The sequence below is a fragment of the Camelus ferus genome, chromosome X (genome assembly GCF_009834535.1).
Source record: "Camelus ferus isolate YT-003-E chromosome X, BCGSAC_Cfer_1.0, whole genome shotgun sequence".
In the NCBI taxonomy this organism is placed as follows: Eukaryota; Metazoa; Chordata; class Mammalia; order Artiodactyla; family Camelidae; genus Camelus; species Camelus ferus.
Genome location: NC_045732.1, coordinates 52,024,709 through 52,283,922, shown reverse-complemented (window position 1 = coordinate 52,283,922; position 259,214 = coordinate 52,024,709). Strand labels below are relative to the sequence as shown.

At 34.4% G+C, this 259,214-nt stretch overlaps 1 protein-coding gene, 1 long non-coding RNA gene, 1 other non-coding gene and 1 pseudogene across 6 annotated transcripts; 2 read left to right on the top strand and 2 right to left on the bottom strand.

Moving 5' to 3' along the window:
* Positions 1–15,985: 15,985 nt before the first annotated feature.
* On the bottom strand, positions 15,986–136,332 carry BRWD3 (bromodomain and WD repeat domain containing 3). Of its 4 annotated transcripts, none has more exons than XM_032474383.1 (41): positions 136,064–136,332; positions 135,879–135,937; positions 135,646–135,675; positions 135,181–135,240; positions 124,754–124,904; positions 123,293–123,391; positions 95,488–95,648; positions 93,995–94,216; positions 81,398–81,498; positions 80,815–80,885; positions 79,761–79,861; positions 77,501–77,541; positions 74,399–74,503; positions 73,195–73,348; positions 64,245–64,379; positions 63,087–63,215; positions 61,946–62,171; positions 56,730–56,897; positions 54,904–55,087; positions 52,882–52,975; positions 50,967–51,116; positions 49,344–49,420; positions 48,590–48,758; positions 47,614–47,727; positions 44,233–44,340; positions 42,467–42,591; positions 41,586–41,668; positions 40,318–40,429; positions 38,570–38,631; positions 38,300–38,455; positions 37,536–37,656; positions 36,397–36,522; positions 36,230–36,308; positions 31,931–31,987; positions 30,481–30,621; positions 29,511–29,582; positions 27,059–27,211; positions 25,942–26,105; positions 25,473–25,570; positions 24,775–24,927; positions 15,986–21,684 (listed from the first exon to the last, which is right to left on the bottom strand). In XM_032474383.1, the coding sequence occupies exons 1-41, from the start codon at positions 136,092–136,094 to the stop codon at positions 20,930–20,932; spliced, it is 5,397 nt and encodes a 1,798-aa protein (XP_032330274.1). In that variant the 5' UTR covers positions 136,095–136,332; the 3' UTR covers positions 15,986–20,929. The 4 variants fall into 4 exon arrangements, with proteins under 4 accessions (XP_032330274.1, XP_032330275.1, XP_032330273.1 ...); XM_032474384.1 differs by having other exon boundaries at positions 24,775–24,894; XM_032474382.1 differs by having other exon boundaries at positions 24,775–24,933; positions 136,064–136,331.
* TRNAA-UGC lies at positions 93,704–93,776 on the top strand. Its single transcript has one exon. It is a non-coding gene; the product is annotated as a tRNA-Ala (tRNA).
* LOC116661813 lies at positions 134,418–139,840 on the top strand. Its single transcript, XR_004317772.1, has 4 exons — positions 134,418–135,088; positions 135,635–135,761; positions 135,898–136,077; positions 139,138–139,840. It is a non-coding gene; the product is annotated as an uncharacterized LOC116661813 (long non-coding RNA).
* Positions 139,841–196,674: 56,834 nt separating this feature from the next.
* LOC102521217 lies at positions 196,675–198,757 on the bottom strand (annotated as a pseudogene).
* Between the last annotated feature and the right edge of the window lie 60,457 nt (positions 198,758–259,214).

Here is a 259,214-nt window from a genome sequence, read left to right as displayed (position 1 = left end):
CTAGGTATTTTATTACTTTGGGTGCTATTTAAAGGAGATTGTTTCTTTACTTTCTTTTTCTGTTGATTCATCATTAGTGTAAAGAAATGCAACTGATTTTTGAACGTTAATTTTGTAACCTGCTACCTTGCTGAATTCTTCAATCAGCTCTAGTAGTTTTTGTGTGGACCTTTTAGGGTTTTCTACATATAGTAACATGTCGTCAGCATATAGTGACACTTTTACCTCTTCTTTTCCTATTTGGATCCCTTTTAATTCTCTCTCTTGCCTGATTCCTGTGGCTAGGACTTCCAAGGCTATGTTGAACAGGAGTGGTGATAGTGAGCAGCCTTGTCTTGTCCCAGATTTTAGTGGGAAGCTTTTGAGTTTTTCACTGTTGAGTACTATGCTGGCTGTACGTTTGTCATATATAGCTTTTATTATGTTGAGATATATTCCCTGTATACACACTTTGGTGAGAGTTTTTATCATAAATGGGTGTTGAATTTTATCAAATGTTTTCTGCATCGATTGAGATGATCATGTGGTTTTTGTCCTTTCTCTTGTTGATGTGATTTATTCCAATGACTGATTTGCATATGTTGAACCACCCTTGTGTCCCTGGGATGAACCCCACTTGGTCATGATGTATAATCTTTTTTATGTGCTGTTGGATTCTATTTGCTCTTATTTTGGTGAGGATTTTGGCATTTATGTTCATCAGTGTCATTGGCCTATAATTCTCTTTTTTTTGTAGTGTCTTTGTCTGGTTTTGGTATCAGGGTGATGGTGGCTTCATAGAATGTGTTTGGGAGTATTCCCTCCTTTTCAATCGTCTGGAAGAGTGAGAATTACTGGTATGTGTTCTTCTTTGTATGTTTGGTAGAATTCCCCAGTGAAGCCGTCCAGTCCTGGACTTTTATTTGTAGGGAGGTTTTTTTAATTGGTAATTCCATTTCATATTAGTGATTGGTTTGTTCAAGTGGTCAGTTTCGTGTTGTTTAATTCTTCATGGACTCTATGTTTCCAGAAATTTGTCCATCTCCTCTAGGTTATCCATTTTGGTTCCATATAGCTTTTCATAATCTCGTATGGTATTAGGTATTTGTATGTTATTTGTTGTAATTTATCCATTTTCCTTTCTTATTTTGCTTATTTGTGCTCTCTTTTTTTTTTTTCTTCTGTTTGAGTTTGGCCAGAGGTTTGTCGATTTCATTTACTTTTTTCAAAAAACCGGCTTTTTGTTTGATTTATTTTTTCTATGGTTTTTTAAATTTCTATTTTGTTTATTTCCTCCCTGATGTTTATTATTGCCTTCCTTCTCCTGCCTTTTGGGGGTTTTTGGTCTTCTTTTTCTAATTCATTCAGGTGGTGGGTTAAATTGTTTGAGATTGTTCTTCTTTTTTGAGGAAGGCCTGTATCACTATAAAGTTACATCTTAGCACTGCCTTTGCTGTGTCCCATAAATTTTGTGTGGTTGTGTTTTCATTTTCATTTGTCTGAAGGTATTTTAATTTCAACTTTGATTTCCTCATTGACCCATTGGTGTTTTAATAGCATGTTGTTTAATCTCCATGCTTTCCTTTTTTCTCCTTTGTTTCTCTGTAGTTGGTTTCTAGTTTCATGGTTTTGTGGTCAGTAAAGATGGTTGAGATAATTTATATTTTCTTAAAATTGTTGGGGCTTCTTTCGTGTCCAAGTCCATGCTCAATCCTAGAAAATGTTCCATGTGCACTTGAAAAGAATGTATATCCTATTTTTGGGAGGGGTATAATGCTCTGAAAATATCCACCAAATCTAATTTTTCTAATGTATTATTTAATTTCTCTGTTGCCTTATTATTTTCTGTGTGGAAGAGCTGTCTAGTTATGTTAATGTGGTATTAAAATCTCTGAGAATTATTGTATTTTCATCAGTATCCCCCTTTACCTCTGCTAGTAATTGTTTTATGTACTTAGGTGCTCCTATATTGGGTGCATATATATGAACGAGTGTAATATCCTCATCTTGTGTTACTCTTTTAACCATTATAAAATGTCCTTCTTTATATTTCTTTATGGCCTTTGTTTTAAAGTCTAGTTTGTCTGAGATCATTACTGCTACACCTGCTTTTTTGGCTTTTCTGTTTGCATGGCATGTCCTTTTCCATCCTTTCACTCTGAATCTATATGTGTCCTTGTCCCTAAAGTGGGTCTCTTGTATGTGGCATATGGAAGGTCTTGCTTTATTATCCAGTCTGCCACTCTATGTCTTTTGATTGGAGCATTTAATCCATTAACATTTACAATAATTAATGATAGATGTGTATTTATTACCATTTTGGATTTTTCTTTGCAGTTGATTTGGTATTTCCTCTTTGTTCCTTTTTTCTTCCTTTTGTAGTTTGGTCATTTTCATTAGTATTATCATTGATTTTTTAGTTTTTGTGACTCACTTGTAAGTTTTTGGCTTGTGGTTACCCTTTTTTGCAAGTTTGTAGGTCCATTACTAGAACTGTTTGTATTAAACAGATAGCAATATAATCTGAGTACCATCCTATGGAGAACAAAAATGTTAAAAATGAAAGAAAAAAGATACTCTATATTTTCTTGCTTCACTCTCCCACTCAATGATTTAAATGTCTTCTCTTGCAATTTCATGTTTATTCTATTTGCAATTCATTGTAATTATCACCTTCCAGTTGTAAGTTTCTCATTTCTATAACATCCTGCTTCTTTTCTATTTAGAGTAGACCTGCCAATATTTCTTTTAGTATGGGTTTAGTGTTGCTAAACTCTTATTTTTTGCTTCTCTGTGAAATTCTTTATCTCTCTTTCTATTCTAAAAGATAGCCTTGGTGGATAAAATATCCTGGTCTGCATCTTTTTTTTCATTCAGAGCTTTGAATATATCTTGCCACTCCCTTCTGGCCTGTAGTGTTTGTGTAGAGAAATCAGCTGAGAGCCTTATGGGGGTTCCCTTGTAACTTACTCTTTGTTTTTCACTTGCTGCCTTTAGGATCATTTCTTTATCCCTGACTCTGGCCATCTTGATTATGATATGTCTTGGTGTGGGTCAGTTTGGGTTCTTCCTGTTTGGGACCCCCTGAGCTTCCTGTACTTTGATATCTGATTCCTTCTTTAAGTTTGGGAAGTTTTCAGTCATAATTTTTACAAATACCTTTTCAATCCCCTTTGTTCTTTCTTCCCCTTCTGGGACCCCTATTATGCATAAATTGGTATGCATTATACTATCCCATAGGTCCCTTATACTGTTTTCATTGGTATATATTTGTTTTTCTCTCAGCTATTCTGATTGGGTTCTTTCTGTTGTCCTTTCTTCTGTGTCACTTATTCGTTCCTCTGCATTATCTAGTCTGCATTGTACAGCCTTTAGATCAGCTCTTATCTCAGCCAATGAGTTTACCAGTTCTATTTGGCTCTTCTTTATAGCTTCAATTTCATTTTTGACATATTTTATATCTCTAAATACTATCTCTTTTAGTTCCTTCAGTACTTTGATTGCTCCTTTTTTGAAATCTTGATCTAGCAGGACATCCATGTCTATTTCATTGATCATTCTTTCAGGGGATTTCTCTTGCTCTTTTAATTGGGAGTGGTTCTTCTGCTTCTTCATATTGCTCATATCTCCCTGGCACTGTGGCTTATGGAGCATTAGTTATGTTGTGCTACTTAAAGAGTTTATTTATATATCTACCTAACACCTATGCAGGAATAAAACTTTAATAAATAGAGAAAGAGAATTTTAAAAGAAGGGAGTAAAAAATGTTTGAAAACAGTATATAGTAAATAATGGAAAAGCAATTTGTATGAAAATAGCAATTGAGTTGTGATGTCTTTTTAAAAACTTTAAAAAAAGGAAAAAAGTGCAAAAATATATATATTTGAAAACTCTGTATAATCAATAACAGAAGAACAAAATCAAGAGAAATAAACATGAAATCAGGTGAATTTTTTAAATCAATTATAATTAAAATATTTTAAAGAAAAAATTTAAAAGGGATTAAAACTAGAAGCATATACAATTGTTTAGAAAGTAGAAATTAAAAAGGTAATAGAAAATAGAGCAGATAAAATAAGAGAAAATAAAGAGAGAATTTTAAAAGAAGGGAGAAAAAAGGTTTGAAAACAGTGTATAGGCAATAATAGAAGAGCAACTTAAAGCAATTGGGTTGACACGTCTTTTAAAAACCTTTCAAAAAGGAGAAAAGAGGAAAAAAAATTGAAATCTGTGTGTAATCAATAACAGGAGATGAAATCCAAGACAAATAAAAATAAAGTGAGGTGGATCTTTTAAATAATAATAATAAAAATATATTTTTAAATTAAAAGGGATTAAAACTGGAAGCATATATAACTGTTTAAAAAGTAAAAAAAAAAAAGGTAATAGAAAATAGAACAGGTTAAAACAGATTAAAAAAAAAAAAAAGGTGGGCTGTGTTCTCATGGAGACTGTTCACTCTTAATGAGAAGTCTGTCTTTGCCCTGTTTCTCAAACTCAGCATGCTGTTTCCAGAGGCCCTTCCATTGGCACCCTCTTCTGTGCTGCTCCCAGTGCCTGTTGGCAAGCAGATCGTGCCCTCTCCCAACACTGGGTCAGGTGCTGCTCTCCTTTGCTGTGGATGGACGGGTTACTGCCCTTCCAGATGCCGCAGTCAGATTTTGCAGACTGGCCTGGAAGGCGGCAGATCACACCCGCTCCTAGCACCTGCCAGGAAGGTGTGGCCGACTGCCCTCTTCCAGGGCTGGTCGCTCCGCTGCTCTGTGCCGCTGCCCTCTCTGCCTCGGGTCTGCGCTCCGTAGGTGGGCTCGAGGAAGACCGCAGAACAGCCCGCCCGTGCTCCATGTCAGAACTCAGCTCCTTGTTTGTCTTGGCGGTGTGAGTTCTCTGAGGTACTAGGGCAGAAGGATTCTATCTTCCTTGGGCTGTAAACAAGTCTCCGTCTGGCCTTTGATGCTGCTAAGCCCTTAGATATGGATTCAGATTTGGCCCCCACCCCCACCTGGGTGCCAAGCACTGGAATGTATGGCGGCTGCGCCTGAACCCCATCTCTCTTCAACCGAAAACCTTCCGTTGGTTTTCAGAGATGAGGGTTTGGCACTCTTCCCCCAGGGAACATCATCCATGCTGTTCTATGGAGGGCCCATGTTGTTCTGCTCTGTGTACCCACTCAACCACAGCACACAGCACCCTGCAGTCCCCTAGGGCTGCCTCAGTGCAGCTGTCCCCATCCTTTGCTGAGCTCAGGTAGCCTGTCCTGTCCCCCAGCTGCCAGCTCATGTCTCATGCTGGGTGTTGCAGGGATCCTCTGTGCCCATTTAACTTAGTTCTGTTGGTCAAGGGGTGGTCTGTACAGATCTGAGCCTTGGAGGCTCCCCCTCTGTCCCGCTGGCCTCTCCGTTGGAGAGGGGGAGACCCAGCAAATGAGCGCTTGTCGTCCTTTGCCACTCCCTCACCACGGGACCAGTCCTGCACTGTTTTGCCTTTTCTTCTTCCTTTTCTCCTACCAGATTTTTGGCGTGTTTGTCTTTTGAAGAGGGCGATGTTCTGTCGGAGTTCCACAGGTGCTCTTGTTGGCTGAGTGGGTCTGTGGATATGAGTCTTGGTGTATTTGTGGGAGAGGGTGAGCTATGAGCGTCCTTCTACTCCTCCATCTTGGCCTTCTCTTCTAAGATTTTCAATATACAGAGTAATATAATTTGCAAATATAGATAGTTTTCCTTCTTCTTTTCAACTCTGGGTGGCTTTTATTTATTTTTATTACCTAAACATCGTTTTAGGGCCTCAAGGACAATGTTGAATAGATGTGGAGGGAGCAGAAATCCTGTCTTGTTCCTTATCTTAAGGTGAATATATTCAGTATTTCTCTATAATGTAAGATATTAACTGTGTTTTTTTTTTTTAATAGATACCCTTTATAAAGTTGAGGAAGTTCCCTTCTAGTCCTAGCTGCACATTTTTATCAAGAATTGGTGTTGAATTTTGTCAAATGATTATCCTAATGACAAGATCATGTATTTTTGTTTTGTTTTGTTTTGTTTTATTCTATTAGTATGGTGCATAACATTAATTAATTTTCAGATTTTAAACCAAACTGCTTTCCTGGGATAAATCCCACTTGATCATGATGTATAAACTTTTTTTATGTTACTGGATTTGGATTGCTAGTATTTTTATACCTATGATAACTTATAAGGAATATCACTCTGTAGTTTTCTTGTGTTGTCTTTGTCAGATTTTGGTATCTGTGTAACACTAGGCTCATAGAATAAGTTGGAAAGTATTCCTTTCTCTTCTATTTTCTGTAACAGGTTTTGAAGGATAAGTGTCAATTATATTTGGTAGAATTCACCAGTGAACTCGTCTAGGACTGAGGTTTTCTTTGTGGGGTGTTTCAAAATTATGAATTCAATTTACTTGTCTTAGTTCAAGTTGCTATAACAAAAATATCATAGAGAGGGTAGCTTAAACAGCAAACATTCCTCACAGTTCTGTGGGCTGGAAAGTAAGATTAATGTGCTGGGAGATTGAATATTTGGTGAGGGCCCTCTTCCTGTCTTGCAACAGCCATCTTCTCATTGTATCCTTATGTGATGAATAGAGTAGAGTTCTAGTCTCTCTTTTTATAAGGACACTAATCTCATCATAGGGGCCCCACTCTCATCACCTCACCTAAACCTAAGTACCTCCTGAAGGCCCTACCTCCAAATACTATCCCACTGGGGGTTGTGGTTTCAACATATGAATTTCTGGGAGACAGAAACATGAAGTCCATAACACTTGTTATAGGTCTATCTGGATTTTCTATTTATTCTTAGTTTTGATAGTTTGTGTCTTTCTAGGAATTTATCCATATCTCATATGTTATCTAATTTGTTGGCATGCAGTTTATTATGGACTGAATTATGTACCCCTTCCTCATATGTTGAGGTTCCAACCCTTAATATGACTGTATTTGAAGAAAGCGATTAATGATAAATGAGGCCATAAGGGTGGGGGCCCTAGTCCAATATGATTGGTGTCCTCATAAGAAGAAGAAGAGACATCAGGGATGCATGACTCTCCATGGAAGGAAACAGAAAGAAGGCTTCTGTCTGTAAGTCTAAGAGAGAAGCCTCAGAAGAAACCATCTCTTTCAGCACTTTGATCTTGTAGTCTCTAGAGCTGTGAAAAAAAACAAAACAAATAAACAAATTTCTGTTGTTTAAACCACCCAGTCTGTGGTATTTTGTTGACAGACCTAGAAGACTGATACACTAGTGTTCATAGTATTCCCTAATAATCCTTTTGATTCTTTTAAGGTAGGTAGTGATGTCTTGCCTTACATTCCTGATTTTAGTAATTTGAGTCTATCTTCATTTTTTTCTTAGTGTAGCTAAAGGTTTGTCAACTTTGTTGATCTCTTCATAGAGTCAATTTTTTGTTTAATATTCTCTATTGTTTTTCTATTCTCTATTTCATTGATTTCCACTATTTATCATGTCCTACCTTCTGCTTGCTTTGGGTTTAGTTTGATATTCTTTTTCTGATTACCTAAGGTGAAAGGTTAGGTTATTGATTTGAGAGCTTTCTTCCTTTTTGTATTAGGTACTTACAAATAAAAATTTTCATTTGAATACTGCTTTGGCAGACCTCATATGATTTGGTATGCTGTGTTTCATTTTTATCCATCTCAATATATTTTCTAATTTCCCTTATGATTTCTTCTTTGATCTATTGGTTATTTAAGAGAGCATTGTTTAACTTCCACATAATTTAAAATTTTCCAATTTCTTCCTCTTGTTGGTTTCCAATTTCATTCCATTATAGTGGGAGAACATATTTTGCAAAACTTAACCCTTTTAAATCTACCAAAGCTTGTTTTATGGCTTTGCATATAGTATATTCTGGAGAATATCCCACGTGTTCTTGAGAATAAGTTGTATTCTGCTGTTACTGGATAGAGTGTTCTATATATGTCTGTTAGGTCTAGCTGGGTTATAGTGTTCTTTGAGCCTTTTATATCTTTAATTTTGTTCCTAGTTATTCTATTGAAAGTGGGGTATTGAGTCCCCAAGCGTTGTTTTAACTATTTATCCTTCAATTCTGTCACTTTTTGCTGCATATGTTTGGGGCCGTTGTTAGATGCATATAGATTTATAATTATCTTCCTGAGGGACTGAACCTTTTATTATTATAAAATAAACCTTTTTATCTCTAATGTTTTCGTCTTAAATTCTACTTTTGCTTATATTTGCTATATAAGCACCACCTCTCCACCTTTTGCCATCCTTTTACTCTCCATCTATTTGTATCTTTAAATTTGTCTCCTATAAATAGTGTATAGTATTTTTTCTTTATCCAGTATACCTTTTGACCGTATTGTTTAATCCATTCACATTTAATGTTATTTATATGGTTGGGTCTACTTTTGTCATTTTGTTTTCACTTTCTATGTCTCATGACTATTTTGTTGGAAACTGGACAGTTAAAATAATATACTATAGCAACTCTGGGATTATTACTGTTATTTGCTTATTACTAGCTTATTTTAGTGAGGTCTACTTATGCTCCCACAGTGTTGAGTCTAATGCTGCTCCTCAGGGAGGTTCAGCTTCTGGTATACCCATAATCACCCTAGGATGACAGTGGTTGGGAAGGGGTCTCTTCCTCTTTCTCTGATTGCACCCAGCTGTTAAACCCCACTAATTACAGGCTGATTCTTCAATTGTTTTCAACAATGCCTTGGGGCATACAAGTTTGCTTTACAAACTCAAGTTTCTGAGCTCAGTGTTTGACATTTGTTCTGGCCTTAGAAGAAATTATCTCATTCCCTGGTTCTCTCCTGTAAACTAGCCTGCCTACAGTTTGGCCTGTTTCTTGAATCTCCTCTCACTTACTTTTCACCACATTCTCCACTCTTCTTGAGGGCAATTTTAAGTCTGCTGTAATAAATTCAGTTCCTTTGGGAAGAGCTCAGAAAGAGATTAGTTTTATGGCCTGCTTCTCCCTCTAAGGCAAAACTCTTGAGTCAGGGCTCTGGAGCTGGTAGTGAGAACAAAGGGAAGCTTCTGTCAGAGTGACATCCCCACTCTAGGAACTGAGCATTCAGCAGGGGCAGGGATAGCAGCTTGAGGTCTTTTTCTGGCATAGAGACACGTCATGAGCTGGGGCAAGGGTGATAAGTGACTCAGTCTTCTCAGCCCACACTACCAAAGTAGAGCTTCCATACCATGAGGGGGGACTAGGCAAAAGAAGGGAGCCCCCACCTGTCAACCTCACTGAGACTTAAGCCTCAGTAACACATAGCTGGGGGAAGGATGAGATATGCTGATGTCCTGCTCCTACCTGAAATAAAGCCCTTACCCTGGAATCTGGAGGAAGAGGGAGCGAGCCTGTGTTCTTGGCTGTAGTAGTCTAGAGTAGTCTCTGCTTCACTGACCTGGGATGGGGTAGGAACAGAACCACCTTGGTCTTGGTTCAGATACCAGATTTTCATCTTTCTTACAGAAGTTTCATAGATTTTCTTGATTTTCTATTTGCTGTTTGCCCTTATGACTATTTCCAGAGGTTTTCACCAGTTCCACTGAGAAGTGAGTCAGTGGTGCTCCTCCCACTGTCATGCTAGAACTTAGTCTTTCTAATTAATTTTTTACACTAAATTGCATTTTGTAAGCCTTCCTTTATGAAAACTGAAACATCCTAAAGCAGTTCAGATATTTGTCTTCAAATGAATAACTAATCCATAGGATATAGAGCTTATCAAGATTCTAAGAAAATCAAGCCTCTGATGAAAGTTAAGTTTTGGAGATTAGGAAGATGTATAAAGAAAGGACACATTAGAAATTTGAGAATAAAATCATAAGGACCTTAGAAATCGTTTAGTGATCAATTCAGCCTTATATCTAAAGGCAACTGAAACCAAGGAAGAAAACAGAATTGGTCAAAAGCCACTCAGTAAGTTTGACACATCTAGGACTAAAACCAGCCCAACAGGAAGTGGCATACATAATAATGGCTTGGCATACAGGCTTTGGAACAGATCGGAGTATAAATCCTGCCACTTATTAGCAGTGTGATCTAAGGCTAGTTTCTTTGTTTTTCTATACATCAGTTTCCTCATCTGCAAAATGGGGCTAATAATGCCTTCCTAACAGTGTTGAGCTCTCAAGAAATAAAACTATTATTTCTAATACATCAATTCTGACATCAGAATCCCATCATCACCACCAACAATCCCTCTGCAATCCCCTCCCCTCAAAACAAACAAACAAACAAAACTCATGTGGGGCTTCCCCTAATCTGTTTCTGAGGCTGCTGTGCTTGAAGGCGTAGACACCCAAATCCTGAACACTAGAGGATTTCATTCCTCATTAACCTTCCAAACCCCATTCCTCTCTCTCTAGTTAAGATAGATCTTAGTAAGGTATCACCGTTTCCCTTTAGCTTTCCTTTCTCCTCTTACCCTCCACCATAACCATAGTACCTGACTCCAGGTCAAACTACTTCCATCTAAACACACACTGTCAAGCATACAGGACAGGCCACAGAATGGTGTCCAACCAGAGCACAAGGCTCTAACCCAGATTTCTAGGTTGCATTCTCCTAATACAGGCAAAGATTAGTGTAGGTATAATCAGTTAGCCAAATCTGACTTGCTCTTATTTAGCCAGAAAAGTCAAGTTTCCTTCTTTTAAGCCCCAAATAAAGCAGAATTGACTTACTAGAAATTAAGCAGCAAGCCCAGAGAAAATTAATATACTCTATTTTCCATTCTCTTTCTGTTTGATTTTTACAGAAATCTTTATTGACAGAAGAACTCTACAGTTTATCTGTTAGAAACCAGTAGTTCTGTTCCTTGGATGACAATGAATGGAAAGTGGTTAAAAAGAAAAGGTGGCATTGTGAAATATGAATGAGACCAATGTAAATTCCATAAACCAAATGCAACTTGGGTAGTCCTAATGGCTTTTCAAAATCCACTGCAAACCCCATTACTTAAGAATAAAGAGGGGAGATCTACCACTTATTAGCAGTGTGATCATGGGTTCATGCAAGTCCTGGGTTAAATTACTTGAAGTTTTTTTCCCTAATAACCACGTATACTATAACATTATTGTTATAAAGTTCAAATTACCAGGGGTTCAAATTCAGTTTTACTATATTTATAGGCCTACTCAAGCCCCACCAAATATGATCACTGCCTCAGCCCCAAAGTCTTAATTGGGAAAAAAAGTCCAACTCATTAAAATGATACCAAAGAAGGATTGGTATATGTAAGTTGGGTTAGTAAATGCTTTCTTTTTGAAATGGTCTTATTTTCCTTGGACATTTTGGATTTAGGGGAAAAAAAATTAAATGAGGGTGCAAAGGAAGAGTGACAAATGAGTCAAAGTCAGAGGTAATTCAAAGAATGTTAAAAAAAAAACAACAACACACAAAACACACTCCAAAACAAAACCCCTAAGCTAAATTAAACTCGTGGATTAAGTCAGGAGCTTTGCTACATTCTCTGTGAACTGACTTAAAACCCATTTAAACTCAGAAGGAAAAAGTGTTCTATGTTTTGCAGCCAGCAAGAGAGCATAGAGTATGTAAGGTAACAATAACTGATAAATTTTGTATCACACACTGTAAAGCACACTTGCATAAATTATTAGCAAAATTAATTGTCAAAATAATATATAAGTAAATTCTGTATATTTTCCTTGGATATTTACCTTTGTGTAAGTATGCATAAGATATGTACTTTAAGAGCTCCATTCATTTTTCCACTTCCAAATCTGATGTTTAAAAATTTTAGCTTCTAACTACACCTCCCCAAAGTGCTAAGAAGCATAAAGATCCACATATCAATGTCCTCTTTATTAAATTATCTTTGTCAGAAGCAAAAGGAAATGTGATCTTCACATTTATACATTATATGACTTTGGAGTCTTCATTTCATGGACAATGTAAAAAAAGGAAAATGAAACACCATTCCATTAATAATAAGATATAAAAGCTAAGACTAGAAACCTGGAAGTAGATATTCTGGATGAATCAAGGCTTTTCTATTTACTAGCCATGTGACCTTCGGCAAATTACTAGATTTCAATGAAACTAATTTTTCTGATCAGAAAAATGGAATTTACTGATAGTGTTATTCTAGTGCTCGAGAATGTATTTGAAGACGGAATTTATAAACAGGAAACCTCTTTAAAAAGTTACAGTGCTTTGCACATAGTAGGTATGCAGTAAATGTTGAATTAATAAATGTCGAATGAATTAACAAAATTAACAAATAAATAAGCCTGGGAAAGAACAGACTAGTTTTCCTTTAGCCACCTTTTATCACTGATATAAAGAATATAGGCCACAAATTCATGCTGGTAAATCTTCTAAGAAGGATATCCCCATATGTATTTGGAAAAAAGAATATAACTCATTATCTTATGTTGTTCTCTGATAATTTCTGCTTGAATACTTATAAGAAAAGCAATAAAAGATTAGTATTTTGATAGTGCTAGAAACTTGTCATTGTATTCGCCAGTCATATTTTTGAAGAAACTGGAGAGTAAAAATATATCTACCATAAACTTGAACAATTATTTTGCCTTAATAACCATTTTTCTACAACATAACTACTCAAAACAATTATAATAAAAATGAACAGCAACTTCCAAAACTGAAAGGAGTACTTAACACTTAAATTCTTATATACAAGGATTGTGCTAATTTATAAATTACAATTTCACAAATAGAAACAGTTCAGGACCACTGGCACTTCATTGTTAATATTTTGGATTAACAATACCCAAGGTTAACAAAAAAAAAAACCTAAAAATGAAGCTATTATATAATTTGGAATATAAATCTCACTTTAACATAGTATTCTAAACTTTTTAAAATAATAAAAAAAAACCTTCACACACCTTAAAAGTTTTACTGCCTTAAATTATTTGAAAGAATACATAAAATTTCTACTATAAATGAACATGTTACTATACAAATACTACTTAGAATTGTAACATGACAAAAATCAATCACAAAAACATTCCTAAAAATAAACAAATTTTACCAAATAACAGTAATAACCTAAATCAAGCAATTTAAAAAGTTCTTATTTCTTCATCTATCTACTACAAAACTTATTCTCTGAAGAGAATCATAAAGATGCTGAGCAGGCAAGTTGACAATACACAATTTCCAAGTTAATGAAAAGATACTAGCTAAGAAAGTTGTCTTTAAAAGTTCTCCAATGTCAAATTAAACTTTAATTTGTTAATAATAAGTTAGAATTATCTATTAGATGTTTATAATCTCCAGATGAGAGGTAACTTTATTAAGGCAACTGCCACAGCTGGCAAAGGAAAAACATACTAAAGTTACAAAGAAAGGAAAGGAAAAGAAAAAATGTTTCCTCAAAACTTTGGAAATCAACAAGTGGTGCTAGGAAAAGTGGACAGCTACCTGTAAAAGACTGAAATTAGAATATTCTATAACACCATATACAAAAATAAACTCAAAATGGATTAAAGATCTAAATGTAAGACCAAATACTATAAAAATCCTAGAGGAAAACATAGGCAGAACACTTTTTGACATAAATCACAGCAATATTTTTTTTGAAACAGCTCCTAGAGTAATGGAAATAAAAGCAAAAATACACAAATGGGATCTAATTAAACTTAAAAGCTTTTGCACAGCTAAGGGTACCATCAACAAAACGAAAAGACAACCTAAAAATGGGAGAAAATATCTGCAAATGATGTGACAAACAAGGGACTTGTTTCCAAAATATACAAACAGTTCATACAGCTTAATATTAAAAAAAAAAACTCAATCAAAAAATAGGCAGAAGACCTAAATAGACATCTCTACAAAGATATTCAGATGGCCAACAAGCCAATGAAAAGATGCTCAACATCACTAATTGTTAGAGAAATGCAAATCAAAACTACAATGAGATATCACCTTACACCAGTCAGAATGGCCATCATTAAAAAGTCCACAAATGATAAATGCTGGAGAGGGTATGGAGAAAAAGTAACCCTCCTACACTGTTGGTGGGAATGTAAATTGGAGGACAGTATGGAGATTCTTCAAAAAACTAAAAATAGACTTAACATATGATCCAGCAATCCAACTCCTGGGCATATATCCAGAGGAAAATATAGTTTGAAAAGACACCTGCACCCCAATGTTCATAGCAGCACTACTTATGATAGCCGAGACATGGAAACAACCCAAATATCCATCAACAGATGACTGGATAAAGAAGATGTGGTGTGTGTGTATGTATGTACACACACACACACACACACACACACACACACACACACACACACACACAGGAATACTACTCAGTCATAAGGATAAAATAATGCCATTTTCAGAAACATGAATGGACCTGGAGATTGTCATTTTAAGTGAAGTCAGAAAGAGAAAAATACTGTATATCGCTTATATGTGTAATCTAAAAAAATGACACAAATGAACTTATCTACAAAACAGAAACAGACTCACAGACATAGAACAAACTTATGGCTACCGGGGGAAGAGGATGGGAAGGGATAAATTGAGAATTCAAAATTTGCACCTCTTGATGAGTGATGGAAATGTTAGGTATCTTGATTGTGGTGGTGGTTTCATTGGTGAATACATCTATCAAAATCCATCAAATTGTAACTCTGAAGTGTGTGTAGTTTACTGTACAAGGAATCACACCACAATAAAGATGTTAAAAAAAAATCTTTGGGAAAACACTGACACCATAAATAGCTCATTTTATTTAATGTTGTATTTGGTTTACCAGCAATATGTAGCATAAAAAATCTTTAAAGTATTTATATAAGGGAAAGAAAGGAAGCAACTGTCAGTGTATGGGCTTAAATATACACAGAAAACTAACTCACAGGCTCAGTGTATTGGTTTCCATTTATTTTGTGCATTTTTGGAAAGTAGCTTTAAATTGTCAGGGGCATATAACTGAGAAAGAGGGTAGAGAGCACTCTACCCTTGACCTTCTAAACTAGGAAAAACAATGGCTCTTCTGAGTACTTCTGTAATATTTTGTTATAAAGATTCTTTACTTTTCCTAAAAAACCTGCAGGTGAAGTCAGAAAACATCAAAGCCTGCTAATAAATAATTTTTAATATACACTTTTATATCTTTAAAGAGGACTATCTTTAACCAATCAAGCAACTACACACAAATACCAAACATCTGTATTTCAACCTCCAAATATTGCAAAAATTTGGACTACTTTCATAGTCATAGAATACAATACCAGAAGGCAAAGGTGTTGTGTTTTTTTCTAAATAACTTATTTCTTAATTTTAAATACACAAAACAAGACAGTCCAGTCTTTGGTCTTACTTACCTTGAACCTAATGGAGTTCTTACCATTGGGAAGAAAATTCTGAGTAACCATTTAGTTGCATAAATGGGATGAATTGCTTTTGCTGGGGCTTTCAGTTCCTGGATCAAAAGTTACCTCTCACCTTACTTCACTCCCTCCTTCACTTACATTGAATTAAAGTACCATTTATAATATAGTTAGGCTTCTGTGAGCAATTTTACTATAAATAAAAATGTCAGAGATTCATAGTTCAGCTGCTAAAATGTATAAGCCATGAAGACATTAGAAACCTATTCATTTCAAACAGATTTCTCAACAAAACAAAATGTTGAATAAAACTTTGCAGGCTGTTATTTAACACACCAAGCAGCCCACATTTAAAACGTTAATATATTTATTACCTAAAAATGACTCAAAGGAATATATGCAACAACTAAGGCAAACACACACACACACACACGCACAAAACAATTTTCTTTGATAGAAAGCATTCTAGTTTCTCAGATTAAAATAATAACAATAATAAAATATTATATGACAGGAAAACAAGAAAAGAAAGGCCCAAGAGTTACAGGTAACAATCTCTGAAGCTGGATAATGGAAAGTAACTCCACATTTCTTCCTTCTTGTTAATTTATCTCCAGTACCTGAGTTGAGGCATAAAGCAGCAAGAGTGCAACTGATTCCAAACAACTTGGAATTTTATTGTAAACATCCCATAAAGAATGGCAACAAATTAGTCCAGTTATTTTTTGTCTTTGAAGATAATTGCTTATAATGACTAATAAACTGCCAAATAAAACATCTTTTATAAACCAAGCCAGTTTAGTTTACCTTTCTTTACTGAATTTTAGTTTAATGGACATTTTGTCCATATACAACATCATATCAACTATTAACTGAATGATTTTCCATCTTAAAATTTGTGGATACTCAGAACAAACATAAGGTACAGTTTTGTTATTACTTTGTAAGGGATTACAAAAGACAAGGATGATAAGTTACAGGACAAAGAAATAAATTACTGATTGCCATCACCACAGTATTGTTTAAAGAATTAACATTTGTAGTACTGCCTAATGTGTATCTGGTGACATATGTAAAAACACATTTCCCAACTGGGTTTCTAAATAGTTTTGTATGTGATTTTAAAAGTCAATTACCAATGGCGATTTTAATAGTATCAATAGTTTTATTTTTTAGAAAATACTTACAATGCATTTATGTCAAAGTCTCATATTCTAGATTTAATTAAGATAGGTATAAGAATAACAAATGGGCATACATATAAATAAACACACCTTAACTCTAAACTGCAGGGCCTTTCTACTGTACTTCTCCCGTCAATGAATCATAAATTGCCAGTCTTGTTGAAATGTGCTAAATTAGGTGCAGTCTTCATTGCAGAAAGAGAAATGAAGATAATAAATGCAAGCAAGAGAGGAATGATGGAAGAGGAAATAAGCAAGGATAAGACAATGTAATAAACAAATGTTAAGAAACTTGAGAGTAATCCATATTCCACAAAATACAGCACCATGAAAAAATTTAACTTCATAATTAGAATTTAATCAAAATTTGGTAAAGAAACTTTACTGAGAGGTAAAAACCAAAAAACATGAAAATATTTTCACACTAATTTTTAAAACAAGCCTTCAAAATGATCTTAGAATATTCTATTTTCAAAAACTTTCATAAAGCCTCATGTAACACAAAAATGTTGGGGATGAAGTTAACATTTAAAACTATGATTTGTCAAAATAGTCAAAAATTCCACTCCTTCCCCCAGAAGTAAATCATTTATTTCAGACCTCAAAATGTTGGTAATTGTTTAAAAGGCTGGATGTCAAAGTATACTGAAAATTATACTGGATGGAGGTCTCCTTTCCGTGGATGTAAAAATTCCAACTTTAAAGATAAGTACCAGTTGATAAATGTGCATAAAATAATTCCCAAGATATATAAGCAAGTAATAAGATGTTTAATTGTATCACTACCACAACATACAAATTTTGAAAAATGCTCAAAAAAGTTTTGATCAAAAAGTAAGAAGTGGCAGTCACATCTTTCTCTTTTAATCATTCTGTTATTGTCTGATGATAATCTAGGATTACAACAAAAACAACAGCAAAGATAAATCACTCAAATTTTCTTCAAAGTATTGGAAGGTTGAGTTAGATATCTGAGCACATAATTGTGCAGAATAAGATTTATGAACTTTACTCAGTTTCTTAGCCTCTGGTGAAACAAAGTGCTATATGAAAGAATTCTAGCAAAAGTCTGGGCTCTGGGAAGGGAAACAGAAAAACACACAAAAGAAGGGAAAACTGAATTTAAAAAATAGAGCAACACATGTACACAACAAAACCTAGATTGTTTATCTAGAAGGCATAATGATATGGAAGATCAAGCAGTATATATACAGGCTAAGCGCTTTACAACAGAAGCAATGAACTGGTAGACAGTGAATACGGCTGCCTTCCATACAAATTTCTTTTTTTTTTTAAATATCTGAGATAAAGTGTGTCAAGTTGGAAAAAATCTACATACAGGCACACATATGTGTGCACGAACACACACACACACAAATTTAGTCATTACACTAATAGGCTAGTGAATGTTTTGGAGAGCATCCTATTGCTGGAAGAGATACACACAGCAAGCCATAGAAGAAACACACAATTCTGTTTTCATAAATAGATACACATGCTAAGATCTTAAAGCTGGGAATTAAAACATTATTAGTATTCATGAGAAATATTACAAGTTATTGACTATCAACATCTAGCATAGGAATAGGCTTGTACATGTATATGCTCTCAAGGACCTAAATTTAAGTGTTTTTTCTTAGCAATTCATTTAAGATTTAGACGTCACAATTCTTAGCTCATTTTCTACTTGCTTTTCTATGGCTAAACCCAGATCTTATTTAGGTTTAAAGGACCTCTAAAAAATTAAAGTGATAAAATATTCAATGTGATACAAATTACAACACATTCACAGGAGGTGGTGCTACAAAAAAGGCAAAGTATAAATTGGGGGGGGGGGAAGTCCAGATATAAAAGTAAAAATACTGTCTTCCAAACTTTTATTTTCACACTTATTAAAATAATTTGCATGCAAACAGAAAATGATCTGTTTGTTTTGTAATAAATGATAACTATGCCCATCTAACCTACCCTGATGACTAACTCTTTAAATCCTAATAACTGAAATCAACATTACAGCAAAATGCTGTTCACTAGTATTTTCACAGTATTTCACTACATATAAAATATGCTTAAAAATGTCTTCAGCCTTATTATTCTAATTATCTAACCCTAGAAAATCTTGACATTTGGGAAATAAATGTGCCATTTTTATTTTTCAAAATAAATTATAAATAAAGCTTGAGATAGCTAAATCACACAAATGGCAATTCTTCTACATTTCAAGAGGTCAGCTCTTCATAGAAGAATGTCAAACAAATTTCCACACTAAAATGATACACGTAATACACATTTGGGTAAATCCATGAAGGTGAGGAATATGTTACTTTGAATACGGTAGGCCAAAGTGTTACTGATTCCAGGAAAACACAGGCACAAACTTAGTCTAAATGTCCAAGAGATGAATAACTAAAATAGTACATTTTAGCAAAAATCAAAAGCAGAGTTTCAACATGAAGATTTTTGAATCTGTATTATGGTCAAAAGTGGCAGCTGAATTACAACCAGAAGTAGTTTTGGTTTACTGAAAAGAAGACTACAACAACAACAAAAATATCAGCTTGATCTGTCCAGTAACAGAAATTAGTTCATTAACAATTCACAAAACTTTCTTAAAGCCTGAACATCATTTCTACTGCAAGTGAAAATTGCTTAAAGATGTTAGTACAAGAATAACCCTTACCCAACCCAACCAAAAAAGCAAAGTTATGTGTGTACTCCTTCCTCTGCACTTACAGATTTTCAGATGCATGAAATGACTGAAAGCATGAGACAAACATATTAGCTTAAGAAATATCCTGGGATTACTAAAGCATACACTAAGAAGTTTCTTTTATCCCACAAGTCTGATCTATGTGCAACAAATATGTTGTTACAAAAACAGAGATCGGTATCATCCTTCTCACCTCAAAAAACTAAGTATCTAACAAATTAGCAAATTTGCAATCTCTCAAATTTGAGGAGTAAAATTGATCTTGAAACTCAAACTTGCTTATGGAACCATGTGCACTCTACTGCTGTAAACAAGACCATAGGGTGGATTTTTTTCATCTATAAAATAATGACTGAAAATAGTGTGCAGTGCAATGAGGTTCTTTTCTGAAAGATTATAACAGAAGAACCCTTTGGAATGGTAATGAGCAGAACCTATTAAAGTTGATTCAAAATATTAGCTAGCCAAAACATTCCAACTCAGATTAGGTGCTGTGTTACATTTTAAAATTCAAAATCAGTCACTCACAGCTGTTAAATAAGTGGTAGCAGAGATACATAAGCAGTAGATCAAGTCTACTTACACAAATATGTTCTAAGAAAAGCCTAATAAGGTAGACTATACTATACTTAAGAAGTTTAATTACAACTATTAATTTGAGAGCCAATACAATTATTAACAACTTCTCAGCTTATAACTTATGAGAATTCATTCCTACCAAGCTTGTTCTATTTCTCCTTAGTCAGTAATGAATAACAGCATCTATTTTTTCTTAATGTTTCCAGTAGTTGTAGTTAATAGAGGTAGCTGAGCTACTATTCAGTTATTCTTTGTGGATGAGGATTTTTCAAATGTTTAAGTTATTCTTTAAGCTACACAAGTTCTATTAATGCAATAAAATATAATAGGAAAAAGAAAATGGATGCAAGCAACTTTTGCATTTGGCACCTTGTCTAGATTGATACCTCAAGTATTCTTTTTTAATAAAGTTAATGCACACATCAGGACACACCACAAAGATTTGCTACATATTTACAAGGCACCAACCCTTTCTCACCTTTAACATGAATTAAGCAGATCAATGAGAAGCATATTAAGAACCCCCCACCCCCCACAAAACTGTAGTATAAATATATACTTCAGTTCAGTACAATTCATGAAAGTTTGGCCTGGGAAAAGTAAAATAATCCAGATCGTTCTTACAATATAGAAACTGTAAACATTTAATAGCTGCCTTTAGGATTGGTGTATTGTGCAAAAGTCATTATTACTGGTACAGGAATCAAAATGGCAAAAACAAACTATATAAAACTCTGTAAGAAGGTGCTATACTTCTGTGATACAAAAGCAAAAGAGGGATATTCCATTGAGATAAAAATGTTATGCTACTCTTAAGAAGCTGAATGCTTCTTTAATGTAGTAAATCTGTAGTGTGTCTATGGTGTGTGTGTGTGTGTGTGTGTGTGTGTGTGTGTGTGTGTGTCTACAGAATTTTTTTAACTTTAAGGCCTAATGAGTAAGGCTTGTTTCAACAAATGAAGTGTGGAGATCAAAAGTCTTGAAACAAATGTATACTGGCATAATGGAAAAGCACCAATGTGAAAGGAAGCAGAAGTCCCCACACAACTTGCTTTGTAGATTTCCTGGTAAATTCCCTGCAGTAGAAGGCCATTGAATTTTTTAAATTATTCTAAATTTATTAACTGTTAATAATTCCATCCCATGAGATGGCTAACCCTGGCTTTTTCTGTCATTTTACGCACTCTGCCTGATCTGGATGTACCAAGATTCAGAGGATCTTCAGTGGACACAAAATTGTCATTATCAGAATCATCATTATATAAAACAGTCCTCCTGCCTTGGTTTCTTGTTTTAATTCGAGGCAGTCTACTAAAACGTCCTGAAAACATGGTATCAAATTCATCATCTGCAATACGTGCACGTTTGGCTCTGGAGGCTCCTCTAGAAGCACCTCTTCCTCCTCTCCCTCTCCCTCTCCCTCTCGTGCCACCTCCACCTCTTCCTCGACTGCCTCGTCCCCTGCCTCCTCTTCCTCTGCCTCCTCTACTCCATCTACCCCATCTGCCCCATCTGCCTCTTCCTCCTGTGCCTCTTGTCTTCCAGTTTCTTTTTCCATTGGCATATTGCTTTCTGAGTTTTCTTTTAGGCCTAGTTTGTATAAATTTGCTATAGTCATGGTCTCCATCTACGTAATCTTGATCAGTTCTGGAAGTTGATTCAGAGTCAGAATCAGAACCACAGGTACTTTCAGAACTTAAACTGGATCCTAACTCTCCACTCTCTGAGGAAGATAAATGTGATTTCTCTTTTGTTTCTTTTTTCTCTTTCTCTTCTCTTCCCATGCTTTCATCTTCTTCTGATGCACTAAGTAGCTTTCTCTTGATGCCTGTCCGGGGCTCTCTGCCATCACCATTTGTAAGGGGTCCATCAAGGGAGTGATCTAAATCAAGACGAATGATTTTTTAAAGCTTTGACACTGATTAAGATAGTTATTTAAGTTCAAAAGTAAAATAAACAGTCTGTCAAAAAGTATTCGGTGCCCAAAGATAGATGTGATAAAATCATGGAGAGTGCTGGAGTATGAATTTAAATAAGTTGGAAACGGAAAATATTAAAGTTTTAATTTTTGTCTGCTTTTTGCAGGGGATGGGGGGCAGTATGGAGGGATGATGGGTGGTGAGGTAGCTATACAGAAATTTTAAGGGCTAGAGCTCTAGAAGTAATTATCTGGGAACATGTATTAGAATAATTTTATTCATTCATTCAATGAACAGATTGCCTACTATGGGCCAGGCATAGTTTGAAGCTTGGAAAATGGCAATGAGACAAAGTCATTCCTCTTTGAATTTATATTTCAGTAGGAAAAGCTTGATAGACAATGAAATGAACAAATAAACAATATAATTTGAAGTAATAATATGGGCTATAAAGAAAAAGAAAAGTGAGTAAAAAAGAGCGCAAATGTATGTATGTTTGGGGGTGCTATTTAGATAGGGAAGACTTCTGCTGAACTAGTATTTGAGTAAAGAACTGAATGAAATGAGATCTGGGGAAAGGACATTTCACTGGAGAAAACAGAAAATCAGTGTAACTAGAGTGGAAGAGAAAAACCATACTTTTTCAGGAGTAGTAGTAGATGACTGTCAGTGGAGGGTTTTAAAGCTGGAGAATGAATAACAGGATCTAATTTAAATTTATACAAGAGTGGTATGGTTGCTGTATAGAGAACAGAATACAGACAGGGAAAGATAGGAAGCAATGATCAGTTGGGAGTACAATGCAATAGCTTAGGTAAGATATGATGAGGGATGTACTAAAAGAGGTGATAAGAAGTGATTAGATTTAGAATATTTCCTTCTAGAGGATCCACCAGAACCAACCTTTAAAGTTCAAACTGACAGGAACTGCTGACAGATTGGATGTCAAGTACAAAGCACAAAATGAAGGTCAACTCCTACATTTTATGGCCTGAGCAACTGGGTGAATGGTAGAGACATTTTGCTAGGTTAGAGAACAATAAAGAAGGAATAGGTTTGTCAAGCTGGTAGAAAAAAAAAAAATCAACATTGCAGTTTTAAATGCTATTAGAAATCCAAGTAAAGACATTAAAAAAAAAAAAAGCAGGTAGATATACCAGTCTAGAAACCAAAGGAGCCTCTATATAGAGCTGGAGATATAATTTTGGAAATGTTCAGTAAACAGATAATATTTAGGGCAAAAAAAAAAAAAAACTGAGAGAGTTCATTGAGAGAGTAAGTAAAGAAAAAGAAGGTAGCCAAGGACTGAGACTTGGGATATTCCAACATTTAAAGGTAAAGAAAAACTGGCAAAGATAAGTGAGGTAGGAGGAAAACAGGAGAGAGAACTGCAAAGATTGGAGAGAGCAAAGAGGAGGGTTTTGTGGTAACTGCAATTACAAGATTAGTCTAATAGTCTAGGTGTTATGGACTGAATTGTGCCCCCCACCCAGAAATACATATGTTGAAGTCCTAACCCCCAATATGACTGTATTTGGAGACAAAGCCTTTAAAAAAAAAAGTGGGAAACTGCAAATAAGAGGCACAAAAGGCAGAAGAAAAGAAAAAAATATAGAAATATAAGAGAAACAGAGATATAGGAGAATCAGTAGAGTATAGAAGCCAGGCAGGGAGTAGAGTTCCTAGGGGGGTAGTCAATAGCATGGAATGATATGGAGGGATTGAGGAGATGGGGACTAACAAAAGAACACTTGCTGGTCACTGAAGATTACCAGTGATTCTGGGTAAAATAGCTTCTGGAGAGTGTTGAGGGCAGAGGCCAGACTACAAAGGGTGAAGAAATGTTTAGATGGAAAGAAAACAGAGGTAGGAAGTATAAGCTACTCTTTCTAAAAGCTTGACAGTGAAGGGAAGGGCAAAAAGAGATGGAAGTGCAGCAGGATCAGAGGAGAGGGTAAAGATATAGATTGGGAAGAATAAAGGCACTAATTCTTTTAAAGTAATCACATGTTTCAATATTTCACAAATAATCAGTAAAATATATCTTTATAGTGTCTATTTTTAAGTTATTTGAAACTTCAATAATAATGGATAAGTTACTTAATCTTTCACTAAACATTTATATAAAATAAAAATGTATTTCAATAAAGATACTTGTAAAAGCATATTAACTACTATTCTTCACAAACTTCAAATAGATGAACAAATTAGAACTTTCTTTGAACATGTTCAGGGCCCAAAATATAGGACTAGGTATAAGAAGAAAGTTTATATAACAATAATAACCTTAAAATATTTATAACTGATTCCCCTAGACATGATTCAAAACGGATGTACCTGATAATGAATGATTAGATCAGTTATTTCTTTTTAAGCAGTGAAAACTGTCCTCCAAATAAGTTATATGGAAGCTCATCAAATGAAATAAAAAACAGAGTTGTACAGGTTGAATGGGAAAGCTCTTCTGAGAATTCCTGAAGTACTTAGTGGATTACCCAGAAACACGTAGGGCAGTCTGAAAACCCCTAAATGACTGAGACAGTAGGCTCCAAAGGAAGAGAATATCTGAGTTATATAACTGGAAAACCAACGGAAGATGGTAGGTGGGTGTTGACTGAAAGAAGGCTCATTTTCAACACAAATCCTCTTGTAATGGGGCAGCCCTTAAAAATATGAATCCTATTTAAAGATGATTTTGGAAAAATGTTTTTCCTTTCTTATTAATACAATTTAATAATACAAAGAATCCTGTGTCTAACTGTCTGGTTTTTATGTGTTGGGGGAAAGATCTCTTTATTTTTTCCTCCCTATTCATTTTACATTTTATTTTTAAAAGACTAAGATATGTTTAAAAGACTAAGATATGTTTGGAAATCCACCCATTCCTATTTGTGGATATGAAATCCTATCTGACCCAAATTTGACAATATTAAAATCCTCATAAACTATAAGGACATGCTAACTTTATGACCTAAACACATCAGCTTTTAAATGAGCTGTTTGCCATCAAAAAGGAACAAAGAATAAATGCTCTGGCCATATTTATTTCTTACCTTGTTTAACAGGCAAAACTCTATTTCGAAATGATTTGGCTTTTCCTGGGTCATGGCTATTTCCACTTCGGCTATATCCACTGAAGCTCGATGAAGAAAATGGCCCATCCGGTTCATCATCTAGTAAATACAGTGAAAGCCCTTCAGCAGCATCTGAAACTTACATTTAAAAAGACTGTAAGGTTAACATAATTATGTTTTCAGAAAAGTTAAACAGGTTGTTTTTAAAACTATATCTCACTCAGTTATTTAACTCTAACATCAAAATTACAAGTTGTCTGAAGGAGGAAATATGAATATTTTGAGAAGAAATGTTTTATCACATCATTAAACTTTCAAGCATAGAATATGAGAAAAACTTGTCCAAGGAAACCATCTCCCCACATAATGAATCTTCAATTCAATTGTAGATGAGTGGTCTGAGACACTATAGATGTTAAAAAATTACAGAATTTAAAAATTACGTGACTTTAAAATTCACCTAGTCTTAACACCGTCATTTTAAAAATGAAGAAACTAAATCCTATGACTTAATGTCATACCTAGGGCCACACAGATAGAAGAACTGGAGATAAAATGCAACTTTTCTACATCTAAATCCATTGTTCTTTGTACTATAAACCACACTGCCTCTTCGATATCCTTAGTACCATTATTAAACTAAAATACAGAACATCATAAACAAAAGACATACTTACCAGGAGATGAGAAAGGAGAGCTGGTCCTGGCATAAGACACTGAGGTATTCTGGTCATTTTTAGGCTGCAACTTCATTTGTTTCTGTTTCCCTTTTGGACTACAAGTGAAAATAAATAAAATAATGAACATTTTCTATTAGCAACATAATATGCTAGAGACAATACGATACAAAATGCTTAAGTTGACCAAAGGAGAAATAAAATATAATTTAAGTGAAATGCTTCAAACTGGTAATAGGACAAAGTTAAATTTCAATCATTAATTTTTTAGAAAAAAAGTTTTGGTATAGTAAAATCCACATAAACAAAGCTTTGAGTTACCAGCTCCATCTTTACACAGATGTAAGAGTTCTTAAAAAAAAATCTCTTGAGTCTTGGGATCCCTTCAAAGTAGCCAATAAACTTTAAAAAATGAGTAATACACATAAAATGCTTTGAAAACACAAACTGTGACATCAATGTAATGTACCTAGGAGCTCTGCTACTAGATAATGAACTGCTGCTGCTTCTTAGACGTTTTCTGTACCGTGGCCTTCTCCTCTTCTGACTCTGGATTGCTGACTTATATTCAGAGATGATATTTTTAATATGACTTTCAAATAAGGCAGATAATCGCAGTGTCATGCTATAGATCTGAAAAGGTAGAAATTAGTCATTTTATCAACTACTCTAATTATATCAAAATAAAAAGTATAAACCTGCCTGGACCAATATCAGCATCATCCTTTCAGACAAAATATATGTGCTATATCATACACTAGAAAAATTCTTCCTGAAGAAGTAAAACAAGGTACCATTTTCACCTATATATTAATCAAGATTTCTATAAGATAATATCCATTGTTGGGAAGGATAGGAAAAAACATTCTCATACACGGCCAATGGGTATTTTAACTGGAACAATATTCTAAAGACAATTTGCAGTACATGCCAAAACTTTAAAAATATACATATCCTTTGGCAAACAATTTTACTTCTAGAAATTTATCCTAAGGAAATATCAGAGAATTACACATACAAAATAATTATGTTCAAGGGTCAAAGATGTTAGCCACAGCATTATTCATTTAAAGTGAGAAACAAAAAACAACCTAAACCTCTAGCATCAGGATACTGGTTAAATAACAAACCCGCCTATACAGTAGAATACAATGGAAACATTAAAACTTCTGTTTTTAAAGAGTAATAATAAAATGGGAAAATGTTCATAATACATAAGTTAAATAAATACTGTCAATCACTTTTACTTATCAAATTATTTACTGGACATAGTAAAGAGTACTCAAATTTCTACCACTCCTTTCTTTGATTTCTTTTTGGTAAATATAACTATTGCTTAAGAATAAAGAAAAAGCAGGTAGAAGAAAGGAAGAGGGGCTTAATTTCAGAATGATCTTGCTAAATGTATCATTAATGCATGCCTAATAAACAGTTTCAGAGAAAGTACTGAGAATCAAACTTCAATAACTATGTCAAAATAGTAGTACATATTTGTTTTGCAATTTTAAAACTAGTGAAAGAAAACTGCCTGACATATATAACTAAATGCTTAGGTAATTAATCCACCTAATATTTGTTTTTCATACCCTTGACTTTTTATTAGAGGTATAAGCTTTGGAGTTGCTGAATATTTGGCGAACATCCTTATAAAATTCCAGAGGACTACCATAGTTTCCTGCTTCCAAAGTTTCTTTCACAGTGCTGAAGTCCATAGGAGTATCTATAACATCTTGATTATCCTACAAAGAAGAATGTGTTATTAAACACGCAGTCTGAGTAACAACACTACATAATACAATGGTACTGAGATTTGCACCACCAATCCACCATGAAATAAACACACCGCTCTTCAATCTGCCAACTACCTCCCCCTAGCTTCAAACCATCCATTTAATAGAGCTCTTCTGGTGGCTCAGGAAAATAGCAGGGGTCTGTGTGAGGGCCTTGGCTCTCACCCTGCAATGGATAACGAGATGACTCTTTCAAGGAACAGAATACAAAATGCACAGCCACTGGCTTCATCTCTACAAAGCTAGGAGTATCTTGTAAATATGTAGCTAATTTGTGACATGGAACCATTTAATTCTATGTCAATAATCCCATCTTCAGCCTTTGTTGAGCAATTTGCCAGAGACTTGGCATGCGGGGATTCTACCCAAACTGTCATTAGTTGAAGGTCAAAGTCAAAGTGGCCATGTCTGTGCCTTTCTTCTTTTTGTTTTTTAATAAATGTGATACTTTTGCTTGCTCCATCTCATAGATTCACATTAGTTTCATTTTGATTAATTAGGAGAGGGAAAAGACTCTTTTAACCCAGATCTTTCAAGTCTACTTAAGATAGTCGTAGGGTTAGCATATGGAATTTCATAAGATATTTGTGAGGTTATCATATGAAATTACATCTGAAATTTATACTTATATATACCACAACTACCAATAACAATACCAATTTTGAAAAAAATACCTTTATTTCATTCTTAACCACAGTTCCTCATTCATGGGAATTTTGTACATGCTAGGCACTGCACAACTTCTTAAATCTTGGCTTAAGATTGGACAATAATACTTAAGATTGGGCAATAAGATTTCATGACCTAACAGAGATTTGTGTGAAAGACACAGCAGAGTTATAAAAAGTATTAAACATTTAAAAAGCAATGATATTTTGTGTTTTAAGTTAACAAAATCAAGGTGCATTTTTATTTAATCCTCAGAACCATTTTGAGAGGCAGGTATACCCTGAGGTTTAAAACAGCTAACTCAACTAATGTTGTATGTTTAAAAAGTGGCAATGTAAATTTTTTTGAATACATTTTAAAGAGAGTTTACAGGAATTATTTCTGAAAGAGAACTTTCAACAATTAAATTAAAAGAATAGTAGATTTTGGGGATGTAAGTAACTAGGTATAAGTCTGTGGAGTTGGTAATTACCATGTACCTATAATGACAGAGGAATAGAAAGAGATCCTTAATGCAAAAAAAAAAAAATGACAGTAGAAATTATATTCTCAATACATACATTCTTCAATCTCCTACCCAGTCCATTCTTAACAGTTCTGGATAAAAATGATGCACTTTTTGCTAGTTAACCTGTCATCTGATGACTTTATATTGTACTGAGCTAAAAATTGTTCACTTATTTCTTCTCATCTGTCCCTTTTCAACTAAATAGAAAAAAATACATACTTTCATGGCAGCCCTTCAAAAATGTGAGGAATGTTACCATATCTTTATTCTTCTCTTCTTTGAGTTAAATATTCCAATTCCTTCAAAAGTATATGACAAGGTTTCCTCATCTGTCACTGCCTTGACTACAATACCACCTAACATCTGCATGATATTTTACAGTGTCTAAAGCTGTAATAAATGTATTTTAGAGTGAAAACCACAGTCAGTATTAGAGCCTTTATCATATTTAGAATCATTAAGAAGTAAAAGCACAACATTTCTCTCAAAGGAGGAGCCAAAGGGGCAGAAGAGAGGTATTATAAAAAGAGAGAAAATATTTTTGCAATTATGAGAAACCATAATTGATTTTAATGTATCTTTTAAAATTTTTTTTGCTTAAATCATAAAAAAACAAAAGTGTATTCTCACATAGTATGGCTTATGAACCAAAGATTTTCACAGAGGAAAAATATTGGAACTTTGTGTATTATGATGACCAAAACTCAGAAGACCTAGTCACTCTGCTGAATGAAGTCCCAGTGGGAATAATCAATTGCAATTACAGATATAATTATGTTGTGTAATTGATGTTTTTGACTCTGCTACAGTGGGTTTATATCTATAGAAACAAACATCTACGCAAATATTATAAAGAACACTCTTGAGCACATGTTGATTTAAATCAGCTCATGTTGATTTAAAAAACAAAAAAACAACCAAAAAATCAAACAAAGGTAAAAAGAGAGTGAGCAGAGTTGGAAAATAGCTTTATAAAATATAAAAGGTTCATTTCATTATGGAGATTTTAAAAAGTAAAACAATACAAAACAACCAGAATATATATAGCTTTTTAGAGACTACTAGGCCTACCTCACAAAAAGATGGGTCTTGTTGTTCTAGAATAACTGACTCAGAGGATTCACCCTCTTGTTCTTGATGGCCCTATTAGGGTAAAGAAAATATATTGTGTTTCCAGACTGCCAAAACAAATTCTCAAGACTTGCAATGCAATTATGATTTAATGCTCAAAGATCCATAAATAGGAATTATGCTTTCACTGACTGTAATTTAAGATGAAGGAATTCTACATTCACCATTCTCCTCTGCTATGAAAAAATAAGACTAGTTTATTCTACCCAAACTCTCTACAAATAAAACAAACAAAACAAAACAAAACAAAGACAAGCTTTGTTGAACATAATTTTATTCCTTATTTGAATGACAATTTTTCCCAACTGAAACTTGTGTATGCAGAGAATACTGATGCTTACTAATTTCTGAGGATGGTCTGATGTATTTCTGAAATATTGCTGTACCATTTCTCTGAAAAAGTTAAAACAGATTTGCTAGTCAACATATAAATATATATACTCCTAGAAAAGGAATCCTATAATCTAAGTTCTCATGCTTTTATCTTTGATGAAAAGTAATATAGTGTATTATTTACTCTAAGTGTTCATATTGGATAACATATTTAGTATAAACAGGTCTGACATATGTTACCAAGAGTCTCCAGTGTGTAGAAGTGTATTAGAACTTAGTAAAATGCATTAACAAATATCTAAAGTAAAAGCAGGAAGGAATTACAAGGATATGTAGATTGAAATTTGGTTTACAACTGCATAATTTACACACAAAGTACACGTCAGGCATTTTTCAAAGTCATAAGTAATCAAACTACCCATTTTCACAATTCAAAGATACACCAACAAGGAAGGAAGAGGAAGGAAGGAACAAGGAAGGAAGGATGAAAGAGGAAAAGAGGATCTTAACTAGATCTTACCATGGACAGTGATGGGAAATTACATATTGGCAATTACTGAAATAACTGTATGCTTACTGGGTAGGAAAGATGATCGGATGGCTGTCGAAATGGCTCTGAGTCTTCACGTTCATAAATGAGGCCCAACAGCTCTTTGCACTGTTTTCTCCAAGCATCAGGATTACACTTTAACGACTGTCTTCTGCCTCGGCATTTGACCTGCAGATTTAACAGAATTATACCTAAAAGCTCTTTCCTTAAATATTCATTGATTTTCTCTTATCCTCTTGATGTTAACATATCTATATAAGATGGAGTAGCTGCTATTTAAAAGTTTCTTAGTTTAATTTAGACATCATTTCCCCTCACACAAAATAAACAAATTAAAAACTAGATATTATATTCATGAAATAGCAAGATATCTAGTATTCTGAATTCTCATTTTAAGAAAATCTAAACCTCAAATATGAAATTTTTTTGCAGGGGGGAAGAAATTAGGTTTATTTATTTACTTGGTTTTCCAATAGAGATACTGGGGATTGAACCCACAACCTCATGCATGCTAAGTATGCACTCTACCACTTGAGCTATACCTTCCCCCTAAACCTCAAATAAAACACAGATGAACAAACTTTAATTTTCTATACAAGGCTAATAATTTTAATGCCTTAATTTTTGCTTGTAGTTAAGAATATTTGACAATGGCACCATAATTTTCTCAAAATAACACTTGACCTATATGTGTATAAATATATATGTGTGTGTGTGTGTGTATATTTATTTATTTAAGCAAATCCTTTGTGGTCAAAATACATTCTGGCCTTTACAATTTGATTCCTTTGTTATATGATCTCTTTCAGTATTTGAAAGGAAACTTTTCCTTATATACAACAAATGTTTGTCTATTATCATAGAGGGGAAGTGTGCAGAACAGAGTTAACATAACAGACCTGAGGCTATCTTTAGCAGGGCTTGCTTGTAAGGTTGACCCTTAACTGGCATCTGGGAACGTGGCACTTGAACTCCTTCCTAAATAAGAAAGGTGGTTTACTGTGCCCACATTGTTTATACAAACAATGTGATTTGTGCTGAACACCCACTTTCCTATATATTTCCTGTGCTTTCCTGCATTCTGAGAGTCTGTAATCCTGGCATGTGCTGCTAGTCAGATGGTTGTCTACATAACAAACTCCCAATAAATTCAATACATTTCTTGGAAACTGAGTCTAATCACATACATGTAGCTACATTTTCATTGTGGAGGAAGTGTGTACTCTGTGTGGTCCCTCAGAGGAGACAGAGTATAAAGAAATGTGCATATGGATTTCTCCAAACGCTGCCTGTATCTTTTTCCCTGTGATCCAGCTATATATCTTTACTATGTCACTTAGCAATGAGTTAACAACTATATATACTGAGTTCTGTAAGTCTTTCTAGCAACTCTCCAAATATTCGGAGCTGTACTTAGGGATCCCTGACATAGGAAGTCTGAAATTGTTTCTTATCAGCAGTTCATTTATTCACTCACCCTTCTTCCAGATGAAGTACCAGGACCATCTGAATCTAAATCAACCATTTCTGTATCCTAAAATTGAAAGGGAAGAGCCAAAGAAGATATTAAGTTACAATCAAAGTCTTACAAGTTAGATAAACATTTACAAAGAAATGGCAATTAACTCCCTCATTGGAGCAGGCAGCAGAACCAAGTTGAGAGGGGAAACTCATTCCAAACTTTACCTACATGCTGTGCACAAGTTGGAAAGTGTACTGCAAGAAGAGTAAACAAAGTTTCTCTTTAAATAAGAACAGGGAATGAGGCGGAAAGTATTTAGTGATTGGTACCTAAAGTTGCACCTAAATGCTAGTATTTCTTTTAAAAAAAACTTATTTTATATGAACTGCTAATTTAGTATGATAATCATGAATTACTCATGATTTATCTTTTGCTATTTCAAGAAATACATCTGTTTTCTATGTGTATTAAAATGTGAGATTTAATTAATATCCCTATGAAGGATAGTTTTCTTTTTTTTAATACAAACAGGCAAGGCCCACACACCACTATTTAACCTGGTGATGGTGAAGCATAGAGGTAATGCCCAGGAGAAAAGAAAAGTAGCTTATGAGCCATTGGTGTCCCTTTCTAATAAAATAAAGTTGCTGAATTATGTTTTACTCTAATTTTCCATTCTGACCCAAAGAGTGCTACTCTGAGTAGAGTAACATTTATTCATGATAAGAACTCTCAACAAGATAGGTATAGAGGGACTGTATCTCAACATAATAAAGACCATATATGACAAGCCCACAGCTAACTTCAAGATCAATGGTAAAAAGCTAAAAGCTTTTCCTCTAAGATCAGGAATAAGACAAGTATGCCCACTCTAGTTAATTTTATTTAACATAGTATTAGAATTCCTAGTTAGAACAATTAGGCTGGCAAGAGAAACAAAACGCATTCAAATTGAAAAAGGAGGAAGTAATACAGTCTCTGTTAGTAGATGACATGACATACATATAGGAAATCCTAAATACTCTACCAAAAACCTGTTAGGACTAATAAACAAATTCAGTAAAGTTGCAGTGTACATAATCAATATACAGAAATAAATTGTGTTTCTATATACCAACAAAGGAATATCAGAAAGTGAAATTCAGAAAACGATACCATTTATAATTACATCAGAAAGAGTAAACTATATTGGAAAAATTTTAACCAAAGAGGTGAAAGATCTGCACACTGAAAACCATAAGGCATTGATGACAGAGATTGAAGAATATACAAATAAATGGAAAGATAGTCCATGCTCATAGATTAGAAAAAATAATATTATTAAAATGTCCATACTACCTAAAGCAATATACAGATTCAATGCAATCCCTATCAAAATTCTAAGAGTATTTATTTTGCAGGAATGGAAAAAAATCCTAAAATTTATATGAAACCACAAGAAAGAATCCTAATAGCAATCTTGAGAAAGAAGAAAAAAGCTAAAGGCATCACTTCCTAATCTCAAACTATATTACAAAATTATAGTAATCAAAAGAGTATGGTATTAACATAAAACACATAGATCAGTGGAACAGAATAGAACACAGAAATAAACCCATAAATATTGGTCAATTAATTTACAACTAAAGAGCCAAGAATCTACAGTAGGGAAACAATAGTGTCTTCAATAAATTGTGCTGGGAAAACTGGATATCCACCTGCAAAAGAATGAAACTGGACCCCTATCTTACATTATACATAAAACTCAACTCAAAATGGATTAAAGACTTGGATGTAAGACATGAAACCATAAAACTCCTAAAAGAAAACACAGGGGTTAAGCTCCTTAACATCTATCTTGGCAATGATGTTTTTAGATTTGAGAAAATCCAAAGGCAACAAAAAGTAACAATTGCAAAAATAAACAAGTGGGGCTATATCAAACTAAAAAGCTTTTGCACAACAAAGGAAACCATCAACAAAATGAAAAGGCAACATAGTGAATGGGAGAAAATATTTGCAAATCATATATTTGATAAGGGGTTGATATCCAAAATATATAAACAACTTGATAGCAAAAGAACAAATAATCTGATTAAAAAATGGGCAGAGAAACTGAATAGACATTTTTTTCCAAAGGAGACATCTAAATGAAAATATGCTCAACATCATCAATTATCAGTGGAAAGCAAATGAAAACCACAATGAGGTATCACTTCACATCTGTTAGAATGGTTATTATCAAAAAGACAAAGAAATAAAAATTATTGTATACTCTTGATGGAAAAATTGGTACAATCACTATGTTAAACAGTATGGACATTTCTCAAAAAATTAAAAATAGAACTACCATATGTTCCAGCAATCCCACATCTAGGTATACATTCAAAGGAAATAAAAACAAGAGATCAAAGATATAAAGTTACACTTCCAAGTTCACTGCAGCATAATTCACAACAGCCAAGACATGGAAACAATCTAAGTGTCTGTCAGTAGATGAATGGATAAAGATGATGTGGTATACATATACACAATGGAGTATTATTCAGCCTTGAGAAAGAAGGTAATTCTGTCATTTGTGACAACACAGATGGACCCTGAGGGCATTATGCTAAGTTAAATAAGCCAGACAAAGAAATAGAAAAATTGTATGGTATCACTTATATGTAGAATCTTAAAAAAAAAAAAAGTCAAACTCATAGAAACAAGACAGAAAAGTGGTTGGGTGGTGAACTGGATGGTGGGAGAAAACACAGAAAGGATGGCAAAAGGGTACAAACTTTCAGCTATAAGATGAATAAGGTCTGAGGATTTAAGGATCTAATGTAAAACATGGTGACTATAGTTGATAACACTGTATTATATAACTGAACTTTGCTAAAAGAGTAGAACTTAAATGTTCTCAGAGACAGAGAGAGAGACAGAGAGAAAGAGAAAAAGAAAATAAAGTTGTCAAATTACATTTTATTTTAATTTTCTATTCTAATTCATGTAGTAGTACTCTGAGGAGAAATTCTTACTATATAAAATCCTGAGTCAAAAGGCATTTATATGAAATGTCAGAGAAAATATCAGAAATAAGAACGATAATTTTTTCATTAATATCAGGAGGAGAATATCTAATTGGCATATAAGAGTTTTCCTTAATATATAAATAACATTTAACTTCAATAATGTAACATTTTATAGTCAAAAACATTTTCATGAAAGTAAAAAGCAACACTGGAGATTTATCATTGTGAATTAACAGTGCAGAAAATACAAACATGCAAAATACCACTGTACAATAGCCACTGCAATAAAATCTAGCATAGCTGAATCACTCATCCATGGGATGAATTTTTTCCCATTAAGGATTTTTGAATTATTATTTTCCATTATTGTTTCAGCCTCTTGGTTTCTGCTTCTATCATAGCCTCTAGTTAAAAATAGCTTAATGTAAATTAGGGACATGACTGGGTGGGGAAATCAGGTATGTCAGAGGGTAAGCTGACAATACTAATTCCATTTTAATCAAGAAAAATTGGTTTAGGGGGAGGGTATAACTCAGTGGTAGAGTGTGTGCTTAGCACATATGAGGTCCAGGGTTCAGTCCACAGTACCTCTGCTAAAAGTAAATAAATAAACCTAATTACCTACTTCCCGCACACACACACAAAAAAGAAAAACTGGTTAATGTTTGCAAATTTCCATAAAGGAAATCAAATAGCAATTCCATGAAACTACTAAAACTGAAGACTTTAAAACCTGAAATTTGAAAACACTTTTATATTTTATATATACTGTGTAGAAAATAAATCCCTACTAAAATTTCCTTCAATGAACCATTCTTTTAAAATACTATTTAGTGCTTTGTCCTGTTTTCAAGGGCTAGAAAATTAAGTGTTGATTTCTCATCACTGAAATCCACTGTGTAAAAAGAATGACTGGTCACCTCTCTCTGACTAAACACTACAGCACTACTACATTTTTGGTATATACTATCTAATTACAGGTTAAGGAGTTTAATACAAAAAGATGCAGGTATTCAGCCAGCTTTTTTTAAAATTGAAGTATAGTCAGTTTACAATTAAACAGTATTTTTTGGGAGGGAGGTAATTTGGTAATTAATTAGGTTGTTTGTTTGTTTATTTATTAAATGGAGGTTCCAGGGATTGAATCCAGGAACTCATGCATGCTAAGAACGTACTCTACTACTGAACTATTACCCGCCCCCCCAGCCAGCTTTTAGAAAGCAGTTTCACTGTTCATAACCAGTTATAACACTTACATACTTACTTTATTTTAAATAACAGAAAAGGAATTCATTCTTACTACTCATGCTGTAATTCTTACCTCCTCTGCATCAGTACTATTTAGTTCTTCTGCTTTAATTTTATTGTAAGTATCCAGTATATCAGTACAGCTTTGATCCCTAAGAAACAAGATAAGTTGAAATACATTTCAATACATTTAAAAAAAATCAGAAGTCAGCCTTTTCGGAAGACAAAACTGCTTCTTACCCAATAAATCGAAGTAAGACATCAGTTACAGTTTTGGCTGCTTTAACTATAGGACTGTCTGGCTCATTGAAAGTCCTAGCATTATGCTCAATGTAGCGTACTTCCCACATTAATGCTGATATTCTCCTATGAACAAAAAAAATGCCCTGTTATTCTTGATTGATATATTTACAGTCTATTCTATGATTAGACAACGTAGAACAAGTAGATATTTAATCATGATATGTCAAAGGTGTTCGAATATATGTATGTGACTCAATATATGTGTGTGACTAATATCTACTAATAAAGGTATATAGTTACAGTATCTGAAGCACAGGCAAGAGTTTAAAACCACTCGGCTATAAACTTGGGTATTAAAACTTGGAAAAGAACTGACCCACAACATTATGGGTAAACAATGATTTGACCAAGTACAAAGAAACAAAAGCATTCAGTGCTTTGATAAAGTCAAAAGAATGTTTAGTTTCAGAGAAGAGGAAAAAGAGAACCAGACTTAGAAAAGGAAAGATTTTTATCTAGTTACTTTTATGACATATATTACTGAATTACATTAAAAGTAATGTTATAACATACACCCAAACAGTTATATTTACAACCAATTCATGGAATAACTGTAATTAGACACAGTAGACTCTGGGGTGAGAAAGGTATCAAAATTTGCCCTCCACTACCCTCCCATAATCACCCCACTCACGACCAACACCAAAGAAAAAATAACTTGGCTTTTTCTACACAAATTTCTTTCAGGGCTAGTAATTAAATGTAAGTAACTGCTGTCTAATTCCCCAACAGGGGATTTAAACATGCTCCAAGTCTCTGGAGCACTGTAATCATGATGAATCCACAAACCACTTAATCTGCATTTAATAAAACAAAATTAACTGTCGGTTTTGTTTCATATGTGATTGGGCTACTCATAATTTCCTCTCTGTCCATACTCTTTCTTACCCTAGAAGATTGAGAATTTATTGAATTAAGAGGAATTAGTGTTCCAAATTTTCAGAAGAAATTTTGGAGTGGGTCGTTTGAATGGTTATTTTAAATGGAAACACAGATCTCAGTGTATCATTATGCAAAAAGGAAAGCAAAAGACACAAAGCTGTAAGCTTTATAGTAAATGATAAAACTAAACAGACCTGTAAAAGCGATTTTCAAGTCTCCGCCTGATGGTGTTGAGGTCAGTTGGATAAGCAACTACAGTACAGTACAAGGGATAGGCACTGAGATCCACTGGAACAGCAAAAGGACTGGCAAAATCTATAATATTTCCAAAATCAAAAAAGGTAGTTATAAAAAAAAGTAGTTATAAAGAACAGTAATATTTCATGTTAACAGATAAAAACACATATAAACAAGCAGGGTAGGCAATATAATACTACATTTCTAAAATTATAATATTCAATTATGCAAATATGAGACCAATACTATTATAATATTTTTATTTGGACATAATATCTATGAATCATGCATTATACACTGGCCCTAATCAGATAAAATGAGGCAAAATTAAAGGAAAATTGTGTTTAACTTCAAATTTTTGTCTTTTCTGGATAAATGTCAAATGTCTCAAGTGATATGTTTCAGAAAATATAACTTGTCACAGAGTAAAATATATTACTCTACCCACTGTCTTTGTCAAACAACCCATCCAAAGTCAGGCTCAAGGAATAGCTAGAGAGCCAAAATGACCCAAGAAAGTAAAAGACATCTATAGCCCAGAACTGAAAAGGTTTGCCAGGCATTACTTTGGCCAAGCATAAAAAAATGTTAGTATTAAAACTAGAATCAATGTGTCTCTTTAGTTAAAAATATACAGTAAAAAAATGCATTTCCTTTTATAGAACTTAAAATTCTGCTGGTTTTCATTATTCCTTTCCATCTTCTTTCACATTCACCATACCCAGGGAAAGAAGGTGGTTGATGCCCTGAATAACCCGTTCACACTCCTCATCTCTGGAATGAGCCCCCCATTCTCCTTCTTGGGGTTTGTAGAGCAAAGCAGTCAGTTCCTCCTGGGACACAGGAACACCTGCACCAACTTCATCTGGAAATGCAGCTATGCATAAGATGAAAAATCATAAATGATTAGTTTCCAATATCAAGCTACTGCCATTTTTCTTTTAGAGAAATAGTTAATTTTTAAAAGCATTAAAAAAAAAAGCATATTTACTTCCTTCTGGAATTGGCTCCATATCCCAGGGGCTCATCTTTTCTCTCTCGTTATTGTCCCAGCTATTAAAAATAATGATACAAATGAAATTCACGTAACACTTTTACATACTAGCATAATTTGCATGACTTCTTGGGGGTGAAATCTGGAAAGGGGCAACACAGTTTCCTTGAAGTACAACTTTGCTTATATAAAGATATTAATAAATCTCTAATAGAGAAAACATGGTTCACCAATATGAAACTTAGCTGTAAGTTGACTCTTAGCTCTGTTTGGCTTTAAAAAAAAATTCCAAACAAGCTTACATTCAATGTTAAGCCAAGGTACAGAATAAAAAGATCTCTTTGGAAAAAGGTCAAATTAATAGATCACTTTCTGTTAGATAATCTACTTCATTCTAACTGGTTAAGTATTATAGCATCTCCAAAATTTTATTATTCCATGTTGATCTGCAATATGGAGACTAAGTCAATCTACACAGAATAAACATTTCTTCTATCATTCTTTTTTTTAATTTTTAAACATTTTTTATTGATTTATAATCATTTTACAATGTTGTATCAAATTCCAGCATAGAGCACAATTTTTCAGTTATACATGAACATATATATATTCATTGTCACATTTTTTTCTCTGTGAGCTACCATAAGTCTTGTATATATTTCCCTGTGCTATACAGTATAGTCTTGTTTATCTTCTACATTTTGAAATCCCAGTCTATCCCTTCCTACCCTTCACCCCCTTGGCAACCACAAGTTTGTATTCTATGAGTCTGTTTCTGTTTTGTATTTATGTTTTGTTTTCCACATATGAAGATGTGGTATATTTATACAATGGAATACTATTCAGCCATAAAAACCGATAACATAACGCCATTTGCAGCAACATGGATGTTCCTGGAGAATGTCATTCTAAGTGAAGTAAGCGAGAAAGAGAAAGAAAAATACCATATGAGATCTTCTATCATTCTTGAGTAGAAAGCTTCGTTTACTAGGGATCTTACAACTCTGATATTTCATGAAGAAGAAAGTCAATGTAGACAAATAGTATGTCCAAACATAATGCAGTCACCTCTGCCTAGAATTCATACCATTAAATAAAAGACTATTATAACAATTACTTTAAACATTGAATTAATTTGCATTCTTCATGAAATAACAGTTGTAATTCTTTTTTTTAAATTGAAGTATAGTGGTTGACAATATCTTGGGTATACAGCAAAATGATTTAGTTTTATATATATATGTCTATATATACATAGACATACATATTCTTTTTCACATTCTTTTCCATTATAGGTTATTACAAGATACTGAATATAGTTCCCTGTGCTATACAGTAGGTTCTTGTCATTTATCTATTTTATATATAGTAGTGTATATCTGGTAATCCGAAATTCCTAATTTATCCCTCCCCCACCTTTCCCCTTTGGTAACCATAAGTTTGTTTTCTATGTCTATGAGTAATAGCTGCCAATCTTGTCTAAAATAGAAACATTTAAGAGAAAATACAGGAATAAAGTAGGCAGAAATTAAGTCTTCAGTTGCTGCTTTGTTTTAGAATGCATATTGGATCAAAAGTTTTATCACCAAATTCCTACCTTAGAGAAACTATGATTACTTCCTTACAGGTATAGGTCTTGTAAGACTAAGTAAGTTAGTAAAAAAGTATTACTTCTGGTAGAGTTTATACAGTCTGTATAGTTCTAAAGTATTATATCAGGTATAAAAGACCATAATAGTACTTACTGAACACTGTAACATTGGAAAGAACTATCAGGATACTCTGGTTGAAAAGGCTGCTGACTCTCCACAGTCCCAAACCACCAGGCGTCATCTATTATACTGCGGAATCTATCACCTACAATGTTTTTAGAAACCTTTTTAAAAGAGAGCTCTTGAGAGTAATAGCTCTGTTCCCACTCTAAACTACCCTTTGTTGAATACAGAAGTAGCATTGTATCTAGCATTATTAGAAGTTTCAATCTGAGTTTTCCAAATAAGTGAACTTTACATTTCACCCTCTTTAAAGATTTTGATTCCCAAGTGCTAGCAATCATTTTGAAATAAATCACATATGTATAGATATATCTTCTTAAATAAATGTTACCACATATAAATTTTATCAAGTACTTGGGATCACCATTAGGCGTACTGCTTTTTGTACTGCACGTATGATACTATAGTTGTTTCTTATATTTTGTTTCACCTTTTTGTTGTTAAAAATCTCTTCATACTAGTTTTCTGCCTCTGATGGCTAAGAAATACAAAACTAACTATTGTGGACAATAATGATTCTTCCATGTAAGAAAGAAGAATTTAAAAGTAATTATAGTAGACAATAACAGGATTTACTCTATGTTAGGTACCACTTTAAGTGCTTTCTATAGATTAACTCATTTATTGCTCACATCAACCTTATAGGTATGTTCTGATGTGATTCCCATTTTACAGATAATCAAATTGAGGGGCAGAGACGTTAAACTCTTGCTCAAGATTATACAGGTAGTAAAAGGGGAAGTAATAGAAAGGGAGAGAAAGAGAGGGGTAGAGAACAAAAGGAAGAAATGAGGAGAGAGGGAGAGAAGAGGGTAGACGGGTAGGTAAAAAGAAGCAGAAGGAGACAGAGAAAGAGAGGGAGGGAGGGAGGAGGAGGGAGAGAGAGAGAGAGAGACAGAGAGAGAGAAAGAGAGAGAGAGAAAAGAGAGAGAAAACCACAAACAGTAAAGGTCGATTAAGAGCCCAAGTACTCAATTTTAGGGCAATTGACAATTGAAGATTTTCTTTTAAATTCAGTTTTGTATTCTAATAGAGTAGGCATTGACAGAAAAGGTTTTATGTCACACACAATGTGCATAAAACCACCTAAACATAACTGAAAAGAAAATTTTAATTTTTCTAATTTTGGCTAGTTTATTCAGGCTACATGTTAAACTGGTTTCTTTCTGTTAAATCAGAGTTAAAAAGTTACTTACTCTACTTCAATAGTAATTATTAAGTGGGAATTCTATACTTACCAATCTGCCAGTTCCTTTCTTTGGCTTCATTATAAAACTGATGTAGCACAAGGAAGTCAATGACATCTGGCATGTCATGATACCTGTAGACAAAACAAAGCACACGTGAATCAGTATAGAGACATAAAAGTATGTATTACTTTCTAAATATCCAGGAATATATGTTTAAATGGGAAGCCACTAAGCAAAATGTTGCAAATCTCAAGGTCGCAACAAATGCCTTTACTTAATTAAACTCCACCTGTTTTGATGTCTTTGGCAGTGACCTGCCTACTGCTGTATCACTTTATAATATAAAGATGCCAATGGAGGTACTTAAAGCTAAAGATAAGGTATTTTATACTAAGGATTTTCAAAGAAAATTAGGAATTGAGGTTCTTTCACCTTCTTAGACTTCAAGCTCAACTTTAAGAAATGTGGCATTGACTATATTAACAGAAATAAATGCAACTTACACATTTCAAATACACTTATAAAGGTTTTTCTTTTATAACTCACAACAACCCTGAAGAACATATAAACACTTCTGTTTTACAGATGAAGGTATAAACTGAAAGAGGTTAAGTAAAGCTCATAGAGATATATACACACATAAAACCATACACACTAACAGCTATATATAAATGCAAACAAAAAAAAAATGTTGTCTGCTATTCCAGTTCTATAAGGATCAAGTCATTAGCCACTGTAGTTGCTGACCTATAGCACACCCTGAAAAGAATTCAGGGTGAAGCATTCTGTGTTTTGGATATATGGGCCCTTAGATAGTTAAGATGCATACCTAAGGAAGAATTTCAATGACCCCAGATTCTTGCATCTTCCCATACACACACACACACAAACACATACACACACACACACAACCAGAGATAGATACTCACTTAATGGAAAAAGATTCTCCAGTCATTTTGCCTGAAATGGGGTCCAGAAATGCAAGCTTCAAGCAGCATAGTGTAGGTGGTCCAACCTCATATTTGATTCCTACAATCTTAACAAACTCTTGTTCCTAATCATGGGGATACCAATAAATTATTAATTTCAATATAAATAACTGCTTAACATTTGCATATTATTTCATTATTATTTAAACAATTTAAAAATTATCTGAATACCCACCAAATTCAAGGCACTCCACTAAGTGTTAAAGGTAGTAAGACATGGCTCTTGACCACTTAATAGCAGTTTGTAATTTAGTGCAAGGCTCCAAACCAAGCATAAGCAGCAGATCCCCTTTGGAACCTTTTTTAAAGTCACGTTCCTAAACCCTATTACCATAGAATTAAGTTCACTATGTCTTCAGTAAAGCTCAGTCATATATTTTTTGAAAAAACTCCACAGCTTTTTATCTGGGGAGTTAAGAATCACTCTGCTGGTTAAGAATCACTCCTTTAGAAGAAATACAGTTTGTAAGTAAGCAGATGGACATGTATGTATATGCCTGGGGAAAGGACATATATTTGAATGCCTACAATAATATTTTATAATACCATCCTTATGTACTGTTAATTTTTTTTCTTTTTTTTTCTATACACTGTTATTAGTTACACTTAATAGATGACAAAACTGAGCCTCATGGGTACAGTGATCTGCTTAAAGTTATACACTAGTATATAGCAGAGATGGGATTGAAATTCAGGTTTTATTCCAAAGTCCAGGCTCTTATACCACACATTTGCTGCCTCCTACAATTTCCTAGAACCACAGGGTTAGAATTTAAAATACAAAATCATATGGTTTATTCATTCCTCTGATTCTTAAAAACAACAACAATAAAAGCAATTTTCAGCTGATTCAGAATAGATGGTTGCATCCTTTATTTCCCAAGAAATGACTATGTAAAGCTCACTTGATAAGATTATTTTAACATCTTACAACCTTAATATCATTTTATGTGTCTAAATCTTTATTTCAGTAAATATACACATTCTCTCTTATATACTTCCTGCTAAGCATCATTATACAAGACCATTCATTTACCTGGAAAACCATCATAAAATTGTCCTTTAGTCTCTTATTCTCCAAGTCAAAAAAAAAAAAAAAACCCAAAAGAACAAAACACATGTAAACCTAAATAAAATGTAACCCTGTTTCCTTGTATTCATATATGTATATATGAATGAATGAATATGTGTTTATAGTAAGGAAATCCTTCTCTAAAAATATACACTTCTATTTTACTCAAAACATGTAGCTACATAGGTACTATATCAAAAAGATGAGACATAAAGCACCACAAAGTCATGAGTTTCTTAGGATTTGTATTTACTACATCCTAAAGCTGCCAGAATCTTGTGGGTGTGTGTGGTCCACACACGTAGTCACAGTTTATGGAGCTTGCAAAATGTATAAAGCTGCTGAAGAAAATATCCACACCATGGAACTATTTCTTTGTTTCAATTATAGTGATATACACTAGAGGACTTGAAACTTGAAGGAAATTAGGTCAAATAATCAAGACAATAGCCATACAAATTTCAGGAAACATAAAGTGTGATCCATAACACTCAGCTATACAAGAGTATGGTACATCACCTTATCTCGGACAATCAACAATGAAATATGGACGAAACTGAGAACAAGCCTATAGGCAAATAAGTTAATTCCCATGATACTTCACTTGCATGGCTTGTTAATTTGGCAAACTTACCCTGAGATCCATTTTATTCCATGGCTGTTTTTGTAAATTAACACTGTATATTTTTGATTTTCTTACAGCCCGTACATAAGCTTCATGTCCTTGCCTAAAATAAATAAGCTAAAAAAAACCACATGAGGTATTAAACAGCAGCATTCTATTTGACAACTCTCTACATCCCAAAATATTCCTACAAATGTCTTCTTCTGTTTATAAAAAACAGTTATAATTATGAAAAAATGTATACAACAAAGGTACTTGTCATCATCAGATAATGTTCATTCAGTACTCATGCCTATGTAGTCCTGCACTAAGCACTGTATAATAAAAGCACACACAGTCCGTTTTGTCCCTAGCACCTTCACAAATTTCTCAAGACCCAGACTAATTACAAATGTACACAAAATGGTCATATTTTAAAGTAATATATTTCAAACTGTAATTGACATTCTGAAATATCAACATTTTAATAGCCTATGCATTATATACAATGTATATATATGTATATGTATATATATTTCTAACCACAGGCTACAAAATACAGTAACTTCCAGTCAAATTAAAATTTTTTTGCGACAATTAACATCAGAACTGGCATGGTGTGGATGGAAAATGAATCCTAGTGCTTGGTAAAATCCTTTACCTCCTTAAGACAACATTCACCACTATATTCTGATTCATTAAAAAAAAGTTTCTCTCCCACAATATTTTTTTTTTCATCTTCACACCATACTGATAGGTTTAAATCACCTACCAACCACAAAAATCTTAGTTTCCCCTAAAGCTCAGAATACATTTCCAGGTTAGTGCCAACCCTGGATATGGCTGATTGTCCCAAACATGTACCCACTAGGGTGGAACAATGCCAGTGTGAATGTCCTTGCAGTAATGTTCCCTAAATATCCCTGGGGGCACTCTGTGCCTGGGAAGCTAAAGATAAGCTTGCCAGTAGAATATGTTAAGTAATTCTGCCCTTCTTGTACATGTAGGTACTTCCAAACAGCAGGCCTACTTTGTAAGAGTTCTTTCTCTCTGCTTCCTTGATTTATTATTAATCCAAATGCCCCACAGACAGTACACAAAGAAAACTTTGGGGACAAGGAGGAAGTCAGGAGACCTGACTGCTGTTGGTGCTACCCTTATAGGCCATGTGACTCTGGTTTTCCACATGCTCACCTGTAAAATGAAGAGGAAACTCTGCTGGCAGAGGTGTTTTAAAGATTAACAACAGTAAGGAGGGACAGAGAAACTAGCATGCATCTAAGTGCCCTACAAATATCCATTGATTTAACCCTTTCCAGAACACTATAGAGGTCAATACCTCTATCCTCAATTTACAGTTGAGGAAACTAGGGCACAGAGAAGTTAAGTAATTTGTCAAAATCTTATGTTCTCCACAATAATTTTAAAGTGGTAGCAGAGATAAATAAATGGAAGAGTGTAACATAAAAATACCATACTATGAGATTTTAAAAATACACTGACATATTCTACCTATCAACACTGTCTAAGGCAGAATTTCTAATAGCTAAAAAATAAGAAAAAATAATAAGCTTTAAATATTAGTATATAAATATAACTATAGGGATAAAAAATAAGTATGCTATTCAGATATCTTTATTATATATTTATTCCTATAATCAACAAATGTTGATCAAGTATGTATGTATAAGGTATTGGATGCTGTGCTAACACGTCAAAATAAAATCCTTTCCCTCAAGGATATGGACAGAAATGTAGATATATGAGCATAATACAAGGCAGAATGTAATATGTATCATAAGAGAAAAATGATTTAGATGGGGAAGCTCATGAAGGAATGGCAGGCAAATGGGAAATAGAGATAACATGCAGGTAAAGTTGGCATTGAAGTTAAACCTTGAAGAATGAACACTGCAAGAGGCAATGACCTATGCGCAGGGGTATTCCAAGCAAAATAACAGGGACTTAACACTTTGAGTAAAAAGTAATATAGTCATTAAGATATTGATTATACAAAAAGTATATTTCTGACTTTGAGTTCTTTAAAAACATTCTTTAATTCATGTATTTCACTGTCTGATTCACTTAATATACCTTTTCCATTATCTGAACAACTGTCATTACCTAACACACATTAGTCTTAAAGCATATAAGCATGCACTGTGTTTAACAAAATAGAGGAAAAGGTAAATATGGTCCTATAGAATAGAAGAGTCTCATCAGATCATAGAGTATACAGATCCTTATTCTGTTCTAAGATTAATTCAAAATTATTTCTCCTAAGCCTCCATTAAAACAGGCAATAAATATAAGAAATAGTGATTTTGGATGTGTCCCCAAAAAAGCTCTTTTAAAAAAGTTTCTTTATACTGCATTCATTCAGAACATGTTTTATTAAAATAACCACACAAACAAGCATTGCTCAAAAGTCCAATACTTATACAACACATTTAGGGAAGGAAACATTTTAATATTAAAAGATAATCACTGGGACATTGTGCTGTTCACCAAAGATTGACACATTGTAATTGACTGTACTTCAATTAAAAAAAAGATAATCAGCAAATAGTAGCTTATTCATAAGGTTACTTGGTAGCTATCTCTGGTACAAAGCATATATAAAAGGAAATTATAGAAAAGTTTGGTGAAAACTTTATTGATCCCAAGACTTTTAGAACCATTTCCAAGGTTTTGTTCCTTCTTTTATTATAATGATAATATTATATTTCTATTATCAGTCTTAAGTTGAAAATTGTGCATAAGCATTTAATCACTCAAAAATGAATGATTAATCAATGTATCAGAGACTATACAAGCCAACTAGGGCTCAAATACTACAATACTGCCATAATTTTCATAAGGAAATAAAATAAAAATTTTTCACTGTATAGAATTTAAATCAATTTTTGACTGACCAATCATAAATATGGCTATGTTACTCAATCATACATTCAGTAGATAGGCCTTGTTTGTGAAATGACATTCCCTTAAGCACTGAAAGAGGTAATCATTCTCTAGAATATTTTCTATCAGGTTGAGCGTAGGCTGCTTCTTTTTTCTTTTTTTTTTTTCTTAAACAGTATTAGGACTTGAATTAGGACTCAAACTAGTACTCAGTTCTACTAAGTGGCAATTAAGATAAAAATAAAGATAATTATTTCATGACTTTACAAGCCAATAATCTCAGTGTTTATTGATCATCTACTATACTGAAGACTATGTCAGGCCCTACAAATGACACAAAATTAATAAGATTCAGTCACTGTCTATAAGAAATATATAATTGAGCAGCATAGTTAAAATAGTATACATATAACTATACAAGAATTGAGAATATAAATGCCCTAAAACTGGTTAAAGTGAGAGCTTTTGAGGTTCCAACAGAAAAACATTATAACAGGTAACAATTACCTCATCTCCCATCTGTGGGACAAATGGGGAACGTCGTGGTATGGTATCCAAGATCCACTGAGGGGCAAACCATTCTTCATTGGGCTCACCTGCCATAGAAACCAGTCCTCCTTTCTAAAATATAGTTCACAAATATATAAACTATAAATATATGAACAGTAGTATGAAACATAGCAGGCAGAGAATATTTAAAACATCAGGTTATAATAAGACTTAAAATATACAAATTTTAGACATTTGCTTTTACCAATTAATCACGTACAATTTTTGTACCAATAGAACAATCAAGTGAATTCTTTAACATGTTGCTCAATTTTGGCTTATAATATGACACTTTATACTATCTAAAAGCCACAAATTTTACTCTTCATGTCCCTAGAATATCACATAAATTCAAAAAAAGTAACACAATAACTTCTTGCCAATAAAATGATGACAATCAAGAAGATAATTCAGTCTACTAACACAAGAAGCTACAGAATATATACATAATACATATTTAAATTACTATTCAAAGAACTATGTGGATTAAATCTTGACATCGTTCAAATGAAATTATAGTGGGGAAAACATACATCATTTGGGTGAAATAAAAACATAAATAGAAGACCCCTATTCAATTTTTCATATCCTTCCATTTTTTTAAGTCAAAAATGTATAGAAATTTATGACTGGTGACAAGAATAACACTTTATCCTATAGTGGCTTATTTAAAATTCTACTGCATTTTAACAAATAACTGTTAATATGTTTTAATTTAATAACAATTAATATAATAATGAAAATATCCAGCGTCTACTTTTGATGAAAGAAAAATTTCAAAGACTCTTAACATTTTAAAATCATTTTATACAATTTTACTTAGTTTCTCATATGGAATATTATTTTTAAAAAAAAGTTAAGTACTGCTACTAAATAGTTAAGTATCAAAGGCAAAAACAAAAAAACAACAAAAACATCCTGTAAACCTACAAACCTTCTTTCTAGTCTGTTTAGGTTTCTTTTGCCTCTCATCTAGTGACTTCAAATTCTCCTCCTCAGAGCTGCTGCATATTTTCCGTGTTGCCTGTCTGGTTTGTCTTTTTGGAGGCTGCAAATTTATTCCAGCATCTGCTGTCCAATCAGAATATTCACTTGATGAATCACTGTAAATAAAGCAAAATTATGAATATGTACATTTAGAAGAGGAAGAGTTTTGCCTCATAATTGAAAGATGATCTTTTGTAATCAGCCAGCATTATAAATGACATGGTTTGATTTTGTTCTAAAAATATTGATAAAAATATCAATATAGAATTTTTATCGTTACCTAAGTGATTTCAGTGAAACACTTCTTGGATAAAGTATAATGCTTAGTTTCCCATAGCAGGATTTAAAATTCAAAATTCCTGTCCAAATCACAAAAGCTTCTTTAAATAAAGATGTTCCTTATCCCTGGAAATGGTTAAATATAGTTGTTTTAAACCTGAAATAAATACAGATAGCCTGCCAAGATGTAGAATCTTGGATTTACAAAGAATCTTATTTTACAGATGAGGGGAACTAAAAGCCCATGGTGACATGCCCAAAAAGATACTGGTAGAGCCAGGATAAAACAACAGGTCTCTGGGCTTCCAACCCAATATTCTTTCTACTATAAAATATTACAGCTTTACCAAATTCCTACAAGAACATAATTTCACATTAAAACTGACAAATAATTTTGACCAAATCAAAACCATTAAAACTACCTGGAGGAACTTTCACTTTGCCATTCAATAACAGGATCCTCTACAGAAGCATCACTCGTGCCAACTGTTTCATCTTCCTGCAACAGAGTCAACAATTGAGATATATGGTTATTATTAACTAGCATATATTACCTGTTTTATAAAACTTTTTATATTCGTCCCTCTAAAAAAGTTCTAGTTAAAATGTATAGAATCATTTTTCTACACATACTTGTAACTCACAGCTAAGTCTATCAAGTATTTAAAAATTTCTAGCATCTACTATCTTATTGATCAGGCATCTTTTATTATTTCAAAGACTCAATAGACTCCTTAAGACTCACAAATATAACCATCTTAAATTTTTTTAAAATCATTGTTTTAAAAATATCTATATGCCTTTAAATAAGTTAATATAATTACTCTCCATAAAAGTTAATAATCTTTTTATTCTGTAAGTTGTCAAATATACCAAAGTAGAGGAAATAGATAACCCTTGCGTACACAACCTCCAGTTTAGACAATGACTCAGTGACTATCTTGTTTTATATGTCCCCTCACAACTGCCTCATGCTCCAGGGATTATTCTGAAGTAAATCCTGAGGGAAAAATTTTTCACTATAAATATTTAAGATTAGGATTCTTTTTAAAATTATAACCACAACACTATTATTACATTAAAACGGTAACATCAATTCTTGATGATGTGATCATTCTTTTCAGATCAAGATTATCATGGGTGGGGGAGAGAAGAAGCGATATCATTGATAAGAGTTAAAGAATTGTGAATGATTGGAGAATAGGTGTACCATACATTGTCAATACATAATTAAACCTTCATTATTCACTTAACAACTACAGCTGTTAAGAGAACAAAAGTAAAGGACTGGAGAAGAGAGGAACATTAAGAAAATAACTGCTATAGTCTTTATTCCATTACCATGAAAGAAGTAGGTCTGAGAAAAAATAATTACTCAGTAAAATCTCCAAGACTGGTAAAATCAACAATTACAGAAAACATGTATATTTTGATAATTACATAGTCAACAAGTTCTAGACTGCATAGCTAGTTACCACTGTTTATATTCTACTTCTTTCCATTTCTAGGCAGATTTGCTCTCACTGTCTTTGTGATTTGCTCTCACACTCTCAGTATCCCAAAGCCAAACTTTTCCTGGCATATTTGATACTCTCAACCAAGATAATATCTTAGGTATAAATAAGAAAAGATATCCAAAGGAATTCAATATAGTGCTCAGATTTGCTGATTAAATGTCTTATTAATGAATAATCATCTCATAAGAAAGTTATTAAAATAATTTTCTATTAAAGTAACCCTTAAAAGTAAACCCAAAATTTTGTCAATTTAAAAAGAAGTAAAACTAAAGTTTATCAAATTGCTATTTCTTTTTGCAATGTGCAAACTTTCAGCCTTTCATAGAAAAAAAGAAATTTGAAAAGGAATCTAGATACCAAATATGCCTTAACTTCTTTTTGATTTTACAAGGTCTTGGATACTGATTCACTGACAGCCTCATTTTACTAAAATCTAACTGAGTAATCAAAAGAAAAAAAGTAAATCCAAAGTGATGATACTAACTAGAAACAAAAATTACATTGATTAAATAATAGCAGATATCTAACCTCTGAGGAGCTATCTGAGTCTTCCTGTACACCTGAATTTTGACATGATGCTTGGGAAGTATGCTCTATATTGGACCGTGTTTGGTAAGTATGCTGACGCTTGCGCTGTGTCCTTCGTAAAGACCGCCCACAGCCTGGCTGATAATCATTCTGTAAAACAGAAGGAAAATGGACTTAAAAAAATGAAAGGCTCAATGAATATACACAAAAGCACATATATAAGCAAATCAATTTGACAGGGGTGGGATGAGGGCAGAGGTAAGGGATAGAAATAGATCCCCAAAAAGAAAACCCAAAATACATTTTTATACATTTTTATATTAAAAAGATACTACATTTTATATATTTAACCCACTTTCATTAGTATTGATTACTTTCCTATTTTGAGAACTTTGTGATCAGATTAAAGACAGTGCTGAAAGTCTAAGTTGCCAACAATTTGCCCACTGGGAATTTACATTTACCACATTATCTATAATTTATTACAGGATGAAGCAAAATATCTATATCATATCTATCTACATATAATTATTAATATAACACGTGTTTCTTTAGCACTACAAAAACTGCATTTAGTAAACAGGTCAAAATAAAGATTTATTTTTTAACAACTAAAATGTAAAGTAAAAACTGTTTTATTCTAACCTTTACTAGTATAAAATATTATTACTGATATACCATGTCAAAACTACAATCCTAATATGTCATAGGGAGTAAACAAGTTTAAAGGTCTTATAAATCAGTATCAAGGGCAAGTTTCCTATACATAAATGTTTCTCATTTTCAATATAAATAAAAATGTGTACAGATCTAACCATCCTATTTATTAGTCTCATACAAGTTTGATATTTTATAAATTAGCTTAGCAGGAAAAAGGAATATAAATCATGGATCTTAGTCATTCAAAATCTTGAAGAAAATAATTTTACCAGTGAACATTAAATAAGCTAATAAAACCTGAATAGAAATTAAGAAAGTGGGTATCAAAATAATCTAAGTATATTTAGAGATAGTCATGTGATAATTAACTAAAATTGTGTTTATTAATATTGAAAAACATTTAAAATTCAGTATTCATTGCCTAGATTTCCTTCATAAAATTAAAATCAACTTAGACTTTCCAATGTACCATACTCTTCAGGAACAGAACTATACATTCAGGATCTGGAAACAAAATTATACATTCTTATGCTACTAGTTTGTTCAACTTCAGAGTACTAGTAAGGGGCTTACCACACACCTACTGGAGTATAGGAAACTTACTCCCTGCTTAGCAGTTTCTACTGGGAATATGCATCTTCCTAATATACAGATCAGGTTTTGTTCCTGTCTAAGCAGGCCAGGAGTAAGCCGAGGGCAGGGGTTAGCAAACTTTTTCTGTAAAGGGTCAAAGTATAAACATATCAGCTTTGCAGGCCATATGATCTCTGTTGTATCTATTCAACTCCATATAGCATGAAAATTGCTATAGATAAATATATAAATGAATTGGTGTGGCTGTGTTCCAATAAAACTTTATTAACAGGAATAGGCAGTAGACCAGATTTAGCCCACGAGCAGTAGTTTGCCAACCTCTGGCCTCGGCTATCTGAGCATTTGTTTTATATTGTGATTAGTGATCAGGCAATAATTTTAAGGTTCTACTTAAACTATATGAAAATGGTATTCTAATACAAATATCCTATATCTACAATGATCATATATCCTAGATTTTGGGGGACAGTCCTAACATTATTTAATGTTATCCTTAATAATAACCATATATCTCAATTTGGGGTTTTAAAAAAATAGGTTCCCTATATACAGACACCTATCAAAATAATCCCTTAATATGTTAACTACCACCTTTAAAAAATCTGGTATCTGCAAATATTTGCAAATAGTGTATCCCAAAGTACCATAAAGCTAAACTTACCCTTTGGGTAGTATAAGATGGCTTTTTCTTCTTTTCAACTGTATAAAGACTGATTTCTATGTCACCTTTTGCAGTTCGACATTCTTCCTGAACCCTAATAACAAATTAAAGGTCAAAGTAACAGAAAATAATAATAAGCAAACCAATGGTTTAAGAGTCAGATAATTAAAACCCTTTTAAATGTAAAATTGATCAATGTAACCATTTTTAGGTGTGTAATTCAATAATGCATGTACCTTTTCAAATTAGAGTTTCCTCTGGATATATGTCCAGGAGTGGGATTGCTGGATCACATGGTAAGTCTGTTTCTAGTTTTTTTAGGAATCTCCATACTGTTTTCCATAATGGCTGCACCAAACTACACTCCCACCAGCAGTGTAGGAGGGTTCCTTCCTCCACACCCTCTTCAGCATTTATCATTTGTGGACTTTTGAATGATGGCCATTCTGACGGGTGTGAGGTGATACCTCATTGTAGTTTTTATTTGCATTTCTCTGATAATTAGCAATATTGAGCATTTTTTCATGTGCCTATTGCCCATTTGTATGTCTTCATTGGAGAATTGCTTGTTTAGGTCTTTTGTCCATTTTTGGATTGGGTTGTTTGTTTTTTTCTTATTAAGTTGTATTAGTAGTTTATATATTCTGGAAATTAAACCTTTGTCAGTCACATCATTTGCAAATATTTTCTCCCATTCTGTAGGTTGTTGTTTTGCTTATGGTTTCCTTTGTGGTGCAAAAGCTTGTAAGTTTAATTAGGTCCCATTTGTTAATGACATATTAGTTGTGTAACCATCATCACTATTTTCAAAACTTTTTCATCACTCAAACATAAATTTTGAAATCATTAAGCAGTAACTCTTTATTTCTCCTTCCACTAGCCCCTGTTAACTTCCTAATGTACTCTATGTCTCTGAATTTTCCCGTACTAGATATTTCATAAAAGTGGAATCATACACTATTTGTCCTTTTGTGTCTGGCTTAACTCACTTAGCATAATGTTTTCAATGTTTATCCATGCTGTCTGTAGCAAGTATCAGAGCTTTTAATAGCTGAATAATATTCTACTGTATGTATATATCACATTTGGTTCATCCATTCATATGCTGACAGATACTTGAGTTGTTTCTACCATTCGGCTATTATGAATAATGCTGCAATGAACATTGGCATACAAGTATCTCAGTCTCTGCCTTCAATTCTACTTTTAACATTTTGAGCAGAGAATTATTTCAAATTGCCCTACTGCCAGGGGGTAGCATTCACTTTACAAATTAGCTATGTCTCCTTTTTTCTTATTGCTGCTAAAGAAGGAGAGGGAGAAACCAAATCAATTTTTCTACTTGTTGGCTGAGCTGGTAACAAGTTTTGTTAGGGAGATATTATGGTTGAAATGGATTTTATACGTTCTCTGTCAATGTCCTTTCTCTTTTTTAAAATCTATTTCTAGTTGCTATGCATTATCTGGAGTTAGTATTACAGCAAATGTTAAGGTTTACAAATAAGGATAGGGATTCTAAGTTTGAAATTCATCCTAATGAAATCCTTCCATCCAAAGAAGTCTACTTAAATGACATTTCTAAATACACCCTAAGCACTGGGGTCTACTAGATATCTATGGTGCACCCCCAAACTGCTCCAATATTGAGTTGATGGCCTTCTCCTCAGAACCACTGTTGAATTTTGGGTCCATTTACCACTGACATATTTAATCACATATGGCTTCATGTTATTACTTAATAGCATTTGTATTCTTATCTTCTTATCTTTTAACCTAGACTATAAATTTGTGGAAGACAAAGATCATGCTTTTCATTTTTTAGTATTCTTCAAACCATTCAGCACAAAGCCAAGCAATTTTAAGATAATCTTTAGTTATCAAATGAATTAATGGAATAATGTGGAAAAACTAATACATGACTCAGCTAAATAAAAAAAGCCTTAGTTATTAGACTAACATACTACATTTTAATGTACTTTCTAAGTTCTTACTTTTCTTATGGCTGTTACTATATTGACTCACCGACTAACCCCATTATTTAGTTCATTGACCACCACTCTTCTGCTCCATGCCATGAGATCTCGTTCAGTGGCCATCTGGCTCCGGGGAGCATTGTAATGCATTTGTCGGACACCTTCAATTTGACCACTACGTCGGAGCCCAATATTTGGGGAAGAGGATATATCCATATTTGGATTTCTCAGAGCTAAAACAAAAACAAAGAAAGGTACCAGTTTCTGAGCAAAGGCATCAAACTTTTTCAGATGAGAGCTCTAAATAAAATAGGAGATTTAAAGGTAGTACTGCTGGACAATACTGCTTGCTATCCCTTTGTTACACATTTTCTGTACCCTCTTTATGCTTTTTATAGTGCTATAAATAAAGCAGGCACTCAATAAATATTTAATGTCTCTATAACTTTTAATTTTTTTCAAGACACTTTCTGTCACCTCCTAAATGTAAATACAAAGTGTATTTAACATATTTGGTAGATTATAAATATTTATTAGTACTTAAATTCTATCTTTATTTAGCCCATTAAAAGATTTCCGAATAAAACTCCAATTAGGCTTTCAAAATAGTAAGAGAAAATTTGTAAAAAAAATTTTTTTATGTATCAAAATTTCATTTTCAAAATTAATAAGGGAAAATAAGCAATAGAAATTTTACTTTTCTGTTTTAATCCTATAGTAAGGTCCCTGTTTATTTTTGTTATATTTGCAAATAAAACAAAGATGGAAATGGAAACAATAGCTGTTAAAATAAGCACCATAAAAAAAAAAAACTCAAAACAAATGAACATTGCAAAGAGAAGTCAGTGGGGTCCCTTTGACTAACAGCATTTCAAATCTATGCACAGGTACATAGTATTAAAGGTAGTGATCTCTAAATCAGGGTTCTAAGAAAGTTTTATGTCTTAGGAACAGAAGGTCTGGACATATGATCATCAATCCACTTTTTATCTTGTTCCAGGTTAAGGAAAGCTTAGCTGAGTCAGGTACTCTAAATGACCTGAACAAAGAATGTTTTTATTTTAATTTTATGGAATACTAAAGACATCAGGAAATGAGTAAAATTCCCTGTGCATCACCTCAAATTTAAATCACCTTATTCATTTCTGTAGACTCCAAAATGTCACAATACTCAAATAAATGACCCCAATAATATGTGACAAGAAAGACATTTACCAAAATACCATAAGAGGACTTCATTTTAAAGTAAAACTAAGAGTTCTTGAAAAAAGTAAAACAAGCCAAGATTTATATAAAACTCAGAAGCATTGGCACATTTCATGTAAAGTGAAGGAAGAGATAAAATAGATTAGAATAATACTTGTAATTAAGATTCAACTTGTGAGAGTCAACTAAGAAGTTACATCTATATTCCCTAAGAGGGCTTCTTATCTTCCAGTGTATTTTTGTAAATTCAAGAGAGAAAGATGATACGTTGCTCCCTTTTCAACAAAGGGAGATACATTTTTTTTGGTAGTAATCTTTAAACTTAGAGTGGTTTTAATTTTGATAACTTTATAGGTTGGTTTCCCTACAAAGGGGTTGGACTTATTATAGCACTTTACTTATTAGAACAAAGGTAAAGACTGCAAATACATTACTGAGTTAAAAGAAAATAGTATATGAAAATACACCATCTATATTTCTAGGTGATGCCAAGTCACTTTAGGCACAAATGATAATGAGATTATGGCACTTTGGTGTATCTGTTATCACAAAATGTAAATTACCAGAAACATTGTTTTTATTTAAAAACCTAAAATGTTACTCATATGCAATTACTTGGTAGAATTAAAGTACACTCATCGTACCTTTTACAAATATATACATACTTACCACCATTAGCAGAATATGATCTATTAATTGGAAAATGTGGAACATCTCCTTCATTAATTAGCCTCAGATCTTGTTCTCTTTGTAACTCCCTGATTATTCCATCAAGAATGCTCTCATCTTGGTCATTGGTTTGCTGCCCAATTACCTGCTCTACCACTTCACCATCACCTTAATGAGATCAAAGGTACAAAGCCACAAAATTATTTACATTTCAGTATAACAAAAATGTAGTAAATCAAGCCTAATCTATAAATTTCTAGACAAATACTTTAAAAAGAATTCAAGTGAAAATAAAGCATATATCAAACAAAATGTTTTTTACAGAACTGTTAAATTTTTTGACATGTCAGACTTTGTATTTGACTTAATCAATGTCCTCAAATTATACATTACTATTGAGGGTCTTCCCATCTTAAATAAAAATTATTCAATTATTAATTTTAAAATGAATTTTCTCTATGGAATATTCCAAGCTAAGTTGGGAGTAGAGATCTTATTAAATTTTAACAAATTCAACCAGATACCTAAAATGCTTTGCATCTTTCTTTCATGAGAATTTCCTTTCTGAAAGAAATAAAAATTACGGTCTTTCAAATACTCTCTTTTGATAATACTTCAGTATATTGATGAGTATAAAAATTATTTCTTATACTGAAATTCAATGATTACATTTGAATAAAATATGAAATACACACTATATATATACACATATACATATATATATATATCACTATCCTGTATACCAGAAACTAACACAACATTGTAAATCAACCATATTTCAATTAAAAAAAAAACTTTCCACATAAGTTCCGGTCAAGATGGCAGAGTGGTAGGACCACAAGCTTGCCTCTCCTCACAACTACAATGAAACCACAACTTAGTGTAAAACAACCACCGAAAAAAGACTGGAGCCTAGCAAAAAAGATTTTCTGCAACTGGAAACATAAAGAGGGAACCACAGCAGGATGGTAGGAGGGGCGTGCTCAAGATATAATTAGTCCCAATACCTGCTGGGTGGTTGACCCATAAGCTAAAGATTTGTTAAGTCACAGAGGCCCTACCACAGGAGTGAGAGCTCAAAGCCCCATGTCAGGCTCCCCAGCTCGGGTACAGGCATTGGGAAGAGAAGCAGACCCCAAGACATCTGGTTTTGAAGGCCAGGGGGGCTTGGCTCTGGGAGCCTCACGTGACTGGGGGAAATGGAGACTCCATTCACTTGAGAAGCGTACATGGAAACTTGCATGAACCAGACACAAGGGCTGAGGCAGTGATTTCATAGGAACCTGGGCCAGACCTGCCTGCTGGATTTGGAGGGTCTCCTGGGGAGGTGCGGGATGGCTGCGGCTCACTCAGGGGATATAAAAGCTGGTGGTGGGCATTCTGGGAGTATTCATCTCCATGAGCTTCCCTGGAGGCTGACATCTTGATTGGATCATCAGCACCAAGACCCAGCCCCACCCAACGGGCTGTAGGGAAGCCTCAGGCCAAACAACGTACAGGGTGGGAGCACAGCCCTACCCAGCAACAGCCTTCCTAAGCCACAAAGGCCTCTAGACATGGCCCTACCCACCAAAGGTCCAGGACCAAGCTTCACCCAGCAGTGGGCAGGCACTGGCTCCTCCTGCCAGGAAACCTGCATAAGCCTCTAGTCCAGCCTCATCCACCAGGGGCACATACTAGAAATAAGAAAACAATAATCCCAAAGCCTGTGGAAGGAATCCACAAACACATAGAAAGATAGATGATATGAGGCGGCAAAGAAATATCTCCCAGGCCAAGGCATAAGATAAAATCCCAGAAGAAGAAATAAGTGATGAGGGGATAGGCAATTTATCTGAGAAAGAGTTTAAAGTAATGATGGCCAGGATGTTCAGAGAACTCAAGAGGAGTATACATGCACAGAGTGAAGTTTTTAGCAGAGTTGGAAAATACAAAGAAAACCTAAACAGAGTTGAAGGATAAAATCACTGAAATGAACAATACACTAGAAGGAACCAAGAATAGACTAAATGAGGTAGAAGAACAGATCAGTGAGCCGGAAGACAGATTAGTAGAAATCACTACTGCAGAACAGAAAAGAGAAAAAGAATAAAAAATAATGAGGATAGTTTAAGAGAACTCTGGGACAACATGAAGTACTCTAATGTTCACATTATAGGGGTCCCAGAAAGAGAAGAGAGAGAGAAAGGACCTGAGAAAAAATTTGGAGCGATAATAACCAAAAACTTCCCCAACTTGGGAAAGGAAACAATCACTCAAGTGTTGGATGCACAGAGAGTACCACACAGGATCAATCCAAAGAGGAACACACAAAGGAACATAGACATCAAATTGACAAAAATTAAAGATAAAGAGAAAATATTAAAATTAGCAAGAGAAAAGCAACAAATAACATACAAGGGAATTCCCATAAGGTTATCAGCTGATTTTTCAGCAGAAACTCTAGAGGCCAGAAGGGAGTGACATGATATATTTAAAGTGACACAAGGGGGAAACTTACAACCAAGAATACTCTATCCAGCAAGGCTCTCATTCAGACTTGAGGGAGAAATCAAAAGCTTCACAGATAAACAATAGCTAAAAGATTTCAGCACCACCAAATTAGCTTTACAACAAATGTTAAAGGACCTTCTCTAGTCATCAAACCGTAAGAAAAGAGAAGAAGAAGAAAGAGAAAAAAAGAGAGAGACCTACAAAAGATTGCTTTGGCTGTTTGAGGTCCTTTGTGGTTACTTATAAATTTTGGGATTGTTTGTTCTAGTTCTGTGAGGAATGTTGCCAGTAATTTGATGGGGGTTGTGTTGGATCTGTGGATTGCTTTGGGTAGTGTGGCCATTTTGATAGTGTTGATTCTTCTAATCCAAGAGCACAAGAAATCTTTCAATTTCTTTGTGTCATTTCGTTTTTCAGAGTTTAGGTAACCTCCTTGGTTCAGTTTATTTCTAGGTATTTTGTTGTTTTTGATGTAATGGAAATGTCTTTGCCTGTTACAAAATTCTGGTTTTTGAAGAGAAAAACAAAAGTGAATGAAGGGCTGCAAATGGCAAAATATCCTTCTTTTTTGTAAGTGAGTTGTATCTATCTATCTATCTATCTATCTATCTATCTATCTATCTATAAAATATATATGTTGCATCTCCATTTTCTATTCAACTGCTTATGTGCACTTAGGATGCTTCCATATCTTGGCAATTATAAGTAATGTTGCTTTTAATAGCAGGGTATATGTATCTTTTTTAGTTAATTCTTATCTTGCGGTTGGCTTTATTCCTTTGATAACTATGTAAGTTAAAAAAGCTAAAGCTCTAAACATTCTTAGAAACAATGAACAGTACATATATGTAAATTAAAAAAATATGTGCAGTAAAAAAAAAAAAAAAAAGATCTATCAAGCCATGAAAGAAACAGAAGAAACTTAAAACACATATTACTAAATGAAAGAAGCCAGTCTGAAAAGGTTACAAACTGTACGATTCCAACCAGATGACTTTCTGGAAAAGGCACAGCTACAGAAACAATAAAAAGATTGTGGTTTCCAGGGGTTTGGTGAGAGGGAGGGAGGGAGGAATGAATAGATGGAGCACAGAGGATTTTTAGGGCAATGAAATTACTCTGTATGATACTATAGTGGTGGCTACATGTCATTATGCTATTTGTCAAAGCCCATAGAATGTACAACATCAAGAGTGAACCCTGATGTAAACTATGGACTTTGGTTGATAATAATGTGCCCATGTTGGTTCATCAATTATACCAAATATGGCACACTGATGAGGGATGTTGAGGGTAGGGGAGTATATATGTGTGGGTGGGGAGGGCTATGTGGGAACCCTGTATTTTCTGCTCAATTCTGTTGTGAACCTGAAACTGCTCTAAAAGAATATAAAGTCTATTAAGTTAAAAAATACATATATAAGAATAAAAAAATTAAAAAAAAACTTTATTTACTTCTATGATCTTTTTCTTTCTTAAATACATTTTAGATCTGCTTTTCATCTTGTCCTCTAGTCAGATTAAATGGTATCTAATAGAGTAGTTAAGTGATCAAGGCTTACAGGAAGTAAAGTATGATAAAAAAAGAATATGAAAATGAATATATGTATGTTCATGTATGATTGAAGCATTATGCTGTACACCAGAAATTGACACAACATAGTAAACTGCCTATACTTCAATAAATATATATATACTGAAAAAAATAAAATATAATGAATTACAGATTTTTAACTCAATGTTTTCAGTTTTATCTCCTATTTAATATTAATGGTTCCTCCCTTGTTTAATAAATATGACATCAACAAAGTAACTATTAGCATATGTGTAATACCATTTCATTGCTCTACAAATCTTTAGGAGAGAGAACATAAAAGTATGTGCAACATTTCTTTCTATAAAGGTCAATTCAAGACTTAATTCCTTAGTCAGGATATAAATTCCATTTGCAAATAAACAAGTCACTACTTCATACCTGAAAGAAAACCTACAAGTAACAAACTAAGATATGAAGATATTTTGGTGTGTTGGGTGGTTGGGGAGGGGTGGTGGAGGCAGTATACCTAAGGGAAATATGCCAACCAGAGGAGTTCTTTTGATAGAGAATAGCTTATTTCAATGTCTTATTCTACCACCCTCCCATACAGCATCACACTCATCACTGCTTCTTCAACATCCTCTAAGATTGAGTGTTGGTTAAATAAATACTCACAGTCTCCCTCCCCAACACTCAATAATTCTTCAACATTTCAAACATGAGGATGGGTAAACAGCACTTTTCAGTTCATAGCTTTTGAAATTTCCTCTTCTTCAGTCCATTAACTACAGACTCTCAAATTAAAATACCAGTACTATGAAGAGTGGAATTTCATCAATTATAAAAGCTTGACACATTAAAGTTAGTATATTTAATCATCCTAGCGGTCAATACTGTAAACAACAAGATCATACGTATGTTCAGGGTTCTAAGGAAACAAGTCAACACATTCTCTGCATCAGTGTACTCTTGTTTTTCCTAACCCATTTATCTGTATCCAGGTGAGATGTAAAAGTACACTGGTGTGGTAAAATGTTCTATGTAACTGAAAATTAATAGAAGTATTAGGAAAAATATATTATAACCTACTACAGAGTTTGGCAGGGGGATATATTATAGAAAGAACAGCAGCATCAAGATAAACATTTTACAAAATGTTTTCAATTTAATTTTGTAAATAACATACCATTTGCCACATATCCCAGCTGTGGTATAAGTTGTTCATCTTTACAATTTTCCCGTCCTGGTACTAGCCTTTGGAATTTTGTGGGATGAGGATTTCCATCAACATCCACCAAGAATGGGGGAGGCATGAGATGAGGAGCTTGTTGGGTTTGTTCATCCAGTACATAGTTGTTGGCATCACGGATAAGAGGTCGATAATCCGTATGGAAGAACATCTGATCTGGAATCTTTATGACAGATTTTTAGTATTTAACGTGCACAGAAAATTTACAGATAAGCATTTATTTTCATTCCTAGAGCACATGGGTTTTTCAAATCAGACAATTTTTGTGTCACTTTTTAGTCTTCTATTGCCAAATGTTCACTCAAGGTAGAAGTGAATCACCTAGATTATAATCCTATCTTTTCTCCACAAAACCCTACAATCTGTATTACTTTCTGGTCCTATATCATGTTTCTCCAATTAGGATAGTAAGAAGCAAAGCAATAACACAGTAAAGTTAGTTATTTTTAAGTTGCAAAAAACACAAACTTCTACAACTATTTTTCTTGCTTATTTGTATTCAAATAAGAATAGATGGAGTATAATATAAATGGTGAGGCAAGTAAATATCAACTGTGTGAAAGACACTCAAAGGTGATGAAGTATTGAGTTGAACTAAAAGATCTGAGTTCTTTTCCAACTCCAAGATTCCATAATCTATCCCCAAATTCACAGCTAATAAAATATAAGGAGCCAGTTAAGTTAGGTTCCAAAGTATTTTAATAAGATCAGTAATAGGTAAAGTAGCCAAGCAAGAAAATAAACATTCAGTCACCAGCTGTTTATTCCCAGTTTGTGATAAGTAGAAGATGTAATCTGGTGAAGTTTTTCTCTTAGTATACCTGAAAGGCAGTACAGAGGATATGTTCTAAGGAAAAAGATTTCCTAATGAATTTTTTATATCTACATCACCTTATATCTTAATAGTAATTTGAACTGCCAAGCCTTATGTTCTGGCAGTGATGAAAATTTTACCAAAAAAGATGACTTCGTTACCTATTGACATATAGGGAATCTTATTAACTGGAATATTTCCAATAAGATTTATGAATAAAACAATCCAAAATTACAATTTACAAGAAAAATTAAATGTACCAACCTTTTCATAGTATTTACTGCATCCAAAACCAAAAAGCAGCAAATGCCCATGAGAATCAGTGCAGGCAAAATGGTTTCCATCTGGTGAAAATTTACAGTCAAACACTGCACCATGGCCTTGGCCTTCAATCTGAAATTTAGAGGAATCACTTTAAGACATCCTAAGAGATAATTTTCAAATAGTAAGTAGGCAATAGCTTCTGCTTGCTTGGATTCTGTGTTGCACCAACATCCCAATGTACTCTCTGACTTCTGTAGTCAGAACCCTACTGTAACAGTAAAGCTCTGAAAGACATTAGGGAGAATCAAAATGCAATGGATGGTATCAAATATTGCTAGCAATGTCAAATCTCAAGAAGTACTAAATACATAACTGAGGAGAATTTTAAAAAAGACCTAAACACAACCAAACTGACAAAAGTGCTATTTCAGCAAAGTCAAGATATTATCTTCATATTTAAATTGTAATGAAAGCAAGCTTTAAAATAACCATTTTAAAATTAAAGCACACAAATCAATTTCACTAGCAAAAGACAGAGCTTTATTAATGCTCTGGATCTATATAGAGACAGTAAAAAGGAGCTCAAAGGCCAACGATTTAGAAATTGTTAGAACTATTCTTCAGAAAGGAACACTAAATATGGAGAAAATGAATATTCCCATCACTATAGGAGGGTGTTCTACTGGGAGACCAGATAGCTCACCAGATTTCCATAGTTTGTATGAAATATATCTTAGGAGTATCCATATATCCAATTCCATGTGTGCCAAACAACTTCCTGATTGCTAACTAAGCTATATGGGGTTTACCAGAGGCAGCTATAATACAATCACTGTTGTGATTCAATAATTAGGAATATAGTTTAAACATTAATTTTTTTGTAATTTTGGTTAGTGTTAGCTCCAAAAGCTTATTAAATTTAGGTTTCTACAATTTAGAGCTGGGAACCAGAATTTGGAAAATGCTATAACCACAATGAGTCACCCTAAAGGCATAATTCTCGACTGGCCTTACTCTCAGTTCTTCAGTCAAATTCTAAGTTATTATATGGATTTAAACAGAGGTGACAAGAGGTTATTTGGCACTAAGTATACTTTAATTACCAATTTGTCATAGAAAAGTCTGTTTTAATATGCACTAAGCATAGATTTTTCTTACCATGTTAAAATAATTTCGAATTTTGGTCCCCCGGTCAAGGTCCCAAATAAAAACGTTCCCATCATGACCTGCCGAAAGTATGATCCTTTGATCAAATGGATGTGCTTCCAAAACAAATACTTCATCATCATGTCCCTGTGATAAAATCAATAATAAAAATGAAAAGCAATACCAAATATCTGGTTATTTGGTTAAAAGATCTCAGGAGTATGTTATCAACCTGGTTAAGATGAATTCATGCACACAAATTTAATAGCATTTACTAAATGGACACTATAAGAAATAGTTCAGTTAGAGTTCCTTATATGTTTAAATGCTGATTTCATAGAGTATTCAGTAAAGAAGAGACTCAAAAAGGTGTTTAAAATCAAGATAGTCTGAAACAGTTACATTTTAACCAGGTCCCTGATGTAGAATTTGTATTTCTAGGACTCTGCTATTTAAAAGGACATAGAATATGTAACAAACAAAATTTTTATTAACACCAATTCTGTCAGTGATAAGAGACAAACCTTCATTGTTCTTTATCCAGAACACTCTATCACTGGTATTCATAGTGTACTTTGGGAGGCCCTATCATACATTCAAACAACAAAGTATAGTGGCTCTGCCCCTAATCTACTTCATAGCTAAAGGTTTCATCTAATATGCTATCTGAAAAATGGGTCTGCTCTTAAAAAAACTAAATTTGAAAACCAATGTCCTATGTATATGTTTCCCTTTCAATAAAACAAGGAATATCACTATCTTTATAGACCTTAGATCAGGAGTCTGCAAACTATAGTCTTCAGGCCAAATTCAGCTCCCCATTGCTTATGGACTCACAGTATTTGAGCTAAGAATGTTTTTTACATTTTTAAAAGGTTGTAAAAAAAAAAGAATATACAACAGAGACCATATGTGGCCTACAAGGCCTAAAATATTTACTCTCTGGCCTCTCAAAAAAAAAGTTTGCCAACACCTGATTTTGATCATTGTTGATTTTTCTTAACTCCTGGCTAGAGAATACATGATTAACAACAGGCTCCAAGTCTTGGAAAAGCATGCAGAACATCCTGAAGTTACATTTCCCTCAGGAACACATCAGCATATTACACATAAGAAGCTTCTACAAATAATCATATATACTAACAGAAAACTCCCCTAACTTGGGAAAGGAAACAGTCACCCAAGTCCAGGAAGCTCAGTGAGTCCCACACAGGGTCAACCCAAAGAGGAATATACTAAGGCACATAGTAATTAAATTCACACAAATTAAGGATAAGGAGAGAATATTAAAATCAGCAAGACAAAAGCAACAAATAACATACAAGGGAACTCCCATAAGGTTATCTGCTAATTCTCAGGCCAGAAGGGAGTGGCACAATATATTTAAAGTGCTGAAAGGGAAAAACTTACATCCAAGAATACTCTATCCAGCAAGGCTCTCATTCAGACTTGATGGAGATATCAAAAGCTTCAGAGATAAACGAAGGCTAAAAGAATTCAGGACCACAAAACCAGCTTTATAACAAATGTTAAAGGAACTTCTCTAGTCAACAAAGCACAAGAAAAGAGAATAAAAAGAAGAGGGAAAAAAAAACCTACAAAAACAAACTCAAAACAATTAACAAAAATGGCAGTAAGAACACACCTAACAATAATTACCTTAAATGTAAATGGATTAAATGCTCCAACCAAAATACATAGACTGGCTGAATGGATACAAAGCAAGACCCATATATATGCTGTCTACAAGAAACCCACTTCAGAGCTAGAGACACATGCAGGTCGAAAGTAAGGGGATGGAAAAAGATATTCCATGCAAATGGAAACCAGAAGAAAGCTGGAGTAGCAATACTTCTATCAGACAAAATAGATTTTAAAATAAAGACTGTTACAAGAGACAAAGAAGGGCACTACATAATGCTTAAGGAATCAATCCAAGCAGAGAATATAACAATTATAAATATATATGCACCCAAGGTAGGATATATACAGCAACTTTTAACAGACATAAAAGAAGAAATTGACAATAACACAATAATAGTAGGGGATCTTAACACCCCACTTACACCAAGAGACAGATCATCCAGAGAGAAAATCAATAAGGAAATACAGGCCTTAAATAACACATTAGACCAGATGGACCTAATTGATATCTATGGAGAATTCCACCCCAAACCAACAGAATACACATTCTTCTAAGGTGCACATGTAACATTCTCCAGAATTGATCACATGCTGGCCAACAAAGCTAGCCTCAGCAAATTTAAAAAAATTGAAATCATACCAAGCACCTTTTCAGACCACAATGCTATTGGGATAGTAATCAACTACAAGAAAAAAACTGCAAAAACTGCAAACATATGGAGGGTAAACAATATGCTACTACACACCAGTGGATCATGGAAGAAATCGATGAGGAAATCAAAAAGTACTTTGAGACCAAAGAAAATGAAAACACAACAATCCAAAACCTCTGGGATGCAGCAAAAGCAGTTCTCAAAGGGAGGTTTATAGCGACACAAGCATACCTCAGGAAGCAAGAAAAATCTCAAGTAAACAACCTAACCTTACACCTCAAGCAGCTGGAGAAAGAAGAACACATCCCAAAGTTACTAGAAGAAAATAAATCATAAAGGTTACAGCAGAAATAAATGAAATAGAGACTTAAAAAAACAGTAGAAAAGATTAACGAAACTAAAAGCTGTTTCTTTGAAAAGATAAACAAAATTGATAAGCCTTTAGTCAGATTCATCAAGCAAAATAGGAAGAGGGCCCAAATTAATAAAATCAGAAATGAAAAAGGAGAAGTTACAACTGACACCACAGAAATACAAGGAATCATAAGAGCTACTATGAGAAGCTATATGCCAACAAAAATGGCAATACAGAAGAGATAGACAATTTCTTAGAAAGGTACAATTTGCCAAGATTTAACCAGGAAGAAATAGACAATATGAATAGACCAATTACCAGTACTGAAATTGAATCAGTAATTAAAAACCTCCGAAGAAAACAAAAGTTGACGACCAGATGGCTTCACAGGTGAATTCTACCAAACATTTAGAGAAGAGTTAACACCTGTCCTGAAACTATTCCAAAAATTGCAGAGGAAGGAACACTTCCAAACTCATTCTATGAGGCCTAATCAGCCTCATACCAAAACCAGACAAGGATATCACAAAAAAAGAAAATTATAGGCCAATATCACTTATGAATATAGATGCAAAAATTCTCAACAAAATACTAGCAAATCTACTCCAACAATGCATAAAAAGGATCATACACCATAATCAAGTCAGATTTATCCTAGGGATGCAGGGATCTTTCAATATATGCAAATCAATCAACGTGATAACACCACTTTAACAAACTGAAGAATAAAAACCATATGATAATCTCAGTAGACACAGAAAAAGCTTTTGATAAAATTCAACACCCATTTATGATCAAAACTCTCCAGAACGTGGACACAGATGGAACACACCTCAACATAATAAAGGCCATATATGACAAGCCTAGAGCTAACATCATACTTAATGGGTTCCCTCTAAGATCAGGAACAAGACAAGGATGCCCAATATCACCACTTGTATTCAACACAGTTTTGGAAGTCTTAGCCATAGCACTCAGAGAAGAAAAAGAAATAAAAGGAGTCCAAATTGGAAATGAAGAAATAAAACTGTCAATGTTTGCAGATGACATGATACTATACATAGAAAACCCTAAAGAAGTGACCAGAAAACTATGAGAACTCATCAATGAATTTGGTAAAGTTGCAGGACACAAAATTAATATACAGAAATCAGTTGTATTTCTATACACTAACAATGAAATAGCAGAAAGGGAAATTAAGGAAATGATACCATTTACCACCACGACAGAAAGAATAAAATACACTGGAATAAACCTACCCAAGGAGGCAAAAGACCTGTATGCTGAAAACTATAGGACACAGATGAAGGAAACTGCAGATGACATAAATGGAAAGATATACCATGTTCTTGTATTGGAAGAATCAATATTGTTAAAGTGGCCATATTGCCCAAGGCAATTTACAGATTCAAAGCATTCCCTATCAAATTACCAATGACATCCTTCACAGATCTGGAACAAAAAAATGTTAAAATTTGTATGGAAACACAAAAGACCCCAAATAACCAAAACAATCTTGAAAAAGAAGAACAGAGCTGGGGGAATCATGCTTCCTGACTTCAGACTATATTACAAAGCTACAGTAATCAATAGAGTATGGTACTGGCACAAAAACAGACACATAGATCAATGGAACAGGATAGAAAGTCCAGAAATAAACCCACGCATGTATGACAAAGGAGCCAAGAATATACAATGGAGCCAAGACAGTCTCTTCAATAAGTGGTGCTGGGAAAACTGGACAGCTACCTGTAAAAGACTGAAATTAGAACATTCTCTAATACCATGTACAGAAATAAACTCAAAATGAGTTAAAGACCTAAATGTAAGACCAGATACTATAAAACTCCTAGAAGAAAACATAGGCAGAACACTCACAGACATACATCACGACAATCTATTTTCTGAACCAGCTCCTGCAATAATGGAAATGAAAGCAAAAATAAACAAATGGGATTTAATTAAACTTAAAAGCTTTTACACAGCTAAGGATACCATCAACAAATGAAAAGACAACCTACAGAATGGGAGAAAATATTTCCAAATGATGGGATTGACAAGGGACTAATTTCCAAAATATACAAACAGCTCATACACCTTAATGTCAAAGAAACAAGCAACCCAACCCAAAAATGGGCAGAAGACCTAAACAAGCAATTCTCCAATGAAGTCATACAAATGGGCAATAGGCACATGAAAAAATGCTCAATATCACTAATCATCAGAGAAATGCAGATCAAAGCTACAATGAGATATCACCTCACACCAGCCAGAATGGCCATCATTGAAAAGTCTACAAAGGACAGATGCTGGAGAGGGTGTGGAGAAAAGGGAACCCTCCTGCACTGTTGGTGGCAGTGTAGATTGGTGCAGCCACTATGGAGGACAGTATGGAGGTTCCTTAAAAAACTGAAAATAGACTTACCATGTGATACAGCAATCCCATTCCTGGGCATATATCCAGAGAAAAATAAAATTCAAAAAGATACATGCGCCCCAATGTTCATAGCAGCACTATTTACAATACCCAAGACATGAAAACAACCCAAATATCCATCAACAGATGACTGGATAAAGAAGATGTAGTAACATACATACAATGGAACCCTACTCAGCCATAAAAAAGAATAAAATAATGCCTTTTGTAGCAATATGGATGGACCTGAAGATTATCTTTCTAAGTGAACTGGGCCAGAAAGAGAAAGAAAAATGCCATATGACAGCTCTTAGATGTGGTATCTAAGTAATAATAATAGTAGTAGTAGTAGTAATAATAATAATAATGGCACAAATGAATTACTTATTATTTATAACTTAGATGATTGATTTCTTGAATATGTCTAAGCACATTTGACTGTCCTTTATGATTAGATTATCGCATTCTGTTGATTCTTATTTTGTTTTTGGCTTTATTCCTTTGATAATTATGTAAATTTAAAAAGCTAAAGCTCTAATCTGTTCTTAGAAACAATGATCAGTACATATATGTAAACTAAAAAAAATGTGCAGCATATTGTACATATTGTATTTACATGCAATGTAATGTATGTGTGCAGTCAAACTGTAATAATTCTACCTAATAAAACTGAAAAAGGAAAAAAAATGATCATATATTGTGAACCTAAAAAGTGTATTTTATCTCAAATCATACAAAAATAGAATAATATTCTACCATATTACCATTATGGACAAAAATATAGTTTACTGAAAAATAACTGCAGGCTGGCTCAAAACATAAAGCATAAGATGAGGAGGTAAAATCCCATTACAATAAATACCGTCACAAAACTCTTTTCCCAATGACTAACAAAAAATATTTCTTTGTCATAACAAAATCTCTTGTTGAATAATCAGTTTGATATAGTAAATACTTTCTCAGTTTCCTAAGCAGTAAACAATAAAATTACCCTACTAAACTCAAATGATAATGATACAACTATATCAGTGTACATTAAGAAACAGAAACTTATTAAATAGGGGGGTTTATTTTTGGTTACAAGGACACAGTCACTGGGTTACAGGAAACAAAACCTAGTCAAATTCAGTAATGTCTTAAGATTTATCGTCTGCTCAATTTTTATTTATTAAACAAACACACCTCTATTTCTACCACTGCCACAAAAATCCAAATTATCACCATGCCCGATCCTAGCGAGAATCCTACAGCACACCCAGAGTCATTCTTATATCCATTCCAAACTATTCTTTACTCTGTTGCTAGAAGTGCAAGGTATTTTTTAAAAGAAAATTTACATGTTATCCCTTTGCTTTTAAACATTTTAAGGTTGTTCTTTTAGTCTTAGGACAGATTCTACAAGACCTTGAATGGTCTGGCCCCTGTCCATTTATCCAGTCCTATCTGGTGACACTCTTTCTACTATCTGTGCTCTAGCCAAAAATTGGCTTTCTTTCAACTCCTCTCTAAGTCAAGATCTTTGCACAAGTTTTTCCTTCTTCCTGGAGAGATCCTTCAACCTCTTTACATATGAAATTTACCAAATATTTATTGATCCCTTACCATGTTGAGACAGAAAATAAACAAAGAAATTTAATAAGAAAGCATCAAGCAGTAATAAACACTGTGAAGAAAATAAATAAAGACAAAAACTGGGAGGCTACTCTAGATTATTTGGTCAGGGAAGGCCTTGTCAAGGAGGTGATATTTAGGCTGAGAGATGGGTAATTTTTACCTATCTTATAAATCTTAACGTAAACTTCACTTCCTCAGAAACTTTGTCTGACCCTTCCAGATCAGGTTTAGCCATCTTGTTAGTAATTTGCATTGTGCTTTGATTAAATGTTTGTTTCTTTGTTTTACTTAATAGGCTATAAACTCCAGGAGGACAGGGACTCTTTAATTTACCATTTATACCTAACTCAGTGGCTGGCATAGTGCACAGTCAGTAAGTATTTGCTGAATGGAAGAACTTTACACCCTTCTAAGATCCTGACACACAAATTGTTAACAAATAAAATATAAATTCTATACCAAAACTAAGTAGATTTGACAGTTACAAGGACTAACAATAGTCTGTTCTAAAATTTCTTCAGTAAAATTCACTGAAAACAGAAGACCCATGAGTCAGTCCATAGGAAGTGTACCACTAAACAGAACTCTAAATTTAGGTACTTACTAAGGCAGAATTTTACCTGAATTTATAAAACCAATGTCTACAACATGGCCTTTGAAATTGTGATTTTTAGAGATAAAGACTTGTAGCCACTGGCCATATGTGTGGCTGAATAAGCTACAAATATGTGGCTAGTAAGCGTCTGAAATAAAAATACACAGCTAGTACAAACTGAGATGTTCTATAAGAATAAAATACATACTGATTTCAAAGATTTAGTATGAAAAAATAATGTCAAATATTTCATTAATATTTCTTATATTAACTACATGTTGTAAAATGATTAAAAAAAACTACATGTTGAAATGCTACTATTTTAGATATATCAAGTTAAATAAAATATATTATTAAAATTAATTTCACCTGCTACTTTTTACTTTTTTATTGTGGCTACTAGGAATATCAGTATTTCATATATATGGCTTGTAGTATATTTTTATTGGCAAGTGCCAACATAGACAAATATTTCCTAATAAGTAATCAAGCAAACAGTATAGGTTTTTCCACTCATATTAATAGAAACTTATATCAGGGAATAAGGAAAGCCAGAAATAAGATAAGCATTGGTTTAACAGATAAAAGGAAGAATCTAAAACTCCACTAACACAGTGTTAGGGTTTTACTTAGGAAGGCGGACTTAGTAAGTATATAAAATTCAACTGCAAATCCTCCTGAAATTAAACCAAACTTTAGAAACCTCAGAGGTCTTAGAAATGATTATTTCACACGGGAGTCAAGTAAGCATGATACTATGGTATACAATAAAGAGAACTGAGCCATAAGAATTGGTTTCTGGTCCCTATTACTACCGTGTACACCATATGGCAGTCACTTGGTCCTTAAAGCACTTATGAATCAATATCGAAGCAGACAGGAAATAAGGCTTTTAAGTGGAATTTAACTTGAAGTCAGCCTTTAACCATGATAAACACAAACATTAATCCCACCCATGTGAGCTCTGCTATAATCCTATCAATTTTTCACACCACAAGTATTGCAGCCTTTTACTATAACAAATTCCTTCTTTTAAAAGAAAGAGGTAGGGGAGGGTATAGCTCAGTGGTAGAGTGCTTACCTAGCAATCACGAGGTTCAAGGTTTGGGGTTCAACCCCCAGTACCTCCATTTAAATAAATAAATAAATGCAACCTACTTACCTCCCCCACCCCCCAAAAAAGTATACTGTGCTGTATGTCAATTATATATAAAAAAGCTGGAAGGAAATTTTTTTCTAAAAAATAAAAATAAAAGAGGAAAAGGCACCATTTTCTCCTACTTCCTCTTTCCTCTACTTCTTGCATAAACTAATATCTGAAGATACAATATATAGGATACACTTGTCAAAATAAAGTCAGCTCTATCCTTAAAACATTAACAGAAAAAAAATCCCAACTCATGCTAAAAGCAAAATAACTTATGCACCTTTGACTGCATATGCTAACAGAATAGATAAATAAATATCAGACCTTGAAAGGATCTTAAAAAGTTTTCATACTTACTTTTAGCAGCTACACCATGCGCCATGCCTATTTTGTAGATATGTCCAAAGAGGTACCCTGAATAACTATTTCACGAAGGGATAGTAAGTCATATAAAGTAAACTAGAGTACTTAAATATCCTGTCTTCTAGAATAATGCCCTTTTTGACTATTTTAATTATTCTAAAAATAAGATACTTACAGATAAAGTATGAAGAAGTTGGCCTGTGATAGAATTCCACACTTTCAAAAGGAAATTGTTCACTGCAGTAATAACTGTGGTGTCATAGCGATCCCAGGCCACCATAGTCACCTTAAGTTTAGTGACCTTGTCTTCTCCAGATGGCAAATTATTCCTAAACAAAATAATTCAGGACTCATACATTGTAAATTTTGAACAAAGGTGCATCTAACATAACAAATTACGACAAAAATCTCTCTAGGAGCATGCAATTTTTCAGATTAAAAAAATCCTAAATGATACTTTTATGTACTTGTAAAATAAAATAATAAAAGTAATTATATAGAGTAATACATAAGATTATTTTAAAGAGGAAAAATAGATGAAATGGCAAAAATTTTGTAGTTATATGAGAACAACAACAATAAAGTGAAACTAGAAAGAAATCTACAAATATCTTAAAAAAATAAAATACAAGGTTATGTTGGCTACCAGAAAATATGAAGAAAAAATACAATGGACCATCTATTTCTTTAAATACTAATTCTTTTAAACTAATAGGTCTTGTAAAAAAATGCAGTAACAAACTCAGTAACTTTTTATTTAATTGAATATGACATTATCAGTAGCTATGACTACAAAGGCAGTTCCATATTGTTATTAGTGGGAAGATAATTAATTTCAGGATCCTACTCTAAACAAAATGTAGTATCCTAAAGAGGAATTTAAGTATCTTCCAATCAACAGTGAAGATGATGAAACAGAATTCTGATTAAGTGTACTTATAATGTTGAGTAGTAATGCTAACAATATGAAATATTATAAAGGTACCCTCAGTAAGTTAGAGAAATATTTAAACATATGATGACATTTAATAAAGATAACCCTGAAAGTACAAAGTAGTATAGATAGATATTAAAAATGACCTATAGAAAATTAAGGCAGGGAATGGCTCTGTGGCTATTAGTAAAGCACAGAGATCCTTGCATCACAAGTGACCGGAATTTTGAATGAGTCAGCTATGTTCCTATCATCCAATCTGTCAATCAATGGCAAAATTGTGTTTAAAAGACTAAATACAGATGCAAACTTCATATCTACCAATTAACTCCAAACTATTTACTAATCTAAAAAGATACTTATTTTCATTATTAAATATAATTCAATAATGTAAAAGAGACTATATCATATAAGAACCACTAAAATATCTAACATCCAATCTTACCCAGTCATTTTAGTAGCCATATCTAGCACTATACTCTTCCATTCTTGTTGCTGATATTGCCAAATTCTTGCTGTTCCATCTCTACTTCCACTAACAAATCTTAAACTGTAAAGAAACAGTTAAAATATCCTTATTACCTTCCTCTAAAATGGAAATAATTATTTTTCTAACTATAAAAGTAGTATGTTCATCTGCAAACATTACTGGGGAGAATAAAAATGGTGCATTTTGGAAAACAGTTTGGCAGTTCTTCAAAATGATAAACAGTACCATATGACTCAGCAATTCTACTACCCGGTAAATACACAAGATAAATGAAAACATAAGTTCACACAAACACTTGTATATGAATATTCATGGCATTATTCATTACATGCCCAAAGGTGGTAACAACCCAAATGTCAACCAACTGATAAATGGATAGGCAAATTGTGGTATATCCATATAACTGAATGCTTGATGGTTCAAAAAAGGAATCAAATTCTTATACATGTTCCAACATGAATAATATGCTAAGTAAAAAGAAGTCAGTCACAAAAGACCACATATTGTATGGTTCCATTTATATGAACTGTCCAGAACAGGCAAATCTATAAAAACAAAAAGCAGATTAATGATCATTTGGAGCTGAGGGCTGGGGTATAAAAAGACTGGGGATTGAGAGCTTACTGGTATGTTATGCTGTTTCTTTTTGGGGTAATGACAATATTCTAGGGATATGGGATTAAGAGATAAAAACTATTATGTATGAAATAGATAAGCAACAAGGATATACTATACAGCACAGAGAAATATAGCTATTATTTTGTAATAACTTTAAATAGAGTATAATCTATAAAAATATTGAATCACTATGCTCTATATTTGAAATTAATATAATATTGTAAATCAACTATGCATCGATTAAAAATAAAAATAAAATAAAATTGATCATAGTCAAGGCTGCACAACCCTATGAATATACTAAAAACACTGAATTTTATGTGGACTGTATCTAAATAAAATTGGTATAAAAACATTAATTCACCTATCATTCTGTCACTGTTAATAATTTAGTTTCTATTTTTTCAGACTTTATTACAGACATACATATATAATTATATGTTTCCTTCTACAGGAAATAAAATTACACTACATACAATGTTTTACAATGTTTTCCCATAACTTGAATGCACACTTTGAACCCTAAACAATGCAGGGATTAGAGGCACCAACCTGCCCAGTGCCAAACAATTGAAAATTTGCATATAAGTTTTTACTCCCCAAAAGTTAACTAATAGCCTACTGTTAACCAGAATTACCAATAACATAAACAGTTGACTAACATATATTTTGTATATGTATAGCTACATATATTTTATATATTCATGACATAACTTTGTCTTAATTTTTTTGATATTTCTAAGCTATGCAGTTTGTGAGTTTTTTCAAATTGTCACAAATCTTCAAAAATTTTCCAATGTATTTATTTAAAAAAATCTGCATGTAATTGTTCAGAGCTGAGGGTAGGGGAATAAAAAGACTGGGGATCGAGAGCTAAATGGTATGGTATGCTGTTTCAAATCTACGTTTTTCAAGGGTCAACTGTATTTTGCAGATGTATTTCTATGTTTACAAATATAAAAACTATCATCACTTTTAATAAATGTTCAATAATATGGCTGTATCAAAATTTAATCAAGCCCCTAATGATGAATATTTATACTATTTCCAGTCTTTACTATTACGAGAATATCTCTATAAACGTCTTTGCACAACTTTATACATATGTTTCCTGAGTCAAAGGGTAGGCACATTTTTAAAGCTTTTAACATACTGACAAATTATTTCCCTGAAAAGATTAAAAAAAAAAAGTTTACAATCTCATCAAAGTTGTGGGAGAGTGCCTATTTTCCCTAAACCTTTTGGAATATTGGGTATCATAATTCTTTATTATCTTGTCATTCTGAAAGAAAAAGATGTTAATTGTGAAAGAAAAAATGGTTATTGTTATTCTAAATTGCATTTAGTAAAACTGGACATCTTTTGACGTGTTTATTGGCCACATAATTAATTAAGATAAAATAATGTTTCTCATTTAAGGAAAAAGGCAAGGATTTTAAAAATTCAGATATTTTTAGCATGAAAGAATAGTAGCGATACAAATCTTCAAATGTATAACTCAGTATAGTGCAATAAACCAATCTGAAAAGTTATTTGAAGGTTTTTTCACTCCTAATAGAAACATCATTCTTTGTGGATCATCATTATTTACTCTCTCATTTAATAAAGATAAACATATTCATCATAGTAATCACCCACTGTCCAAAAAGTATTTAATAATAAAACAGGTCACCCACATAAAATCTTTATAGACATATAAGGGTACAAATTTACACTAAGCAGTTAAATTTTTAAATCTATTCTAGGTGAATTTGTAGGCCAGGGCAGAAGATCATCACCTTTTGGGGACCCAACATTTGATAGGGCACATGAATACCTGTATATAATTTCTGAGTTTGCAGACATAGAAAATGTGTACCATACGAGTAGTAGAGACAGTAAGTGATACACGTGTTCAGAGGAAGCCAAGAAAGCTAAACTCTTGAGCAGTCAGGAAAGGCTTCAAGTAGGGCATAATCTTAGAAGAAAGACAGAACTTAGAGAAGATGAAAAAGAGAAGGGAGAAGGAAAATAAAGGGAAGGAGAGCATAAGGGAGGAGGAGGACATAAAAGGTATAGAGAAGGAGTGAAAGGGAGGTAGGATATGGTATTTCTGGGTAAGAATTGTGTGAGGAAAAGTATAAGCAAAAGAGTGGATGAGAGAATGTATATGAGATAAAACAGTAATAATTACTAAATCAATTGAGCTGGATCTAAGTATTTATATGGGGAATAGTAGATAAGCAAAGTAAACAAAAAAAGAAATCACTCAGAAAGGAATGGCTACTATTTGGATGGGACCTTAGAAGAGCTGGAGTAAGATGTCATCAAAGATAGACAAGGGCTTTTAGCCTAAGTAACTAGACAGAAATAAAATATCAATAGAAGTAGTGTTTTCTGAGGGAATAGAGGTAAAATATGTCAAACATCTGTTTATACCGATATGTACTACATAGTTACCTGTCTCCATTGTTACAGAACTGAACAGCAACAACTTTGTCCTAAGACAAAACAAGAGATTTTTGGTTAGAATTAATTTTTAAAATGAATAAAGTACTCTTCTCCTCAAATTCACATGCAAAAGCATCATGCAGTAGATTTTTTAATGCTATAATTTTCTTTTTTAAAAAAACTCTAATTTTCTTAAAAAAATTAATGAAAATTGAAACAATACATTAACTAAGGTGGAATACTTATCAGAAGCAATCTGAGACAAACCAGACATAAGCAAACCTGTTTCTAAACCATAATCAAAAAACAGTTCTGAATAGGTATTAGTTTATTATATCCTCCATAATAAGACAGCAGACTACTCTAAAGCAACCTTAAAATAATTCATCAAATAGTAGCTGAAATAAATTTCCCACTTAACTTTTTTTTTTAAATTTCAGAAAACACATCAATCATTTCCTGTTTCTCACATGGTCTATTTAACTATTTTACAATGGATTCATTTGACAGTCTATAGGTACTATAGTTTAGATACTGCTGTTTGAATCTTCCCTTATAATGATTAAATCATACTTTTACAAATATAATCTGTATTGTAGTGATGATAAAATTAAAGTACATTTTCCTTCTTTATTCCTGGATAATAAAGCTAAAATGTACCCTCAAATGTTGTCAAAATTTTCATAAAACAATAATTGAACTTAATTTTTAATAAAAAGCTCAGATATTAAATGTCTATATTTAATTATTTTTACATTTTAAAAAAGTATTAAACTGTCATCCTATGTTCAGTGGTATCTGTGATTCATACTGTTCTATGATCACTGAGTATTTATCTGACAGATTCGGGATTCTCACTGCCAGTTGCAATAATTGGTTTTAGTTGTTCTGGAAGAACACCTTACTTTCAATGACTAATAGCCACCACTGATTTCAACAGGGAATGTTTAAGTTTTCTGACTTTTTTTCTTAGCTGGGCCCCTGACAAAAAAACTCTATTAATCAATTTATCTTTCACCTCATCAATTCTTTCCCATTCATTTACTACCTCCTTCTCTCTCTGCTCTCAATAAATTTGACTGCACTGTATACACATCTTGCTTGGGTGGTAACAGTAAAGATACCACCATTATGTGCTCTACCACAAGTCAATTTTTTCCACTGGATAGTCTCAGGTTGAGATCTTTATATATTTCCTAAGTTTTTTTCTTTCACAATTTAAGTAATATTCCAGGATTTTAGTATGTAATAATAAGTACTAGCAAGGTGAGAGCTCAGCTTGGTTCAGTAATTCTTCATAAAGAGAATGTCCAATTATCTTTATACGATAAGACAAAAATCAGGACACTGTTCCTAAAAGCTTAAGGAGAAGGATTCTACCAGGGATCTCTTTTACTACAAATTTCAGGAACATGATTGATTCTGCAACTCACAAAGTATCTTTTTTAAAGAGTCATCTTTCAGAGAAATTGTGTGTTTTATTGATATGTACTAATGTGATTTCAAATAAGATGTCAACAGTAGTAGGAATAGTTAACAGTAAGACTTGCAATGCTAAGTATTTTCAAATGCTGACTATACAGCTTTGACAATGAGGCACATGAGATATACAGTGAGCTGAAACAGAAATACTCCCATATTCTACAGTAAACAATTATCTGGAGAAGAATTTTCGGAAACAAAGAGGAGGAAGAAATGAAAGGTACACAGGGATATGAATAAACAATAATAGCTCCAAGATTCCTGAAAAAGTCACAGGAGAGTGAAGATAGCTTGAGAGGAAAAGTGCCAGTTATCAATGGCTGTCACCCTAGGCATTAAACTGTTCCCTGTATGGAAGGCTGTTATTGATAACTAAGTGGCATTAGATTTCAGGAGTCTGATGACACACTGAAAACAAACAAAGATCAACAAGCTAAATTCAGTAAAAAGAAATTTTTTCCTAAGATATACCTTAATGTGTCTTCTAATAAGTATGTACATTTTAAAGTAACAAACAGCTTATATAATTATTAAAATAAAGCAGGCTAAAAGAGGCTTTTAATTAACTATTACTGTAATATATATTTTTTCTTTTTCCATAGTCAGATAGAACTTGTCTTAAATTTCACACTTGTCTTCATTACTAAAGAGACATCTTACCATATAGGTTTCCATACCAATCTATATTCAATTAAGGTTAGAGATCAGAAAAGTAGAAATAAAACCAACTTTACAGACGTGTTAAAAAAAGAAAGTAACATGTTTAAGTTTCTCATTTTGTTCTTACCGTATGTGACTCTAATTCAGCAATTTTCTCAGGGATCTCAGACCCTAAATAATATATTCTAATCACATGGTCAGTGCTGCCTGTTGTAATGAACATACCACCTAGAGGATTAAAAAACAAACATTGTACCAAGGAACTTCAAAAACTCTGATTGCTTCCTTAGTTATAGGCTACCTTATATTAATAAAAAGGCATCAAGAAACACAAGGTTATCTTCTAATCAATAAAGACATTTTAACATTTCAGAGAAAAACAAGTAAAACTTGAGAAAAGCAAGAGAAATATTTAAAAGACAAATATACAGTTCACCCAACAAAAATCCACCAACTATGCAGTAAATATAGGGTTTTGGATCATAAACATTAATGGTTAGAGGTTTGAGGAATTCATTTCTTTATAATTTATGTGAAAAAATAATGTTCCAAAATTATTTATAAAATGACCTATATCTACAATTCTTTTTATAGTAGCTATAGTGGTTGAGTGTGAAAACTCAACAGTTTTTAGGATGATGAAAAAATTCTACTGATATATGGTGGTAATATATGCAGAATAATGTGAATATACTTAATGCCACAGAACTGTACACTTAAAATGGTTCTCAAAATGGTAAATTTTATGCCATATTTTACTACAATAAAAAATAAAAAGTTAACTAGCATAAAATTCTTAGCAATAGAAAAACACTGTTTACATACTGTGAACGTGTCTTCTATATGGAACCACAGTACATGTTTTCTGAAAAGTCAGGGCACAATTTTAGTGTTGAATTGTGTATGTGTGAGTGCAGCATGGAGGCTGTACATTTTACCAACGAAATTCTGCATTATATAAAAACATATTAATTGTAAATAAGGATGGAAAACTCAAAATCTATTACATGTTAGAGCCTGTCTACTACAACATATGGTTCACATTTTTAGCATGCTTCCATTGATAATCAAACACATACATTTTTTCCACAAAAGTGAAAAATATTTTACAATTGAAAAATCTTTCACAACTGGATCACTTAGTATTTTAGTTACTCAAAACTTCCCATTTTTACACATACCAGAACTGAAAGATGAACAAGATATCTGAACTCCAGGTCTGGATCTCTCAGTAAATTTTACTGGGCGATCTCTAAGAAAAAATAAGATGTTTTTATTTTTCATCATGTTTATTTAATGTGCAAGAATTTTGGAACACTGTTACATACTGATAGATTTATCATCAATTATAGAAACTACAAAACTGAAGTAGTCAATAAGTACTATTCCCATTATGGAAGTTAAAAATGCATTTAAACTTATAAATGTACTTTATGATATCAGTATTATTATTTTTGCTTTACAAACAAATTACTTGCTAATATCATTAAGAGAAGTTCAAAGTGTTCTTACCACAGTAAGAAATGAAACAAATAAAATACTCCTTATCAAAATCTTATATATATAAAATATTCACTTCAATACTGGTTTCATAAAAAATTTATTCTAAAATTTCTAACATCCAATTGAAGTAGATACAGATGTGTACATATATATCCATGTGTACATATATTTATATATTTAAATACATGGACTATTAAGAATCTCTCAAGGTGATAAATAAAAATGAGCATGCTTGACTTTTCACAAAATTTCTAAACTTACCTGAACTTCATTGTTTTTACATGCCATTGCCAGAAACAGATTGTTCCATCAGCACCAGTAGAAGTGAGGTATCTGGTTGTGCCTTTAGTTGATGGACAGAACTGAAAAAAAATTCTAATTAAAATAGAAATCTTTGATGTTCAAACTAATTTCAGTTTCAAGAAATTAGTTATTTAAATTCCCTGGATTACTGACTACCTTACAAAAATTTTAAATACCAAAAAATTAGTCCCTCATTGAATTTAGGATAAAATATTTTAGTCCTAAATAATAATAATTTTAAAATCTTTCAACATTACACTCTAAGATTATTATTTCACTACTTTTAATGGAGAAAAAACTCAGTCATTACTAGTTAAACCATTATAAATCTGCTGAATACATGCTTATATAACAACAATATAAAATTTTCTAAGTTCATATGAATAAGGCATCAGAAGTAAATCTAAAATCAGTGATTAGGAAGTTAATGTCTAAGTATTTGGGTTTTAATACTTTAATTCCAACTTCAATGAAATATGATATAAATTCTGTCATTTTAAAATTTAAATCATTTTCATATTTCAAAAGATAACACAAAATAGATCAAATCTCTATATATATCATTGTGGGGAAAGGAGATTAAAAATATACTTAAATTGCCCATTTAAAATATGGCTATTATCCTAGGTGGATCATGGATGGTCTTTATCATGTAGGCATCTCAGCCTCTAACACTTAGTATTTTACACGTTCATAGAAGAGAATCACATAGAAAGAAAAAGACACTGGGCTCCTGATGCCTGAGACACAGGGAAAGGTTGAAAATAAAACCAGGGTCTCTAGAATGCCCATGAATTTTTAAAATACCAAATAAACACAATGAACACTTTCCACTGAGATGAAGATTAAGGATTAAGATGAATAGGATGTGAATAAACTTTAAACTCAAATAAAAAAAAAAAAAGATCATTATAGATATTAGAAATCATGTATTTAGTTTTCGTACTTAGAAGCACAGAACTTCTAAAGACTACAGAGTTTAAATCAAACAAAAAGTATCAATTAATACTATCCATTAATAGTTGATGTACAGTAAAGAAACCATTACTCAGGTAACATACTTGTATTTTCTTTTCTGAGGTAGAGAAGCTTGTATTAGAAAGCTTAATCCATAATTGATAACAGGAACATGCAAATTATGGCCTACACACCAAATCCAGCTTCCTGCCTGTTTCTGTAAATAAAGTTTTATTGGAATACAGTCACCTTACACTGTCTATACTTGCTTTTGCATTGCAACAGCAAAGTTAAGTAGTTGTAACAGAGATCATATGGCTTGCAAAGCCTAAAATATTTACTATCTGGTCTGCAAATTTGCTGATCTCAGATCTTATAGGAATGAGACAAATATGAAGTAGTATGATTTCATTAAGTTTGAAGAAACACTAAAACCTTTTTTATTTTCATTGTATTAAACTGTTTCAATCACAAGAGGAATCCAGTCCATTAATATACTTTAATTGGACTGTTTTTAAGTGAGAAATTGTGTTAAAGATTATAAAAATGAAGACACTTTACATGTGCATTTCTGAATACAAATTAATATATAGTTAATGAAGAAAATTTAGGAAATACAGAAAAACAGAATAAAAGCTATTTATAATCCCACCACCCAGAGGCAACCACTATTAACATCATACCATTTTACATCAATCTTATTTAAAAAAATAAACTGAAAAAATAATAATACAACAAAATGTTAACAGAGACAGTCATTTAGCAAAGAATAAAGCATATACAATGCATGCTAAATGGTGACCATTACTATGGACAAAAATGAAAGTATGCTGGTGGGGGTAACAATTTACAATTTTAAAGTGGTAAGTTTGTTAGAGAAGGTCTCCCTGAGAAAGTGACAGACATTTCCATCACTTAGAAAGTTAAGGGAACGGTAACAACAACAACAAAAAGTAAGGGAACATCCACATAAATATCCAAGGAGGACCATTTCAGAGACATGAAACAGCAAGAGCAAAGGCTGGAGTGTAGCTACAGTAGTCTAAAAAAGAGGGTAGCAGCTAAAGCAGAACAAGAAAAGGAAACAAGTAGTAGGAGATAAGGTCAAAGAGAGCAAGGGGCTGAGAAAGTAAGGCATTGTGGATCACTGTAAAATCTTCAGCTTTATATGATGGTTTGATTTACATATATTGTGAAAGGATTATCACAATAGGTTTACTTAACATCCATCATCTCCTATAGATAAAATAAAAGGAAAAAAAATTTCTTTGTCATGCGAGCTCTTGGGATCTATTCTTTGAACAACTTTCATATATATCACATAGCAGTGTTAACTGTGGTCATCATGGTGTACATTACATCCCTAGTACTTATTTATCTTATAACTGGCAGTTTGTAATTTTTAACCACCTTCTCCCTTCCCTCTCTAAGAACCCCCCACATTTGATAATCAAAAATCTCATCTTTTTCTATGAGAAACAAAGAGTACAGTGGTGAATGGTGGTTGCCGGGGGCTGAGGGCTGGTGGAACTTGGGAGGTGTTGATCAAATGGTAACAACCTTGAAGCTAGAATATGAATGAGTTCTGAGGATCTGATGTACTGCATGGTGATTATAGTTAATGATATGGTATTGTATACTTGAAATTTGCTAAAAGAGTAGATTCTAAGAATTCTAATCACATACACAAAAATGGGAACTATGAGGTAGTGTACATGTTAATTTGCTTGAATGAGGTAAATATGTCACAAGATCTATATATATCAAATCATATTGTACACTTTAAATATATACTATTTTTTATCAATTATGCCTCAATAAAATTGAAAAATTAAAAAAAAAAAAAAAACTCCAGCCTTAACTGAGTTTGGAGGCTACTGAAGGTTCTGAGCACCAGTGACATGAGTTAATTTCCATTTTAAAACTATTCAGGCAAGTGGGGGCCAAGATGGCAGAGTAGAAAGACGCTGGTAGCTCACCCTCTCCCACAAATACACCAAAACTCAAATCCAGGGACCCACTCTGCCAACCACAGCACCTGCCGAACTCCAAAAGAACATCGCCCTCTTCAAAAGACAAAGATGCCAAGAATCTGGTAGGAGAAAAGGAAAAAAGAAAGAAGAAAAAGCAAAACAGTGTGGGACTGGTCCCACGGGGAAGGAGTGGCAAAGGAGGAATAGCACTCATTCACTGAATTTCCTCCTCTCCAACGGAGAGATAGTGGGATGGAGGGGGAGCCTCCGAGGCTCGGTTACATATGGAGCAGTCCTTGACCGACAAAACTAAGTTAAACGGGCATAGAAGGTCTCCGCAACTCCCAGCCCTAGAGGCAAAGCAGCAGGTGGGGAACGGGGCAGGCTGCCTGAGCCAGGGAGAGGACTGGGGCACCTGCACAGAGGCAACCCTGAGGGACTGCAGGGGGCTGAGTGCCGTGGATGAGTGGGTACACAGGGCAAAACAACCTGGGCCTTCCATAAAACAACACAGCTGATGTACCCTGGGGTGAAGGGTGCCATACTCCCATCTACGAAAACTCGCCGAAGGTTTTCAGGAGAAGACAGGTGGGGCTCAGCCACAGCCCCCATATCCTCCTGCGCTTAGCACCCAGGCGGGGGTGGGGTTGAAACCTGCATCTGTACCAAAGAGCTTAGCAGCCTCAAAGGCCAGATGGAGACTTGTTCACAGCCTGAGGCACATAGGATCCTTCTGTCCTGGTACTTCAGACAACTCACACAGCCAAGACAAACAAGGAGCAGAGGCAGAGCTGTTCCCGCGTCTTCCTCAAGCCCACCTATGGAGTGCGGACCTGGGGTGGAGTGGGAAGCTGCACAGAGCAGGGGAGTGACCAGCGCCAGAAGAGAGAGGGCGGCCACTCGCCTTCCTGGCAGGAGCAAAGCACTTGACTACAGTGCTGGGAGGAGGCGCAATCCACCCACCTACCTCACCCAAGCATAGCATCAGACTGCGGCATCCAGAGGGGGAGTGACCTGCCTGCCCATCTTGAAGGAGCGCTGCACCTGACCAGTGTTGGGAGGGGAGCGATCTGCGTGCCTATAGGCACTGGGAGCAGCACAGACAAGGGGAACCAACAGAGGGCCTCTGGAAGCAGCAAGCTGAGTTCGTGAAACAGGGGGAAGACAGAAAGACTTTTCAATAAAATCATTAAGACTGCAAACTCTCCACAAGAACACACCACTTTTTTTTTAATCTTTTTTATATCTGTTCAATTTTATATTACCTTTTTAATTTTTATTTTTTAAACAGATGTATATGCTCCTACTTTTAATCCCTCTAAAATTTTTCTTTTAAAACATTTTTATCATTATTATTTTTAAAAATCCACTTCACTTCATTTATATTTCACTTGGTTTTGATCTCCTGTTAATGATTATACACAGATTACAAATATTTATTTTTCACTTTTCTCCTTTTTAAAGGTTTTTAAAAGATGTCTCAACCCCAATGCTCTTCTGCATCAACTTGCCTTCTATTATTGATTATGAACTGTTTTGAAATCTTTTTTCCTCCATTCATTTAAAATTCTTTTTATTTTAGCTTTTTTATCTGTTCTATTTTCTATTACCTTTTTAATTTTTACTTTTTAAAAAATTGTATATGCTTCCAGTTTTAATCCCTTTTAAATTTTTCTTTAAAATATTTTTATTTTTTTTTAAATATACCTGATTTCATTTTCATTTCTCATGGTTTTGATCAACTGTTATTGATTATACACAGATTTGAAATATTGTTTTTAGTATATTCTTCCTCTTTTTAAACATTTAAAAGACATCTCAACTCGATTGCTATTCTGATTCAACTTGCTCTTCTATTACTGATTATACATGGTTTTCAAATCTTTTTTTTCTCCCTTCTTTTCAAATTCTCTCTCTCTCTCTTTTTTTTTTTAAGATTTATTCCTGGATAGGCAATAGATAGGTAAATAATCTCGTTAAGGACCACAATAGATAACTGATACTCCAAAAGCCACAATGACACTGAGATATGAGCAAGATGAAGAAGTAGAGGAACCACTTCCAATTAAAAGATCAAATGAAATCCCCTGAAAGGATGATCAATGAAATAGACACTGATGGCCTACTAAACCAAGATTTCAAAAAAGGAGTGATCAAAGTACTGAAGGAACTAAAAGAGATAGTGTTTGGAGATATAAAATATGTCAAAAATGAACCTGAAGCTATAAAGATGAGCCAAATAGAATTGGTAAACACATTTGATGAGATAAGAGCTGATCTAAAGGATGTACAAAGCAGACTAGATACTGGAGAGGAACTAATAAGTGACCTAGATGACAGGACATCAGAAAGCACCCAATCAGAACAGCTGAGAGAAAAACAAATAAAAAACAATGAAAACAACATAAGGGACCTATGGGATAATACAAATCATGCCAATCTACACATAAATAGGGGTTACAGAAGGGAAGAAAGAACAAAGGGGATTAAAAAATATTTGTAGAAATCATGACTGAAAACTTCCCAAACCTAAGGAAGGAATCAGATATCCAAGTACAGGAGGCTCAGAGGATCTCAAACGGGAAGAACCCAAATAGACCCACACCAAGATCTATCATAATCAAGATGGCCAGAGTCAAGGATAAAGAAATGATCCTAAAAGCAGCAAGAGAAAAACAAGGAGTGAGTTACAAGGGAACCCCCATAAGGTTCTCAGCTAATTTCTCTACAAAACACTACAGACCAGAAGGGAGTTGCAAGATACATTCAAAGTCCTGAATGAAAAAAAAAGATGCAGCTTAAGATACTTTATCCAGCAAGTCTATCCTTAAGACTAGAAATAAAAATAAAGAATTTCACAGACAAGCAAAAACTAGAACAGTTTAGCAACAGTAAACCCATACTAAAAGAAGTATTGAAAGGTCTACTCTAAATACAAAAGAAGCAGGATGCTATAGAAATGAGAAACTCATAACTAGAAGATGATAACTACCAAATTACAAATAAACAAAAAATTGTCAAAGAAGACATCTAAAGCATTAAGAGTGGGAGAGAGAAACAAGAAAATACAGAGTATCTTTTTTCCTTACTTTTAAAAATTTTTTTTTGTTCTTGGTAGGATGGGCTTGAGCTTATATTACTATCTGTTTAATACAAACAGTATAGTCATGGGTTAATAGACTTACAAAAAAGGGTAACCACAAGCCAAAAACTTACAAGTGAGTCATAAAAACTAAATAAAATCCATAATAATACAAAGGAAAATTACCAAACAACAAAAGACAAAGAAACGAACAAAGAGGAAATACCAAATCAACAGCAAAAGTAAGTTCAAAATGGAAATAAACACAAATCTATCATTAATTACTGTAAAAACTAAAGGGCTAAATGCTCCAATCAAAAGACATAGAGTGGCAGACTGGATAATAAACCAAGTACCTTGAATATGCTGCATACAAGAGACCCACTTTAGGGAGAAGGACACACAGAGTTGGAGAGTGAAAGAATGGAAAAGGATATTCCATGCAAATGGAAAAGACAAAAAACACATGTAGCAGTACTAATTTCAGACAAATTAGACTTTAAAACAAAGGCCATAAAGAAAGATAAAGAAGGACATTTTATAATGATTAAAGGAGTAATACAAGATGAGGATATTACGCTCGTTAAAATATACTGACCCAACATGGGAACACCTAAATACAAAAAGCAATTACTAACAGAGATAATGGGAATATTGATGGGAATACAATCATTGTCAGAGATTTCAACACTGCATTAACATCATTAGACAGCTCTTCCACACAGAAAATAAATAAGGCAACAGAGAAATTAAATAATACACTAGAAAAGCTAGATTTGGTGAATATTTTCAGAGCATTACACCCCCCAAAAATAGGATACATTCTTTTCAAGTGCACATGGAACATTTTCTAGGATTGATCATGTACTTGGGCACAAAATAAACCTCAAAAATTTAGAAGATAGAAATTATCTCAAGCATCTTTACTGACCACAATGCCATGAAACTAGAAGTCAACAACAGAGAAACCAAGGGGAAAAAAGGAAAGTATGCAGATTAAACAATATGCTATTAAAAAAACAATGGGTCAATGAGGAAATCAAAGTTGAAATTAAAAAAATACCTTCAGACAAATGAAAATGAAAACACAACCACACAAAATTTATGGGACACAGCAAAGGCAGTACTAAGAGGGAAGTTTATAGCGATACAGGCCTTCCTCAAAAAAGAAAACACTCTCAAATAAACAATCTTACACACCAGCTAAAAGAATAGAAAAGGAAGAGCAAAACCCCCCAAAAGGCAGCAGAAGGAAGGAAATAATAAAGATCAGGGAGGACATAAATAAAATAGAGATTGAAAAAAAAAAACAGAAAAAAATCAATCAAACCAAAAGCTGGTTTTTTGAAAAACTAAATTATATCGACAAACTTCTGGCAAAACTCACAAAGAAGAAAAAAGAGACAGCACAAATTAGCAAAATAAGAAAGGAAAATGGAGAAATTACAACAAATAACATAGAAATACAGACTATCATACGAAAATATGAAAAACGATATGGGAACAAAATGGATAACCTAGAGGAGACAGACAAGTTTCTGAAAACATACAGTCCACCAAGACTGAATCAAGAAGAAGCTGACCACTCGAACAAACCGATCACTAGAAATGAAATTCAATTACCAATTAAAAAAACCTCCCTACAGATAAAAGTCCAGGACCGGACGGCTTCACCGGGGAATTCTACCAAACATACAAAGGAGAACTAATACCAGTCCTTCTCAAACTCTTCCAGAAGACTGAAAAGGAGGGAGTACTCTGAAACCCATTCTGTGAAGCCACCATCACCCTGATACCAAAACCAGGCAAAGATGCTACCAAAAAAGAGAATTACAGACCAATATAACTGATGAAAATAGATGCCAAAATCCTCACCAAAATATTAGCAAATAGAATCCAACAGCACATTAAAAAGATTATACATCATGACCAAGTGGGGTTCATCCCAGGAACACAAGGGTGGTTAAACATACACAAATCAACCAATCCAGTACATCACATCAACAAGAGAAAGGACAAAAACCGCATGATCATCTCAATAGATGCAGAAAAAGCATTTGATAAAATTTAACACCCATTTATCATAAAGGCTCTCACCAAAATGTGTATAGAGGGAACATATCTCAACATAATAAAAGCTATATAGGACAAACCTACAGCCAGCATAGTACTCAACAGTGAAAAACTCAAAAGCTTCCCACTAAAATCTGGGACAAGACAAGGATGCCCACTATCACCACTCCTATTCAACATAGTCTTGGAAGTCCTAGCCATAGCAATCAGGCAAGAGAGAGAAATAAAAGGGATCCAAATTGGAAAAGAAGAGGTGAAAGTGTCACTATATGTTGATGACATGTTACTATATATACAAGACCCTAGAAGGTCCACACAAAAACAGCTAGAGCTGATTGAAGAATTCAGTAAGGTAGCAGGTTACAAGATCAACGATCAAAAATCAGTTGCATTTCTGTACACTAACGATGAATCAACAGAAAAAGAAAGTAAAGAAATGATCTACTTTAAAATAGCACCCAAAGTAATAAAATACCTAGGAATAAATCTAAACAAGGAGGTTAAAGACTTATACACAGAAAAGTATAAACCATTGATGAAGGAAATTAAAGAAGAATTTAAAAAATGGAAAGATATCCCATGCTCCTAGATTGGAAGAAACAATATTGTTAAAATGGTCACACTGCCCAAGGCAATCTACAGATTTAATGCAATCACTATCAAATTACACAGGACATATTTCACAGAACTAGAACAAATCATAATAACATTCATATGGAACTACAAAAGACCTAGCACTGCCAAAGCATTACTGAAGAAAAAGAAAGAGACTGGAGGAATAACTCTCCCAGACTTCAGACAATACTATAGAGCTACAGCCATCAAGACAGCATGGTATTGGTACAAAAACAGACATATGGACCAATGGAACAGAACAGAGAGCCCAGAAATCAACCCACAAACTTTTGGTAAACTCATCTTCGACAAAGGAGGCAAGAATATACAATGGAATAAAGACAATCTCTTCAGCAAATGGGTTTCGGAAAACTGACAGCAGCATGTAAATTAATGAAGCTTGAACACTCCCTTACACCATACACAAAAATAAACTCAAAATGGATCAAAGACTTAAACATAAGACAAGGTAAAATAAACCTAGAAGAAAATAGAGCCAAAACATGATTTGACATACATCTCAAAAAGTTCTCCTAGGGCAGTCTACACCCAAGCAATAGAAATAAAAGCAAGAATAAACAAATGTGACATAATTAAATTTACAAGCTTCTGCACAGCAAAGGAAACCATAAGTGAAACAAAAAGACAACCTACGGATTGGGAAAAAATTTTTGCAAATGACGAAACCAACAAAAGCTTGACCTCCAGAATATATAAGCAGCTCACATGAGTAATAAGAAACAAACAAACAACCCAATCCAAAAATGGGCAAAAGACCTAAACAAGCAATTCTCCCAGGAAGAAATACAAATGATCACTAGGCACATGAAAAAATGGTCAATATCACTAATTATCAGAGAAATGCAAATCAAAACTACAATGAGGTATCACCTCACACCAGCCAGAATGGCCATCATTCAAAAGTCCACAAATGATAAATGCTGGAGAGGCTGTGGAGAAAAGGGAACCCTCCTACACTGCTGTTGGGAATGCAGTTTGGTGCAGCCACTGTGGAAAACAGTATGGAGATTCCTCAAAAGACTAGGAATAGACTTACCATATGACCCAGGAATCCCACTCCTGGGCATGTATACAGAAGGAACCCTACTTCAAAGTGACACCTGCACTCCAATGTTCATAGCAGCATGATTTACAATAGTTAAGACATGGAAACAGCCTAAATGTCCATCCACAGATGACTGGATAAAGAAGAGGTGGTATATTTATACCATGGAATACTATTCAGCCATAAAAACTGTCAACATAATGCCATTTGCAGCAATATGCATATTCCTGGGGAATGTCATTTTAAGTGAAGTAAGCCAGAAAGAGAAAGAAAAATACCATATGAGATCGCTCATATGTGGAATTAAAAAAAGAAATAACATAAATACAAAACTGAAACAGACTCATAGACATAGAATATAAACTTGTGGTTGACAAGAGGGTGGGGGGTGGGAAGGGATAGACTGGGATTTCAAAATGTAGAATAGATAAACAAGATTGTATTGTGTAGCACAGGGAAATATATACAAGATTTTGTGGTAGCTCACAGTGAAAAAAAATGTGATGATGAATATATGCATGTTCATTTATAACTGAAAAATTGTGCTCTACACTGGAATTTGACACAGCATTGTAAAATGACTACAACTCAATAAAAAATGTTAAAAAAAGAATATATTGAAACATACATAGGCAATATTCAATGGGTTCTAAGAAATGGTTACTTAAACCACTATGCTTAGTATTATCACATGAATTTTTTGTGTTTTTTATCTTAACTTCTGTATGAATACATGAATATAGTAGTCTGTTTTTAAGAAGACACAGAATTGTTTAATTTAACAATAATTAGAAGTCAAGAACCAAGTCACGGGGTTCTGTCTGTCTGGTTTAATAGTTTTATTCCAACAAATATAACAGTGCTTGGCACAGTAAGTCCTCAAAAATCTTTGCAAAAAAAAAAAAAAATTCAGGCAAGGGGGGAGGGTAGCTCAAAGCAGTAGAGCACATGCTTAACATGCACAAAGTCCTGGGTTCAATTCCTAGTACTTCATTTAAAAAAGTAAATAAATAAATAAACTTAATTATGTACCCCTCAAAAAAACTTAAAAAAAAGAATTAAAAAAATAACAAATAAAAATAATTTAAAAATCATTCAGACAGGCTAGACTGAGATAAGAAAGAGGGGAGGTAAGAAGCAGGAAGATCAGTTAGAAGTCTGTTTCAGTAATCTAGGTTACAGATGATAGTGGTTTGCAATAGGGTAGTAATTATGAAGGCCACAAGAATTTGTCAGATTCTGGATATATTCTGAGGGTAGAGTCAACATGAATTGCTAACAACTTAGATATGGGATATGAGAAAATGAAGTCAGGGATGACTACTCTGATCAATTGGAAGGATGAAATTTGTTTAGATGGGGAAAGCTTTGAGAGAGCAGATCTCAGGAAGGAAGACAAGGGTTCAATTTTGAAGTTGAGTTTGAGATACCTCACAGACATTCATGTGATGATGCCAAGTGGGTTGCTGAATATAGAAGGATGGAGCTAAAAGATAGGCCCTGAGATGGAAATTTGGATTCATTACCCTACAGATGAAATTTAAAGCCATGAGACTTGATGGAATCACTTAGGGAAAGAATGTTATAGAAAAGAAGTCCATGGATATCAAGGGCACTTACACATGTAAATGAAATGAGACAGAAACTAGCAAATGAAACTATGAAGGAGTCAAAAGTATCATAAACATTTTCAGTCTAAATAAATGGTCATACTTTTTTATGTTGTATGGGAGTATCTCTAAAATCTAGAAATAATGTGTCAGATAGGATGGCAGGAACACAAGTAACTGGTAATGTCCCAAAACAAAATCCAAAAAATAACTTCAACTAATCAAAAATTTGACATAAAATTTTTCAAATCCAATATATGTTGAACCCAATTCTTGTCAGCACCTCATAAACCGATGACTTATTATTTAAATAACAAAAAATTGACCAGCATACTTATTAGAGACAAATAGGAGTGATTATCTCATCCACAAAAGCGGTCTCTTTGACCAAAATAAAAGACAGTTTCAGTAGGGTTTCTCAGTTTTGCTATCAACACAAAAAAGAGGACAAAGTTCTTTAGGAAGTCCAGGACTTTCACTACCAACATCTGGTAAAAACACTACATGGACAAGTATTTAAAAGAAGTCAATGTAGTGTATATCAAAGATCAAGTTGAAATAGGAAGTCAATGAAACTAAGAATAAAAATTTCCATAACATTAAATTACACACACAGACAAATACAATAAATCTGACTGGAAAATGTTTTGCAGTAAATATTAACACAAGTATGCCAATATTCAAGTTAGAACCTGTCTATATCCTGCCTTAAAAGTATTAGTATTATTCCTTAAGACAATTATAAGTCTCCCTTCTTCACAAATATGAATGAGATAAAAAGATGTGTCACGTTGTACTTGAAAAAATTTTTCAACGAACTTTTTGCTTATATCTAAAGGGAATATATTTATATGAAAAAGGAGCTTTAAAAAAATACCTGTCTGGATGGGAGAGTATAGCTCAGTGGTAGAGTGTGTGCTTTGCATGCACAAGGTCCTGGGTTCAATCCCCAGTGCCTCCGTTAAAATAAAGAAATAAGTAAATAAATAAACCTAATTACTTCCTACTTCAAAAAAAAAAAAAAACACAAAAAAACCTGTCTATAAGGTAGGAACAAAGCCCTTAAAAGATCAACATTTTTCTGTTGCCATTCTTTATATTATCCACACAGTGTAACTAAAAACAAGAGAATTCTCATCCTTATTACTTATATTAGAGGTATCTTTTTATTTTTCTTACCTGTATGGAAGTAATAGAAGCTGAATGTCCCTGAAGGACTGCAACTGGTGCACAAGTTCGAAGACACCACACTCTTACAACCTTATCACAGCTGCCTGCGGCAATGAGAGTGTTTTCGTAGTTAACAGCCATGTCAGAAATTTCAGCAGAGTGCCCTCTAAGTGTAGCAAGGAGGCGTCCATCGTCTGTTGCCCAAATTTTCACCAAACAGTCATCTGAACCCTATAATAACAACAGAAGGACAGAAGAATTTAATGAAGTAGAAATTTGCCCCCTTTCCCCCTCACTCGGAAAAAAAACCCCAAAAAGACAAAGGGGGAATTTGATTAAGTTACTTCTAAGCCTTTACATTTTAGTCTCTTTTCTTCATATAATATGGATCTAGTAGCAAATACAAAAATGTCCAAAAGATAGCACTCACAAAGCACTGTCCAAACTGATAATGGTATATGTGAAGAACTCCTCAAAACTACTAGCAATTCTGACAACTCAAAATATTTTAACTTACTTCTAAGTGATTTGGCATTAAGTGTCTCTGCCATTATTTTGATCCTTACACCTGATAGCATTTTTTTCTTAATTGCTTTAATATTTTTTCTCTACAAATACTTAAAACTTTAACCTAAAGTCCACATGCATTTCTCAGTAAATGAGGCTTTGTTAATAATCTTTGGTGAGAATATGTTGAATTTCCTATTGAGAATTTCAAAAGAGAGCTTTAAAATAGTAAAAAATCAATTCAATATGTGGTAGATGAACTATTTAATAATTATCTGTTTATTGAAAAAAAGAAAATCATCATCATCATCAACATCCAAATACTTACGTGATGCATTTGGAGTCATGAAAATGTCAATGGAAGAGTCTACAATGAACTCCAAAAGAAAATTATGCCATTACCTATACTTCTATGTTAACTTAGTACTGAAGCAATAAGATTAAGCCTTTACTTGGTAATATTAATGTATTATAATTTTGTACTCAAAAGCACATAATATCCAGTTAATAAAACTCCAATTTTAAAAATAATTAGTATTGAATTCAAAGAAAACTATATACAATAACTATAATCTTCATTACTGTGTGTAGTTCAACTATTTAACCATAAAGATGATGTAATTATTAATTAAGCAGAACTGACACCAATTATGCTGTGACAAATGAAAATGCATTTGAATAAATGTTCACTGAAATAGAATGAAATGAAATTGAGTAGATAAACTTGTTTCACATAAATTAATCACCTCAAGAATATAAGGCCTTCTCCAGATTTACTCTTTAAAAATTAGATTTCCCAAATGATAGAGCTTATTATAGTTAATCTGTTTAGTTATACAGAAAGAGAAAAGATTTTCAATTCCCACTCATCTTTTTTTACATTCATGTGTCTAAAAAGGATAAATTGCTCACAAAGCATAATTCAATGCCATAAAGCCTCACTTCAATTGTTGTAAATCTCTAATATGCTACAGTATCATAAATTTTAAACTCACTGTAAAAATTCTTCTCCCACTTCGGTCAAATGCTACACAGTAGACAGATGACAAGTGGCCTAGAATTCTCTTATGCATCTTAATGTGCTGGTAAGCAGATGAAGGGAAAATATGGCTGAAGCGACTACATCCGGTTAGTTGCCTGGCAGAGGTGATATTCACTGGAAAACATAAAACAGGAGATTCACTTCTTAAAATCTAAAAATGAAACCTACTTCATAAAGTTAAATCATGAATACTAAGATGAAACAAAACAGGGTACACAGACCACAGCAGTTCTACGCTGTGATAAGTCTAAATTCCATTATACATTTCACTAGTTTATGAACTCAAGTTCACTACCACAAAGCACTAAGAATACTCATCTTTTAAATCCCAGAAGTCTAATTTTCTGTTTGCCTTACTAGGGTTTCTCAAGTACATTCCCATTTCTTGGTACATTATAGTCAAAGACACTGTCACTTTAAACACACAGGTAAATCTTACTATAACATGAAGGAATTTTATAATAAAGACTACATTTGGTTAAGTATAATACATCTTAAAACTTATATACTTATATAGGGAATTTTATGAACTCCTATCCTACCTCCTCACACCCATCAACCCCATATATAACTGCCCTTAAAATTTCAAGAGTAATACAAGTGCTTTATACAGAAAAAGAGAAAGCAGCCCATGATACCACACAGGTTTTCAGTAATAAACAACCCTTTCTAGGCTTGTCTATAGGTTCTCCCTCGTTTTGATTTCAAAAACTAGACTTGCACTCTAGCTATCAATGAACTTTTGAGGCTTTATCTTCTATGAAGTTGGCTTAGATTCTGCCTTCTTGTTTGTTTTGTATTCTTAATTTTCTAAAAAAAAAAAAGGAAGAATAAAGCACATATCTGTACAATTCTTATCCAAATACCACCTGGATTCTACTCACCTCCCTAAATGAAGATGCTGTGACCTATGTAAAGATAAACAAGTACCCACCTGCTCTGTGAAATTACTCTAGTCTTCCGTTATACACTGAAAATATTTAACATCCCATCTACTACATTTTAATCAAAATATAGGAGACTTATAAACTCAAAGTGACCTTAAAGCAAGGCAAAATTTTATCATATTGCCTAAATAATATAGCATAAACAGTAACAGCTTTATGTTGAAGCAAGGCAAACTTAAGGCAAGAATTCAGTTGTAGCTAGATTAGTACAATTAGAACCATGTCACAATAAAAAAAATGAAACCTATTAACACCTCAATCTTAAGAGCAATGAAGTCTTTTTCAAGCAAAGGTCAATACACTGGCCATTTTTAACTTACAAAGTGACAAAAATGAATGATCAATAGCAAAATCCAATTTTGAATGCAAGTCATAAGAACGTATTAGAGATCTGAGTATGTTGAGATGTTGAGTAAATAATGGTGGAAAATCCATAAGCATCAGTACTAGGTAAGAGGAATTCTTTCTGGCAGTTGCTTCCCATTCCAACCTCTAAAAATGTCCACAACTCTAAGATGGGAAAAGTAGGCACCATAACTTTCATACTTTAGTAATCTTCCTTCTCCAGTCAAACATTTCTTACTGCACTGAGTTCCTTAAAACAATCCACCATTACTTCTACTTTGCTTTCTTACGTTCATACTTTGTAAGTAAATAGAGGAAAAGGTGTTTAAAGAAGAATTTCTCAACCTTGGAACTACTGGCCTCTGGAACTTGGACCCTGAATAGCCAAAACAATCTTAAGAAAGAAGAATAGAACTCAAGGAATCACACTCTCTAAATTCAGACTATTCTACAAAGCTACAGTCATCAAAACAGTATGGTACTGGCAAATAGATCAACAGAACAAGAAAACAAGCCAAGAAATAAACCCACACACATGGTCAATTACTCTATGACAAAGGAGGCAAGAGTATACAATGGAGAAAAGACAGTCCTTCAATAAGTGGTGTTGGGAAAACTGGACAACTACTTGTAAAATAAAATTAGAACATTATCTAACACCATATACAAAAATAAATTCAAATGGTTAAAGACCTAAATGTAAGGCCAGACACTATAAAACTCCTAGAGGAAAACATGAGCAGAGCACTTGAAAATAAATTGCAGCCAATATTTTTTTGGATCCATCTCCTAGAGTAAAGGAATAAAAGCAAAAATAAACAAATGTGGAACCTAAACAAGCTAAAAAGGTTTGCACAGCAAAGGAAACCATCAACAAAATGAAATGACAACCGACTCAATGGGAGAAAATAGTTGCAAATGATATTACCAACACGGGATTAATATCCAACATATATAAACAGCTCATACAACCCACATCAATAAAATAAACCACCCAACTGAAAAATGGGCAGAAGACCTAAAGAGACATTTCTTCGAAGACATACAGATGGCCAACAGGTACATTAAAAGATGCTCAATACTGCTAATCATCAGGGGAAATGCAAATCAAAACCACAATGAAATACCACTTCACATCTGTCAGAATGGCTATCATCAAAAAGAACACAAATAAAAAATGTTGGCAAGGATGTGGAAAAAAAAAAGTACCCCTGTACACTGTTGGTGGAAATGTAAATTGGTCCAGCCAATAAGTTCCAGATATCTAATGCACAGTATAGTGAAAATAGACAACAATATTGTTTTATAATCATCAAACTTGCTAAGAGACTAGAACTTAATTATTCCAACCACTAAAATGAAATTATAATTATGTAATGTGATACAGGTGCTAATTATCACTACAATGGAAATCGTATTACAATATGTAAATGTTATCAAATTAACAAGTTGTATAGCCTTAAATTTATACAATATTATATGTAAAATATATTTCAATTAAAATGTACACTAAAAAGGCTCTTTTTTTGTAAAAAGCATAGGCTCAAACAAGCATTTGATTCAACCACATGAAGAGACATTTGTCTACAGGTACAATTAGAAATTTAATATTTCTACTAATTTTCTGTCATGTGAAATTTTTCATTGAAATTTACATTTAAAAGGTAACTGATCTTTGTGCTCTTTAATCCTAGACATAGGAAATGCAGAAAAGCTACCTTTGGGTGTAAGAAAATGCAAACCTGCCATCTGTGACAATATGGCTGAACTTGGCGGACAGTATGCTAAGGGAAATAAACCAGACAGAGCAGGACAAATACCGCATGATTTCACTTATATGCAGAATCTTAAAAAAAAATATTAGTTGAATTCATAGTAACAATAAGTAGAATGGCGATTGCGAGAGACTGGGGTGTAGGGGGTGGGAGAAGATACTGTCAAAAAGTACATTCAGTTTTAAGATGAAAACATTCTGTAGACTTAATATACAGCTTAGCTACTATAGTTAATAATAATCTATTATATACTTGAAATTTGTTAAGAAAGTAGATCTTACGTGTTCTTATTGTACATACACACAAAAAAATGGTAACATGATAGGTAATGGACATGTTAATATTTTATTGTGGTAATCTTTTACATCGTAGACATATATCAAAACATCACATTGTACAACTTAAATGTACATAATTTGTATTTGTCAAAAATAAATAAATAAAAAGGAAAAAATGCAAACCAACACCAGTGAAGATTCTGAGAGGCTAATCACCATTTCTGAGGCCCTAGAAAGTAGTCTACAAGAAACAATGTTTTGCCTTTCTCTTTGAACTAGTGTCTGTTACAGAATCATGCTAGAGCCTGAAGGGACTTTAAAGATTAATTTTTAGTTCAACCACTCATTATACATATAAATAAACTACAATCCAGGTTGGTGAAGCAAGTTTTCTAAAGTCATACAGGTGATAACTAATAGAGAAGGAAGGTGCTTGAACTTGGGTACAGTGTCCTTTTTCTTACACCACAGCTGCCTCTCAGTTAGTGCTTTATGTTTAAATATATCAGCAATGTTTACTTCCCACCAAATAAAAGATACTGAGCTCAACTCCTTGTTTTTTTGGGTATCAAGTCACTAATCAATACAAAGAGGTAAATCATGAGGACATGTGTTTGAGGGGCAAGGAGGGCAGGGCAAAGGACATATACAATAGTAATCCTGTGGGAAAGTAGCTCAACAGGTGCTGGGAGAGTTGGTTCTTTCTTTACCAATTCCTTCTATTTTGGCAGAGTGATGTAGTAAAAAGGCAACATAGTATCAAGAAAAGAACAAGTGGTTTAGCTTCTTCCTTATCTATGAAATCTATAAAACAGGCATAATACTACCTATCTTGAAAATTAAGTGAGATGAATTTTGAAAAATGTCCAGCACAGTAGGTTTAGATTCTATGAGGTTTGGTTCCTATTTCTCTTCCCTTTCCTTTCCTCTCTGCAATCTCAGTGCTCTCACATTCCAAAATGGATGGGGTGGAGGGAAGGGGAAAAGGTTTGGTTGGTATTAGATCAGTTAATCTAATGATAGTGATCTCTATGCTAAAGAAAATAATAAAATATATAAAAAAAACATACTTTGCTGATCAGAGTTGACAAATAAATCCCTTATTATATAATAAAACTAAACACTTTTTAATACTTTTTATGTGCCAGGTACTATGTGAAGTACTTTATGTGTTTAACTTATTTAACCCTATGAAGTGAGTACTATTAATATCTACTTTTTAAATACATGGAAACTGAGGCATAAAGGGGTTAAATAATTTATCCAAGACCCCAAGCTTATTTAGTAAGCAGCAGAGCCAGGATCAAACCTAGGTAATCTGGCTTCAGAGGATGATCTCTTAACCAATATTATATAACAGCTTTTCTGAAAATGAGAGAAAAACAAATTTTAATTATCATTTGCCCCAATAGGTAAACTATGCTCTACTGACGACAATAGGTTTCACCCCAAACCTTAACTTCTAGCTCAAACCATCCCAGAACATAATTAGATCTGCCAAATCATCCAATCCCAAAACTACAATATAAAAAACCAAGATGGAGGATGTTTAAAAAGATTGAAAACTCTTAGAAATAATAGAGTTCAGTAAGGTAAAGGGAAATAAGATCAATGCACACAAATCAACTGTATTTCTATACACTAACAAATATGCAGAAACCAAAATTAAAAACACAATACCACTGATGGGGTAGGGCATTAAGAGGTATAAACTAGTATGTATGTATAAAACAAATAAGCTACAAGGATATATTGTACAGTACAGGAAATACAGCCAATATTTTATAGTAACTATAAATGGAGTATAATCTTTAAAAATTGTGAATCACTATGTTGTACACCTGAAATATATAATATTGTAAATCAACTACACCTTGATAAAAATAAATAAAGCATGAAAAAAACCACACAGAATACCATTTACAATCACTCCAAAAATTAAATACTTGTATATATTTTTAACAAAACATGTACAACATCTGTATGCTGTAATTATAAAATGCTGATGAAAGAAATCAAAGGAGACCTCAATATATGGAGACATACCAGGTTCATGGACTGGAAATCTCAACACAGTAAACATGTAAATTCTCCCAAACTGATTTATGGGCTTAATGCAATTCCTTTGAAAAGGTTTTACAGACATTGACAAGGTTATTCAAAAATTTACATGGAATGGCACTGACCCTAGAATGTTCAAAACAATCTTGACAAAGAATAAAGTGGGAGCGATTACGCTTTCCAATGTTAAGGCTTACTATGTAACTAAAGTAATCCAAACAATGCAGTACTGTAGAAGAGAAAAACACAGAGATCAACAGAACAGAACAGAGGACCAAGAAGTAGATCCACACAAATATTCTTAACTAATGTTTAGAAAAAGTGCAACTTAAATTCAATGGAGGAAGGATATCCTTTGAAACAAATGGTACTGGAGCAACTAGACACCCATACATAAAAAATAATGAACCTCCCCCTAAACTTCAAATTTTATAATTTAACTCAAAATGGATCAAAAATTAAATGTAAAAATGTAATACTATCAAGACAGGCAGAAAAAAGACACAAAAGAAAATCTTCAGGATCTGAGGCTAGGCAAAGAATTTTTAGGCTTAACAACAAATTCTGATATTTAAAAGGTAGAAAAGATATAGTAGATGTCATCAAAATTGAAAACTTTTGGTCTGTGAAAGCCTATGTGAAGAAGATGAAAAGGCAAGAAACAGAGAATGAGAAAATATTTGCAAATGACAGACATAGCCAAAAAAGGACTAGTATCTAGAATATATAAAGAACTCTTAAAGCTCAACAATAAAGAAGAATCCAATCAGAAAGTGAGTGAAAGAAACGAACAGACATTTCATCAAAGAGGATATATATACAGTAAATAAGCACAAGGGAAAGATGTTGAATTATCAGTAGCTATCAGGGAAATGCAAATTAAAACTACAATGATACATCACACTACATACCGATGAAAACAGTTAAAATATCATGACAATACTAAATGCTAAAGATATAGAAAAACTGGATAACTCATATATTGCTGGTGGAAACATAAGGTTCTACAGGCACTCTGGAAAACAGTTTATTTAGCATTTTCCAAAAAAACTAAACAGGCAGTTATCATTGATCCACAATTGTTTTCTTGGGCTTTTATCCCAGATAAATGAAAGCTTATGTTCACACACACACACACACACCCCAAAACAAAAACTAAAAAACAAAAAACAAAAACTTCTCCATGAATGCTCATAGCAGCTTAATTTGTAATATTCAAAAGCTGAAAACAACTCAGATGTCCTTCAATTGGTGAATGGTCAAACTGTGGTATAACCATACCACAGAATACCACCCAGCAATAAAAAGGAATGAATATTGACATATTCAACAACTTAGTTGACAAGACTGGGACTGGAGTCAGGCAGGAATTGGGTAGTTGTGGTTATATAAATCTTGTATGTCCCATATCTAACCAAACTGTACTAGTAATCTCACCTCCAAAATTTTACTTTAATCAATCTAGTTATCTCCGTTTCTATTGCTAGTGCCCCCACACTCATCATCTCCTGTCTAGATCTGCAGTAACAGCCTTCCCTCTGGTTTTCCTGCCTGCCTCCTCCAGTCTCTTATCTTCTCCAATTTACCCTATACTCTGCCACCTGAGATATTTTTTTAAAGTAAAAATCCAATAACAAAATTTTCCTATTCAAAAGTACCCAATGATTCTTCAGTAACTATAGGATAAACTCTAAATTCATTAGTGTAGAACAGGAGTTGGCAAACTAGGTTCCATGGACCAAATTCAGCCTATCACCTGTTTTTTGCAAATACAGTTTTATTAGAAAACAACCATGCTCATTCATTTATATATTATCTAGGGCTGTTTTTACACTACCACAGAGTTGAGTAATTGCAACAGAGAGCAAATGATCCAGAAAGCCAAAAAATTTTACTATCTCACCCTTTATCCAAAAGTTGTGCTGACTCCTGGCACGGACAGCTCAGAATAATTGGGCCCCAACTTCCCTTTCTAGTCTCATCTCATCACAAACTCTAGGCTCTTGTTATAGCAAACAAGCAATTATCTTCTTAACAAAACCACTACTCATTTTTTAAGGGACTGTACTTGATAATAGTTGGACCTCCAAGTATATTGAATAAAATGATATCATTTACCAATTCCCACCATATTCTCTTATGTCTTATTTAAAACACACATAACAATGTGAAAACTATGATTCTAAACATAAATCAGAGGCTGGAAACTATCTGGGAAAGTGATAACAAATATGAGTAGTATACATAGAGCACCTACCTTTGTTTACAAGAGGTTCCATTATGGCAACTAGGAAATATATATTACTTATTTGCTGAGAATTTTGTGGAAAGGGGACTGGATTTGAAGACAAAGAACAGGTCCTGAGACTTAAGTTTAGATACTAAAATAGCATCCCACTAGTTTCATGTGAGCTAGATAATCTTTTCATTATGATAACTTGAATAATAGATCTTTCATCTTCGAGTCATCATTATCACTATCAACATTATTATCAGCATATGTGACCCACTATCATACTTACAAGTTACATTTGCACAACATCTTAAGCTTATAAAGTAATTTCATAGACATCTCATTTGAGTTCACAGTAATCCTATAAGATTTGAAGGCAAGCATTTTCTTCTATTTGTAAATAAGGAAATTAAAGACCAAAGAAACCAAGTGTCTTGCCTAACATCACAGAGCCAATAAATGGCAGAGCCTTGGTTCCATCCAGGTCTCTTGACTCTAGTTCAGTAGTCTTCCTACTTTTCAATGCTGTCTATTTAATGCCATTATAGAAAATACAATCTACTATGAGCCTGAAATAAGAAATAACGTTAACATCAAAAATTCTACAATATATTCCTCAATCTTCCCTCTGACCACAAAAGACACTGAACAAAGTCAGCAAGGACTCTGGTGTCTAATAAACTAGGTTTTATTGGAACGTTTATCAGGATCTAAAGAGTATTCTGAGATGGTCACATCAGAGTTGTTAGACCACTCTTCTATTCTATTCATTGTCTATTTACAGTGAAGAAAAATCTGTTTGTTTTAAAATTATTTTACACAGGCATGGAATTTTGAACTGGTGTCAGAAAATGTTTCTAGACTAAAACAATGGATTTTCAATTTAACAGACTAAGAACATCCAGAAAAACCCTTAAACACAATAACAAATTGTTCTATGTTGACCATGTGCTTTTAAAAGATTTATAAGAACACATGCTGAAAGAATCAAAACCTATCCTGGACTGAAAGAGTAAATATCAGCTAGGATTGAAAAAGAAAAAAGAAGCCCTGCAATTAATCAGGCTGGGAGGACAGACACAGATAAAGCCAGCAGCTAAGTTAACAGGAAACACTGTTTTTCCCAAGGTCATGAAGCAGTTGTAAAATATCATTAACATCCCCTTCTTTGGGTGATTACTGCTTTCTTACCAATGATGCCCCCATCCTCACTTTGCTATTTTCATTTATTACTGGAGAGAGATGCCCAATTCCTAAATCAGCTGCTTCATGACAGCACCCAATCCCAAGGTAATTCCCACTTCTCTCAATCTGCCTCAGAAGCAGCCAACAATCCAGAACTAATTCTGGCTTCCATCAGACCATTCTCAGAATTCTTCAGTGGTAAGCCAAAACTTAAAAAAGACACTTTCCTCCTCCCTGTTATCCAGAGGCCTTCCATGGTCCTTAGGAGTACAGTCCCTCACTATGAGTCAATAAATCTTATTTTGTCACACTATAGGCTTCTTCCTGGTGGTCTCTACTTGATGAGGCTTTAACAAGGTAAATTATTTTCAATAACCCTACATATTCTGCAGTTTAGTACAGACAATTGTCCTCCTCCCTCCAAAAAAAAAAAAACAAAAAAAAAACCTTGAACCTAAACCAGAAAATCACTAACCACAAGAAACTTTAACTGTCAATAAAGATGAATAACTCACTGAATTCTACTGCTTATGTCACAATAAATATCTGATCAATGATGCTATGAGATAATAGTACTTAACGAAAGCCAGGTAACTACCACATCTGCTGGGAAAAAGAGTATACCATCAACTTGGCATCAAGCTCCAGATAAAAACCAGAAGTGTACTAGTTGGTGATATTATTTGATTTTTAGTACAAATGAGTCATACAACTCTTGAGGAATTTTATCTGTCACCTATAATCTAATAATATGCTATATAAAGTGTTCATGAAACCCATGTATAATTTGCTAACTTCTAGTTTTTAAACTTTAATACAGATTATATTAAAAATAGAATACTTCTAATTCTTCTGTGAATGGCATTGAAAGACAAATTGAATTAATTGTTTTAAATATAGATCAAGGTAACTTCCTATCTATAGAAGCCATAAACAACCCAGAGTTTAAAGGTGCCTCTTTCCCAATAACACTTTGGAAATAGCAGTTCTAGCTATTTTAAAGAATAATCTCAACCCAACTTTGCTAGGCCAGCCTTACAATTGGAATGAGGGACAAAGGACATTATTACCAAAAGTATGTTCTAATATGATGTCTATAACATCTAGAAGAAATGTTTTAAAATCCACTAAAACAAATTCATAACAATAAAGCAAAGTTTTGACTAAGAAATAGTAGCTACACAGGTACTGCAAAGACAAACCTCAGGAATGTGGGGTTGAGGTAGAGTATGAAACAGGGAGAGGAGTGTTTCAGAAAAAGCTTAAGACAATCAAAAACAGTACCAGGCTCAACCAATAACTGCTAACCAAATAAAAGTCTTCAGGCTGTATACACACAAAGCAGAAAAGACTATTGTTCACAGATCAGGCTTCTTACACCATACTCATTACCATCAATATCATCTTTAAAAACAAATGTTTTTTCAGGAAATAAGCTGTATTTAAAGAAGGCTAAAATATTCTTGGACTAGTCTTTTCTCTTTTACAAAAAGTCAATTGATCAACACCTGTAGTTTTATTTTTTTTTTATTTTAATCAGAAAGCAGAGTAGTAGCATATGTACAATTTTCTAATTGGTTAAAATGCAGTTGAACATATCAATCAGCTCTATGAGTAGAGAGGACAATAGCAGACCAAGAAAATACTGTACCAAGAACACTGGAAATTCACCCATGAAATTCAGTGTCAATTCTAGATTTATAATGACTAGTAGTGCCTTCTGTGTGAAGCTTGGTTTGGAATTTCCCCAAAAGGCTCTAGCAACAAATTAATATAAAGTCTTGAAAGAAGCCAGGAAAAGAGCAAAATTAATTTTAGTAAAACCTGAAAACTGTAGTAAAAGCACAACAGAATTATTTCTTTCATAGATTTGATGCTACTATGAATCAAATTATGTCTCTGAAAACTTAACCACACAGAGTAACAACTTTACAGTGTTTAAGGCTGATGCCATTCCCACCCCATAACACCCATCCACAGTATAATTTAAACAAAACTAGTAAGTCCTACAGGCTATTGATATTCATGGTCACTGAATGTCCTATTGCTAGGATAATATCAAGTAAGATATGGCAAAAAAACAGTATTTCTAATTCCATTCAGCCTGTCTAAAGCTCACTTAATATAATTTAGGAATAAAGATTCTAAATTTTTATTTTACTATCTTCTTCTAAACCATTTAACTCAATTTGGTTATTACACACAGACATTTTAGACTGCTTTTTCCTCCAACTAAACAAATCTGGAACTGTTTTACAGCTTCCTTTTGGAAACTATAAATATAAAGTTCTCTTTCTATAAGGTATTGAGTAAAATGTATAAAACAAATACTAAAAGTTCCTTTTAAAATACGTTGCTGCATATTTAAAGAAAAAACTAAAGAAATAACAAAGAGTAATGAGGGAAGAAAAAATGTTCATAATAGTTATGTTCATATAATAATGTTCATAATTAAACAGAAAATTTTTTTCTCATTACATTTTACATCATGATACTAAGACATATAATACAATCTGTTTTCTTTCAAATAAAGAAACTAAAATTATTAATCCTAATATGAATACAATAATGATTCCAAAAATGGATACAAGGGGCTAGAAACTCATATGAACTATATAAAACCATATAAATGACTTTAAAAGGGATGCTTCCGTTTCCATGTGGCAGTAATTATAGCACTTCCATTCATTTAATATTTAGTGAGCACTCACAATTTAGCACATACAAAAGACGCTGAGTTTATATTTCAGTTCTAATTACTTGCAGGTGTGACAAGAATCCTTTGCTCCTCTCCAGATACAAAAAAAAGTAACAACTTTAGAAGTAACTTGCTTCATGCACAATTATCAAGTACAAAAAGGAGGAAAGTAGAGGGATGTAGAGAACAAAAAGCAAGGCCTGCCTGGCAAAAGTGTGATCCATGGGCAAGGGATGAGTATTACATAAAATTAGAGAGATGATGACAAATAGTTCTGGCGGAAACCCAGTCACTTCAGCCAAATAAAAAGTTTAAAAATTAGAGTACTTTCTTTCAATTTACATTTACAGATTAACAAGAGGCAGATTTTCCACCTCCCAGTGAATCCTGGCTTTAAGTGTGACATATAACAATACAATGGCCAGTAAGTCAAGAGCCAGTCAATGCTAAATGGAAGCTTATGGCAACATATACATATTAATTTGGCTGTAGTGTTAATGAAAGCCTCCTGAGCTTTATAAGGTATAAATTACAGGCCTACTATGTAAATTATAGGACACTGGTTATAGGACATTGCTATATGTCAATTGTACTAAAGATAAAAGGGAAAAAAAGGTTTAGAAAGTCTTATCGCAGCATATACTTAACTCAGTTTAGAAATACAAGCATGTACATTTGTTCCTTGCGTATAAGTTAGTCTCAAGCTAAAATGAACAAGCCATCATGCTGCCATTTCTACAGATAATTTTATGAAAACTGTTTAAAATGTGATAATTAGGACAATTTCTGAAACTTCTACCATGATAGGTAATAACTATAATACTAGTTCTTCCAAATATTCATTTCAAACAGACATGACACAAATTTTAAAAATTACTTCTGTACTGACAAACTAGCTCATAGCAGAGTTGTGTTTGTGTGAAATTTTAGTTTCAAATTTTACTGTAACTACTACAAAGTTTCCAAAACAACTACTAATTTTTAAAAGGATAAAGAATTAATATGTAGTGATTATAATGCAAGATCTCAAACAATATTACAAATATTAATTACATAGACCCCAGGATTTCTTTGAGTGGCATTAGGTATTAATATTGTTTTTAATTTAGTTCAATTTTATTCCTCTGAATTAATTTTAGCACAACATAAAACCAACTTGATCAGTCACGTATACAGCTAATGAAGTGACATGACTGGAGCTTAGACCTGTAGTAATGTAAATATAGGCATCTTTGCACCTGCCCTACAGGAATTTGGAAATTCACTCTTGGTAAACTTAAGTAAACATATATTTGAAGTATTACAGTTGTTGGTCTGGAGAATGGAATAGGGGAATTAACTCCCAAATTCCATCCCCATGCTCCCTTCCCTCCATTTCATTAAATTACTAACTATCATTGTTGATTAACTGCACAAAAGATGGGAACATTTGAATAAATAATCCAATATAGTGGAGAGTCGAAATAAGGCCAGAATTTTATTGGTTTTGGCCAAAAACAACTGTAAAATTTTCAATGGAAAGAAGTGGTACAATATGATCTTTAAAATGAGTTACTAAGATCACAATAGGAAAAGCTAAAGGTAGTTTCTAAGTACAAAAACAAGAAACATTCCAGGTTAAGTATATAAAGTGAATCATTAGTCAATATATTACTACCAAATTATGCACCTATCCAGAGGGCTGCTTACTGGTTCCCACATTGGTCTAAATCTGCACTGTATATTAGCCATATGTGGTTACTGAATGTCAAATTACTTAAAATTCTATAAAGTTAAAAATTTTATTCCTCAGATACAACAGCCACACGTGACTAGTAGCTACTGTTTTGGATAAATCCATTATCGCTGAAAGGTCTACTGAGTAGCACTATTCTACATAAAATACCAGTTATATGAGCCCCAAGAAATAACTGGTACAATTTCATCATACTGAATAAAATTTCATATGTGGGATATATCTATTTATGATAAAAGCTCTACACAAAGTATGAACAAAAGGGAACATCTTCAACCTGATAAAGGGCACCTACAATCATACTTAATCATGAAAGATTGCCTGCTTTCCCTCTAACACCAGAAACAATGCAAGGATGTCCAGTCTGACCACATCAATTCATCACTGTACTTGAGGTATTAGCAGGACAATGCAAGAAAAAGCACCATAAGGCAGACAAGAACAGAAAGGAAAAAGTGAACCTGTCTTTATTTGCAGATAACATGATCATCTACATAGAGAATCCCAAAGAATCTCAAAAAAAAAAAAAAAAAAGCTATTATATCTAGTGAATTTAGCAATGTCAATATGCAAAAAAAAGAAAAATCCGGTTTCTATTTACTATTAACAGCAACTGGAAACTGAAATTTTAAAATACACAATTTAAAATAGAATCAAGAATCTGTAAAATTCTTTGGGAAAAATTTCACAATAGATGTTCAAGACTTGTACACTGAAAACTAAAAAACACTCCTATAAGAAATTTAAAAAGACATAAATAAATGAAGGATTATACTATGTTCCTGGATTGGAAGGCCTAATGTTAAGATATACATTTTCCCCAAATTGATCTATAGAGTCAATGTAATCCCAAGCAAAATCCCAGTCGCTTTTTTTATTATCAAAATTGAGAACCTAATTCTAAAATTATACATTGCTGGTGGGAATACACAATGGGATAGCCACTTTTGAAATAATTTGGCACTATCTTAAAAAGTTAAACTTGCACTTATCATATGATTCAATAATCCACTACCTAGGTATTTACCCAAGAGAAAGGAAAACAGATGTTCATGCAACAATCTGTACAAGAATACTTATAGGCCTTTATTTATAATAGCCCAAATCTGAAACAACCCAAAGGTCCATCAACTGATGAATGGACAAACAGACTATAGTATATCCATACAACAGATTACTACTTGGTAATAAAAAGGCATAAACTCCTGATATGTGAAATGACACACATGAATCAAAAAAGAATTAGGTCTAAGTGGAATCAGACACACACAAAAGGCTACATACTGTATGATTTCATTTAGATGACATTTCTAAGTAAGTCTGAAGTACAGTGACAGAGAGACAGTAGTTTCCAGGGATAGAGGAATAGGGGATTGACTGCAATGAGGCATGAAATTTAGACGTTGATAAAAATGTCCCATACTTTTATTGTGCTAGTGGTTATACAAATGGATACATTTGTCAAAACTCATTGAACTGCACACTTTATAAATGGAAGAACTTTATTTTGTATGAATCACACACCATAATAAACTTGATTTAAAAAATAAAAGTAATGTGGCTAATCCTTTATCTTTGGAGTTCTGTAAGTATAGATCAATTATACCAAAGAACTATTGGTAACACCTGATGATGAAATGGTTTAGAAACAGACTGTTTGGAAGGCAAGCAGTACAAAGTACTCCAGTCACATACTTCTCTGGGCTTTGGGATTTTCTGCTGTAAACGAGTTTACAACCCAGTTTCCCAAATTTGTTCCTAGGAAACTTTCAGAATGTTACAGGTATTCTGGGAAAAGGGTTTCCACTGTCAAATTACTTAAAAAATACTCCCCATAAGGTGATTCACAGTGCATTTTAGCATATGAAAGCATCTGAGCAGTCCTACATGCATTTATTTCTTTCTATATTTTTTTGAACTCAGTGTTTCCCACATTTACTTGACAAAAGAACATTTTTATCAAGAAATAATGTTGCTGAAGTTCTTTCAAGTGCTAAAAATCTTTGACAAAACTTTAAAGAGTTACCTTCACGATTAAGTTTTATTTATACTGGGAAACTATAAAACTGATGGATTTTAAAGTAGCTACAGAGAGCTGTACCCCACAATGAAAAAACTGCCTCATATAACAAATTTTAAAAGACTTCCTGGGGGAAGGGTATAGTTCAGTGGTAGAGTGTGTGCTTTGCATGAATAAGGTCCTGGGTTCAATCCCCAGTACCTCCATTAAAAATAATAATAAAATATAAATGAACCTAATTCCCCCCCAAAAAAAGCTTAAAAACAAGTAAATAATTTAAAAAAGATTTCCTATGCATCATATTTACTCTCCTAGTCAATTCCTCTGAGTTTTTATCAGCTTCTGAATTCTAAATATTTAAGTAAATCTTGACTAGTACATACTACATGAAAATATATCATGACTGAACTATCTCTATTCTAATAGCTCCTCCCCAAATAACATGTAAGATTTAAGAATGCGAAAGCATCAATGCCAGGGACACTGAAATTCCTAAACAATTACTATCATGTATAACAAAGTGATTGATTTTCTGGTCAAGATGGCAGAGTGGTAGGACTACGAGCTCGCCTCTCCTCTCGACTACAACAAAATCACAACTCATGGCTAAACAACCATCAAGAAAAAGACTGGAACTTAACAAAAAAGATCTTCTGCAATTGGAAACATAAACAGGGAACCACAGTAGGACCGTAGGAGGAACGTGCTCATGATATAATTGGGCTCCATACCCAATAGGTGGGCGGCCCACAAGCTGAAGAACAGTTAAGCCTCAGAGGCCCTCCCACAGGAGTGAGAGCTCTAAGCCCCACATCAGGATCCCCAGCCTGGAATTCCAGTACTTGGAGGAGGAGGAGACCCGAGGACATTTGGTTTTGAAGGCCAGTGGGGCCTAGCTCCAGGAGCCCCATGGGACTGGGAGAAACAGAGACTTCATTCTCTTAGGAAGCATACACAGAATCTCAAGGGCACCGGGTCCAAAGGCAGAGGCAGTGATTTCATAGGAACCTGGGCCAGAACTGACTGCTGGATTTGGAGGGTCTCCTGGGGATGTGGGGGACAGCAGTGGCTCACCCAGGGGATACAAATGATGGTGTTGGACATGCTGGGAGTATTCATCTACATGAGCTTCCCTGGAGGCTGACATCTTGATTGGATCATTAGCACCAAGACCCAGCCCCACCCAACAGCCTATAGGGAAGCCTCAGGCCAAACAACATACAGGGTGGGAACACAGCCACACCCATCAGCAGACTGCCTAAGCCACAAAGGCCTCTAGACAAGGCCCTACCCACCAGAGGTCCAGGATCAAGCTTCACCCAGCAGTAGGCAGGCACCAACTCCTCCTACCAGGAAATCTGCATAAGCCTCTAGTCCAGCCTCACCCACCAGGGGGAGATACTAGAAATAAGAAAACAACAATCCCAAAGCCTGTGGAAGAAATCCACAAACACATAAAAATATAGACAATATGAGGCAGCAAAGGAATATCTCTTAAGCCAAGGCACAAGAAAAAATCCCAGAATAAGAAATAAGTGATAAGGAGATAGGTACTTTAACTGAGAAAGAGTTTAAAGTAATGATGGCCAAGATGTTCAGAGAACTCAGGAGGAGTATAGATGCACAAAGTGAAGTTTTTAGCAAAGAGTTGGAAAATATAAAGAATACCCAGAGTTGAAAAGTAAAATCACTGAAATGAATAACACACTAGAAGGAAACAGGAATAGACTAAATGAGGCAGAAGAATGGATCAGTGAGCTAGAAGACAGATTAGTGGAAATCACTACTGCAGAACAGAAAAAAGAAAAAAGAATAAAAAGAAATGAGGATAGTTTAAGTGAACTCTGGGACAACATGAAACACTTACATTTGCATTATAGGGGTCCCAGAAGGGATGAGAGAGAGAAAGGACCTGAGAAAATTTTTGGAGAGATCATCAATGAAAACGTCCCCAACTTGGGAAAGAAAACAGTCACCCAAGTCCAAGAAGTGCAGACAGTACCACACAGGATCAACCCAAAGAGGAACACAGCAAGGCACATAGTCATAAAATTGACAACAATTAAGGATAAGGAGAAAATATTAAAATTAGCAAGAGAAAAGTAACAAATCACATACAAGGGAACTCCCATAAAGTTACCAGCTGATTTTTCAGCAGAAACTCTAGAAGCAAGAAGGGAGTGGCACGATATATGTATAGTGATGAAAGGGGAAAACTTAAAACCAAGAATACTCTATCCAGCAAGGCTCTTGTTCAGACCTGATGTAGAAACCAAAAGCTTCACAGATAAACAAAAGCTAAAAGATTTCAGCACTGTCAAACCAGCTTTACAACAAATGTTAAAAGACCTTCTCTAGTCATCAAGCCGTAACAAAAGAGAACAAAAAGAAGAAAGAGGGAAAAAACAGACCTACAAAAGATTGCTTTGGCTGTTCAACATCTTATGTGGTTCCTTATAAATTTTGGAATACAATTTGTTCTAGTTCTGTGAGGAATCTCATATTTTGACAGAGGTTGCACTGGATCTGTGGATTGCTTTGGGTAGTGTGGCCATTTTGATAGTGTTGATTCTTCCAATCCAAGAGCACAAGAAATCTTTCTATTTCTTTGTGTCATTTTGGTTTTCAGAGTATACGTAACCTCCTTGGTTAAGTTTATTTCTAGGTATTTTAATGCTTTTGATATAATGGAAATGTTTCTGCCGGTTATAATATTCTGGTTTTTAAAGTGACAAAAAAAAGTGAAGGGCCACAAATGGCAAAATATCCTTCTTTCTTATGGGTGAGTTGTACTACATTTTATATATATATATATACTGTATATATATATATATACACACACACACACACATACACACACACTGCATCTTCATTATCTATTCAACTATTGATGTACACTTAGGATGCTTCCATATTTTATCAATTATAAATAATGCTGCTATTAATAATAGGGTGTATGTATGTTTTTGAAATAAATGTTATTTTCTGGTTGGCTTTATTCCTTTGATAACAATGTAAGTTTACAAAGCTAAAGTTCTAAACATTCTTCAAAACAATGAACAGTACATATATGTAAATTAAAATATATATGTGCAGCAAAAAAAAAAATGAGCTATCAAGCCATGAAAGACATGGAAGAAATTTAAAAGACATATTACTAAATGAAAGAAGGCAGTCTGAAAAGGCTACAAACTGTATGATCCCAAACAAATGACATTCTGGAAAAGGCAAAGCTATAAAAACCATAAAAAGATTGTGGTTTCCAGGAGTTTGGGGAGAGGGAGGGAGGGAGAAATAAATCGGTGGAGCATAAGGGATTTTCAGGGCAATGAAATTACTCTGTATGATACTATAGTTGTAGCTACATGTCATTATGCATTTGTCAAAACCCAGAGAATGTACAACATCAAGAGTGAACCCCAATGCAAACTATGAGTTCGGTTGATAATAATGTTTCCATGTTGGTTCATCGACTGTACCAAATATGGCACACTGATGAGGGATGTTGAGGGTAGGGGAGTATATATATGTGGATGGGGAGGGCTATGTACAAACTCTGTATTTTCTGCTCTATTCTGCTGAATCTGAAACTGCTCTAAAAAATAGCCTATTAATAAAAAAAATTGATTAAGTCAGAATGTAAAGCATTTACTGTACAAAACCAGTAGAGTTTGAATGTATATGCATAGTAGAAAGAATTTTTGAAAAGAAAAGGAAAGAGTAAAGAAAGATTGAAAACCTAATACTGTAAAGGCTGCTCTTTAGCACTTCACATGTGACCCCTGAAGGAGTATAAAGCATTACAAGTAATGTTGAAGGATGCCAAGACGGTGGAGTAGAAGGATGCTCATAGCTTACCCTCTCCCAAAAATACACCAAAACTCACATCCACAGACTCACTCAGCCAACCAGAGCACCTGCCTAACTCCAATAGAACATCACCCTCTTAAAAAGATAAACACGCCAAAAATCTGGTAAAAGAAAAGGAAAAAAGAAAGAAGAAAAGGCAAAACAGTGTGGGACAGGTCCCACGGGAAGGGAGCGGCAAAGGAGGAATAGCGCTCATTCACTGGCTCTCTCCCTGTCGAACGGAGAGGCCAGTGAGACAGAGGGGGAGCCTCTGAGGCTCGGATCTATACAGAGCACCCCTTGACCAACAGAACTAAGTTAAATGGGCACAGAGGTTCCCTGCAACACCCAGCCCGAGACGCAAGCCAGCAGCTGGGGAAATGGGACAGGCTGCCCGAGCCGGGCAGAGGACTGGGGCTGCTGCACTGTTGCAGCCCCAGGGTACTGCAGGGTGCTGCGCGCTGTGGATGAGTGAGTACACAGGGCAAAACAATCTGGGCCTTCCATAAAACAACACGGCTGATGTGCCCTGGGGGAAAGGGTGACATACCCCCATCACTAGAAACGCACTGAAAATTTTCGGGAGAAGAGAGGCAGGGCTCAGGCACAGCTGCCATATCCTTCAGCACTTAGAACCCAAGCAGGGTCGGGGTCGAAACCTGAATCCATCCCTTAGGGCTTAGCAGTCTCAAAGGCCAAATGAAGACTTGTTTACAGCAAGAGGCAGATAGGATCTTTCTGCCATGGTACCTCAGAGAACTCACGCAACCAAGACAAACAAGGAGCTGAGTTTTGGCACAGAGCAGGGGTGGGGCTGTTCCGTGGTCTTCCCTGAGCCCACCTACGGAACACTGATCATTGGCAGAGTGGGCAGCTGCACAGAGCAGGGGAGCAACCTGAGCCGGGAGAGGGTAGGTGGACACCCGCCTTCCTGGCAGGAATGCAGCACCTGACCTCGGTGCTAGGAGGCGGGCACCTTCCCCGAGCTCATTATCTGCCTGCAACATTGAGAGGGGGAATGACCTGCCTGCCCACCATGAAGGAAAGCAGCACCTGACCACAGTGTTGGGAGGGGTTGTGATCTGCTTCCCGACAGGCACTGGGAGCAGTACAGATGAGGGATACCAACAGAGGACCTCTGGAAACAGCAAGCTGAGTTAGCAAAACAGGGCGAAAACAGAAAGACTTCTCGATAAAATCATTAAGAGCACACAGTCTCCATGAAACATCTCACCATTTTTTTTAATCTTTTTTTATCTGTTCTATTTTCTATTACCTTTTTAATTTTTACTTTTTAAACACTTATATATGCTTCCAGTTTTAATCCCTTTAAAATTTTTCTTTTCAAATATTTTTATTATTGTTGTTTTTTAAAAACCACCTCATTACATTTTTATTACTCTTGGTTTTGATGTCCTCTTATTGATTATACACAGGATTCAAAATTTTTTTTGCTCTTTTCTCCTTTTCTAAATGGTTTAAAAGACGTCTCAACTCGAATGCTATTCTGCTTCAACTTACTCTTCTATTTTTGATTATATACTGTTTTCAAACCTTTTTTCCCCTCTCTTCTTTTAAAATTATCTTTTCATTTTATCTTTTCTACTTTCTAGTACCTCTTTGTTACTTTTTGAACAATTGTATATACTCCTAGTTTTAATCACTTTAATATTTTTCTTTTAAAGTATTATTATTATTATTCTTAAAAATCCACCTGATTTCATTTTCATTTCTTTTGGTTTTGATCTCCTGTTATTGATTATACACAGGATTCAAATACTGTTTTTGGATTTTTCCTTTTTTAAAAGTTTTTACAAAGACATCTCAACTCGATTGCTAGTTTGATTCAAATTGCTCCTCTATTATTGATTATAAACTGTTTTCAAACCTTTTTACTCCCTTCTATTAAAATTCTCTTTCTCTTTTTTTTAAGTTTTATTCCCGCATAAGCGATAGATACATAAATAAATAAACTCCTTAAGGACCAAAATAGATAACTGATACTCCAAAAGCCAAAGTGCCAGAGAGATATGAGCAATATGAAGAAGCAGAGGAACCACTCCCAATTAGAAGAGCAAGAGAAATCCCCAGAAAGAACAATCAAAGAAATAGACACTGATGGCCTACTAGATCAAGATTTCAAAAAAGGACTGATCAAAGTACAGATGGAACTAAAACAGTATTTAGAGATATAAAATATGTCAAAAATGAAATTGAAGATATAAAGAAGACCCAAGTAGAATTGGTAAACTCATTGGCTGAGTTAGAGCTGATCTAAAGGCTGTACAAAGCAGACTAGAAATGCAGAGGAATGAGTAAGTGACACAGAAGAAAGGACAACATAAAGCACTCAATCAGAACAGCTGAGAGAAAAACAAATATAAACCAATGAAAACAGTATAAAGGACCTATGGGATAATATAAAGCATGCCAATTTACGCATAATAGGGGTTCCAGAAAGGGAAGAAAACTCAAAGGGGATTGAAAAGGTATTTGAAGAAATCACAACTGAAAACCTGCCAAACTTAAAGAAGGAATCAGATATCCAAGTACAGGAAGCTCAGAGGGTCCCAAACAGAAGGAATCCAAACAGACCCACACCAAGACATATCATAATCAAGATGGCCATAGTCAAGAATAAAGAAATGATCCTAAAGGCAGCAAGAGACAAACAAAGAGTGAGTTACAAGGGAACCCCCATAAGGCTCTCAGCTGATTACTCTACACAAACACTACAGGCCAGAAGGGAGTGGCAAGATATATTCAAACTCCTGAATGAAAAGAAGATGCAGCCTAGGATACTTTATCCAGCAAGGCTATCTTTTAGAATAGAAGGAGAGATAAAGAATTTCACAAACAAGTAAAAACTAAAAGAGTTTAGCAACACCAAACCCATGCTAAAAGAAATATTGAAAGATCTACTCTAAATAGAAAAGAAGCAGGATGCTATACATCGGAAAAACTTATAACTGGAAAGGTGATAACTACAATGAATTACAAATAGAATAAACATGATATTGTAAACAAAGATATCTAAATCATTAAGGGCGGGAGGGGAAGCAAGAAAAAATACAGTAACTTTTTTTCCTTCTTTTTAAAATTTTTTTTGTTCTCAATAGGATGGGTCTGAGATTATACTACTATCTAATAAAAAACTTCTAGTAATGGGCCAATAGATTTACAAAAAAGGGTAACCACAAGCAAAAACTTAAAGTCACTCACAAATACTAAAAAAAAATTAATGATAATACTAAGGAAAATGACCAAACCACAAAAAGGAAGAAAGAATAAAGAAGAAATACCAAACAAACTGCAAAAGTAAGTTCAAAATGGCAATAAACACACATCTATCATTAATTACTGTAAATATTAATGGACTAAATGCTCCAATCAAAAGACAGAGTGGCAGACTGGATAATAAAGCAAGGATATCCAATATGCTGCATACAAGAGACCCACTTTAGGGAGGAGGACACATAGAGATTGAGAGTGAAAGGATAGAAAAGGATATTCCATACAAATGGAAATGCCAAAAAAGCAGGTGTTCCAGTACTGATTTCAGACAAAATAGACTTTAAAACAAAGGCCATGAGGAAAGATAAAGAAGGGCATTTAATAATGATTAAAGGCGTGATACAAGATGAGGATATTACACTCGTTAAAATATATGCACCCAATATAGGAGCACCTAAGTACATAAAACAATTACTAACAGAGATAAAGGGGGATATTGATGGGAATACAATCAATGCTAGAGATCTTAACACCGCATTAACATCACCAGGCAGATCTTCCATACAGAAAATAAATAAGGCAATGGAAAAATTAAATGATACAATAGAAAACTTAGATTTGGTGGATATTTTCAGAGCATTACACCCCCCAAAAACAGTTTATACATTCTTTTCAACTGCACATGGAACATTTTCTAGGATTGATCATGTACTTGGGCACAAAAGAAGCCTCAAAAATTTTAAGAAGACACAAATAATCTCAAAAATGTTTACTAACCACAATGCCATGAAACTAGAAAACAACTACAGAGAAAAAAAGGAGGAAAAAAGGAAAGCATGGAGATTAAACAACATGGTATTAAAAACCAATGGGTCAGTGATTAAATCAAATTTGAAATTAAAAAATACCTTGAGACAAATGAAAATGAAAACACAACCACACAAAATTTATGGGACACAGCAGAGGCAGTGCTAAGAGGGAAGTTTATAGCGATACAGGCCTTCCACAGAACAGAAGAACAATCTCAAAGAAACAATGTAACCCACCAGCTAAAAGAACTAGAAAAAGAAAAGGAAAACATCCCAAATGACAGCAGAAGGAAGGAAATAATAAGATCAGAGAGGAAATAAATAAAATAGAGATTAAAAAAAAATAGAAAAAAAACAATCAAACCAAAAGCTGGTTTTTTGAAAAAGTAAATAAAATCGACAAACCTCTGTACAAACTTACAAAGAAGAAAAACAGAGTGTGCAAATAAGCAAAACAAGAAAGGAAAATGGAGAAATTACAACAAATAACACAGAAATACAGAATATCATATGATAATATTATGAAAAACTATATGGGAACAAAATGGATAACCTAGAGGAGACAGACAAGTTTCTGGAAACATACAGTCCACCAAGACTGAATCAAGAAGAAGCTGACCACTCGAACGAACTGATCACTAGAAATGAAATTCAATTACCAATTAAAAAAACCTCCCTACATATAAAAGTCCAGGACCAGATGGCTTCACCGGGGAATTCTACCAAACATATGAAGAAGAACTCATACCAGTCTTTCTCAAACTCTTTCAGAAGATTGAAAAGGAGGGAATCCTCCCAAACTCGTTCTATGAAGCCACCATCACCCTGATACCAAAACCAGGCAAAGACACTACCAAAAAAGAGAATTACAGACCAATATAACTGATGAACATAGATGCCAAAATCCTCACCAAAATATTAGCAAATAGAATCCAACAGCACATAAAAAAGATTATACATCATGATCAAGTGGGGTTCATCGCAGGGACACAAGGGTGGTTCAACATATGCAAATCAATCAATGGAATACATCACATCAACAAGAGAAAGGACAAAAACCACATGATCATCTCAATCGATGCAGAAAAAGCATTTGATAAAATTCAACACCCATTTATGATAAAAACTCTCGCCAAAGTGGGTATAGAGGAAATATATCTCAACATAATAAAAGCTATATATGACAAACCTACAGCCATCATAGTACTCAACGGTGAAAAACTCAAAAGCTTCCCACTAAAATCTGGGACAAGATAAGGATGCCCACTATCACCACTCCTATTCAACATAGTCTTGGAAGTCCTAGCCACAGCAATCAGGCAAGAGAGAGAAATAAAAGGGATCCAAATTGTAAAAGAAGAGGTAAAAGTGTCACTATATGTTGACGACATGTTACTATATATACAAGACCCTAAAAGGTCCACACAAAAACAGCTACAGCTGATTGAATTCAGCAAGGTAGCAGGTTACAAGATTAATGTTCAAAATCAGTTGCATTTCTTTACACTAATGATGAATCAACAGAAAAAGAAAGTAAAGAAACAATCCCCTTTAAAATAGCACCCAAAGTAATAAAATACCTAAGAATAAATCTAACCAAGGAGGTGAAAGAATTATACACAGAAAACTATAAACCACTGATGAAGGAAATTAAAGAAGACTTCAAAACATGGAAAGATACCCCATGCTCTTGGATTGGAAGAATCAATATTGTTAAAATAGTCACACTGCCCAAGGCAATCTACAGATTTAATGCAATTGCTATCAACTTACCCAGGACATATTTCACAGAACTAGAACAAATCATAGTAAAATTTATATGCAACCATCAAAGACCTAGAATTGCCAAAGCATTACTGAAGAAAAAGATAGAGGCTGGAGGAATAACTCTCCCAGACTTCAGACAATACTATAGAGCTACAGTCATCAAGACAACGTGGTATTGGTACAAAAATAGACATATAGACCAATGGAACAGAATAGAGAGTCCACAAATGAACCCACAAACTTTTGGTCAATTAATCTTCGACAAAGGAGGCAAGAATATACAATGGAATAAAGACAGTCCCTTCAGGAAATGGTGCTGGGAAAACTGGACAGCAGCATGTACATCAATGAAACTAGAACACTCCCTTACACCATACACAAAAATAAACTCAAAATGGATCAAAGACTTAAATATAAGACAAGATACAATAAACCTCCTAGAAGAAAATATAGGCAAAACATTATGTGACATACTACTTACAAATGTTCTCCTAGAACAGTCTACTCAAGCAATAGAAATAAAAGCAAGAATAAACCAATGGGACCTAGTGAAACTTACAAGCTTCTGCACAGCAAAGGAAACCATAAGTAAAAGAAAACAACAACCTACTGAATGGGAGAACATTTTTGCAAATGATACCAACAAAGGTTTGATCTCCAGAATGGATAAGCAGCACATAGGACTTAGTAAGAATAAAGCAAACAACCCAATCCAAAAATGGGCAGAAGACCTAAACAAGCAATTCTCCAAGGAAGAAATAGAAATGATCACTTGGCACATGAAAAAATGTTCAATATCACTAATTATCAGAGAAAAATCAAATCAAAACCAGCCAGAATGGCTATCATTCAAAAGTCCAGAAATGACAAATGCGGGAGACACTGTGGAGAATAGGGAATCCTCCTACACTGCTCCTGGGAATGCAGTTTGGTGTAGCCACTGTGGAAAACAGTATGGCGATTCCCTAAGACTAGGAAGAGCTTTACCATATGACCCAGGAATCCCGCTTCTGGGCATATATCCAGAAGGAACCCTACTTCAAAATGACATCTGCACCCCAATGTTCCTAGCAGCGCTATTTACAATAGCCAAGACATGGAAACAGCCTAAACGTCTATTAACAGATGACTGGATAAAGAAGAAGTGGTATATTTATACAATGGAATACTACTCAGCCATAAAAACTGTCAACATAATGCCATTTGCAGCAACATGGATGTTCCTGGAGAATGTCATTCTAAGTGAAGTATGCCAGAAAGAAAAAGAAAAATACCATATGAGATCATTCTTATGTGAAATCCAAAACAAACAAAACATAATTACAAAACAGAAACAGACTCATAGACATAGAATACAAACTTGTGGTTGCCAAGGGGGTGGGGGGTGGGAAGGGACAGACAGTGATTTCACAATGTAGAATAGATAAACAAGATTATACTGTACAGCACAGGGAAATATATACAAGATTTTATGGTAGCTCACAGCGAAAAAAAATGTGACAATGAATATATACATGTTCATGTATAACTGAAAATTGTGCTCTACTGGAATTTGACACAACATTGTAAAATGACTACAACTCAAAAAAAAATGTAATGTTGATAGTGTAGCTAAAACTATTGTATCTTTTGAATGTAAATTAATGAATGAATTATAAAAACTATCTGAATTCAATTCAATAAATTATGAATAAAGCTTAAGGGAAAGTGAACGCCAGGAAATCCTGGATGGTAAACATACTACCTTGTAAATGAAAATAAAAGTTAAAAACACCATGTCCAATTAGAATTAACCTAGTAGTCTACATTTTCCAGTAATATCTATGCTATGGAAGAGTATTATTAGTAATATGTATCAAAGTAGCCAATTTTTCTTAATAACACTTATGAATATCAAAGATTTTATCTAAATATCATTTTAAATTATTTCTTGTCTAAATTTATTTAACCCCTTGGATAAATAAGTTCTATAAACTAATTATGTTAAATAGTAGCCCTTTAAAAATGTATTCTTATTTTTCAATTTGAATTTAAGGCATATTCTCTAGACAGTAGGCATTTATAATATAATTTTTTTAGAAAAATGAAAAATTAGGTAAACAGAGTGGCAGTTACTCATCTAGCTGCTTGGTTTTATGCATTGTTCATGGGAGTTAACGTTGGTATAAATGGTTTTGTTAGTTAGATCTCCTTGGGAACCACTAATAGTATTTCTTCATAATGGTCTGGCTAGAAATACCCCAGGTATAATACAAATAGGACACGTGAATTTCAGTAAACTACAAGTGGAAGGGTGATTTTTTTTTGTTTTAAGAAATTTATTAAACATTTATTACATTATTATAAATTTGACAAGCAGATATAAGCAGAGTGTACTTTTGTTTCCTTCTGAAATCTATCTTTACATGGTTCCCTGTAAAATCTTTGAGCTCAGAACAGAAATATGTAAATAGACATCCATATGGTTAGAAACACCTAAAGTATATAAAAAAGTAAATGCTCTTGCTAAAAAGAAAGAAATAAAGAAAGAGTAAGGAAGGAAGGAGGGAGGGGGAGAGAGGAAAAAGGGAAGGGAGAGGAAGGAAAGGGAAAGGAAGAAAATGATTTTTTAAAAAAACAAGATCACCTTTTAAAAAATCATGATTATATTTGCTTTAAATAAAAATGCTTTAAAAAATCTGGACCAACCATGAAACACCTCAAGAATCTAAGCAGTTCGTTTATACTTCAAATTTAATTCTGGTACCTATTTTTGGCTTTATAATGAGTTCAGGATGAAACAAATCAAGAACATGTTTATAACTCACATGGACATTACTCACCCACATTGGGAGGTTTCACATAATTTACAGGTAGTTCTGGAGGTCTCCCTCTATGTAGAGCTGCAAAAGCAGACCCATTCCATAGTGTACTCTTACAGTCTATACAAAAAGATTCAAAAGTTAATCAAGGCATAGAACAATGCTTTTTCTTTTTTAACTGTACCTCAGAGGCAAATGTCTGTTTTCAATTTCATTTGTTAAAATATATTTTACCTATTAAAACCACAATAAACATAACATGCATATGTTTAAACATGTTATAATCTATATTATGATTGGTAAACATCAAAGCCTTAATATTATCATCAAGATATTTTATTTCTGTGCTGACCAAAACTAAAACTTTTATTATGCATATACTTGAATCTTATGTAACTATGTCATGGATTAATAAGGCTTTAAGTTTACATTAGTTCCCCATTTGAGCTTTAGATTTATACATGTCTGCTCATATAAAAGTATGTAAGCAAGGAAACAACTTCAGCACAAATATGTCAGGTAAAATTCAGAAACATTTATGTTTGGTGCATGCTCATGTTCTGGAGCACCTGCCAGCTGTGCCATAACAGGTAACAACACTGCATATCAGATGATAACTGAGTATAAATAGTTGTATTTTTGTCTTTTGCATTTATGTCAAAAAATTCAAGCAAATATGAAATATTCCTAATAATTCAATTTTGAAATAAAAATTCTCTACTACTCCCTTGAAAGGTTCCAAATTAACTGAACTGAAGAATGTCCTTAAATTTTAAAATGAGATATTTAAAAACTGATATTATTTAAGCACCTATTTATCTTTGTGAATTAGGAGTTAAAAAACATTATGCTAATAAAACATGGAAATAAACTGGTTGTTAAACCTGAAGTATTAAATTCACTAAGGGACATCCTTAGTGTCTAATTTCACATTTTTATGTTCATAAAACTCTTTCTATGTAATTTACATATTGGAGTTCCATCTAAAACTTTGGGGAAAATCTGTAAAAGACTGAAATATAGTGGAGTAGAGCAAGTGTTATTCAACACTGGATTGATACTTTTGTTTAAATATTTTCAATTATAAATATCTTTACATATCACAATTTTCATTTACCTGTTATGAAATATGCAATATAACTAGGATGATATCAAGACTCAAAGATTAGGGACATTAAAATGTAATGAAAGAATATTTTAGGCATTTATACTGAACTAATCAGAGCAGCGATCTGTTGAGATCTCTGTTCCACAGGATTACAAAGAGATTTTATATTCTTTACCTCTACAGTATTCATTGTTTTACAGAAAAGGGCTCCATTTAGGACTCTAAAATATTTACTTGTACACTAGGAAAATAAAAACAAGATTGGCAAGGTGAGAAAAACCAGAAGAAAATTATTAGAAAAGCATGGGAACATTTATCTGACATAAAAATATAATGCTTTCTACTCCTTCCTCTAAAAACTGTAAAAATCTTACCTTTGGCGTCTCGTAACAGAGATTGCCGACCAACACCTAGTAATGTCTGTACCCCAGGAACACTCTGAGGGATCTCCTTATCTAGTAAAGGACCAATCCGCTCACAAATTTTAAGGAGGTAGTCTGGAGGAATGTGTGCATTGGCTGCCACCTAAAAAGCATAAATAAAATACAAGAAAACAAATTTGGTTTAAAACCATCAATCTAGTCCATTACCCAACTGTTCCATCATGTAACAAAGTACAATTTTAAAAATGCTATAAGAAAAATAACATTTTAAATATTTACTACTTCAATCACATTTAAGAAACAACTACAAAAATTAAGCACACTTAAACAAATGATAACATTTAAATGATATGACAGTTTAACTTACTTCTACATGTCTTGATTAAATCATTTATTTTGCTGTTAATCTTACGCAATAAGCATTATAAAACAGCAAAAATGAGCATGTCTAAAAACAAAGTACAAAGATGATGGGTAAATTCTACTCGTACTTGATCCATAGTGATGAACTGATCAATAATCAGAGAATCTAGATTCTATATAAACGATAAGAATGCAAACAAAAGGTATTACTTGCACCTAGGTCCCTGATTAACAGGACACATTTTCTTAATAAAGCAGAACTGTTTTTCCTAAAAAAGTTAACGGGCTACAAAAACGGTATCAGATTAATGATTATTTTAAAACACCATGTTTTAAACAACTAAACTATGTACTCAAATTCACTTCAACATTAACTCATTTTTAAAGCACACAAGTAAATTTCAGAAGATGGTTAACAAATACAGAAATGGATGAGACAATTATAAAACAAATCTGTTTTTCATTTTTTATCTAAGAGTTCAAGTTACTAATGTGTTTCATAAAACCTAATTATTAAAACAGTAAACAGAGTAAACGAGAATATTAAAAATCCTTAGATAAAAAGAGCATCCACAATCATCTTGACATAAGGTCCTGAAATTACTCACAGCTACATTTCCAATTTTTATAAGTACTACAGTAAATATATATACAGAGAGAGAAATACATATATGTGTGTGTGTGTATATATATAGATATATATCTACCATCACATAGGACAAGCATCAACATATTACCATCAAGTCAAGAACAAGATAACACAAAATAATTTTGTAAATCATCCTCAATGATCACCATGAGAAGAGACTTTTCTGTGTTCTCAATAAATATTTGTTCATTGAATCAATGAATAAATAAAAGCCAAAGTAAAGTCTATCTATAAATAATATTATATGAATTCATACAGGAAAAATTTTAGATTTTTCTATCAGGGTGCCTTTTTTGTTTTCTTGGGAAACATGAAGAACTACAATCCAACATGTATTTAGCATTATGGGAATAAATGATTCTATTCTGATTTTTAAAAGTTATTTCCTGCCAATTAACTTTACAAGTCTCTGCAAAAAACAACTTTAATCTACCAAAATAATTGGGGCCTGAGCAACTGTTGTGATGCTCAGAAAGAATGGCAACTTAATCTGATTATTTTATATTTGCATCTACAAGGTTTAGCTTCTGGATTGGTATAAAGGATCAAGCAAATTCTTTCAGTTATTTCACACATATCTAGGTGTGTTTTCCAAGCAATTAACTACATAGACTATCTTTAAGTAAAATATACAGGTAATATTAAAGTCAAAGTAGCTGATGAGTCAATCTAAAAATGATTTTTTGCTGTCTACAGACATTGATATCCTAAAATCCTAGTGTGTAACTCATTCTCTCCACATTAGGGCATTTCCTAAATATACCTACATGCAAATATAGTTAGTACTCCTAAAAATATGTTACCTCAAAGAAAAAAGCCTTAAAATACTGCATATTAACATCTATAATAGCTTGTGCCATTTTTTCCCCCAACACTGTCTTGTATGAACTGGGCTTCTAATATCAGGCATTACTTTTCATCAAGTAAATGTTAATATGAAGGCTTCAACGCACAATGATAGTTGATGTCTTTAGTGGCGTTTTCTTTTTTATCAAGTTTCTTTTCTTTGTCTCATTACCATCTCAAGAGTTATTCACTTGTTACAAAACTCTAACTACCCTAGACATTGCAATATACCCACCAATGTATAATCTAGAAAATGGGAGTTATCTAATGAATTTTTAGAATTACCCTCTTATAGAAAACCTGTCAGAATTATATCTTAAACTGACAACTTAAGCTACCCCCCACTCCGGCTACTTCATTTTATAAAAACAAGGATGTTTGATTTTCACCTAATTATATAAATTTTTTTATCAATGCCTCAGTAATAATTTAAAAACATAGAATCATTAATTAAGCAATTAAAACAAGGCTTATCTACTCTCAAATTCTCCCCCCTTGAAGGTCTATTAAAATTTGACTACAAAATAGTACTAGAGAAATAGATTCTAACACCACAATGGCAATAACAATACTTGTGAATTTGAACATGCCATTCTCTTTTAAACAACATTAACAAGTTTCCAGACTATATCAGCATGGTTCTTGCAGTAACAGTTTCTTCTAAATCAAACTTCAGGACTCATAGTGGTAGTTAATATTTACTTCAATCCATTTGTTTTGATTTAAGCTGGAATTTTTTACAGGTGATATTTTTAGGCATAAGAACTCTTATGTACCCTCAGTAGTTATATTTCTAAGTTTTTTTTTAAATTCTGTGTTAGAATTACATATGAATATAATGTAATATATAATAAAATGTAATATTCAATGTATTAAAAATATTCTACAAAATTCATGGCTCATTATAAGCTACTCTTATATAAGCTGTTCTTATTAAAACTCAAAATATTCTAATTTCAGTTATTTAACCAAATTTCTCTTTCTGGAATATGATGGCCAACAAGTAACATAAGTTCTTTGAGAGCTGCAAAAAAGCATTCTCTGAAAACAAAGTTCAGGTTTAATATAAACTTCTGTATTCTGTAAAACAGCTCTAAGGAGTTAAATTATAGAATCTTTGAACCAGAAGTATCCTTTACATATAATCAATTTAATTCCACATCTTACAGTAGGAAAAACAGATGCAGAGAAGTGAAGTCCAATGGTCTTCTGGGTCTCCCTGTCCACCGCTACTTCTATTAGGGCAGTTGAAAAATCATGAAGGTAATTAACACAAAGACTGCAAAAAAAAAACTATAAATTTGAATAAACAGATAGAAATTAAATGAAACATAGATTATAAACCTTCTTAATAGGAAGACTGGCTGACCTAAAGAGCAAATCTAACAACTGAAATTATCACACTTCAGAATCATTATGACAACTGAGAAGACCAGAGAGCTGAGAGATGATCCTACTCATAATAATTAGTTAAAAGGAATCCAGCTGGGCACTGAATAAAATGCAAAAAGTACCTAATCTCAGGGGGCCAGGAGGCCTCTACCAAGAGATACATTTGAAATACTAATTTTCAGATAGCAATGACAGCATTTTTACCTAGGCCTTCTGAAATAATAGTATCAGACAAGTAACTGAAAAACAAAGAAAACAGAAATGTTTGCGTGTTTTGCTTTCTAATTAAAATCATAACTACACAGGTAAAATGAAGAATCAAACTGAGACCATATGCTGAAGAAGTAAAATGCAACATTTTATCCGAAATTTAAAATTTTTGCAGGGAGTGGGGTGGAATAGAAGCAGCATATACAAAAAGTTAGTCACATGACATTTTGATTTAGGGACAGAAAACAAAACAGATTTTGAAAAATAAAGCAAGGCTTTAAATACATCAAAATAAGTATAGTAGAAAAATAAGCTTGGTATTTTGAAGTCTAAAAGCCTGGATTACTCAGGCTCTAAAATTTACTAGCTGTTACTCCTTCTGGCAATGTGATACAGTAGAAAGGTCTTAGATTTGAATTTTTCCAGCATCCCCAGTTCCTACTTATGTGACCTGCAAAGTTAGTCTCTGAGCCTGTGCTTCCTCATCTATAAAATGGGGAGTAATGATAACCACCTCATATTATTTATAAAACAGAAACACAAGTCATTCACTGATGCATTCAGACATTTAAAATACAGGGATACAATGGAAAGATTAAACTGCTGTCTGGAAAACCCATAATCCCAGTGGGTTAAACAAACTTGTAGATAGAAACAAATCAAAGCTACAAGTGACCATAGATAAACAAGTTTCTTCTGTATAGCACAGGGAACTATATTCAGTATCTCATAGTAACCTATAATGAAAAAGAATATGAAAACGAATGTATGTATGTGTATGTATGACTGAAATATTATGCTGTACACCAGAAATTGAGACAACATTGTAAACTGACTATACCACAGTAATTTTTTTAATGCCACAATAATTAGAAGTCATTTCACATGCCTGGGAGTATAACAATAAAAGTTGGACATATTTAAACAAACAAACAAACAAAAGCTACCAGTGCCCAGAGGTTTAGTACAGAGAGCTAAGGAAGCAAAGTAGTACAGGGCCTAATTTATCCTGGGGGTAGAGGTTCATGTCCAGTTTCACACCTGAAGGCTAAGTGAAAGTTAACAAAACAGAGAAAAGGAAGGGAAGGCATTCCAGGCAGAGAGAAAGGCACCCCCACCCAGTAAACATATTTTGCACAGTGACTAGCACATAGTATCTCCTCAGTGTTTAAGATGCTCCTCTACAACATGAAAAAAATAATAAAAGTTTAAAAAAATAAAAAAAAAATTTATCCAGAGTTTCATGATTTTGAAGAAAAATGCATATACTTGTACAAAAAAGAAAACAAAAAATAGTTTATTTTCTTTTTGACACTTTGCCATAAAATATAAATATCTGCAATAATCCAATAGTATATCTTTACAATTTGTGTTGAGTTTTTTTAATATTCTAAATTTGAAGGAGAAAGGAAAAAAGAACTGGCAGCAAAGGAAAAAAGGGGCCTTTCTACTGCAGTAATACCACTGATTAACAGGGTAGACTACAAAGTATTAAGACTTCCTATCACTTCTTTTGAAAATATAAATCATTGTTCATAGCATTTCTTTCTCTTTTTCTTAGTTTTAAGACTTCTTCAGGAATTAGACAGCCAGAGCAATCCACCCAGGGCTCAAGTATTCTCTGGGTTACATTGCCACAAGAAAGCACTACAAATACTATCCTTGAGGTTAGATGATATCAAGGCAAGAACAAGGGACCCACCCACATTCTAGAAGTTTCCCAGTAGAGAAAGGTCCAAAAAAAGAACTCCATACCAGCTAGCAGATTAGTAAACCTAAAAATATATATATATCATGAAATGATTCTAACAAAAGTTAAGAAAATTGAACAAATAATAACTAAGAGCCAGTTAATTATAAAGCACCATGGTAGACACTAAATGGTATAAGAAAACATCTTCAATAGGGTAATTTAAAATACCATAAATAAATTATCAATAATGTATAGAAATTAAGTTTAGGACAAGAGATCAATCAGAAGGGTTGAGAAACATTCACCTAATCCAAAGTCGTACTCTTTAACAGCTCTTTCTGAGATACCAATTTTCCTAAGACTAATGATAAATCTCCAAAAGGATTTTAATCATTGAAAGTATTTTCCTAGACCCAATGTGTGAAAAAAAAAAAAAGTCAAGGATCAATCCAGATGAATAGCTAAAACTAACATATTACAGAAAGCAAGAGTGTACATGTGGCTCAAGCAATCCACAGTGAGAAATATGAGTTTTTAGACATTGATTGCTGTCTGCCATGATACCTATCAGCATTATATCCACACTGGGTCAAGCAGCATATGCTTTTTGGTTTCCCATGATGCACTGTGTTCTTCCTAACTATGGCTGTGTGTCCATGTAACAGTTAATAAATCACACATGCTTAAATTGCTTCCACACTTAGAGATGCAATAACCATGCTACCAGTACTCAAAGATCATTCTACAGTTTTAATAGACAATTTAAAGCTATTACTAGTAATTAGAGAACAAGAGCTGGGTAAGGTAAGAAAAAATACAGGTATGTCTGGAATTCAGTATTTTAAAGTAGCTGATGAGAAAAAAAAATAAAGTAGTTGGTAAGGATCAAATAAGATAATGTGACAACACTTTTAAACTCAAATATGTTATATGTAAATGTAAATTCTTATAATGACATATATCATCATAGATGTATTACTTTTAAGGATAGTAGTAAACGTACAATTTTGATAAAAATTTTTTTGAATAGCATAAAATTGCATCAAGTCTTTTGTATATGAAATGAAAGTAATACAATCTGTCACTCCAAATGTAAGCACTAATTGGTACTTTCAATTCTCTAGATGAAAACTGCTGAATAAATGTAAAAATATATACCATACCTAAAGATAATTATGTCTTTGATTGCATTTTAAGTTAGGATTCTCCATAAAATGATTCTAAAATCTTAAAACATCTTAATTTTTTCCAAGACACCATTTCAATATATAAAATGTGTACATTAACAAAAACTGTTCATTTAAACACAAACACAAACACACACACACACACACACACACACACACACTCATTGCTCTGTTATCCCCAATAAAGCTCCAAGGAGGAAGCAAAAAGCCAAAAATTCAACAGGGTCACCACTAAATGAAAGGATACCTGTAATTATTTAAGTTATCTACCTTAAAGATGTATTGTAAGAAGCAAATCTAATTATTATGTTGTAAATAATAGTCAAGCAGAAATAAAGAAAAATGTTCAAAAGATCAAACTTCAAAAAAAATCACCCTGACTTCAAGTCTCTCCCTGTATCATTACTTAAAATTCTGAAAATTTAAATTTTTTTCTGAATGGCATAATCAAAAATATTACAGTTCAACATAAACTGACAAATATTTCTTGTACAGACTCATGTTTTTTTAAAAGGCACTTCAGATCTGGATATGTCAATACTTGGTTGCCAGTAGCTTTAACAAAAAAGCACCTACCCCTATGTTCCAAATTATAAGTAAAACATTACATCAGAATTAAATAAGGAAAAAGAGGGATTCCTAGACTAAGTAACAGTAGTAATGAAGTACTGAAGAAATCCAACTTACTACCTTTAATAGGCTTCTTAATAAATCAAGTTAAGCAGTATAGATGATTCAAGTGAAAGTTACATATATATGGACAGAAAAGCAGGATTTTTGTTTCAAATATGTGGTACACATGATTATGAAACTTCAGTATTTTGATATCCTTGTTTATACTCCTTCACCTCTTCATTATGCATTTGTATTCTTTCCTTTTTATACCTCAAGACATATTAAGTTTGAAGCGTTGCTATATAATTTAACATATAAGATTATACTACTTAAGTTTCAATCCTAAATGTGTAGCTAAAGCCAAGATCACACTGCATAAAGCCATTTTTATAACAGCACTTTAAAAAATACTTACTTCAAGAAAAAAATAACACCTCTCCCACAGGGAAGCCACTCAAAATCGGAAGTCAGATTTCAAATGATTTTTATCAACAATACAACTGATGAATCTAGCAATCAATCAAACACCCACACTCAGTTCTCAGCCACTACACTTCTTTGCCTTCTATTCAAATTCTCACTCAGTCCTGTCTCATCATCCCTTACAAAGAAATCTATATGTAGAGACTAGGTATATGACTTAAAATAATACCATATTATCAAAATGTAATATCCCTAGAAAAACTGGATCCCAGTGTGGAAAAATAAAAACCTAAGTGTACAATATAAAAATTAAACTAAAAACAAAAAGATACACTATCTATAGATTAACGTTCAAACAATAGAAGAAATTCTGTGTATATAAAAATTAAAAATATATAAGGAATTACAGAAACAATAAATTCAGTAGATAAAGATGAAAATCAAGTATATGTAGGGATGGGGAAGGGTATAGTTCAAGTGGTAGAGCGTATGCTTAGCATGCATGGGGTCCTGGGTTCAATCCCCAGTACTTCCTCTAAAAATAAATAATAAAACCTAAATACCTCCCTCCTGCAAAAAAAAAAAAAAATATATGTAGAGATACACAAATGGATTAAGAACAATTAAAAAATAACTAGTAAAAGTTTAAGCCTCACTAATAATGGGGAAAAGAGCTAATTAAATCAACTAAGAACTATTTTCACCTATTAAAGCCACCAAAATATTTTTAAACAACTTTATTGTGGTATAATTCCTGCACAGTAAACTACACATATTTCAGATGTACAATTTGACGAATTTTGATAGATATCTACACCTATGAAACCACTACCACAATCAAGAGATAACTAAAATCAACTAAGAGCTAATTAAATCAACTAAGGACTACTTTCACTACTAAAGCCACCAAAAAATTTTAAAATATTTTAAAAATTAACTCTAAGTACCCAGACGGTGACATTATAAATTAGTACAATCTTCTGGAGAGCAATCTTACAATATAAAACAAAAGCTATAAAATGGATGGGACCCTTGACCTGATAACTCCACTTTAGAAATATAGTCCAGGAAAACAACTCAAAAAAAAAAAAAAAAAAAAAAAAAAAAAGACAGAGAGAAAGCAGAAAGACTTAACTACGCAAAGATAGTAGTGAAAAACTGGAAGTAACTCAAATACTCAACTGGTAATAGAGTTCAACACACAGCAACTTAAATCTTTCCTTACCATTAAAATAACAATGACTATTTAAATACAGGTAAGTATATGTAAAAGTGTTAATACGAAAATATAAAGCTAAAGTGGATATTGATTATAATTACATGAAAATATGCCTTTACAATATAAGGAAAGGAAGTCTAATTAAACTGGGTTTTGTTTTGTTTCTTGTTTTTGTTTGTGTGTGTGTGGTTAGGAGACTATTTTTAATTATTTTCATGTTGATTTACTTTTTATCATTGTCAAGTTAATTTTTAAAAAGCTTTTTCCTTTTAAGTTTCCTTTCGCTACTTGCTTAAAATGGTCCACTCAGAGACAAAGAAATGTAAACAAAAACATTTTCAGTACACCTCTGTATAAAACTCTATCTTCAAAACCACATTACTCATAGTGTTAAAACATTGGTAGGCACTGTTGTTTTTGCCTTTTGGCAGAACTTCAGTGCAACAAAAAGTCTGACTAAAAATTAAATAAACTGGTAATACATGCAGTTTTTCAAAAATAATTTTTATCTGAGAACTTTTTACCATTAATAGTATAGATGGTGGAGTTCATCCTTATCACAATTATTATAGCATTTTCTGTGATTTACAGATATAAAATTTACTCAGATTTGGTAATAATTAGCCTGGCCTCATTATTGGAATTTAATACAAAGAGAAATATCAAGTGAACACCAAAGCAATTTAAATACTGTTTTGTTGAAAGCAAAATTTAAATCACTTTATTTATATTTAGAGTCTACCATTCCCCTCCAACTTTCTTTAACTTCGTCTGATTTTTCTCCATTTGGAGCTTATTTGAAGGAAGGATAGCTGAATTTAGATTTTAGTAACATCAATCCTTTCTCCTTTTATTTCCTTCCAGTTCGCTGTGCCAATGGCTAACATAAGGGAACATCCTCCCAAAAATAAAAAGGATCACCTTTTTGTGTGTGTTAATGCTGAGCCAAAAGTGCGTTTACACTATAAATTATATTTGTAGGAGGAACAACACAGTCAATCCAATGCTTTTTGGTCCTCTACTAAAGTAGATCCTATTTTAAAATATGACCATCATTGTCTCCTTGTAAACCCAAAATCGTGTTTCATCAATTCTCAAAAAGGTCATAATCCATAGTTATTTTTCAGTGAAATTGTACCTGCACAAATGTGATTTGATAATAATTTGATGAGCTATTTCCTAGAATCTGAGATACACAACGATTATGCCTTTATTCCGTGGCGATTACCTAAACCCGGCAAATTTTGGAATTAGCTTGATGCTCCCTACTATTTTTAATTGTGTCGTTTTTCCCAGTCCTGGATCCGTCAACTCCCTTCCCGAACCCCCTCCGCCGTGCCGCACCCCCCACCCCCCGAAAAAAAAAAAAAGACTAAGCCTGGCCTCAGTTCCCGTATTTCAAGCCAGGACCAACCAGAAACCAGTTTTCTTCCACTAATCCGGAACTCCGGGCTGTTACCAACGCTGTCATTGGCCAGCGTCAGTCCTTGGTACGTGCCCCAAGATAACCCCCTGGTTTCTCTCCCTTTTCCCCCTACAATGGGCCTTTCCCGATGTTTGTAACAAATTCATAATCCACAGTACGGCATCTCTGATAACCAACTCACATTCTTCAAAGTTTTCGGGTGGAAACAAACAAGGACGAGGGGAGGGCAAGGTACCCTTTCACCGACTCGCTGGGAGGGGGGAAGGGGCAGTTCTTTGCCTCAGCATCGAGCTCTAGAGCCGGGTAGGTTGAGGGGTAGGGGGCGGGTTGGGGGAACAAGGTGGGGAGGGAGTGGAGAAAGAGTTGGGTCAAGTTGAAATGAAAACTTTACTCACCAGATCCTCGAAGCTTCTTCGGTGCTCTCTCCCCTCCCAGTCTAAGCGGCGCGGAATAAGCTGGGGGCCGGAGAAAAGAAAGGGGGGGAAGCAAACGATAAAGGCCAAGCCTCTGCTCCCCATCAACCCGACCCAGCTTGTGTCCCTGTCCTCGACCCTTTGGCGTCTTTATTTCTCTTGGCCTGATAGCTGTTGTCTCAGAGCTAGACGAGTATGGGGGGAAGGAGGCCGAGGAGGAGGAAATCCTGAAAAACCACCTCCCACAGGCATAAAGAGGGGGCGAGTTAAGACCCCAGCGATATCCGCCCCTTTTGAGGAAAGAAGCCGGTTCACCCCTGTGACAACAGTTATGAGTGCCCAGATCCAAGCCTCTCTCCTGGCCCCTGCCCTCCGCCCCTGACTTACCCTCCCCTTCCTCCAGACTCACCCCAACCCTCCCCACCTCTTCCCGAAGGGACTCCGTACCTGATGCTCCTCCAGCTCCTGCACTAGCACCTGAGCAAAAGGGAAACACGGATATGAGGAGCTGCTCAGGCCATCAACCCATTCCTCCCTCCACAATTCGAACCCAGCCGCTGACGGTAGGTCTAGTCAAGGCGGGCCTTTCCCTCACCCTCAGCGGAACCGCACACCCCGCTGCCTCGATTTCCCCATTGGGACCATTCCCCAAGATTTCCAGATCTCCTTCTCCCTCTCACCTGAGCGGATTTGTTGCAGGGTCCGGACTGCAAGAATCTAGCGATCAGGTAATACAGCTCTAAGGAAGAAGGGGAAAAGGAGGTTGAGATGGAGGCAAAGAAGAGAAATAGAAGCTTTTTCAAAAGAAACTGACAGCCGTCGCGCTAAGCCCCCATCCCCTTAGCCCCCGGACACAGCTACCCACCGGCTTCGATCTGGGTAGGTGCCGCCGCCATCCTTTTCCCGAGGGGGTTTGGGGGTTTCGCTCCGGAGGGGCTGGCGGGCGCGGGTGGGGGCGCTGCCTCTATTGTGGTGAAGCCCCCATGCCCAGGAGTCCCGCCGCTTCCGCCGCACTTCTCGTCCCAGTTTCGGTCTCTCTCGGATTCATCGCATCACGTTTCGACCCATAGATATTCTAGCCCAAGAGCTGAGGAGGCGGAGGAGGAAGGAGAGGGAGAGAGAGAAGAGGAGGGAGGAGCCGAAGTGGCGGAGGGGTGGGCGGGGGCAAAGGAGGTGGAGAGAGGGGAGGGTAAAAACTGTAAGAGAAGCCTGCACCGCTCGTCGTTTGCCGCCAGAGGCACTAACGCAGCTGCCAGTTCGCAGCTCTCCTAGACGGCCGACGGTTGCCTAGCTACCGCTCCCGGAAGGAGGGGGAGGTGCTAACTGACGGCCGACGCTCTGGCAGCCGCCGTTGAACTCGGTGGTGAAGTTCCCTACTGCGAGCACCAGAGTCGGTTGCCCTTCCTGTGAGGGTAGTCGGGACCTTTCCTGTTGGGGACCTTCCTTTTCTGGAGTTATAGTGAGGAACATTTGAGGAGCCGACCTGATTCTGCTGCTTTCTTCGATTTCCTACCGACACCGAAGGGGGTTTGTTTCTTCGATCTCTTCCACCGAAAGGAGGCTAGCCGCTAGAGGATCTTGTGACTCAGGAAGAAAAAGAAGCCTTTACTTCGTTGTCACTAGCTTCTCTTTAAAATGATTTTGTACCAGATGAAAATACTGTGTACTTAGCAGTCCAGGGTGCAGGGCTCACGTTATTATAGAGAAAAACCAGTTCTAAAAACGTCCCCTGATTCTGATAAATATCTCAGGCGGAATTTGCTGTCAGACATGAAGCATTTTGTTTTTCCCCCTTCTGAAAGTTTAACACATGCCATAGCTGTCCCATTCCTGTAGGATAATTTTCAATTGTGTCTTCAAATACTGCCAAAGTGTTTTATGTTAGCCATGAATTTTTATGTATTACTGCATATCTGTATGCAAGGTAGTTTTCTACAGGTTGGGGCACCATTTGTTGTTTAATGTATAACCCCATACTCAGTACAGTACGGACTTTTAATATTTGGTAACTGAAATCTTAAGTGCTCAAAGGATTTTTAGAGTAGTTAACAGACGTATTGTAAATTGGGTCTCCTTTCCTACTTTCCCTTGCTTAGTAGCCTGTTCCCACCTCCAGCCTTGATCAAAAGAAGCAATTAATAGAAGCTGAACCTGATGAGACCAGAAATGCTGTTTAAGCTGTATGTTGAAATATTAAAATTTGAAGGTTCACCTTTTAAGGTTAGGGCTGGATTCTTAGAGATTTGATTTCTTCACTCAGAGCTCAGCCATTGACCACAGTGGGCCTAGAATTGCATTATGCTGTCATAAGTTTGGCCTAGGTTGGTTAGCTCTCACTGTAGGCATTATTTTCCCCTCAGAAAGAAATAACTACACAAGTTATGTGACTTGATAAGTCTATCTTTGGTCATTAGGCTGTAGTACTTGATAAAACAAATGACATTAACTGAAAAATATTAAATATTGAAAAGATCTATAAGCCCTAGATAACTCATTGCAAGTAGCTTAGCAAAACACCACACTGAATATATTTTACAGATCGAGTATAATATGTACAGCAGTTAACATTAAACAATTACCATGCACTAATAAGCACTTTGCAACCGTTACCTCATTTAATCTTCATAAGACCCTAAGAGGTAGTTTGTATTGTTATCTGCATTTTACAAATGTTAAAAATGACTATATGACTTTGGACAACTCACTTAAACTCTGTAAACCTTATTCCTTATCTATAAAATATGAGTAATAGTACTTGCCATGCCCACTTCACAGGAATTGCTATAAAAGTCATGTGAATATATTTGTGTCATATTTCAAAAACTTTATAGGGCATTGTTATTCCAGTGATTGCTGCAGTATCAGTCTGGTGCAATCAGGAGAGAAAAGGTATACAGTAATTGAAATAAAGTTTAAGTTATAGAGTTATTAACAATAGCAGGAGATTGGCGTAATGAGGAACTACCTAGTAAGGCATAAAAAGAATTCAAAAGAATATAGGAATAAAAGACAATATATAATAGAATAGCAGATATAACAGCCACTACCCCCTGAGCTGAGACAGAGTAATCCCAATCCCTACTGCCCACTCAGGGCTAAGATCCATATCTTGTTGGAGAGGAAACAGCCAGCCGAGGCTCATTCAGTGACAGGAAAGGTGCTGTGGTACCTTGCAGGCAGAACTTGCTGAAACTCCAACCTCTGGAAGTTGCTGGAATTTTGCCCTTTGGAACTTTCTAGAAGCCTATCCTCTGGAATCAACCCTCTCGGGTACCTGGGAAATAGTTCACAGGGAAGTGTCTCACCAGAGGCACTTTACTACGGAACTGCCAGAGAGAGGGTACCAGGGGAAGCTGCTGGGTGCTATGCAAACCATGCACCACAGGAGCCAGGCAGTAGAGAAAGCCGCACAAGCAGCAGGAGCAGCCTACTCAGTAAGCACACCAGAAGCAGGAAGCAAAACCCTTTCTTCCTATACTGTATTTCAAGTTCCCTCTACTGACAAAGCTTCACTTCTTCCTGACCAAAGAAAAATATTTAAATGGCCCAGATCCATTTTCACAGAGCAGTCAATAAGGGAGAATTTAAAGATGATAAGCAACAAATCAATAAACTAGCACAACTTCCCTCCTGTTTTCTTGACTGTAATGACTATGATGATAAAAAGAAACTTATTAAAATGTGTATGTAAACATAAAAAAAAAGTGTTCATTTGTTTCTCAGGATAAGCCTAATCTGAATTATTTTGTTGCATTTAAAATCTCCAGTTTTAACCCTGAGGCCAAGGGCTTAATTGGGAGGGGAAATAAATTTTTATAAACTAAAGCAAATATGAATTTACATAGAAAAAAAGCAGGGATGTTTACCTGATAGGTGTATAACAAATTACCACAAACTTGGTGACTTAAAATTTTTTAACAGAAATTTGTTTTGTTACAGTTCTGGAAGTCAGAAGTCTGAAGTCAGAATATCACCAGGCCAGAATCCCTCCAAAATCTCTGGTGGAGAATCCTTATTCCAGCTTTTGATGACTCCTGGCATGCCTGGAAATTACTAGAAATTGTGGTAGCCTAACTCAAATCTCTATCTCCATCTTCACATGGCCTTCTTCCTTATGTCCCTGTGTTAAATCTCCCTCTCCTTTTTCTTACAAGGACACCAGTCATTGGATTTTGGCCTTACCCCAAATCCAGAATGATCTCCTCTTGAGAACCTTAACTTAGTTACATCTACAAAGACTCTATTTTTAAATAGGGTCATATTCACAGGTACTGGGGGATAAGGCATGGACATATTTTTTTGGAAGAAGCATACTTAAACCCACTAAATCATTGTTTTATTTTGACTCATTTAAAGTCATATTTCAGTGGAGAATCAAGGTTGAAAATTTAACAGTTCTCTGTAGTACGGCCAAAAAAAGAAAAAAAGTAGGAAATTCTGAGATAAAGGGACAAAAATGGTAAATAAGATTAATATAACAAATTGTGTAAATAGTTTGTCTTTTTCTGTCTAGGTTCTTAAAATTTTTAAAAATTATATAATAACTAAAATAATGTATTCCTGGATTCAAAATATATCACATTCATTATAATATGTTAATGTATTTTTTGAGGAGAAATTCATTTTTAATTCAATTAAAGAACTTTTTTCATCCTCACCTCATCAAATGCCCTTCTTTTTTTCCCCCATTTTTCAGTTTTATTAGGTAGAATTATTGCAGTTTGATTGCACATATACATTATATTTCATGTAAATACATACATACAATATACTGCATATTTCTTTTAGTTTACATATGTGTACTGATCATTATTTCTAAGAAAAGATTAGAGCTTTAGCTTTTTAAATTTATAGTTATCAAAGGAATAAAGCCAACTACAAAATAAGAATCCACAGAATGCAGTAATCCAATCATAAAGGGTAGTCAAATGTGCTTACACATATTCAAGAAATCAATCATCTAGGTTATAAATAATAAGTAGTTCATTTGTATCCTTATTTAAATTTTTTTTTTAGATTCCACATATAAGTGATATCATATGGTGTTTTTCTTTCTCTTTCTGGCCCACTTCACATAGAATGACGATCTTCAGGTCCATCCATGGTACTTCAAATGGAACTATTTTATTCTTTTTTAGAGCTGAGTAGTGTTCCATCAGATACGTGTACCACATGTTGTCTATCCAGTCATCTTTTGATGGACATTTGGGCTGTTTCCATGTATTGGCTATTGTAAACAGTGCTGCCATGAACATTGGGGTGCATATGTCTTTTTGATTTTTATTTTTCTCTGGGTATGTGACCAGGAGTGGAACTACCAAATCACATGGTAAGTCTATTTTTGGCTTTTTGAGGAACCTCCATACCATCCTTCATAGTGGCTTAACAAATCCATGCTCCCAACAACAGTATAGAAGAGTTCCCTTTTCCCCACACCCTCTCCAGCATCTATAATTTGTAGACTTTTGAATGATGGCCAATCTGACTGGTGTGAGGTGATATCTCATTATAGTTTTTATCTGCATTTCTCTGACAATTAGCAATGCTGAGCATTTTCTCATGTGCCAAGTGGTCATTTGTATGTCTTCATTGGAGAATTGCTTGTTTAGGTCTTCTGCCCATTTTTGGATTGGGTTGCTTGTTTCTTTGATATTAAGGTATATGAGCTGTTTGTATATTTTGAAAATTAGTCCCTTGTCAGTTGATCATTTGCAAATATTTTCTCTCATTCTGTAGGTTGTCTTTTCGTTTTGTTGATGGTATCCTTAGCTGTGCAAAAGCTTTTAAGTTTAATTAGATCCCATTTGTTTATTTTTGCTTTCATTTCCAACACTCCAGGATCTGGTTCAAAAAATATATTGCCATGATATATGTCTACGAGTGTTCTGCCTATGTTTTCTTCTAGAAGTTTTATAGTATCTGGTCTTACATTTAGATCTTTAATTCATTTTGAGTTTATTTTTGTACGTGGTATTAGGGAATGTTCTAATTTCAGTTTTTTACAGGTAGCTGTCCAGTTTTCCCACCACCACTTATTGAAGAGACTGTCTTTTCTCCATTTTATAGTATTACCTCCTTTGTCATAGATTAATTGACCATAAGTGCATGGGTGTATTTCTGGACTTTCTATCCTGCTCCATTGATCTGTGTGTCTGTTTTTGTGCCAGTACCATACTGTTTTGATTACTGTAGCTTTGTAATATAGTCTGAAGTCAGGACGCATAATTCCTCGAGTTCCATTCTTCTTTTTCAAGGTTGTTTTAGCTATTCAGGGTCCTTTCTGTTTCCATACAAACTTTAACATTTTTTTGTTCCAGCTCTACGAAGGATGTCATTGGTAATCTGATAGGGACTGCATTGAAACTGTAAATTGCCTTGGGCAGTATGGCCACTTTAACAATATTGATTCTTCCAATCCATGAACACGGTATATCCCTCCATTTGTTTATGTTGTCTTCAATTTCCTTCATCAGTATCTTACAGTTTTCGGCATAGTTTTGCCTCCATGGGTAGGTTTATCCCAAAGTATTTTATTCTTTTTGATGTGATGGTAAATGGTGTTGTTTCCTTAATTTCCCTTTCTGCTATTTCATTGTTAGTGTATAGAAATGCAACTGATTTCTGTATTTTAATTTTGTATCCTACAACCTTGCCAAATTTATTGATGAGTTCTTGTAGTTTTCTGGTCACTTCTTAGGGTTTTCTATGAATTATATCATGTCATCTACAAACATTGACAGTTTTACAATTCTTCAATTCCAATTTGGATTCCTTTTATTTCTTTTTCTTCTCTGGTTGCTATGGCTAAACTTCCAAAACTATGTTGACTAAAGTGGTGATAGTGAGCATCCTTGTCTTGTTCCTGATCTTAGAGAAAATACTTTCAGCTTTTCCCCATTAAGTGTGATGTTAGCTATGGGCTTTTCATATATGGCTTTTATTATGTTGAGGTGTGTTCCATCTATGCCCCCTTTCTGGAGAGTTTTTATCATAAATGGATGTTGAATTTTATCAAAAGCTTTTTCTGCATCTATTGAGAGTATCATATGATTTTTATTATTCAGTTTGTTAATGTGGTGTATCACGTTGATTGATTTGTGCATATTGAAAAATCCCTGCATCCAAAGGGTAACTAGTTGATTATAGTGTATAATCCTTTCAATGCATTGTTGGAGTTGATTTGCTAGTATTTTGATGAGGAATTTTGCATCTATATTCATAAGTGATATTGGCCTATAATTTTCTCTTTTTTTTTTTTTTTGTAATATCCTTGTTTGGTTTTGATATCAGGGTGATTATGGCCTCATAGAATGAGTTTGGAAGTGTTCCTTCCTCTGCTTTTTTTTTTTTAATAGTTTCAGGACAGGTGTTAACTATTCTATAAATGTTTGGTAGAATTCACCCATGAAGCCATCTGGTCCTTGACTTTTGCTTTTTGGGAGGTTTTTAATTACTGATTCAATTTCACTACTGGTAATTGGTCTATTCATATTGTCAATTTCTTCCTGGTTTAGTCTTGGCAGATTGTACCTTTCTAAGAAATTGTCCATTTCTTCTGTGTTGTCATTTTTGTTGGTGTATAGTTGCTCATAGTAGCTCTTATGATCCCTTGCATTTCTGTGGTGTCTGTTGTAACTTCTCCTTTTTCATTTCTGATTTTATTAATTTGGGCACTTTCCCTTTTTTTCTCAATGAGCCCGACTAAAGGTTTATCAATTTTGTTTATCTTTTCAAAGAACCAGCTTTTAGTTTCATTGATCTTTTCTATTTTTTTTAGTCTCTATTTCATTTATTTCTGTTCTAATCTTTATGATTTATTTTCTTCTAGTAACTTTGGGGTGTGTTTGTTCTTCTTTCTCCAGCTGCTTTAGTTGTAAGGTTAGGTTGTTTACTTGAAATTTTTCTTGTTTCCTTAGGTAGACTATTATCACTATAAACTTCCCTCTGAGAACTGCTTTTGCTGTGTCCCAGAGGTTTTGGATTGTTTTGTTTTCATTTTCATTTTTCCCAAAGTATTTTTTTTAATTTACTCTTTGATTTCTTCAGTGATGTATTGGTTGCTTAGTAGCGTATTGTTTAGCCTCCACCTGTTTGCAGTTTTTGCAGGGTTTTTTTTTTTATTGTATTTGATTTCTAACCTTACAGCATTATGGTCAGAAAAGATGCTTGGTACGATTTCAGTTTTCTTAAATTTGCTGAATCCAGCTTTGTGGATCAGCATGTGGTCAATTCTGGAGAATGTTCCATGTGCACCTGAGAAGAATGCTTGTTCTATTGTTTTGGATAAAATGCTTTATAGATATAAATTAGGTCCATCTGATCTAATGTGTTATTTAGGGCTTATATTTCCTTATTGATTTTCTGTCTGGATGATCTGTCCCTTGGTGTAAGTGGAGTGTTAAGGTCCCCCACTATTATTGTGTTATTGTCAATTTCTCCTTTCATGAGGTCTGTTAGAAGTTGCCATATATATCGAGGTGCTCCTACCTTGGGTGCATATATATTTACAATTGTTATATCCTCTTCTTGGATTGATTCCTTAAGCATTATGTAGTGCCTTTCTTTGTCTCTTCTAACAGTCTTTATTTTAAAATCTAGTTTGTCGGATATAACTGTTAGTACTCCAGCTTTATTTTGGTTTCCATTTGCATGGAATATCCTTCAATCTGCATGTGTCTCTAGCTCTGAAGTGGGTCTCTTGTAGATAGCATATATATGGGTCTTATTTTTGTATCCATTCAGCCAGTCTTTTGGTTGGAGTGTTTAATCTATTTACATTTAAGGTAATTATTGTTAGGTATGTTCTTACTGCCATTTTGTTAATTGCTTTGAGTTTGTTTTTATGGGTCTTTTTCCCCCCTCTTTCTTCTTGTTCTCTTTTCTTGTGCTTTGATGACTAAAGAAGTTCTTTTAACATTTGTTGTAAAGCTGGTTTGGTGGTGCTGAAATCTTTTAGCTTTTGTTTATCTGTGAAACTTTTGATTTCTTTATCAAATCAGAAAGGGAGCCTTGCTGGATAGAGTATTCATGGCTGTAAGTTTTACCCTTTCATCACTTTAAATATATCATGCCACTCCCTTCTGACCTGAAGTATTTCTGCTGAACCATCAATGGATAACCTTATGGGAGTTCCCTTGTATTTTATTTGTTGCTTTTCTCTTGCTGATTTTAATATTCTCTCCTTATCCTTAATTTATTTTCAATTTGATTACTATGTGCCTTGGTGAATTCCTCTTTGGGTTGATCCTGTGTGGGACTCTCTGAGCTTCCTGGACTTGGGTGACTGTTTCCTTTCCCAAGTTAGGGAAGTTTTCAGTTACTATCTCTTCAAAAATTTTCTCAGGTCCTTTCTCTCTTTCTTCACTTTCTGTGACCACTCTAATGCAAATATTAGTGTGCTTCACGTTGTCCCACAGTTCTCTTAAATTATGCTCATTTCTTTTCATTCTTTTTTTCTTTTTTCTGTTCTGCAGTACTGATTTCCACTAATCTGTCTTCTAGCTGACTGATCCCTTTTCCTGCCTCATTTAGTCTATTCTTGGTTCCTTCTGCTGTGTTATTCATTTCAATAATTTTGTTCTTCAACTCAGTTTGGGTATTCTTTATATTTTCCAGCTTTTTGCTAAAAACTTCACTCTGTGCATCTATACTCCTCTTGAGTTCTCTGAACGTCTTCATCATCATCATTCTAACCTCTTTCTTGGATAAATTGCCTATCTCCTCATCACTTATTTCTTCATCTGGGATTTTATCTTGTGCCTTGGCCTGGGAGATATTCCTCTGTTGCCTCATCTTGACTGTCTTTCTCTGTATTTTTTATGTAGGTTAGTTATTTTTTTCTCAACCTGTGAGAGGTGGCCCTCTGTGGGAGACATCCTATGCATCCCAGTAGCACACTCATCTCTTGTCACCCAAGGTCCAGTGTTGAGCTGGTCCCAGTGTAGAGTATGGCTTGTGTTTGTGGATTCCTTCCATGGGCTTTGGGACTGTTGTTTTCTTATTTCTGGTATCTGCCCTTGGTGGATGAGGCTTTACTAGAGGCTTATGCAGGTTTCCTGGCAGGAGGAGTTGATGTTGCCCTCTGGTGGGTAGGGCCCTGTCTAGAGGTGTTTACAGCTCAGGAACTTTGTGATGGGAAGGGCTGTATTCCCACAGACCTGAGGTTTCTCAGCCCTTAAGCCTACAGGCTATTGGGTGGTGCTGGGTCTTGGTGCTAATGATCCAATCAAGATGTCAGCCTCCAGGAAAGCTCATGTAGATGAGCACTCCTAAAATGTCCACCACCATCTTTTATGTCCCCTGGGTGAGCTGCAACTGTCCCCTATCTCCCCAGCAGAACTTCCAAATCCAGCAGGCAGGTCTGGCCTAGGTTCCTATGCAATCACTGTCTGCCCCTGGACCCAGTGCACATGAGAGTCCATGCATGCTTCCCTAGAGAATTAAGTCTCTGTCTCCCCCAGTCCTGTGGCACTCCCAAATTTAAGCCCCACTGGCCTTCAAAACCAGGTGTCCTGGAGTATCCTCCTCCCAATGGCAGGAGCCTGCACTGGGGAGGCTGATGTGGGGCTCAGAACTCTCACTCCTGTTGGAGACCCTCGGTGACTGAGTTGTTCTTCAGCTTATGGGTGACTTCCCCCAGGGGTATGGGGTCCAATTATATCCCAAGCATGGCCCTCCTACTTTCCTGCTGTAGTTCCCTGTTTTCAGTTGAAGCATATCTCTTCTTCTAGGCTCTATTTTCTTTTCTCAATGGCTATTTAGCATTCAGTTGTGGTTTTGTTGTAGTCTTGAGGAGAGGCGAGCTTGTGGTCCTACTACTCTGCCATCTTGATAGGAAATTGCCATAATATGTTAATATATTTTAACACATTGTATAGGTATAATATGCATAACAAAAATGGGAAAAAAGAAGGAAGTGGGAATAGAACTCTATAGGAGTAACATTTGCATATCTCAAAAGAACTAAATTAGTATAAAGGTGAACTATATTCTATTGGCATATATAGTCAGTGCTAGACGAACCACTAAGAAAATAAGTTTTAAAAAGAGAAAAAATTTTAAAATTAAAAAGATCAAACAAATGAAAAAAAAAAAGTTTAAGTTCCACTAGGAACTATTTACTTAATGTAAAAAAGAAAAAACAAAATAGGAAGAATATGATAAAAAAGACATGAGACATATAGAAAACAAAATTAAAATTATGTACATAAATCCAATGATATCAATAATAACATTACATGTAAATGGATAAGTTTCACTTCTGACATGGCAGCATGAAAAGCTTTGTAGACCAGCTCCCCAGTTAAACTAGTAAAAATGATAAAATATGAACAGTCATTTAAAGTCTCTGGAAATGGTCCTAATGGCATAAAACAAATTCAAAAATTCAAGAAAATCTATCAAAACTTTAAAAACAGTGAAAGTCTATGGTATTTGAACCAAGACCCACACCCTTCCTCCCCTTACCCAAGCTTATCAAGACAGAAACTCTACTGCAGAGTAGAACAGCCAAGAATACAGGGCTCCCTCTCCCCCTACTTATCTGTTGAAGGGTTATATTCTTGGGTGGGACAGGACATAAATGTTTCTCATACTTCCCCCCACTACCTTTTGCTTAGGCTAATCTCTGAGCAGCCATGAGGTGGGGGCTTCCTTCTTTCACCCAGCCCCCACTCATGGGTCAAGACTAGATCTGGGACATGGTGGCACTGAGAATACTGGGGCCTTGATCACCCTAGCAACCAGACTGAAGCACAGGAGATACATGTTAAGAGAGACAAGACAAAGAGTCCTAGCCCTGCTACCTCCTCCTACACTGAGCACTCATCTCCAAAAGCAGAGATGTCGGAAGTGTGCCACTATCCTGGCCCTCAGTACCAGAGCTGTAGCTTAGAAATTTTGCCCTAGGTGAGAAGCAGGGTTTAGGAGAGACCGAGCTCTGAATCTTCCCCAAGAGGAACTGACTTTATGTGCAACAGAATGTAGATAAATTCAAGACTAAGGGCACTGTAAAAAACAGTGAAGGTGTGATAAAAGGAAATTGGAAGTAAATTGGTAGATTTATTGGAATTATAGGCTAAACTGTAGGCTGGTTGATTTACGGAAGAGAATCAAATGAAATAGACAACAGATAAGAGCTCTCCTGAGATCAGAGCAAATCTCAAGCACTGGCTTAGGGAAATATCTCTTCAAGGAGCCCAAATTTGACTGGATCAGACTATAAAGCATTAATATCTCAGGGAATTGTTAAAAACAGTAGAACAAACAGCAGGCAATTTAAGAACTGGGAGTGGTCAAGGAAAGAGACAAAGAGAGCCCTGCCAAAATAAGTGTCATCCCAGGGTAATTGTGTGCATGCTCAAGGCTGAAACCTCCTCTGAGGGGCAACATTTGGAGCTTCACACAGTGAAGTAAACAAGCACATAACAATAACAAGACCTAGAGGTGGGGGAGAAACCTGTAGCCAGGGTTGCTACAATATATTCTCTCAAATGTCCAGTTTCCAACAAAAAAAAATAGGAGATGGGCAAAGAAATAGGAAAGTATGAACCATACGCTAGAAAAAAAGTGGGCAACAGAAACTGCTTGTGAAAATGACCAGATGTTAGATTTAATAGACAAAGCCTTCAAAGTAACCGTTATAAAGATGTTCAAAGAACTAAAGAAAACTGTGATTAAAGAAGTAAAGGAAAGTATGGCATCAATGTCACATCAAATAGAAATAAATTATGTTTAAAAAAGAACAAAATGGAGATTTTGGGGTTCAAAAGAAGCATAACTAAAATTTAAAAGTCATTAGAGGGAATAAGAGTAGATTTAAACTGGCAGAATAAAAAATTAACAAAGTAAAAATAAACAAATATGACTACGTTAAACTAAAAAGCCTCTGCACAGCAAAGGAAACCATCGACAAAATGAAAAGTCAACATACTAAATGGGAGAAAATATTTGCAAATCATATATCTGATAAGGGGTTAATATCCAAAATATATAAAGAACTCATATAATTCAAAAACAACAACAACAACAAAAACCCAAACAATTTGATTTGAAACTGTGCAGAGAATCTGAATAGACATTTTTCCAAAAAAGACACACAGATTGCTAACTGGTACCTGAAAATGTGCTCAACATTACTAATCATCAGGGAGCTGCAAATCAAAATCAGAATGAGATATCACTTCACACCTGTTAGAATGGCTATTATCAAAAAGATAAGAAATAAGTGTTGGCAAGGATGTAGAGCAGAGGGAGCCCTTGTGCATTTTTGGTGGGAATGTGAGTTGGTGCAGATACTTTGGAAAATAATATGGGGGTTCCTAAAAATGTTGAAAATAGAACTACTATATGACGCAGAAATTCCACTTCTGGGTAGTTATCTGAAGAAAATAAAAACACTAATCTGAGAAGAAATATGTACCTCCATGTTCATTGCAGCATTATATACAATAGCTGACACATGGAAACAACTTAAGTCTCCACAGACAGATGAATGGATAAAGAAAATTTGGTGTGTGTATATATATATATATATATATATATATATATATATATATGTAAAATGGGATATTTAGCCGTAGAGAAGAATTAAATCTTGCCATTTGTGACCATATGTCTGAACTTTGAGGTCATTATGCTAAGTAAAATGAGACAGAGAAAAGTAAATGCTGTATGATCTCACATGTGGAATCAATAAAAAAAGACCTCATAGATACAGAGAACAGATTGGTGGGATTGCCACAGGCGGGGTGAGTGGAGAGGTAGGTGAAATGGGTTTATGGGGTCAAAAGGTACAAATTTCCAGTTACACAATAAATAAATAAGCACAGGAATGCAATATACAGCATGATGACTATATTTAATAATACTGTATTGCATATTCGAAAATTGCTAAGAGAGTAGATCTTAAACATTCTCATGGCAGGAAAAAAATGTGTAACTATGTATGATGACAGATGTTAACGAGACTTACTGTGGTGTTCATTTCACAATATATACAAATATCAAATAACTACATTGTATACCTGAAACTAATATAATGTTGTATGTCAATTATACCTCAATCAAAATTGAACAAATGATGAAAAATTGATAGAAATTATAAACTCTGAAGAATAGAGAGAAAAAGAATGAAGAAAATCAAGAAATCTTTAAAGATATATGGGTCAATATTAAAGGTACTAACATGTGGAATGGGAGTATTAGAAAGAAGAGTGAGAAAGAGAGTAGAAAAAATATTAGAAGAAATGATGGCTGAAACCTTTCCAAATTTATTAAAACACATTAAACATGCAGGAATCTCAGTGAAGTGCAAGTATGAAAAAAATTCAAAGAGATCCAAGTAATATTACAGTAAAAATTCTGAAGGATAGTTTTTTCCCCTTTTTTTTTCTGTGTGTATATATATATGTAATTGAAGTATAGTCAGTTTACAATGTTGTGTCAAATTCTGGTGTACAGCATAATACTTCAGTCATACATGAACATGCATATATTTGTTTTCATATTTTTTTCACCATAAGTTATTACAAGATACTGAATATAGTTCCCCACGCTATAGGCATGAACTTGTTGCTTATCTATTTGAAAGACAAAGTCTTGAAAGCAGCAAAAGAAAAATAATTGCTACCTTACAAAGGAAGATTAAAAGCTGATTTATCATTAGGAACAATGGAAGCCAGAAAGCACTAGGACAAAATATTCAATGTGCTCAAAGGGAAAAAAAAATCAAAGGAGGATACTGTATCCAAGAAATCTCTTTTAAAATGAAGGTGAAATAAGGACATTTCCAGATAAACAAAAAGTGAGAGAATTTGTTGCTAGCAAACCCACATTACAAGAAATGTCAAAGAAAGTTATTCAGGTGGAAAGCAATTGGATCCAGACAAAAACTCAAATTATTCAAGTCCACATGAAAAACAAAATGCAATGGTAAAGATAACTATGTAATTATAAAAGACAGTAAAAATACATAGTTCTCCTATATTCTTAAATTATTTTTAATTATATAAAATAAAATAATGTGTATAAAATCTATTGTTTGGTGTACAACATGTAGAAATATGATATATTTGCCAATAACTGCAAAAAGAAGATGAGTGGAAACAAAGCTGTATTGGGCCAAGGATATGATACCATATAGTAACTCAAATCTGTAGGAACAAATGCAGAGAAAGAAATGACAAATAGTCAGGTTAATATTGTAAAAGCTATAAATATATGCTAGTTCTTCTCTCTTCTCTTAGCTTATTTAAAATATATTAAATTATATAAAGTAATGATTATAACAATATATAGTTTAGATTGAAACATTTATAAATTTACTCTATTTAACATTAACACCACAAAGGGGGGAGGGCAGAGTGGAGTAGAGTTATATAGGAGTAACATTCTATATCTCAGAAGAATTAATTTAGTATAAATCTAAAGCTGATTCTGATGAGTTATGATGTACATAGTAAGCTCCAGAACAATCACTATGGAAATAACTTTTAAAATATAGTGAAAATATCATTAAAGAAATGTAAATGCTGCATTAGAAAATATTCACTTTAATGCAAAAGCAGTAAAGAAGGAATAGAGGAACAAAAAGGGCAACATACATCTAGGAAACAAAAAGTAAAATGATACAACTGTTGGTGGGAATGTAAATTGTGCAATCATCATGGAAAACAGTATCGAGGTTCCTCAAAAAATTAAAAATTAGAACTACCATATGATCCAGCAATCCAACTTCTGGGTATATATCTGAAAGAAATGAAATATGCAGAATAGATAAACAAGATTATACTTTATAGCACAGGGAAATATATACAAGATCTTGTGGTTGCTCACAACGAAAAAAACGTGACAATGAATGTTCATGTATAACTGAAAAATTGTGCTCTACACTGGAATTTGACACAACATTGTAAAATGACTATAACTCAATAAAAAATGTTAAAAAAAAAAAAGAAATTACTATATTGTACAGATACCTGCACTCCCATTTTATAGCAGCATTATCCCCAATAGCCAAGACATGGAAACATCTTAAGAGTTCATCAACAGATGAATGGATAAAGAAAATGTTGTGTATATATATACACAATGGAATATTATTCGTCCATACAAAAGGAAATCCTGCCATTTGCAACCACATGGATGAAAGGAGGGCATTTTGCTAAATGAAATATGTAAGACAGAGAAACAAAAAATACTGTATAATCTCATTTATATGTGTGATCTAAAAAGCCAAACTCATAAAAACAGAGAGTAGAATGGTGGTTGCCAGGAGCGGGGGAGTGGGGGATATAAGAAGATATTGGTTAAAGGGTACAAACTTCTAGTTATAAGATAAAGAAGTGCTGGGAATTGAGTTGTTGTTACTTCCTTAATTTATCTTTTTTTTAAGTTATCATTTTTAAGTAGAGCCCCAGAGTGTTGGATGGTGAGCCTCAGTTCAACAAAAGACCACAAGGAAATTGAAATAGAGAAGTTTATTACTCACAGATCCTGGAAGAGGTACGCAGCATGTCTCAAGGCAGGATTCAGGCTGAGAGACAACAACAAGACCTAATATACATGCATTTATTAAGGTCTGAGGGTGGAATACTTTGAAATTCCCAGGCTAGAGCCATATTAATCAATTCAAACCAGAAAGAATGGGTGTCTAGTAAACTTTGCAGGGGTTTATCTAAGGGGCACACAAAGGGAAGGCTCTGAGAGGTGGTTGGGACTTTATCACAAGGACCTTTTGGGGAGTCATATCAGGAACATATATTTATTTGTGAATTTGCAAGTTGTTTTCAGTGCACGTCTCAGGAGGAGCTAGCTTCAGTTCAAGGGCCCCACAGGCCACTTGGCCATACAAAATGAGTACCAAGGCAGCAATATGGTGGAGCAGTTTAGCTAAACTCTAAACACTAATGTACAACATGGTGATTGTAGTTAGCAATACTGTCTTATAGACTTGAAAGTTGCTGAGAGTAAATCTTAAATGTTCTTTCCAGTTATGAGTTTCTCATTTTTGTAGCATCCTGCTTCTTTTCTATTTAGAGTAGACCTGCCAATATTTCTTTTATCATGGGTTTAGTGTTGCTAAACTCTTTTAGTTTTGGCTTACCTGTGAAGTTCTTTAATCTCTCCTTCTTTTCTGAAGGATAGCCTTGCTGGATAGAGTATCCTAGGCTGCATATTTTTTTCATGTATGACTTTGAATATATCTTGCCACTCCCTTCTGGCCTGTAAGTGTTTGTGTAGAGAAATCAGCTGAGAGCCTTATGGGGGTTCCCTTGTAACTCACTCTTTGTTTTTCTCTTGCTGCCTTTAGGATCATTTCTTTATCCTTGACTATGGCCATCTTGGTTATGATATGTCTTGGTGTGTGTCTGTTTGGGTTCTTCCTGGTTGGGACCCTCTGAGCCTCCTGTACTTGGATATCTGATTCCTTCTTTAGGTTTGGGAAGTTTTCAGTCATGATGTCTTCAAATACCTTTTCAATCCCCTTTGTTCTTTCTTCCCCTTCTGGAACCCCTATTATGTGTAGATTGGCACGCTTTATATTATCCCATAGGTCCCTTATATTGTTTTCATTGTTTTTTATTTGTTTTTCTCTCAGCTGTTCTGCTTGGGTGCTTTTTGTTGTCCTGTCTTCTAGGTTGCTTATTTGTTCCTCTGCATTATCTAGCCTGCTTTGTACAGCCTTTAGGTCAGCTCTCATCTCAGCAAATGGATTTACTAATTCTACTTGGTTCTTCTTTATAGCTTCTATTTCATTTTTGACCTATTTTATATCTATAAACACTGTTTCCTTTAGTTCCTTCAGTACTTGGATCACTACTTTTTTGAAATCTTGATCTAGTAGGTCATCAATGTCTATTTCCTTTATCGTGCTTTCAGGGAATTTCTCTTGCTCTTTTAATTGGGAGTGGTTCCTCTGCTTCTTCATATTGCTCACATCTCTCTGGCACTGTGGCTTAAGGAGTATCAGTTATCTAATTCTTCCGGAGATGGTGTGCTCTTCATGATTTTATCAAGAGGTCTTTGTGTCTTTGCCCTGTTTCGTGAACTCAGCTTGCTGTTTCCAGAGGCCCTTGTTGTGCCCTCGTCTGTGCTGCTCCCAGTGGCTGTTGGCTAGCAGATCAGGCTCCCTCCTAACACTGCGTCAGGAGCTGAGCTCTTACCCGGTGAGCAGGCGGGTCACTCCCCCTCCCGATGCCGCAGTCAGATGCTGTACTGGGGGGAGGCAGGTGGGCGGATGGCGCCCCCTCCCAGCACCGTGGTCAGGTACTGCGTTCCTGCCAGGAATGGGGGTGGCCGCCCGCCCTCTCCTGGCTCCAGTTGCTCCACTGCTCTGTGCAGCTGCCCTCTCCACCTCGGGTCGAGGATCCAAAGGCGGGCTTGGGGAATACCGTGGAACGGCCCCACCCCTGCTCCATGCCAAATCTCAGCTCCTTATTTGTCTTGGCGGTGCAAGCTCTGCGAGGTGCCAGGGCAGAAAGATACTACCTGCCTCCAGCTGTTAACAAGTCTCAGCCCTGCCTAGGAAGTTTTGGAGCCCCCAGGTGCGGATTCAAGTCTCGGCCCTACCCCCGCCCGGGTGCTGCACACAGGAGGAGATGGCAGCTGTGGCTGTGCCCCACCTCTCTTCTTGTGAGAAGCGCCAGTAATGGTGGCACAGGTCTGAGGAGACAAAGGCTACATCGCCCCTCCACCCAGGGCACACCAGCCATGTTGCTTTGCTTTTTTCGCAATTTATGGGGGACCGAGGTTGTTCTGCTCCGTATCCCCTCCCAGCCACGGTGCGCAGCCCCCTGTAGTCCCCCAGGGCCGCCTCAGTGCAGCCGTCCCCATCCTCCACTCGGCTCGGGTGGCCTTTCCTGGCCCCAGCTGCTGGCTCACGTCGCAGGCTGGGTGTCGTGGGGACCCTTTGTGCCCCTTTAACTCAGTTCTGTTGGTCAAGGGGTTCTTGGGGCAGATCTAACCCTAAGAGGCTCCCCCTCCGTGCTGCTGGCCTCTCTGTTGGAGAGAGGAGACCTAGCGAACGAGTGCCAGTCCTCCTATGCCGCTCCCTCCCTGTGGGACATGTGCCACAATGTTTTGCTTTTTCTTCTTTCTTTTTTCCTTTTCTTCTGCCAGATTTTTGGCGTCTTTGTCTTTCGAAGAGGGCGATGTTCTGTCGGAGTTTGGCAGGCGCTCTGGTTAGCTGAGTGGGTCCGTAGATTTGAGTTTTGGTGTATCTGTGGGAGTGGGTGAGCTACAATTGTCCTTCTACTCTGCTATCTTGCTTCTCCCCACTGAACAGCACACTCTTGAATTGAAAAATGATTTTAGACGAATAACAATGAAGACAAAATGTATGAAATGTATCTAAAACAGTGCTTAGAGGGAAATTTAAAGTTATAAATGCCTCTATTAAAAAAGAAAAAAGATCCGAAATTAATAACCTAAACTTCCACCTTAATACACTGGAAAAAGAAAAGCAAATGAAATGCAAAACACACATAAGGAAAGAAATAATGATAATTAAAGAAAAAATAATGAAATAGAGAATGGAATGATGGTAGAAAAAAATCAGGGAAAACAAAAGTTGGTGATACGAAACAGTCAACAAAACTGACAAACTAGATGGGCTGACCAAGAAAAAAAATTAGGACTCACATTACTAAAATCAGAAATGAAAGATGAGATATTATTACCACATTCACAGAAAGAAAAAGTAGTCAAAATACTTTCAACAAATAAAGCCCAGATCCAGGTAACTTCACTCATGTATTCTAGCAAACATTTAAAGAAGAATTAATGGCAATTTTTCACAGACTCCTCCAAAAAATAGAAAAGGAAACAATGCTTTTTTAACTCATTCTATGAGTATTACTCTGATAGCAAAAGCAAATAAACACATCATAAGAAAACTGTAGGCAATATCTTTTATGAATATCATGACAGTTAATTTAATGTGTCAACTTGACTGTTACGTGTGTCCAGATTAAACACTATTTCTAACTTCAAAAGGCAGCCCTTCTGAAAATTTCTCCCAAGAAAGCACTTGCTGCTACGGGTGCAGCTGCAGCAGCTGACACAAAATTTCCAGCGAAAAAGACAACTGCTACAGGCAAGAAGGCTCCAGCCCAGAAGGTTTCTGCCCAGAAAGCTGCAGGTCAGAAGGCAGCACCTCATCCAAAATCTCAGAAGGGTCTGAAAGCTCCAGTCCAGAAAGCACCTCTCCAAAGGCATCTGGCAAGAAAGCATGAGACTATAAAATGCTAGTGTAAATGTAATTAAGGTTAAAAAAAAAACACTGTTTATAGATGTGTTTTATAGTGTTTCTGGATGAGATTAACATTTGAATTGATGGATTCAGTAAAGTAGATTGCTCTTCCCAATGTGAGTAGGCATCATCTAATCCATTCAGGGCCTGAAAAGAAAAAAGACAGAGGGAAGAGGAAATTGCCCATTGTTTTCCACTTTACTCCTTGATTTGGGGGGACATCTCATCTCATCTCATCTCCTGCTTTCAGACTGCAATTTACACCTTTGGCTCCCCTGGTTCTCAGGTCTTCAGACTTAGAGTGAATTACACCACTGTCTCCAAGCTGGACACAACAGATGATGAGACTTATTGAGCCTTTGTAATCATGTGAGCCAATTCCTAGAGGAACAGAATTATATGGATGTCTGTTCTGAAGTGGTTCTGGAGTTTGGGGAATTAACTCTTTAATAGATTAGAGTTAAAGGTGCTAATGAACAAGAAGTTAGGTAACACTGTATAAGATACTTTCTACTATTTTTTGAAAATTAGTAAGTATAATGATGTTGGTTGATTGCTCCTAAAGTCTCTTGACAACATGGTGAAACAAAAGGATGAGTTCAGGGATTCAACAAGTTCACAAATTCAAGAGGCACAAAAATTACCTAAGAACATCTATGTGTGCCAGCAAGGAGTCCTTATCTCTTATAGCTGAAGAGCTGAAATTGCTGAAAGTGAAATGCAAAACCTCATCCTGTGACTGACTGAATTACAGTGCAAGTTGAACTCCCAGCCTTGCAGGGTATCTACTGTTAAAACGAGGGCATGGATTGTGAAAGAATGAAATCCTATAAACTGGGATGGTGATATGTGGAAAGACCTGATAAATCTGAGGACACTAGTCCCCTAAATTCTGATTAATCTTCCTTACCATCTGAAGAGATTCCCTCCACCACCAGTGGAAAGTGTCCTTCTCAACCCCAGCAGTACTGACTTTCCAACCCCCAGAAATGCCACCTTTCACCTCCAGTGGCAGCAGCATCTCCACCCTGATGGGTATCAGCTTGTCCACTCACAGCTGTATCAGACTTTCCACCTCCACCTCAGGGGATTAACCATGCATTTCCCAAGAAAACTGTAAAGACCTCAATCCAAGGTAGTTACCATGCAAAACAGTGGTGATTGTCCTCAAGACCCACCCCCACCAGTGGTCTGCTTCTAAACCTATAACTAGACTCAAGTCCTTGCAGACCCCTAAAGAAGAGGTACAATGTGTGACCCATGAGGAGGTGTATGTATTCCATAGAACGACTTGAGTTTTCTAATTTATACAAACAAAAATCCTGGGAACATGAGTGGGAACGGATATGAAGAATGTGGATAATGGTGGAAGGAACATAATATGTCAGGTCAAACTTATTTATATGGGTTCACTAAACAGAAATCCTGTGTTAATGTTGCAGCTCAGAGAGTTAGAAAGGGCTCTGATTTGTTGTCTGGTAAGACTAAAACATAGCCATCATGAGCAAATTGGAAATGCTGGACAAGCCTTGGTTTAACATAAAGGAAAGTCTACAAAGGTTTAGGGTTCAGGGAGATTGGATTGGTGGAGTGGATTTGTCATTTAAGACCAACTCACCCAAACTGGGAGGGTCCAAAGACACTTTTCACCAATAGTGTAAAGCATAAATTTTGGGGGTTTTTTGTTTGTTTTTGTTTTGTTTGTTTGTTTGTTTGTTTGTTTAGGTTGAGGTAATTGGGTTTGTTGGTTTGTTTATTTTAATAGAGGTACTGGGGGTTGAACCCAGGAGCTCATGCATGCTAACCCAGGACTTCATGCATGATCTACCACTGAGCTATACCCTCCCCCGAGAAGCATAAATTTGTGATGAGAGCCACAGCATCCTTGAAGAGCTCTGTGATCACTCTGTAGGCCATACCTCACAGTGGGAACTATGGTCACTGAAACCTAAATGCAATGGGAATAATTGGATCCCCAGGTGACAGAAGCCAAGTGGCTGCACTCAACCATAAAGACAATGTGAGCATGGTTACTATAATGAACAGCAGAGTTAAAGCTGTAATTACAAAAGTATGACTTGCCCAGACCTATGGTATTGGCTAACTGATCATGGTGTTCTTAGAAGTGAAAGAGATAGGAAGCCTACTAAAACCTTATTTGATCTATATGAGCTGAAAAGTTCTAAGTAAACCAAAGTCTAACCTAAATCATAAAAACAGAGAATCACAAAAGAAAACAAAACATACAAAACAACAGAGAGTCACAGTCACTCAATCAATTCCCAAACTGGAGCCAGGTTACAGACCCTTAAGCTCTTGAATAAAGGGGAGGGCACATTCCTTCAAGGAAGGGCCTGGTACACTATTGAAAACTTTACTATTAATATTTCTTTCAGCCTTCCTCAAAGGGACCTGGGGCCTTTTACCAAGGTAACTGTATATTGAGGAAAAGGAAGTAATCAGAAATTTTGGGGATGGCTGAACTCTGGCTTTGAACTGGCATTGATTCCAAGAAATCCAAAATGTCACTCTGGCCCTCTAGTCAAGGTAGGGGCTTATGGAGGTCAGGTGATCAATGGAGTTTTAGCTCATATCCATCTCACAGAGGGTCCCCAAAGCCATCCTGTGGTTATTTCCCCAGTTACAGAATGCATAATTGGAATGGATATATTTAGCAGCTGTAAGAATCCCTACAGTGGTCCTCTGATCTGTGGAGTGAGGAATATTATGATGTGAAAGTCCAAATGGGAGCCATTATAACTGCTTCTACCTAGGAAAATAGTAAATCTAAAGCAGTACTGCATTCCTGGAAGTATGGCAGAGATTTGTGCTACCATCAAGGAATTGAAAGCTGTAGGGGTGGTAATTCTCACCATATCCCCATTCAACTCTTCTATTTGGCTTATGCAGATGACAAATGGACTTTGGAGAATGGCAATGCATTATTGTAAGCTTAATTAGGTGGTGACTCTAATTCCAGCTGCTATACCAAATGCAGTTTTATTGCTTGAGTAAGTTAGAACATCCCCTGGTCCCTGATATGCAGCTATTGATCTGGCAAATGTCATTTTCTACATCTCATCCATAAAATCTACCAAAAGCAGTTTGCTTTTAGCCGACAAGGCCAGCAATACACTTTCACTGTCCTACCTCAGAGGTATATGGACTCTCTGGCCCTATGTCATAATTAACTTCTCAAAGATATCTCAAGATATCACACTATTCCATTACATTGGTGACATTATATTGATTGAGCCTAGTGAGTAAGAGGAAACAACTACTCTAGACTTGTTGGTAAGACATTTATGTGTCAGAGGATGGGCAAAAAAGTTCAAGTGATTCTACCTCAGTGAAATTTCTAGGGGTCCTGTGATGTGGGGCATATTAAGAAATCCTTTCTAAAGTGAAGGGTAAATTGTAGAATCTGGCCCCTCCTACAATCAAGAAAGAGATGCAGCACCTAGTGGGCCTCTTTGGATTATGGAGGCAATATATTCCTATTTGGGTGTGTTTCTCTGGCCCATTTACCAAGTAACCTAAAAAGCTGCTACTTTCAGTGGGGCCAAGATCAAGAGAAGACTCCGCAACAGGTCCTGGTTGCTGTCAAAACTGCTCCGCCACTTGGACCATATGATCCTGCATTTTCTGTGGTACTTAAAGCAGGTAGGGATACTTTTTTCTTCTTATCCTTTATTCCTTTTTCTTTTTGTTTTTTTTTTCTTTTTTTGTTTTTTTAATTTTTCTTTTGTATGTAGGGATACCTTTTAAAGCCCTTTTGGAGGCCTGTCTAGGTGAATTGCAGCTTTAAGATTTGGGAATAAGACCCTGCCATCATCTGCAGATATCTACTCTCCTTTTGAGAAATAGTTCTTGGTCTGCTACTGGGCCTTAGCAGAGACTAAATGCTTCACCATGGGCCACCAAGTTATCATGTGCCCTGAGCTGGCCATCATGAACTGGGTGTTATCTGATCCACTAAGCCATAAAGTTAGGCATGCACAACAACACACCATTATCAAGACAAAGTGGTATGCATAAGATTGGGCCAAAGCAGTCTTTGAAGGCACACATAAGTGACATGAAGAAATGGCCAAAATGCCATTGGCCTCCACTCCTCTTACACTACCTTCTCTCCTTAAGCCTGGTGCTTATGGCCTCTTGGGGAGTTCTATAGGATCAGCTGACAGAAAAAGAGAAGACTCCAACCTGGTTTACAGATGGTTCTGCACAACATAAAGGCACCACCCAAAGTGGACAAATGCAGCACTATAGGCCCTTTCTGAGATATCTGAAAGACAGGGAGTGAAACTCTCCCAGTGTGCAGAATTTTGAGCAGTACACCTGGTTATTCACTTGACTTGGAAGGAGTAATGGTCAAATGTGTTATTATGAACCAATTGATGAGCCAGTGATTTTTCTGGATGGTCTGAAACTTGAAAGGAACATGATTGGGAAATTGGTGATGAAGGCATTTAGGGAAGAAGGTATGTGGATAGATCTCTCTGAATGAGCAAAAAAAACATGAAGATATTTGTGTCTCATGTGAATGCTCATTAAAGGGTAACCTCGGCACAGCGGGATTTTAGTAATCTAGTGGACAGGGTAGTGTATTCCCTGGGTACCAGTCAGCCCTTTCATTGCTCATGAACAAAATGGCCATGGCTGCAGGGATGGAAGGTAAACGTGTGTTCAGTAGCCTAGATTTCTATTCACCAAAGCCAATCTGACTATGGGCACCACTGAGTTGTCCAATCTGCCAGCAACAGAGCCCAACATTAAGCCCCTGATATGAAACTATTCCCACCCCTAGGGTGATCAGCCAGCTACTGGGTAGTAGGGCGATTACATTAAAACACTTCTATCATGGGAAGGAAAGCATTTTGTTCTTACTGGAATAGCTTACTCTGGATATGGACTTGACACTCCTGCATGCAATGTTTCTGTCAATACTACCATCCCTAAACTTAAAGAAGGCTTTATCCACATCATAGTATACTGCACAGCATTGCTTCTGTTAAAGAAACTCACTTCACAGCAAAATAAGTGTGGCAGTAAGCCCATGTTCATGGAATTCACTGATCTTATTGTGTTCCCTGATATCCTGAAGCAGTTGGCTTGCTAGAACTGTGGAATGGCTTAAGACTCAGTTACCATGCCAGTTAGATGGCAATATCTTTCAGAGTTAGAGTAATATTCTCCAGAAGCCTGTATGTGATCTGAATCAACATCTAATATGTGGTGCTATTCCTCCCATAGGCAGGATTCATGGATCCAGGAATCAAGGGGTAAAAATGGGAGTGACACTACTCACTATTACCCCTAGTGATCCATTAGCAAGATTTTTTATTCTTGTTACCATGATATTTATGCTCTGTTGGCCTAGAGGTCTTAGTTCCAGATGGAAGAATGCTTCCACCAGTAAACACAATGATAGCATTGAACAGAAAGTTAAGACTGTCATTGAGCCACCTTGGACTCCTTTTGCCTCTAAATCAACAAGCAAAAAAGGGAATTGACTTGGGCATCTGATCCAGAATACCAAAGGGAAATTAGACTGCAACTCCACAATGCAGGTAAAAAGGAGTTTGTCTGGAACACAGGAAATCCCTTAGGGCCTCTCTGGTTTACCATGCTCTGTGACTGAGATCAATGGAAAACTACAACAGCTCATTCCAGGCAAGATTAGTTAATGGCCTAGACCTTTCAGGAATGAAGGTCTGACTCACCCTATCAGGTAAAGAACCATGATCAGCTGAGGTACTTACTAAAGACAAATGGAGTATAGAATGGATAGTAGCAGAAGGTAGTTATAAATATCAGCTATGACCACTGACCAGTGACAGGAACAAGGATTGTAATTGTCATGATTTTCTCCTTACTTTGCTATGAATGCAGGAGTGTGAGTGTGTGTGTGTGTGTGTGCGTGTGTATGTGTGTGTGTGTGTATTGATTTTCTATCGCAGTATTTAAGTATTGTTAATTTTACATTATAGTATTTAAATTATGGGGTTATCAAGAAGAGTGAATCACTCAAGGATTTTACCTCTTCTTCAGGGAGAGGTCAGTGTGTTTTTGGTTACATGCAGCATAGTTTTGTCACACTATAAACTCATGACCTTGTTATTGTTTTTATTTGGTGAATAAATATGATTTAAAGAGGTGGGTATGAGTGCCAGATTGACAAGGGGTGGACTTCTGATAGTTAATTTTATGTGTCAACTTGAGTGGGTCAAAGGGAACCCAGATTAAACACTATATCTGAGTGTGTCTATGAGGATATTTCTGGATGAGTTTCACATTTGAGTGAACTCAGTAAAGTAGATTGCTCTCCCAGATATGAATGGGAATTATCTAATCCCTTGAGGGCCTAAAGAGAACAAAAGACAGAGGAAAGAGGAATTTGTCCTTCTTAATCCAATCTTTTTGCATTTAAGCTGGGACATCTTATCTCTTCTTCTCCTGCCCTTGGACTGGAATTTACAGTATTGGTAAGGATGTGGAGAAATCGGAACCCTCATACACTGCTGATGAGAATGTAAAATGTTGCATCTGTTTTGGAACTGATTTAACAGTTCCTCAATAATCTAAACATAGAGTTACCCAACAATTCCATTCCTAGATATGTACTCCAGAGAATTGAAAATGTATATCTACTCAAAAAATTGTATTTCAATGTTTATATCAGCATTAATCATAATAGCCTCAAAGTGGAAACAACCCAAATGTCCATCACCTGATGAATGGATAAAAATGTGGTATATTCACACAGTGAAATATTATTCCACAATTAAAAAGAGAAGTACTGATACTACAACATGGGTAAAACTTGAAAACACTATGCTAAGTGGAAGAATCCATTCACAAAATACCACATGTATGATTCCATTGATATGAGACAGAAAGTAGATTAGTGGTTGCCTAGGACTAGGGGACTTGAGAGAAACTAATGAGTGACCAATAATGAGTGCAGAGTTTTGGAGGAATTATGAAATGCTTTAAAATTGATTGTGGTTATGATTGCATAACTCTGTGAATATACTGAAAAACACTGACTTGTATATTTTAAATAGGTGAAATGTATGGTATTGAATTATATCTTAATAAAAATTAAAAATATATATTTGGATAAATATTTATATAAGGAATATATTTGCTGCAGTATATTGAGGGAAAGTGGCTAATAAAGTAAATAGGCTATGACAAACCCTTGGAAAGGGAAAGATATTTTTACTAGCTTTAACATACAAAATAATGACTAACTTGGGAACTAATAATACCCTCTTTACAGAAATAGCAAAATTATGTTTAAAGAGATATTGATATCACCCTGTTATTCCCTGTTCTCTAGAGCCCATTTTCTTGTAATTCTTTTCTAGTTTGTTCCAACAGTACAAGCATATTTGATCAGATCATTCATAATTGTAGATTATATAATGCAAGAAGGGAACTAGATGCAAGTGTTTTAAGTAAGGAGATAATAGCATTTAAAAATTGGTTAACTTGGATATTGCTTTTTGTATTGTAGCATCAATTATCTTAACCCTGTAAAATCATAAGCAAGTCTTAAATAAAGTAGCCACAGCAGTATTTCATAATCCCAATCTTGTACCAGGAGTTGCTCAAACGGTAAATTATTATAGTTATCTCCTCAAAAATTATTTGTGTGAAAGTTACTGACACCTTTTATAGATAATCCAGCTGATCAATTGTAGGGAGAAAACTAAATCTCTAATTTAAAAGCAGAAGACTTTCACCTCCTTGGTCAGATTATTCCTAGGTATTTTATTGCTTTGGGTGCAATTTTAAAAAAGTTTGTTTTTTTTTACTTTCTTTTCCTATTGACTCATAGTTAGCATGAATAAATGCAACTGATTTTTGTACATTAATCTTGTATCCTGCTACCATGCCAAATTCTTTTATTAGCTCTAGTAGTTTTTGTATGGGGCTTTTAGGGTTTTCTACATATATTATCATGTTGTCTGCATATAGTGACAATTTTACTTCTTCTTTTCCAATTTGGATCCCTTTTATTTCTTTTTCTTGCCTTATTTCTGTGGCTAGGACTTTCAAGACTATGTTGAATAGAAGTGGTGAAAGTGGACAACCTTGTCTTGTCCCAGATTTTAGTGGGAAGGATTTCAGTTTTTCACTGTTGAATACTATGCTAGCTATAGGTTTGTTAGAAATACCTTTTATTATGTTCAGATATGTTCCCTCTATACCCACTTTGGTAAGGGTTTTTATCATAAATCGGTGTTGAATTTTATCAAATGTCTTTTCTGCATCTATTGAGATGATCATGTAGTTTTTTGGCCTGTAAATTTCTCTTTTAGTAACGTCTCTGTCTGGTTTTGGTATCAGGGTGATGATGGATTCATAGAAGTACTCCCTCCTTTTAAATCTTCTGGAAGAGTTTGAGAGGAATGGTATGTGTTCTTCCTTGTACGTTTTGTAGAATTCCCCAGTGAAGCCATCTGGCCCTGGACTTTCGTTTGCAGGGAGGTGTTTTATTGTTAATTTGATTTCATTTCTAGTGATCGGTTTATTCAAGTGGTCAGTTTCTTCTCGATTCAGTATTAGTGGACTGTATGTTTCTAGAAACTTGCCCATTTCTTCTAGGTTATCTGGTTTGTTTCCATATAGTTGTTCATAGTATTCTCGCATGATATTTTGTATTTCTGTGATATTGGTTGTAATTTCTCCATTTTCCTTTCTTACTTTGTTTATTTGTTCTTTCTCCTTTCTCTTCTTGCTGAGCCTGGCCCGAGGGTTGTCAATTTTGTTTACTATTTCAAAAAACCAGCTCTTGGCTTGATGGATTTTTTAATTGTTTTTTAATCTCTATTTTATTTATTTCCTCCCTGATCTTTATTATTTCCTTCCTTCTGCTGACTTTTGATTTTTGTTTCTCCTTCTTTTTCTAATTCTTTTAGATGGTAGGTTAGATTGTTTGAGATTGTTCTTTTTTCAATAAGGCATATATCACTGTGAACTTCTCACTTAGGACTGCTTTTGCTGCATCCCATAGATTTTGTGTGGTTGTGTTTTCATTGTCATTTGTCTCAAAGTATTTTTTAATTTCTAAACAGCTCATGTGACTTAATAAGAAAAAAAACAAACAACCCAATCAAAAATGGGCAGAAGACCTAAACAAGCATTTCTCCAGTGAAGACATGAATCACCAATAGACACATGAAAATTGCTCAATAGTGCTAATTATCAGAGAAATGCAAATCAAAACTACAATGAGGTATCACCTCACATCAGTCAAAATGGCCATCATTCAAAAGTCCATGAATGATAAATGCTGGAGAGGCTGTGGAGAAAAGGGAACCCTCTTACACTGTTGGGAATGCAGTTTGGTGCAACCATTGTGAAAAATAGTATAGAGATTCCTCAAAAGACTAAAAATAGACTTACCATATGATCCAGCAATCCTATTCTTGGGCATATATCCAAAAGGAACCCTACTTCCAAAAGACCCTTGCACCCCAATGTTCATAGCAGCACTATTTACAATAGCCAAGACATGGAAACAACCTAAATGTCCATCAACAGATGACTGGATAAAGAAGATGTGGTATATTTCTACCATGGAATACTATTCAGCCATAGAAATGACAACATGCCATTTGCAGCAACACAGATGGCCCTAGAGAATGCCAGAGTAAGCCAGAAAGAGAAAGAAAAATACCATATGATATCACTCATATGCCGAATCAAAAAAAAAAAAAAAGACATGAATTTATTTATAAAACAGAAACAGACTCACAGACATAGAAAACAAACTTAGGCTTACCAGTGGAGAAGGGGATGCAAAGGGATAAATTGGGAGTTCAAGATTTGCAGATACTGACTGGCATATATAAAATAGATAAACAAGTTTATACTGTATAGCACAGGGACCTATATTCAATATCTTGTAGTAGCTTAAGATGAAAAAGAATATGAAAATAAATGTGTATATTCACATATTACTGAAGCATTGTGCTCTACACCAGAAATTGACACAATATCATAAACTGACTATACTTCAATTAAAAAAAAAAGAAAAAAAAGAAAAAAGGAAAAAAATTTAAAAAAGGAAATATGACAAAAATTTAAAAAAATAAAAGCACAAGATTTATCAGTTTGTATGGTAATTGGTGTTTGTTCATGGGTGCTGGTTTCTCAACAAACCTATGAAGATTTGCCAAGAATTTCTGTGGACTTAGAATAAATTGAAGGGGATACAGTTAATTATATGAATTCAATGCAATAAAAACAAGAAAAAAGTAACTGACTGTTGGGTAGGGAATTATATAAAGAGAAATAATATAAATTAAATATATTATATTTGTTAGCTGATGTACTGAATAGATTAAATTCACCTAATATATACTGCCAGTAAATTTATTTTAATGGGCAAGCAGGAGGTATGTTTGTTGATCTTCAAAAATAGGTAAGCTATTGTACAGAGTCTAAAGACAAAATTATTCCCAAAGTCATAAACTAATCTTATTTTTATCATATGTTGAATGTTTCCAATTTTGATCTGTTTTACTGGTTGCATTTCAGGGTGTCTACAGCAGTCTCCAAATTCATGTACATAATAGAAAGCATGCAAGTTATATGGGAAAATTTTAAATTCCAGCTTTTTCTTATCAGTGTAGCACATAGTTAATCTAATGTTCTCTATCAACAACTTAAAAAAAAAAGCACATTTCACATTACATCTGATTGTCTGTAATTACTATAATTCATAATACAGCACAAATTAACTTCAAGGGAATCATTTCCAAAATAAATTGCCTTTTTAATAGCTTAATCTTTAAATCAGTTTACTTTTAATGGTATTTGGCTTTGCTTTTTCATTTACTTTCTTGTAAAAGGACAATTTTTTTTAATACAAACTACATTTTGCAAACTTTATTAGTTACTGTATTCCATCTTTATACTTTTGCTCTAACATACAACCTTTGTTTATATCAGAAATTGGAAGAATTTTTAAAGATACTTTTTTGATATTTTTGTTTGCCATATTGTTTCTCTTCTTTTGATATGGTATATACATTCAATCTATGATGTACTCTGTTTCTACATAATTTTCCACAATGTAGAAGAGTAGTCAAACTAAACTAGTAGGCATGTAAAGGAAGAAGGTATTTAAATTCTCAGTTAATTGAATAGGTACTTCGGTTCAAAACCCTCTAGCTAATGTGGAGATAGGAACATCGCCCATTTATATTTCTAAAAAATAGAATATTAGTAAACTAGTGCCATAAACCATATTTTCTGGAACAAGTTGGAGAATGAATTTATAAATGAATAAATGTGTAATGCAAGTTTTAGAATTAGATGATATTAAAAGGTAATATTAAATTTACATTCAGTTTGAAAGTAGATTACTGATATTTCAGACTTGAATGATAGTGATTATAAAAATGCAAATTTAAACATGGGAAGTAATTGTAAATTTTGTGATAAGAGGGCAATTTGTGAATCAATCTTAAAAGGAAGACCCAAATTTAGGAGTAAATTACTGTATATTAAGCCAGGCCTAGCTTAACGAAAATGCCCTTTAAAACTAACAAAGTGAAAAAACCTATTGTACTCTTTATGCTCCCATACATTGTCATTAATAGGTATCACTCAGAAGTCTAAAATACTAGGGAGAATCTAAGTTTCAAAATTGAATGTAATACAGAAATTATTTATTTTGGGTTTTGTGATTCAGTCATAGACAGTTAGCTAATGTATGTATATGCTCACAGCGACATATATTTTCTCTGTGACCTTTATTCTCTCTCACATTTGCCCTGTCCTACTAATGTTGCTTTGTGCAGCAAATGTATAATGAAAGATACAAGGCAAGAAGAAAAACACAGTGTGGATAAGCAATGCAAAGTTAACCACAATTGGATTATTTTTAAAGATTAATGTACTGAATCTCCACGTTCAAGGAAAACAGACAAACTATTGCTAACTTGTGATTCATTAAGTCAAGGAAATATAAAGCTAGAAGTAACAGTAGAAATCATATAACTGAAACCTCTTACAGTTTTATAGAAAACTGGCTCCAAATTCTTAAGTGCTCCAAATCACACATATAATTATTAATAGTAACAGAACCTAGACAAAACAAGTCTTCTGGCTATGTAAATTTTTTCTTTTTTTTTTCTCTCTTTGAATTATAGTTAGTTCACAATGTTCTGTCAATTTCTGGTGTAAAGCACAATTTTTCAGTCATACATGAATATACATATATTCATCTTCATGTACTTTTTTTACCATGAGCTACTACAAGATCTTGAATATATTTTCCTGTGCTATACAGTGTAAACTTGTTTATCTATTCTATATATACCTGTCAGTATCTATAAGTCTAAAACTCCCAGTCTGTCCCTATCCATCCCTGTCCCCCCTGGCAACCACAAGTTTGTATTCTATGTTTGTGAGTCAGTTTCTGTTTTATATTTAAGTACATTTGTCTTCTTCTTTTTTATTTTTAAGATTCCATAAAAGAGTGATATCATATGGTATTTTTCTTTCTCTTTCTGGCTTCCTTCACTTAGAATGACATTTTCAGGGACATCCATGTGGCTACAAATGGCATTATGTTGTCATTTTTATGGCTGAATAATATTCCATGGTATAAATATACCATTCTTCTTTATCCAATCATCTGTTGATGGACATTTAAGATTTTTCCATGACTTGGCTATTGTAAACAATGCTGCTATGAACATTGGGGTGCAAGTGTCTTTTTGAAGTAGGGTTCCTTTTGGATATATGCCCAAGAGTGAGATTGCTGGGTCATATGGTAAGTCTATTTGAGGAATATCCATACCGTTTTCCACAGTGGCTGCACCAAACTGCATTCCCACCAGCAGTGTAGGAGGGTTCCCTTTTCTCCACAGCCTATCCAGCATTTATCATTTGTGGACTTTGAATGATGGCCATTTTGACTGATGTGAGGTGATACCTCATTGTAGTTTTGATTTACATTTCTCTGATAATTAGTAATATTGAGCATTTTTCATGTGCCTATTGGTGATTTGTATGTCTTCACTGGAGAATTGCTTGTTTAGGTCTTCTGCCCATTTTTGGATTGGGTTGTGTTTTTTTTTTTTTTTTTTTTTGTATTAAGTCATATGAGCTGTTTATATATTCTGGAGATCAAGCTTCTGACAGTTTCATCTTTTGCAAATATTTTCTCCCATTCCGTAGGTTTTCATTTTGTTTGGCTTATGGTTCCCTTTGCTGTGAAAAAGCTTGCAAGTTTAACTAGGTCCTAATTTTTAATTTTTGCCTTTATTTCTATTTCTTGTGTAGACTGCCCTAGGAGAACATTGCTGAGTTATAAATGAGAAAATGTTTTACCTATGTTTTCTTCTAGGAGTTTTATTGTGTCTTATCTTACGTTTAAGTCTTTGATCCATTTTGAGTTTATTTTTGTGTATGGTGTGAGGGAGTATTCTAGCTTCATTGATTTACAAGCTGCTGCCCAGTTTTCCCAACACCATTTGCTGAAGAGTGTGTCTTTTCTACATTGTATGTTCTTGCCTCCTTTGGCAAAGATGGCTTCTCCAGTGCTTAGGTCCCACAGCTTCCCTTGATCCCTTCCCCCTTGGCTATTTTTCTAGCTGATACTGCCACATGATCAGCTTTCCTAGGTACTCTAGAGCTTGGGGGAGGGTCTCTGGTAAGCCTTGGAGGGAAAATTGCCAGCAAGCTCCACCATCATGACACCACATAACTTCTCTCTCATGGTAATTCTGACTCCAGAAAGGTCTGGATCTCAGCCTTTGGCAGGGGATTGGGTGGAGATGCTCTACTTTGTGTGGTCTATATCAGCCCTAAGAGTAGTAGTTATTCCTTATTTATGCCATTCTTTCATCCTTTAAAGTTCTTCTTACTAGCCAATCCCTTGTTTTCCCATCCAATGCTATAGTTAATTTTTTACCTTAAACTTTCCTTATTCAAATTACTGTGTGTTTTCTCTCTCCCCACTTGGCCCAGACTGATACAGATAATTCTATTTATTTGTATGTTAATTCACTCTATTTCTTTGCAATCAGGCTTCTATTCCTAGTGCTACTGAAAAATTGTAAAATCCAATCACCTTTCTCTATCCTGCCTTTTTGCTGCTTGTGGCAGAAACCTCTTGAAATTCCTACTTAGACTTCCATGGTATATTATTACAATTGTCTTTCCAAATTTCCAATTTTTCCTTCTGTGTTTTCTTTGTTAACTCTAATTTCTCCTCCCACTTCTTAACCGTCACTACCAAAATCTGACAATTTAGCCTTTGGTTACTTTCTGTTTATTTTTCTTTTTTAGATAACTCATATTATCATGGTTTCAGCTACCGTCTCTGATCTAATTACTTCCAATCTATGTTTGTAGTCCTCTTAATTCTCCTAACTTCAATTCTATATCATTCATTCTTTTATTCAACAAGTATTTACTATGTGCTTACTGTGTGCTAGACAGTGGTAGAACTGGACATACAAAAGTGAACAAGGCACATTTCTTGCATGCAACAGGTTTATTGACTGATGGTGAACACTAACAGTAAATAGAATATTACTATACAGTGTGATATGTGCTGCAGTTGAAGTACAGAGTACTATGGGAGCATAAAAGGACACCTAATCTAATATTGGAGGACATTAGAGAAGACTTCCCAGAGAAAAGATGTAATCAGAGACCTGAGGGATGAGTAGCAGTTAACCAAGTGAAGGAGCTTCAAAGGGAGTAAGAGGTTGGAAAGACGGTTCCAGGCACATCAAACAACATATGCAACAGTCTGTTATAGAGAGCGTAGTGTTTTGGAGGGTCTTCAATTAGTTCAGATCATAGAATTGCAGATTGAGGTGGGAAGCCCCATAAAAAGACCAGCAGGACCCCCAGGCAGGGCAACTTCTCTCCTGCCAGCACCATCCGTTTCCCTGGCCCAGAGGCTCTATCTCACTTTTTGCCTCTGAAATGGCTTACTTATCCCTAAAATTCTATTGGTTCTCTGAGCTCACTCCTGATTGGTTATTTCCCTCCCTCCTGATTGGTCCATTTCTACAAAGCTTGTTCCTAATTAGTCAACTTTTGTTATACCTTATTTACATATGATGTTGCAAAGTGTAAACTGGCAGCCTATAAAAGCCTGTGTAAACCAACAGACGGGGTCCAGAGCTTGGAGTGTTAACTCCTCTGGGCCCGCTGGCATAATAAACCTGAGTTCTCCAACTCTCTGAGTGCTGCTTGTTCTCTCGCCTGGATCCAGGTTGCTGTCACAACTGAGCTGTAACACCGAGCTGTAACACTGAGCTATAACACTGAGCTGTAACACATTTTTCCTGCAACAAGATCAATTAGAGTTTAAGGGATGAGTGGCTAAAATTAAGCAGAAGTCAGATATTCAAATTGTCTACTTCTTAGACAGTCTTCTGTGATATTTTGCCAACATCAAACTTGCTATGTACAGGGTGGAGGGTATAGCTCAAGTGGTAGAGTGCATGCTTAGCATGCATAAGGTCCTAGGTTCAATCCCTAACACCTCCTCTAAAAGTAAATAAATAAATAAATAAACCTAATTACCTCCCCACTCCTAAAAAAAAAAAAAAAAGGGAACAAAAAACTTGCTATGTACAAGTGGTAAAAAAAAAAAAAGCCACATTTCAACATCTTATTTTTCCTTAGAAGTTCATCTTCTTAACTTCTAACCTCTAATTTTTCTATTTTTCTACAGATATCATACACTTTATGCCGATTTTTCTACTATCATGATCATTACTATTCCTTTGCCTTTGACTATATTGCCTCCACTCTGAAACATTCACTTTCATCCTCTCTAGCAACTCAATTTTATCTTTATTTAATATCTATCTCTTTAAAGGAAATCCTCCTGATCTATTTTCAGTACTAAATTATACTGATATACTGATTTTTCCTTTCTCTCAGTCCTGTATCATTAATTATTTGTTCCATGTGACCATGAACTGTTGTGCCTTGTTCACTGATATATTTACATATTACCAAGTGCTGTGCTGGGCACAAGAGACCCAGGAGTAAACAAGGTAGACAGGACTCTTGCCCCCATGGAGCTTATAATATAATGGAGCTTTCTGAATACATGTCTTACCTCTTTGGCTATACTGTCAGTTCCTTGAAGTCAGGGGTTATGATCTAAACTTTGTGATAAATGTGAGCACAGAATAATAGAAATTGAAAAAATAATCAAGATGAACAGAAGAAAAGCTTAAATCTAATAGCATTCTTAAAAATATCCATAGGTGGTGTGGACACATTTTCTAGAAAATGGGACATTTGTATAGGACATAATATATTCTGATTTTTTAATACTTTACAAAGGAACACTCATTTTTTCAAGTGCTTCTCACAGCAAATACTTTAAACATTTATCATGTAAACACATATTCACCTATTAATTTCTGACAAACCATAATTTCATTACATTAATCCAGGGTTTCTACAAACAACCTTATTACTATTGACATTTTGCACCAGATAAAACTTTGTTTTGTGTATGATGTTGGGTGGGGACTGCCTGTGTGTTGTAGAGTGTTTGACAGCATCTCTGGCCTCTTCCCACTAGATGTATGTACCGTCCTCCCTACTTCAGTTGTGACAATCAAAACTGTCTCCCAATATTGTCAAATGTCCCCTGGGGAGCAAAATCATCCTGATTCAGAGACATTGCAACCTTATTCTGAGATTCATGGTAAACAATTGTATGATGACCTTTACTACAATATTCGAAATAAGACCCTTACATTTGTATTTTAAAAGAGGCCTAAGGATTTCCCACGCAAAAGTCAAAGTTGCTTTTTATACAGAGTATATTATGCTCAAGAAATCTTTATATTTTTATAAATAAAGGTGGAATTTACTCTTTCTTTGGCATTACTTATCTTTCATTTAAAAACTATTAGCTATGCATTGTGTAAGTGCTCTACATGCATTATCTCACTTTAATTTCTGTAACAACTCTGAGAAGTTGGTATTATATCTGCAGATGAGATAACTGAGGTTCAGGACACTGAAATAATTTGTCTACATTTATGCAGCTCATGGTGTAAATGGGTTTCAAATCCAGAACTCTGACAACAAAACCAGTTTACTTTCACACTGACTGTGACCTTTCTTTCATCTGAGTAATTCACCAGTAAGAAGGAATTATAGAGTAAATTTTACTATCAGCAGAGGGTGGTGGATCAAAATGTTCCCACTCTTACTTTGGGGAAGCAGTTATTAACTTTCTTAGTTTATGCCCCACCATCTCAGTTTTCATAATATTTAATGATATAACCTACCAAAACCTCATCAGTTTCTCATAACAAATAGGTTTCTAAACTAGAAGGGAAAGAGATTGATCTGCATTACATGTAAATAAGTCAATGGTGTTAGAAGGATAAAGATATAGTCACTCTGTGTACACCAGAAACTAATACAATTTTGTAAATCAAATATACTTCAATAAAAAATAAAAGAAAACAAGCAAAAACATAAAAAAAAGATATAGTCACTCATGGTAAACAATTCAGTAGGACTACAGAGGTTTCAGTGGTTTTGTTGATCTTTTTTTGTCTACTTAAAAGTAGCATAGGTTTACTTATAATTTAAAGGATATTGTGCTAGAATGAGAAAGTACTATTCTGGGAATCAGTAGATTTCAGAGATTTTAGTCCTGGTCCTATTATTAATGTATTTAAGAACTTGTGTAAGTTATTTTTCTACTCTGGACCTCAAGTTCCTCACTTGTAAAAGGAGGGGGAGTAGTCCAAAGGGTTTCTAAGGTTCTTTTCCACTCTGACATTCTAAAAATACGTGTGTTGTAGAAAATTCCTCTGAAAGAAATAGAAATCATAAATATCATATATAACACTATTAAGGCTTCACTGTTTAAGTAAAAAGTAATTGGTATTTGGATGATAACAGAACTTCAAAATTATATACAATCCTAAAGGTGTCAGTTCCTTAGGGTTTTTTTTTTTTTTTTTTAATTGGATTGCTTTAGATTTGATTGTCATTGAACTCAATTCTTGATTAAGGACTTTTTTTCTCACGTTTCCTCTAGATGGTGCTCCATAGCCAAAAATCACTCTTTTTAGCTGAAGTTATTAAGAAATATTCTTAGTCAAGAAGACACTCCCCTTTGTCTCCAAATTCTCTGCTATATTTTTATCAATGTCACAATTTATAGGATACTAGCCCTATAAAGTATAAGTATATTTTTCTAAGTTTTACAAATGTATTTAATATAGCACAAAGCACCATCTGTATGGAATAATACCATCTGTTACACGGTGTACTGTTCTCATTTCTCATATCTGTGTCATAGCAGCCAGCCATTAATTGGTGTTAGATGTTCAGTATTCTGTTGATCTGCTAGGCAGTATATATATCATTTGTAAAATGAACGTTTAAAAACAGGACACCTTGAGGTAAATTTTCCTTAAACATATTCTACAGATACATAAAAACATTTTAAAGACAATGTTTTACTTATATGTTATACATTTTCTTATTATAAAATTTATAATTTCACAAAACTATTAAAACTTTATACATAGGAAAGATCTGAGGCCAAACATTTATGGCTTGTATTTTTAAAAATGTCATAAAAGTCTTTAAATTTTTAAAAATTTACTGTCACATTTACTTTCTTTATTCCTAAGTATTCTACTGTTCTTTAGTTCACTAGTCTTTTTAAGGAACTAATTATCTCTGTAACTCTAATCCCTTACTATCACTTTGCTTCTCACTTTAACCCTGTCAGTGATGCCAGTTCCTTGGCATATTGAGAGTTCCAACTTGAAAGGAAAGATGAGCTGTCTCTGAAAATTTTGTGTGTGATTTTTAGGAGATAGGATTTTGTATTACTTGCCATTTTAAAAGAATTATTCACTCAGTTTGAAAGTAACCAACATTTAATATTTTCTTTTTTGTGTGTACTGATTGCTAGGACTGAGAATTTTAAATATTATTTACTTTCTTAAAAGTAAACCATATAATATCTATTCTAAAGCATTTTAATTTTTTAATTTTTATTTTTTAATTAAAGTATAGTAGATCAAGTGTACAACTTAGTAATTCAATATTTTTATATTTTATACAATACTCCATTTAAAGTTATTGCAAAATAATGGGTATATTTCCCTGTTCTGTACAATATATCCTTGTTATTTATATATTTTACACATAGTAGTTTGTATTTCTTAATCCCATACCTCTATCTTGCCACTGCACCCTTCCCTCTTTTTCTGGTAACCACTAGTTTGTTCTTATATCTGTAAGTCTGTTTCTGTTATGTTAGACAAATTTGTTTATTTTAATATTTAGATTCCACATATAACTGATAACAGAGTATTTGCATATCTCTGTCTCACTTATTTCACTTAGCATAATACTTTTTAGATCTATCCATCTTGTTGGAAATGGCAGAATTTCATTATTTTTAATGGCTCAGTAATATTATGCTGTATATAGAAATATCACAACTTCTTTATCTATTCATCTGTTGATGGATACTTAGGTAGCTTACATATCTTAGCAATCGTAAGTAATGCTCCTATAAACATTGGGGCCCATGTATTTTTTAACATTTTTTATTGATTTATAATCATTTTACAATGTTGTGTCAAATTCCAGTGTAGAGCACAATTTTTCAGTTATACATGAACATATATATATTCATTGTCACATTTTTTTATCTGTGAGCTACCATAAGAACTTGTATATATTTCCCTGTGCTATAAAGTATAATCTTGTTTATCTATACTAAAATTTTGAAACCCCAGTCTATTACTTCCCACCCCCCCGCCCCCTTGGCAACCACAAGATTGTATTCTATGTCTATGAGTTTATTTCTGTTTTGTATTTATGCTTTGTTTTTTGTTTTTTTTACATTTCACATATGAGCGATCTCATATGGTATTTTACTTTCTCTTTCTGGCTTACTTCACTTAGAATGACATTCCTCAGGAACAACCATGTTGCTGCAAATGGCGTTATGTTTGGTTTTTATGCCTGAGTAGTATTCCATTGTATAAATATACCACCTCTTCTTTATCCAGTCATCTGTTGATAGATGTTTATGCTGTTTCCATGTCTTGCCTATTGTACATAATGCTGCTATGAAAATTGGGGTCCAGGTGTCATATTGAAGTAGGGTTACTTCTGGATATATGCCCAGGAGTGAGATTCCTGGGTCATATGGTAAGTCTATTCCTACTCTTTTGAGGAATATCCATACCATTTTCCACAGTGGCTTTACCAAACTGCATTCCCACCAGCAGTGAAGGAGGGTTCACTTTTTCCCACAGCCTCTCCAGCAATTGTCATTTGTGGATTTTTGAATGATGGCCATTCTGACTGGTGTGAGGTGATACCTCATTGTAGTTTTGAATTGCATTTCTCTGATAATTAGTGATATTGAGCATTTTTTCATGTGCCTAGTGATCATTTGTATGTCTTCCTTGGAGAATTGCTTGTTTAGGTTTTCTGCCCATTTTTGGATTGGGTTGTTTATTTTTTTCATATTAAGTCGTATGAGCTGCTTATATATTTTGGAGATCAAGATTTGTCGGTTTCATTTGCAAAAATTTTTTCCCATTCCATAGACTTTTTGTTTTACTTATTGTTTCCTTTGCTGTGCAGAAGCTTGTAAGTTTCATTAGGTCCCATTGGTTTATTCTTGCTTTTATTTCTATTGCTTGAGTAGAAAGTTCTAGGAGAACATTTTTGAGATGCATGTCAGATAATGTTTTGCATATATTTTCTTCAAGGAGGTTTATTGTATCTTGTCTTATGTTTAAGTGTTTGAACCATTTTGAGTTGATATTTGTGTATGGTGTAAGGGAGTATTCTAGCTTCATTGCTTTACATGCTGCTGTCCAGTTTTCCCAATCCCGTTTTCTGAAAGAGACTCTCTTTATTCCATTGTATATTCTTGCTTCCTTTGTCGAAGATTAGTTAACCAAAAGTTTGTGGGTTCATTTCTGGACTCTCTATTCTTTTCCCCTGGTCTATATGTCTGTTTTTGTACCAATACCATGCTGTCTTGATGACTATAGCTCTATAGTATTGTCTGAAGTTTGGGAGAGTTATTCCTCCAGCCTCTTTCTTTCTCTTCAGTAATGCTTTGGCAATTCTAGGTCTTTGATGGTTCCATATAAATTTTATTATGAATTGTTCTAGTACATTGAAATATGTCCTAGGTAATTTGATAGGGATTGCATTAAATCTGTAGCTTGCTTTGGGCATTATGATCATTTTAACAATATTGATTCTTCCAATCCAAGAGCATGGGATATCTTTCCATTTTTTAAAGTATTTTTTAATTTCCTTCATCAATGATTTATAGTTTTCTGTGTATAATTCTTTCACCTCCTTGGTTAGATTTATTCCAAGGTATTTTATTACTTTGGGTGCTATTTTAAAGGGGATTGTTTCTTTACTTTCTTTTTCTGTTGATTCATCATTAGTGTAAAAAAATGCAACTGATTTTTTGAACGTTAATCTTGTAACCTGCTACCTTGCTGAATTCTTCAATTAGATCTAGTAGTTTTTGTGAGGACCTTTTAGGGTCTTCTATGTATAGTATCATGTCGTTGGCATATAGTGACTCTTTAACCTCTTCTTTTCCAATTTGGATCCCTTTTATTTCTCTCTCTTGCCTGATTGCTGTGGCTAGAACTTCCAGGACTATGTTGAATAGAAGTGGTGGTAGTGGGCATCCTTGTCTTGTCCCAGATTTTAGTGGGAAGATTTTGAGTTTTTCACCATTGAGTACCATGCTGGCTGTATGTTTATCATATATTGCTTAGATTATGTTGAGATATGTTCCCTCCATACCCACTCTGGCGAGAGTTTTTATCATAAATGGGTGTTGAATTTTATCAAATGCTTTTTCTGCATTGATTGAGATGATCATTTGGTTTTTGTCCTTTCTCTTGTTGATGTGATGTATTACATTGATTGATTTGCATATGTTGAACCACTCTTGTGTCCCTGGGATGAATCCCACTTGGTCATGATGTATAATCTTTTTTATGTGTTGTGGATTCTATTTGCTAATATTTTGCTGAGGATTTTGGTGTCTATGTTCATCAGTGATATTGGCCTATAATTCTCTTTTTTGGTAGCGTCTTTGCCTGGTTTTGGTATCAGGGTGATGGTGGCTTCATAGAATGAATTTGGGAGTACTCCCTCTTTCTCAAACTTCTGGAAGAGTTTTAGAAGGACTGGTATGAGTTCTTTGTACGTTTGGTAGAATTCCCTGGTGAAGCCCTCTGGTCCTGGACTTTTATTTGTAGGGAGGTTTTTTATTGTTATTTCGATTTCATTCCTAGTGATCAGTTTGTTCAAGTGGTCAGCTTCTTCTTGATTCAGTCTTGATGTACAGTATGTTTCCAGAAACTTGTCCATATCTTCTAGGTTATCAAGTCTGGTTCCATATAGTTTTTCATAATATTCTCGTATGATATTCTGTATTTCTGTGTTATTTGTTGTAATTTTTCCATTTTCCTTTCTTATTTTGCTAATGTGTGCGCTCTCCTTTTACTTCTTTGTGAGTTTGGCCAGCGGTTTGTCAACTTTATTTACTTTTTCAAAAAACCAACTTTTGGTTTGATTGAATTTTTCTATGGTTTCTTTAATCTGTATTTTATTTATTTCCTCCCAAATCTTTATAATTTCCTTCCTTCTGCTGCCTTTTGAGGTTTTTTGTTCTTCTTTTTCTAGTTCTCTCAGCTGGTGGGTTAAATTATCTATTTGAGTTTGTTCTTCTTTTTTGAGGAAGGCCTGTATCGCTATAAACTTCGCTCTTAGCACTGCCTCTGCTGTGTCCCATAAATTTTGTGTGGTTATGTTTTCATTTTCATTTGTCTGAAGGTATTTTTTAATTTCAGCTTTGATATCCTTATTGACCCATTGGTTTTTTAATAGCATATTATTTAATCTCCATACTTTCCTTATTTTTCTCCTTTGTTTCTCTGTTGTTGATTTCTAGTTTCATGGCATTGTGGTCAGTAGAGATGCTTGAGATAAATTCTATCTTCTTAAAATTGTTGAGGCTCCTTTTGTGCCCAAGTACATGATCAATCCCAGAAAATGTTCCATGTGCACTTGGAAAGAATGTATATCCCATTTTTGGGGGTGTAGCTTAGAAAAAAAGAGAGAGAGAAAGAGAAAGAATTTTAAGAGAAGGGAGAAAAAAGATTTGAAAACAGTGTATAATGTATAATAGAAGAGCAAGTTGAAGCAGAATAGCAATCAGGTTGAGATGTCCTATAAAAGTCTTTAAAAGAGGAGAAAAGAGGAAAACATGTACTTGTAACCTTTGTATAATCAATAACAGGACAGCAAAAAAAGAGAAATAAAAATGAAACGGTATGGATTTTTAAAAATTATAATAATGAAAACATTTTTAAAAAATTTAAAAGGGATTAAAACTGGGGGTATATATAATTATTTAAGAAGTAAAAATTAAATGTGTAGTAGAAAATAGAACAGGTAAAATCAGATTAAAAAATGTGGGGTGTCGGTGTTCTTCTGGAGATTTTGCGCTTTTAATGCAAAGTCTTTCTGTCTTCATCCTGTTTTGGAAGCTCAGCTTGTTGTTTCCAGAGGCCCTCCACTGGAGCCCTCGTCTGTGCTGCTCCCATTGCCTCTTGGCAAGCAGATCGCGCCCCCTCCCAACACTGGTTCAGGTGCAGCTCTCCTTTGCTGTGAGCGGGCGGGTCACTGACCCTCCTTATGCCGCAGTCAGATGTTGCAGAATGGCCAGGTAGGAAGGCAGGTCACGCCCCCTCCCAGTACCGCGGTCTGGTGCTGCATTCCTGCCTCAAAGGCGGGGGGCCGCCTGCCCTCTCACTGCGCCAGTCTCTCCGCTACTCTGTGCTGCTGTGCACTCCACCTCGGGTCGGTGCTCCGCAGGCGGGATCAGAGAAGACAGAGAAACAGCCCCGTCCCTGCCCTGGGCCAAAACCCAGTTCCTTGTTTGTCTTGGTGGAGCAAGTTTTCTGAGGGACCAGAATGGAAGGATCCTATCTGTCTTGGGCTGTAGGCAAGTCTCTGTCTGGCCTTTGAGGCTGCTAAGCCCTTAGGTATGGATTCAAGTTTTGCCCCCACCCCTGCCTGGGTGCTAAGCACAGGAGGATATGGCAGCTGTGCCTGAGCCCCGCATCTCTTCACCTGAAAACTTTCCGAGGGTTTTCAAAGATTAGGGTATGTACCCTTCCCCCCAGGGCACATCACCCATTTTGTTTTATGGAGGGCCCAAGTTGTTCTCCCCTGTGCACCCACAGCCATGGCACGCAGCCCCCTGCAGTCTCCTGGGGCTGCCTCAGTTCAGCCGTCCCCATCCTCTGCCTGGCTTGGGCAGCCTGGCCCAGGCCCCAGCTGCCAGCCTGCATCTCGGGCTGTGTTTCGCAGGGACCCTCTGTGCCCATTTAACTTAGTTCTGTCTGTCAAGGGCTGCTCCGTAAATATCCAAGTCTCGGAGGCTCCCCCTTCGTCCCGCTGGCCTCTCAGTTGGAGAGGGGAGACCCAGAGAATGAGCCCTTGTCCTCCTTTGCCTCTCCCTCCCTGCAGGACCGGTCCCACACTGTTTTGCTTTTTCTTCTTTCTTTTTTCCTTTTCTCCTACCAGATTTTCTGCGTCTCTATCTTTTGAAGAGGATGATGTTCTTTCGAGTTCTGCAGGTGCTCTGGTTGGCTGAGTGGGTCTGTGGATGTGAGTCCTGGTGTATTTGTGGGAAAGGGTGAGCTACAAGCGTCCTTCTACTCTGCCATCTTGGACTCTTCCGGGCTACATGTATCTTTCTGGACTAGTGTTTTCATTTTCTTTGGATATATACCCAAAAGGTGGATTGAAGGATCGAATGGTAGGTCTATTTTTATATTTTTGAGGGACCTCCATATTGTTTTTCATACTGGCTGCACCAATTTACATTCCCACCAACAGTGCACAAGTCTTCCCTTTTCTCCACATCCTCACCAACATTGATTATTTGGTTTCTTTTTGATGCTAGCTATTCTGAAAAGTGTGATGTGATATTTCATTGATTTGCATTTCTCTGATGATTAGTGATGTTGAGCATTTATCTCATTTGCCTGGTGGTCTTCAGTATGTATTCTTTGGGAAAATGTCTATTCAGGTATTCTTCCCAATTTTTTAACCTAGTTTTTGTTGTTGTTGTAGTTTGTTTGCTTTGTTTCTTTTTTGTTTTTGGTTTTGAGTTGTATGGGTTGTTCATATTTTGAATATTAAACACTAATCCATCATATAATTTGCAAGTATTTTCTCCCATTCAGTAGGTTGTCCTTTCATTTTGTTGATGGTTTACTTTCCTATGCAAAAACTTTTAAGGTTAATTAAGACCCATTTGTTCACTTTCACTTTCATTTCCTTTGATTTTAGGAAACAGATCCAAACAAATATTGCTATGATTTATGTCAAAGACTGTTCTGCTTTTGTTCTCTTTTAGGAATTGTATGGTTTCAGGTCTTATATTTAGGTCTTGAGTTCATTTTGAGTTTATTTTTCTGTGTGGTATGAGAAAATGTTCTAATCCCATTCTTTTACATGGAGCTGTTCAGTTTTCACAACATCACTTATTGAAGAGATTGTCTTTTCTCCATTGTATATTCTTGCATTCTTTGTCATAGATTAATTGACCATAAGTATGTCAGTTTATTTCTGGGCTCTGTATTTTATTCCATTGATCTATGTGTCCATTTTTGTGGCAGCACCATGCTGTTTTGATTACTATAGCTTTGTAGTATAGTTTAATGTCAGAGAGTGTGATACTTTCAGATTTGTTATTTTTTCTCAAGATTACTTTGTCATTTTGGGGTCTTTTGTGGTTCCATATACATTTTAGGATTGTTTTTTCTACTTCTGTGAAAAATGTAATGGCTATTTTGATAGGAATTGCACTAAAATTGTAGATTCTTTTGGATAGTATGGATATTTTAACAATATAAGTACTTCCAATCTGAGAACACAGGATATCTTTCCATTTCTTTGAACATTTTCAAATTCTTTCATCACTGTTTTATAGCTTTCAGGCTATAGAACTTTCACCTCTCTTGTTAAGTTTATTCCTAGGTATTTTATACTTTTTGATGTGATTTTATTCAGGACTGTACTCTTGCTTTCTCTTTCTGATATTTCATTATTAGAGTATAGAAAAGCAACAGATTTATGTATATCAATCTTGTATCCTGAAACATTATGGGTCTTATTAAATAAGAGTTTTTATTTGGCTGCCACTTAAGAATAATTACTCATTCAGCAAATGTTTAAATGTAAAGAACATTAGAAGAGCAAAAAAAAAGCATTGTATATCCTTACACCATACACAAAAATAAACTCAAAATGGATCAAAAACTTAAACATAAGACAAGATACAATAAAACTCCTAGAAGAAAATATAGGCAAAACATTATCTGACATGCATCTCAAAAATGTTCTCTTAGAACAGTCCACTCAATCAATAGAAATAAAAGCAAGAATAAACAAATAGGACCTAATGAAACTTACAAGCTTCTGCACAGCAAAAGAAATCATAAGCAAAACAAAACGACAACCTACGGAATGGGAAAAAAAATTTTGCAAATGAAACTGACAAAGGCTTGAGCTCCAGAATATATAAGCAGCACATATGACTTAATAAGAAAAAAACATACCCAATCCAAAATGGGCAGAAGACCTAAACAAGCAATTCTCCAAGGAAGACATATAAATGATCACTAGGCACATGAAAAAATGCTCAATATCACTAATTATCAGAGAAATGCAGTTCAAAACTACAATGAGGTATCACCTCACACCAGTCAGAATGGCCATCATTCAAAAATCCACAAATGACAAATGCTGGAGAGGCTGTGGAAAAAAGGGATCTCTCCTACACTGTTGGTGGGAATGTAGTCTGGTACAGCCACTGTGGAAAACAGTATGAATATTCCTCAAAAGACTAGGAATAGGCTTACCATATGAACCAGGAATCCTGCTCCTGGGCATATATCCAGAAGGAACCCTACTTCAAAATGACACCTGCAACCTAATCTTTATAGCAGCACTATTTACAATAGTCAAGACATGGAAATAGCATAAATGTCCATCAATAGATGATTGGATAAAGAAGAGGTGATATATTTATACAATGGAATAGTATTCAGCCATAAAAACCAACAACATAATGGCATTTGCAGCAACATGGATGTTCCTGGAGAATGTCATTCTAAGTGAAGTAAGCCAGAAAGAGAAAGAAAAATACCATATGAGATCGCTCATATGTGGAATCTAAAAAAAAAAAAAAAAAAAAAAGAAAAGAAAACCAACAAAACATAAATACAAATCAGAAACAGACTCATAGATAAAGAATACAAATTTGTGGTTGCCAATCGGGCAGCAGGTGGGAAACGACACACTGGGATTTCAAAATGTAGTATAGATAAACAAGATTGTACTGTATAGCACAGGGAAATATATACAAGATTTTATGGTAGCTCATGGAGAAGAAAATGTGACAATGAATATACAGATGTTCATGTATAATTGAAAAAGTGTGCTCTTCACTGGAATTTGACACAACATTGTAAAATGATTATAAATCAATAAAAAATATTTTAATAAAAGTCATCTTGTGTAATCACTCATTATTTTTCTTTATTTTACACTAGTTCTTCTGGACCTAAGGAGACTTCCCCTCACATTTTATAAATTGCATGTAAACACAAAAGAAAGCCTATGTATGTTTAGTTATCAGTGCAAAAAATACTATGTATGGGCTTCCTAAGATGTATAGTCATATCATAAATTAAAGCTAGAAGTTTAAAATATAAATGGCATTATAGTTCATGAAACAAAAGGGTAAATATAGAAGTTGATGAGGAAAATGAAATAAACTTTGCACCCCAAGGAATCACTTCAGTTACTGTGTTCTTGACTTTAGTAGCTATATTATTATCTATAGCTTTGTAATAAACACCCTGAAATTTAGAGGCTTAAACAACAAACACTTGTCTCACAGTTTTTGTGGTTATGGATTCTGGGCACAGTTTAGCTGGGTACTTCTGGCTCAGGGATTTTTACAGAACTGCATTCAAAATCTTGGCAGTGGAGGCTGTTATCTTAAGACTCAGTTAGAGGAGGATTTGCTTCCAGTCTCACTCACATGATTCTTGGCAGGCCTCGGGTTCTCACTGGCTGTTGGCTAGAGATATCAGTTTTTTTGTCATGTGAGTCTCTTCATAGGGCTGCTCACAATTTTGTGATACTTCTCTCAAGAGCAATTAAGCTAGATTGGAGAGAGAGTACACAAGATAGAAACCACAATTTCTTCTTAACCTAGTTTTGGAAGTGGTATCCCGTCACTTTTTCTGTATCCTGTTTGTTTGAAGCTAGTCATTAATTCCAGCCCACACCTAAGTGGAGGAGATTACACATAAAGCTATCCCTATCAGAAAATGGAGATCACTGAGGGTCTTTTTGAAGCCTACCTATCATAGTAGCTTTTTTAATTGTATCATTTTTAAAGGAGAAAGACATTTTGAAATGTTTTACTATAACTAATTCAATATAGTAAATTCCAGTATATCCTGAATGGTTGGACTGGAAGTAAGCATATCCTAATTAATTAACTGAATATCCATATGTTTGCTATTCTCATATAGTCCATATGACTATGGACATTAAGTCCAGTTCTAGCCAAGATGGCATAGATCAACTTCTAACAAGATCTCCTTTTTACAATAAAAATTAACTCTGGACATAACATAAAAAATATGTAAGGTGAAAGAGATCAGACTGGCTAGGGACCTTGGCACGTTGGGAAAAATAGATGTTGAATTAATTAGTTGGTACAAGGCAGTGCTAGTGGGTACCCTGTTCCCCTACCTCCTGTGTAACCAGGACTGTGTGAAGCTGAATTTCCAACTCCCACCCAACAGCTACAAGGTGGTACAAATCATTGCTCTGTTTTTGTCAGATAGGAATCAGCATAGCTAAATGGGAAACTGAATTTACACCCCCAGCTGGACCTGCACATCACATTCAGAGTGACTGCCTGGAAAACAGAAGATGAACAGAATCCAGAGTCTTACAACATAATCCCAAATGAACAGTCAGGACAACTATAACCTGAATAAGAAAAAAAATCAACAGACACCAATACCAAGGTCACACGTGGAATTATCTGACAAGAATTTTAAAGCTACTGAAAATTACTTCAATGGGAAATTACAAACACACTTGAAACAAATAAAAAATTGAAAGCCTCACCAAAGAAAAAGAAGATATAAATAAGAACCAAATGGAAAGTTTGAAATGAAAAATTCAATCAGTGAACTAAAAAACTGAATGGCTTCAATAACAGAATAAATATGACAGAGGAAGGTATCACTCAACTTGTAGGTAGAGCAATATAATTTACCTAATCTGAACAACAGAGGGAAAATAGACAAAAAAAAAATCAATGAACATAGCCTTAAGGACATGTGGGACAAACACACAAAATACATTAGTATCATTGGAGTCCCAAAAAGAGAAGCAAAGAGAATGCAATTGAAATATATGTATATGAATGACTGGGACATTGTGCTGTACACCAGAGATTGGCACAATGTAATTGATTGTACTTCAGTAAAAAACAAATAAATTAAAAAAAGGGAAAAAACAACTGCAAAGAAGAAAATTACTAGAGGAATTATAGAAACAAAAAACATATTAGTGGTTGTCAGTGATTCAGGGATTAGGGATGATGGGAAGAAGAAAGTGATGTTGGTGTGATTATAAAAGGACAGCAAGAAATATCTTAGTAGTGATAGAATAGTTCTGTATCTTGATTGTGGTGTTGGCTATACACATCTATACATGGTAAAATTCTACACGTACACACACACACAAATAAGTACATATAAAATTGGCTAAATCTAGATAAGATTTGTGGATTCCACCAATGTCAATGTCCTGGTTTTGAATGTAGTATAGTTACCCTGGGGGAAACTGGTTGAAAGGTGTATTGGATGTCTCTCTATTAATTTTGGAACTTCCTGTGAATCTAGAATTATTTAGAAGTTTAAAAGTTAAGAACAGTTCACTTCATATATGAGGACCAACTTGTGATTAGAACAGTAAAAAGATAAACCACAAAATTATAGAGAAATTTTTTTGGGGGGAGGAAACCCACACAAGACTTTATCACAACAAAATGTGTGAGCCTGAACAACTAATAATTTATGACTTTATTATAAACTTGGTTCTTAAATTCCTGTTTTGATTTTTCTTCATTCTTTAATTCTTTGTGTCCATGTATCATAGAGGATGTTTTTGCCACACACTATGTGTATGACATTGAGCATGATGCTGAAACTCAACATCTCCACATCTCAGCATTTTTATAAAATGACAATGGTGCAATAGTATCTATTTAGTAGTTATTATGGGGATTATATAATATAATTCAATGAAATGCTTTCAGAGAACCACAATCAGGGAAAACAGTCAATAAAGTTAAGCAAAATTAAAAATAAATATTAAACCAGCAGTCTGTTTTTCCTTTTCCCTTGCTTTGGTTGCTAAAAATTTTGGAGTGAAATTTAATACAAATTTTCAAGAATTAAATACAATAAAACACACAGTGCTAAAACATTAATAAACATGACTGAAGCTATTCTATTGTTTTAGGATGAATATGTGAACATCAAAGCTCGTTATAGAGTATAGAAATTTAGAAGTTTTCTCTCCATGGACCCAAATGGCATTCCTTAGAAAATGAATTTTAGTTTGAAAAGTATAATTTTGATATGATATTAAATAATAGTTATCTTTCTCTTATGTAAATAGTAAATGAAGCATTTTCTATTTAATTCAGTCTATCAGTTATTTGATTTGAGTAAATAAGAATTTATTCTATCAGGGTAACATCTCTTTTATTCTTTCCCCTATACAGTAAACATTTAATTGGTGATATTGAAAAGCCAACTTATCATAATTTGAGACATGAAATTTCATGCTGTTTTGAGTCTCCATTACCCAACACAGGGAGATGCTATCTTCATAAATATTTTCTTTCAGATAAATGTTCTTTCAAGAATGAGTGGAAAATGGTATCTTATATACAAATTTTTAAAGGATACAGTCAATTCTTACTATTTTAGTAGGTGTATATATATTTACTGCTGTTGTTGCAAAAGGTTTTGTTTGGAACAAAAATGATGTCTGTGATTTATCAAAAATATATTTATCCATTGCCCTATGACTCATTTATAGATCCATAAGTTTATTGTGAAAGAATGTGTAAAATAATCCATGTGTAAAAATAGGCATACTAGCTGTTTTTGAATTAAAATTTTATTTAAAATTTGTCACTTTTTAAAACTACCATATATCAAGTGCTTATCATGCATCAAACACTAATAAGGTTTTAAATGCATTATCTCATTAGGTCTTCATGTTGCCTTATGAGTGTAGACCAATTTTGATCACCATTTACTGCTGAAGACATTGAAGTTAATAAAGAAGGCTGAGCCTTTGGAAGGTCATCGTGATTCCAAAATGCCTGTTCTTAACCATCATATAATACTGATTTTCACATAATATAAATGACTTTCTATGTTGTAGAGTAGTCCAATTTGACTTGGGTTGTTTCTTTACTTTTTTTAAATTGAATTATAGTCAGTTTACAATGTTGCATCAATTTCCAGTGTAAGGCACATTTTTCAGTTACACATAAACTTACATATATTCATTGTCACATTTTTTTTCACTGTGAGCAACAAGATCTTGTATATATTTCCCTGTGCTATACAGCATAATATTGTTTATTATTCTACATAGGCTGTCAGCATCTATAAATATTTTACTCCCAGTCTGTCCCTTACCACCCCCTGTGCCCTTGGAAACCACAAGTTTATATTCCATGTCTGAGCCTGTTTCTGTTTTCTACCTTTTTTTTTTTTTTTTTAGATTCCTCATATGAGTGATCCAATATGACATTTTTCTTTCTCTTTCTGGCTTACTTCACTTAGAATGACATTCTCCAGGAACAGCATGGTATTGGTACAAAAAACAGACATATAGACCAATGGAACAGAATAGAGTCCAGAAATGAACCCATGTTGCTGCAAATGGTGTTATGTTGTCATTTTATATGGCTGGATAGTATACCATTGTATACATATACCACCTCTTCTTTATCCAGTCACCTGTTGATGGACATTTAGGCTGTTTCCATGTCTTGGCTATTGTAAATAGTGCTGCTATGAACATTGGGGTGCAGGTGTCATTTTGAAGTAGGGTTCCTTCTGGATATATGCCCAGGAGTGGGATTCTTGGGATATATGGGAAGTCAATTCCTACTCTTTTGAGGAATATCCATGTTGTTTTCCACAGTGGCTGTACCAAACTGCATTCCCACCAGCAGCGTAGGAGGGTTTCCTTTTCTCCACAGCCTCTCCAGCATTTGTCATTTGTGGATTTTTGAATGATGGCCATTCTGACTGGTGTGAGGTGATACCTCATTGTAGTTTTGAATTGCATTTATCTGATAATTAGTGATATTGAGCATTTTTTCATGTGCCTAGTGATCATTTCTATTTCTTCCTTGGAGGATTGCTTGTTTAGCTCTTCTGCCCATTTTTGGATTGGGTTCTTTGTTTTTTTCTTATTAAGTTATATGAGCTGCTTCCATATTCCGGAGATCAAGCCTTTGTCGGTTTCATCTTCTGCAAAAATTTTCTCCCATTCCATAGGTTGTCGTTTTGTTTTGCTTATGGTTTCCTTTGCTGTGCAGAAGCTTGCAAGTTTCATTAGGTCCCATTTGTTTATTCTTGCTTTTATTTCTATTGCTTGTGTAGACTACCCTAGGAGAACATTTTTGTGATGTATGTCAGATAACGTTTTGCTTATATTTTCTTCTAGGAGTTTTATTGTATCTTGTCTTATGTTTAAGTGTTTGATCCATTTTGAGTATATTTTTGTGTATGGTGTAAGGAAGTGTTGTAGCTTCACTCATTTACATGCTGCTGTCCAGTTTTCCTAATGCCATTTGCTGAAGAGACTGTCTTTATTCCATTGTATATTCTTGGTGTCTTGATGACTGTAGCTCTATAGTATTGTCTGAAGTCTGGGAGAGTTATTCCTCCAGCCTCTTTCTTTCTCTTCAGTAATGCTTTGGCAATTCTAGGTCTTTCATGGTTCCATATAAATTGCATTATGATTTGTTCTAGTTCTGTGAAATATGTCCTGGATAATTTGATAGGGATTGCATTAAATCTGTAGATTGCCTTGGGCAGTGTGACCATTTTAACAATATTGATTCTTCCAATCAAGGACCAAGGAATATCTTTCCATTTTTTAAAGTCTTCTTTCATTTCCTTCATCAATGGTTTATAGTTTTCTGTGTATAATTCTTTCACCTCCTTGGTCAGATTTATTCCTAGATATTTTATTAATTTGGGTGCTATTTTAAAGGGGATTGTTTCTTTGCTTTCTTTATCTGTTGATTCATCATTACTGTAAGGAAATGCAACTGATTTTTGAATGTTAATCTTGTAACGTGCTACCTTACTGAATTCTTCGATCAGATCTAGTAGTTTATGTGTGGACCTTTTAGGGGTTTCTGTATATTGTAACATGTCATCAGAATTTAGTGACACTTTTACCTCTTTTTTTCCAATTTGGATCCCTTTTATTTCTCTCTCTTGCCTGATTGCTGTGGCTAGGACTTCAAAGACTATGTTGAATAGGAGTGGTGATAGTGGGGAGCTTTGTCTTGTCCCAGATTTTAGTGGGAAGCTTTTGAGTTATTCAGCTTGAGTACTATGCTGGCTGTAGGTTTGTCATATATAGCTTTTATTATGTTGAGATATATTCCCTCCATACTCACTTTGATGAGAGTTTTGATCATAAATGGGTGTTGAATTTTATCAAATGCTTCTTCTGCATCTATTGAGATGATCATGTGGTTTGTGTCTTTTCTCTTGTTGATGTGATGTATCACATTGATTGATTCGTGTATGTTGAACCGCCCTTATGTCCCTAGGATTAACCCCACTTGGTCATGATGTATAATCTATTTTATGTGCTGTTGGATTCTATTTACTAATATTTTGGTAAGGATTTTTGCATCTATGTTTATCAATGGTATTGGACTATAATTCTCTTTTTTTGGTATTGTCTTTGACTGGTTTTGGTATCAGGGTGATGGTGGCTTCATAGAATGAGTTTGGGAGTATTCCCTCCTTTTTAATCTTCTGGAAGATTTGAGAAGGACTGGTATGAGTTTTTCTTTGTATGTTTGGTAGAATTTGTTGTTGAAGCCCTCTGGTCCTGGACTTTTATTTGGAGGGAAGTATTTTATTGCTAATTCAATTTCATTTCTAGTGATTGGTTTGTTGAAGTGGTCAGTTTCTTCCTGATTCAGTCTTGTTGGACTGTATGTTTCCAGAAACTTGGACATCTCCTCCAGGTTATCCATTTTGGTTCCATAATTTTTTTTTGTAATATTCTCAAATGATATTCTGTATTTCTATATTATTTGTTGTAATTTCTCCATTTTCCTTTTTTATTTTGCTTATTTGTGCTCTCTGCTTCTTTGTGAGTTTGGCCAGAGGTTTGTCGATTTTTTTTACTTCTTCAAAAAACCAGCTTTTGGTTTGATTGATATTTTTCTATGGTTTTTTAATCTGTATTTTATTTATTTCCTCCTTAATCTTTATTATTTCCTGCATTCTGCTGCCTTTTGGGGTTTCTTATTCTTCTTTTTCTAATTTTTTTAGCTGGTGTGGTAAATTGTTTATTTGAGAATGTTCTTCTGTTTTGAGGAAGGCGTTTATCGCTATAAACTTCCCTCTTAGCGCTGCCTCTGCTGTGTCCCATAAATTTTGTGTGGTTGTGTTTTCATTTTCATTTGTCTCAAGGTATTTTTTATTTTCAAATTTGTTTTCATCATTAACCCACTGGTTTTTAAAAGCATGTTGTTTAATCTCTTGCTTTCATTCATTATTCATTATTCATTATACACTGTTTTCAAACCATTTTTTCCTCCTTGTTTTAAAGTTTCTCTCTTCATTATATCTTTTTTATTTGTTCTATTTTCTATTACCTTTTTAATTTCTACTTTCTAAGCATTTGTATAATTTTAATTTTTATATTGATTTCAACATTGACCCATTGCTTTTTATAAAGTATGTGGTTTAATCTCCATGCTTTCCTATTTTTGTCCTTTGTTTCTCTGTACTTGGTTTCTAGTCATGGCATTGTGGTCAGTAAAGATGCTGGAGGTAATTTCTATCTTCTTAAATTTCTTGAGGCTTCTTTTGTGCCAAAGTATATGATCAATCATAGAAAATGTTCCATGTGCACTTGAAAAGAATGTATATGCTATTTGGGGGTTGTAATGCTCTGAAAATATCCACCAAATCTCATTTTTATATTGTATCATTTAATTTCTCTGTTGCCTTATTTATTTTCTGTCTGGAAGATCTGTCTAGTGATGTAAATGCAGTGTTAAAATCCCCGACAATGATTGTATTCCCACAAACTTCCCCATTTATCTCTGTTAGTAATGTTTTATGTACTTAGGTGCTCCTATATTTTGTGCATATATATTAATGTGTGTAATATCTTCATATTGTATTACTCCTTAATCATTATAAAATTTCCTTTTTTGTCTTTCTTTATGGCCTTTGTTTTAAAGTCTATTTTGTCTGAAATCAGTACTGTAACACCTACTTTTTTGGCTTTTCCATTTGCATAGAATATTCTTTTGCATCATTTCAGTATCAACTTATATATGTCCTTCTCCCTAAAGTGGGTCTCTTGTAAGCAGCATATTGATGGTTCTTGTTTCATTATCTAGTCTGCCACTCTATGTCTTTTGATTGGAGCATTTAGTCCATTATCACTTACAGTAAATAATGATTGATGTGTATTTATTGCCATTTTGTAATTATTTTTGCAGTTGATTTGGTATTTCCTCTTTGTTCCTTTCTTCTTCCTTTTGTATTTTGGTAATTTTCCTTTGTATTATCATGGATTTTATTTAGTTTTTGTGAACCCCTTGTAAGTTTTTGGCTTGTGATTACCCTTTTTTGTAAGTCTTTTAACCCATTACTATAACTGTTTATATTAAACTGATAGCAATGTAACCTCAAACCCTTCCTGAGAACAAATATTAAAAAAAAAAAAAGAAAAAAGATACTCTATATTTTCTTGCTTCCCTCTCCCACGCTTAATGATTTAAATATTATCTTTTACAATATTGTGTTAATTTTATTTGTAATTCATGGTAGTTATCACCTTTCCAATTATGAGTTTCTTATATATGTATCATCTTGCTTCTTTTCTATTTAGAGTAGACCTCTCAATATTTCTTTTAGCATGGGTTTATTGTTGCTAAACTCTTCATTTTTGCTTGCCTGTGAAATTCTTTATGTCTCCTTCTATCCTAAAGGATAACCTTGTTGCGTAAAGTACTCTAGTCTGCATCTTTTTTTCATCTAAGACTTTGAATATATCTTGCCCCTTCCTTCTGTTCTGTAGTGTTTGTGTAGAGAAATCAGCTGAGATCCTTATGGGCGTTCCCTTATAACTCACTCTTTGCTTTTCTCTTGCTGCCTTTAGGATCATTTCTTTATCCTTGACTCTGGCCATCTTGATTATGATATGTCTTGGTGTGGGTCTATTTGGGTTCTTCCTGTTTGGGAACCTCTGAGCTTCCTATACTTAGATACCTGATTCCTTCTTTAAATTTGGGAAATTTTCAGTCATGATTTCTTCAAATACTTTTTCAATTCCCTTTGATCTTTCTTCCCCTTCTGGAACCTCTTTTATACATAAACTGGCATGCTTTATATTATTCCGTAGGTCCTTTATGTTGTTTTCATTGGTTTTTTGTTTGTTTTTCTCCCAGGTGTTCTGATTGGGTGCTTTCTGTTGTCCTGTCTTCGAGGTCACTTATTCTTTCCTCTGCATCATCTTGTCTGCTTTGTACAGTCTTTAGATCAGCTGTCATCTCAACAAATGAGTTTACCATTTCTACTTGGCTCTTCTTTAAAGCTTCAATTTCATTTTTGACATATTTTATATCTCTAAACACTATGTCTTTTTGTTCCTTCAGTACTTTGATCACTCCTTTTTTGAAATCTTGATCTAGTAGGCCATCAATGTCTGCTTCATTGATCTTTCTTTCAGGTGATTTCTCTTGCTTTTTTAATTGAGATTGGTTCCTCTGCTCCTTCATCTTGCTTATATCTCTCTGGCACTGTGGCTTATGGAGTATCAGTTATCTAATGTGGTCCTTAATGATTTTATGTATTTATCTATCTAAAGCTTATGCAGGAATCAAACCAAAAGAAAAAGAGAGTGAGAATTTTAAAAGAATAGAGAAAAAATTTTTGAAAGCAATATATAATCAATAATAGAAGAGCAAGTTGAAGCAGAATAGCAATTGGATTTAGATGTCTTTTAAAAACCTTGAAAAAGGAGAATCTAACAGAAAAAAAAAATTTGAAACCTGTGCATAATGAATAACAGGAGATCAAAACCAAAAGAAAAAATAAAATTGAAATGAGGTGGGTTTTTATAAATATTAACAATCAAAATATTTTAAAAGAAAAATTTTAAAGGGATTAAAACTGGAACCATATACAATTGTTTAAAAATTAAAAAATAAAAGGTAATTTAAAAATAGAATAGATTAAAAAAAAGTGGGGGATGTGTTCTCATGGAGACTGTGCTCTCTTAATGATTTTATCAAGTGGATCTGTCTTCACCGTGTTTCGTGAACTCAGCTTGCTGCTTCCAGTGGACCTCCATTGGCTCCCCTTGTCTGTGCTGCTCCCAGTGCCTGTTGGCAAGCCAATAGCGCCCCCTCCCAACACTGCCGTCAGGTGCTGTGCTCTTACACGTTGTCAGGCAGGTCACTCCCCCTCTTGATGCCATGGTCAGTTGCTATGTTTGCACAAGTTAGGTGGGCAGTGCTGCACTCCTGTCAGGAAGGAAGGTGGCCACCTGCCCTTTCCCAGTGCTGGTCGCTCCCCTGCTCTCTGCAGCTGTCTGCTCCACCTTGCGTCTGTGCTCCATAGGGGGGCTCGGACAAGACAGCGGAGCAGCCCTGCAACTTCTCTATGCTAAAACAGCTCCTTGTTTGTCTTGGCAGCCCCAGTTCTCTGAGGTACCAGGGCAGAGAGATTCTATCTGCCTTGGGCTGTAAACAAGTCTCCGTCTGGGCTTTGAGGCTGCTAAGCCCTTAGGTATGAATTCAGGTTTTGATCCTGCCCCCACCTGGTAGCTAAGCGCTGGAGTTTATGGCAGCTTTGACTGAGCCCCGCCTCTCTTCTCCCAAAAGCCTTCGGTGGGTTTTCAGAGATGGGTGTATGGCATCCTTCCCCCCAGGGTACATCAGCCGTGTTGTTTTATGGAGGACCCAGGTTGTTTTGCCCTATGTACCCACTCATCCACAGCATGCAGCACCCTGCAGTCTCCTGGGGTTGCCTCAGTGCAGCTACCCCAGTACTCTGCCCGGCTCTACCTGTCCCATCCCCTACCTGCCACTTTGCCTCCAGGGCTGGGAGTTGCAGAGACCGTCTGTGCCCATTGAACTTAGTTCTGTCGGTTTAGGGCTTCTCTACAGATCTGAGCCTTGGAGGTTCCCCCTCCTTCCCACTGATCTCTGCTGGAGAAGGGGAGATTCAGTGAATGAGTACTATTCCTCCTTTGCTGCTCCCTCCCCATTGGACCGGTCTGCACTGTTTTGCTTTTTCAGCTTTCTTTTTTCCTTTTCTCCTAGCAGATTCGAGGTGTCTTTGTCTTTTGAAAAGGACAATATTCTGTCAGAGTTCAGCAGTTGCTCTTGTTGGCTGGGTGGGTCCGAGGATGTGAGTTTTGGTGTATTTGTGGGAGAGGGTGAACTATGAGTGTCCTTCTACTCCACCATCTTGGCTACCTGTTTTTTTTTTTTTTATTCTCTAATTTGTTGTATTTTTTAGATTCAACATATAAGTGATATTATACAGTATTTCTCTTTTACTATTTGACTTGTTTCACTTAGCATAATCTCTAAATTTTCTTCATGATGTTACAAATGGCAAAATTTCATTCTTTTTTATGGCTGAGTAGCATTCTGTTGTATAGTTACCACAACTTTTTTTTCTTGACCACATAAATCTTTAATGAAATATGATTATGTTAACAGTTGATGTAGCAACTTGCATAAGTATTTAATAAGTGAATAACTTTAAAATTTAGTCATTTATTATTCATGTTGTATTTTTGGTATGAATGATTTGTCTGTTCAGGATAAATTCTCATTGCACTTCATGATCTGCTGTCCAAGATAACTTGTTCTGTATAATTTAAGGAAATTTTGCTAATAGATGTCCTTTTCAAGATTATACTTATAAGTGATCACTAGCAGAAGACAGCATTCTACAGGATATTATCTTTCATTAAGATTTCAATATGCAAGCAAAGTCACTTGAGAAAAAAGAGATAAGTGATCTCCCAGTAGTTAACACGGAGCTAAGATCTTATATAGCTCATTTACAAAGGTTAGTGGATTCTCTTTCTGAATAAAATTAAGTTAGTGCAGCAGGAATTTAAATAGATCTAATAAGATTATTAGGGAAGAACAAAGAATATTTCAAACTATATATTTTTGGAGGGGGAGTGGTAATTAGGTTTATTTATGTATTTATTTAAACAGAGGTACTAGGTATTGAACCCTGGACCTCTTGCATGCTAAGCATGCACTCTAACACTTAGCTATACCCTCCCCCTTCAAACTATATTTTTAATAATATGCAAATTTAATTTTTAATTTAAAAATTCAGGGCCCAGTGTTTGAGTATCTGAGGGGTGCTTACTATTTGCATAATCCTAGCAAGAATAATTAATCCAGGCTTTAGTTATTTAGAAAAATGTGATGCTGAACATTTTGCTCAGTTGCCAATTTTGAAAAAGTATGTTCTCAGTCTTATGCAATTTTTTCTTTCAAGACTAGTTTTTATACCTTTAAACTAAAAACCTCAAAATAAGATATGGTACAAGGCTTTAAGAGATCTAATGTTAAATATATAAAATAAATGCATATCCAAGTTGAGCTGCACTTGTATTATATCATAATATACTATTTGCTAAATTCAATTTTTTTAATATATGACTGCTTTATTAGAATCTTGATAAACCTGTTTGTTGCCAGACAAATCATCATTACAAGTCTCAACCATCATTTTCATGTTCATAGTACTGAAGTCATTTAAACATGCTGTTTATAAAGCTGTCATTTTCATTTGTATACAGTTTGACTATGCCAAATAAAGAACAATTACTAAAACTTAATACATTTCTGAAAAAAATGAAGTTCCATTAACCAAAGTAATGTCTATTCTGAGCCCTGTAACACAGAAAACCTCAGGAATATTAATGAGTGTGATTGATGAGTATTTAGGTGATACATTGCTATTTTACTTTGTAGTAGTTTAACTCCCTTCAGGGGGTAAACATGATTTCAACATACAAAATTCCTGAAAGAAATGCTTTTTATTTATTTATTAATTTTTTTGGTACGACTATTATTGAATAAATTCTAATTTTCCATCTGATAAGAATTTATATAGAAAGCAGCTACAAAAGATAAATACGAATGTATAAAATGATGCCATCTGAACTTCTTCAGTAGAAGATTGCACAAATTCATAATCTAAATTAATTAAGACATCAAAATATAAAAGAGGTAACACTAGTTTGAGGTAAATGCTAAAAGTTTAAAACTGTCTACTACTTGAAAAAAGTTTAGTTACTTGCTGTCACTGGTGTGTGTATATATATATATATATATATATATATATATATATAAAGAACTTTGTCTCTGTAAAAAAGCGATTTGTTGTAGTTAGATACAAAATGTGTAAACAAAATATGCACTGATTAATAAGTAAAAATAAAAACAATGAAGCTCATAAATGTTGTCAAACCTTTTTAAAAGATATATATATATATACACACACACACACACACACACAAATTATAAGAAGAAAGCCCCATTGTCTTTGGATCAACTAGGGATTTCATTAAAAGTGGGATCAGCTTCTTCATTGGAATGCTAGCTACACATAGGAGTAATGGAGGCAAGAGTTTAGAACGTCCATCCCCAGTAACTTGCTGAGTATAAGACAAGATATAAGCTTGGGCCTTGCATACTTCATCCCCAGCGTACATGTTTAGCTTGGAATCATTGCATTATACCCAGAACCCTCCTTTAGAATTATAACAGCAAGCAGTGTAGTGTCCTGAGACAAATTCTTTCCCATGGTGCATTACTACTGCAGATAAGTCATAGATAAAACATTCTGGTCTGAGGAATTCCCAGGGACTCCCTGCAGCAATAGGGCTCCATGCTTAAGATTTCTTCAAAGCCAATATGAAAACTAATCTTTTCTCAGTTATTACATCCTGACCACCATAATTGTTTGAGATGTAGTCTGAGAACCTGAGGTAGGTAGCAAACGGTAAGCTGATTGGGGGCTTCTGTGAGTACAACTGGTTTTCTGGAAAATGTTCCACATTTTGAATTATACTGGTTACATTCATAGATTTTTTTCCCTCCTAAGCTTCAGTTTCTGTGAATTTGGCCAACATTTCAGTAACCAGACATGGCTGGGAATCAGTATCTTTTCCACTGCATTGGTGTCTTTCTGGAAATTCTTAATTTTTTTTCTAGTTAAACAATGATTTTATTGCTTGAGTACATACAAATTTATACAACCAGGGCAGAAGTTGTGGATGATTCATATCTCTAAGTGGGAGGAGGGGGACTCATTTTCCACTGCATTTGTATCTTTCTGGAAATTCTAGTGGCAAGTCCCAGAAAGGTTCTATGGTATTTGATTTGTTGTCACATGCAAGACATGTAACTTGACTAAGAAGTTGTCCATAAAAATGTTATTCACAACATTCAGAACCTATTTGATAAGTTTCCTTTGAGAAGTGGGATAAGAGCTAGTAATCTGTTACCATTTGTCTCTAGTTCATGTTATATTTTATCCAAAAGTTCACAAAGAAATTTCTGAGCATCTTGTTGGGCATAACCACAAAAAGCAGGAATTAGTCTCCATACTGAGTGTAGCATAGCAAATGGTGAGACCAAGGTCCACTTTGCAGACCACATGACTTGGAACAAAGTATGCAGTTCATGACAGAAAAATGTATTGTGAACTTGGCTCCCTTGGCTAAATAAGTTCCATCTTTATACTCTTTGATGCTCCACCACTTCATACTGATGGTAAACTTGGATGTCTGGAGTGAACAGAGCCTGTTTCTTTTTCTTGGTATTCATTCATTTGATATACTGTATCTGTGACTGGAGGATGCTTATAAGTTGAGCTTGTTTTATCGTTAGCTATCACAGCCAGCCATTGGCTCAGATCATGTTTTTTAAAAAGTTGTCAAAAATAAGTAAATGACTCAACACTTGAAGAACAGAATTCATATAGTATTTCCCAAATTTCTCAATCCTGTTACACCGGAAGTTACTATTGGCCTTTGTTTAATGGAGAAGTCACTGGTTTTTTTTTAAAATCTTACATATTCTGAGGTAGATACTACTTTATCTTTTGCTGATGGTGCTGAGATTTATACTGGTACTTGAGTAGGAACTATTTCTATTGTGGTGGACTGAGCTACACCTTGCAAACGTAAACTCTTTCTAGGAGGCATATTTTTCAATTCTGCTTTAACTTAATGCTCTAATACTTGCCATTTTTTCTTCACTTCTCTTTTTGCTGCTTTTTTTTTCCTTCCTGAAATTGTTCTTCTTGCCCTTTTCTTCCAACAGGTGACTGTTCAAACCAAGTTCAAAAGATTTTTACCCATCAGTATCCTTCTCCTGTGACAGAGCAGTATACATTTGCCTCTTATTTTGGAGCAGAGATAGAGTGCCATCATGTAAGAAATATGAATCATCACATGTACCCATAGACCATAAAACCCTTCAACTATGAGTGGTGCAGTGATAATTTTGACTTTTGATTACACTTACTGCAGATACATTATCATTAGAAAATAATCATCACAATGGTAACAAAAAACATACATCTCATTCACCTCCAATGCAACAGGATGAATATTCTTGAAAATGCTTGAGTGCTTGTTCATCAATATATCTTCCACATGAGAACAGCTAAGGCAAGCCCAAATTGATTCAGTTGTATTACAGTCCACACAATGCCATTTCTGAGGGTTGAAGATGGAACGGTCTGGAGCAAGCCTCAACTGCTCAATGTGTTTGCACTTATCCATTGTTAGTATTTATTTAGTCTAGCTGAGAAACACATAATCCAAACAAGTCTCTGTCCACAACACTTGAAACATCTGAAAACTACTGCATCCTCAAAATTAGTCCTTCCCTAAATCGGCCTTTTGACTGATAAGAAGTCAGTCTCCTTACATTCTCCCAAAATTCAGTCACATCTCACCTTTAAATCAGGACAGATGTTTATCTCCTAAATAGAAAGCCTTCCAATTTTCACTCTTGCAAATCACTAAAATCCACAAATTCTTTATCCGTTCATCTATTGATGGACACTTACATTGCTTTCATATCTTGGCAATTGTAAAAAGTAATTGCTATGAACATTGGGGTGCATGTATCTTTTCAAATTAGTGTTTTTATTTTCTTCAGATATACCCAGGAGGGGAATTTCTGGTTCATATGGTAGTTCTATTTTGTTTTTTGAGAAACCCTCATACTGATTTCCACAGTGGCTGCACCAATTTACATTCCCATCCACAATATGCAAGAGTTCCATCCTCTTCAACATTTGTTATTTGTGTTGTTTTTGATGATACCCATTCTGACAGATATGAGGTGGTATCTCATTGTGGTTTTGACTTACATTCCCCTGATGATTAGTGATGATGAGCATCTTTTCATGTGCCTGTTGGCCATCTGCAAGCCTTCTATGGAAAAATGTCTATTCAAGTCTTCTTCCCATTTTTAAATATATTTGTTTTTTTTTTTATGTCGAGTTGTATGAGCTGTTTATATATTTTGGATACTAACTCCTTACCAGTAATATCATTTGCAAATATTTTCTCCCACTCAGTAGGTTGTCTTTTCATCTTGTGAATGGTTTACTTTGTTGTGCAAAATCTGTTAACTTTAATTAGGCCCTGTTTGTTTACCTTTGCTTTTATTTCATTTTAGGAGACAGATCAAAAAATATTTCTATTATTTATATCATAGAGTGTTCTGCCTATATTTTCCTCTAAGAATGAGTTTTATGGTTTCTGATTGTGTCTCAATTCTTAAGACTGTGATGTAATTTTTAAGTTAGATTGTAACCAAACTGTTTAAAGAAAGGTTATTTTTAAAAGAAGAGTAGTGGTCTGCACAGATTCTAGAAAAAATGGAGAACTTTATCTTGAAGTTAATTGTTTATCTTTGTAGAAAGAGGGTACCCTGAGCAGCTGACAAAGTGTGTCAAAAATAAACATAAGTGAATCAGGCTATTATAGGATTATAAAGCCATTTTAGGATCCTTTATCCCTTACAGACTCTGTGTTAGCAAGCAAACTTTTGAAGGTAATATAGTTTCTAATGAAGCCTTTTCAAAATGAAATTAAATTATCTAGGCCTTCTTGGAAGGTATTTTCTCATTATAAATGAAAAAGTTAGTTTCCTGATTTATAATGCAATCTCTTGTTAGTTAGTGTACATGACATGCTCTAACTCTTATCTACTGTGTGTCAACAGATCAAACCAAGTCTGAAACCACAAAATCTAGCTCTTTATGATCTTACCACAAGAATACATTTTAAACACCTTAGCATGTCATATAAAATTCTTTATAATTTGGTTCTAACCAATCTTTTTAGCTTCATTTCCTGCTATTACCTGGGACTGCTAACTCTACATAAGTGGAATTATTCATAATTCTTCAAATTACATGTATTACCACACTTACATATTGTTTAAGTTACCTCTTGTGTGCCACTTCAAATCCTCTCAAATTTCTTCCTTCAGCCTCTGCTGCAGTGATCATTTCCACTCAGGCTTCAACAAGCTTTTTTCAGGTGTATCCTGATAGTGCACACCTTGGCCCATACCATGTACTTCTCATTTGAAAGGCTTCTTTGACATAGTGCAAGATGGCTTTGGGAAACTGCTTGGTAATCATAGATGTGTAATCTAGAAATGAGGATGAGTTAACTTATAAAGTCACCCTTGACAAATGAGAGGCAGAACAATGGATAAATGCTTCTTACTTTTGAATCCAGAATGGAAATTTTTACAAGACTCATTTCATAAGGATCCTCAGATGTACTATGGGATCAAGCATTTGGTTACCAATAGTGATAGCCAGTAAATCCTTTATTAACTCTTCCTTCTTTTCTATGTCACATCCCCTGTCCCTTATTCTTACACCCTGAGATCATTTCCCAAATAAACTAACCAAATAAAAACTTCCTACTCTGTTTGAGGTTGGGGGACACAGGTTAAGGCAAATGCTTTTTCATTTCTTTATCTCTTCTCTGGACTATCTTCCGTCTTCTCACTTCTCTGCCTGGAAAACACTCATTCATCATTTAGGAATTACACAAAATTTCTCTCCCCTCTAAGATTTTCCCAGAATTTCTAGACAGATTTAGTGGCTGTTTATTGTGCCATGAAGTTTTGTTCAAATATCTATTATGAGGCTTTTCACATTGCATTTTAATGATTAAATTATCTTTCTCCCCCACTAAATCATGACATCTTTAAAGACAAGGACCATGTCTTCTTCATCTCTGATCATTGACTCATTTATTTATTGCTTCCTCAATTTCAAGGGCAATATATATAACAGGCAAAGTGTTAAGCATTAGTGATATAATTTTTAAATTTTTTTATTGATTTATAATCATTTTACAATGTTGCATCAAATTCCAGTGTAGAGCACAGTTTTTCAATTGTACATGAACATATATATATTCATTGTCACATTCCTTTCTCTGTGAGCTGCCATAAGTACTTGGATATTATTCCCCGTGCTATACAGTATAATCTTGTTTATCTATACTACAATTTTGAAATCCAAGTCTATCTCTTCCCACCCCCAGCCCCCTTGGTAACCACAAGTCTCTATTCTATGTCTATGAGTCAATTTCTGTTTTGTATTTATGCTTTTTTTTATATATATATTCCACATATGAGTGATCTCATATGGTATTTTTCTTTCTCTTTCTGGCTTACTTCACTTAGAATGACATTCTCCAGGAGCATCCATGTTGCTGCAAATAGTGTTATGTTGTCGGTTTTTATGGCTGAGTAGTATTCCATTGTGTAAATATACCAGTTCTTCTTTATCCCGTCATCCATTCATGGATATTTAGGCTGTCTCCATGTCTTAGCTATTGTAAATAGTGCTGCTATGAACATTGGGATGCAGGTGTCATCCTAAAGTAGGGTTCTTCTGGATATATGCCCAGAAGCGGGATTCCTGAGTCATAAGGTAAGTCTATTCCTAGTCATTTGAGGAATATCCATACTGTTTTCCGCAGTGGCTGCACCAAACTGCATTCCCACCAGCAGTGTAGGAGGGTTCCCCTTTCTCCACAGCCTCTCCAGCATTTGTCATTTGTGGATTTTTGAATGATGGGCATTCTGGCTGGTGTGACGTGATACCTGATTGCAGTTTTGATTTGCATTTCTCTGATAATTAGTGATACTGAGCATTTTTTCATGTGTGCCTATTGATCATTTGTATTTCTTCCTTGGAGAATTGCTTGTTTAGGTCTTTTGCCCATTTTTGGATTGGGTTGTTTGGTTGTTACTTATTAAGTCGTATGAGCTGCTTATATATTCTGGAGATCAAGCCTTTGTCGGTTTCACTTGCAAAAATTTTCTCCCATTCCATAGGTTTTCTTTTTGTTTTATTTATGGTTTCCTTTGCTGTGCAGAAGCTTGTAAGTTTCATTAGGTCCCATTTCTTTATTCTAGCTTTTATTTCTATTGCTTGAGCAGAGTGTTCTAGGAGAACATTTTTGAGATGTATGTAAGATAATGTTTTGCCTATATTTTCTTCTAGGAGATTTATTGTATCTTGTCTTATATTTAAGTCTTTGATCCATTTTGAGTTAATTTTTGTGTATAGTGTAAGGGAGTGTTCAAGCTTCACTAATTTACATGCTGCTGTCAGTTTTTCCAGCACCATTTTCTGAAGAGACTGTCTTTATTCCATTGTATATTCTTGCCTCCTTTATGGAAGATTAGTTGACCAAAAGTTTGTAGGTTCATTTCTGGGCTCTCTATTCTGTTCCATTGTTCTATATGTCTGTTTCTGTACCAATACCATGCTGTCTTGATGACTGTAGCTCTATATTATTGTCTGAAGTTTGGGAGAGTTATTCCTCCAGCCTTTTTCTTTCTCTTCAGAAATGCTTTGGCAATTCTAGGTCTTTGATGGTTCCATATAAATTTTATTATGATTTGTTCTAGTTCTGTGAAATATGTCCTGAGTAATTTGATAGGGATTGTATTAAATCTGTAGATTGCCTTGGGCAGAGTGACTGTTTTTAACAATCTTGATTCTTCCAATCCAAGAGCATGGGATATCTTTCCATTTTTTAAAGTCTTCTTTAATTTACCTCATCAATGGTTTATAGTTTTCTGTGTATAATTTTTTCACCTCCTTGGTTAGATTTATTCCTAGGTATTTTATTACTTTGGGTGCTATTTTAAAGGGGATTGTTTCTTTACTTTCATTTTATGTTGATTCATCATTAGTGTAAGGAAATGCAACTGATTTTTGAAAGTCAATCTTGTAACCTGCTACCTTGCTGAATTCTTCAATCAGCTCTAGTAGTTTTTGTGTGGACCTTTTAGGGTTTTCTACATATAGTATCATGTCATTGGCATATAGTGACACTTTCACCTCTTCTTTTCCAATTTGGATCCCTTTTATTTCTCTCTGTTGTCTGATTGCTGTGGCTAGGACTTCCAAGACTATGTTGAATAGGAGTGGTGACAGTGGGCAGCCTCGTCTTGTCCCAGATTTTAGTAAGAATCTTTTGAGTTTTTCACCATTGAGTACTATGCTGGCTCTAAGGTTGTCCTATATAGCTTTTATTATGTTGAGATATGTTACCTCTATTTGCACTTTGGTAAGAGTTTTTATCTTAAATGGGTGTTGAATTTTATCAAATGCTTTTTCTGCATCAATTGAGATGATCATGTGGTTTTTGTCCTTTCTCTTGTTGATGTGATATATTACATTGATTGATTTGCATATGTTGAACCACCCTTGTATCCCTGCAATGAACCCCACTTGATCATGATGTATAATCTTTTTTATGTGTTATTGGATTCTATTTGCTAATATTTTGGTGAGGATTTTGGCATCTATGTTCATCAGTGATATTGATCTGTAATTGTGTTTTTTGGTATTGTCTTTGACTGGTTTTGGTATCAGGGTGATGGTGGCTTCATAGATTGCGTTTGGGAGTATTCCCTCCTTTTCAATCTTCTGGAAGAGTTTGAGAAGGACTGGTGTGAGTTCTTCTTTGTATGTTTGCTAGAATTGCCCCGTGGAGCCGTCTGGTCCTGGACTTTTATTTGTAGGGAGGTTTTTTATTGCTATTTCGATTTCATTTCTATTGATTGGTTTGTTCAAGTGGCCAGTTTCTTCTTGATTCAGTCTTGGTGGACAGTATGTTTCCAGAAACTTGTCCATATCCTCTAGGTTAACCAGTTTGTTTCCACATAGTTTTTCATAATATTCTCATATGATCTGTATTTCTATTTTATTTGTTGTAATTTCTCCATTTTCCTTTCTTATTTTGCTAATTTGTGCTCTCTCTTTTTACTTCTTTTTGAGTTTGGCCAGAGGTTTGTGGATTTTATTTACTTTTTCAAAATGCCAGCTTTTGGTTTGAGTTGAATTTTTCTATGGTCTTTTTAAATCTCTATTTTATTTATTTCCTCCCAAATCTTTATAATTTCCTTCCTTCTGCTGCCTTTTTTTGATTTCTTGTGCTTCTTTTTCTAGTTCTTTTAGTTGGTGGGTTAAATTGTTTCTTTGAGATTGTTCTTCTTTTTTGAGGAAGGCGTGTATCACTCTAAACTTCCCTCTTAGCACTGCCTTTGCTGTGTCCCATAAATTTTGTGTGGTTGTGCTTTCATTTTCATTTGTCTCAAGGTACTTTTTAATTTCAGCTTTGATTTCCTCATTGAGCCATTTTTCTTAAATAGCATATTTTTAATCTCCATGCTTTCCTTTTTTTCTCCTTTGTTTCTATGTTGTTGATTTCTAGTTTCATGGCATTGTGGTCAGTAAGACATTTGAGATAATTTCTATCTTCTTAAAATTATTGAGCTATCTTTTGTGCCCAAGTTCACGATCAAGCCTAGAAAATAATCAATGTGCAGTTGAAAAAAATGTATACCCTATTTTTGTGGTGTGTACTGCTCTGATAATATCCACCAAATCTAATTTTTCTATTGTATTATTGAATTTCTCTGTTGCTTTATTTATTTTCTGTATGGAAGATCTGTCTAGTGATGTTAATGAGGTGTCAAAATCTCCAAGTATGATTATATTCCCATCAATATCCCCCTTTATCTCTGTTAGTAACTGTTTTATGTACTTCGATGCTCCTATATTGGGTGCATATGTATTAACGTGTGTAATATCCTCATCTTGTATCACTTCTTTAGTCATTATAAAATGTCCTTCTTTATCTTTCTCTATGGCCTTTGTTTTAAAGTCTATTTTGTCTGAAATCAGTACTGGAACACCTGCTTTTTTGACTTTTCCATTTGCATTGAATATCCTTTTGTATCCTTTCACTCTCAATCTATGTGTCCTTCTCCCTAAAGTGGGTCTCTTGTATGCAGCATATTGAAGGTTCTTGGTTTATTATCTAGTCTGCCACTCTATGTCTTTTGACTGGTGCATTTAGTCCATTAACCATTACAGTAATTACCATTTTTTTACTTTTTTATACCTTAACCTATTCTGTCCCTTTTTTTCTCTCTTACTGCTTTCCTTTATTTATTTTTTTAATTTTCTTGTAGTTGTATGCTTTAATTTCCTTCTCATTTCCTTTTGTGTGTATTCTACAGGTGTTTTCTTTGTGGTTACTATTGAGATTGAAGAAAATATCTTGTATCAACATTGTCTTTTAAACTGGTAATAACTTAAATCTCATAAGAATCTTTATTCCTTTATGGTTCTACCCCCAACATTTTGTTATTAATTCCCAAATTATATCTTTACATATTGAACACACATTAACAAAGATTTATAGTTTCTAAATGTTCTTTGTCATTTAAATTATGTCTACCAAAATTTTAATGGTAAAGGTTAGTATATTTGTTCATGTATTTACCTTTTCTGAAGAAACTTACATTTTGTATGCCTTTGAATTGCTGTGACTGTATTTTTGTTAACTTGAGGATGCCCTAAAACATTTCTTATAGAGTGAGTATAGTGGTAATGAACTCCTTTAGATTTTACTTGCCAGGTAAAGTCTTATTTCTTCATTTCTGAAGAACAGTTTTGCTGAATTCTCCATTGGCAGTTTTTTCTTTCATTATTTCAAATATATTATTTTATTACATTTTGTCCTGGAATTTTATGCATAGAAACATGCCAATTATCTTACAGAAGCATCTTTGTATATGATGAATAGTTTTTCTTTTGCTGCTTTCAAGATTCTATTTGTCTTTGAATTTTTATAACTTGTTTATCATTTGTATCAGTGCATTTCTTTTTGGATTTATTCTAGTTGGTGTTTTTTAAGCTTCTTGAAACTATATGTTTATTTATTTCCTCAGATTTCAGAAGCTTTCCACCATTATTCCTTCAAATAAATTCTCTTCCCCTGTATCCTTTCTTTTTCTGGGATACCAATAATGTATATATTGTTGTGTTTCATAATATACTTAATATCCATAGGGTTGCTTTGATTTTATCTATTATTTTCTTTCTCTTGGTTTTTGACTTTTTTTTTTTTTGCTTCTCTGATTTGAAAATTTCACAGCTTGTATTCATGTTTGCTCAGTCTTCCTTCTGCCTGATCAAGTCTACTGTTGAGCAATTCTAATGTAATTTTAACCTCAGTTTTTGTATTTTTCAGCTCCAGAAATTCTGCTTCATTCTTTTTTTTTTATTTTTCAGTTTTATTAGGCAGGATTGTTATAATTTGATTGCACATATACAATATATTGCATGTAAATACATATATGTATATAATATAATGCACATTTTAACAAATTTACATATATATATATATATATATGGTTCATTGTTTCTAAGAACATTTAGAGCTTTAGCTTTTTAAACTTACATAGTTATCAAGGGAATAAAGTCAATCACAAAATAAGAGTTAATTTAAAAAGATACATACTATCTGCTATTAACAGCAACATTATTTATAATTGCCAAGTTATGGAAGTATCCTAAGTACACATCAATAGATGAATGGGTAAAGAAGATACAGTATATATGTGCAATAGAATACAACTCATCCATAAGAAAGAAGGATATTTTGCCATTTGTGGCTCTTCATGTACTTTTCTTTTTCACTTCAAAAATCAGAATTTTATAACTGGCATAAAAATTTCCATTGCATCAAAAACAACAAAATACCTAGAAATAAACTTAACAAAGCAAGTTACCTATACTCTGAAAACTAAAACATTGATGAAGGAAATTGAAGATGATACAAAGGATTGGAAAGATATCTTGTGCTACTGAATTGGAAGAATCCACATTATCAAAATGGCCATACTAGCCAAAGCAATCTATAGATCCAATGCAATCCCTGTCAAAATACAACATTTCTCACAGAACTAGAACAAACAATACCAAAATTTATGGAGCCATAAAAGACCCCAAACTGCCAAAGCAATCTTCTGTAGATCTTTTCTTGCTTTCTTTTTGTTCTCTTTTGTTGTGGTTTGATGACTAGAGAAGGTCCTTTAACATTTGTCGTAAAGGTAGTTTGGTGGTGCTGAATTCTTTTAGCTTTTGTTTACCTATGAAGCTTTTGATTTCTCCATCAAATCTTAATGAGAGCCTTGCTCAACAGATTATTCTTGGATGTAAGTTTTTTCCTTTTCGTCACTTTAAATATATCATGCCTCTCCCTTCTGACCGGTAGAGTTTCTGCTTAAAAATCCGCTGATAACCTTATGGGAGTTCCCTTGTATGTTATTTGTTGCTTTTCTCTTGCTAATTTTAATATTTTCACCTTATCCTTAACTGTTGTCAATTTGATGACTACGTGCCTTGGTATGGTCCTCTTTGGGTTGATCCTGTGTGGAACTCTCTACACTTCCTGGACTTGGGTGATTGTTTCCTTTTCCAAGTTGGGGAAGTTTTTGGTTATTATCTCTCCAAAAATTTTCTCAGGTCCCTTCTCTCTCTTCCCTGTCTGGGACCTCTATAATGCAAATATTATTGTGCTTCATGTTGCCCCAGAGTTCTCTTATCCTCATTTCTTTCCATTCTTTTTTCTTTTTTCTCTTCTACAGTAGTGATTTCCACTAATCTGTCTTCTAGCTCACTAACCCATTCTTCTGCCTCATTTAGTCTATTGCTGGTTCCTACTAGTGTGTTATTCATTTCACTGATTTTATTCTTCAACTCTGTTTGGGTATTCTTTATATTTCCCAACTCTTTGCTAAAAACTTTGCTTTGTGCATCTATACTCCACTTGAGGTCTCTGAACATCTTTGCCATAATTACTTTAAATTTTTTCTCAGATAAATTTCCTATGTCTTCATCACTTATTTCTTCTGGGATTTTTATCTCATTCCTTGGCCTGGGAGATATTCCTCTGCTGCCTTATATTGTCTATCTTTCTATTTGTATTTTTTGATAGGTTATTACTTTCTGGACCTTGGAGAAGCAGCCCTCTGTGGAAGATGTCCTGTGCATCCCAGCAGTACACTCTTGACATCCAAGGGCCAGGGTCCATCTGGTCCCAGTATAGAGTCTGGCCTATGTTTGTGGATTCCTTCCACAGGTTTTGGGATTGCTGTTTACTTATTTCTGGTATCTGCCCTCTGGTGTATGAGGCTGGACTAGAGGCTTATGCAGGTTTCCTGGCAGGAGGAGGTGGTGCCTGCCCACTGCTGGATGAAACTTGGTCCTGGGCCTCTCATGGGTAGGGCTGTGTCTAGAGGCCTTTGTGTCTTAGGAAGTCTGCTGATGTATGGGGCTGTGTTCCCACCCTGTATGTTGTTTAGTCTGAGGCTAATCAAGATCCAATGAAGATGCCAGCCACCAGGAAAGCTCATGCAGATGAGCACTTTTGGAATGTCTGGCACCAGCTATTATGTCCCCTGAGTAAGCTACTGTCATCCCCCACATCCCCAGGAGACTCTCCAAAACCAGGGGGCAGGTCTGGCCCAAGTTCCTAGGAAATCACTGCCTCTGCCCTTGGACCTAGAACACATGCGATTCTGTGTATACTTCCCAAGAAAGTGAAGTCTGTGTTTCCCCTAGTCCCATGGGGCTCCTGGAGCTAAGCCCTACTGGTTTTCAAAACCAGATGTCCTTGGGTCTCTTCCTTCTCCCAATGCCAGAACCTCAGGCTGAGGAGTTTGATATGGGGCTTAGAGCTCTCACTCCTATGGGAGGGCATCTGTGACTTAATTATTCTTCAGCTTGTGAGTCGCCCATCTGGGGAGTATGGGGCCCAATTATATTGTGAGCTTGCCCCTCCTATTTTTCGACTGTGGTTCTCTATGCTTCCAGCTGAAAATATTTTTTGCTATGTTCCAGTCTTTTTTTCAATGGTTGTTTAGCAGTCAGTTGTGGTTTTGTTGTAGTCATGAAGAGAGATGAGCTTGTGGTCCTACTACTCCACCATCTTGCCCAGAAATCCTCCTGTTTCACTCTTTTTTATAGTTTTTTAAATTTATATTTTCATTTTATTTATGAGTCATTTCCCTAAATTAATTTAGTTGTCTAGCTGTGTTATCTTTTAGTTAATTTATCATTTTTGGGATAGTTATCTTAAATACTTTGCCAGGCAGCTAATAGATCTATATTTCTTCAGGCCAATTTCTGGAATTTTACATCATTCCTTTGGGCTGTGTTTCTGCATTTCTTTATATATCCTGTAATTTTTTTCACCCTGTAATATTTTTGTAGGGATGTAGGTATTTGTAAAACAACCACTTCTCCTAGCCTTTGAGTACTGGCTTTGTTTGGGAAAAGATATTTGCCAATCAGGTTGGGTGGCACTTGTAGGACCTCTTAAACCTTTTCTAATGTCTTGCTTCTCCTGGCATCTGCCTATAGAAATGCAGTTCTAATGTGCTTGTTATTAATGGCTTCCAAACTCTGGCACTGCCCCTTCAGTACTCTGAATCAGATGAGACAGAAACCAAACCCTTAGACAACCTCCAGACAAGACTGAGTGTTGTACACATGGTCTACTCTTTTTTATTTCTTCTGAAGGAATGATCCCCAGTATGAGAGATTTCTTTGTTCTGTGCTCTATTGCATAGGTGGATGGAAACAATTGGGCATGTCACATGCTGTGAATTTTTCTACCTCTTTTGCTGGAATGCCTTCTTGGTTTTACAATGGTCTGGGTGGTGTAGTTTCTCAACTGGCCTCTGGAGTTTGCACAGAGATATTATGGTTTGTTAGATGTTAACTCAGTGTCTCTGTAGGGAAGGAGGGCCTGTAGCTTTCTGGTAGTTCTTCTTGCTGATGTCTCCCAATTATTTTTAAGTGTCACAAGCCAGCTTGCCAATACCTTAATCTGATTTTGGGTATATACTTCCAGGCTTAGTTACTTATTAAAATGTGGTGGTGGTTATATCCAGAATGACTCATTAAGATTTGATATCATTATCTGGCTCTTAAAGTTAGAAAAAGTTTGTGGGTCAGATTTAGGTGGACAGAAGAAAGTTTTGGATTAACACATCTTGCATTTAAGGATCCCATCAAGATGTCTAGGAGTCAAGTAAAAATATGGCACAGGTGCTCATGGGTTAGATTGGGAGGATGATACATTTTTGAGCTTTATTAAGAATTTACTGAATACTATACTATACTATTGGCATACTATATTCCTTTGAAGTAGGCCCCAAAAGGTTATGCTCAAAGTCATAGCCAATAAGTGATAGAGTTGGTGATAAACCTTAGGTTATATTGATGCCCCAAACTCTGATTTTTTAAAAAGGTAACATACAGTAAATTACACATATGCTAAATGCACATTTTGCTAATTTTCAATACGTGTATACATCCTTGAAGCCATCACCACAATTATGGTAGTGAACATATCATTTACCCTCAGAGATTCCTTATACCCTTTGTAATTCTTTTTTTTTCCTTGCCCTTCTCTGCCTCCCCATTCCTAGTCAACCAATGTTCTGTTTTGTTCTCCATAATTTAGTTTGTATTTTATAGAGTTTTATATAAAATAAATAATATGGAATTTTATAGCTTATTTAAACATAATTATTTTGAGACCCATCCTTGTGGTAGTGTATATCCATAGCTTATTTCTTTTTACTGCTAGATATACCACAATTTTTAAAATCCATTCACATATTGGTGAACATTTGGATTGTTCCCAATGTCTACCTTTTACAATTAAAACTTTTAAAAACATTCTTGTACAAGTCTTTGTAGAAACGTATGCTTTCACAGCCCTTGAGTAAATACCTAGGAGTGGAAAGGTTGGATTATGTGGTAGAAATATATTTCACTTTTTAAGAAACTGTCAAACAATATTAAAACTGATTTTAATATTTTACATTCTCATCATCAGTGTGTGAGGGTTCCAGGTCCTCCACATCTTTGCCAACACTTGGTATGGCTAGTATTTTAAATTTTAGACATTTGTATTTATGTGTAGTGGTATCTTATTGTGATTTTAATTTATATTTTCCTAATGCCTAATAATGTTGAACATTTTTATATGCTTATTTGCCATTCATATAGTTTCACTTGTGAAGTATTTGTTTAAATATTATGCTGATTTTAAGTTGTTTCCTTATCAGTCATTTTGGAGAATTCTGTATATGTTCTGGATACAATCTATCATCAAGTACATGATTTGCAAGGATTTTCTTCTGGTTTGTGACTAGTTATTTCATTATCTTAACTTTGTCTGCTGAAGATTAGAAGTTTTCAATATTGATGAAGTCTAGTTTATCATCTTGATTAATTATGTGTAGTATCTATGATGTCATGTTTAGGAAGTTTTTGCTTAAACAATGTGACAAAAATTTTCTCCTGTTTTCTTCTAAAAATTTGATAGATCTCAGTCTTACATTTAGGTTTATGATTCATTTTGAGTTTCTTTAATTGATTTAAAGGCTGGATTTTTTTTTTTTTATTTTGTATATGAATGGTTTGTTATTTCAACCCAATTTGTTGAAAAGCCTACCCTTTCTCCACTGCAGTACTTTTGCACCTTGTCAAAAAGCAGTTGTTCATATACTTGGAAATTCATTTCTAGGCTTTTATTCTGCTTCAACAATCTACTTATCTATCTTTTGTCAATATTACACTTGTTTGATCATCAAGTTTACATTCCCACCAAAAATGCACAAGGGTACTTACTTCTTTACAATCTCTCCAACACATTATTTTGTATATTTTTGATATTAATTCCTTATAGGATACACATTTTACAAATATCTTCTCATTCAGTAGATTGCCTTTTCACTTTAATTATAGTTTTCTTTGCTGTGTATAAGCTTTCCTGTATGATATAGTCCCATTTATTTATTTTTCCTTTTGGTCCCCATGCCTTAGAAGTCAGATTCACAAAAACATTTCTAATATCAATGTCAGGGATGTTCCTGTCTATGTTTTTGTCAAAGGTTTTTAGGGTTTCAGGTCTTACATTCAAGTCTTTAATCCATTTTGAATTAATTTTTGTGTATGGTGTAAGATACTGGTATACTTTCTTTCCTTTACATGTGGCTGTTCAGTTTTTCCAACGCTATTTATTGAAGAGATTGTTTATTCTCCATTGTATGGTCTTGGCTCCTGTGTCATAAATTAATTGTACATATGTGTGGTTTTATTTACAGATTCTCAATTCTGTTCCCTCAATCTGTGTTTCTGTTTTGTATACCAATACCATACTGTCTTGGTTACTACAATTTTGTCATATAGTTTGAAAATAGGGAATGTGATATCTCCAGCTTATTTGTGTCTTCTTCAATTTATTTATTCAGTGCCTTATAGTTTGCAGTGTAGAGGGTTTTTTTTTTATCTCTATGGTTAAATTTATTCTGAGATATTTAATTCTTTTTAATGCAATTGAAAATGGGATTATTTTCTTAACTACTCTTTCTGATAGTTCATTATTAGCGTATAGCAATGGCACAGAATGCTGTGTATTGAGATTGTGTCCCGTGAATTTCTCAATTTGTTTATAGTTTCTAACAATTTTTTGTAGTTTTTAGGGTTTTCTATCTATAGTATTGTGTTATCTGCAAGTAATGACAGTTTTATATCTTTCTTTTTGATTTGGCTGCATTTTATTTCTCTTTCTTGCCTATTTGTTGTGAATAGTATTTATAATACTACATTGATGAAAGTGGTGAGAGTGGGCTTCCTTGTCTTATTACTGATCTTAAAGGAAAAGCTTTCAAATTTCACAATTTAGTATGATGTTAGCTGCCATTTTGCTTTATGTGGCCTTTAATATGTTAAAATATGTTGTATCTACACCCAATTTGTTGAGAGTTTTTATCTTAAGTAGATCTTGAGTTATGTCAAATGATTTCTCTTCAGGGAGTTCTGGTCAAGATGGTAGAGTGGCAGGACCACAAGCTTGCCTTTCCTTGCGACTACAAGAAAACCACAACTGAATGCTAAACAACCATCAAAAAAAACAGCTGGAACCTAGCAAAAAAGATCTTCTGCAACTGGAAACATAAAGAGGGAACCACAGCAGGATGTTAGGAGGGCCGTGCTCATGATATAATTGGGCTCCATAAGCCTTGAGTGGGTGACCCACAAGCTGAAGATTTGTTAAGTTGCAGAGGTCCTCCCACAGAAGTGAGAGCTCTAAGCCCCATTTAGGTGTTACCAGCTCAGGTCCCAGCATTGGGAAGAGAAAGAGACCCCAGAACATCTGGTTTTGAAGGCCAGAGGGTCTTGGCTCTGGGAGCCTGATTGGACTAGGGGAATCGGAGGCTCCATTTGCTTCAGAAATGTACATGGAAACTCACGTGCACCACATCAAAGGACAGAGGAATTGACTTCATAGGAACCTGGGCCAGACCTGCCTTCTGGACTTGGAGGGTCTTATGGAGATGTGGAGGATGGCTGTGGTTCACCCAGGAGACATCAATGCCGGTGGTGGACATTCCAGGAATGTTCATCTACATGAGCTTTCCTGGAAGGTGACATCTTGATTGGATCACTAGCACCAAGACCTAACCCCACCCAAGACCCTGTAGGGAAACCTTGTCAAAACAACATACTGGGTGGGAACACAGCCACACCCATCAGCAGACTTCCTAAGCCACAAAAGCGTCTAGACACAGCCCTACCCACCAGAGGTCCAGGACTAAGCTTCACCCAAGCAGTGGGAAGGCACTGACTCCTCCTGCCAGGAAACCTGCATAAACCTCTAGTCCAGCCTCATCCACCAGGGGCACATACTAGAAATAATAATAATAAACAATAGTCCCAAAGCCTGTGGAAGGAATCCACAGTCACATAGAAAGACAGACGATATGAGATGAAAAAGGAATATCTCCCAGGCCAAGGCACAAGATAAAATCCCAGAAGAAGAAATAAATGATAAGGAGATGGTTAATTTATCTGAGAAAGAGTCTAAAGTAACGGTGACCAAGATGTTCAGAAAACTCAGGGGGAGTATAGATGCACAGAGTGAAGTTTTTTGCAGAGTTGGAATATATAAAGAATACCCAAACAGAGTAGAAGAATAAAATCACTGAAATGAACAATACACTAGAAGAAACCAGGAATAGACTAAATGAAGCAGAAGAATGGATTAGTGAGCTAGAAGACAGATTAGTGGAAATCACTACTGTAGAACAGAAAAAAGAAAAAAAAAGAATAAAAAGGGGTGAGGATAGTTTAAGAGAACTCTGGGACAACATGAAGCACTCTAATATTCACATTATAGGGGTCTCAGAGAGAGGAGAGAGAGAGAAAGGACCAGAGAAAATTTTTGGAGAGATAATAACCAAAAACTTCCCCAACTTGGGAAGAGAAACAGTCACCCAAGTCCTGGAAGCACAGAGAGTACCACACAGAATCAACCCAAAGAGGAACACACCAAGGCATATACTCATCAAATTGACAACTATTAAGGATAAGTAGAAAATATTAGCAAGAGAAATTAGCAAGAGAAAAGCAATAAATAACATCCAAGGAAACTCCATAAGCTTCTCAGCTGATTTTTCAGCAGAAACTCTCCAGGCCAGAAGGGATTGACATGATAAATTTAAAGTGATGCAAGGGGAAAACTTACAATCAAGAACACTCTATCCAGAAAGGCTCTCATTGAGACTTGTCAGAGAAATCAAAAGCTTCACAGATAAACGAAAGCTAAAAGATTTCAGCACCACCAAACCAGCTTTTCAAGAAACGTTAAAGGACCTTCTCTAGTCATCACACAGTAAGAAAAGAGAACAAAAAGAAGAAAGAGAGAGAGAAAAAAAAAAAAAGAGACCTACAAAAAATTTCTTAGGTTGTTTGGGGTCTCTTGTGGTTCCTTATAAATTTTGGAATTGTTTATTCTAGTTGTGAGGAATGCCATGAGCATTTTGATGGGGGTTGTGTTGGATCTGTGGATTGCTTTGGGTAATGTGGTCATTTTGATAGTGTTGATTCTTCCAATACAAGAACACAAGAAATCTTTTCATTTCTTTGTGTCATTTCTGTTTTCAGAGTATAGGTAACCTCCTTGGTAAGTTTATTTCTAGGTATTTTGCTGGTTTTGATGTAATGGAAATGTCTCTGCCAATTATAATTTTCTGGTGCTTTAAGTGAAAAAAAAAAAAAGGGGGGGTTGATGGGCCACAAATGGCAAATAGCCTTCTTTTATATGGGTGAGTTGTATTCCTATATATATATATATATATATATATATAGGAATACAACATTATATATATATAATGCATCTGCATTATCTATTCAACTATTCATGTGCACTTAGGATGCTTCCATATCTTGGCTATTACAAATAATGTTGCTGTTCATAGTGGGGTGTATGTATCTTTTTGAGTTAATTCTTATTTTGTGGCTGGCTTTATTCATTTGATAACTATATAAGTTTAAAAGGCTAAAGCTCTAAAAGTTCTTAGAAACAATGAACAATACATATATGTAAATTAGAAAATATATGTACAGTAAAAAATGATCTATCAAGCCATGAAAGAAATAGAAGAAACTTAAAAGACATATTACTAAATGAAAGATGCAAGTCTTGAAAAGGCTACAAACTATATGATTCCAAAGAAATGACATTCTGGAAAAGTCACAGCTACAGAAATGATAAAAAGATCGTGGTTTCCAGGGGATTGGGGAGAGGGAGGGAGGGAGGCATGAATAGATGGAGCACAAGGGATTTTTAAAGCAATGAAATTATTCTGTATGATACTATAATGGTGGTTATATGTCATTATGCATTTGTCAATACCTATACAATGTACAACATCAAGAGTGAACCCTAATGTAAACTATGGACTTTGGTTGATAATACTGTGCCTATGTTGGTTCATCGATCGTACCAAATATGGCACACTGATGAGGTATGTTGAGGGTAGGGAAGTATATATGTGTGGATGGGGAGGTCTATGTGGGAACTCTGTATTTTCTGCTCAATTCTGTTGTGAACCTGAAATTCCTCTAAAAGAATAAAGTCTATTTAAAAAAATTATTTTTCTTCATCCATTGTGATTATCATGATTTTTGTCTTTAATTTTATTAATATATTGTGTCTTGCCAATTGATTGCATACATTACACCATTCTTGCATTCCCAGAATAAATACCACTTGATCATGGTGTGTGATCCTTTTAATTTAGCTGAATTTGGTGTCATAATATTTTGTTAAAGATTTTTCCATATATGTTCATTAAGTACATTAGCCTGTAACTTTCTTTTTTTGTGATACCATTTTTGCTTTTTGTATCAGGGTAATTTTGGCCTCATAATGTGACTTTGAAAGTGTCCCCTCCTCTTCAATTTTTTGAAGTTTAGAATGATATAAGTCTTGAAATTTTTTGGTAGAACTCATCTGTGAAGCTGTCTGATTTTGGAGATTTTTTTTTGGAGGGAGGTATTTAATTGCTCATTCAATCTCCTTACTAGTAACCAGTCTAAGCATATTTTCTATTTCTTCATTGTTCAGTCTTGGAAGATTATTTGTTTCTAGAAATTTACCCATCTTTTTCTAGTAGTACAATTTGTTGATGTACAATTTTTTTGTACTAGTCTCTCATTATCTTTTGTATTTCTGTGAATCAGTTGCAATTTATCCTCTTTATTTCCTGGTTTTATTCATTTGAGCCTTTCCTCTTTTTTTCTTAGTTAATCTAGCTCAAGGTTTGATCTTTTCTATTGACTTTTTAGTCTCTATTTCATTTATTTCTTCTATGATCTTCATTATTGCCTTCTTTTTACTAACTTTGGGATTTGATTTTGCTTCTATTTTTAGAATTTAAGGTGTGAAGATAATATTTTTAGTTTAATTTTTCTTTTTGTTTCTTGAGGTAGTCTTGTATTTCTATGAACTTCCCTCTTAGAACTTCCTTTGCTGCATCCCATAGGCTTTGCATATTGTACTTCCATTTTCATTTCTCTCTAGGTATTTTAATTTATTTTTTTGATTTCTTTGATGACTTGTTTAGTACAATGTTTTTTGATTTCCACATTACTGTGGTTTTCCCCATTTTTTTCTTGTGATCAATTTCTAGTATTATACCATTATGTTCAGAGAAGATGTTTGATACAATTTAAATCTTCTTGAGTTTATTAAGACTTGGTTTTTGGTCTAATATATGACCTATCCTGAAAAATGTTTCATGTGCAGTTGAGAAGAATGTGTAATTTGCTGTTTTGGATGAAATATTCTTTATGTATCTAACTAGGCCATCTCTTCTAATGTGTCATTTAAGTCTGCTGTTCCCTCATTAATTTTCTGTCTAGGTAATCTATCCCTTAATGTAAATGGGGTGTTAAAATCCCTCACTGTTATTGTACTGCTGTTAATTTCCATTACTATTTACTTTATATACTTTGGTTCTCTCCCCTGTTGGGTTTATATATATTTATAAATGTTAAATCTTCTTTCTCGGTTGATCCCTTAACCCTTATGTAATGCCCTTCTTTGTGTTTTGTTTCTGGGTTTTTGTTTGTTTGTTTGGTACTGGGTAGGAAATTAGGTTTATTTATTTACTAATTTTTACAGGAGGCACTTGGAATTGAACCCAGGACCCTGTGCATTCTAATTATGTGCTCTACCACTTGAGCTATTCTCTCCCACCATGGTCTTTATTTTAAAGCCTTTTATTTGTTTTTTTTTTCCTGACGTGAATTTCTTAGGATATATTTCTCCATCCCTTCACTTTCAGCCTGTGTGTGTCCTTCTGAAATGAGACTCTTCTGGATAGCATATATATCTTATTTTTTAATCCACTCACCCACTGTATTGATTTGATTGGATAATCTAATCCATTTACATTTAAAGTAATTATTGATAGGTATGTAATTACTGCCATTTTGTTAATTGCTTTTGCTTGTGTTTGTAGTTCTCTTTCTTCCTTTTTTCTCTTCCTTGTGGGTTGATGGCTTTCTTTAGTGTTACGATTAGGTTACTTTTTCATTTTCTTTTGTGTATTTGCTATAAATTTTTGATTTGTGGTTCTGTGAGGTTCACATATAACTTCTTTTAATAAAATAATCTGTTTTTAATGTGGCAACAATTCAAATTTGAACACATTTCAGAACTTCACTTTTTTATTTTCCTCTTACTTTTATAGTTTTAATGTCCCACTTTATATCTTTATTTTATGCATCCCCTAATTATTGTTGTTTTACTCAATTTTACCACTTTTATCTTTTAACCTTTGTAATTACTTTATTAGTGACCGATTCATTACCTTTTCTATGTATTTCCTTTTTTCATGGAAATTTTTACTGTAGTATGTTTTCTTGTTTTTAATTAGTCCCATCTATTTTCATTCTAAAGAAACCCCTTTAACATTTCTTTTGAGGCCACAATTTAGTGGTGATGAACTTCTTTAGCTGTTGCTTATCTAGAAAGCTCTTGATCTCTCTTTCAATTCTGAATGATAAGCTTCCCAAGTAGAGAATCTTAGTTGGAAGAGTTTTCCTTTCAGCCCTTTGAATATGTTATGCCACTCCTTTCTGACCTAGAAAGTTTCTGCTAAAAATCTGTTCATGGCCTTGTGGCATTTCCTTTGTATATAACAAGTTATTTTTCTCTGCTGCTTTTAAGATGTTTTAACTTTTATCATTTTAATTACAGTGTGTGTTGGTGTGAATCTCTTTGGGTTTGCTTATTCAGAACTCACTGGGCTTCCTGAACTCTTTGCATTTCTCTAATTGAGAACTACTTGGGCTTCCTAGGTTGGGGAAGTTTACAGCCACTGTTAATTTAAATAAAATTTCTGACCCTTTCTGCCTCTCTTCCCCTCTAGGTCTCCTATAATGCAAACATTATTCTGTTTGCTGTCGACCCAAAAATCACTTAATTTGTTTTCACTTTTTTCTTTTTCCTGCTGTATCTGGGTGAGTATTATTGCTTTGTTTTCCAGCTCACTGATACATTCTACTTCAGCCAATGTGCTGTTTTATCCCTCTAGTGTATTTTTTAGTTCAGTTATTGTATTCTTCAGCAATAAAATTTCTGTTCTGTATGTTCTTATATTTTCTATCCCTTGGTTGAAGTTGTCTTTGTGTTCATCTGTTCTATGAAGTTCAGTGGCCATCTTTATGATCATTATTTGAACTTTTTATCAGTTTGATTGTATGTCTTCACTTCATTAAGGCTTTTTCTGAGGTTTTGTCCTGTTTTTTCATTTGGAATGTATTCCCTTGTTTCCTCAGTTTACCTGACTCTTTATTTCTATACATTGATCAAATTGGCGACCTCTTCCAGTCTTGAGAAAAATGGCCTTCTGTAAGAAATGTCCTGTGGGGTTCAGAAGCATTTAAAGCCAGTGATTCCTTATTGATTTTCTGTCTAAATGATCTGTCCATTGATGTAAGTGGGATATTAAAGTCCTTTACCATTACTGTATTACTGTCAATCTCTCCCTTTATGTATGTTAATATCTGCTCTACATATTTGAGTTTTCCTATATTGGGTGCATATATATACTTACAATTGTTATACCTTCTTCTTGGATTGATCACTTGATCATGATATAACATTCTCCCTTGTCTCTTGTAACTGTCAGTAAAGCCTATTTTGTCTGATATGAGTAGTGCTAGTCTTACTTTCATTGTATTTATGTGGAGGAGGTAATTAGGTTTATTTACTTATATATTTTTTAAATGAAAGTACTGGCAATCGAACCCAGGACCTCATGCATGCTAAGCACATACTCAACCACTGAGCTATACTCTCCCCTCTACTTTGAGTTTCTTTTGATTTCCATTCCCATGGAATACTTTTATTCCATTCCTTCACTTTCAGTATACATGTGTCTTTAGATCTGAAGTGAGTCTCTTGTAGGCAGCATATAAACAGGTCGTGTTTTTGTATCCATTCAACCACTCAGTGTCTTTTGAATGGACCATTTAGTCCTTTTACATTTATGGTAATTATTTATAGGTATGTTTTTGTTAATTTTTTTAATTGTTTTGAGGTTGTTTTTGTATGTATTTTTTGTTCCTTTCTTCTTTTTTTATTTTTATTTTTTTAAACTTTTTTTTATTGTGTTACTTTCTTCTTTTGGTCTCTTCTCTTGTGACTTGATGATTGTCTTTAATGTTATGTTTAGATTCATTTTTCACTTTTGTCAGTATATCTATTATAGATTTTTAGTTTGTGGTTCCTATGAAGTTTTTATATAACAGTCTTTATATACATGTGATTGTTTTAAGCTGCTGATCTCTTAATTTCAAAAATAGATTTTAACAGCCCTCTGTTTATATTTTCCTTCCCTCACAATTACTGTTTTTGATATCATATTTTACATCTAATTGTTTTGTATATCACTTAACTACTCATTCTGTATATAGATGGCTTTACTACTTAAGACTTTTAGCCTTCCTACTAGGATTCTATTTGGATGATTTCCTAACTTTACTGTATGTTTGCCTTTACCAATGAGTTTTTCATTTTGTAATTTTTATGTTTCTAGTTGTGCCTTTTTCTTTTTCAGTTAGAGATGTTCCTTTTATATTTCTTGTAAAGCTGGTTTGGTGGTGCTCAATTCTTTTTTCCTTTTTGTTTATCTGTAAAGATTTTTATCTCTCCATCAAATTTGAATAAGAGCCTTGCTGACTGGAGTATTCCTGGTTGGAGGTATTTCCCTTTCATTATTTTAAATATATTATGCCATTCCCTTCTGGCCTACAGAGTTTCTTCTGAAGTCAGCTGATAACCTTATGGGAGTTCCCTTGTATATTATTTGTTGCTTTTTTCCTTACTGTTTTCTCAATTTTAATCTAAGTATTTAATATTTTATATTATTATAAATGCAAATTAAAATGTAAAATTTTATTCTTCAATTTTTATTGACAGTGTATATGATTAATATAAGATATACAAAAACAATTGACTTTGTATATTGATCTTTAATCCTGAAACCTTACTAATCTCACTTGTTAGTTCTAGTATCTTTTTTCTGGTAAATTTCATCAGATTATCTACATAGACAATCATGTCATTTGCAAAAAAGATAATTCTACTTTTACCTTTTCTTTTTTTGCAAAAAAACATAATTATATTGATACACAGATACATCAAAATGTTTTTTTTTTCCAATTTGAGATAGAATAATACATCTTAGCACATTAAATAGCAAGATCTAGCAACTGTAGCTACCATAATTACATAGTTTTTTCTTTTTCAATCTGGCTGTCTTTTATTTCTCTTATTTCTTTTCCCTCTTCCTTCACTTATTTTTTTTTCTTCTCCTTTTTTCCTCATTTCTTTTCCTTTCTTTCACCTATTTGCATGGACCATAGCCTTTAGTACAAAGTTGAATAGCAATAGTGAGAGAGAATATCATTGTCTCCTTTCTGATCTTAGGGAAAAAGCTTTCCGTGTTTCACCATTAAGTATGTTGTTAGGTATAGGTTAAAATCTTTATCATATTAAAGGAGTTATCCCATAACTCTTAGTTTATGATGAGTTTTTGTCTGCTGAAGTGATATTGTACCTTTCCCTTTTCACTTCTTAATGTGGTAAATTATATTGCTTGATTTTCAAAATGTTAAACTCTGCATTTCTAGGATGAATTCAAACTGGCTGTAATGTATTATCCTCTTAATATGTTATTGGATTCAATTTTCTGACCTCATAGAATGAGTTGAGAAATATTACTTTCTTATTAAATCTGTGTAAGAATTTGTGTAGTATTAAAACTATTTTTTTCATAAAAGTTTGTTATAATTTACCTGTGAACATTAAGTTTTATATGTTGGAAGCTTTTAAAACTATAAATTAATTTTCTTTATGGATGTAGGGCTTGTTAGGATATGTACTTTTTAACATTTTTTATTGAGTTATAATCATTTTACAATGTTGTCAAGTTCCAGTGTAGAGCACAATTTTTGAATTACACATGAACATATATATATTCTTTTTAATTTTTTTAATTTTTAACATTTTTTATTTATTTATAATCATTTTACAATGTTGTGTCAAATTCCAGTGTAGAGCACAATTTTTCAGTTATACATGAACATATATATATTCATTGTCACATTTTTTTCTCTGTGAGCTACCATAAGATCTTGTGTATATTTCCCTGTGCTATACAGTATAATCTTGTTTATCTATTCTACAATTTTAAAATCCCATCTATCCCTTCCCACCCTCCACCCCTTGGCAACCACAAGTTTGTATTCTATGTCTATGAGTCTATTTCTGTTTTGTATTTATGCTTTGTTTTTTTGGTTTTGTTTTTTAGATTCCACATATGAGTGATCTCATATGGTATTTTTCTTTCTCTTTCTGGCTTACTTCACTTACAATGACATTCTCCAGGAGCATTCATGTTGCTGCAAATGGCGTTATGTTCTCAGTATTTATGGCTGAATAGTTTTCCATTGTATAAATATACCACCTCTTTTTCATCCAGTCATCTGTTGATGGACATTTAGGCTGTTTCCATGTCTTGGCTATTGTAAATAGGGCTGCTATGAACATTGAGGTGTAGGTGTCTTTTTGAAGTAGGGTTTCTTCTGGATAAATGCCCAGGAGCGGGATTCCTGGGTCATATGGTAAGTCTATTCCTAGTCTTTTGAGGAGTGTCCATACTGTTTTCCACAGTGGCTGCACCAAACTGTATTCCCACCAGCAGTGTAGGAGGGTTTCCTTTTCTCTACAACCTCTCCAGCATTTGTCATTTGTGGATTTTTGAATGATGGTCATTCTGACTGGTGTGAGGTGATACCTCATTGTAGTTTTGATTTGCATTTCTCTGATAATTAGTGATAATGAGCATTTTTTCATATGCCTGTTGATCATTTGTATGCCTTCCTTGGATAATTGTTTGTTTAGGTCTTCTGCTCATTTTTCAATTGGGTTCTTTCTTTTATACTTATTAAGTCATATGAGTTGCTTATATATTCTGGAGATCAAGCCTTTGCTGGTTTCATTTGCAAAAAAATTTCTCCCATTCCATAGGTTGTCTTTTTGTTTTACTTATGGTTTCCTTTGCTGTGTAGAAGCTTGTAAGTTTCATTAGGTCCCATTTGTTTATTCTTGCTTTTAGTTCTGTTGCTTGGGTAGACTGTTCTAGGAGAACATTTGTAAGATGTATGTCAGATAATGTTTTGCGTCTATTTTCTCTAGGATGTTTATTATATTTTGTCTTATGTTTAAGTGTTTGATCCATTTTGAGTTTATTTTTGTGTATGGTGTAAGGGAGTGTTCTAGCTTCATTGATTTACATGCTGCTGTCCAGTTTTCTCAACACCATTTGCTGAAGAGACTGTCTTTATTCCATTGTATATTCTTGCCTCCTTTGTCGAAGATTAGTTGACCAAAAGTTTGTAGGTTCATTTCTGGGCTCTCTATTCTGTTCCATTGGTCTATATGTCTGTTTTTTTTTTTTTTTTTTAACCAATACCATGCTGTCTTGATGACTGTAGCTCTATAGTATTGTCTGAAGCCTGGGAGAGTTATTCCTCCAGCCTCTTTCTTTCTCTTCAGTAATGCTTTGGCAATTCTAGGTCTTTTGTGGTTCCATATAAATTTTATTATGATTTGTTCTAGTTCTGTGAAATATGTCCTGGGTAATTTGATAAGGATTGCATTAAATCTGTAGATTGCCTTGGGCAGTGTGACCATTTTAACAATATTGATTCTTCCAATCCAAGAGTATGGGATATCTTTCCATTTTTTAAAGTCTTCTTAATTTTCCTCATCACTGGGATGAACCCCACTTGGTCATGATGTATAATCTTTTTATGTGCTGTTGGAATTTATTTGCTAATATTTTGGTGAGGATTTTTCCATCTATGTTCATTAGTGTTATGGACTGTAATTCTCTTTTATAGCAGTGTCTTTGCCTGGTTTTGGTTTCAGGGTGATGGTGGCTTCACAGAATGAGTATGGAATTATTCCCTCCTTTTCAATCTTCTGAAAGAGTTTGAGAAAGACTGGTTTGAGTTCTTCTTTGTATGTTTGGTAAAATTCCCTGGTGAAGCCGTCCAGTCCTGGACTTTTATTTGTAGGGAAGTTTTCTATTGCTAATTTGATTTCATTTCTAGTGATTGGTTTGTTCGAGTGGTCAGTTTCTTCTTGATTCATTCTTTGTGGACTGTTATTTCCAGAAACTTGGCCATCTCCTCTAGGTTATTCATTTTGGTTCCATATAGCTTTTCATAATATTCTCAAATGATAGTGTGTATTTCTATGTTATTTGTTGTAATTTCTCCATTTTCCTTTCTTATTTTGCTTATTTTTGCTGTCTCTTTTTTCTTCTTTGTGAGTTTGGCCAGAGGCTTGTCAATTTTATTTATTTATTCAAGAAGACACTTTTTGTTCGATTGATATTTTCTATTGTTTTTGTAATCTCTATTTTATTTATTTTCTCCCTGATCTTTATTGTTTCCTTCCTTCTGCTTACTTTTGTTTTTGATTTTTTTTCTGTCTTCTTTTTCTATTTCTTTTGGCAAGTGGGTTAAGTTGTTTATTTGAGATTGTTCTTCTTTTTTGAGGAAAGCCCGTATTGCTATAAGTTCTCTTAGCACTACCTTTGCTATATCCCATAAATTTTATGTGGTTGTGATTTCATTATCATTTGTCTCAAGGTATTTTTTAATTTCAACTTTGATTTCATCATTGACCCATTGTTTTTTTTTTTTTTTAATAACTTGTTGTTTAATCTCCATGCTTTCCTTTTTTCTCCTTTGTTTCTCTGTACTTGATTTCTAATTTCATGGCATTGTGGTCAGTAAAGATGCTTGAGATAACTTCTATGTTCTGAAATTTTTTGAGACTTATTTTGTGCCCAAGTACATGATCAGTCCTGGAAAATGTTCCATATGGACTTGAAAAGAAACTATATCCTATTTGGGGGGGGCAGTGTAATGCTCTGAAAATATCCACCAAATCTCCTATTTCTATTGTATTATTTAATTTCTCTTTTGCCTTGTTTATTTTCTGTCTGGAAGATCTGTCTAGTGATTTAATGTGGTGTTAAAATCTCCAACTATGATTGTATTCCCATCAATATCCCCCTTTATATGTTAGTAATTGTTTTATGTACTCAGGTGCTCCTGTATTGGGTACATATATACTAATGTGTATACTATCCTAATTTTGTATTACTCCTTTATTCATTATAAAATGTCCTTCTTTACCTTTCTTTATGGCCTTTGTTTTAAATTCTATTTTGTCTAAAATTAGTACTGCTACACTTGCTTTTTGGCTTTTTCATTTGCATGGAATATCATTTTCCATCCTTTCACTCTCAGTCTGTATGTGTCCTTCTCCCTAAAGTGGGTCTCTTGTATGCAGCATATTGAAGGTTCTTGCTTAATTATCCAGTCTGCCACTCTGTATCTTTTGATTGGAGCATTCAGTCCATTAACGTTTAAGTAATTAATGATAGATGTGTGTTTATTGCCATTTTGAACTTATTTTTGCAGTTGCTTTGATATTTCCTCTTTGTTCCTTTCTTCTTCCTTTTGTGGTTTTGTAATTTTCCTTTGCTTAATCATGGATTTTATTTAGTTTTTGTGACTCCCTTGTAAGTTTTTGGCTTGTGGTTTCCCTTTATTATAAGTCTATTAGCCCATTAGTAGAACTTTTTATATTAAACTGTCCTATCAAGAACAAATATTTTAAAAAGAAAGAAAAAATACTTTCTATTTTCTTGCTTCCCTCTCCCACTCTTAATGACTTAGATGTCTTCTTTTACAATTTCGTGTTTTTTCTATTTGTAATTCATGAGTTAACACCTTTCCAGTTATGAGTTTCTCATTTCTGTAGCATTATGCTTCTTTTCTATTTAGAGTAGATCTTTCAATATTTCTTTTAGCATGGGTTTAGTGTTGCTAAACTCTTTTAGTTTTTGCTTGTCTGTGAAATTCTTTATGTCTCCTTCTATCCTAAACAATAGCTTTGCTGGAGAAAGTATCCTAGGCTGCATCTTTTTTTCATTCAGGACTTCGAGTGTATCTTGCCACTCCCTTCTGTCCTGTAGTGTTTGTGTAGAGAAATCAGCTGAAAGACTTATAGGGATTCCCTTGTAACTCACTGCTTGCTTTTATCACTGCCTTTAGGATCATTTCTTTATCCTTGACTCTGGCCATCTTGATTATAATATGTCTTGATGTGAATCTATTTGGGTTCTTCCTGTTTGGGACCCTCTGAACTTCCTGTACTTGGATATCTGATTCTTTCTTTAAGTTTGGGAAATTCTCAGTGATGATTTCTTCAAATACTTTTCAATCCCCTTTGATCTTTCTTCCCCTTCTGGAACCCCTATTATGTGTAGATTGGCATGATTTATATTATCGCATTTGTCCCTTATATTGTTTTCATTGTTTTTATTTGTTTTTCTCTCAGCTGTTCTGATTGGATGCTTTCTGTTGTCCTGTTTTTTAGGTCACTTATTTGTTCCTCTGCATCATCTAGTCTGCTTTGTGCAGCCTTTAGATCAGTTCCCATCTCAACAAATGTGTTTACCAATTCTACTTGATTTTTCTTTGTAGCTTCCATTTTGTTTTTGACATATTTTATATCTCTAAACACTATCTCTTTAGTTCCTTTAGTACTTTGATCAGTCCTTTTTTGAAATCTTGATCTAGTAGGCCATCAATGTCTATTTCATTGATTGTTCTTTCAGGGGATTTCTCTTGATCTTTTCATTGGGAATGGTTCCTCTGCTTTTTCATCTTGCTCATATCTCTCCGGCATTGTGGCTTATGGAATATCAGTTATCTATTGTGGTCCTTAAGGAGTTTATTTATTTATCTATCTAATGACTATGCAGGAATAATACTTAAAAAAAAGGGAGAGAAAGAGAATTTTAAAAGAAGGGAGGAAAACGATTTGAGAACAGTGTATAATCAATAATAGAAGACTAATTTGTATCACCCTAGCAATTGAGTTGGGACATATTTTTAAGAACACTTTAAAAAAGGATAAAAGATCAAATAACAGTATTTGTAACCCATGTATAATCAATACCAGGAGATCAAGACCAAAAGAAATGAAAATGAAATCAGGTGGATTTTCAAAAATAATAATAATAAAAATATTTTAAAAGAAGAATTTTAAAGGGATTGAATCTAGAAGCATATACAATTGTTTAGAAAGTAAAAGTTAAAAAGGTAATAGAAAATAAAACAGATCAAAAAAGATAAAATAAAGAGAGAATTTTAAAAGAAAGGAGGAATAAAAGCTTTGAAAACTGTACAGTCAGTAATAGAAGAGCAAGTTGAAGCAGAATAGCAACCAGGTTTAGACGTCTTTTAAAATCCTTTGAAAAAGGAGAAAAGAAGAAAAAAATTTGAAATCTGTGTATAATCAATTACAGGAGATCAAAACCAAGATAAATAAAATGAAATGACATGGATTTTTAAAAATGATAATAATAAATATATTTTAGAAGAAAAATTTAAAAGGAATTAAAACTGGAAGCATATATAATTGTTTTAAAAGTAAAAATTAAAAAGATAATAGAAAATAGAACAGATAAAAAAAGATCAAAATAAAAAAGTAAAGGGGAGGTGTTATCCTGGAGACTGTGGGCTCTTACTGAGAAATCTTTCTTTCTTTGCCATGTTTCACAAACTCAGCTTGCTGTTTCCAGAGGCCTTCAGTTGGCGCCCTCCTCTGTGCTGCTCCCAGTGCCTGTCAGCAAGCAGATCAAACCCCCTTCCAACACTATGGTCAGGTGCTGCTCTCCCTCATGTTGGGTGGGCAGGTTACTTCCCCTCTCAGTGCCGCAGTCAGATGTTCCAGTCTGCCTAGTTAAGTGGGCAGATCGTGCTCCATCCCAGAAACTTAGTCAGGTGCTGCATTCCTGCCAGGAAGGCTGGTGGCCACCTGCCCTCTCCCAGCGCCAGTCACTCCCCTGCTCTGTGCAGCTGCCCGATCCGCCTCGGGTAGATGCTCTGTAGTGGGGCTTGGGGAAGACTGCGGACCAGCCCCACTCATGCTCCATGCCAAAACTCATCTCCTTGTTTGTCTTGGCCATGCGAGTTCTCTGAAGTACCAGGGAAGAAAGATCCTATCTGCCTTGGGTTGTAAACAAGTCTATGTCTTGTAGTTGAGGAGTCTAAGCCCTTAGGTAAGTATTCAGGTTTCAACTCCTCCCCAGTCTGGGTGCTGAGCACTGGAGAATGTGGCGGCTGTGGCTGAGCTCTGCCTCTCTTCTCCCAAAAACCGTTGCGGGTTTTTAGAGATGGCGTATGTAACCCTTCCCTCCAGGGTACATTAGTCATGTTGTTTTATGGGGGACCAAGGTTGTTTTGCCATGTGTACCCACTTATCCATGGCATGCAGCCCCCTGTATTCCCCCAGGGCTGCCTCAATGTAGCTGCCCCAGTCCTCCACTTGGCTCGGGACAGTCCCATCCCCCAGCTGCCTGCTTGCGTCTCGGGCTGGGTGTCACAGGGACCCTCTGTGTCTGTTTAACTTAGTTCTGTTGGTTAAGGGGTGCTCCATACAGAACTGAGCCTCGGAGGCTCCCCCTCCATCCTGCTGACCTCTCTGTTGGAGTCGGGAAGACCCAGCAAACGAGCGCTATTCCTCCTTTGCAGCTCCCTCCCCGTGGGATGGGTCCTGCACTGTTTTGCCTTTTCTTCTTTCTTTATTCCTTTTCTCCTACCAGATTTTTGGTGTGTTTGTCTTTTGAAGTGGGTGATGTTCTGTCAGAGTTCTGCAGGTGCTCTGGTTGGCTGAGTAGGTCCATGGATGTGAATTTTGGTGTATTTGTGAAAGAGGGTGAGCTTCTAGTGTCCTTGTACTCTGCCATCTTGGTCCCCCTTATGTACTTTTATCTTGAATGAGCTTTCATTATTTGTTTTTTCAAAAAAAATTCAGTTTTACCTCAATTGTTAAATTTATTCATAATACACCCTTATTATCCTTTTAATCTCTGAAATGATGTCATTTCTCCTTTTTCTGATATTGACATTTTGTCATCTCTATTTCTCTCTTCATCCGTCTGACTATAATTGTGGATTTGCTAAATTCTTCTAGGTACGTTTAAAAATTATTTTATGGAGGTATAGTTGTTTTACAAAATTATATAAGCTTCAGGTGTACAACATAGTCATTCACAATTTTTAAAGGTTATACTCCATTTATAAAATACTGGCTATATTATCTGGTGTGCAATATATACTTATAGCTTATTTATTTTATACACAGTAATTTGTACCTCTTAATCTCTACATCTAACTTGCTTCTACTCACTTCCTTCTCCCCATTGGTTACCACTAGTTTATTTTCTACATGTTTGTGTCTGTTTTGTTATATTAATTAATTTGGTTTATTTAGTTATTTTTTAGTTAAAAATTTTAAAATTCTTTTTGGGAGGGTGGTAATTAGGTTTATTTAATTAATTTATTTATTTAATGAAGATATTGGGGATTGAATCCAGGACCTCCTGCATGTTAGGTGTGCACTCTACCATTAGAGCTATACCCTACCTCCCCTGTTTGTTTTATTTTTATAGTTCACATATAAGTGATAACATACAGTATTTGTCTTTCTCTGTCAGACTTGTTTCACTAAACATAATACCCTCTAGTTCTATCCATTTTGTAAATGTCAAAATTTCATTTTTGTAAATGACTTAGTAGTACTCCATTATATATGATTTGTATCTGTCTATCTATCTATCTATCTATCTATGCATACCACATCTTCTTTATCCACTTGTCTGTTGATGAATACTTAGGTTCCATTCATATCTTGGGTATTGTAAATAATGCTGCTATGTATATTAGAGTATATGTATTTTTTCACATTAATGTTTTATTTTTCTTCAGATATATACCCAGAGTGGAATTTATGGATTATATGGTTGTAATCTTATTTTTATGAGGAACCACCATATTGATTTTGATAATGGCTACACTAATTTACATTCCTACCAACAGTGTACAAGAGTTCCATTTTCTCCATATACTGGCCAACATTTGTTATTTGCAGTGTGTTGATAATAGTCATTATGACAGGTGTGAGGTGATATTTCATTTTCCTCTTGGCCATCAGTATGTCATCTTTGAAAAAATGCTTATTCAGATCTTCTGCTCATTTATTTAATCAAGTCTTTCTTTTATATTGATTTGTATGAGTTGTTTATATATTATCGATATTAGCCCCTTATCTGTCATATCATTTGCAAATATTTTCTCTCATTCAGTAGGTTGTCTCTTTTTTCAGTGGTTTCCTTTGCTATGCAAAATCTTTTAAGTTTAATTAGCTCATGTTTGTTTATTTTTGCTTTTGTTTCCTTTGCCTTAGGAGATGTGTACTCAAGATTATTGTTGTGATTTATGTCAAAGGGTGTTCTGTTTGTGATTTTTTTTATTTTTCTTCTTTTGGGGGGAAGGTAATTAGGTTTATTTATTTATTTATTTATTTATTTATTTATTTATTTATAATAGAAGTACTGGAGATTGAACCCAGGACCTTGTACATGCTAGGCATGTACTCTACCACTGAGCTATACCTTCCTTCCTCTGACTATGTTTTCTTCTAGGAGTTTTAAGATTTTCAGTCTTAAATTTAGATTTTTAATCCATTTTGAGTTTATTTTTGTGGATAGTGTGAGAAAACGTTCTAATTTCATTCTTATGTATGTAGTTGTCCAATTTTCCTAGTACTGCTCACTGAAGAGACTATCTTCTCCCCATTGTATATTCCTGCCTGCTTTGTTGGAAATTAATTAACCAAAAGTGTGTGGGTTTATTTCTGGCCTCTCTATTCTGTTACATTCATCTGTGTCTGTTTTTTATGCCAGAATTATACTGTTTTAATTTCTCAGGTTTTGTAGTTTAGTCTAAAGTCAAGGAGAGTGATTCCTCCAGCTCATTTCTTTCTCCAGATTGTTTTGGCTATTCAGGATCTTTTGTTTTCCATGCAAATTTTAAAATTATGTGTTCTAGTTCTGTGAAAAATGCCATTGGTATTTTGATAGGGACTGTGTTGAATCTGTAGACAGGCACTATCAATTTTAATTTTTTGGTGCTGTATATTTTGTATTTCTAACAATATTTTTTACCTTTATTCTAGCATTCAGTTAACTTGGAGATAGTTTTATACTTTCAAATGTTTTTAAAAAATCACTTTTAGGCCAATCTGAAACCATTCCCAAGAATAATTATTTTCCACTGCTGAGGTAAGTCCTCCCTGAGTACTCTCCCCAGTGTCTTTTAATTAATAATTCTTGTTACTCTGGCTACAGGAGATATATTGTTACTATTTCTGGCTATTAGTGTAAGTTCTATTTCCTCTAATCCTTTTTTGGTGGTTCTTTCTGCAGCTTTAGGCAGTTTATCTGAAACACATGAGCTGATCAGGACTCTACTGAAAACTTAAAGAAGAATCTCTGCAGATCTCAGTGATTCTCTCTCTGTGTAATGCTCTCCTTTCCATTACTCTGTTCTTCAAACTCTAGCTCCCTTTGTTTCTCAGATTCTGAGTTCTATATTCTCAGCACAGGGAATCAATCTGCCTGACTCCACTTTAATTTCTCCTTTCCACTAATTTGTCATGGAAACTCATAAGATAATAAGTGGGAACAATAGTAGGTCTCTTCTTTGTTACCTGTCTCTTAGTATCACTGTCCTTTGCCTCATGTCTAATGTCTTAAAAATTATTGTTTTACATAGTGTTTGACTTTTCGGTCATTTTAAACAATGGTGATTAAATCTAGCCTCTATATGTATATTATTATCAAAAGCATAAATCTCAAAGCCTAGATATTATCTCAACATCTATATTATACTTCCACAGTGTTGAATAAGGTTACCCATCTGGAAAGAACTGAATGAGAAAAAAAAAAGAGGAGCAGTAACAGAGTCCTCTGTAGGTCTAAACATTCTCAATATGAGCAGTGAAATAAATTAGCACTAAGGGTAATGAAAAAGAGATGTTGAAGAAAAAAAAACAGGAGGGCAACATTCCATTGAGATGAAGAGAATAAAGCATTACAAGCAAAAGTGGAAGGTAATGTTGAATACTATACATATGTGATAGGAGAACACCATGAAAATGGATGAAATTTTCTAGGAAAATAATATAGGTTATTGGATTTGTTGATACATTGATGGTTTGAGGGAAGCTGGCTAAAAAGTTGCTTTTTCTGAGGATAGAATTTTTAAGAGTGAGTATTTTAAAATTAAGATATAATTGACATATTACATTATAGTAGTTTCCTGTATTCAATATAATGATTCAATATTTGTATATATTGCAAAATAATCACAACAAGACTAGTCATCCATTTCCATACATAGTTACACAATTTTTTTTCTTTTGATGAAAATGGAAAGTGTTTAAAGATTTCAGCATGGGGAAAGTAGCTGGTAGAGAAGAACAATGAAAATTATATAAATTTTTACTCTTCCTTACACTGCTGAACTTGTAGATCAATGACACAGAGTGTGCATATATTAGTACTATGCACTAAGTGAGATAAAAAATAGAAATTTACAAAATTGAATTATTTAAGGTAAGGCCTTGAAGACAGAGATGCCATTCAGACAAAATCAGTTAAACTTTTTTGGGATGTAGTACAGTACAGTACACATTACTATAAGAATAATTCATTTTTTTTCTATTTCTAACAAAGAAGATCTAACATAAACAAGGAAGAATGTAATTTTATAGACATTTTATTAACATAACCTTATTTTTATTCAAATTTTATTTTAATTAAACCCACCTACCTCCACTTTTGATTAGAAAAATGCAGCAATTTGGCTTTTATTTGTAATATTAGATTTGAGTTACAGGGTTTGCAATAATGAGCTGACATGGATATTCAACTTTTCTCATTCCCTAATTCCACTGAAATAAGAGATGGAAAAAAAAGTCACAAAACTTTGGAAGCTAGAAAGTAGTCCTGAAGGTTGATAGAACTGAGAAAATTAAATCCCAAGACAGCAGTTGGGAGAGCTAAAACCAATCTGATTTATGCCATAGGGTCATGAAAAGGCATGGAAACTGATAGCACCAGTTACCTCAATACCTGGGGGTGGAACTGTGTAAACTAAGAAGGACTAGGTAAAAGATATTTAAGAATTTAGGCCCCAAGGTCCTCTACCCTACTCCACATTGACCCTTCCCTACTGCAACAAAAGTCTGAGTCCTGTTTTCTGGAAATGATAAAACAGATTGTTTGGGCTTGGAGGCATAAGGCTATTCAAGGCCAAAGATACTATACTGAAAACAAGGATTAAGGGACCAAATGTGAAACTGAATGCTAAATGAAGGGACATCCATTTTCTTCTCCCTGTGGATTCTTACAATACTGTTAACCAGATATTTACCTGAAGGCAGTCAATTGGAATACTCTGTCAGGGAAATCTACAAACCTCAAAGGAAATACCTTAATACTGACATAAGGAGGGGTCCCACCAAAAAAAATCTCACAGATCATCCTAAGTGAAGTTCAAAGTTAAAAAGAGCAGCCCATAGCTTAGAACTTCCAGTGAGCTTTTTAGTCCCCCATTCCTAAAATAAGCACACAACCAAAGATTATAAGACATTTAAGGACATCCTATAATGGAAGACAGAGGGTAAAACAAATACACAGAAAAAACCATTCAAAGAAACAGACTATGCAGGGATGTGAAAAGTTAATAGAGGAACGATCATTAGTACAGGCATACCTCAGAGATATTGTGGGTTTAATTCCAGACTGCCACAATACAGCAAATATTTCAATAAAGCAAGTCATATAAATTTTTTTTGGCTTCTTGGTGCATATAAAAGTTGTGTTTACATTACACTATAGCATATTAAGTGTGCAATAATATTATGTCTAAGAAAACAATGTACATACCTTAATTAAAAGATACTTTATTGCTCAGAGTGATGTCAGCATCTTGGCAGAGTGAGAAACTCTGTCTCTCCTCTTTAATCTTTAACCAGTAAAATACCCATAACAACAAAAGTGCCTCTGTCCAATACACCAGTATGCCAGAGAAGTCCACACATCTGCACATCTAAAGGTGAGTGGACCAGAATATGTAGAGGAGGCAGAACTGGGGGAATGGCAAAAATGGTGACTGTGATCCCTGACCTCCAGCTATAGTGGCTGAGCCTGCAGCCCTAGAGAATCTGATAGTATCAAGGGAAATAGCACATATGATTTCAGCCTCCTAGCTGCAGCAGCACTCATGGCCACAGGAATCTGGGCATCAGTTGGAGCAGGGCCTCCTGTAACCCCATCCTTCCAGTTGAGGAGGCATTCATGATTCCCCATTCCCCACTTCCAGAGAAGGTGCTTGCAAGCCTGGCAACCCTGGACATGGCAGTGGCACCTATGACCCTGTTTCCCACCAACATTCCACCTCCTTTATTGGCAGGAGATCCCAGAAGTGGCAGAAGCACCCACCATCCCAGAATCCCATGTAGTGACACCAGTGACACTGGAAGCAACAAGGTACTAAAGTCCCGAGCCACAAGCAATGACAGCCATGGCACAGGACAACACCTCTGAATGGGGTGGTAGAGGGTGGAAAGCGTGATTCTCAACTATAACCAGACTATGCTGCAGGTTAAATAAACCAAAAAATTGTGCTATCATGCCACCTACTGGAAAACAAATGAAAGGCTTCTAATTTTGAACCTATTGAATAATAATCATGTAAAGAAAAAAAAAATTCTGTTAAAGAAAAGTGTTTGCTGTTTCAAATCTACTGACAGAAGAACAACTCCCAGGTTCCATAAAGAACTACATCAACACTGTATCACAAAAAGAAAATGACAGTTCTCTAGACACCAAACTTAAAGTTATGGAATATTGTTATGTAACTGATAGGGAATTCAAAATATCTATCATGAAGAAACTCAATTAGCAAGAGGAAAACTCAGAAGGGGAATTCAATGAACTTAGGAATAAAATTAATGAACAGAAGGAATACTTTACCAAAAAGATTGAAACTCTAAAAAAAGAGCAAAACAGCTATTCTGTAGCTGAAGAAATCAATAAGTGAGATAAAGAATGCATTAGAAATCATTGGAAATAGAGAAGACTGTACAGAAGAGAGAATTATCAAGCTCAAATATAAAAATCTAGCAATTATACAGGTGAGAGAGAATTAAGATCTAGAAACAATGAAGAAATTATATGAGAATTATCAAACTGTATTAGGAAGGGCAACATTAGGATAATGGGTATCTTAGAAGAAGAAGAGAAGGTGAAAAAATGAAAGAATTTTTTAAAAATAAATAATAGCTGAAAACTTCAGCTTGGGGAATGAATTGGATATACAAATCCAGTAAGCTAAAAGAACACCTAAATACCTCAATGCAAAAAGACTTTCTCCTTGACATACTATATTAAAAGTGACAAAAGTCAATGACAAAAAAATTAGTTTTAAAGGCAGCCAAGGAATAAATGATGGCAACCTTCAAGGGAACCCCCGTTAGGTTATCGGTAGATTTCTCAGCAGAACTCTACAGGCCAAGAGAGAGTGGAATGACATACTCAAAGTAATAAAAGCTAAAAACTGTTAGCTAAAGTTACTCTAGTCAGCAAAGCTATTCTTCAGATTAGGAGAAATAAAAGCTTTCTCAAACAAAAGATGAAAGAGTTCAACACTAGATTTTCCTTACAAGAAATATTGAAATTAGCTCTTTTAACAGAAACAAAACACTGAATAGGGTGGCAGACAGACTCAGACAATTACGACTCTGTATAAGAATAGATTTTTAAACACTTTATGATAGCATAAAGGTCAAAGGGAATAAAGCAGGAAATATCACTATAGCTACTTCATTTGGTAACAAACTCACAATATAAATAAGGATTACCTAAGATAAGAAAACCATAAAAGGGGAAGAGGAAAGGATGGAAATCACATAGGCAAATGAAGGTGAGATGATATCAGCAGAAAATGAAAAATTTTATATATGAGATGTCTTATACCAACAACAAAACATAAATCTAGAGGAAAGACACAAAACATTAAAAAAAAAAAGGAAACTGAGAAAAACACCATAGAAATTTACCAAACTAAAATGTCAGACAGAAACACAAGGAAAAAGAAACAATGGAGATATAGAGCAATCAGAAAACAAAATATAAAACAGCAATACTAAGTCCTAATTTATCAATTATCACCCTAAATGTAAATGAATTGAATTCACCAATCAAAAGACACAAGACCCAACTATATTCTGCCACTAGGAGATTCACTTCAGCAATAAAGACAAACATTCTCAAAATGACAGGATAAAAGATGATAATCCAAGCAAATGGCAGCCAAATAAAGCAGGTGTAGGAATACTCATATCAGACAAAACAGACTTCAATCCAAAAAAAGGAAAAGAGGCAAAGATGGACATTATATAATGAGAAAGGAGACAACTCGTCAAGAAGATATAACAGTTATTTATATGCACCTAACATAGGAGCACCAAAATACACAAAGCAATTATTAACATATCAACATAAAATTAAAGGGAGAAATCAGCAACAATGTTTTATTAGGTTAATTTAACACCCCACTTATATCAGTGGATAGATTATCCAGATAGCAAGTTAACAAGCAGAGAAAAGGCAAGATGATGGAGTAGGAGGATATGGAACTCACCTCCTCCTGACAAACACATCAAAAATATATCTGCAAGAGGGACAATTCACACAGAAAACTAACTGTAAACTGGCAGAAGATCTAGACAACCAAATCCTCAAGAAAGATCTCCATGAAACCAGGTAGGACATAAAAAGGAAAAAGGTGTCAACATAGGCTCAGCATTCCTGGGAGGGATCTGTAAGGCAGAGGAGGTCCACTCAGATAGACATTTGCCCTGAGCAGCCTACTTGCCCACTGGGAAACCTTTAGACAGAAGGGCTGAAGAAGCCTAGACTCTACTTGTGAGGAGTGAGTACTTGCTGGTTTGATAACAATCATAGATGAGTGAGAATTGCATTAATGGTTGCTGCCTTGCCACACTTCACAATACAAAGGGGCAAATGCCCTGGCCTTCTCACTTCACATCCCAGCCTGGTGTGAGACGAGAAGAAATATTCAGTCTAGCTATGTAAAGACTGACTGGTGTACTTGGGGTGTGATCCAGATGGAACCAAGAAGACTATTGGCAGTACATGCACAAGGAGCACTGGGTGGGACCAGGCAGACATTGCCAGTGCTTGCACTGAGTGGTGCTGCAAGGATATGGAGCAACTAAGCACTGAATCTTAGGCAGATAGGCCCTGAGAAAGGACTTAATCTACTATGTAGAAATAGTCCAGAGGGCCTGGGGTGTGATTTGGGGGTGTGGGTGGTGGTGCCACAAACCCCACTGTCAGCATGTGCATGGTAATGGGGCGGCTCTAGCCACAGAGCCCATTGTGGGCATATACATGGCAGTGGTGGGTCCAGCCATAGCAGTCATGGTCAACAAACACACTGGGTGACACTACAAGAACATGCAGTAGTTAAGTGCTAAATATTGGGCAAACAGGCCCTGGGCAGGAGTTGGCAGTGATTCCTTTCCCAGAAAGAGCACCCCAGATCTACCCACTCCACACCACAGATTAGCAACAGATCTGGGGCAGACAGGTCCTTGGAGACGTCTGCTTCAGCGATAGGCTAGATCTCAGGCAAAATTACAGCCACCTCAATTCCTGCAGCCACAACATCCTGACCTCCAGCCTCAGCCTATTCCACACAATAGCCTTGCACTAGATTTGGGACAAACACAACAGAGATAGGTATGCAACCTTGATCTGCTTCTGAACATAACCTCAGATGCCTACACAGGTGGTGCATAACTTTGCTCTGACTGTATGGGCTTCATTGGATTCAACAATTTCCTCCTTTGGGGTGGGGCATACACCCAAGGGCAACAGAGCCTGATTGAACCTGACACTCAGGGCTTCTATATCTGCTCCAATAAATATGGAGCAGACCTCACTTTTGACAGGGTAATGACAGCCACTGAGCAGAGGGAAAGTGTTTCCTAACATCCTGCACAGACCTTATGTCCCTTAGCACCAGTCACACCCCTTATCAAGGGAATAACAACCAACACTCTCTGAAGAAAGACGTGGCTAGCGTCCATACTGAAACCCCTGCATCAAAAATATTGGACACACACAGTCTACAGAGGGAGATTTGAACATGAAAACACCCCTTCACGAGCACAGTAGATAACTGTTTCACTTAAATTCAAAGACAGAGAAAATTAAGTAAAATGTTAAAAAACAGAGAAATTATTCCTAATTAAAAGAACAAGATAAATCTCTTGAAAGAACAAATAATAAAGATATTTCACCAGTCTCCCAGATTTCAAGTTCAAAAAGGAGGTAATGAAAATGCTAAAGGAATTAATAAAGATTGTCAATAGAAATGCAGCTCAGTGTTGCAGGGAACTAGAAACTATAAAGATGAACCAACCAAATTTACACAATTGCTTGCTAAGATAAAAACCAATCTGAAAGCAATGAATAGCAGACTAAATGACACAGAAGAGCAAATAAGTGATCTGAAAGATAGAATAAGGAAATCACCCAATCTGAATAGTGGACAGAAAAACAAATTTAAAAAAATGAAAGCACCATAGGAGATTTGTGGGTAAATATAAAACATGCCAATCTATGCAAAATAAGAGCTTGAGAAAGAAAAGAGAGAGAAAAAGGAATAGATAATATATTTGAAGAAATTATGGTTAAAACATTCTCAAACTTAAAAAAGAAAATAGATACCAGGTATAGGAAGCACAGAGGGTCCCAAGCAAGATAAGCCTAAAGAGACCCACACATATCATAATTAAAATGGCAAAAGTTAAAGATAAAAAGAAGATTTTAAAGTCATCAAAAGAAAAAGAGTCATTTACAAGGGAAACACCAGAAGCTGATTTCTCTGCAGAATTTTGTAGGTCAGAAGGGAGTGCCATGATATATTCAAGTTCCTGAAATTAAGAACCTGCAACCTAGAATACTCTACCCAGCAAGATTATCATTTAGAATTGAAGGAGAGAAAATGAATTCCTTAGACAGGCAAAACTTAAAAGAATTCAGCAATGTTAAACGTACCCTAAAATAAATATTTAAAGGTCTTCTCTGAATAGAAAAAATGGAAGAATCTATAGGAAAGAAAAATCATAAGAAAGGCAAATATGTAATAAGAATTGAAGATCACTTAAATAGGTCAGTAAGCAGATTTAAAAACAATGAAACATTGTGAAAGCAATTAACTATAATAAAAAGTAAAAAGATAAGGATCAAGATGTAAAATAGGACATCAAAGCCACAAATTGTTGGGGAGGGGAGTACAAAAATGTAAATCTTTTAGAATATATCTGGACTTGAGTGACTATCAGTTTAAAGTAAGTAGATATAGACCACCATCTTGATTCTCTGAAGCTCTCATGTTTGTGACCTTGTGGCTGCAAGATGACTGTGCCCTTCTACATCTCTGTGTCCAAGCTGTCTATCTGGGCCCTCCTTGTAACTACAACAAAACCACAACTGACATCTGAACAGCCATCAATAAAAAAGACTGGAGTCTAGCAAAAAGATCTGCTTCAACTGGAAACATTGAGAAAGAACCACAACAAGAAGGTAGAAGGGGTGCACTCAAGATATAGTCGGGCCCCATACCCTCTGGGTGGGCAACCCACAAGCTGAAGAACAATTAAGTCACAGAGACACTCCCACAGGAGAGAGTTCTGAGCCCCATGTCAAGTTCCCCAGACAAGGGTTCTGTCAGTGGGAGGAGAACCCAGGACACCTGGTTTTGAAGGCTGACTTAACTTCAGGAGCCTCACAGGACTGGGAGAGACAGAGACTTAACTCTCTTGAGAGGTGCACATGAGATCTTGAGTTTACCAGGTCCAGGGGCAGGGAGAGTGATTGCATAGGAACATAGGCCAGACCAGCCTACTGGTTTTTGAAGTTCTCCTGGGGAGTTAAGGGGCTGCTGCTGCTCACCCAGGGGAAAAATAACCTGGTGATTGACATTCTGGGAGTGTTCCTCTACATGAGCTTCTCTGGAAGCTGACATGTTGATTGGATTAATGACACCAAGACACAGTCCCATGCAACACCCTGTAGCCTTAAGAGCTGGTAACCCTCAGGCCAAAAAACATACTGGGTAAAAATACAGCCTCACCAATCAGCACACTTTTTGAGCCACAAATGCCTCTAGGCAGGGCCCTATCAACCAGAGGTGGAAGTTTCACCCATCAGTGGGCAGACACCACCCTCTCCTGCCAGGAAACTTACAAAAACCTGTAGCCCAGCCTCATCCACCAGGGGCAGATACCAGAAACAAGAAAACAACAGCCCCAAGCCTGTGGAAGGAATCCACCAACAAAGGCCAGACTCTACACTTGGACCAGCTTGACCCTGACACTTAAGTGACAAGAGAGGAGTGTACTGCTGGGGCTCATAGGACATCTCCCACAGAGGGCCACTTCTCCAAGGTCGAGAATCGTAACTAGCCCATCTAAAAACACAAAGAGAAAGACAGACAAAATGAAGCAGTAGAATACTATGCTTCAGGACAAGACAGAGATAAAATCACAGAAGAAGAAATAAGTGATAAGAAATAAGCAATTTATCTGAGAAAGAGATTAAAATGATGATGGTGAAGATGTTCAGAGAACTCAAGAGAATTATAGATGCACAGAGTGAAGTTTTTTGCAAAGAGCTGGAAAATATGAAGAATACACAAACATAGTTGAACAAAATTATTGAAATGAATAACACATTAGAAGCAAACAAGTATAGGCTAAATGAGGCAGAAGAATGGATTAGTGAGCTAGAAGACAGAATAGTGGAAATCACACTTGTGGAACAGAAAAAAAAAAGAATGAAAACAAATGAGGATAATTTAAGAGAACTCTGGGACAATATGAAGTGCACCAATATTTGCATTATAGGGGTCCCAGAAAATGAAGAAAGGAAGAAAGGACCTGAGAAAATTTTTGAAGACTTACTAACTGAAAACTTCCCTAACTTGGGAAAGAAAACAGTCACCCAAGTCCAGGAAGCTCAGGCAGTCCCACACAGGATCAACCCAAAGGTGCATATTGATCATTTTCAGAAACCTTAAGGATAAAGACAGAATATTAAAATCAGCAAGACAAAAGCAACAAATAACTTACAAGGGAACTCACATAAAGATATCAGCTGGTTTTTCAGCAGAAACCTTTCAGGCCAGAATGGAGTGACACAACATATGTAAAGTGCTAAAAGGGGAAAACCTACAGCCATGAATACTTTATCCACCAAGGCTGTCATTCAGACTTGATGGAGAAATAAAAAGTTTCACATATAAACAAAACCTAAAATAACTCAGCACCTCCCAACCAGCTTTACAAGAAATATTAAAGGACTTTCTCTAGTCATCAAAACACAAGAAAAGAGAACAAAAAGAAAAAAGAGAGAAAGAAAAAAAGACTTACAAAAAAACCTCAAAACAATTAACAAAATAGCAGTAAGAACACACCTATCAATAATTAACTTAAATGTAAATGGATTAAATTCATAAATCTCCAACCAAAAGACATAGACTGGCTGAATGGATACAAAACAAGATCCATATATATGCCACCTAAAAGAGACCCACTTCAGAGCTAGAGACACAGGCAAGTTGAAAGTAAGGGGATGGAAAAAGATATTCCATGCAAATGGAAACCAGAAGAAAGCTGGAGTAGCAATAATTATATTAGACAAAATAGATTTTAAAATAAGGACTGTTACAAGAGACAAAGAAGGGCACTACATAATGCTTAAGGAATCATTCCAAGAAGAGGATACAACTGTAAATATATATGCACCCAAGGTAGGAGAACCTCAATATATATGGCAACATTTAACAGACATAAAGGGAGAAATTGACAATAACACAATAATAGTGAAAGACCTTAACACCCCACTTACACCAATGGTCAAATCATCCAGACAGAAAATCAATAAGGGAATACAAGCCCTAAAAAACACATTAGACCAGATGGACCTAATTGATATCTATAGAGAATTCCACCCAAAACCAACAAAATAAACATTCTTCTAAGGTGTACATAGAACATACTCCAGAATCGACAACATGCTGGCCAACAAAGCTAGCCTCAGCAAATTTAAGAAAAATTGAAATCATACCAAGCACCATTTCAGACCACGATGCTATTAGGTTAAAATCAACAACAAGGAAAAAACTGCAAACACATGGAGACTAAACAATATGCTACTATCCATTAAACAAGTGGATCATGGAAGAAACCAAAGAGGAAATCAAAAAATACTTTGAGACAAATGAAAACAAACACAACAATCCAAAACCTCTGGGATGCAGCAAAAGCAGTTCTCAGAGAGAAGTTTATAGCAACATAAGCATACCTCAGGAAGCAAGAAAAATCACAAGTAAACAACCTAACCTTACACCTTTAAGTACCTGGAGAAAGAAGAACAAAGACACCCCAAAGTTACTAGAAGAAAATAAATCATAAAGATTAGAGCAGAAATAAATGAAATAGAGATTAAAAAAATAGAAAATATCACTGGTTCTTTGAAAAGATAAACAAAATTGATAAGCCTTTAGTCAGATTCATCAATAAAAATAGGAAGAGGGCACAAATTAACAAAATCAGAAATGAAAAAGGAGAAGGTACAGCTGACACCACAGAAATACAGTGGATCATAAGAATTATTATGAGCAACTATACACCAAAAAAAATGACAACATAGAAGAAATGGACAATTTCTTATAAAGGTACAATCTGCCAAGACTAAACCAGGAAGAAATAGACAATATGAATAGACCAATTACCAGTACTGAAATTGAATCAGTAAATAAAAACTTCCCAACAAACAAAAGTCCAGGACCAAATATTTACAGAAGAGTTAACACCTATCCTTCTAAAACTATCCCAAAAACTTGCAGAAGAAGGAACACTCCCAAACTCATTCTATGAGGCCATAATCACCCTCATACCAAAACCAGGCAAGGATATCACAAAAAAAGAAAATTATAGGTCAATATCACTTATGAATATACATGCAAAAATCCTCAACAAAATACCAGCAAATTGACTCCAACAATGCATTAAAAGGATCATACACCATGCTCAAGTTGGATTTATCCCAGGGATACAGAGATTTTTCAATGTATGCAAATCAATCAACGTGATATACCACTTTAATAAACTGAAGAATAAAAACCATATGATACTCTAAATAGACATAGAAAAAGCTTGTGATAAAATTCAACTTCCATTTATGATCAAAACTCTCCAGAAAGTGGGCATAGATGGAACATATCTCAACATAATAAAGGCCATATATGACAAACCATGAGCTAACATCATACTTAAAGGGAAAAGCTGAGAGCATTCCCTCTAAGATAAGGAACAAGACAAGGATGCTACTCTCACCACTTCTATTCCATATAGTTTTGGAAGTCTTAGCCATAGCAATCAGAGAAGAAAGAGAAATAAAAGGAATCCAAATTGGAAATGAAGAAGTCAAACTGTCACTGTTTGCAGATGACATGATACTATACATAGAAAACCCTAAAGAAGCAACCAGAAAACTACTAGAACTCATAAATGAATATGGTTAATTTGCAGGATACAGAATTTATATTCAGAAAACGGTTGCATTTCTATACATTAACAATGAAATAGCAGAAAGGGAAATTAAGGAAATGATACCATTTACCATTATGCCAAAAAGAATAAAATACCCTGGAATAAACCTACCCAAGGAGGCAAAAGTTCTGTATGCCAAAAACTATGACACTGATGAAAGAAATTTAAGACCACATAAACAAATGGAAAGGTATACTGTGTTCTTGGATTGGAAGAATCAATATTGTTAAAATGGCCATACTGCTAAAGGCAATTTACAGATTCAGTGCAATCTCTATCAAGTTACCGGCAACATTCTTCACAGAGCTGGAACAAAATATTTCAAAATTTGTATGGAAACACAAAAGACCTTGAATAGCCAAAACAATCTTGAAAAAGAAGAATGGAGCTGCGGGATTCATGCTTCCTGACTTCAGACTATACTACAAAACTACAGTAATCAAAACAGTATGGTACTGTTACAAAAAGAGACACATACATCAATGGAACTGGATAGAAAGTCCAGAAATAAACCCACGCATTTATAGTCAATCTATGACAAAGGAGGCAAGAATATGCAATGGAGAAAAGACAGTCTCTTCAATAAGTGGTGCTGGGAAAACCAGACAGCTACCTGTAAAAGACTGAAATTAGAATATTCTCTAACACCATGTGCAAAAATAAACAAAAATAAACTCAAAATATATTAAAGACCTTAATGTAAGACCAGATAATATAAAACTCCTAGAGGGAAACATAGACAGAACACTCACAGACATATATTACAGCAATATATTTTTGAACCAGTTCCTGGAATATTGGAATTAAAAGCAAAAATAAACAAATGGGATCTAATTAAACTTAAAACCTCACAGCTAAAATAAATATGACAATGAATATATGTATGTTCATATACAACTGAAAAATTGTGCTCTACACTGGAATTTGACACAACATTGTAAAATGACAATAACTCAATAAAAAAAGTGAAAAAAGAAGGCTTCTGCACAGCTAATGATGCTATCAACAAAATGAAAAGACAACTTACTGAATGCGAGAAAATATTTGCTAATGATGTGACTGACAAGGGACTAATTTCCAAAATATACAAACAGCTCATACACCTTAATGTCAAAGAAACCAGCAACCCAATCCAAAAATGGGCAGAAGATCTAAACAAGCAATTCTCCAATTAAGACATCTAAAGGATTAATAGGCACATGAAAAAAGTGCTCAGCATCGCTAATAGTCAGAGAAATGCAGATCAAAAATAAAATGAGATATCTCTTCACACCAACCAGAATGGCCATCATTGAAAAGTCTACAAATGATAGATGCTGGAGAAGGTGTGGAGAAAAGGGAACTCTCCTTCACTGTTGGTGGGAATGTAGATTGGTGCAGCCACTATGGAGGACAGTGTGGAGATTCCTTAAAAAACTGAAAATAGACTTACTATATGATCCAGCAATCCCATTCCTGGGTATACATTCAGAAAAAAAATAAAATTCAAAAAGACACATGCACCTCAATATTCATAGAAGCACTATTTACAATCGCCATGACATGGAAACAACCCAAATGTCCCTCAACAGATGACTGGATAAAGAAGATGTGGTACATATATACATTGGAACACTACTCAGACATAAAAAAGAATAAACTAATGCCACTTGCAGAAATATTGTTGGATCTGAAGACTGTCATTCAAAGTGAAATGGGATGGAAATATAAAGAAAAATGCCACATGACATCATTTATATGAGGAATCTAAAAAATAATAACAATAATAATATGGACACAAATGAACCAATTATTATTTTGATTTCTTGAATATATGTAAGCATATTTGACTGTCCTTTATGATCAGATTACCACATTCTGTTGTTTTTTATTTTGTAGTTGGCTTTATTCCTTTGATAACCATGTAAGTTTAAAAAGCTAAATATCTATTCTGCTTTTAGAAACAATAATTAGTACACATATGAAAACTAAAAAGATGTGCAGTATACAGTATATATGTATTTACAAGCAATAGAGTTTGTATGTGCAGTCAAACTTTAATAATTCTACATAATGAAATTGGAGAAAAAATTTTTTAAATAAAGTAAGTAGATATAATTATGGGTCAACATATTTGAATTCCATGCTAACCACAAATCAAAAACAAACAATAAATACACAAAAATAAGAAAGAAAATAACTGAAGCATACAACAAAAAATCATCAAACCGAAAAAAGGAAAAAACTAAAAGGAAAAATGAGCAAAGTAGAAAAACAAAAACAACTGGAAAACAAGGTTTAACATGGAAATAAGTACATGTATACCTATCAATAATTACTTTAACTGTCAATAGACTAAATACTCTGATCAAAAGTCATACAGTGGCAGATTGGATTAAGACAAAAACAAGAATCTACAGTAAGCTTCCTAAAAGAGACTCACTTCAGGATAAAAGGCATGCACAAACTAACAGTGAGAGAATGAAAAATATATTTTATGCAAATGAAAGTGACAAGAAATTAGTGGTAGCAATACTTACATCAGACAAAATGAACTTTCAGACAAAGGTTATAAATAAAGACAAAGAAAAGCATTATAAAATGATAAAGCAGTCATTACAAGAAAAGACTCTTATACTCATTAACATATATATGTCTAATAGAGCACTACCTAAATATATAAAGGTAATATTACAGACATAAAGAGAGAAATGGAAAATGACACAATAATAGTAGGATACTTTAAAACCCCACTGACATCAGTGGACAGAATATGAAGATACAAAATCAATAAAGCAACAGAGGCCCTAAATGACACAACAGACCAGGTGGACTTAATGGATATGTACATTTCACCACATCCAAAAAAACTAAAAAACAAAAAAACAGAACTCACATTATTTTCAAGTGTGCATGTTACATTCATTAATATAAACCACATACTAGGTCATAATACAAGCCTCAACCAATTTAAGGGGATAGAAATTATTTCAAGCATCTCATATGACTACAATGGTATGAAACTAGAAATCAACTACAGAGAGAGAAACTTGAAAAGAATAAACACATAGAGGTTAAAAATATATTACTGAAAACAGTATAAAAACAGCAATAAGTGGGGATGGTATAGCTTAGTGGTAGAGTGTATACCTAGCATGCATGAGGTCCTGGGTTCGATCCCCAGTACCTCCATCAAAAATAAAGAAATAAGTAAATATAATTACCTCTCTCTGTAAAAACAAAAACAAAAAACAAACAAAAAATCAAAACAGCAGTAAAATTAGTTCTAAGAGGGAATTTTATAGTAATATAGGCCTTCCTCAAGAAACAAGAAAAATCTCAAATAAGCAACCTAGCCAATCACCTAAAAGAATTACAAGAAGAACAAGCAGAACCAAAAGTCAACAAAAGGAAGGAAATAAAGAAGATCAAGGAGGAAATAAACAAAATAGAGATCAAATAACAAAATTCTCACCAGTGAAAAGTTGAAAACCTTCCTTCTAAATTCAGGAATAAGACAAGGATGTCCACTCTTATCACTTCTATTCAATATAATATTAGAAGTCCTAGTCACAGCAATCAGAGAAGGAAAAGAAATAAAATGTATCCAAATTGTAAGGGGAGAGGTAAAACTATCACTATTTGCAGATAACATAATTCTTGATATATAGAACTCTAAATTCCCCACATAAAAACTATTAGAACCAATAAATGAATTTAGCAAGATAGCAAGATATAAGATTAATATACAGAAATGTGTTGCATTTGTTTACAATAACAATTAAATGTCATTTTTAAAAATCCCTTTAAAATTACATTAAAAAATAAAATACCTAGGAATAAACTTAACCAAGGAGATGAAAGACCTATATACTGAAAACTATAAAACATTTATAAAGGTAATTGGAAAAATATTTGGTACTCTTGGACTGGAAGTATTGATATTGTTAAAATGTACATAAAACCCAAAGCAATCTACAGATTTGATCCAATTGCTATCAAAATACCAATGACATTTTTCACAGAAGTAAAACAAATAATCCTAGAGTTTATATAGAACCACAAAGGACCCAGAATTTCCAAAGCAATCCTGAGAACAAAGTACAAAGCTGGAGGCATAACCCTTTCAGATTTAAGATTACACTACTAAGCTACAGTAATCAAAGCAGCATGGTATTGGAACAAAAACAGATATATGGATCAGTGGAACAGAATAGAGAACCCAGAAATAAATTGAAACACCTATGGTCAGTTAATCTACAACATAGAAGGCAAGAATATTCAATGGAGAAAAGACAGTCTACAACAAGTGGTGTTGGGAAAGCTTGACAATTACATGTAAATCAATGAAGTCACTGAAATTCACCTCATATAAAAAAATAAACTCAAAATGGTTTAAAGACCTAAATGTAAGATATGACACCATAAAGCTCCTAGGAAGGAAAATAGGCAAAATATTCATAGACATAAATCGTAGAAATATTTCCTTAGATTACTCTCTAAACAAAAAACAAATTAAAGCAAAAATAAACAAATGAGACCTAATCAAATATAAAAACTTTTGTATAACAAAGGTGACCATCAACAAAATGAAAAGATAACCTATGGATTGAGAGAAAATATTCGCAAATGATATGACAGACAAGAGGTTAATATACAACATATACAAACTGATCATAGAACTCAATATAAAAAAATAAGGAACCCAATCAAAAAATGAGCAGAAAAATCTAAATATACATTTTTCCAAAGAAAACATACAGATGGTCAACAGGCACATGAAAGGATGCTGAGCTTTGGTTATTATTAGAGATATGCAGATCAAAACTTCAAAGAGGTACTACCTCACACAGGTCAGAATGACTATCATCAAATAGTCTACAAATAATAAATGTTGGAGAGGGTGTTGAGAAAAAGGAACCCTCCCACAGTGTTTCTGGGAATGTAAATTGGTGTAGCCACTATGGAAGTTTCCTTAAAAGGAATTCCCTTAAAAAAACAGAAATAGAGCTACAATATGATCCATCAGTCCCACTTCTGGGCATATATCCAAAAAAAAGCCAAAAACTCTTTAGAAGATACACGAACTCCCCAATGTTCAGAGCAGCACTATTTACAATAGCCAAGACATGGAAACAACTCAAGCACCCATCAATAGATGATTGGCTTGAGAAGATGTGGTATATATATATGCAACTGAATATTACTCAGTCATAAAAGAGAATGAAAAATATTGTCATTTGCAATATGGCTGAACCTAGAGAATACTATGCTTAATGAAATAAATCTGACAGTGAAAGACAAATAATGGATGATATCACTTATATATGGAATCTAAAAAATAATACAAATTACTATGCAAAGCAGAAACAGACTCAGTCATAGAAAACAAACTCATGGTTACTAAAGTGGAGAGGGAGGGGGAGGGACAAATTAGGAGTATGTGATTAATAGATACAAAATACTATATGTAAAATTGATAAGCAACAAAGATTTACTTTATAGCAAAGGGAATTATATTCAATGTCTTATAATAACCTATAATGTAATATAATCTGCAAAAACACACCCTGAATCACTATGCTGTACACCTGAAACTAATGCAGAATTGTATATCAACTATACTTCAATAAAAAAAAGAAAATATCAATCTCAATGAAGCAACATAACTCTGCCCCTCAAGGAACTAGTAAAAGAAGAACAAAGTCAGCCCAAATGTAGCAGAAAAAAGAAAATAATAAAGATTGGAGTGAAAATAAATAAAATACACATGAGAAAAACAATAAAAAGATCAACAAATCTAAGAGCTGGTTCTTTATAAAGGTAAAACAAATTGACAAACCTTTAGCTAGACTAACTAAGACAAAAACAGAGGAGATTCAAATAAATAAAATTAGAAATGAAAAAGGAGACATTACAACTCATAATATAGAAATACATAGAACCATAAGAAACTATATGAACCATTATATGACACAAATTATATAACCTGGAGGGCATGGATACATTTTGAGAAACACAGCATCTACTAAGACTGAATTAATAAGAAATAGATAATCTTGAATTTACCAAAAGCAAGTAAAGAGATGTAAATTGTAATCAATAATCTCCCAACACAGAAAACTTCAGGACCAAACAGATTTATTGGAGAATTCTCATAAATAGTTAAAGAAAAATTAACACTAATCCTCCTCAATCTCTTGCAATATACCAAGGAGAAGGAAACACTTCTAAATTCATTCTGAGAGAACGGAATTACTTTGAGAACCAGAAAAGGACATCACAAGAAAAAAATTATAGATCAATATTCCTGTTGAATATAGATGCAAAAATTATAAACAAAATAACAACAAATGAAATTCAAGAATACATTTAAAGGATTATACATATGACCAAGTGGGATTTTTCCTGGGATGCAAGGATGGTTTAACATATGCCAATTAATAAATACGATGGATAACATCAATAAAATGAAAGATAAAAATTACATGATGATCTTAATAAATGCAGAAAAAGCATCTGACAAAATACAACATCCTTTCATGATAAAAATGCTTAATACATTGGGTATAGAAGAAACATACCTCAACATAATAAAAGCCATATATGACAAATCCACAGCATTACAATCAATAGAGAAAAACTGAAATTGTTTCCTCTAAGATCAGGAACAAGACAAAAATACCCACTCTCACCATTCCTATTCAGTATACTGGCAGTCTTAGCTAGTGCAATTAGGCAAGACAAATAAATAAAATATACCCAAATCAGAAAGGAAGAAGGAAGCTTGTTGCTATTTGCTAAATATATGATCTTATATACAGGAAATCTCAATGAATCATTCAAAAAACTATTAGAATTAATAAACAATTTCAATAAACTGGCAAGATACAAAATCAACATGCAAAAATCAATTACAATCCTTTACACCAATGATAAAACATTTGAAAAGGAAACTTAAAAATCTATCTCATTCATAATAGCATCAAAAACAATAAAATACTTAGCAATATGTTTAATCAAGGAAGTGAAAGAACTGTACAATGAGAACAAAAAGACTTTGCTAAAAGAAACTGATGAAGACAGAAACAAATGGAAATATATTTCATGTTCATGAATTGGAAGAATTAATATTATTAAAGTGATCATACTAGCTAGAGACATCTACAGATTCAATGCATTTCCTATCAAAATAGCAAAGATAATCTTCACAGAAATAGAAGAAAATAGCCTAAGATTTGTATTAAACCACAAAAGACTCTGAATAGTCAAAGCAATTCTAAAAAAAAAAAAAAGGCTGGAGGTATCATGCTTCCAGATTTCAAACTATACTACAAAGCCATATTAATAAAAATGATATCTTACTGGCAAAAGAGACACATCAAATCACAGCAATATATTTTTTGAACCAGTTCCTGAAGTAATGGAAATAAAAGCAAAAATAAACAAATGGGATCTAATTAAACTTAAAAGCTTTTGCACAGCTAAGGATACCATAAACAAAATGAAAAGGCAACCTACAGAATGAGAGAAAATATTTGCAAATGATGTGACTGACAAGGGACTAATTTCCAAAATATACATATAGCTCATACACCTTAATGTCAAAAAACAAGCAACCCAAACCAAAAATGGGCATAAGACCTAGACAAGCAATTCTCCAATGAAGACATAAAAATGTCCAAAAGGCACATGAGAAAGTGCTCAGCATCACTAATTGTCAGAGAAATGCAGATCAAATTTACAGTGAGCTATCACTTCACAACCAGACAGAATGGCCATTATTAAGAAGTCTACAAATAATAGATGCTGGAGAGGCTGTGGAGAAAAGGGAACCCACTTTCTCTATTGGTGGGAGTGTGGATTGGTGCAGTCACTATGGAGGACAGCATGGAGATTTCTTAAAAAATTAAAAATAGACTTACCATGTGAACCAGCAATCCCACTCCTGGACATATACCTGGAGAAAAATAAAATTCAAAAATACATATGTACCCCAGTGTTCATAGCAGCACTATTTACAATAGCCGAGGCATAGATACAACTCGTGTCCATCAACAGATAGCTGGATAAAGAAGATGTAGTACATACATACAATGGAACCCTTCTCAGCCATAAAAAAGAATAAAATAATGCCATTTGCAGCAACATGAATGGACCTGGAGATCATCATTCTAAGTGAAGTGGGCCGGAAGGAGAAGGAAAAATGCCATATGATATCACTTATATGTAGAATCTAAAAAAAAAAAAACAAAAAAAAAAAACAAAAAAAGAGAGACACATCAAACAATGGAACAGAATAGAGAGCCCATAATTAAATTCTGGTATGTAAGATCAACTAATATTTGACAAGGAACTCAAGAATATTCTATGGGGAAATGATCATGTCTTTAATAAATTGTGTTATGAAAACTGGAGAAACACAGGCAGAATAATAAAATGAGATTAATATCTCACACCAATAATAAAATTAACTCAAAGAGGATCAAGTACTTAAATACATGACCTGATACTATAAAACTCCTAGGAGAAAAGGTAGAGAAGAAGCCCATTGATATTGGTCTTGACAATAATTTTTTGAACACGACAACAAAAGCATGAACAACAAAAGCAAAAACTTAATACATGAGACTACATCAAATTCAAAAGCATCATCATAGCAAAGGAAACAATTAGCAAAATTAAACAATTCTGTAGGTTTACAGAATTGGAGAAAAATTTTGCAAACCATAAATCAAGTAAAAGGTTAATATCCAAAATGCATAAAGAACTCAGTCAGTTGAGTTAAAAAAACCCAAACAATCCAATTAAAAATTAGCAATAGAAGTAAATATTTTTACAATGAAGACATTTAAATGGCCAACAGACATACAAAAAGATGTTCAAAATATCTAATTATTAGGGAATAACAAATCAAAACCATAATGAGATATCACTTCACACCTATAATACTGGCTATCATCAAGAAGGTAAGAGACACCAGGTTCTGGTGAGGATGTGGTAAAAAGGAACACTTATACATTGTTAGTGGCAATAAAAATCAGTTCAACCAATAGGGGGACAATATGGAGATACCCCCATCAATTAAAAAAATGATCTACTATATGATCCAGCAATTCCACTTCTGGGTATATACCCTCAAAAAAATGAAAAGAGGGTTTTGATGAGATATATGCACTCTCATGTTTATTGCAACATTATTTACAATATCCAAGTCATGGAAACAACTCAAATACCTGTCAAAGTATAAGTGGAAAAAAATGATATGGTACGTACACACAAGAGAATATTAATCTTCCACGTGAAAAGAGAATATTCTTTCTTTTCCAAAAACTTGAATGGATCTTGAGCCCATTAAGCTAAGTGAGATAATTCAGACAGAGAAGCACAAGTACTGTATGATGTCACCTTTATGTGGAATCTAAAAAAATTAAGCCTGTTAAAAAACAGAGTAAAATGGTGGTTACCTGGAGATGAGGTAGAGGATAAGACTAATGGTGTGTATGGGTACAAATTTGTAACAAGTAGTAAATAAATCACAGGAATCTAATGCACAATATAATTAGTAGAGACAATAATGTTGTACTGTAACTATGTAATGTGATAAAGATTGTGCTACATTGGCAATTATAATATATAAAGGTATCAATGTAACATGCTGTACACCTTAAAATTACACAGTGTTACATGTCAAATTTATTTTTTTTTAAAGTTTCTGCCTGGTGTCTGGCTTACAATTGGCCTGAATCTAGGTGCTGACTGAGATCTTCCCTTTTGGGACATGACAGGTCTTGGCACATCCTCAACTAATAGGAATCATTGAGAATAAAGTAGGCCGCTTGTACAAGCACAAAGTTTTGAAAGACAACAAAGAGCTAGGGCAAGGTTGAACAATAAGTTTTACCTTCTACACAAGGCCGCTTCTTCACAATTGGAAGAGATGAATGCTTATTAAATAAATAGAAAGCAATATAGAGAGTCAAGAAAATAAAGAAATAGAGGAATGTGCTCCAAACAAAAGAACAAGATACAACCTCAGTAAAAAGACCTTAATGAAATTGAGATAAGAGATTTACCTGGTAAAAAGTTCAAAATAATGACTATAAAGATGCTAAGCTCAGGAGAATAGATGAACAAAGTGACAATTTCAAAAAAGAGCTACAAAATATAAGAAATTACCAAGTAGAAGTCACAAAACTGAAGAATGTATTATTAATTTGAAAAGTAATTCTCTTTTTTGGTAGTGTATTTGCCTGGTTTTGGTTTCAGGGTGATGATGGCTTCATAGAATGAGTTTGGGAGTATTCCCTCCTTTTCAATCTTCTGGAAGAGTTTGAGAAGGACTGGTATGAGTTCTTTGTATGTTTGGTAAAATTCCCCAGTGAAGCCATCTGGTCCTGGACTTTTATTTGTAGGGAAATTTTTTATTGCTAATTAGATTTCATTTCTAGTGATGGGTTTCTTCAAGTGGTCAATTTCTTCTTGAAAATATAGTAGAAAGATTCAACAGTAGACAGGTGAAGTGGAAGAAAACATCGGCGAACTGAAAGACAGAACAGAGGAACTCATTCAATAAGAGCAGCAGAAAGAAAAAAAGGAGCTTATGGGGCAAACATCAAGACAATTAGAATTGTAGGGGTCCCAGAATAAATGAGAAAAAAGGGAGAAACTATTAGAAGAAATAATGGCTAGTATCTCCTTTGGTTTGTGGAAGAAAGCAGACATCCATCCAGGAACTCAGAATATTACAAATAAGATGAACTCAAAGAAACCCAAACCAACATACATTATAATTAAAGTACCAAAATTTAGTTATGAAGAGAATTTTAAAAGTAGCAAAAGAAAACAACATGTTACATACAAGGAATGCCCCTACCCTCACATAAGACAATAAACATATTTCTCAGTAGAAATCTTGCAGGCCAGAAAAAGTTGCATGATATATTCAAAGTGCTGAAAGAAAAGCTGTCAACCCAGAATATTCTACCTGGCAAAGTTGTAATTCAGAACTGAAAGAGAGAGAAAGTTTTGCAGATAAGCAAACATAGAGTGATTCACCATCATGAAACTGGCCTTATAAGAAATACTAAAAGGACTTCTTGGCAGGAGGGAGGGTATAGCTCAATGGTAGACTTCATGCTTAAGATGCAGAAGGTCTTGTATTCAATCCCCAGTGTCTCCATTAAAATAAATAAATAAAATAAATAAATAAATAATAAATAAATAAAACTAATTACCTCCCCCCCAAACCCCAAAACAGAGAACCCAAAAAGAAAAATAAAAAGAAATATTAAAGGGACTTCTTGAGGTGAAATAAAAGGATACTAATTAGTAACAAAACACATATGAAGGTATAAATCTCACTGGTAAAGCTAAATATGTAGCAAAATTCAGAATAATCTAATATTGTAAAGGCAGTGGTTTAAACACTTCTAAAGCTAGTATAAAGGTTAAAAAATCAGAAGTAGGAAAAATAAAATCACATTAATTTGTTAGTGGATACATAAGATAAAATGGTGTAAATTGTGACTTTAAAATATAAAATTTGGGGAGGGGAGTACAAATGTAAAGCTTTAGAATGCATTTAAACTTTAATTATTATCAACTTAAAATAGACTGCTATAAATATGTTGTTATATGTAAGCCTCGTGGTAATCATAAAACAAAAACCTATAGTAGATACATAAAGGCTAATGAGAAAATAATCTAAGCATTTCAATAAAGTCATCAAATCACAAAAAAAGAGTGCAAGAGGAGAAAAAAGAAACAGAGAGGAATTACAAAACAGCCAAAGCTATTAACAAAATGGAAATAAACACATACTTGTCAATAATTAATTTAAATTTAAATGGATTAAATTCCTCAATCAAAAGACACAAGGTGATTGAATTGATAAAACAATATGACCCATGTATATGTTGTCTAGAACAGATATAATGATATACACAGTCTGGAAGTGGAGGGATGGAAAAAAATACTCCATGCAAATGGAAACCAAAAGAAAGCTGGGGTAGCTATATTTATATCAAAAAAATAGACTTTAAGACAAGGACTGTTATAAGAAACTAGGAAGTTCATCGTATATTGATAAAATTGCCAATTCTATGAAAGGTTATAACATATGTAGATATTTACGTACCCAACACAGGAAGATATATAGATATAGATATATAGATAGATAGATATAGATATAGATATATAGATATATACATACACATATACATATATATATATACACACATACATATGCGTATGTATATATAAATAAATGTTAACAGACACAAAGGGAGAAACAAACAGTTATACAATAATAGTAAAGAAACTTAATACCCACTTTCATCAATGGATAAGTCATCCTGACAAAATCAATCAGAAAACATTGGCCTTAAATAACACTTTAGATCAGGTAGACTTAACAGTCATATACAGAACATTTCATCCAAAAGCAACATTCTTCTCAAGTGCACATGGATCATTCTCCAGGTTAGATCATATGTTAATCCACTAACCAAGTCTTAATAAATTTAAGAAGGTTAAAATCATATGAAACATCTTTTCTAACCTCAGTGGTTTGAAACAAGAAATCAATTACAAGAATAAAACTGGAAAAGTCACAAATATGTGGAGATTAACTAACATGTTACTGAGCAACCAATGGGCTAATGAAGATATCAAAAGAGAAATTAAAAAATATCTTGAGAGAAATGAAAATGGAAATGCAAAATAGCAAAACTTATAGAATGCAGCAAAATCAGTTCTATGAGCAAAGTTCACAGCAATAAATGCCCACATCAAGAAACAAGAAAGATCTCAAATAAAAAACTTAAATTTATACCCCAAGATACTAGAATAGGAGAAATGAAGCCAAAAGTTAGTAGAAGGAAGGAAATATTAAAGGACATAAATGAAATAGAGACTGAAAGACAATAGGAAAAAAGTCAATGAAACTAAGAGCTAGTTTTTTGAAAAGTTCAACAAAACTGACAAACTTTTTAATGAGATTCATCAAGAAAAAAGAGAGAGGATTTAAATAAAATTAGAAATGAAAGATCAGATGTTACAACTGATATCACAGAAATACAAAGGATCATAAGAAATTACTATAAAATTATATACTTACAAATGGGATAACCTACAAGAAATAGATAAATTTCTAGACACATACAACCAATCAAAACTGAATCATGGAGAGAGAGTATAGCTCACTGATAGAGTGCCAGCTTAGCATGCAGGAGGTCCTGGGTTCAATCCCAGTACTGTCATTTATATAAATAAATAAATAAACCAAATTACCTCCCCCACCTGCAAAAATATTAAAAAATAAACTGAATCATAAAGAAATAGGAAATCTGAAGGGAACAGTTACTATTAAAGAGATTGAAGCAGTAATCCAAAATCTCCTTGCAAACAAAAGTCTAGGATCATATGATTTCACTGGTAAATTCTACCAATCACTTAAAGAAGAATTAATATAAATCCTTCTCAAAATCTTCCAAAATAGAAGAGTAGGAAACACTTCCAAACTTATTTTGAAGCCAGCATTACCTTAATACCAAAACCAGAAAAAAAAAAAAACAAAACAAAACAGCACAAGAAAACAAAATTACAGGCTAATGTCCCTGAGGAACCTAGATGCAAAAAGTTTCAATAGGATATTAGCAAAGAAAATTCAACAATACATTGAAAGGATCATACACCATGATTGAATGGGATTTATTTTAGGGAAGCAAAGATGCTTTAATATCTGCAAATCAATCAGTGTGATACACCACCTTAAAAAGTGAAGAATAAAAATCATATGATCATACAAGTTGGTATAGAAAAAACACGACAAAATTCAACATCCGTTTATGATAAAATCTCTCAACAAAGTGGGTATAGAGGGAATATACCTTAAAATAATAAAAGCCATATAGGAAAAATCCACAACTAACATACATTCAACAGTGAAAAGATGAAAATGTTTCCTATAAGATCAGGAACAAGACAAAAATACCCACTCTATTCAATTTTCTAGGCATAGTATTAGAACTCCTAGACAGAATAATTAAGCAAGACAAAGAAATAAAATGCATCAAACTTAGAGAATTAGAAGTAAAACTATCACTAGTTGTGGATGGCATGATATTTTATATAGAAAACACTAAAGATTTCAACAAAAACTGTTAGAAATAACAAACAAATTTGGTAAAGTTGCAGTATAGAAAATCAACATGCAAAAATATTTTGTTTTTATACCCTAACAACAAACCATCAGAAAAAAGAAATTGAAAAAACATTACTACTTAAATTATATCAAAAAGAATAAAATACTTAGGAGTATATTTAACTGAGGTGAAAGACTTGTACACTGAAAACTAAGATGCTGATAAAAAAAATTAAACAAGACACAAATAAACAGAAAGATATTCCATACTCATAGATTGGAAGAATTAATATTGTTAAAATATTTATACTATCCAAAGGAATATAAAGATTCAGTGCAATATCTATCAAAATGCCAATGGAATTTTTCACAGAAATAGAACAAACAATCCTAAAATGTGTATGGAACCACAGAAGACTTCAAATAACCAAAGCAAACTTGAGAAAGAAGAACAAAGTTAGAGACATTACACTTCCTGACTTCAGACTATATTATAAAGTTATAGTAACCAAAATAGTATGGTATTGATATAAAAAACAGATATATAGATTAATGGAACAGACTAGAGAGACCATAAATAGCCACCCCCCCCACATATATATGGTCAAGGATATACAATGGAAAAGGACAGTCTTCATTAAATGGTGTTGAGAGAACTGGATTGTAACATGCAATAGAATGAAATTAAATTACTATCTTACACCATACACAAAAATTATCTCAAAGTAGACGAATGAGTTGAACATAAGATCTGAAACCATAACATTTCTAAAAGAAAACATAAGCAGTAAGTTCCTAGAAATCAGCCTTGGAAATGCTTTTTTTTTGGATTTGATTCCAAAAGAAAAGGCAACTAAAGCATAAATAAACAAGTTGGACTAAATCAAACTAAAAAGCTTCCGTACAACAAAAAACACCATCAACAAAATGAAAAGGCAACCTACTGAATGGTGAAAATATTTTCAAATCATATTTCTGATAGAAAAGTAAATATTCAAAATACATTAAGACCTCACACCACTCAATAGTAGAAAAAATAATCCAATTAAAAAATGTGCAGAGTAGAAAATTTTCCAAAGAAGACATTCAGATGGCCATCAGGTACATGAAGTGTACTCAACATCACTAATCCTTAGGGAAATGCAAATCAAAACCATAATGAGATATCACTTC

Bases quoted from the DNA above. Each gene is read 5' to 3' on its own strand.
- BRWD3 (XM_032474382.1), bottom strand. From the start codon at position 136,094: ATGGCGGCGGCACCTACCCAGATCGAAGCCG. The intron at 80,886-81,397 runs GTAAGTTTAGAA...ATTTTTTCTTAG, and splicing joins GTAAAAACAATGAAGTTCAG to AGATCGCCCAGTAAAATTTA. The intron at 36,309-36,396 runs GTAAGAAGCAGT...CTTGTTTCTTAG, and splicing joins GTCTTACTTCGATTTATTGG to GGATCAAAGCTGTACTGATA.